The sequence below is a fragment of the Melospiza melodia genome, chromosome Z, assembly GCF_035770615.1.
Source record: "Melospiza melodia melodia isolate bMelMel2 chromosome Z, bMelMel2.pri, whole genome shotgun sequence".
Classification (NCBI taxonomy): domain Eukaryota; kingdom Metazoa; phylum Chordata; class Aves; order Passeriformes; family Passerellidae; genus Melospiza; species Melospiza melodia.
The window spans coordinates 41,946,523-42,155,797 of record NC_086226.1 but is presented as its reverse complement, the minus strand read 5'-3'; the positions used below and the strand labels follow the sequence as shown (position 1 = coordinate 42,155,797).

The following is a 209,275-nucleotide window of genomic DNA, read 5'->3' as shown; positions in this document are numbered from 1 at the left end:
CCCTTTTGCTGCCTGGTGTGGCAGTTTCAGCACTGAGGCTTGCAAGCACTCCAGACCCAGCTAGCTCCAACCAGAGAGCTGTTGCCCAGCTGCTGCAAGGCTCTGTCAGTGAACTGTGCATTACTGAACCTTCCTGATGGAGAGAGCAGCTCCAGCACAGGGATGCACATCACGGTGACGTGCACCCTGAGCAGAGCTGTGATACTGGAAGCCTGGTATGGCCGGTGCTGACCTGGGGGGATGTGGCTCTGCCAGGCTCTAGCACAGGCATTCCTAGGCATGCACACTGATTCCTGGGCAAGAGCACAGCTGGGAAACCACTTGCTTTCTCATAGGAGTGTACAAGTACACACTGGGTGTGTCAGTGCACAAACAGTGGACAATTTTCATCCTTGATGTGAACTTTGCTCATAAGGTGAATACAGCCCTGGGAAAAGCTGTGGTAGAGGGCCTGTCCTACTCCTTCCATCTCTCTTGTGGGGTGCAGTGCGAGCTCTGGCTATTACTCAGAGTGTTTTTCAGATATGTGATCCTCTCCATCTCCTTTAGGACATGGCTTACCATTTTCAACATCATATCCTCTTTTTCACTTTGGCTTTGGTTAGGGAAGGTTTATATTGCACAATGATACCTGCTGAAACAAGATGATAGTTTGGGATCCTGTCTTGCCCTAGGACAAGTTTGTATTCCTGTCAGGTCCACCTTGTCCTACACACAGAGTAAGAAGTGACACTGGTGTGCATCCAGTGACGCCCCTAGAACTGACAATTCCATACCTTGTCCTCCTGCCTGGAGATGTCTGCTGGCCCCAGGCTCACCTTGCTTACTAGCCTGTGGAAGGGGGAAGGCCTGCTTCCGAAGTTAATCTCACCTCAGTGCTCCAAGGCTTTTGCAGTCTATTACACAATGCAAAACTACTTAGCATCCTGCCTTAACCACCAGCTTTACTTTGGTCTGCTCTTAGGGGACTCCAAGAGCTTTAGCCCCAGCTTTCATAAGTTGCTCCCATTCCATTCCCACTAGGACTCAGGCCTTCTAGAAGAATATGGTGGGTTGACCTTGTTCGCCCCCATTTAAACAGGACAGGAAAGAGAAATTGTAAAGGTAAAAATGAGAAGACAGATTGAGATAGAGACTGCTTAGGAGATAAAGTGAAGCTACACATGGAAAGCAAAACAAAGAATTTAATCACGATTCCCTAGCAGCAAGCAGAGGAACACTAACAGTTTGGCACACTAACAGTTACTTGAGAAAACAAATCCCATAACCACAAATGTCCCCACTTTCTCATCTTTTTCCCAGAGCTTTTGGTGCTGGGCACAATGGCATCTGGTATGGAATATTGCTGTGGGCAGCTGGGATTAGATGTGACTCCTTGTGTTCCTTCAGAGCCTCTCACCCACCTCTAGCCTACTCACTGGCAGCAAATGCAGGAGAAAAAGAAGGACAAAAATAAGGCCTTGATGCTGGCAACCCCTGCTCAGTAACAGCCAAAACAGTGCTGTGTAACCAATGTTCTTAGTCACTAATCCAGAACACAGCCTCATACAGGCTGCTATGGAGACAACCAATTTCATCCCAGCCACAGCCTGTATAAAAATAGAAAATCTGGATCTTGGCACCAATACCCACAACAAGTGAGATCCACAACAGCCAAGTAAAGACCAGCTCTTAGAATCACAGAAGGGTGTGGATTGGAAGGGACTTAAAAGAGCATTAATTTGAACCCCCTCTGTTGTTGGCACGTACACCTTCACTAGACCAGAGAATCACAGAATTGTTTAGAACAGAATTTTAGAATCATTGAGTCCAACTCTAAACCTAACACTGTCGAGTCCATAGGCTAGAAAGGCATCAGACTGATGCACCTGACATGTTCCTTCCTGACATTCTTCCTTCCTGTTGTGTGGCCTGATGGCACACAGTGAAACAGACATGATGCATTTCTCTTACTCTCCCTGGATCCTCCTGGAGGCCTCTCCTGTGGACACCGTGCACAAGACAGAACCTGAGTGTCAACAGGAGCCAGCCATAATTCCTTTCTCCCTCCTTGCTCATACCAGGCAGCAGTAGCAGAATGGAAAAAATCACCTCTTTCTTTATCCACCACCAGAAACATAAAGTCAGGTTGCTCAAAGCCCCATCCAACCTGACCTGGAACACTTCCAGTCATGATCCAGCCATAATTTCCCAGTTCCAGCATCTCAGCACCCTCACAAGAAATCATTTCTTCCTTACCCAGTTTATCCTTTTGGAGAAGAATTCTACAAGGTCAGTCCACACTTTCACAAGCTGGAACACCAGGATGAAAATAACTATGCCATAAAAATGATGTCAATTACCAATCTCTCCCAGGACCATTGAGTGAAGGACCACAGTTAGGCAACTAAAAATGTTCCCTCATCCTCAAAACAAATGGGCAATGTTGCAACTTTCTTTTGCCCAGCACTGATTGCATTGGTTTCTCACCCACAAGCCACACTCACCCACTGCACAGGTTTATGCTCAGGTATAACGATGCTGCTAAGGGTAAAACTTCCTTTAAAAAGGTACTTGAAAGAAGCCACATACAAATGTAATGGTACACAGAGGAGTCACTCCCCATCTTTTCTATGAGAGAGCTGGCATAGCTCTGTGTGCGCTGGTACAGTTTTACAACACCAGAGGTTAAATTAGTTCAACCTTTGGGAATACTGGCTCTAAAAGATGCCTCTTTAGTGAAAAAAGAATGGGCAGGTCTATAAGGTGCAAGGAGTGACACCACTGTTAACAGAGTTTCTTGATAAACAGAATTATACTTTTTGTAGGATAATCTTGGTTTTCCCTCATGAAAATTGTTCCTGGGTAAGTAAGTCTGAGGAGCAGAGAATTCTAATTTAATTCCTTGTAGCAGTTTCTTTTAATATCTAACAATGCACTCTACATTTGGCATTTAAAATCCTGGGAACGCAAGCACATAGCATAGAAAATTACATGCAACTTTAGTTTTTGCTTTGGCGATACAATCTTAGGAATGGCACAAAGTCTCAAGCCACCAGCCTGGCCAGTTCACTGAAATAACTCGTTTGGAAAGTGTTCTTGCTTTGTTAGGCGGGGAGGAATAAATCATAATGTGCATTAGACTGAGGTTCATGGTAAGTCACAAATTACCTGATGTTTATTGTTAATTTCTCTGCTTGTGCCATAACTTGATGTAGTCCTGCTAGTTATGATGGTCCCTCAACTACTGACATACAACTCAGCCACTGAATTATCTGTTAACACACAAAATGACTTAATGCAAATTATGTAATGAAATCATTATGTAAATTGCCTATTACATAAATGAGCAGAGTAACTGTCCCTCTGCTATGACAGTATGAGAAAGATGTTGAGATACTGGAGTGAGTCCAGAGAAGAGCAATGGAGTTGATGGAGTGTCTGGAGCACAGCTCCTGTGAGGAGTGGCTGAGGGAGCTGGGGTGTCTAGTCTGGAAAAAAGGAGGCTCGGGGAAGACATCATTGCTCTCTACAAGTGCCTGGAAGGAGGCTGTAGCCAGGTGGGGCTGGTCTTTCCTCCCAGCTAACAAGCACAAGCAGAAGAGGAAACAGTCCCAAGCTGCAGCAGGGGAGGGCTAGACTGGATATCAGCAGGAAGTTCTTCACTGAAAGGGGAGACACGCATTGAACAGACTGCCCTGCTCTGCCAGTCTCACTGGAGGCATCACTGAGCCTGGCAATGTAAAAAGAGGTGTAGATGGGGCAATCAGGGACAAGGTTTACTGGTGCACCATTGGACTTGATAAGGGTTGAAATCTTTTACAACCTTAATGATTTTATGATTCTGGTAGAGGAGCCTACAGGGAAAAGGAATGGAGTTGAGCTCAGGAAAAAGGGCAAGACAACTTATTCTACTGTTTGTCCTTCTCTCTCCCATTAACTTCCCATTATTTTAAATCAGCAACAAATTGATTTTCCACGTGTCAAGAATGTTCTGCCCTGACAAAAACCAGGAAGCAATCTTCCTGTCTTTCTCTTGACCCATGAGCTTTCTCATTCTACTCTTCTACCGAATCCTGCTGTATAGGTGGTCAGCATTTCACTCTGCCAAGGCTATCCCACCACAAGTCTAGTTATTTCATTCAAGAAAAGATCTCCTCTTCCAAAAGGTGAGCAAAGAGAGGAATACAAAGTAATGACTTCATAAACTAATTAAGGTACTTAATACCCTAACTGTCCTCTAAACCCCAGAAAATTTGTCATTGACAAATGGGCCTTTTTGAAAGTTGCAAGTCTGCCAAAGCAGAGCAAGTTGAAAACTCTCAGGTTTCAGGAGCTTTTGCCCTTTTAATTCCTGGGAAAAGAAGTGGAAAGGAGTTTGTGAGCCCCTTTAAAATGTACTTACTCATACTGTATGAGATATTAGTCCCATGAGACTCAAGTGAAATTTAGGTTTGATTTTGTTAAGCACTTGCATCTTAAACAAGCTTTAAAGCTAGACCACATGCTCAGGAGAGACCTTATCACTCTCTACAACTGCCTGAAAGGAGTTTGTAGAAAGGTGCAGATTGGTCTCTCACAGACAACAAGTGACAGGACAAGAGGAAATGGCCTCAACCTGCACCTGGGGAGATTCAGGCTGTACATCGGGAAGAATTTCTTCACTGAAAGAGTTGTCAAGCATTGGAATGGGCTGCCCAGGAAGGTGGTAGAGTCATCATCAACAGAAGTGTTTCAGGAAAAAATGGATGCAGCACTCACTGCCATGGTCCAATTGAGAACGTGATGTTCAGTCATAGGTTGGACTTGATGACTTTGAGATGTTTTCCAGCCTAAATAATTGTGTGATTCATTGCAATAATTTCAAAAAGCTAACACATAGATTTGTGGGGTGGAAGACTTTTTGCTGTTAATTTGTGAGTGAATGTAGAGTGCTGTATGCTTAATCTGCAAGCATATTTGATTCATAGATGTAACAAAATTGGATTCGGACCTTAAGTCTGTAACATGGGTGAGAAAAAATTCTGAGTTTTAGAAACCTTTAATCCAGTTTATGTCTAGCTGACCCTCCCTTCTGCTGGTATTATTTCAATGAGATCATGGCCGGATCACTCATTTCACCTGAGGTTTCCCAGCAGAGCTCTGCTCTGAGCACTTGACATGTGACACAGAGCTGAGATAAAGGCCTGGTCCCACATGGGCAGCCCATTTCCCTGACACAGAGAGCTGAGTGAGATGGATTTTCAAGGGAGCTGAACAGAATGTAGGTGGGTGGCTGGGAATAACACGTTTACTCTTAATTACTATCTTTGCTTCTCTCCACCTCCTCCATCTGTCTGACCACCTGTTGCTGGTGTCTGCTGCATCCCATCTTCAACAGCTGCAGAAAAAGTTTCTTTAGGATACCTTAAAGGTATGTAGGTGTACCCTAGATCTTCCAAGCCCACAGTGACAAGCAGCTCAGCAGATGCAGGACTATGCTGCCTTTTACTCTGCCAGTGAAGGTACTTGGAGATGCTGTGGCTGTGGCACATTTTATCACCTACATTTTCTAGAACTGCAGGGGAATGGGAGGACCTCTTTGGGACATTTCTTTTCCGGACTGCACTACTGCATAGCTTGTCAGATTGTGGTGCAAAACTACTCAGAGTAGTGACAGCTGTGGAATTTGAAAGAATTTTTACTTCGAGACAGAAATTTGACATCCTCTAAAGTTTTATGAGGCATCTGTAGTAACACTATTATGCACCTCAGCTAGACAGAAGCGAAAATTGGTATCACCACAGAGAGAAGTGAACCTCAGAAATTACCCCTCTTGAAATGCTAAAATACTTTTTTATACTAATTTTTACTTTTCTTAGCTATCTTTCTCAATATTTTTTCCATGCTAACTGTATGATGATGATGACCAGCTAAGTAAAGCTGATCCATATATAAGAGGAAACCTATTTTTTGGTCCTTGAAGCTTAGGAATGCTTTTAAAACAATTACTCAATCCTTTGGTTGACTATTTTCTTACTTTATTTCAACACAAGCCTCTTATCTGCAATCTGGGGAGTATGTACAATGTGCATCCACTATGGCAGCTCCCTGGGCTGTGGTTCCCTCCTTTGTCAATATTCCCCTCATGGATTGCACTCCACCCCTCAGGTCACCCCTGCTTGTCAGTACTCCAAACTACCTCTGGTACATCAGGGGTGACACAAACCATTACGGCTCTGGGAGGGCACAATTATGCCATTTCTCCTTTGCAGGTCTTTGGCTTGTACCAGAATTTATATAATTTTTCTGGGGGGTGGCAGGGAATACCACAGCTGTGTAGATACTGATAAAGGAAAGACAGACATACTGTTCACGTTCTGTGTGGCCTAAAGGTTTGCTACACAAAAAAAAACTGCTAAGAGAAAGTCATAGTTATAACTCTATTTTGAGTATCGACAGATACAAATTCACCTGGTACATATTGGGCATTTTCATCACTTTTTGAAACCAGAAGCTTTTCTGCCTAGAAATGGTGCACACCCTACCAGGCCCAGATGAGATTTCTGCCTTTCCAAACCAATGAATCATGTATTGCACCTCTGGTAACAGTTTTTAACTCAAACTGCTGCAGGAGCTGATGCCTGGTGCCCAACTCCCAAGAGCATCAACCCCTTTGCTGTTGCTGTAAGAGACAGATTGGAACATTTCTGGTGGGGAATTTACACAGAATTTATTGCATGTGCCACCTCTCCCTGGGGAGAGGTGTGGGTGCAGCCAGGATGACCCCTGATGGTTGGCCCTGCCTGCTGGCCTCCCATTCTCCTCCACTGTGCCCCCTGTGCTGGGGTGATGCCTTAAGGCAGCACAGAATCTCAAAAATATAACAGCCAAAGCCAGAGGCATCAGGGTGAGGCTGGCAGTGAGCCCTTTGAGAATTGGGCCCCTCAAGATTTGAGGTCTCAAGATTTGAACCAAATTTGTAATGGTTTGGTTTTTTTTTAGTTGTTAATCAGAAGCTGTAGCTTAACAGTTATGATTAAGCAATTGCACTGTGAACGTTGCGTCTTTTGTTTTGAGGAAAGGAGAAGACAATGCCAAGATAAATGGACTCTCTGGATGCGAGCTGCCAGGAGTGAAGTCAGCAGGAGTGGGCAGTAAGTGAGGGAAGGTAATTCCAGCAGTGGATGACCGTGACCACTGTCTCATTGACCACCAAACCCCGATCCAAAGCGGAGGGAGAACCATGCCTGAAGAACCTAAAAGGGCGCTTCTCTTGGAGAAGCAAGAGATACAACTAGCAAATAGGGTTTGAGTACTAATTAGGAGAAAAGTCATACAACTTACAGTCAACAAATGCTGATGCCTTTGTTTCTTAAAAGGTATAAATAGTGTAGAGGTTTCATGACCACAGAGCCAGCCTTTCGTGGGTTACCGCCTGATCCCTGGCTTTGAGCAAACTAGAATAAAAGACAGAAATACAGTATCACAGAATCGTTAGGGTTGGAAGGGACTTTTGGAGATAATCCAGTCCAACACCCCTGCTGAGGCAGGGTCACCCAGAGCAGGTGACACAGGAACATATCCAGGTGGGTTTTGAATGGCTCCAGAGAGGGGCACTCCACAACCTCCCCGGTAGCCTGTTCTAGCGCTCCGCCACCCTGGGGCTAAGGAAGTTGTCCGGCAGGCCAAGGGGAGCCGGAAAAAGCAGCGTTCCTGTCCGCCCTTGGCCGGCGTTCGCTTCCGGAACCCGCCCGGGCCGTGTGAGGGAGCGGGGCCGGGCGCTCCAGCCCCCGCCCCCAGCGCCGGCCCCGCCCCACCCGCTGCCCCCGCCGGCCCCGCCGAGCCGCCAGGGGGCGCTGCTGCCGCCTTGCCAGCCTTGCCCGCCTTGCCCGCCGCTGCCGCCGAGGCCGCGGGGCCGGTGCGGAGCGCACGATGGAGGCGCCGCCGGTGACCATGATGCCCGTCACGGGCGGCACCATCAACATGATGGAGTACCTGCTCCAAGGTAGGCGACTGCGGGACCGAGCAGCGCGGGCAGCGGGGGAGGAGGGGGTGGGGTGCTGGCGCCGCGCCCGGGCGGGCCGGAGGGCGCTGGGACGGGCGCGCTGCGAAGGGAGCGCGGCTCGGCCTGTGGGGGAGGCGATGGTCGTGGCGCTGTCTCCGCAGGGAGCGTGCTGGACCAGAGCCTGGAGAGCCTCCTGCACCGCCTGCGCGGGCTGTGCGACAACATGGAGCCCGAGACCTTCCTGGACCACGAGATGGTGTTCCTGCTGAAGGGGCAGCAGGCCAGCCCCTTCGTGCTGCGCGCCCGGCGCTCCATGGACAAGAGCGGCATGCCCTGGCACCTGCGCTACCTGGGACAGCCCGAAATCGGCGACAAGAACCGCCACGCGCTGGTGCGCAACTGCGTGGACATCGCCACGTCCGACAACCTGACGGACTTCCTGGTGGAGATGGGCTTCCGCATGGACCACGAGTTCGTGGCCAAAGGGCACGTGTTCCGCAAGGGCATCATGAAGATCGTGGTGTACAAGATCTTCCGCATACTGATGCCAGGAAACACGGAGAGCATTGAGCCGCTCTCCCTCTCCTACTTGGTGGAGCTCAATGTAGTCGCGCCAGCAGGACAGGACATTGTTTCTGATGACATGAGGAACTTTGCTGAGCAGCTGAAGCCTCTAGTACACCTGGAGAAAATTGACCCCAAAAGACTAATGTGATTGAAAATCTGGGCCATTAAGGCATTGTTTTTGTGTTTCAGAAAAGGATGTTTTTCTAAAAAGTTTTTTTGTGGGCAAATCAAAGCAGGGAGAAGGGAATAAAGTACTATATAACAGTTTTGGCAGTTATAATTACTGAGTGTTTTTTTCCTTCACTTGTGAATTTGAACGAAAGTGGACACTTTAAATTAGCGCTGTCAAAAAAAAAAATCAGTAAATGTTAGTACTGACCGTTTCCTTCTCTTGCATGGGAGATAACCTAAAAATCCTATTGCCTAACACTAAAAATGTCAAGATTTAGTGGAATTCATCCCTCTGTGTACTCAGATCCCACTACTGTTTTAAGATTTTTAGAGCACAATTTGTGTCGCCTACCTACTAATCCAAAACTTTTTCTTTTCAGTAATAGATGAAGTTAATATAGTTTAATGCAAGAGGTGCTGCTTCACACAAGCATAAACATAGAAACTGCTATATAAAAGAGCAACTAACTGTACACCTCTTCACCAAACCTTATATGACAGGAACAGCTACTTGTTAGGGAAACTGTTTCTTCTGTTGTAACCAAAGTTAGAGTTGGAAGAAAATCTAGTAATATTAACATTTGCAAGTGGTTTTCACATCTTTCGACAGTGTTCTATTATTTTCACTGGAATTGGTTAGGACAGTCTTAGTTAATAAGAAAGTAAATTACCAGGTGCTTTTTATTACTGAATTTCTCACAGCTGACAGCTGTATTAAATATTGAAATGTTAAGTGCTTTATATTAAAAAAATTATTCACAGTTTTTCATTAAAAATGTATTACAATCAAATCAGCATCTGTTACTTGAATTACTGATGATTTTGCTTAGCACCTCTCTTAGTAGGATGGTTAGTTACCCTGGTAGTGCCATGATAATTCAGTGTTTTTTGAATTAAGTTTGAGAGTTTTCAGCTACAGTTCAGTCAAATAAAAGCCAGGAAAGATAAAGGAGCTCATTTAAATTTCTCAGGTTCTTTGCAGAGGTCAACCATTTCACCCACTCTTAAAGTGTTCCAAGCTGCGTCAGAAACGTTGCCACCCTCCAGCACCCCAAGTGCTATATGAAACAACTAAAGGCAGGGGCTACTCTCAGAAGAAGCTTCGGAAGGTTTTTAATAGCTACATTTTCAACTGGATCAGTGCTGCAGGCTCCGATGTGGGGCGTGGGGAGGCCTTGATTACTGGGGTGGTGCTTGAGCACCCTCAGGCTGAAGACAGAGCAGTGATTTCCAACAGGGCAGCAGTGAGGCATCACCAGCATCACTGCTCATTACCTTGACTACAGGTATTTTCTGGAGGGTACAAGCACACCTGTGGTTCTGCTCATACTTGGGCATGGCTCACCCTCACCAAGACAGCACGCTGTCCAAGGTGGAATTCTCTCATATACAGGGCATAACTTCCTAGGAGCTGTTCCACAGTTGAGTGACAGTCTTATCCGAGCAAATGGGAATTGTTAGGGCTGTTGTCATATTTTGCCACTCTTTGCACTAGTTAAAAATCATTGGCTACAACTTTACAATCTGTGGCTTATTTCCTGGCACACAAAAGTTTAGGAAGTCTTGTGGATGACAATAGGTCTAACTATTGATTGATCCAAATTAATAAATACTAAAAAAGTTTTTATTTTTAAGGAGAGTTTAAACCCTGAAAACTGCAGCAATCCTCAGTATCAGGCTTCCTTATGCTGACAGTAGTCCGTGCATAGAAGAGGCAGGTGTGCAGAGAGAAGAGCTAACTGCATCAATGGCTACAGCTGAGGACACTTTCAAGTTGCTAATGTTCAAAGTGTGTCCCTTTCTTCTAACAAAATGTATTTTTCTCCTCCTATAAAACTTAGTTTGTCAAAGGTGGAGACAGAAGATGATTAGTGTTAGTAATTCGCACCAGTAAATTGTGTGTCAAAGCCCTAATTATCATTCATCATCCAGGGTCAAATGATACTGCAGTTACAGAAATGCTCAACCTCTTTACTGCGAAGTATCTAATTTTTAAATTATGCATGTAAGTTACGGTACCATGAATGTGAAATGCGACTTTTTTGGGGGGGTAAAAAAAAAGTCTTCTTTTTGCCAGGTAAAATAGCTGCATTCTCCAAGGTGAGAGGTTACCTCAGGACTCTATGTTTTGCAATATATTACAAGAAACCTGATATAGCTGCGCTAAAGTTTTGATTCTGTTCAAGTAATGCCTTCTGTTACTTCAAACTGTTCCTCTAGTCCTGCATACCTGTAAGATTTCTTCTAATTTTCATGATTGCTATATAAAGACGTAGAAATCACTGCAACAAATAAAGGTAGGATTGCTATTGATCTATTAGGGACCACTTACTTCTACTATTAAGAAAAATTGCTCATGGAAGCTTATCTCAGTTACTAAAAATTACTCTTTGGAAAAGTCGTAACTTTATGCTTTAGCCCATCTTAGTCCTGGGTTGCTGCTCTTCCCATGCAAGCTCCCAGAATTGTATTATTCCTTACAAATGAAGAGCTGACATACTCTGGAAGTGCTCTGCATTATAACTACACTCTACCAGGAGCACCTTTTAACACCCCTCTGATTGCTTGCACAAAATGAACTTCTCAACGTGTAAACTAATGCGGCATTCATGTTTTCATCTCAGTGATGTCGTAACATAAGTAAACTGCTTTCCTGTTAAATGTTTTCCATGCACTAGAATATTGTATATAATTTCATTCATGATTTAAAAGTTGTTTAAAAGGCAAGGTTTCTCCAAATATTGGGAAGTTAAAAACAACAAGAAGCCAAGATTTTTCTTCATAATTTTTAATACTTTTTAAATTTTAAATACTGGTTTTAAATTTGTGATTGTAACATGTAAGAGCCAACTTCTTTTAATTTTTAAAACTTATCATTAGGATCATAAAGCTATTATAGAACAGTTACAACTCTACACACTCAAGGTACTCAAAAATATGATTCATGTTTTAAGTCTGTAAATGAACAGTGGCAATTCAAATACAGCATTATCTGTACAACTTGACAAAAATACAGGTGGACAATCTGATTAAAGAGAATCTGCACAACTTCAGATAAGCCAGCTCAGCCCAATTAAGTAAAAGGTAAGGTTTTTACAAAGTGCATCACATTTTTCACAGATAAATTTGTCAAAGATTTTCAGGTTCTCAGACAGAATAACAATGACCATCTCATCTTCATTCCCAGTACAAGTTCTATCAAGTCATGTCCTTCAGATCTAGTTTGGCAACATCCAAATTCTCCAAACAGATGCAGATATCCAGAGAACAATATCCTATGATTGCTGCATTTTCAGCCTTTTGAACTGGTTTAGCTTACAAAACAACCATTCTAGAGTCAGAAGCTGCTTCTGCAAAGACCACCACAGCTGTGTTAACACTCTTGATCTGTTAACAGGAGTAAATGAACTCAGAGCGCACAGACATGGCAGTGATTGACAAGAGAGATGGGCTCAAGAGACAGGGTAAATTGTATAAAACCATAAAAGCAACATCCCTTCCAGAAGAAAGGATCTAACGGCTACTCACACAAGGACAATATGAGAGGCCTACTGCCTTTTGAGATTACTTTTCCAGAGGTCCATTAATAATGATTTCTCAGTCACGTAACTCCTTCCATAGTCTTTAAAAAGCCTCTTACAAATCTGATTGGGCAGGGCTAGCTACAGTGAAGTACCAGTGCCTTTATCTAAAAGTAAAACATACTCTTTACAAATAGTATCTGTAGTGTCATTTTATTTACAGAATAAATCGCAAAAGTACATCACATTTAGTGCAAATGCAACTAATGATATAAGTTTATATACTGCTTTGTAAACTTTCCATACCTTTGTAAAATAAAGCTATCCTATTAAATTAATAAACTTGCCCGTGTTCCAACAATTACCAGAAATGGCAAATAAGGAGTTAAACTCTTTATATTTTGGACTTTTTTTTTTTTTTAAAGTTCCCATCAGTGGCTATGGTGGAATGTACCACTGCTTGGTGATTGTAAAAAGATGACGTACATTTTGAGGTATAAGATTTTGTTTTTTAACATTGGTATATAAAATGCTCACTGGTGATATAGTAAAGATGTACAAATTTTCATCTTATTTGCCTTGCTAACATTACCATATAGGCACTTTTCTACATATTCAAATGAACAGAGTAACTCTGTAATAAGGCATATTCCATGCACACCATTAGAGAAAGGCAAATAAAAAGGGAGGAGTTATGGAGCATGAAATCTGCATGCGTGTGTAATCATGTGTTAGATATGGTTTCATCTCTACAGAGAAGATGAACAGAGACGTTTTTCAACACTGTGCAGATCATATTTACTCATTTAACCAAATCTTCACTAAGTTACTGTATTATATCTCTTTTCAGGCACCTAGCACACTATATCGAATAAATCTGACTTTCAGCTTTCTTTTAAAGAAAATATATCTGAAACTTTTTTCCTCAAGATACCCAGTTTAGTGAAACACCGAGCAGTCTCTGAAGAGTTTCCAACTATAGGACATGGATAAAAGACCTCACAGTCAGTACTAGCCCAACACAGTCCTCTCTTAACAAGTATCTCCAGAATCAAAGGCAGGCAAACATCTGACATTTAAATTTTCACAGCAGCTAAAGGGAACTTTCCAGCAAGAACTATGCATTCTTATAGCTCTGATGAGTTTTTGATCAAGAGGCAAATAATTTTCTACATGAACCTCATAGCACAGCTTTATTGAGATGAGGAAAACACATGCAGGATCTGAAAATAATGTACTCATCCTCAATCTGGACTGGGAATGTTGTTTTATGTAATCCAAATTACTTCAATAAATATTATACTGTACCTTCTCACAGCTTTGGGAAAGCCCCAGATATCATCCAAGAAAGCAGTCCACAGATAGCATGGACAGATGTCTCCCAGATTTTAGGCAGTCTCTTGCCCTCTCATACAGAATCTTTCTAGGTATTTCTGGATCATGTTTAATAACAAAAATTATGCAGCACATATTACATAACTAAAAAATACAATAGAAATATAAAGATATCTGGAAAAAAATAAAGCTTTTCACATTCTTACTCCTTCAGAACTAAAGATCGTCATAAGAGTAAGACAATAGAAAAGGCAAAGTCATAAGGATATTGACAGCCCTCAGATATTAACTGGCATTTTATGTAACAAGATGACTCATTATAGAAACCAGCAGCAATGAACTGTGATTATACAAAGCAAAATAAAACCTGCCAACAAGTTACCAAGGTTTTACTGAAGCCACTCCTTTCAACAACCCCAAAATATCACACAGATTTTTGTGCATATAAAGCACATACAGTATGCTATATGTGCATTTGTCTCCTGTGCTTTTTACACATGCACAAAAACTGCACAAGTATCTTAGGAAGGTTGACAATGAAATTCTACAACTTGTTTAAAATTAACACAGAAGCCCATGTTGGTGATTCAAAGCTGTATGCGCTTTTCTTCTTCTAAAGCAAGCAAATAAAAATAGAGCCATATACATGTTATCAATACATATATTTATAATTACACACTGATTCAGCAAGAAAGTTAGCAGGAGAGAGCTATTGTTAAATATTCAGGCCCATGGTGTTGCAACACTTCTTCACTTCAGTACACAAAGCCTAGAACCTGGGCCATAAAAAGACTGTAGATCCTTCGTTCCAGCATGGAGTGCTCTGTGCATGGTCACTTCTCCCATGTGGAATGCTCACCCAGTCTTGTTCTGATTGCTGCAGGTAAGCAAAGAAAAGAATACAGCACTGAAAAGTTTGTATACTGCAAGTAAAATGAACTTGTTAAACACCTTAGGTATCATCAGGACTGCTATGATCACATGCTAACTGTTGCGTTGTGATGCCATGTTTCTAATGCTTTACTTACACTGCTTCTCTAACAATTTAAATTTAAAACTGTGAATCATTAAAGGGATACCTGTCACAGAAGAATGACAACTAAGACTTTTGGAGTCTGACACAGTAAACAGAATCCAAAAATAGAAGTAACCTATGTCACACATAGAAAAAGTGATAGAGACTCATCTTCAGATGTGACTGAATAATGCTGTAACACTAGCACAACTAAACAGAATTCTGTGGTTTGACATGGCACTTACAGTAAATGAAATACATAGCAGAAGTAAAATTAGCAAAAATAAATTAGGCCTTATTTAACACTAAGGGGCTCAGATATCCTCAAAGTGATCAAGAAATCCTCTTCTAATGTCATATCATCATCTAACTGTTCAAAAAACTTTAGATTAGCTAATAACTTATACCATAAATAATACTTCCATTGACTTCAGAAAGCGTCTGGAAATAATTTTTCTTTCCTAGGTTCATCAGAAAGGAAGAAAAACTTAAGTCACAGTCTTCTAAATATTCTAGTAATTCATGCTGGTCTGTCAGTGAAGTTCCATTAATAAAAATCCTAGGTCAAACTATTCTGTCAATATAAAAGAAAACTGAAATGTACTCATAGTCTATGAAATATGCAATTGTAAGTAAAATTTAAGTTATAAAAAGCTCATGAGGCTCTAGAGGAACTTCAGTATGTATTTTTTCAGAACAAATGCAAAATGCCTGTGATAGCTGAAAAAAACCAGTACTTCATCCTATTTTACTTCTATATAAATTGGACATGTATGCAAAAACTTGCAAAGTGAACCAATAGAAGTCTATGAAAACTAATGCTGGCTAACTTGTGCAGCAGTACACACAAATTACATGTTTTTTAAAAGTATATTGCATGCTAAAGCAAGCACTGAAGCCATGCTAATCATGGAAGACATTCCCAGATTGCATACTTTCATTTGGCCTTTAAAATGGTGAAAAAAATTTTAGAAGTATTTATACCTGCTAGTACTAGAATAAAATAGGCTTTCCTGCTGTCTTCTCTTGCACGTACGATGTAAAACGCTTTAAGAACTTTGGATATTCTCGTTTGGCCACTGCCCGTAACACTGATGCAGGAGCCCATCCTCCCGGGTTCACTACAAGTAAACAGGAAGAAGGACATTGAAATAAAGCAACTCCACTAAATGCTGAAAAAGTAACTTTTATTTAATTACTCCTGCAACTCCTCCTGAAGTAACAAAAAGGAATAACCAACAGCACATTTTTTTATGCCCCAGGCTTGTGTTGTACTTTCTGTTTGTAATACTCAAGCTCAGTCCAGATCTGTGATGCCATTATTTAGAAAACATTAAATATGCTGCATGGTGAGTCTTGGGAAAATTCCTGAATAGAAGAGGATATTCTCTATGGGCTTCCAAGAAACAAAGAGAAAGAAACTTGAGTGACTTCTTATTTCAAAGAAAGCAGAGTCAGTCTTAACTTTTCAATAATTACTGCATTTGCCTGCAGAACTGCCACACAGGCAACACCCTGCAAATGATTATAAAACATTTAAACAAAACCTGAACTGATTTTTAATTACATTTTCATTCACAAGGAAAGTATGTTGCTGAAAAAGCTATTGCTTCCCATATAGTCACAGTTCAGAATTTAGCAGTGAAAACATACTTTTTAAGAAATTTGGAAATGTTAAAAAAAAAGTAAAAAGCTGAGTAAGCTACCCTTGAAGCGTTTTGTAGCTCTGGGAGAGAAGATAGTAAGCATGTCTCTCCAATACTAGAATACATTTCTAAACATTGGGTACAGCAACAATACAATTTGGCTTTGACAATCAGTAGCTTTTCGGCCTAATGAGATTAATTGGGAGAAAAAAACTAGTAGTACATGAAAAAACCCAACATATCATTACTGAAACTAACAGCTATGCCAACTCATTCTAGTTGCACACATTTCTGCTCACCTTCCTCCACCCCAAGGCTATATACTCAGAACTGAGCTACACAGCTCTTCCATTTATTCCTCCCAGAGTACCACATAATGAATGATCCCACTCACCAGTTCACATAGCACCTTAATTTGAGACCTTTTGAACATGATGAACACAAAGGTGATGCTATGTATAGATACAACAGAAAGGGGAAAACGCATCAAGCCTTTTTTTTTTCTTTTTGTGCCAGTATTGAACTTCCCAAAATTAACATCTATCGTGAATGTCATACTGAAAAATTTTATACTTACCATTAGCTACATATGTAATCTTGCACAGAATGTTGTCCCTGCTTATTTCCTTGTTGCCCTCTGGTGGGCTTACTAGCGTCTGACAAATCATCGCAATGTTTATTTTGGCACGGACACAGCGATTGTTCAGCTGCCAAAAATATGAAACATTGTAAGCTTTAAACGAAATTTGTTTCAGCATACTTGAGTATGAACATCTTTTCATCATGAAGTCTAAGACACTCTAGAAGCTCTGCTTCTGAGAGTCTACTTTCTAGCACTTGCACAGATGTAACGTGAAAATGAGTAAAATGATACATGGCGGATAGGGAAAGGATCTAAAATGTCGGTGAATCTCAGGTTTCTGCTTGCTTAACAAATTATAAGTTAATTACTTCAAGCATTGTGACAAATCAGTAAAGAAACTGATTTATTTAAAGAATAATGTATCAGCATTTACAAATAACAGTTAACTTTTCTTTTAAAAGCAGGCTATGGAGTAGCAATCGAAGGAAAACAACCATTGCTATTATCTCACAGAACCAAGGCAAAACTGTAAGATGGAGACTTAACCCTATCTGTAATTATACAAACCTACTCCTATATTTGACAATGCTGAAGAGATACTGATTTGATTCCATACAAAATAGCCTCAATTCTTTAAAATGTTTTCACATCTCTAGAAATTTTGCTTCCATTCTGCTGGAACACCTTAGATCATCCAACTGAGAGATAAGGCAAGAAAGCTTTTGGCTAGGAATGCCTTCATCAAGTCATTTTACCACCTGATTTAAATTAACTGTACTTTTGTAAAAACCCTCCATCGCCCTCACACTATCAGTGCAAATGCATTACCATGGGAAGAGAAAAACTACCTTAAAAGCAGAACTTCACAGAATCAAAATAATACTTACAGGAGCACTGTCATGTTCTACAGAGAAATTGCACACAATCCACGTTTCTGGATCATTTTCACTGAATGCTGGTATCTTTCTGATGGCAGACAAATACAGCACATCCCTTTGAGAGGCTGGCCACACTCTCTGCAGAGAAACAGCTGAACATAAGCTTTTGCAGGTTTAACAACTATCCTTAGTTAAAATTAAAAACCAAGCAAGGCAAACCAGGTCAGTTATATTATTAAGTTTTTATTATTAGTATTATTAAGAAAGTATTTTCAAGTTAGTAATTTCATTCTGAAAACTGAAAGAGAACATAACTGTTGTAAATAGGGAACAAAAATTTCAGGTTTGCTACACTTCATACAAAAAAAAATTAAGGCAAAACTTTAAGGTCTTTGAAATGCAGAACACTAAACTGCAATGAATTTTTCAGTTAAAAATATGAATAGGCAGTCACCCTCCTGTACTCTGAACCTCAGGTTTGTGTTTTAATTAATACTTGTAAACTACAAACTGAACTAAGGGTTAGGTGTATAGGGATGCATCTACATTTACTTATGTCTCCAGAGAAGAGAAAGGAGAGATATATTTGAAAAAAATATTACCTCAAAAAGCTACTACTTCAGTAAGATAGATATAGCAAACTGATATTATCCAAGAGAAAGTTTTAGAAGTGAAATGTGACAACGTGAAAGTTTTAGAGTGAAACTGACAAAATATACAGAACTTATTTTCCTGACATTCAGTAGGAGAAAAAAGTTCTGGTTTTTACCACAACCAGTACAGATGACACAACCGTCTTACTCAAAATTATGAGTCTTCTATTAAAGAAGTTTTAATCTAACTGCACTACTGGTAAAATTATCAAAGAAAAACCTTTTTTCTAACATTTGAATATACTAATACTTAGAAACATGCAAGACTAAGGATGAGTATGTAAATTTTATTCCTATAAATTTTTAAGATCTTTGCATTTCAGTTGTTTGGTTGTAATTAAAATGAACATTTTTATAAACTGACACCAGAACCATTCTGGGGGAAAAAACAATTAAGGTACACGAACAAATGCCGCACCAACAATTAAAAACACTTGCATTATGAGGTGGTATGTCAACTAATTGTGGTGAATGCTAACCTGCATTTTTGCAAAAAAACATCTGATACAGTGGTGTAGGTTTCTTCCTTGTAGTCAGTGATGATTTATTGCTTCTGTTTGCTTTGCATGAATCTGGCCTTGCTGGCAGTGATATAATCATGACATAAAAACCAGGCCTCACTTGCTACTGCAAGCTCTATCAGACACATGCATAACTAATTATGCTCTCAAGAAAAGTCTGAAAAATTGATATAAGTTGCAGTTTAACAGAGAACTTGTTCTGGAATATTGTCCAGAACAGTATTTTAAGTTGTTAGGCCAGTAAAGTATTCAGAATATTGGAACATGCATGCTTCAGATGTCTCAGTAAGGTATGCAAATGAAGTTTTATTACCTTATGTGTCTGGTAAATGATGATTGCGTTATCAGCTAAATTTTCCACAACATGGAAATTTTCAATTGTTGCTAAAAGGGGAGGGGGGGTGGGGGGAAGAAAAAAAAAAAATCAGTGAACAGTCACAGACAATAGGACAGTGCTATAAACACTATTCTTGCTGATAAACCTTCAAAGCTGAAGAACCAATGCCTTACTTTCCCAGTCATTACGAACATCAACATTCCAGAAGTAGTGGCAAACTTCATGTCCTGTTACCCCTTTAACAGCATGGGTTGCTTTCAAAGGATCTAGAACTATTCCATTTTCTTCCACTTCTCGTCTGTATACCTATAGCCAAACACAAAGAAAGATATGTAGGACAGAAGCTGTCAAAACTGTTCATGTTTTAATTATTGAAATTTAATCAGTCTTAAAAAAATCTGAACCAACAAACCACTTATCCAGAAGCTTATCACATGAATAATTTGCCATGAAAGTGTTCTCTGGTACCATCCATTGAAGACATTCTTATGTGGCATTTCACATTAAAATACCAGTACTTTAAGGTTTCTACTCCAAAAATGATTAAGCTAGCTTATTTATTACTATCCACATGGATTTATAATCATGGTGGAGCAGCCAACACTGTAGCTTGTTACTCTTGTTATTTTTGTACATAGAATTTACCCATTACTTTGATACCAAGCTTTAAGTAGGACAGAGTGAGAAAGGAATTTGTAAAGATGAATCTATTGCAAGAGTTACAAAGAATTTTATGTGAATAAGTAGATTAGAAGCCACAGTTCTCATGGACCCCAGTCCCAACCTAAACAGTGCTATTGCCAGAGAGAAGTTACAACAGCATAACTTGATGATTGATAATATTTCCAAAAATCATAACATGATTTAGGTTGGAAAAGACCCTTAAGATCACTGAGTCCAGCAGTAAAGGTAACACTGCCAAATTTAACCAAACCTGAAACATTTACCTTCATTTCTCCCTCTTCTACCACTAGCTGCCAATTGGCATCTCCTCCTACATCTTGCAAGGAATACGTCATGTGGTTTCGTACCATCTCTTCCACCTGTAAAGAAAAAATCCCAGGCATTTTTAACTCATTCCTTCCATGTTTTAGAGGAGATACTATACAGCATTGGAAGTCACAAGTTAATGCTTCAATTCCTGTGAAGGAGCTAAATTTAAATGAGAGAGTTCTCTGTTAGGTTAGGAACAAACAAATAATGCCGACCTTTGGAAACAAAAGCCAAAATTTTGATTCAAATTCCAACTTCCTCTTTTGTGGGTACATCCTAGCCTGCCTTTGTGCCTTTAAACTGTCAAAGCTCATCACTTCTACCTAAAACAGTTCTTTATTTCAGCAGATAGGAACTGCAAGTATCTCTAAGTGGAATTACAATGCACTGTAAGATATTCACTGGAAGAGCACTTTAAAAGCTCAACAAAGCCAGGGGATTAGGGAGGAAAACTGACAAGCTCTAAAAAGAAAATGCACATGAAAAGTCATATTGGAAGAGCAGTGACGAAAACAGTCACAAGCAGAGCATGCCTCCTGTTTCAGAGGCATCTTTGCACAGTTGACAGCTAGAAAAAAACCCAGAAATGCCTACACTCAAAAGATTATGATGGTACAGAGATTCTATAATTACAAATTGCTCATTTAAAACTTATTTTGCTAGCAGCTGTGCCTTTTTTTTTTACACCCAAATATTTGTTGTATTTTTATCAAGCTAAGTGAATATCTCATTTTTTATTCTATACAATATGCATGAAAATGGGTACTGGGACAGGAAGATAATGCTTATTTTAGATCTAATACGTTATTCTGTTTCTTTGGTTCCCCAGCCTTTTCCTAATGCCCCAAATAAAAACAGAAGCAAAATCATAGGGTACCCATTGCTGTGTAATGCTTCAAGTATTTGAAACACTTTAATGACTTTTTTCCACCCAAAAGACAGATGACTACTAAAACTTGTAATTGAAAGCAAGTCCCCATGATTCACAGCATTTTTCTGAACTACTTGAAATATCTTTTTTTTTTCCCAAAAGAAAAAGCACTACAAACAAAATTAGTTAAATGACCAACACAAAGATTAGTTGAAGTGCAACTTGAAGTGTACCCGAAGTGCAACTTGAAGTGTACCCGAAGTGCAACTTGAAGTGTACCCTGAACCCCAGGGTGCTTTTGCATATCTTACAAAAATATGAAGCCATAGTTTGCAGTAAAATATGTAAAACATATTTGAGCAAGTATGAAAACAAGTAGAAAGCAAAAGTAGTATTAATTAATCTTTTTTTAACATGATACAGAACTGAAAGACGTTATTTACTTTAAATTTAAGGCAATAATTTTGTTTGTGCTGTGTACTCAACAGGAAATACACTTAAGGCCAGAATCAAATAAAACTCTAGAATCACAACAAGAAAAAACAAAATCCATTGGATAGAAATCCTAGTTTGTGTTAGTTTAACTAAGCACAGACTTATCTAGACAAGGCAAAGTTATCAATCCAGATTTTGAGTGCTCTGGTTCTGAGCTTCAGTGAACAAAATACATCACCAAGATTTATGTTTCAGCTTCTAGACAAGTCAACTTTTGCTGCTAGTTACTAGCAGGTTTCCTACAAAAGTTTCTTCCCTTTTTTTTCCAGTGAAACCGTGACAATACAAACTGCCATGGCTTCATGATAATATAAATATATTTAAATAGACCACATTCTTACCCAGTTTATATTTACAATATAAACTGGGTAAGAATGTGGGCTATTTAAATATTTAATGATTTAACTCTAGGTCACACTGCTTTAAGAAAGGAATCCTTGCTATGCTCTCAGCCTTGTACTTGCCGTACCTTCAGGCCCTTATGTATTTTCTATCCCACCTCCTAATTTATTAAGGAAAAAGCTGTGTTTATACATTTACTTTAGTCTTTTTATACTTTTTGCTTCATGTGTTAGATGCAAAGAAATGAAGGAAATACCAAGGGAAGAAGAGAACGAGGCACCCACAGGAATGCAATCTCAACACTCCTGCTTCACCAGGAAATGCAGTATTTACACAACCTGCTTGTGCACATTGTCTGTACAAACTGTACTTAGTCTATGCACTGGTCACCATCTGTCAACCTGCACCAATTTCAGAGGCACAGTCAAGATCCAAAGATTCTCTCCCATCTGAGAGGCTCACTCTTACCTCTGAGTTCCTAGTGGGCTACAAGAACGGTCTGCAGAAATGCTTGCAATCTGTATGCCATACAGCCTTGATCTGAACTTTGAGTGGCAAGTTTTTCCCTTTAAAGGGCCCAAGAACAACTCAGAACCTATTATAAAGCTGACAGATCTTCAAAAGAAAGTGATCTGAACTCCCACTCAACTGGCAGAGACAACAATGCCTTTCTAGAGACACACTGAAGAAACAGCTCCCATCACAATACTTCTCTTTATACTTCTCAGTCTTAAAAACAGGGCTGTTAGTTGCTACTTGATCTTTTACTGATACCAACATTCCCTTCATTCACATCAAGTCTAGGAAAAAAATCACATTTTTTAAGAACCAAGATACTAGTTTTCCTTCCTAAAGCCAAATTGTCAGCCTGGGAACAGAGGCCAATTTTTTATAAATTTTTAATAAAATCTATAGTAGGTAGAATGAAAAGGTCTGCTATTTTCATCATGCTCTTTGTTGTCTTGTTCAGTAGAACTGAAACTCCAGAACAGGTGGACTGACTTGTTAGTCTGACAAAAAATTCAGTGCAGGGAAAATACTTGGGAGGGTGGAACTGCATGTGGGGACATTCATACTTTCTGTAGTGAGGCCAGTAACTTGAAACTGGGTTAGGACACACTCCACAGTAACTTTCATGTAGTATAATCCATGCAGCAGGCAAAAAAAGCAACTTTACTCCAGTCCATTTGATCCTGATACTTAACCACAATTTGCATTATTGTGATAATGATCTGGTCCACCTCAGATGTGTTTGCAAGTGATCAGTTCTGCAGTCACAGTGGTGCTCTACAACTCAGGTTTATCATATGAATACAGAAATGTTATCACAGGCATGAAACAGGTGAAAATGAGGACACCTGAGTATCTTGGAATATATGAGTTCCACTTATGCTGAATGATCTCTGCAACCACAACCTGACAGAGTACTAGCTCCCATCTTGGCAATCAAACTTGCTTTCTGTTACTTATTACTCCCTTTCTTTATTATCCCCTCACTTTATTACCCCTCCTCCCAAAAAAATAAACCAACTTAGAACACTAACTCAGCTACTGGAGTACCAGTAGATGAGCCTATCAGTGTTGTGCAACAGGACTTGCATACTTTTTCCCTTGCAGTAAGTTCAGATTTCAGAAATAAACTAACTGCAAAAGGTCTTGGAATTTTAGTCTACTAGGCAAGTCCTTAAGTGTTGGTTCTGCTCATGGAGCTGGTAGTAAGGTCTGCAGGCAATAAAATTCCATGCTCTGTTAAAAAAAAAAGCTAAAATCCATTCCTGTTAGGAAAAAAAAAAAAGATTGGTCAGAGCTTTTAAAAAAGAGCAAAAGAGCAGATCCCAGAAGGAAGCTCCATATTCACCATCACATATGGACCACAGAAGGAAAGAAATAGCATGAATGACATATCTGAACTACTGTTTTGGAGATTAAAAAGCAAACACTTATCTAATTCTACCCTACACAACCACCTTCCTATTAAGTACCTAAAGTAATTTTGTACATTACTGGAATATGTCATTATGGCAACATTGACATATTCAGCATATCACACTTAATTTCTGAAGGACAAGTGATACATGAACACTTCAATATGATCTGTCATACCCACAGTCTTGTTGATCAACATGTTTAATGGTCTTTTGGTAATCAAAGTAGTCATAGAGGTAAAAAATGGTAATAGTGAACCATAAGACTCAATGTATTAATATCATTACAAATCAACACTTCATACAAAAATCAAACCTTTGATTTAAAAGCAAGAAAAACTATTCAATCTGAAGCAAAGACCATCTCCAGCCTCTGTAAAACATGTTATTTTACTTTCATTATAACTAGAGATACAAAATTTTCAAACTATAGACATTTTCATTAAAGCTACTGAAGTAAACCAAATAGTTTCACAAGATCTGGCCCTCTGCACAAGTGGTATGCATGCAAGCTGGATGTAAAGAAAGACAACCATTTAGTACAGGAATAGAGAACTCCTTTGTTTGTCTCAATGTACTAGTTTAAAGCAAGCAGTGTTTGACATAACAAAAAAAATCAAAAACCAAAACAACCCCAGGTTCTAGAGAAAAGGATGATCTAAAGCAAAGATATGCAACCCCCACGTGACACACCAATACAGTACCTGGGCGCTGAATCTGTGAACATCATCAGAGGCACTGACTAGATCAATGGAAGACATGGAGGAAGAGCGACTATAGGGCTACCAGAGACAGACAAAGAAAAAACCAAGTAATCAGAACAAAGGCACAACAGAGCGTTCAGTACCAACTTGCAAGCACAAGATAATGAAGAAAAGGAAAACAAAAGCACCATAAGCAGCAAGCACAGCAGCAAATACTGATTTCATGCACCTATTATATATTATGCTCCCAGTGTAGCCCTGACAGGAGCATAGTGTTTCCAGTAACAGCCAAAAACAAGTCAACCAATCCTGATACAACCAACTGGATTATTATTTTTTTTTTTTAATAAAATCAGTTAAATGAATCTGGGTGAAGGTATCTTGAAAATACTGCAGTTAGCCAATTGGGATTTTTCCTTCTTTTATGCCTGACAAGCCTGATACAAGTAAAGAATATTCTAAGCAGGTTCTCAAATCAGTATTTTTGAGCCAAGACAAAAAGCAGTCCTTCTTCAGTTCCAGCTACTGTTTTTCAAAAATGAATAGGCCACTGGAAGTTACTAGAAACACCAAAAAAATCTCACCTACCCATACAAAACATTACATAGAAACAGCACAGACCAGCCCCTTATTCTGAGAAGATCAGGATAAATATCTTACCGTTTGCACAAATCGATGAGTCCCCACAGCAGAATATGCATCTCCAGAAGGTAAGGATGTTGGCCAGTGTAATCTAACCTTTTCGCTTTGGGACTGCAACAACATAGGTTTAATTATTATTAGTCAGCTGCTACAGGGTGGACTGTGAAACAAAGTGAGTCATGCTCAATCTACATAGTGACTACAACAACTAATGCTGTCCATGACAGACATGAAGCTGTCATCCCACTGGAATTCTCAGTGAGTGGGCCTGAAGACTGAATTAATCTAAACTTCAAGGCGCATTTCTGAGTTAAGGAAAACACATTGGCGGCACTAAAGATCCATGTAGTACTATCACAGTCACTCAAAACCTTTACTCTTTGCTAAGAGATTCCAACATAGGGTAAACTCTGTTGGGTATTACAGGTCCACTAGAAAGTCTTCTAATTCTCAAGTCACTGTTATTCATTACATTCCTAAGCATAAAGTCTTTTACGACAAAGGATGCACAACTTTGTTATTCCCTCTCATTCTATATGCTCTCAAACTCTATTTTCTAGAATGCATCTTATCCTTTTTGATACTTGTCCCTGAAGTGTATTAAAAAAATTAGTTAGTGAAGTACCCCAGCAGAACAATGTCTTTCCTATTACATATATCACTGAAGTAAAAAGAAACTTCAGACCAATTACTAGATTTGGAGAGACAGCTGAGATTTTGAGAGACAGTAGTATTTGACATTTTTATCTTAACAGGGCAGCAGTCACATATAGATAATTTTCATACAGGACATTTATTTAGGAATTAGAAACTAGAGACATTTAATAAACTTAGCACTTGTACTATTATTTTCTAGACAAGCTATGAAGTTACTATCTTAAAATTAGCATTAAGCAACCATTTTTTTTATTGTAAAAATAGTAAGGGGAATTCCCTGATCAGTGCCAGAATAAATAAACTGGAGCTTCAGATACACCTCAGGACAGACTCTAAGACACAGAAGTCTCTCAGGAAGTGCTCATCATTAAGACATTTTTCAAGTTTTAGTACCTGTTCTTCCATTTTATCCTGTCTGTCAAGAGCAGCTTCAACAGCATCAAAGAACTCTTCTTCATTAATCAGACTATTAGGGCCCTCCTAGAGCATAAGGAAAAAACTAGTTAAAAATCCTGGAGACATAAAAGTTCCACTTCAATTTAACATCAGAAATACATATTTACATTTTATATGTAACTGATGGAAGCAAATTTCTTCTGCAGATCTCAAATATTTTCACCAATATTCTTAGATTACAAGTTCTCTGAAAACCTTTACTCGTTAAAGGAAGTGTCATCCTCTAACAACAATTTAATGATAGTTACATAAAGAAGAAAAAACCCCAGGAAAGTGAGTAATAGTGTCAGTATGCTTTGACTCCAAATTTAGGACTTAATTAATAAATGTCTTCTCTTGAAAATGTTTACAGTGTCAGTAAAGTACATCTATTAACATAACTGTGTAGTTAGACTCCTCACAAGTATTTCAGTGCCTTAAGGCACTGTGTGATCAAAAATACAACAAGGGAAGACATAATTTTGGGGATCTCTATTGAAAATTCTCGGAATCAGCAGTTTAACACTAAACAACAGGTAGAGTTAAATCAAGGATTGAAAACTCTAGTCTACTAATTAAAATGGTAATCTAATATATTTAGGTTTACTGCATTTACTGTATTGTGAAACAACCTATTCCTGCAAGTTAAAAAAAACCCAAAACTGTGTATCAGCAGTCACACCTGGAAGAAGCAGCTGGGTTCATAACCAAGTAGATGAAGTTTAACTTCCTATTTATTTCATTCTTTTACAGTGAATGTCTCAGTGACAGCTATTAATCTAATGTCAAGTACCTTAGATAGCTGTACAGTACTACTGCTATTTCTCAGGCTATGACTTGAAAGTAGAAATGTGCTTCATTAATGTACATGAAAGGGTCAAGCTTACTGTATTTCAGGTGCACTATCTTACATTAGTGTGGATGCCTCATCTGTGGAAGTGTTCAAGGCCAGGCTGGATGGGGCATTAAGCAACTTGGATGACTGGGAGAAGTCGCTGCCTCTGGCACGGATATTGGATCTATATGATCTTTAATGTCCCTTCCAACCTAAACCATTATACTATTACTCTTCAAAAGCTGGTTTATGCATCTTAGAATAGAACTAAATACCTCACTGAGGAGAATGCTGATGAAATGCAATTTAACAGAAGCAAGGAACTTAAAATCAGAATTTGAAAACATAGTTTTTCAAGTGGCAGTGACAAACTGAAAACCAGTTAAAGTTATATGTGATCTTCTAGGACTGTCTCTGCTGTCAGAGTTTTCATATTTTTGTTTTACTTATCTCTACAGCTGAACAAATAAAAAGGTAAAGTACAATTACATTTAAGCAGTATCAAATGTATGAGAAATTAAGAAAAAACCAACAGAAATATCTGCAAGAAACATACTTCAGACAAAAGCAAAACATCAAAGGTTAAGATATACTTCCACTCAAGGAGTTAAGGACTGAGATTCTTTATACAGTTTCAGTTTCCAAGGTGAAAAAGTAAGTCTGGCATGAACACAATAGTAAATCATGCTTGCACTGGCTTGTGAAACTTCACTTTCCCTCTTAAGGAAACAACCCAATCTTAAAAGTGTATTGTGTTATTGTAGGAAGATTTTGGTAGCTGAAGTGGCAACAGGGGTGGCTTCTGTGGGAAGCTGACAGAAGCTTCCCCCATGTCCAACTGAGACAGTGTAAGCTGGCTCTAGGATGGACCTGCTGTTGCCATTGCCCAAGGCCATGCCCATCATCTCTGTGATACTGTATTTAACAAAGGGAAAAAAAAACCCTGCAGCTAGAGAAGAGTGGAGTGCGAGCATGTGAGAGAAAGGGCTCAGTAGGTACCAGGTCAGTGAAGAAGGAGGGGCAGGAGGTGCTCCACATGCTAAGATTTCCCTGCAGCCTCTGGTGCAGACCACAGTGAAGCAGCTGTTCCCCTGCAGCCCATGGAAGGTCCATGAAGGAGCAGAGATCCACCTGTAGCCCAGTGAGGAGCCCACACTGGAGCAGGTGGGTGCCCAAAGAATGATGTGATCCTGTGGGAAGCCCACACAGGAGCAGGCTGCTGGCAGGACCTGTGGCCCCATGGAGAGAAGCTTATGCTGGAACAAGTTTATTGGCAGGACTGTGAACCCATGCTGGAACAGCCTGTTCCTAAAGGACTGCATCCTGGGGGGATGCAGTCCTTCACACAGAGCAGTTCATGAAGAACTCTGCAGTCCATGGGACAGACTCTTGTTGGAAGAGTTCATGGAGAATGGTCTCCTGTGGGAGGAATCCCAAAATGAAGAAGGGTAAGAACGTAAGGAATGCTCCCTGTGACGAGGAAAGAGTGGCAGAGACAATGTGAGATGAACTGACCACAACCCCCATTCCTTTTCTCTCTGCACAGCTGAGGGGTAGAAGGCAGAAAATTTGGAAGTGAAATTAAACCCAGGAAGAAGAGAGGGGTAGTGAAAAGGTGGTTTTAAGATTTGATTAGTAATTAAGTGGTATTTCCTCAAGTGAGTTTTGCCTCTGTCAGCAATTGGTGAGTAACCTTTCCCTGTCCATATCTCAACTCAGAAGACTTCCATTATATTTTCTCTCCCCTGTCCACCTGAGGGGAGTAGTAGAGTAGCTTAGTGGGCACCTGAAAAAGTCATAGTGTTATAAAAAATTTTTAAAGTGAAATTCATACCTCATAGTCTGGCCCTCCAAAGTGGGACTTTTTCTTCAGTTCCGTCACAGCATTTTTGTATGCTTCTTCAATTCTTCTCCTTTTCTCTGTCTCCTGTAAAATTACATGACCATTTAATGCAGCAAAATAAAATGTCAACAGGCCAATAAATGGAACGGTCAGGGTAGTGTTTTCTCCAAGCAGAAACTGCAAAGCTGTTGTGTGCCAATATATGTGTCAATATACATGCATATATAATAGAAAGTTTGGGGAACTAGCTACCTTGAGGATACCTTCTAAGACATGTGGAAGAAACCAGATCAGTAAGCAAAAACCGGTTTCTAGTTTAAGCATAGTTGTTCATGCTTCATTGGGAGTCATACTTTGTATCTGACATTCCATATAAACTTCCCTGACACAGATACTTGGGCAGGGATAACAAAGTGAAAAACTAAAACTGGTAAAAAGCTAACATGCTGAATGTAGTGATACACTAACAAGTTTGTATCTATAATTAGGGCAATGTGAATAATTTTGTGGATTCCATGCAGAGTGCAACTTGATACACTTGTCCAATAACAGGTTGTGACTGTATTAGGTGCCAGTCTATGTAGAAACCTGACAGCGACTATATCATTGTCTATTTTGAATAAAACAATTGTAATGCTAAGATCAGACTAAGTCTAATATTGCCTCTACAAATTCTGCATACTGCCAGATATTTTCCATGAAAAAGCTATAAACACTTCTGAAATAGCTTCTGAAAAATCAGCTTTTTTTGCAATTTGTTTCTGTGTCCCCTTTCAAAATCACTTCAGATGAAATCAAGTTAAGTCTAACAGGTGGACATCACACACTTCTTGCAGATATGGGTTTAATTATTCAGCAATCCAAATTGAAATTTAAAGATTCAGTGGAAAACCCTAAAGCAATATTGAAAAGATGAGTTTACTAACTGGGAATTTGGTGGTAACATTCCCTCAAACACATTTTCCCGTTTCCAGCTAGGGAATACTTTTGATGTAGAACAAAGTAGTATAGTTTTACACACACACACCCCACACACACATATACAAAAAACCCCACAACATTTTGATGGAGACAATATTGTCCTTAATTGTGACTGCAGGCTTTTCCTTTCTGAAGCAATCAAAGAGGCAGTACCTGCTAACAGATTTCACAAAATTTTGTATGATTATCTTTTCTGAAAGAGAGACTTTGGAGAGTCCTCAAGATACATAAAGCATGACTTGAGTATAAGTCACTGAGAAAAGTACAGAAATATTACCAGACTTGGAATAAAAAACAAAACAGACCCCCCTAAAACACAACTCCTCCTCCCACTCACTCCAAATCTCCATACTTTCTGTAATTCAATCTGCAAATTAGTTACAATTCACATGTGTCAAAATACGACTCTCCAAATTTGCCAGTTTCTCTTGGCAATAGTATTAGAGAAGGCAGAAACAAAAACAGAAATATGCTGTAGCAGTCAAGACAACATGAAAAGCATTATCACAAAGACTTCATTGCAAGTAAAACAGTGGATCAAATACTAATGACAAAATCCTTTGTGTATAAAATGTGTATATATTTTAAGAAAAGTGTTTTAAAATACATTCAGTGTATTATATACTGTACTGGAGACAAAAAGACAAGCTCAAGATCCTAAGAGCTAGGTATAAAAGGTGGAAAGAAAAGCTGCAACTACAATAACTTTAGACAATACTACAATACACATCAATTTCATTCTGGACATTTGACTGTTTTGGTAGTTAAAGAAAACTAATCATATAATCTATACTTCTATCATTGCACAATATTTATTTCCTTCTTAGAGCAGTTTACAGACAGATTCCAGAAAATCAGAAGTACAAAGATCTACACCATTCTCATCCCACACCTATCTATCACATGGAAAGCAACGTCTCTTCATCAGCCCCATAGTTATAAAAGTTACTCTTAAAAAGTGATGTTTAACCACTAAAATGAAAAGATAAAAACTAAACCAAAAGCAGCTCTACCACTCCAGAATAATGGTAGCACAGGTCTGAATACAGTCAATTGCTGTAATTAAGGGTGTAGGCATCAAGGTGCTGCTCACATGGGTAGCAATTGTGGGAGGAGACTGAGGCTGCCTTGCGGCAGACAAGAGGTGGCCCTTGCCAGCTCCACAACAGACTCACTGCAACACACAGCTTAGCCCAACCACCATGCATGTGACACATCTCTGAGGGAAAAAAAAAAAAGGAATAAAAAACACTGTGGAAAGAAGAATTGGAAGAAAAAGTGAGAAATGATGGAGATGCCAAGACCAAGCAGATGAGGAGGTGAGGAGGCGCAGCAGAATATATATGTCCAAACTGCAGGGGTATTTCCTGAAAGAATCACATCCCATGAAGGATCTACACTGCAATAGATTTGTTTTACCAGAGGGCTCTCACCAACAGAGGCACTAGAGCTGGGAAAAATGTATGAGGAGAAAGGAATGGCAAAGAATTAGTTTTGGACTAATTGTAAATGGAACATTCCTCACCATGCACTGCCTGCTGCTAGCAGGCAGTAAGGTTATGGAACATACTACTTCAAGTGAGAGCACACAGCATGTAGTGATCACTCAGCCCAGCCAGCCAGGGTTGTCAAGGGCAGATTGTGCCTTACCAACCTGAGCTTCTATGACAGGGTGACCTGCTTAGTGGATGAGGGAAAGCCTGTGGATGTCGTCTGTCTTGACTTCACTAAAGCCTTTGACTCCATTTCCCACAGCATTATCCTGGAAAAAATTGCAGCCCATGGTTTGGCTGAGTATACTCTTCACTACTTAAGAAACATCTGTCTGGATGGCTGGGCCCAGATAGTGGTGGTGAATAGAGTTACATCCAGCTGGTAGCCTGCCACCACTGCTGTTGGCAGGGCTCAATATTTGGGCAAGTCATGGCTCATATCTTTATGGATGATGTGGCCAAGGGGATCAAGTGCACGCTCAGGAAGTTCACAAATGACACCAAGCTTAGTGGGAGTGCTGATCTGCTGCTTCCTGGAGGGCAGGAAGGCTCTGCAGAAGGATCTGGGCAGGCTGGATCATGGGCTGAGCCCAGTGTTTCCACAAGAGAGGTTCCACAAGGCCCAGTGCTGGGTCCTGCCCTTGGGTCACAGCAACCCCAGGCAGCTCCACAGGCTGGGGCAGAGTGGCAGGAAAGGACCTGGGGGTGCTGGTGGCAGCAGGTGAACATGAGCCAGGCTGTGCCCAGGTGGTCAAGAAGGCCAATGGCATCCTGGCCTGGATCAGCAATGGTGGGGCCAGCAGGAGCAAGGCAGGGACTGTCCTCGTGCACTCAGAAAAGGTGAAGCCACTCCTGAAATTGCATGTTCAGTTCTGGAACCCTCAGTTCAGGAAGGACACTGAGATGCTGTCCAGAGAAGAGCAATGGAGTTGATGGAGTGTCTGGAGCACAGCTCCTGTGAGGAGTGGCTGAGGGAGCTGGGGTGTCTAGTCTGGAAAAAAGGAGGCTCGGGGAAGACATCATTGCTCTCTACAAGTGCCTGGAAGGAGGCTGTAGCCAGGTGGGGCTGGTCTTTCCTCCCAGCTAACAAGCACAAGCAGAAGAGGAAACAGTCCCAAGCTGCAGCAGGGGAGGGCTAGACTGGATATCAGCAGGAAGTTCTTCACTGAAAGGGGAGACACGCATTGAACAGACTGCCCTGCTCTGCCAGTCTCACTGGAGGCATCACTGAGCCTGGCAATGTAAAAAGAGGTGTAGATGGGGCAATCAGGGACAAGGTTTACTGGTGCACCATTGGACTTGATAAGGGTTGAAATCTTTTACAACCTTAATGATTTTATGATTCTGGTAGAGGAGCCTACAGGGAAAAGGAATGGAGTTGAGCTCAGGAAAAAGGGCAAGACAACTTATTCTACTGTTTGTCCTTCTCTCTCCCATTAACTTCCCATTATTTTAAATCAGCAACAAATTGATTTTCCACGTGTCAAGAATGTTCTGCCCTGACAAAAACCAGGAAGCAATCTTCCTGTCTTTCTCTTGACCCATGAGCTTTCTCATTCTACTCTTCTACCGAATCCTGCTGTATAGGTGGTCAGCATTTCACTCTGCCAAGGCTATCCCACCACAAGTCTAGTTATTTCATTCAAGAAAAGATCTCCTCTTCCAAAAGGTGAGCAAAGAGAGGAATACAAAGTAATGACTTCATAAACTAATTAAGGTACTTAATACCCTAACTGTCCTCTAAACCCCAGAAAATTTGTCATTGACAAATGGGCCTTTTTGAAAGTTGCAAGTCTGCCAAAGCAGAGCAAGTTGAAAACTCTCAGGTTTCAGGAGCTTTTGCCCTTTTAATTCCTGGGAAAAGAAGTGGAAAGGAGTTTGTGAGCCCCTTTAAAATGTACTTACTCATACTGTATGAGATATTAGTCCCATGAGACTCAAGTGAAATTGAGCCTTGAATTTGCTAACCACTTGCTTCTTCCACAAGTGCTTTAAAGCTAGTTTACAAGACAACACAAAAAAAGTGACAAAACCCAAACCTAAATAATTTCAAATTATATTTTAACATATTATTCCTTATTAAAATATACTGAAGTACAGGCAAGGAAAACATCTTCTAAGGAAAGTCTCATCAACACAAATGAAGAGTGTTTGTCCAGCACAGGGAAGGCTTTTGCTGTGGCATCTAACAGTATCCTTCTGATATGTTTAAGAAACTAATAAAGAAATTGAGCCAGTGTCCTCACAGTTTACAGGAGAAGGCTGAAAAATAAGCTTTAGATACTGGAAAAAAACTTACTCCAGCAGGATATAAAGCAAAACTTTTTTCATTCTAACAACAGATGAGGAGCAGACCTGCTTAGAAGATCTAGGCTGTCTACAGCCTTGATAAAGCCCTGAGCAACCTGGTCTGATTCAAACTGTCCTTACTTTAAGATGAAGGTTAGAGCAAGAGAGAGCTCTTGAGGTCACTATCCAACCTGAACTCCCCTATCATCTTATAAACAGGCTTTAAATCTTGGACCTACTGTAATTCTTCCAATGCTCAGCTGAACCAGTAAAAAATTATTGACAGAAGTCACAATACAGTGACACAGGGCCAAGCCTTTGACATATGCACAAACAATACAGAAGACAGGGTCAAGGATTCAAATATGTCTGAATATGTTCATTCTTTGAAAAATGTATCACTAAATAGAGTAAGATTTGATACATGGTATATGTGACATCAAAACATGGAAGGAGAACAGAAGGACCGCTGCAGTGCACACCAGCCAGCAATGGTAGGATTCTAAAAATTAAAGCCTGAACTCCAACCTGCCATGCCTCCAACAACAGATCTCAGACAAGAAGACACTGCTCCTTTAGAGCTGTTACACTGGTTGAATAGGTTCAGAATGGACTATCACTGCCTAGAATAACATATACTCTAACAGATACAGAAGATTTAACTGGTTAGTATAAAGTATAACTTAATCTCACCAGTCTCTTAGAGGACAGTGAAATAATTTTATATCGAGGAGACATATAAAGTTAGAATTGGTTGTTTTCCCCAGTGTTATCACCACCTCTTATCATACTAAAACATTTCAGAGACTTGCACATCATTTTGCATGCACGGATAACTAAGTCTATGTCAGAAGGCTGTAAGCAATACACTTACTACTATGAGATAATTTCAGATTCTTTACAAATATAAAGACTATAGGACTACTATCTGAATAAGTGCTGTGAAAAAAGACTATGATGAAAAGAGCTACTATATCACCACTGCATCACCACTCAGAACAAGGCTCCTTAACATTTTATATGGTTAATAATTTAAGCACCTGAAATTAATAAATGCTGTATATAAAAATAAAAGCAGCTGTTTGAGTATTGAAGTTAGTAATAACTTATTTGAAATTTCAATTTCAAGCTAAAGAAACTTTTTCTTTCAACAAAAGTAAAAGGAAAATGGTCTTACCTTATCTAGTCTTTTTTGCCAGCTTTCTTCACGTTTTACCATGAGTTCAATACAATGAGACAGTGTAGCAAGTATTCCAGCAGTAGTTGCCTTGAAAGTTATAGCTTCCCCTTTAAAGTCTATGCCATTAATTCCTTTGGGTGCCACATGTGGAAACACTAAAAACACATATATGAGATCACTGACAGCTGCCTTAATCAAATAAGCACTTCACATGGATGTGTTATATTTGAAGACAACAGACTGGCAACGAAGTTAATTTAAAAATAAAATTCTGAAGTGATAACAATGTCCACAGTTATCCATAGGATAAAAAAAATATTCAGAAGGCAAAACAGATCCTTGCAGCTTCATTTTGCTATACTGTATTTCAAGCCTGCTTGTAATGCTGTATTACTCTGCACTCTGCAAATCATGTGGGTGGAGGGAGTGGTAATAGTTTGTAACAATAGCAGTTTGACAGCTTGAAATGGGGCCTAATTAACACAGAGCAACCTTAAAACGTATCAGACTCAGCACTGAGAAAGGAACAATTTCAAAATGTCATCAAATCCAAAATGTATAATTCAAGGTTCTTTTAAGCATATAATTACAAATTTTAAAACCTAAAAGTAAAAAGGTATAAGATAAAAGCATCAAATGTACTGAATTTTCCAAGTACTGTGAGTTTTACAGTTCCAAGAACTGCTTCAAGCTGTCAACCAGGCCATCTGTTGCTAAGGCTATTTAAACAAGTAATTTAAAATGTGTGCAAAAAAAAAAGTACCTATTATATGTCACACTGGTACGTAGGTTGACATAATAACATATCAAGCACTGCACATGAATGTCAGAAAATATTACAAAGCAGAAGTAACACTCAAGTTGAAGCTGACTGAACCTAGCAAGTTAAAGTAACTCCTGCTATTGCCAAAGAGCAAGCTCCTGACTTATCACCTGGACTGACATAATTTTTTCCTCCAGTCTATCAGTTTGTCGACATATGACTTTTACAGTTTAAAAAGTACCAATTAATTTTTGAGTAAGTTTATTTGTCTGCAAGAGCAAAGCAGAACTTGCAAGCAGTTCCATTCTGTAATGACAGAACAGTGTCTGCACTTAGGGAATGGAAAGCAATCATCACATGGTCTTCAGCAGTGGTTTAAGTCTCTAGAGGTTTTACATGCCCCCCTTTCAAAAGGAATCAAACTCCTTTTTCAAGCAAGTAATTAGAGACTACACCCAACTCCAAATACCTCAAGAAGCAGACATACTATGGTAAAATACAACCTTTTGTTTTTTTAAATGTTAATTGGGAACATTCCCTAAAAGGTAAAAATGATGGGGGCTGGAAAAAAAAAAAAGACAAGCAAGAGAACAAAAAAATTGTTTCAGAAATGATAATAAGCAGACCAGCTCTCCCTCCCCAACAGCTGCAGAGGGAACACAGCGGGGACTGGCACTGACAGTGGCGTAAGCCGGCAAGGAGTGTGTCCACTGAAAATAATTAAAATTATACAAGAACTTTGCCCATAATACTTCACAACTGAAAAAGATGGTTTTACACTAATAATTCCTCCTGTTGGTGTAGGCTATGTTCACATGCAGGCTTAACAGCACAGCTATAATGTTTGTAGATGTGATTTTTCTCTCTCACTTAGGAAATATGCAGACATGCTGAAGAAACTTCAGCTAGCTGCAACACTAAATAAATAATTTCAGAAATCTCTGCAGTAGAATTTAAAAGAAATACAGCAACACAGCTTAATTTTCTGGAAAAGATAGAACTTTTGTCCCTTTTGAGGTCTCAGCCACATCTTATTAACACTTCTGTACAGTCCTAAGCCATTCCTTAATGACTAGTGTCAGATGAAGAGCTGCAGACTTCAAGTCAGTGCCCAAATTTTTTCAGTCATTACAATTATGGGCAAAAATTAACATCTTGCAGAAGATTTTGAATCTTTTTAAAAAGAGATGGTCACTCAACTGATTCCTTATGATGGATACTAGTATTTTGATTCATTCCTAATCACAGGAAGTATCTGTCTTTCTGAAGCATGTAGGGAGATGACCTCAACCTTCACCTCAGGAACAACTGAGTTTAGACATTTTACAAATACTTGTGAGAAGATTTTCTATTTGGAGAGACCAAACATATTTCTGATTCCTTTGTTACACTTTTTTTCATGTCAGCTACAAATTGATTATTTAAAAATTAAACCAGGCATTTGGAGATCTATGTTTAAAGGTAAAGACCAATAGGAAAGGGTTCTTACTGCTGCAACTGCTCTTTGGTTATCAAACTGCATGTCGTCAACTGAAAAAAGCAGGGTAATTTTGTCTCCCACCTTAACTTCAATTTCAACATCTTCCAAGCGGTTTATTTTTCATTATCCATCTACACTCTATTTCTGACTTGCTTTCTCTTTTGTTTCATAAAAGGAATTCTTCATATCATTTTTTAACTTTCAATAGCTCTTTAGCTTTTCTCTCCTAGACCTTTGTGTCTGTTAGGATAGGTGTTTCCCTTCTTGTTCCCAAGATTCTGCTGGTAATACCTTCCCACTGTTTGATCAAGTCTGTTTTCCAGAGAAATAGAAAAGCATTCTAAAGAGAGTAACTAGAAAGATGTTTTTCCATTTTTTTTTCCATTTTATGCTCCCTTAACATATTATGTCACTTAAGTAATTCTAAGTGAAAAACAAATATTTGTGTTCATGTCCATTTCTTGATGCCTACTGTTGTTATGCTCTGTGGATTGCAATAGGATCAATATGATTAGTTTTCCTTTAAGAACACCTCCAGTTTTTCAACAATATTTTGGCAAATATTTTTCCTCCATTCAAAGCACAAAAATCCAGCATAAATTTCTGCTGTAATTTACATCAAATCTCTCTTCTTCAGCCTTTGTACCACTTCCATCTTTATAGTTGCAGTACAAAAGACATCTTCCATATTCAAGGTGGTTCCTTAAGTAGGTTACTCCTCCTCTTCCTACTCTTAGGAAATTTAATTCTAAATATGTTCTCTTTCCTGAGGGGATGAATGGGAACACTTAGAGACTCTACATTCCTGAATATAAGATCCTAATGGGCAAATAGGCATCAGCCAGACACCATACCTTGGTCTTTTACAGTTCCAATTACCAGATTGGAATAAATAATATTGGCCAATAAATATATTGGCCAACTGGAAGGTGGCCAATATATTTAAACAACTTCATAGTACTCTACCTACCTGTTCACCAAAAGATCATGCAGAACACAGAAAAGAGAAAGCCTCCCTATCCAAATCACCTTCAGAGCAGTACACAAATGTCCATACTTACATTAACTTTCTCCTCCCACACAGAGAACAAATTGCAAAAGTCAATTTGAATGTGGCCCCTTAAATCGGTCTTAAATCTAATAATTTGAGCTTTAGACTGGTGCACTAGTAGTTTGAACAGTAGGCTTAAACATTTCATCATATCATAATAAGCTAAATTAAGAGGTTGAACCAATGCCTCACTTCCTGAACCACTGAGAGGAGAACCATCTCAGAATAAACAGGCAACCACTTGTAAGCTATGGTTAAGAAGATTGTTGGAGTCCTTCCAGGATGAGACAGAAATTTCAACAAGAGAACCAGAAAATTGAGAAACCAAATTTTAATAGTTGCTCTGAGGCTAAGCTTTAAAAAGGGTGCAGTTCAAGATAAGTCTTCCATTGCCAGTTCAGTTTGACCTTTTTTTTCTGCCCAATACATGACCATGGCTGTCTCAACCTGAGACACCTACTTCCCCCATTGTATCACTTTTAATTCCACTCTAAGACAGAGTCTAATTATTCATTTCTAATCAAGCTTTGCAGCACTCAGCTACTAAATATTTAATTAATTTAGCTATTAGAAATCAGACTGAGACACAGAAAAACCGAAATGGGGACAAATATTTTCATAGAAATAATTTATGGAAAGTAAATTCAATGGAATACAGGACTCATTTGGAATTAGAAGTTCTGCAAAATGCAAGGGGTTGCAGAATTATTTCCTGTAGGGAGCTATAGTGAGTGAGTTTATACAGGTATCCATAACACCAAGTATCAATTTCCTGGCATGTAAGTTCCCAAAAGCTTAATGACCAGCTCCATTAAAAATACAGACTTTCCTAATGACATTCCCCATACTATATGCATATATATTACAGATGCACCAGAACAAACGTAGATACAAAAAGATTTTCTACCAGTAAATTAAGCTGAAACTCCTACATGATTGTACAAAAATTGAGTTTGACAAAGACATCTCTTCCAAAATGAATCATGCAGTAAAATTAAACTCAAGTAATTACTTAGCATTTGTCTTTTTCAGTTTTCTGAAATCTAACTTAACAGTTCTTAAAAAAAAAAAAGTACAGTTTCATACAGACAACAGGGTTAATGGAACCATACACCTGCTTACACTTGCTTCAAAACTTCCGTGTTGTGCTACCTAGTCTCTGAAATCAGCATTACAATTAGAACTCAGTAGAAAAATCTACTTATGTGATGAATTCTGGAAGTAACATGAAAAGCTCCTTCCATTCAATTTCCTTTCCTCTTCTATCACAACACTTTAGGATATGCTTTAGAAAAAGCACTTAAATACAAGAAGGAAATACGTAATACAAGGGAACAAAAAACAATTAAAAAGAAAACAGAAGACATAGAAAAGGCTTATTTTGCCCTATATTTTCTAGGTTCTTCATGAAAGTATTTACATTTTAAAAAACATTTCTAGTGAGTAGTTTGGGAGATTCCATCACACTTGAAACTGGAGGTGCAACTTCTAAGCTTTGTGAATCAAGTCTAAGAAATACCTTAGGACTAACTGAATTACCAACAAGTAGAGAGCGTAAACACTAGAATATTTAAGTCAGAAAACATGAGAAGGTCTAAGAAGAATGCAAATACAGTTTAAATGCATACACAACTTCCTCCAGGCCAGAACTATCAAATTTCTCGATCAGCAAGACTTGCATGAGTTCTTCACATTGGCTGTATGGGTACAGTGAGTAAAATAACTAGTTCATTTATGATAAAAATAAATATCAGAATTCTGCTCATTATAACAATGAAAAGACAAAAAAGCTCTAAAATTATGATAAATAAGAATCACTAACAGTGATGTCTTAACCATTCCACAGTCACAGTACTTGTGAAAACCATAGGAGGACATTGCTAAGTGGAAAAGCACTGAACTCCACCAAACTCCTAAAGCAGGTAACACTTGCAACAACCTGTTACAAAATCTCAGTTCCCAATATCTGAATAATGCAGCTGTTTCAACAGAATTTTGTAGCAACAAGGACTTTAGACACAGAACAGGGAATTACACCTTGACAAACTTGCATTAGTATTTGTGTGAATTAAGAATAACTCAGAGAATCACTAGAAGTTGCTAAAGAATTATAACGTGACTAAGAACTTCCATTCACATACACTTAAATAGCTATTCTCGCCCTTTTCTGCTTAGAAAAAAGCCTAATACACCTGTCTTGTACTAGACGTATCACCATACCAGTCATTCTAATTTTCATCACCGAAAAAGTTGGGAGACACTTACGTTTTTCCTTACTGCTGTTACTGTTATGTACAAAATCTCCATCAGGACGTACTGTAGGGAAATCATCTTCATCGTCTTCTACCACTAGATTTGAGAGAGAGTGTATTATGGGAGTGAGAAAGCTTTTCTAGTTCTTTGCAGTGCAAGAAAGAATTAAGACCATTTTCATGCTTAGCCAGCACTTCTTCCCATAACAACAGTCATGACCCTTCCCTCCCTTTTGGGTTTGGTTTATTTTTTTTGACCCAAGACCATGACGAGTGTAAATGTCAGTTAACAGCAGAATCTAACATTGCTCAGCATTGACATTTAGCACTCAAATCTGGTGAGAGCAACATACTTAGGTGTTACAAGTGGATAAGCAGGAGTTATGATTCAGTACCTATCTAACCTTCTACACTGGAAAATTTAAAAAAAAAAGTGGAATTGAACTTCTCTGGTGTTTTATACAGAAAGTTTCACACCTCCAGAACAAACAGGGATGAATATAAATGCCTCAGTAGAGTGCACAAATACAGTGACGAGTTGTGCTCTGGTATAAGCAATTCAGAGATATGTAGGCATCCACATTGTAGTCTAGTATGGTCTCAAGTGTGCATTCAGTGCTCTATTTCCAGCCAATACACCTCAGAAGCATTACTTAAGGCAGCACTTTTGACTTTTTAAAGTGTATTGTTTCTATTAAAACTGATATCCCATTTATTTTTCAAAATAACAGGTAAGAGACAGGAATAAATTTAATTCGTGAGAGTTAGCAATTGGTGTTCTATAACAAAACACTTAAAAGGAGCACTGCTTTTTTACAGTTGACAGCTACAGGTTAACATCAAGCAAATTTTAATCCTGAATTCCAAAGTAAAAATAATTAACATGCATATGCATTTATGCAACTGACTGATCCTTTACTATTAGGATACATTACCTTATTATCCTTAATTTATGATACATTATTTTATTTATAAGACATTAAATTGTATTGGAACAGTATCAAGAGGTTTCCTCGGTAAAAAGCTACAGTCTGTGGAGGGAAGAGTTTTCAGCTACAGTGTTACCTTTATCCCTCTGGAGTTCGTCTTTGGAAACTGCATCTGCACAAGCATCGAAGTATTTCTGTAAAGTATCAACTTGTCTACACAAGATGTCTCTAAAGGTTTCCATTTCTGCAAGCTTCTCACGTAAGCTATGGCCCTTCTGAAAACAAAAACAAAAAAGGCGTGAAATATTTCTACATACTCAACAATAGCTTGATGCAGTATAGCTACAATTTAATTTTAAACAAGATATGTCTGCAGCTATGAAGAAGAAACTGAAGCACACTAAGGACATTTTAGATATCAGCAATTAAGAAATACTGTTAATGTCAGAAGAAACAGTATCTGAGTATTCCTTACTCATTTTGTCACTGGTCTCAATGTTTTCTGTTGACTGCACCTGCTACTTCAGAGCACTCCACAAAACCTTATTAAAAAGTGAACTTACATGCTACCAGCTTTATACATATTTGCCTGAAAGCAGTCAGCTCTGGTTTAAGATCTTTGCTCCAATCTTTATTCCCTTTTCTGCTCTCCCAGAAGTACAGCACACTCAGTTCATATATTAAATATTCATATGCATGACACAAGGAAAGCCATAATTTGTCAGGCAGGGCTATTTCACACTCATTAAACTCATTAAACTACAGAATTAGTGTTTGTTTTTATTTGGAGCCCAGGATATTTGGTGAGTAAACTAGAAAAAGTTAATGAATACACTCACAAGTTTGATTTTCTTGCCACATAAGATGACACCTCAGTTTAAAAAGGACGATTGCATGAAAGGCATGAGAGATCTTCCCATATCATCTGTATGATGGACTACTGACATTTAGTGTTTTTTCTACAATTATGTGAATAAGTCTTCATACCTAACTTCTTTTCCAGTTGCATGTTATTTATGTATGAATATTAGGAAAACTTTTTGCACCAACCTTGAATGAAGAGGTGGAGGTTGCAGAGTATCCACTTGCTCCAGACACAAGAGACACCATGGACCCATGACGTCGCAAACTTGACTCTGATCCATATCCAGATTCAGTCTAAAAATCAAACCACACAAAAAAGTAGAGTGCTGAGGGTTTTGATAAAACAGAAATATTGAAAACAAGATTAATGCAATTTTCTCTGGAACCCACCCACTTGTTTTTTGCAGTATAGGTTTAAACAACTCAAACTGTGCCTGCATCTAAGATTTTGATTGTAGTATCTGTGAAGTTATTATAAACTTATTTTTTGTTATCGATTAATCAATTTGTAAAATAATTTGTTACCTACCATGAATTATGTGTCCCCAAAAGGACACAGCAATATATATTTAATGGTATGAAAAAGGAACAGTGTTTTCATTAATTTGGTTTATGTAATTCCTAAGAAATAACTTCCACAGAGCCTATTTAAAAAATGTAGATTACTCTATAATTAATTGGAGGATTAAACATGGTTCAGTCTCAAGACAATCAACTTCAGTCACTCCATCCAATAATACAAATAGTACCATTTTCTTTTTAAAAGCAACAAAATAGATACCAAAGAAAACTTTCTATCAAGTTTTTTTCCTGTTTCAGGCCTCTTTGGCAAAATTATTTATACTAGACTGAAATTAATATTTCATGAGAACAGAAGTCTACATAAAACAAGGTACAACTAAAAGTAAGACAGAGGATACAATAAAAGTAACGAACTAAACAATGAAAAAAAATCTGTTTATTAGAATAACATTTAGAAGATCAAAAACAGAGTTTGACAAATTTCCTCACAAGTCAAACAGAAGCAGATACTGAGGAACTGAAGGAAAAATAAACTCCTCTAAATGTTAATCTAAATGATGTGCATGGCAAAGGAGATGCAAGCAATAAACAGATGGTTCAAAATAATACATGAAATACTGTAAGCAGATGAGTTTGATCAAGTAGACAGACAACAGTGAAGGACTTTTGGCCGAAATAAATTCTGCAGTAGCACCAAAACTCCAATGGGGCAAGGAGATAGGAGACAAAACAAATGGTATATAACAAAGAAGAAGCAATTATGAAACTCCAGTTATTGTACATTTTATGGAAAAATTGGGAGCTGTATAGCTGAGAAGGTGGGAGAGTGTGGATAAGTTAAAAGGCAGAGAAAAGTAAAGAGTTCTTTGAAGTGTGAATTAAGAATTTCGGCAAAGAGGGACAAAGTATGTATGTATGAGTTACAAGTAAGAGTTTGGGCATACAACTGCTTTGTTTCAAAAACATTTAATAAGCATAAACCTGAAGAGTCACCCAACACTTTGAAACATTTAAAATTTCTTTTAAACACAAATATAAAAAGACTTCACTGTTTAATCAGTATTTTCAATACTTATTTAAGCATATGCCACATATCTTAAGATGATCCAATATGTTTTTATTATAGTCAGTTTGACAGTGCAAATTCATTTAATTTTCTCTGTAACTTGTACACACTAGGAAAGATGACAAAACTTCATTTTAATAGGATATAGCTTAAAAACAGATAAATTTTTAAATGTAGCCAAAATACCCACTTCACTGAGGTTAGAGTATTTCAACTAAAGATACGAAGTGCTTTCTTATTTTGTTCTTGAAGTGAGAAAAACACACCTATGCAAGACCTTGCTTTAAGCTTAAGAAGCAAAATTTCTGTATTTCTTTACTTGAGATTTAGTCAAAGCCACACCTGTATAGTCCTACTTCAGAACTTTCAAGAATATTGTAAACTTTTAAGTAGAAAATCTGATGCCTTATATTCTATATCAATTAAATCCTTTTCTTCTTATATTATGCATATAGTCAATGCTCAGCTAATTTAGTTCGCATAATAAAAACTGAGGGTGAAAGAAAAAACCCAACCCTTCTTTCAATATATAAGCTTGATTTTTTTAAAGGTAGCTCTTCAGCAGAGTATTTTTTTCTCATTTATGCTTGTGATTATTTTTTCCACTAAATAATTTATCCATGCTACAGAATTGTACATGTAACAGCATACACGATTATATGGATACAGCTATCAGCTTGCAAAATCTACCAATATAAAGGTGCAACATTATTAACTATTTGTTATCAAGAAGCAAATTCAGCAGGCATTAAAAGCAGACTGAACAGCACACATTGTGAGTTTGTAAAATCAAAAGCATGCATATATACAGATCACATTCACAAAATTGTGTCAGACAATTATATTTGAACAGTCAAAAGGAAAAAAGATAAAATTACATTGAGAATACTTATTTTTCACAAGAACCAGAAAATAAGTACTCATTTCTAACTTCTACACAGACAAGCCATCCTGCTCACAGCAGACACATGCAGGCAGATGAACACAAACAAAGAAAGCATGAATCATGCAAAGCCCCACCATTCTACTACCGCAACATCTAAACGAGAGCAGGTCACTGCCGCATTTATGTCTTGCAAAGCAGATCATCGTTAACTAATCACTGCAGAAATAATCATTTACATTGAGAAGAGGAATGTAGACAAAGTTTCTTCTGTTTATACAAATTTTAATTTCCCAAGATAAAAACTGGAAAAGCTGGTAGAGTTCATATGATAGAAATCAATAGTCTCTGCTTGAAAACCAAATTACTTGTAGAAGTCGTATCAATTCATACCATCAAGCACTAATGCCAAATCACCATGCTCAGTAAAAAGATGCAGTTCTTTGAAATTCCATGCATACTTCACAGCTTCAAAGCTACATTAAAAATGGCATTTGATAGTAATTGCAACACCTTCAGCTTTCCAAGGCAATGCACGAAATCCATTAATCCTTTTGTTACAACAGACAAGAGGAAAGAGCCACATGATCCAAAGCTTCATGCAATCCTTTAACTGGAGCAGATGCTAGTATCAGCAACAAGGCAGTACATCAGAAAAGCTGCTTTCAATAAAAAAGCTAAGTATTTGCAGAATCATATTGCAGATCTCTGTAACTGCTCGCATGGATCCTTAAGTAGAAAATAATACTCTTGAATAAAGCACAGACTCAGCAAAGTTCTCCCACTTAAAAAAAATCAAATAAAGCAAATTATTCTCACATGTCTTCAGGGAATTCTTTTGATTTTGTCTCAATATGCACCTGTGAAGCACTTCAATGTACGTTTGTTCACCAAGGCAGATATATTCAGTTAGCATTATAAATTATTTATTATTTTACATAACACAACCAGCAGGCAGCTCCTCCCTCTAAGGCATACAGCTCACTCAGAAGGTGATGGAACACATACTAGGACACAGTGACTCTAATCTCATTCTCTTCATATTTGTGAGAATACACTCAATTGCACTCAAACATCCAAGAGATCAAGCCACAATATCTAATGAAAAAACCCAGAAGACAGAAAAGGTAGTAACATAAAAGAGCTGGAAGGTACTATGAAAAGCTTGGTGGAAAATAAGCAGATAAGCTCTGTAAAACAAATGTGTTCCAAAGGCAATTTTTAGACTTACTGCAAATGCTTCAGAAAGATGGGTTAGTGCATGGATGAGCCAAGGCAGGGCTAGGAAATTATTGCAGACAATAAGAACACAACAGACACCTCACTTTGGGCAGTACAGGATGCATTTCTGAAGACTGAAATTAAAGATAAAATTATCATGGGTCTACAGGTCTGATTTTTCAATTGTTCTGAAGCTGCTGGAAATTTAAGGTTGCAAAACTAAGGTGGTAGTTAGCAGGAAGGCAGAGATGAAAATTCCAGAATCCAGGTCAGGGCAGCTGGATAGTCATTCCCCACCCACAGCCCTCCCAAGCAGAGTGCAGATGACTATTTAAAAGGAATAAGCTTCTAATCTGACCTTTTTTTGCAACTGCAAAAAGAAGGAAAGACATGTAGACCTAACTTTCCACCAGCAGTGACATATGTTGCAATTCCATAGTAAACACTCAGATTATGTGCACAGGAGGAATCCTCAGGAATTCCAAATTCAAAAACACATATAAAGATAAAACTCTTCACTGAGCAAAACGACCAAAATCCAAGCTGACAATAACTGCGACATTTATTCTTAGTAATAAAACTAAAACAGCTTGTACTCCTGGGTCATGGGACTATGAGCAAGTCTGGAAGAGGATACATTTATCCCTTCCGTGAATCTGGGCTGTCAGGAAAGGGACAAGTAAGGTCTGTACTGTAGTACAGAATTAATAAATTCCATTCTATTAGACATCAGCAGAAAAAGCACTGATGTTTTGACATCAGTTCCCAATGCACTAAAGGAAGTGTTGTTACTTGTTTCCATGCTCTGAAAGTTAGTGGATTTTAAAGAATGAATTAATTCCATTACATATTGTCTCGCCAGCACTTATGCAACTCTGCCTTTAAAACAAAGAACAGTTATGATCCCAAGTGAAAGCAGTAGTCACACATTTTCAGCAGTTATGCACAATTGCATAATAGTTAATATTATATGAAATATTACTATCAAATATTATTACATCATCACAATGTATAAAATTCAAAAGGGAGTGTTGCCAGGGTTAAGTGCTAACTAAGGCAGATGAGCCAGGCAGATGAGCAGTAGGAAAAACTGCTGCAGGGGTCCGACAACTGGCTCTCCCATGGAGCATCCACTAGGTGGGAGGGAAAGCCCACCCTCCCACCTAGGGAGGGATTGAGCATGTGGGGAAATCCCAGCCTGTCTCAACAGAGGGACAGAACAAGGAGACTAAGCCACATACAGTTAACAGGCATTTAAGCAATCTTATTTATCCTTCAAAATGGCAGGGAAGGAGTGACTGCCTCTTACTCCAATCACCGGCTTAGTTTTATTTTTTAACCAAAAATAGTTAAGTATCTTTACATTAATATCACCTCTGTAGAACCAGAAAAACATATTTACCACCAGCACTATGGTGAAGAATCTTGGGCTAAAAACCACAATGATATTTCCAAAGAGCATAGTTAAACAGCAGTGGGGTTTTATTCACCTTTGTGAAAAGGTACTTGTTGAAAGTCTGAGCCTGTTTTGGATATGGACTTGAGAGGCCTACACTTTGCTTAATCAGAATAAACATTTTCCTAACACGAAACACTAGGATTCAAAGTATAGGTAGTTACTTGCACTAAAAGAAATGGACTACAAAAAACTTTACAGCCACACCAAATATATCTATCAGCAGATAAATAGTATTAGCTATCAATGCTTCTTATCAATAAGAAGAAAAACTGCCAAAGCAAATGTACCTGCAAAACCCCTGAAGTCCCTTGTTCATCTAGTGCAATTAGCAGTTACCTTGGCACTGCTAAATTCAGAAACCGATTGTTTTTTTCTCCTCTGATCTTTGAACATTTAGTCATCAGAATAGATGGCTATCAAATGATCTCTATCAAATGGCTGGTGTAATGTAATGTAATATATAGGAAGAACTAGAGGTAAAAAAGTTGGAATTGTTGAATTCTGTAATATATTTGACAAAGAATTTAAGGAAAACTACCTCACACCCTAAGGAAATACATGCAAACACATACAGTTTAAATTGCCATGTCCTAACAGTAATTTGGGGAAAAGTGGGGGGGGGGGGGGGGGGGAAGAGTTTACTTTTTGTATTTCTTGTTTTGTATATCACATCTTATTAAAACTAACACAAATTTCTTCAGTTTCAAAACCTATTACCTACTCTCTTTTTCCTTCTTGCTGTAGCCCTTGTTAGCTCTCAACACCTACCTCCTTCAAAAACAATGGAGGCTCACTGAAACATCTGAACCAAAAAAGTTATTACACATTTGAAACAAAAAAAGATATTAAATAAGGGACTCCAAGACAGGCAACTTTTTGTCATGTTCCTGATACAGCTTCAGATCGCTCAAGTTGTCCAGGGCTGAAGATAAAAACTAGTACTACTACTGAGTCAAAATCATCTTTGTTTAAAAACAAAGCCCAGTCTAGTTTAAAAAAATGCAACAGCACTCTGCCATCTGTAGAAGCTTTACATGCATTTCTAATCATACATCTATTTGACAACATACAAATTCCATATATTATGCTCAAACTACCTAGGCAATAATTCTGTACAAAGGTAATTTTACTGTCAAACAGCAGATGAACATATTGGATATAAAGTATCACAGTTCTGAAGGCATAATTATCAAAGGACAAACTCTACCATTCTGCAAGACAGGCAGAAAATAATCAGAATCATTAAGGCTGGAAAAGACTTCCTAGATCATGGAGTCTGACCTTTGACCCAACACCACCATGCCAGATAGACCACAAGACTAAGTGCCACAACTTTTACTGCATGTCTCCAGAGGCTCCATTAGTTTCCTGGGCAGCCCATTCCAATACCTGATCACCCATTCAGTGAAAAACTTCTTCCCAATGTCCAACCTGCAGAGCCTCCTACCCTCCAGCAGATCAACACTCCTACCCAACTTCTTGCCTGCAAACTGAGTGAGGATACCCTTGATCCCGTCTTAGATTGTCTCTGAGGACACGACAGAGAGCTGGACCAGTGCTGAGCCCTGGGGAACAGCACTGCTGACTGGCCACCAGCTGGATGTAACTCCATCCACGGCCACTCTCTGGTCTTGACTATCCTGCTGTTTTTTTACCCAGTGAACAGTACACCTGTACAAGCCACGGGCTGCCAGTTTCTCCAGGATAATGCTATCAGAAATTGTGTCAAAGGCTTTAGTGAAGTCTAGATAGAAAACATCTGCAGCCTTTTCCTCATCCACTAAACAGGTCACTCTGTCATAAAAGGAGATCAGGTTGGTCAGGCAGGACCTGCCTTTCACAAATACATGTTGGCTGGGCCTGATGACCTTGTTGTCGTGTTGCCAGTCACCACACTCTAGATACTCTGTTCCATAACCTTCCCCAGCACTGAGATCACCAAGGTCAGGCTGTAGTTCCCCAGATCCTGATTCTGAGCCTTCTTGTAGGTGGGCACCACACTTGCAAATCTCCAGCTATCTGGGGTGTCCCTGGTTAAACTACGATTGATCATAAGTGATGCAGAGAGGCTTGGAAAGGTATTTCATCAGTTCCCTCAGTCTTCTTGGGTGAATCTCATTTGGCCCCATAGACTTGTGAGTAGCTAAGTGTCATGGGAAGTCACTTTCTCCTGAGTTACAGGAAGTCTATTCTGATCCTCATTCCTATTTAGTAGCTCAGGGGGCTGCTTGCCCTGAGGATATTTGATCTCTCTGTAAAGACTGAGGCAAAGAAAGTATTAAGTACCTCAGCCTTTTCCTCATCTTTGGTGTCAGCGCTCCCCCTCCACATGCCCATTAAAGGATGGAGTTTTTCCCTGGCTTTTGTTATTAATGCATTTGGAAAAACATCTCATCTTATACAGCAGTGACCAGACTGTGTTCTAGCTAAGGTTTCCCTTTCTGATTTTTTCCCTACATGACTTACCAACATCCTTGTACTCTTCCTGAGGTGCCTGCCCCAGCCTACATAGGAAGAAACATTTGCAAGATCTTAAGTCAAATGAAGCTGGTGGAGGGTCTGGAACACAAGCCTGATGAGGAGTGGCTGAGGGAGTTGGGGTAGCTCAGCCTGGAATAAAGGAGGCTCACAGAAGACCTTATCACTCTCTACAGTAACCTGAAAGGAAGCTGTAGTGAGACGGGTGTCAGTCTCTTGTTCCCAGCAGCAAGTGTCAGGACAAGCAGAAATGGCCTCAAGTTGCAGCAAGGGAGGTTTAGTTTAGACATTATAAAATTTTTTTCATGGAAAGGGTTGGAGCACTGGAATATACTGCTCAGGGAAGTGGTGGAGTCACCATACCTGAAAATGTTAAAAAAATGTGTGGATATGACATTTGATAACATGGTTTAGTGGTGAACATGGTGGTGGTTGCTGGGTTGACAACTGAATGTGGAAATACTGAAGATCTTTTTCAATCTTAGCAATTCTATGATACACTTGATGGCTTACCAAGATCTAAAAAAGTTACATAAAACATTGCTTTACCAAGAATAAAAGAAGATTAATTGTTTTAAAGAATAAAACCACATGATTCTATAAATCTCATTTTAGTTTATGAGTTAGGAACAAGTCCAACATAATACTAAAGGGACAAATTATTGTAATACTTCTAATGTTTAGACGTAAGACCTAGCCACAGACAGAGAAGGGCAAAGATACGCATATAAAGCAGATGTCACATCAAAAATCTTTATAAGAAAACTTAGGTTATGAGTTTATCTAACGTAAAAGCTTTGTATATTTCATGTAAAAGACACATTTGGATCTAAAAGAATAAAAGTTCAAATAATTCCTAAAACCTTGCTGAATCACCAATTCAAAACATAAGAGTATGTCCTTCTGTCATAAGGTTTCACAGTACTCTGTGGTCTAACAGATCATGACTGGGAAAATTAAGGTGTCATAGACTCGTATTACTTTCGGGTTAGTAGCAGTTCATCTATTTAATCTCCCCAAGTCAGTATCGTGTGTGACCACTAGAGGGAAATAGCGAAAAGGAAACAGACACCGCTGGAGGTTACTAGTGGTCTTTGACCAATAGTAACCCTTACGCTGTTTCTGCTCCAGTCCCGGGGCATAGAAACCTTCTTTTCTTGGGAGACAAAACCAGAGCAGTTTTACCTTTAGCCTTTATAATTACATTTGAGACACATTGCTTAGAGAGGATAAAGTTTTCCACACAACATGCAAGTAGCAACAATGACATTTAGCACTGAACGGATGACAGTGAATTAGAAATTGTAACAGAGATTAAAGAAATTATTCTGAAGTCAGACTTCTCAGACAGTTCAAAACAGTGAACCGACTAAGAACACACCCATTTTCACTTAAGACTGTCCAAAGACATAGTACCACATCATTCTAATGAATGTTCTGGCTCAGATTTTTAGAACTTCATCTGACAAGAAGTAGTTAGGCTCAATATAACTTAGCTTTAAAAAAGTTTAATACTTGTCTCAGGGAAAACTGGGCACATGTGCCTCAAGCACCATGTTCAAGTAGAAGATTTTTTTCTACGTTCAGCTGCTGTCATTAGTCTGCAAATACACAGACTAATTAAAAATCACTTTTACATACCAAGCAGGTAAATAGGCACAGGATTTCTTCATATACAGGTTATACATTAAGTAGGCCATCACCAAACTAGTTTTCTCTGTATGTATGCTTACTTTGAGAAACATTAGAAGAAACAAAGTTTTAGTTAAAGCCTACCAAACCCATTTAAAGTCATGAAGTAATTATACAGACATATTTCCTCTGAAATAAGTTATTTACTGTATTCATAACACTTAAGTTTATACAGGCTTATTTGGAAGTTTGTAAAACTGTTTTATGAAAAGCAACTTTCAGAAAACTCATGGTTGAAAATTAAAATATTAACTGATACTACCTACAATATTAACAAACATATCAGTAAAGATATTAAACTTACTTGCCAATACAAAAACAACCTCCACACTATAAGTGATGAAAAAAAAAAAAAACAGACTGCTCTTATTTGCTGAAAGCAAGCATCCTCTGTGTAATAGGAAAACCAACTTCAAGCACAGCACAGGTCTCTACAATAAGCTGACCTACCCTGCTCTTGAAGGAAAAATCTGGAAACTGTTTGGAAAACACCTCACAAAAGGCTGCTTCTAGTACATTAGAGGAAAGGAAAGCAAATCAAAGGATCTAGACCCTAAAATGTTCAGGACTTTGAAGATAAATGCTATCATGAATTCTACACAGAACTGTAATACTGTTGATCCTTAATAGGCTATGCACTAGGCTTCGGGGCACCATTTTGGTCTTTCTTTGCTTTCCAGAGTCGTAAAAGATATAAACAAGACAAAGGGTGCCAGAACAAAGCTGGTACCAAAACAAAAACCTCCCTGTGATAAGCATTAGCTAGAGAATAGTATAATAAACAAGCAGTTTGGTGCCTATTTTAACTTAAGTCTTCTATAGTAAGTAAATTATCTTATTTCATGACAGCACATCTGTTTTGTACAAGCTGTAGAGCCCTTTCTGTAAGAACTTCTGCCTTAATTGCCCACTGTACTATGAAAAACCCAGGCAACTGCATAAATACATTCAGCATCTACGTAACCAATTATTTGTAGACTCATTCTTTTCTACATACTGCTGAAGTCCAACCCCATTGTTGGTTCTCTCACACAAGTGTACCCCCAAATAATTCACCCTGAGAAAGCTGCACGTGTTAAGAGCTGGCAAACTGAAACTGATGCTACTGCCTGCAGAGATTCCGGTGTGCATATGGGTGACATTAAGACTTCAGGAGAGTGGTGATATTCTTGCTGTTGACTGCTTTGAACTGCAACACACTAAAAGTTGCCTTTATCCCTTTGTGAAATGAGGGAAGGGAAACTCCCACTTGATGGCAGATAATGTTTCCTGACCATTCTGTAGGGCAGTGACAAAATAAAAATTCTGTTACTAGATTTTCAAATTCTGACAGATCTCATACTCCAGGCATTGAAAAGGAAGCAGCAATAAAAATGATGAAAGTGAAGCTATTGTATCTGCATCCAAAAGCACTCCAGACTCAAATCTGCCTCACACTTGAGAACAGTTAAGAAAAACAGCAGATTTGCTGTCTAACACAGGGCTCTTATATGAAGACAGTATCAATCAACAAAGAGGGCAGAGAACCTTTCTGGTCAAGTGTAACACAAGTCTTTCTCCTAAATGAAGCCCCAGATCCACATATTTCAGACTTTCTTCCCCTATGACCAAGTTCAAACCCAAATGGAGCATGTTTTTTACTCCAGGTTCTGTCTATTCAGGTAGATATCTGAGAGAGACTACATATGACTAGTACTATCAGCTGAACACTCTCCATCCATCTGTTGAAGACCTGTCTAGCCAGCATGATGGCCTCTTTTCAAGAATTAAAACACAAACCATTCCAGTCACCCTCTGAGGATCAATTAGATATACCTACACAATGAGGGTGACCTCATCACTCTCTACAACCCCCTGAAAGGTGGCTGCAGTCAGGTGGGGTTGTTGGGCAGCAACTGACAGAACCAGAGGTCACAGTCTCAAGCTGTGTCAAGGGAAATATAGGTTGAATATTCTTTACAGAAAGAGTGATCAAGTACTGGAATGGTCTGCCCAGGGAGGTGGTGGAGTCACCATCCCTGGATGTGTTAAAAAATGATTGGATGTGGCACCTGGTGCCATGGTCTAGTTGAGATGTTAGGGCATGGGTTAGACTCAATGACCTTGAAGTCTCTTCCAACCAAGTGATTCTGTGTCTAATTCTGTGTGTAATGTTTGATTAGATTATGGGAGCTATAGTCTAAGTAGCTGTTATCTTTGCCCTTTCTTTGCACTTTGCAAAATTGGCAGGTTTACCTAACAGAGAGCCTCAAACCCACTAAACAGCACTAAGCACATGAATTATATATTTTCTGCTTAACCTTGCTGAGCATATTTGGAGACAGGTAGAAACAAGAATGGAAATAAGTAGATGGTGCACTTTTTGAAAGGCACAAGAATAAAGCAAAACTTGGAGGCAGAATTTAACCAAACCTTTTATTTACATCTGAAAGTCTGAAAACCAGCAAATTGAGGCAAAAAAACTTCACCTTGTTAAAAAAGAACTGTTTCAAGACAGAGAAATTATTTTGCTGGAAACAGACAATACTATAACACAAGCAAGGAATAGTTAACCATTATGTAAGAAGCAGTTAACCTTTTTACCATAAAACAACTAGGATGCAAGATCTCTAGTACCACCTCCTGACCAGAGCATGTCCAATTACATTCTCAGGCCTACATCCCACAAGGATGCATTCTTTAGGGAATTACAGTATCTATTTTCAAAGCCAAAACAATTGTTATGAAACATTAACTGGAACACACATGCAAAGAAAGACTGAGTTGGTCAAAGTGAAACAATCTGCTTTGTTTATAATTAATCAAGTGTGTTGGGCTGGAATGGACAAAGCTTTAGTCCAGCTTTAGACAGTACTAACTGTAACCACTTGTTAATAAAGCTGCAATTTAACAGCTGCTGTTCCATCATGGGCCCAAGAATGGCAAAAGGGTGCCAAGACAGACAAAGAACTATTGTTTTCAGTCCCGAAAGGGAAGTTTCAACAATTTGGAAGTGAAAACATTTAGGTTTGCTGCAGCAAACACGCTTGTATAGTCAACTGAAACTGCTGATTCACTGGCATTCCCCTAGTCTTCTTTCAGGAAATACACAGTTTTCAGCAATGAGTGCACTTGGCAAATTTAGCAACATCAAATGACATGCACTATCATATGTATCAGAGTTACTGCTGATACCAGTGCTAAAATAATGGAATGTACAAGACATACCCAAGCTCAGTTTCCCTCACTGAAAATTTAATTAGTGTTTAATTAAATTTTAAAGAAAGAACTGTTATTGACAGCAAAGGAACAATAACTTGAATAATCGATCTAATATATTTCCCTGAAAGCATAGCTTCTTACAAAATTTCAGTACCCCCACCATACCATATATCAAGGCAAGTAACTCTTATCAGCCGAGCATGCTCAAGTGTATCTGTTTGCTTAAACAAGCAATTTTACAGTAATACACAAATCCTATAGAAAGATGGACACCTTTCTCTATTTAACCCTCCATTCCCCCAGTTTTCTGATGCCTATGTTCATACCAAGCAATATGGGATATTTAAATAGTAGCAGTTAAATATTAAACCCTTTCTTTCTCACCTACTACTTAAAATAAGTATGCTCAAGAGCATGAATTTCTTTTCCTCTGCAGTCAGTCGATACACAGACAACATTAAAATAACAGAAAATGCATATTTTCATGCTTGATCTGTTTTCAGAGGAAAAAAAAAGATCTTTTTGCTGACCTACATTGAAAATTATACAAGAAGAATTACCTTAAGAAGTTCTGATAAATGGCAAGGACATTAAATTAAAAGAGCAGATGCCCCAAGCCATGATGTCTTTCCAAAAGAATTCCTTCAACTCTTTTGAAGGTTCATTACATTAGGTTCTGGAGTTACTCTCTTTTTCAGGAGTTTCCCTGGATAGTGGTGGCATGTGTGTCTCACAAAAGAGCCAGAAAGTTACCTCTCTTCAATGTTACTATGTCTTACTGGTACTTTGTGCACCTCACCCATGCGGTTGAGCACTCCTCCCTACAGCAGGGGGATCAATTGACATCTATTAATATCCCCTCATTAAGTTTCACTGTAATGAAAGCTCACTGAAGAAAAGCCACCTCCTAAAAAGGTCTTTGAGAAAGCTAAAAAAGACCACCTTTGGTAGAATGAGACATACAGAGCACCCAAGACTATTCTATTAAGCTGTTGATGCACAGTATTATTTGAGGTGATCACTAATAATTCTGAGTAACTCGCATACAGTATTGGCAAGTGACAACTTTCAACTGTTTAACCACTCACTACTTTTACATTGCAGCTTTCTACTTTCAGTTCTTGATACCAAGAGCTTACCCTAATCTGAAAGGGCACATTTATCACCAAAGTCAAGCTTGACACAGGTCTCCCTCAATGAACAATACTGTTTCCAGAGAGACCTTGTAAAACACGCTACCACTCTGCCATGGAGAACTCAGACTCTTAGATACAACTGCATGTCATTCTGCTGGTGACAAACCTTGACATTCCTCTTAACTCTATTAAATGAAAGTATACACTATCCAAACAATTTACAAAGTATCCAAACAATTTACAAAGTGAATTAATAACACTTCTGAATTTAATACTGGAATACCACTTGTTCATAGCAATGAGACCAGTTATTTACTCCACAGCCAGCTGCAAGTTGACTCTTCTAGAGCTCTCGTCACCTCAAGACTGAGCATTAGTCTTGAGACCAAGTTTACTTTAGACAGGTACATCGTTGTTCTTTAAACAGCACTGCAAAAATGTTGACTGACGTACTCAACAGCTTAGTAGAGCAGTAGTGTCAAAAGCCTTTCACATTATTTGATACTGAGTTAGCACTTTTTCAAGTGTTTTCCTTCACACAGTATTGCACCTAAAAGGCAACACTCTGCTAATTTGCAATTTGAACTGTAATTTTCAGGCATTCATTAGCTATTTCAAAACACCCTGGTTCACCAGCCTGGCTATGCAGTGATCAAAAATTTACTTTAACCTTTCTGTGCATTTGAATATTGAATCAATTAGTATATTTAGCTAATTTATGGGAAAGACATAAGTAAGAGTAAGCCATTTCAAGTAAGTTCACTATCTTTTGGGGGGAGGGGCTTGAGAGAAGAGCTCCAGACCTCTACTAAGAGTGTGAAGACTTCTGTCAATGTTTTAACTAGATGGGAGTGAACGTTTTTTAATTAGGAACATATCACAGCTTTCATGGATACAAATAGTTAAAATTATCTTAAGTGCATTATATGTACAGCTTCAGATTTAGATAGGCAGCTCCCAACAGAGTAAAAGGCAAGCTCAGTTGTGAGCTGAGACAGGTTAGATTACTTAGCAATTTCTTCATGTAGACAGTCCCCATACTTTACAAAGTACTAGAAGAAGCACAATCACTTAAGGAACGGAACCAAACCCACACAGCACAATAATGATTACCTAAAGCAGCTGAGCCGGAAAGACTGAAGTTGACAGAAGAGCAACACAAACTTAACACTTATATGCACACATGAGAAAAATGGAGTTCAAAGTTTACTTGGTTATAGGAAATACTGTACTGTACACGTACAGGACAGGTAACAATCTGCAGATAGTTCTAGAGATGAATCAGATTTAGGGTTTTGCAAGCTGAATAAGTTAGAAAACTTGTGGTGTTGTAAAATGGTAGCATACAAGACCTACAAAATAATGCTACATTCTATACAACACATATAGGATCCTAGTGGGGATACTGAGTTCCATTTTGGTGCTATACTTCACTGAAAGATGAAGACTGAATTTTTAAGACAGTCATGCTAGGTATCAGAAAGCTGTAAAAGACATCCATGTGCACAACAACTGAGGAATAGGGAACTGTTCTAATAGAAAAAGACAAGAAATATTAAGTGTTTCAAAAATGAATGGAATAATCTCTCTAGATTTACTGTAAGACTACTTAATAAAGGAGAACTCATTTTATGAGGATGGCAAGAAATCCCTTTGAAGGCACAAACAGCCAAAAATGATTCCACAAGCCCTTACTGTTACACCACTTCCCAATCTATCTTACAGTGAAACACAGCATCTAGTAAGAATGAGTTTAGTTCACATTAGGGGAAGAATTACAATTAACTTTGTAAGTCTTCCTTCAGGACAGTATTTCACTTTATTTCTTTGCTCATCTCCATACCACTCAGATGTCACTGAAGACCAAAAAGAAAAAGATAGTATTCCCAACTGAAGGATGAATGAATTTTAAAAGTTAAGACAGGGTGCTCAGACTTGAGACAGCTACATCCTTCCCCTATGTATTTCCCACTCTACCTAAGGTTCTGGTCAAAATCCAAAGTAAGTAAGCCTATTACTGCCAAGTTCAGAAGCCTCTGCTTGAACATATTTTGTTATTTAGTTACCAAGGAGCAGTTTTGCAAACACTTCAAATTCACCTTTCCTGGGAGATGTCAAAAGTGAATACACAAGAACTTATGTTAAATATGTAACATCAACACACAACAATGACAGAAACAGCAAAAACCCTCCTCATCTATGTTCCTGTTTAAGCTTGAGCAACAGTTCATAACATTTTAGTTTCAAACTAGTACAGGGTATTTTTGTAACACCTTAAAGAGTGTCTCTGCCACTCATCAATGTCTTGCCTATACATTTCAGTCTTTTAAACAGGTTAATAGGCTTTTAAAACAGCTTTTTACAGGTTAATATAAGTATCTGAACGCTGTCCTCCAGCCTCCTCAGGCAAGCTGCACTACAGCTTCAAGCCAGAGCCTCACAAGGCCACAGAGGGAGAGTGGGTCTTCAGCCTCTGAAGCAAAATGCATTACCACAAAACAAGAGTGTATGCTATACAATCCATATCAGTATCAAACAGAAATATTTTTAGTTTCTTGTGTGCTGTAGAGCACCAGACAAGGAAATCCAAATCCAGTTAATAAGAAATAATAGCTGACATAAAGATTACTTAAGAAACTTGTTCCAACACTCAGGACATGGATAACAACATAGGCAAAAGGAGGTCTCATCATCACACTCCTACAATACTCCTTATGAACTTGATGAATAAAACTGAAGTTGAACAATATATAACTACTCCCATATATTCCATGCTTTCCTTCATCTGCACTGCTCTTCCACTTATGTCAGTCTTACTTGTGAATGGCCAGAGGAACTTTTATTAGTATGAAACGCCAAAAAATTAAAACATTACGGAGCCACAGCTCTTTTCAGACCTCAGCAATAACTGCTGAGGAAGCAAATACTTTAAACACCCCACAATATTGAAACAGCCAAATTTCAGGAGAGGAAGTAGAGGGAGAAATAGCAACAAACACTCTCCCTGTTGCTGCCTGCTATATGATCTGCTATCTGAAGTTACACTACTGTAAAGTTTTTTTTTTTTAAATAATTAACAAGACTGTAATTATAATTAACATTCACTCATCAATATTAGACCATTTACCATTGCTAGAAATTGACAGTGACTAGTTGTCAATAATACAATAAGCTGAGAAAAGAAATATATTTATAAAGGTTGCAACATCAAAATGGACTTCTGAAGACTATTTGCAGCACTTCAATATGCACTTAAATGCAGTCTACACAAACATCTAAACTACTTGGTCAGCAACTCCTCAATGGTCTGCCAGAAACTGGGAACACTAAATTTAATGTACAAAACTAGTTACTGATGGCAGAAATTTATACTTCTCATTTAGTATCTATTTTAAAAGTTTGTTACATTAGTATGCTGAGTCAAAATATTTCTGTATAATTTCTCTGCATATACTATTCATTTTAAATTATCTTACTAATTTCAGCTCAGACTGGCAATAGATTCGAAGTAATTTATTGGCATCTTTATTGCCACTATCAGTATATGAAATCCATTCAACAGCAGGGTTAGAGATGTGTAAAAAAGGAGAAAACTACCATGTCTTTACAGAATGTTACAGCTCTACTTAAAATTGCTGAAGGCCTGTGGACAAGTTAAACATATGCTACCTTTCTGTACTCTCCCCTTCTTGTTGATAACTTGAGCTCATTATTTTATGAATTGAAACTCTGATACTGGTTTCTGACCTGACTAATGGGTCAAATTTTTTCGCTCTGGCATCTGCTGCTAGTAAAATATTACTATGAGAAAGTTACCTCTATTTGCATTTTTCAATGTCTTCTTATAACAGCTAAATAAAAATAATCTCATAGATCAATATTTATATACAGTATTTAAACAAAAGCTTGACTTAAAGTATGGTTAATGTCAAATTTCTTAAGCCATTGTAGGTTAAAAGAACAGGTAGATGCACTTGGATCTCAGTCTAAAGGTGACATATTCCAATTACAGAACAAAAACTAGGAACTGAGAAACTCTGGCTGCTTATAATCAAGTCTGAAGTGAAATTTAAGGCTCCCTCTGAGTTTAATAAAAGTTACTCATGCATAACCTCTTATATTTAAGTTTACAAGAGAAATAACACAAGGATAGAAAGCAATTTTAATTTGCAAATACATCAATATTTACTGCAATATTTTACCTGAAGTCCTTCATTGCTGTATTGCACTAAATAGATATTTAGCTGTTTTGCACTGGTTTCTGTATTATTGCACAGAATAGTATGTTTGTATCCTCATGGGATTCCCCTTTTATATCACATGGTCTTTCCCTCCCCTAAAAACCCCTGGTGGTGCCTGTTTGTTCCAGGTTTACTCCTCCCCTCCTCACTGGTATCCCATTGGCTGTGGTCCTCTTCCTCAGCCCCCCATTCCCCCGGTTTAAAAGTCTCCTGCCATGAGGTGACAGACACTTTTCCATCCAGGAGGGGGTCACCTGGGAATAAACTGAGGACATTTGTCCCTGTGTGGAGAAGAGTGCTCCTTGTCTTTTGCCTTTTGTCCATGTAAGATGGTGTGGGCTGAGGTCCATAGCTAGCCAGACTGGACTCAAACAACTCGCCAGGTACAATATTCTTACATTTCACCTCAGTCCAGAAGCTGATTTGTATAACCAACAGATTTAAGCAATTAGCTCAACCATTCAGAACAGGAACAATTACAGCAGGTAGAGGTGGGATCTATTAGCTCCAGGCAGGTACTCTGTGGGTTATTTTGTATTAAGATGCTTCTCAAGTGCAAAATCTAGTGGTGCTCTGGTTTCATCCACTGGGACTTCTGCTTTCGAATGGTTTTGCAGTCAGGTTAGACTAGCAAAAGCCCACCCCTTGTCCTCTCCACCTGGCTTCCTGCTTCGACATCACCATTACTGTTACTAGCAATATTTTTCAATGTTACTAGCAATATTTTTCAATGTGTAACAGCACATTCATTAATTCTTTTAGAACAGTACACTGGCAAGGGAAAACCAAACAGGCAGATTATTGTAAGAGTGAAATTAATGATTCTTAACACTTTATAAGGTAATTACTAGCTTTTTTTTAGGTTACTTGCAAAAAAGGAACTCCATTTCATGTGGTTAATAGCAATTTTCTGAAAATTTCAGGCTGATGATGTTTTCGCATTTTGATTTTTCTCACAACAAAATCATGAAGTGCCCTTACTGGCTGCAATCAAAACTATGCTGTTTAAAGTTTGCTCTGCAGTTTTCTAAATTGACTTATGAACTAAGATCAACAGTCAGAAAATAACCTCACAACTAAATATCTCAATTCTAGGTTACTTGTTTGAAAAGGTATCAGTGTTAAAAAACCAAAATTAATCAACTGCTTTAATAATTACTTAACTTCTTCTTAAATTTGAATGTATCTGACTGTCAAATCCAGTGTTTTTGGCTTTTCCCACCATTTAAACTAGATCTGCACTTAAACAATGCAAAGTAGTATCTAAAGCATCTTACCTGGTTTGACAACCGGTATTTTAAGAAACAAGTTGTAGTATACAAAGAATTGCACAAAATTTGAATTACTTAAAATCTAAATTATCTTTAACCCCCAGGTTGCCATGTCTTCCCCCCTTTTGGGGAGAAAATTCTAAAAAAAGGAGATAGAAGTTTTACTCTTCTTGATGTTTCTGTATAACCCTACTCTAACAATCTAACTCCTTCCACAGTGTCTATAATCAAGAGTAAAAACAACAAAGCATATTTTAAGAAGCTCAGGAAGACTTATTTTGATTTGACAAACAAAAGATTTTTCAAATACAAGACCAAAAAAACTATCAATCTATATTGCTGAAGAGCCACAAAGTCAATAATGAAGACATGAAGAGTCTGGGTGCAGAAAATAAAAACTATGATGGAACAAAATGGAACAAACCTAAAGTGATACAAAATTTTTCATAAAGTACTCATTTCTAAATAAATTCTCATCTAGTTCTCAAGTCAGGTGGTGAATTAACATCACAAGAAATCATTATCTTGATCTCAGGAGTTCATTTACTCAAAATAAGTTTACTTATACAGATGTTTCTCACAACAAACAGCAATTCACTCTCATTTTCTCACAGCCCTGAACTAACAACATTTAAGCCAACTTATCTAATATTAGGTTAGAAATTCCAAATTCCATTTTGAAACCATGGGAGAGACCTGGAGGAGGGCAGCCTTTCAAATTATTATTAAGAAGATAGTAACTTTCCAAACAGATCAGCACTGTGGTGCTTAAGTACCATCAATGTTTTGACACCAGAGAAATGCCTGATCATTAAATCTAATGAAACATTTAAGTAGAAGAATGGACTCCTGGTTACACATGAACTACTTCCTCATTTGCCTCACTGACAGCTTTACAGTAGTTTTAGATGTATCCTTCCTTCAGTTCAGGGCTAAGTGTTTTGAGCTATACTTGAAACACTTAATGTAGTAAGGATTCAGGAACCTCAATACAAGGAAAAAAAGTACAATTATAAACCCCTCTGAAAATTCTAATGGTTTTTATGCCTGAACATAAGCTGTTTGACATTTCTCAGCCAATGCTAAGCATTAAGTTTTTCTATGTCTGGTTATACTCATATTTAATATAAAATTAATTTTAGATCAGAGTTCTCTTTGTTTGGAGCACAATGAAACACAGTCAAAATTTCTGTCTATTTTTCTCACTCTGAAGATCAACAACCTTGTGACATGCTCCATCAAGTCTCACAAACACACTTTTGTTAGCAAATAGCTTAAGCAGCCTACCAGAACTACCTACCCACTCAGTAAGCAACAAAGAACTTTAAAAACAAACAAAAAATACTTTATACAGCAGTAGACTAATGTTAAGAAAAATGACTGGTACAGGAAATAATTTCCTCTCTTGATTTTATTCAAATTATTATGTGCCATTTGAAGAACATGTTTCTCAAACAAAAACATTTTTACCCAGAAGGAGCTTTTGCAAATGTTTGGTAACCTGATCAGAAAGCTCCTCCAGAAAATGTCAGAGTAAGACGACAGATTTGAACTTTTCAGTGCAATGAGATATTTTGCCCATCTTCCCCCCTTCACTCAGTCAAGTTTTTGGATATAAAACTTCCATGAGCTGAAATGAATTAAAGGATGAATGAGGGGGTTCCAAGTGAACTTCACTTAAGTGCTGTTCATACAAATTTGAATGAAAAATGGGATTGACTTCCAGATTACATGAAAATACTTTCTTTCACATCCCATCAAAGTTCTATTGGAAAAATGTACTGTTTCTTAAATATTTTCCATACAAACCTGTATTAAAAATTACAGGTTATAGCACTAAAAAGTGCTATGAAAGTACAGAAACAAGACATTTGGAGACATTCTTTAAGAACCACTAATAATTATCAGACTGCAGACTGGATTCTGTGCTGCGTTTAATTCTAACAAACACCTATTTATGTAAATACAGCACTTTTTCAAGTGCTGGTCAAGATTTCCAAGGCTTCTGGTTACTGTTTATTTTTCTAAAATTATCAGAAGCAACAGATATACCTCTACACCTACATTTATCATGCAAAACTCCTACTGTATTATGAAGACAACAGAATAGTGCACTGGAAAGAAGACCTTAGTAACTCTGTAACTTCACTATATACTTTCAACTTGAGTTTAAGCTACTATTACAAGACTGCAGTAACTTCTGCTGTTTTCCTTGCTATGCTTTGACCATGATATTCTTGATATGTAATTGTTTAATACAAAAAGGATGCTTCAAAATAAAAATATGAAAGTATGTATGTAAAATAATGCATAATTTTAACATATTAAATGTTTTGATAGCTTATTTAGAAGCGATGTGCCATAGTATTTTCTACTCCATTTAAGAATGAAAATTGCTATTTGCATTGAATACTGTTAACACTAGAGAGTAAAAAGGAGTATGAAAGAAACTGAAAAATGTCAAATAGCCATGAAACTGCAAACTACACATATTGGAAAAGCTGCAAGATTCAGAACAGTCAAGCCCAGTGTTATTATCTTAGGATAGCAAGATGCAAAGTGAACCATTTCTTATCAGTTCGGCATACACTGAAGGACTTATTACCACTTCCTAATTGTAGACATACTTTTCTTCTGTTTTTACAACATTCCAGAACACCCTCATTCTTTAAAAAATAAGCTGAAAAGTAACTTTATTAAAATAATGAAAAACACCTTCTTATCCCGATTTCTATACTAATTCTAAATACTAAAAAAAAAAATGGGTCGTGTAAATAATCAACCCTTCATTCTTCTTCTTAAAGCATAAAGGCAGAGATCTGGTAAAATTTATTTATTTAAATAACTACCAAATTCTTCCAAAGAATGGAAGTCTAAACTGTCCAAACCTAATTATGTTTAAAGATTATTTTTTAAAGCTGAAAAACTGTACAATTAATCAGGCTTCGTTATAAAGGGAGATCACTTTTGGAATGCTAGAATTTGTACCCCTCAATAATCATTCATGATCTGAAAATGAGGTTGAATAAGACAATTTAAGCTTACTAATAAAAGCTTATCAATAATACCAGACAGAAAAGGAAAATAAACAGATACCTCATGACAGGGGCTGAGTACTAATGCAGGTTAAAAAAAAACCAGTGTTGAAAACACAAGACTTTTTTTAAAGTAGTACAGAGAAACAATGCCTAATCAACACTTAAAATGGCAAACTCTAAACCACTACCATTCAACAATCTTGTACTATGAGCTGGTGATTCCATAAAGTTGCAGCTCAGAACTCAGCAACAGTTAAGATGAGCCTTACAAAAGGCAATAGAAAAATAGCAAGAAAAAGGTCTGAGGTAGTGATGGGCAGAGTTTAAGACAGGATCTGAGATTTTTCATCACTCATTCCTGCAGCATTAAATGAATGACATAGACTGCATTTCTGCTTATCCAGCTTCAGGTTAAGGTTCTGTATTTCCCCAGCTAAATCACTCATGAAACCTAGTCTAAATTTTAGTCTAGGGCTATCAAGTTCCATGACTACACTAAACCACACCTGAAGACCCCCAAACCTACCAGTTTTTGAAATGCCAGTTCTACAGGTGTGCAACCCAGTAACTTCTTCAGTGTATCCTCATAAGAAATTTCTCTCAGCTATTGCACTAGGAATAAATTGCAGTATTGGTGTCTAATGAACATGCCACTGTTAACTTCGTATTTTTTCATGAGACTACAGGAAAGAATCCTGGCTTTGCAATTTGATTTCTTACGCTTTAATATTACCTCTGTATCAAAATGAAGGAAAAATGCCAAGGGACTATTCGTCCCTACAAAGGGACAAATAATCCAATTGAGATGATTTTTTGTAGAGAACCATTATCAAAAGGGAGCACTTTGAACTTAAAGAACATGTTCTTTATTGGCTTATTGCAAGGAATTGCCAATAAAAGGTGAAATCTCTTAATTATACACATACCTATACAGACATTACTTCAAGAAGCTCAAGGTAAAAATTCATACCTACCTGGATATCTATTTCAATTTGTATTCCTTTTGTACTTGTGTAACCCAGATTTAAGAGGCTGCATTGGGCTAGGTATTGTAGTTTTATGCTACACCTTGGGATAGTGCCTATCTTGTACCTGATAACAAAATGGATGTTTTGTGTACCTTCTACCTGACCTAAAGGGCTTGAAGGTCAGGTATTTTTAAAATGAAATTAATTGAGTTCGTTGGAAGATATACAGAACAGATCAAGAAAGCTGAACCAAAATGTGGATGAAGAATACTGTCGTAAAAGACAAAGAGACATAAGTTAGTGATCGGATACAGTAAAAGTGGTCAAATGATGAAAAAGAGGAGCCCAAAACCAGAATGATAACCTAGAGAATTGACTCTAAGACTAACAAGAGAGATAAGAAGCAATACAATCATCAGGGAGAAGATGGACAAAACCTTGAAAAGATCACTCAAACATAATAAAAGCTCTTTCTGTTTCAAGCTAGAGAGCTCAAGAAAGGCTCACAGTTGTTAGCCCCCAGTAAAGTCTCATCTGTCAAGAAAAAGTCAATTCCTTTGAAACATATTTAACACAGAGCTTCAGTCTTCAGCTTTTACCTGTCATAAATACCATGAGCCTTTTAATGATATACAGGGAAGTTAAACTCTCTGCAAGCACTATGCTTGATCTAATGAGGGAATGAGAAGGGAAATTAGAAAACAGAAAATTACATACCTTATGTTGTTCTATTGCATCTACCCATTGTTGTCTGTGGTCTGGATCCTGAGCCCGGAGGTACCAAACACTATCATTCACGCTGATATCAAATCTGCATTCATCAAAGTCATGGGGCTGTGACAGAGGAGAGTGTAAGAGTAGCTAAAATTAGCAACATGATAAACATTACCTCACAGACTATTTTGACACTCAAACACTGATCAGAAAATTTGTCTATATTGTCTCAAATTCATCCTAGATTATAAATTCTGTATATACTTTCATAAGGAACGATGCTTGCTGGTCTTCTGAAATAGAAAAGCCTGTGTCATATATTCTTATTAAGTAAAATTTTCATAAATAAATTCCATACATAATACATTCCATATTTTCAAATACTTTGAAACAAATTGTTCAGCAAAGTATCCACCATACTAGAAAATATTCCTACATATCCATTTTAATTTCAAAACATGACAAGAGCTCCATAACACTAGTGCTACCAGTATTAATTTTAGATGAAACACATACATCATAGCAAAAAAATACCAGGATAGAACCATAAAAGCAGACTATATCTAAATGACAAGTCAGAAGTGGAACTTACAAACGGTGACATGTTTTGCCTCAACTATTTTCACCATGAATATTTCACAAATAATTGGAAGCCACATGCAATCTTTTCACACATCTCCACTCAACTGTATATAACTTTCAGTTCACATGCCTTAAATACTAGTAAACTTTCACTAATGCAACAGTGAAGCTGTTAAGGGAAATACAGGGAAAGAAAACAATGATCTAATCTGCCCTGTACCCTGACATGGCCAATTCAAAGTTACTCCTTAGAAAACATACAACCGAGTCAAATATTCCCCACATCCTTCACATTTGAAAGCCATTTCTAAAGACATGCAATGCAGGTGTAGCTGAACACCTTTTTGAAATTGAATCCAAAGAAAATATATACATGAAAATAACTGCAGGAAGCCAACAGGCTCCAGGATAAAGGCTTGTGACAAAGTCTGAAGGACCACAAACATTGGTACTAGATGCGGAAGAAAAGTGTTAGAAATATCCTCTACAACACACTGCCAATACATTCATCTTGCAAACAAAAAAACTGTTAATCACTGACTAAACACTCCACAAAAGAAAACCTAGAAGTAAGTCTAATTTGTTGTCATGCACACCATTCCAGTGTTAGTGAGAATTTTTTTCCAAAGAATTTGGAAACCAGAAGCTAATTACACATAAACAAACAAACACCATTCTCTTTTTCTGTTTTTAATATACTAAGGAATAAGAAAAGTATAACAGAATACAAACTACAAATGAAAAAAATGAACTAGAAAGAGTTTAACAAAAGTACATAAAAAACCAAAGTGTAAGCTTAAAACTTCATATACTTTGTCAGGCACTTTAGTGTTCAATGTTAAAGAAATTTAAACTTCCCATAGGAAAAACTTCTAGTAACCATAAGATTTGAAAATCAAGTCAAACAACTATAGCTACTAATTACCTAATACCTGACCATCTCAAGTTAATTAAATTCAACCAACTTTCAAAATTGGTTCTACACACTCCTTTGCCTTCACTAACGAGACAAAAGGGAGTAAAAAGGGACAAAAAAGGTTGTTTGACCCTGGCAGGATGCCAGGTGCCCACCCAAGTCTTAGTCACTACCCTCCTCAGCCACTTAGGGAAGGAGAATATGATGAAAGAGTCATGAATTGAGATAAGGACATGGAGATCACCCACCAATTACTGCCACAGGCAAAACAGCATTGACTCAGGGAAAATAGCTTAATTTATTACCAGTGAAATCAGAGTAAGATAACAAAAAATTTAAAGGAACACCATTCCTCCTTACCAGGCTCAACTTCACTACCTATTTTTCTCTACTTCATCCCTCCAAGTACTGCAGGGCAACAAGGAATGGGAGTTGCAGTTAGTTCAAACACTTTCTGTCACTCCTTCCTCATCCTGTTTTTCCTTGTTCAGCATAAGAACTTTCTCATGGGTCAGAGACCTCTGTGATCTTCTCCAACATAAGTCCTTCCCAGGGGCTGCAGCTCTTCCTTAACTGCTCTAGTGTGGTCCTTTCCACAGGGCACAGTCCTTCAGACACAGCCTGCTCCAGCATGGGTCTCCCAGGGGACCACAAGTCCTGCTAGCAAACTGCTACAACATGGGTTCCTCTCTCCATGGGGCCACAGGTCCTGCTAGAAGGCTCCGGCATGGGATTCCCACACCCATGCTCATGGTTGCAGGGAGACAATCTACTTTACCATGGTCTCCCCTACAGGCTGCAGGGGAATCCATGCTCTAGCACCTGATCATGTGTTCCCCCTCCTTCCTCACAGATGTCTGTGTCTGCAGAGCTGTCGCTCTCAAATATTCTCAGCCCTCTCTCCCAATCCATGCTGCACAGCAGTTTTTACACTTTCTTAGTATGTTATCACAGAGGCAATATACCATCATCTCTGATGAACTCAGTTTTGTCAGGTCCTTCTTGGACCCACACAGAGCTGGGTCTGTGAGATATGGAGGCAACTTCTGCATCTGCACACATCAGCTGCATCTGTAGCCCCCCACCACCAAAACTTGCCATACAGACCCAACACAGGAAAAAACAAGTCTTCTAGTCTAGATCCCTCTTCTTCAAGCTCAATTTTCTATTACTATTATTATTATATATGTAAAAGAATTTTATCTGCTTTAGAACAGCCAACTTGCCAAAGCAAACTGTCATGCTTATATGTCTGTTCTCAGCTACTCCTCTGACAGGCCCTCATTTAGTCACATCATGATCTATAACATCCAGAAATACTCCAAAAAATCACCCAAACCGAAAGTCTAGAAAGATTAGCTATCAAGGTTTTTCCTGACATAATAGCATTCCACAGCTTGATCTCTCATTCTTGAAGTCTCTTGGATAGAGTTACAAGCAATTGCATTATATGTGATTAGAAAGACTTACCAAAATTCATTTTAAAAACCTGCAGCACTACTGTTTCCACACTTCCATATGGTGCACTTACTTCAGTTCACCATCGTCCTTGCTTTCCCCTGAATCTCATATCTAACCTAAACATCCTGTAATGCAACTTAAGACTATTACCTCTCCTTTCCAAAGACAAGTTTCTGTAATCCCTTTCTTTCCAATAGAGCTTCTAATATATTTGAAAATTCATGCCTTGTTGCTAAGACACGGAAAGATGTTTTCTCTGAGGTCTAGAGAATACTTCAAACACTTTTCTCCAGCATTTACTGCATAAACACTTATACATTACATGTAGTTAAGAGACTAAGTCATCTATATATATATATATATACACATGTGTGTGCATGTCTGTATACCATAAATATACACACACACATACATATAACTGACCAGCCAGTCAGAGGAGGGGATTGTCCCACTCTGCTCCGCACTGAGGCGCCCTCACCTTGAGCACTGCATACAGGCTCAGGTATGGAAATATAAGACAAAGCTACTAGAGAGCATCCAAAGGAGGGTCACAAAGATGGTGAAGGGTCTGCAGGGGAAGCCTTATGAAAGGCCGAGGTCACTTGGCCATTTCAGCTTGGAGGAGACTGAGGGGAGAATTCATTGTGGGTCTTCAACATCCTTACAAGAAGCAGTTGTGCAGGCACTGATCTCTTCACTAATGACCAGCAACAGGACTTGAGGAGGTGGCATGAAGCTGAGTCAGAGGAGATTTATTTTGGAAACAGAGAGTAAGTTTTTCACGCAGAGAGTCGTTGAGCACTGGAAGAGGCTCCCCAGGGAAGTGATCACAACACCACACCTGACAGAGTTCAAGAAGTGTTTGGACAATGCCCTTGGGCACATGGCAGGACTCTTGAAGCTCTCCTGCACAGGAGCAACAGTTGGACTCAGTGATCCTGGTGCATCCCTTCCAACTTAGCATATTCTGTGATTCTGTCAATCAGGTTTAGGGTTATACTCAGCTCACCATGCAGTCCCATGTTATAAGCAAGTACAGCTGATCAGATGATCCTGTTAGATTAAGTTGCTTAAAGAAAAGAAGTAACCACTAACAAGGTTAAATATGCTTCAAAAGGAAATTAGGCAGGTGAAAGATGATTTACTGTTTACCTACTTTAGTTGTATGCATCATTTGCCTATTTTCCATATTTTTGGCAACTGAAATAATTGTTTATCATCCTTCTCCTCTGATTTTTGGCTTTTTTTTGGAAAACATACATCATTGGAAGAACCCTGAATTAACTGAACACAAAAGACAAATAAATCACCTGAATCATGTGATGTGTTCTTAATACAGAACAAATCAGGTTGCTGTTGATTAACCCTGTTCTCCACCATGGAGTACGGAGTTCACATTCCATTGTCACTGATAACTTGGCAGCCTTCTGTATGTTACTCTACAGTTACATACTCTGTAACAGGTGCTGCCTATTACATACATTCTCCTCCCCCCGCCCCTCCCCACCCCCAAGCTACAGACAAACTTCCTTGGTTTACCTCTGGCTATAACTACTTTTATTGTTTTCTATAGCTTCATCTAGCAAAGATCACAAAGTGCTATTCACAACTTCTCAGGTCAGTCCTTTACTCTTCTAACATTCTCATAAGACTAGTTTGATTCCTTTACTCTTCCTGGAAGTTTTTCCATTTCTCTTTACTTTTTTTCCTGTACTTTAGTTTTCCTGTAGACCACAAGGCATTTCATTTAGATCTCATTTCTTTCTGAGGTTCACTGTTTCTAGCCTAGTGTTGCTTTTCCCTTTCTTACACTCAGAAGCTGTTTTAAAATGGTACAGTTCTCAGCCGCTGACATAATGACCTTGGAGGATAAATAGGGATTTTCATCTGTAACAAGCTAAGGACATGTACTGAGGCCAGGATATGTCCTAATGACCTTTCACAACAAAGATAAGGCAAGAAAGAGGAATGTTATGCAGGGAACAGGAAGCAAGTAGGAGTTCACAATCTATCCTCAGGATTTAAACCACTTTGGAGAACTTCAGTTGCTTTTTCCCAACCTGCAGCAGTCTCAAGCAACATACATAAATTGAGAGAGCACTGGGGAATAAAAGCCAGATCAAGACACTTTGAATGGGGGCACCTGAAAACACTTACAGCATTTTCAAAGCTGAGTTTTAAGCACAGGTTTAAGTGTCTGTGGCAGAGGTCATCTCTGCGTATGCCAAGGGCACCTTCGAGAGCCCACATTAAAAAATAAACAAAACCAACAAAAAGCCACCACAGCTAAATCATAATTCCATTTAAGAACATGCTGAAAGAAATAGGCCTCCAGTATCCTCAAACACCCTTTCTGTAGGATTCCTAAGCTTTTTTCCAAGGCACCTGCAGAGAACAAAGGCACTCCTGCAGAAACAAAGGCAATTCCAAGTATTCAAGCACTCTAGATCTTCCCAAAATCAATGGATACTAGCTCATAAATTCTGAACATTCTAAGCAAGAGCAGTTTACATGAAAAAACACTGACTTGGCTACAGTTACTGAGGAAGTCAGTAGCCAGCTCGGGTCTCATGAGTCATAGCTGATTTCATTGCCACAAAATCCTTCCTGCTATACAGCTGTCAAGCCTGAGGTATTCATAAAACAAGCCTCAGAGCAGTATCGCCTTGAAAAATACTGGTTCAGTTGTTTAAGGCAAATCACACAGGAAAGATTAAGTGTTTTTATATACTTTATAACCTTCAAGAGTACTCCATGTCAGAAAAGAAACACAAAACCCAACCTTGAATGAAAAAACTTTTGCTTGATCTCTCTCATTACTCCAAGTAGTGTTAACGGCATTTTGTCCTTTCCTTAGCAAGGAAAGCCAGGGTGGTTCATAGCAGATACAACTCAAGTCTACATATTACTATTATTAAAGTGTGCTTCTGCCACTATGTTCAATGCAGAACTAGAACTTGCCTAAACTGAGATTATTTTAAAATTTTGAATGTTTTTTCTTATTAAGAAAATCCCAAGCTGGCAACTGGGTCACAAGACAAACAAAAAGAGGCCTACAGAAAATGAAAACTACAATTCCTTAGATCTCAGACATAAATGTCACTAGCATAGTTAGGATTTTATCAGACCAGTCAAAACATTGTCATTAGTGCCTTATTAAATACTAAATAGCAGTATTTTTCAAGTTAGTGTATTTCTCTCCAGAGTCACTGAAAAGCTCATGGGTCAAGTTAAAGACATAGAGATCACTTACCTACTGTCAACATGGTCAAACAGATTTGATTTAGGGAAAACTGGCTTAAGTCATTGCAAAGCAGAGTTGGATGGTGAGAAACAAGAGAAGCACAGGACTGGGAATGAGGGCTATGGTCCAACACTTTAATTCTGCCACTCCTTCCTCATGCTTTCACATGCTCCAGCAAGGATTGTATCCATCATTGCAATTCTTCAGGCTAAACCTGTTATGGCATAGGCTATTTGGAGGCTGCAGCCTCTGTTAAGACATATGCAGCTACTGTTGGGTTCTAAATAGGTTGCAGTGTGGTTGTTTGGTCTGGTATGATTCTCTGCACAGGTTACCAAAAATGCCTGCACAACATGCTCCTCCACAGGCTGCGGGGGATCTCACACTGTGGCTGGAGCACCTCTTCCTGCCCAACCAGTTTTTCTCACACCTTTTCCTCACTCCTCTATTTCTTACACACTGCTGAGCAGCATTTTTGCCATTTAACTGTTTGCCTAGTGATGTAACACGGTGGTGGTGAGGCACAGCTGTGAGCACCCTGCACCCTGCACTGAAGCTGACCATGTTCTGCACAGGACAATCAGGGGTCTCCTCATGGAGGCTGCATGGCAGACCCCAACCCCACGACATACACTCAGTGCAATCATAAAAGCTCATCAACATCCTTCTGTCACTACAACTTATTTTTGAAGACACTTGGCTTTAGAACTACAAACATTTAAGTAATTAATTTTGCAAGGATTTTTTAAATATCAATATCTATTGTGGATTTAAGGAAAGCATTATACTTCATTACTTAGAATACATTTTATTAATAATGTAATGTCTTTTGGGACGTCAGTACAAGTTCTGATTTTCTGTATTTGCAATATTTGTGCCCTGCTGCCCCCAAGAAATGCCAAGTAGATCCACAAATCTGGCAAATTAAGGTCTACAAGAGTCACAACACAAAATTCCAGTTTCCCATTCTTTGTTCTAAAATCCAGTCAAAACCTAACAGAAACAATGACAATTGTAGTCTTGCCTTTCCTTGTCATTATTCTTAAGTAGTAAGAACCCACTTTTTAGTTACATTGACTGGTTGTATTTTTTTATATTTATTTGTGCTGTATTTTTTTTCACAACAGTACAAGAAAACCTTACTACAAACAAGCAAGTAAATAAGACAGTTCTGTGCCTATTGGAAGTGATAAACCTTTAGGGGCAAAATATAGGATATCTAACTTCTAGCTCATTAGCATATTAAAAAGAAAAATTTCGCATAATGACATATTTGCACATGTAGAAAAAAACCAAAGAAAACTGGCTTAAAACTATAAAAGCTATTTCATGTTTTTACATTATTTGCTACTACCCAAATATTCCACTTCAGATATTGAGTCAGGATATTTTCTTCTCAAAATGCCTTTGAACACTAAATTTTCTTTTAAGTAATGATCTTATCTTTTCAAAACTTAGCCAAAGTAGAGGCCAGTGAAAGCAGAAGCATGTAAGCAGAATTTAAAATTAGTCTGTTAGCACAGCATGCAAATTTAAAATTAGCTTGGTTTAATCCATTGCAAAGAAGCTCTCTCATGGGAGAGCTGTCCTTTTAAGTCTGGATCAAGTGTACATTGTATGTTACTTTAGCACTGAAACCACACAAAATTTGAAATTACAGATCTCAGGTGTAAACCTGGTTGATCGGTTTTTCTGCACACCTGCCAAATAGATTCAGATGCAGAAAGTGATAATACAAAAAAAATTTTCATAATTATTTGTGAGGAAATAATCTACCTTACAGGGTACTATCTTACTCTATATGATTTTTTAGATTATTATTTTATCAAATTATTTTTATTTTAATGAAGTGGAATTAGTAGGTAGTCATGCTGTGTTGGTTCATACGTAAACATACCCCTGACACTGCTATTCTCAAGTGACTACTGAAAAAACACGTAGCAAACTTAGAGTATAACAAATGTGTACTTGAAATGTCAGCTAAAAATTAGTCAAAGACATGGAATGGCACTGTTTTACTAGAAGAAAGAGGGCAAGGCTGAAATAGTTGTAAACCAGTGCGCGCTTGCAAATGTCACCTTAAGTGATTTACTAGTGACTACAGATACATGTAAAAGCTCCGTGGATTAGTAAATTGGTATTAACAGATTTAGAGACACACAGAGAGAAATCAGGATATAACTAATGGGTCTGTCCTGTTTAAACATAGTCTGAAGAATTTCAATCTTGGTCTAACTCATAAGACTTACTTTTAGAGCTAACTATCAGTTATGGAAATGGAAGCATACGTGTTACTGCTTTGGTGAGAACCAAGTCTAAGTGAATCCCCTGCAAACAAATTCATATGATATCTCTCTCAGGTTTCTAGTTGGAACAAAGTATTTGCATTACCTACCAACAACATGCATCAGCCACAGGGAAAAAAAAACCTATAGAAAAAATCCAGCTAGAATTGATTACAAATCACCATGTTAAACTTCTTAGGAAGCACATAATATGCAGCAAGAAATTAGAGGTATTAATCAGGAAGAAAGCCAAGCAATTTTGTATCAACTTTAGAGAATGCAGAAAATGCTGTCTGAGCCACTTTTTTTAAAGTTTAATTTTATTAGAAAGTCAACCATAGGAATTACACTCACACTGCTGCACTCCTAAGGTAAGTATTTATATATTAATTTAGTTGTACCTCTCACAGTATACTGCAGTGTGGCACAGGAGACCCAGCACTCTCACATACACCAGCGTCAAGAGAACAATATGGATTTCACAAGTAAACCATGAGTGAATATCCAGAGAAGGTACTCCACCTTAACAGAAAAGCCATGCTTCACTGCACTGTATTGAGCTGACAGTGTAGAACATTCTGGACCTAAATTCATGGTGATGGGAATGGAAATTCCTGTTCTAGGAATTTCAGTGGCATTCCAGCTAGAATAAAGGCCTGATGTACCTGCTGAAGCACCACACTAAGACTTAAGATTAGCTTGGTTTGAATCCAAACATAAGCAACTTAACACAGTGCAACTGTATAAGCATTTCTATAAATGCAGTATGAACATTATTAGCAACAGGACTTATGCTAACTGTGCAATTCCCAGCCCTGAGCTGATCTCATTAACTTGCTATGAAAACTGGCTCTATCAACTAGACCTTGGAACCAGGTGTCTCTAGCTATGATACAAAACTTAAGCATGAGATATCAAAAACCTTGAAACTAGAGACACAGATGAAAAGCCAGAGCCCCAGAACCATAAACAATTCCTTAATGGTCAAATACCAGTCAGTGAAAACATGCAACCTCCACAGCTGGGAAGGCTGGTTTTGCTCTTGGTAGCAGTGGCTACTTAAAAGAAAAAAATCAAACACCTGAGAAACAGGGCAAGGAAGCTACAAGGCTACAGCCTGGGAAAGGACCACCTCTCCAGCATCACAGTGCCCCAGTCATATATTAAAAGATACTTACAAAGGATCCTAATTTGGGTCTGCGTGTGTGTTTTGGCAAAAGATGTATGCTACAGTTCTATACCTGTCATCCAACCTTCCCCATCCCTCACTGAAGAGTTCTCCAATTAAGTTACCTTCACCTCAGCAACTAGGACCATCAAGAACAAAGCTGTCAGGCTAGAAATATGGTAGCGGCTAGACGGTACTGCATAGTTAAAGATAAGTTAGGATGTCAGATATTAGGGACTGCTTTGAATACAAAATAATAATGGTTACTGTGTAATAACTTACAGCAATAATTAAAAATATGTAAGAACTAATTAAAAAGACAAGGCATGTTGCGAATGAATGTCAGTCTAAAAGCTTTCATTCTAAAGTTCAAAATTGAACTGAATTGTCAGTCTAAACTCTGCCATCACAGCTACCTCTAATTCTTTAATATATATTTGCATGCATATACATATAGATGTATATATGCACACATAATTAGTTTTGAAAAAGCTGTAAAAGAGAACTTAAGAAAGAGCAACACTAATCCTCAAAAGACAGCAACTTAAAAAGCTTTAGGAATATATTAGACACCAGTTACAGTACTACCTCAGTTAAGTACATGGAGACCTGGGGTATTAAATTCTGTTCCAACTAGTCCTCCTAACTAAGGAATGATAGGCTTCTGTTGAGAGGATAAACACATCAAACAGATTTAAAAAGTGGTGAAATTGGCTGCACTGATTTCACCCTAACTAGAATTCAACATGAACATGGGAAAACAGCAACTAAAGTACATGCCTAAAGGAGGAGGCAAGAAGATTAACTGGGAGAAGAAGATCACAACACTCAAGCAGTCATCTCTAACAAACTATTTTCAATGTATGAACAGAAAACACAGTTAATCTTCAGGAAGCATCTAAAAAAGAGATGGCCAGCTGTGGCTGCATATTAGCAGACAGAAAATATTTTAACTTTTTGACTTTGTATTCTGTGAATGCATATCCAAAAGTAAGGTCTAATATTGTAAAAAACCTCAACAGAGCTGTTGAAAACATCATTAACAGCCATCACAAGACACAACAGATAATAAACAGCTAGCTGCCTAGGAGGACTGTTGAGCAACAGTACAACCCTGGAGGGGGTGACATACGAACCAAACATATTCCTGAAGAAGAAATCAACTATAAATCAACCTTACAAAAATGCATAGAAATTCAGATTGAGCAAGAATAAGGATTGCAATTAGCACAGAAAAATTTGCTGAGCTATAAAATCATAGCTTTAATACCTAAAACACTGAATTTATTCAAGACTTGGTATACATCTGCAAGAATACTCCACAGCATGAAACTGCTCCAATATACTGATCCACAGGCAAGTATTACAACCCTGAAGTGCATGTCAAATAATGAACAGTGTTAGAATTTAATTATCTTAATTTAAAAAGTCATGTTGTGGAACTGTACTCTCTCTGATAATAAAACGACAAATACTGCTGGATTACAGCCTTAGTTTCAAGAGTGTGGTAACACATGATTACATTCAAATACTAAAAACTAATTCTTCAGCAATATTAAGCGTAAGATATCTGTTAATGTACATCGTATTTTTTTTTACATCTTAATCATTTTAGAACCTGCATCATAGTACAAAGAACAGGCTCACTGAGCTGATCTGGATGTGTATTTTTCCATTTCTGACCTAATTTCTTCAATACACACTACAGAAGAACTTATCCATTTCTCCACCATGCCAAACAATTCTTTTTTGCTTGACCAGGATATCAGCCCTTCACAGAACTTCAATATATACACACATTTTCATTTCACATCTACCCATCAATGGCTGGTTCAGATAACTCAGAGGCATACACAAATTTGTACAAAGGATGTGAATACCAAAGCTAATTGTCCAGGAAAATCCTGTATTTCAAGGAACTTCCACATGCCACACCAGCAGCTGCCCAGTCTCATTATCTCCTAGGCATTTACTCCCTTTCCCTTCCTCCCTATCCTGTGGCTCTTTGGCATTTTCTTCTCCAGAACAAAATCACCTCAGGCCTTTCACATATGACTAAGTATTCCTAAATACATCTGCCTCTATTTAGAATGTCCATTTCCCATTTAGCCGAAATTTCCCACCAGTCTTGATTTAACTACTTGATTGAGACACACACCAAAGCCAAGCAGTACTAATTGCCACATGACCTAAATAAACCCTGACCTGGTTAGGACTTATAAGTCTTAGTTTACTCAGGTAATTTTTTTTTAGTAGCAACTAAGGCTGAGAAAATACTTTATCAAATTACAAAAAATCAATTATTCAATTAAATGCCCATCATGTCATGTTACACCAGACTGTTTTCCAGCCTCAGACAGTTGGAAACAATATTTATCCAAGCAATCAGCAATTACTACAAATTTACTGCTAGTGTTTCTGCCCAAGGCATGGTCTTATGGTTTAGCCTTTTAATAAAAACTTTCCAAAACTAACACCCATCAGTTCCCATTCTACTTAACCAGCAACAAGCTCAAGCAAACCTAAGAGTATATACCAACTGCAATTACAGCATTCTTTTACCATAAGCAGGTATCTTAGCAGGATAAAATTTTGACACAGTAGCTAGAAAAAAAGTAAATCCAAACTTTATTTCCTCTATACCACTTCTCTATAATATCATATCAACTGAGTCCAAAATACTGTTAGATTTCACATTGTATAAAGTGTAAAAGAAACACATCAATATATTGTTAATGTCAAGATGACTTTTTGAAAGTCTGCTTTGCAAGATATGATTCTTCATGCTACTAAGTACACTTCTCTAGCACTGACATCTCCTTCAACTAAAAAGACACATCTTTATTATAAAACTTAGAGTTTCGTAGGGTTTGACGTTTCTGTGAAAAAATTCATAGGAAAGTTCTGCATGTGTTTTAATTGATAAGCACATGAAGCAGTTTATGTTAACCGGTCAATCTATTTTTAAAAATGTCAATTTGTACTTTGTCTCACAAGTGCTGCATTATTAATGGTGGTCAGTATCATGTTATAAATAAAACAGAAATACTACTAGAGTGAGGAAAGGAGGCTGTTCAACTAACCGTATCTTTAAGAAGTGGAGTAAGATTTTTATTTTTAGTGGTTGATTACTGGATACAAACACGGCAGTCTCTCTTCAGACTACAAGGAAATGAGAAATTTAAAATTGAGATCTGCCAGTTTAGCTCTTTCATGTACGGTGTTCTTGTTCATTTTGTAAACTAAAAGTAACACATGTTTCCATCTGTCCTAATTTATTAAATGAATTTTTATGGAGTTCTTTACACAACAATTTACTACTACTTAGGAAGGAAAAAAATCTAAGAAAATTTACTAAGCTGTCCCTCAGACACTGACTTCCATTTTCTTACCTTCTTGCTTTTCCTGAGCTCCAGATATTCATAACAGATACTCAACCCCCACACCTTTTAGAAGTTCATTCTAAATCTAAATGGCTGGCTTGCAATTTTATATTAATATAAAATGTCATTACTGCCTTCATTAAGCAACTGCGCTTTCCAATTTCTGGGAAATAAAAAGCCCCAACAAACATGTTTATTCTCCGCTATGCAATCTGAATTTATCGCACAGTCCTAGTTCAGGCATTTCCATAGAGCTGTCTAATTGTCTCTTTACAACACAATAAAAAAACAAAGTACTCCAAAAACCCCAAACTACAAACCAGCACCAAGTTTCCATAAAGGTTTTGATAAGCATATATACCATTGCATATAACCAAAGCCAAGGAAAACCATTGCATCACAGTTACTGCATATGGTTTGAGCAACTAAAACCAAAAGATTTTTCTACATAAATAATATACACAGGTAAGAAGATAAGTATCAATCACTGGATTAAATCAACATGGCAAATATAGATTTTATCAGTAGAAAAGCTGAAGTTTTAAGCTGGAACATAAGCTTCTGGAACTCTTCCTGTGTAGCTAGTCACTTCTAGGGACAAAAACTACAAAGTTCACACACAGCTGACTTTAAGTACTCTTAAAATTTTACCAAGCATTACATTTCTCTAAACATTTTTTAATATCCTCCATACACATTCATGCAGAAGAGCTACTCTGACCAGGCAAAACCCCCTAGAATTAATCAGATAAACACTTTGTTATTAAGAATTCTATAAAGAGATTTGAGAATCTATTAATATAAATTCCTACCATGATTAAATCAATGTTGGCCTTCCTCTTAGATTGCCTGAAGTGGGGGCAGAGCATACCATTTTACTCTTGATTTATCATGCCGTGACTACATGAATTAGTGCAAGTCACTCTGTAAGAAGTGACACAGCAATGGCACTGTAAGAACAGACACAGCAATCAAAGCAAAGACAGCACAAGCTTATGAACCAGGTTGCCTGAAAGTTGGACTTCCAGATCTACAGGGCATTTTATTTTGTTCTTTTAACAACAGACCCAAACCTTCCTCTCCACAACCATGCCCCAAGGACCCACATTTACACAACTGGTTAGAATGAACATCCATTCTAACCTTGTATACAGAATTCCCCACTGGAAGGCTGACTTCAAGAATGAAGGAACTACAAAACTTTAAGATAAAGAAGGGTATTCTTAATAAAGACCAACTGGCACTGACTACCATCAACAGCACTAATTTAGTATGCACAGATTAATATAACAAAGCTTAAGTTTGTCCATATATGAACTTTCTATAATATGCATAATTTCACCTCATCCACTGACCATACAGCAGAACTTTCACCTTCAGTTTCAGCCTCCAGCCGGTTGTAAACCAATTAAACACCTTTGAGGTGTTTTGTCTTATGTGCATAAAAGCAAGTCACCTAGCATCATATACTGACTTTCATCATCCTTCCCCAAACTTAATTCATTTGGCTAGTTCTTTACTTGATGTAATCCAGTGAGTATACAATAAATAATCATCCTTTGTTCCTCTATTCCAGAGAAATCAGCTGTTTTCAGTCATAGTAATCTAACCAGATCCCGTATTTTTCATTCAATGACAGGTTACTGTCACATGGCCATACCTGTTCTGGATATATGACAATATAATTTTGCTCTTGAAGCACACAAAAAAGCTATGCTAATAAGCATTAATTTAACTAGTATTCTTTCATCAAATAAAGGGAAGAGATGACTGTCTTACAAAATATTCCCGTAAAACTATCTATCAATCCCTACCCAGTAAAATACAAATGATACAACAAAAGCAGAAGCAACTGTGGGGTTCTGCATACAATATTCATATCTCAATTAATACTACGGCTTATAACTAGACTCATATTCATTGCTGAAAGTACAGTAATACTGCTCAGTGACAGCAAACTTCCAAATTTATGCTTATATGTTAACAAAATGTGGTCATTTTATAGTAACAGTAGAGTTAACTATGCACAAAAAATCATTACATTCCTCATCGTATTCAAACATGCATACCTAAACCAAGTGCCTAAAAGAAAGCTTCATGAAAATCCAGCTACCCTTTCCTACAAGAGAACATTACAGTTATCAACATCATCTAATACTACAGAAAACTTAACTGAAATACAACAGGTTAAGACAGAAGTAGTTAATGTGTCTGACTCTGGATCAGCAAGATCAAGAGAAACTGAACTTACAGTATAGTGAAAGATTGTTGAAAAATATTAAAGATTAAGATATCAACTACATCAAATCAGTGCAAATGAATTAAGCCAATAAGAAATCTGACATCCCCTCATTACCAATTACTAATCATTCAGTAAATTGTAAGTTCCACTGAGAGCAAAGGTAGCTTCCACACATTATCATTTCAACACTTATTTTATCAGCTATTGGTATTTTCCTATGCATTTAAATACATACTGGAAAGTTATAGTTACTGAAGACATTATAAGAATACAGAAGTAAAGATTAACCATGTGCCTCAGGAAGAATGCCTTTAACATTTATCTTTGAGCATAATCAGTTTTTGATTGGAAACTTAAGTTTTAACATGAGTACAAAATACAATATTCAATTTGCTACTGAACAACTATCAATGGTACAGAAGCATCAATGCTAAAACTCTGGCATTCAAGTACACCCTCTGAAAAACAAAGAATAATTACAAGACAGTTTCAGAAGTATATTTCTATATACTAGAGACATGAAATGATCCAATGGTATTCCTCAACTTCTAAACAATAACTTTAATTGCAGCTAGATATAACTAACTGGAACTTACTAGCTTTCAGGAATACCATCTACCAACTGAACTGTCAAATACCATTCACAAAGCACAAGCCTGAACAAAAATGGAACTAAAATACACGATTAACCTTTAGAACTGTGGATGCTTTTAATTCTTTCTCCACGTATTCAAGAAGTTAAAGAACTTAAAAACAGATGCATCAATTCAACTCCAAGTTACCAGATCTAACAAGTGCCAGAGAGAAAAAGAAAAAAAGTTACCCGTAAGAAGTTCCACTGTTACATACATCCTAGTCTGAAGACATGCTTGCCAGCTTGCTTCCCTTTCGTAAACTGCCATGTATCAAAACATTCCAGCAGAAATGGTGGTATCCCTCTAAGCCCTCACTCCACCACCACAGCTGGAGATGTGCTGTACAGCATGCCTGCAGATGCCCTTTGGCTACATCCTTGCCAACATCTTCCTCTCCCTGCCTAGTTTGGCATGCTAAGCTCTTGCCTCTTAATAGATTTTTTGAAGTTCTGATCATAGGCTCAACAGACTGCCATAAATACACCTCAGTGAGAACCCATCCTGACAAAGTTCTAGAAGCACAAACAGTTCAAAAAAATAAAACACGTTAGATGAACTGTTTAAGTTTTTAGATGACTACAATACTTGCCAGATATCTAAATGTAAAAACCTCCTTTTCTTCACATGCTTTTCTCCAAAATATATTTGGTTGATGTAATCAATTCAGTCTTCTTTTTTTTAAACCAAAAGGTGTTAAATAAAAATCTCTTTGTAAGCTGATTACCAGTAAGGAAGAATACTTCTTGTTCATCATCCTTAATTCAACTTGAAAAAATTCCACATTTTTGGTGGAATAAGAACATACATGCTAAGATTTAACACTGCTACTTTAGTTATTTGTGTGCTATGTGGAAGTCGGGCTGTTTTTACTCTAAATCACATAACTGGACAGACTATTTAACGGTATTGCAGAAAGATTACAGCATGCTTTTTGATAACTATTAGTCATAATGTTATTATGTACTGTATTGTAATGCTAAAAGCCAAAAAATAGATTTTTTTTTCTTTATCTTTTACGGCAAATAATTATTTTTGATTTTTCATGGAGTCATAAATGTTGGGAAAAAACTCCAATGTCATCAAGTCCAACCATCAACCCAGCACCACCACATTCACCACGCCATCAAGTCCTATATCCTCACCTTTTTTGACACTTGTAGGGATGGTAACTCCACTGCTACCCTGGGCATCCTGTTTCAATGTTTTACAGCCCCTTCTGTAAAGCAGTTTTACTGTGCAATCTAAACCTCCCCTGAGACAACCTGAGGGCATTTACTCTCATCCATCCACTTTCTACCTGGAAGAAGAGACTGAAATACAACTTGCTAAAACCTGCTTTCAGATAGTTTAAGAGGACATAAGGTCCCCCCCCCCAGCCTCCTCTTCTCCAGCCTAAGAACCCCAGCCCCCTCAGCCACTCCTCATAACACTTATGCTCATTTATACAGAGGTTCTTTACTCTTACTAGTCTAATGCTCATTTATACAGAGGTTCTTTACTCTTACTAGTCTATTCCAAACCTTCTTTTAGCATTTGACAAAAACAGCAACACATTAACTTGTTCAGAGAAAGAAGAACAGAGAAGAACATTTGTTCACAGAAACGAACATTTTCTTTTGGAAATCTACAGAGTTGTGTTCAGAAAGTCAAGAACCACATTCAAAGAACCACTACCCTCTTTCTAGAGCAAAGACTGTGAAGGATGATACCTCCTCTGGGAAGCTGGTTGGGGGTCTTAAATTGACCATGTAAAAAACTTTGCACACTTCAGAGCCAGACAGTCTATCCACCCACAAAACCCTCTAGTGTAAGAAGTGAAAAGTTGCTTGCTGAAGCCACAAATTAAAAGAGTTTGTTTTAGCATTAGGAATTCCTTGTCCTGCTCCACAGTGTTCCACTGATGCCACTGTCATAAGCAGATGACCTTAAAGAATTTGCCATACCCATGTTTGCTTTCACCAGACACAAATATTTAGCACCTCAAAACAGGAATGATGGCAATAATAAAATTGTACTTACTGTAATCTCAGCCTTGCTCAGACAGATAGAGCCTCTGCAGCCATACTCTGTTTCATCTTCAGACTTGTAATAACTGAGAGTGTTGCTTTTCAGAACTACCCATCGATCCTGCCACCCATGAATATAGTTGGTCCACTGTAAAAAATTTTCCAGAGATCAGCCGACAATAAGACGACAATAAAAGAACAATGGATGTTTTCTAGGCTTTTGAGTACCTGAAGGAACAGGTAGCTTATTTTTACAAGCTCTTTTTAAATGAGAAACTTTTTTCTCCTCAGAGCTCCTAGAATAATTTTACAAACTCCCAAAACAACCAAAAACCATTTGTTTTGAAGGGTCAATAAGACAAGAGATGTCTGGACTCCAACTGCACTGCCACGGCCAGTCACAATAAAGGAAATAAACTTGCTGGCAGGGGAGGGGAGAAAAAAACCATTAATGACTAAGGTGAGTTTAGGCACCTGATTTAAAATCTGGAGCTAGGCCAAAAGACAAGTGGAACACGGAATAATTTCTTTTATATAAAATATGATATAAAGTTATCTTCATATAAATACAAACATGCCATTATCCCACAGCACTGTAAATAACTACTGTAATACCTAGGGGACTCAGTGCTTTATTAATTTAATATTGCCCATAGATACTGCTTTAGGCTTTCATTCTAACTACTTTCACTAAGAGGATACTTGGTTATAGCAGACATCCAATCATATTCAGATTTTTTCTAGGGACTCCACATTCACATACTGAATAAAATCAATATTCTGGGAACAAATTCTGGATTAATTCTAGAGACATCTAGTAAAAAGTGACTGAAAGTTCTGATTACTATTCTTACATTTGCAACACTTCTTCTGACTACACTTTGTAGAATCATATGAACTTCATAGAATCATCTGACACTAATAGAAAATCAGGACTAACCAATAATTCTGACAATACACTGATACTTATTAATCCATCATGGTGCAAATGTCATACATTTGATAAAAATAGAAACAAAAGCATTGGAATCAATCTTATCATACAAGCATTTCTTTGATTTTGACAAGTGTTCTTTCATGAAAAACTCTGGTTAACATTTAAGTCTATCCATCATTCATTATTTTGTAATCTAAAAAATGAGAGGGAAAAGTCAACTAAGAGTCTCATTGCCACTTCATACTACATACATTAGTTAATACATACTCCATAATTACATGTTAACTTCAGTAATAAGATGATGAGGTCTAAAGAAAACAATTGCAGCTAAGAAATTCTTAACAATTTTCAAATGTAAGCAAGATCTTGATTTGCTCTTAAAATATAAAGCCCTTTTTCATCTCTTAATACATCTAACTGCTAATGCAGCATTACTTAAAGAAAGCCTCAAGTGTGCTTGGTGCATGAAGTGGTAGCACAAGCAGTCAGAGTTGTATTATTTCCTGCCTTCCTCTTTTCCTATCTCTCATGTTCCCAACTCCTCCCAAGATCTACAAGGCAGAGTCCGAAGTTATCTTGGGGAAAAGAAACCCAAAGAAAACGACCTTTTGTTCTCTGAAAAGTTAACAGAGACATAGCAGTGAATCTTGCAATCTGCTGTTGCAATCTTGCATTGCTGTTGCAATCCACATGTGCCATCCTTTAAGTATATTTGGGTAGGCACGAGGTTTTGACAGGGAAAAGACCAGTGTTTTTCCAAGCATCTAGATTCTCATGCTTCCTGAAAGCCTCTTCCACTGAAGTTCTTTCTTTGTATCCACCTTAAAATCATTAGCAGGAAATACAATGGAAAAAAAGAGTTGCAAAACATTTCAAAAGACCAGCAGGACACACTCCTAACAAGTTTCTCTTACCAAATTCCTCCATTACCTTCACAGTTTCTCTTTACTGAAGGCAAGAACTACTGAAACTACTATTCACACAGTGAACCATAGCCCACTTCTATGATCTTAGAATTTAATTATACACAGTAAGATATTAAAAATAGGTATTTCCTTAGTAGAAAGTTCAGTATGCTACCATTCCATTTAAATTAGTTTACCTTAATAATTACTGAGGTATCAACTAACAAAAGGTAACCTTACCCCTCAATCATATTCATTGAGACAGGTTTCGTCATACTTGACTATTCAGATTAAATTCCGGGTTCTCATGGGAAAGATACTCTCTGCTACACTCAGCATAATCATCCAGAAAAGTAAAAAGTTTGCACATACCTCGGCTAGAATGTCTGAAGGTATGGCTTCACCTGCTACGCCACTAAGAAAAGCACCTGGACTTTGTATTTAATTTGCTAACATAAAAATTAATTACATCCCATAAATTACTTCCCTTCTAACGATGGAAGCATCTTACCCAAGGAAAACTTTGCTGTGAAAAAAAAGCAAACAAAACAGCAAAAGTACACGAAACAAAAATCTCTTATTGTAACTAACTCTATCTCGCATCCATCTCATCCCCTCCTTTCACCATCCACTATTAGGTAAGATCTTACAAACGGGAGCAGAGATCCTTCTCTTCTACTAACCAGTCCTCTTATCTCTGGGGTTAGAAACATATCCAGCCTGGAAGGAGTTCACAAAGTCCCTCACAACAGTGTGAACTCAGTTATGGCTGTTTTCTACGCATTCAGGGCAGTGTAAGATCTCTGTACCCCGCGCCTCCTACCTTGGCTTGTGCCTAGCCTTATTGCGTAGGACAAGAAAAAAAATTCAAAACATAGTGCTTTAATCTTAGAATTTTCAGCGTTATTCTGAATATACTTTCTGTAATAAAAAAATAAAATATCCGCATGAAACTAAGTAATACAATATTCTAAAGTACTTCTGAAAATAAAATTTTCCAGTATAAACCAGCACATGCTCGGAAGCCACCTTATTTCCAGCGATAAAAGAGAAAATAACTACGGTTATTTTTAAAAGGGGAAATAAGCCGTATAGCCATTTTCCTTTTCCTCTCCTCCCCTTATCTCTTGTCGCAGGAGTATTTCAATGCCCTGTTTTGATACTTGCACTCAAAGCCGTGCCTGCTCCCGAGGAAACACGACTGGCTGCGGGCACCTCCGGGAGCTCCCGGGTATCCGCGACACTCAGGCCCGGCGCCGCTCCGGCCGGAGCCCGAGGCGCGGGGGAGACGCCCTCCCTGCGCGGCTGCCGGAGCCCCGCGCCGTGCGGCCGGCGGGCTCGGGGGGCGGCGGGGACCGCGACTCTGCTCGAAGAAAGGCTCCCCCGGGCCGCAGGGGGCGGCGGGGCTGAGGGAGGGGGCGCCCGGCGCCACCGCGGCTCTGCCTGGCAGCAGCTCCGCCGTCAGGTGGCGGTGCCCCGGCCGTGCCAGCGCCGCCCGCGGAGCCGTCCGGCCCCCCCGCCACCGGGCCCCTCGGCCCGAGCCCCTGGGGCGGTCGGCCTGACAGCGAGGAAGACGGGGGGGCGGCAAGGCGCAGGAACGAGGTAGAGGCGGCTTACCTTGCTGAGCACCCCGCAGAGCTCAACAGGCAGTCCGAGCTCGGTCTCGGGGTCCTCCTCGGAGCCGGAGGAATTCCAGCTCTGGTTGTCCGACATGGAGACCGGAGCCGCAGCCACCGCCGAGCTGGGAAAGAGCCGGAGCGGCCCCCGCCCACAGTAGCCTCCTTCTGCCGAAGGGACCGGAGCGCCGGGCTCTACTCGAGCGAGTGCCGCCACCGAGCGCCGCCCGTCCCTGCCAGCGACCGGCCGGCAACCAGGCTCGCAGCCCCGGGATCCCCTCGCCGCGGCCCCTCAGACCCCGCCCGCGGCCAGAGCCACAACACCGGGACAGCGAGGGGAGGAGGGGCGAGCGCGCGTCCGCCTGCTGGGCACCCGCTCAGCGCGCTCCCGTCGCCGCCATCTTAAGTGAGGCGGGCACTCATCGACAAGCACTCCTCCCCGCCGCGGCGCGCCGCGGGAGTTGTAGTCCTGGCTCGCACGGCCGTGAGTCCGAGCGCCATTGCCCCTCCCCCGTGCCCGCAGGACGTGCTGGGAGATGTAGTCTCACTCCGACGGAACGCGGCCGCCATCTTGGTTTCGTCGTTCCGGTGCCGGCAGTATCGCCTCAGTTCCCCGGGGGAGGGGAGCTCCGCTACCAAGGGCGACGGTGCTGCCCGGGGCGATGTTTGCTTTGCCGTTTGTGCAGAGGTATTCACTTTATCTTTAGCGAGGCGAAGGGTCTCTCCGGCTCTGCCCGCTTTCAATGCGAGGAGATGTAGCCTCTCTTGCTCGCCTCAAACCGGCGGGACTCGGAGGACAGTTGAGGCGGCTGAGCGCCAAGTTTTTCGCTAATCAAATATGGTGGAGGCGGCGGGAAGGGGCGGGAGGTGGTGCCGGGAAGGAGAGGGGAACGAGAGGGAAGGGCGAGCCGTTCGGAGCCGTCCGGGCTCTGCCTCCCCGGCGGCGCGCAAGGCGTGGGGTGGGCAGGGCAGAGCAGAGCAGAGCAGGGCGGCCGTGACGGGTCAGCGCTTCAGCGCTTCTGCTGCCAGCTTCTACGCGTGTCCGGTCTTCCGTTTATTAGACTGCTTTCGTAGTTTGGGGAGAGAAAGGGTGATTTCCCCCCCCCCCCCCACAACTTAGTCTGAACTATGTGTTTTCGTCGATAGTTACGGGTGGAGATGTATTTGCAGGATGGGAAAAAAACCCCCATTTGTGCTGTACCTGTCACTTCATGGTTTATGAACAGCGAATGTAGTGGTTTGGGAAAGACTTAAGGTTTGTACTAACTCATGTCCTCTCTCCTGATTTCTTGGGCGGGGGAAAAGTGTGTTAAAGAATGTTGGTTGAGGAAATTTCGGCTTGGGAAGATACACTTCTGTTTCTGTTGTAAGAGCAGTGCTGCACAATTCTGTTTTCTCTGACTTCTTCCTTAGGACATATTGTGTAATTTTCCCGTTAGGCTGTTTGAAAGTTTCCGTTGAGGATTTTTTTTTTTTAAAGAACATTGTCACATCTACTTATATGCATTCTCTATATATAGCAGTTAAAAGTTAAATAATATTCATACTGCACAAACTCTCAGATATAAAGATAATTACAATGAAGACAAAACTGAGAATAATTCAAAAGGCAGCGTAAGTGTCCTAAATTATTAGAAATAAAACAACAAAAAAATAGTCATAGACATCTTAATATTTGCATAATCATTGCAATGTACAGGAAAAAAACTTTTACAGAAGTCTACTGTGAGTGCTGCTTTAGACAATTTGCCAAAACCCAATGTTTTTTGATTCACTACGTGTTTGGGAAGAAACCAAGTGCATTTTTTTTCTCCTTAGAGTTAGTTTTAATGTATTGTATTTGTCAAGCAGGCTTTGTAAGTATTGATATGTATGAGAATAGTTTATATGTTGTTGAACAATAGCAATATGTTGTTGAAGTTAGTTGGCATTACCTGTAAAGCCAGTGTTTTCCCAGTTAAATTCTGAATGAACTTCCTTTCAGGAGTAGGAGCTGAAGAAACATGTCTGAGCAAGTCCTTTTAGCAGTGGCAGTAGCATGTACACAGACATTTCCTGTCATGCTTTTTCTATTAACTTAGTTGCAGATGAAGCTTGATTTTTCTGTTCCCCCTCCAGAACATTGAATCAATCAAGTGTTACATACTAAAAATGCATCAGGTAGATATTTTTTCAGGTCGTTTGACAAACATACCCATCCTTTTTAGAGAGAGTATTTGTTTTGTTGATTAATTGTGGCTAGCATTTTACAAACTTCAAGTGAAAAAATATTGAATGCTTAAAGGTTTGCATTTTCAGCTTTTCATATAATGCATTGGCTATGCTAGGTAATAGATTTTTGTTAACATCTGCCACACGCTCCCAATGTATCTTGTTTTTCAACACAGTGTCACCAGTTTATCTTCTTCCAAAAGCTGTATAGCAATTGTGAATACCTTATGTAAATCACCCTTTCTTTCCAATGTTCTGACCGTTTTTTAGAAGCATAACATATTGTCTGTCACTCTTAATGAGATAAGGCCATACCCTTTTCAGCAGCCATGGGGTGCAGTGGGAGTAGATTTGTAAAGGACTGGTTTAGTGCTGAGGACTTGAAGTTCTTACACACGTTCTGAGAGGTGTTTTTTTCAGAGTACAGTAGTTTGATCCCTTGGAGGGCATTACATTAACAATTGTAGTTTAGCAGGTGTGCTCTGGAAAAGCAGTCTTCCAGTTATGTATTGTTTTAAAAGAATCAGGTTTGCCTGTGCCAAGACCAATCTAGGATACAAACCAAAGCATAGGAAATGTAGAAAATCATACTGGTATCCAGATGCACTTTCTCCTCTTTAGCTCCTCCTATACCTTTTCCACTGAACCGTTATTTTGTGATTTATTGCTGTGTTTGTTCTTTCATAGCAAGTGTCCCTGTACTCAGTCTGTGCCCCTTCTGGAGTCTTAGGGATTGCAAGAAGTTTGCAAATTACTGTTTTAAGTATAAAAACCTCACCTTTATTGGAACAGCGTAACAGATAGTGTTCTGAATCAATGTTGTGTATGCTACTTGTAGTACCAAAGTCGGGAGTGCTGTGTTTTGCTGCTTGGAATGTCAGTCATAATGAGCGCTGTCAAGTGGGTAACTTCATGAATATCTATTTTTTTCTTTGCCCTTTTTATGTATCTTTTTTCCACTCCCATACCTTCTATTTTAGGGTGTTAATTTTATGTTTTTAAAACAGAATCCTCACCACTTTCTTGTGTGTTCATGTTTAGCATTCTGTTTGTTCTGAAATTTAAGACTGTTTTTCTTAGGAGGATCCGTAAAGGAACTTTGTTATGCCACAGTGTATTGCCTAATAGCATAGACTCAGAAATATTAATGATTCAGACACTTTATTCTAGAACAGCTTTGCTCTCTGTGAATCACTGTATTAGGCTTTTATTTCTAAGTTAAAAAAACAAAAAAAAAAGGTATATGAATCTGTTGGCACTAAATATGTCTGTAGAAACCAGGTTGCAGATAACTACACTACCTCTGGTGTGGCTTTTAGTGATGAGTGTTCAGTTCCTTCATTATTTTCTTTATGGATTAAACTACTAAAGCCTTTGTTTTCAGTAATCTAGAAGTGCAAGGAAAACTTAGTTTAAGACTTGAGATAAATCTTTGAATTGAAAAGGTCATTTAAAATACTGGATAGAGGCAGAAGATACCATGGTTCTTTACTCTTCAAATAAATGTACGTGTTTTAAAGACATGAGTATTTTTTGACAGAGAAACTGAAAGGTTTCTTTTGACAGAGAAACTGAAAGCAGAATTTAGAACAGAATTGCTTTGCATCTTGCCTACAGAAAATTGATAGGGGGTGAGTCTTCCACTTGTTTTACTTGGGTCACTCTTCACATAAGCAAGGAAATATTCAGACAGTTTGGTGAATGTCATAAAATATTTTGACATTTATTTTTGAACATTGTCAGAAGCAATGTCTATTAACTGTTTAAGTATGAATTATTTAATGTTTAAAAAGATGGATTTGCCTGTAATTTGTTACATCTAAAAGTCAGTGAGTGTACAGAACCTTGTTTTTTCAGGGCTAATTCCAGGTGCTTGTATGGGATTTATCTTTTTGTAAAATGCTGAGTCATCTGCTACTTTAAAAGTTCTCTCATTTCATATGTGTCAGCTTGAGCACTTGGAATTTTCACTTCCATAAATTTGGCCCAGTTTTCTCTTCAGTATTAATTTATCGTGTGCTCTGGCTTATTACATTTGTAAAGATACTACATCTTTATTGAAAGATTCTTTTTTCTAAAGAACTTGTTTGTTTTATATTTTGAGAGTGAGAGAATAGTGAAACAGTAGTTTTGAACAGACTAGCTGGGAATCTATGTGGTTAACACCATGTATGTTAATGCATATGTATTAAATGACAACATTCTTGTGCACTTCCTTCTGCCAGGTCTTTTCTTGTAAATCATTACAGGATTAGAACTGACAGGAGTCTTTTCAGGAAGCCAAGCCTAGTAAAAATCAAGCCCCCTGTGGCTAATAGGCGTTGAGCAGATAGTTAGAAGGACAGTCTGATATGCTTTCCTGAACATGCCTTTAAATAAAGGAATCTCTGAAATATATTAATTGAGAGAAAATAGGTAGTTTATTGGGCTCTTGCTAGAGTAAATGATGTATCAGATTTTGGTGCAATGTTATTGGCGGTTTTTATGAGTTTTACAGAAATTAAGAAAAATATTTAATTTAGATGCTTGTTTTAGGCATCCTGAGGATAATAATTAAAAGAAAATTTGGGAAAGAGTCTCTAATATTTGTGTTGCTATTTGCAACATTTATTCAATTCTTTTTGCATAACATGGAGACTTACTTAGGATAATTAGGGTGTAAAAGACAGTCCTATATGTTTTGATTCCTTTGTTCAGTTTTTGAGCTCTGGGCTCAGTTGACAATTGTGTCTCCTTAGTAACTTCTTTGCAGCTCACATTGTCATGAGAATATGCAATAGCAAAGATATCAGAATTGATGTTATTTAAAAGGACAGGTACACAACTTACATGCATTGAGCAATAATTCAGTATGCAAATAAATTATTTTTCAAGCTTTTCCATACTGGTGTCATTTTCCAGCCTTAATAGTTCTTCCCATGTCGTTAACATGGTCAACAAAAGATGAACTGTTAACATATTTTGAAAATGTTAATAATGTACATAATAGCACTACGCCTACTGAGCTGAATATTCTTATATATATTATAAATGTATATTTTGCATTGTTTATATTTATATGCAAAATGTATATTTTGCATTATTTTATTACATGGAAACTGCAATTTAAAGGCATTTAACTTTTCATACTGTATACAGAGTTTATGTTGCTGGAATTGGAAGATCTTTAAGGAAGACAAGCTGGAAGAGTTGCGCAGGATCAAATACAAGTAATTTCCTTTAGGTTGGTTCAATCAACTGCTAAAAAATGCTATCTTTGAATGGAGGTAAAGGCACTTGAAATTAAATTGTTGCTCTAATTTTATTGCTGTTTCTCTTGACACTTTCAAATACTGTCTAACCCTGTCTTAATAGTTTAGTTTCTGTGCCTGATTCTAGAAGAGCTTGATTACAGTTTAATTAGTGATCTTTTCCCACTTCTAGGCATGCCAGCTTACTCATGGAACTTTCTGCACAGTAATGGTATTTTGTGGTTCTTCTCAATGTTTTTTCTTGTTTGTTGGTTTGCTTAACATTAACCGTTGACACTCACTGCCAAAGTCTTTACATTTAGAAATCCTTCCCTAGCAACTGGAAAGTTACCTCCTTCCACTTACATATGATTTTCCCGCTTCCCCTAATTCCCCAGTCACAGGAATAGTAGGGTAGTACATTGCTAAAGACTGCCTTCACAGATTCCTCTGGTTTCACACACTACTTGCTCACTGTGATACTGAGGGCAATGTCATCTTTTGTATTAGAGGAAGCAGCTTTGTCTTGCAACAGCTTCTTGAGGTAACAGCATGCCAAAAGTATGTCACTCTGTGTAGACTGTTTCATTAGATTCTAGTCCCTTACCCACTTTTTCCAAAATTTTTTAGCGAAAAAATTGTCACCACGAGCTCAGTGTTTTCTCTATCCTAATTGAAACAGTTAAGACATTTCTACATTGACATATTGTTCACATTTTGCAGTTTAAAACTCTGCTGCTTCTCTGTTACATTTAATTTTTTTCATTTTCACCTGTGGCAAATGAGCACTGATTTTATCTGACAGTTTTGTATCATTTGTCTTATTGTAGCCATTGTGATTAATTTCAGTGTGTTAAATACTTTATGGATTTTTTTCAGACCTGTTAATTTGAAACCAAGATAATGTTTAGGTTCTCTTCATATTAAGCAGGTGGAAATTGTAACACATGTTATTCATGTTTTCCTTTCTGTACACCTGTAAGCTCTGGTGGACAACAAATGTCATGTCCTCAGATACATATTTTCTTCTTAATTTCTGCTAAGATATTATTTGATTTATACTTTTTCTTATCTGAGTCTAGCAATATATTTTGTTCCACACAATAAGCTGAAAAGATGAAATACACCAGGTGATCACCATTTATGAGACTTTATAATGACAATTATTTTTTCAATCAGTGTGATTATCATCGTAAATTTTTTTTATTGTTAGATGTGTAACAATGAGATAGAGAAGACTTTCTTTTGACTAACATAAATTAGTTTTTAAAGCCTCTGCTATAAACTGAGCCTTTAAGAGTGCTCTGAATAAGGAAGGGGAAAGATCTGTACATGTTAGGGAGAAAGACACTTTCAGGAATAAGGAACAGCTAAAAACATTTTGAGAAAAGGAAGCAATCTTGTGTTCATTCCTGTTTCTTGAAGGCAATGATGATAAAAGAAGCAGGGAGAATAGTGAAGGGATATTTACTTTGATGAAAATATTCCTTGGAAATGTTGCTCATTACTTACCAGAGATTGCCAGTAACAGTGGAATTACTGGGAGCTAGTTTATACAGGGGTGCTTATAAGCATGAGATGAAATTTGGAATGTTGTTTGGGATGCAGTGCTTTTTGCTTTGATTGAAGTCTAGCAAACCTGTTCTGATAAATGTGTATGTTAACTGTAAGAGATTGTCCTACTGCAGCGAAAAAATATTTGAAAATGTTAAGCATTGTAGTCTTTTATTTGATAAATACACATGCTGTGAAGCCACTCCTATTCCCAGAAGCTCAACTGCTACTAAAGGATTAAGAGAAGGGTCCTGATCTCTACATCGACTTAAGTTCTTTGTAATACAACGCACTGTATATAAAGACAGCATTATGTAACTGATCTTGCATTTTTCAGCAGACACCATTAACAGTAATATGAATTAATAGCATATGATTGAAATTCAGATATTTTTGACAGAACATTTTTTGTAAACATGGGTTTCTTTAATATCTTGTCTTTAGTTGGCTAGTATGTTTCAGCAGAAGGACCTCAGGAAAATATGAATGTTGCCGTCATTATTTTTTAGAAGTTATTCATGTAGTTCTTTAGTAAAGAAATTCACATCTAAATGCAAAACCACATAATGACCTTCTTGTGTTTGGTTGCTAATGAGGCCCACTTAAGTCCTGGCATGGGAAAGGAGCATTTAAAGGAAAAATGACACACTCTTTGATTTGTGTATTTTGTGATTAAGAAAACTGGTGTATTTGCCTAAAAGGGTGGGGCTTCTCCAAATAGCAAGGGTTCCTGTCACAGGGAGCAGTGTAAAGTTGACGATTGAATGTCCATTCTGCATGACAGTAAAACTGGAGTGGTTTATGAGTCAGTGACTTGGGATAGGAAGAAATGGTTTCTGTATGCTTTTTCAGTAATGAATACATGTTAAATAATTTACAGCCTTATCACACTTGGACTTTTTGACAGGGCCTCTTGCAGTATTACAAGGGGTAATGGTTTTATTGAGGAGGATTGGTGTAGATCGGATGTGTTTTTACAGTGAGAGTGGTGAGACACTGGCACAGTTGCCAGAGAAGTGGTGGATGCCCCATTGCTGGAAACATGTGATAGCAGGTTGGACAGGGCTCTGAACAACCTGATGTAGTTGAAGATGTCCCTTGGTTGGACATAGTGACTTTTAAAAGGTTCCTTCCAACTTAAACTATTTTGTGAGTCTGCCTGTTTGAATCTGACTAAATAAGACCATTGCTTCATGGTACAGAAGATGAAATTTGCTTTCTTTATTTTTTTGAGATCAGTTAATAACTAAACAGCTAACCATATAATAAGAGCCTGTTGAGGATTCAACAATTTACTTTCATAAAGAACAAAGGAAGATGTCAGAAGTTGACATACCAGAAATATCTGCATGTATAAGAAATTACAGGTGACTGTAGTTGAGTAACAAGGGCTTGGTAAGTTCCACTAGTTGGATACCATGACACAATACATTAATGGCAAAAAAAAAGTGCACAAATTTTATCCTGAATTAGGGTTTTATTCAAAACTTTTAATTGAAGCCATCTGTTTTTAAAATATGTGTTTTGACACAAACAAGATCCTGAATTTGAGCTAGAAATTACTGGAAAGGATTCTACAGGTTGACTCAAGTGGGGATGATGACCAAATGACGGGTGGTTTTCTTCTATTTACAGATATTGTAATTTTTTTTCTTTTAATGTAATAGAGGGCAGTATTTTGTGTTTAAGGTGGTAATGTTTCATTTGACAGGATAATGCACAGGTACAAATGTCATGTTCATATGTAAGGTATAGTGAATGTCCATTCATATAAAAATATATAATCCACTTCCTCTAAAGTACTAGCCTTTACCTGAGGCTGCTCTGTGCTCAGCTATTTCTGTAAGGGAGGTTTTAATGGAAAATGGTTTTAATTTAATAAGAAAACTGTATCCAAACACTGATAGAGTTTTAGGTAGTTTGATGTGGTCTGTGTGGCAGGTCAGCTACTTTGTAAGAATATAAGTCTTCGTATTTATGATAAATAAAACTAAAATCTAATTATTGTTCAGTTGAAACATAAATATTTTATTACTTTTTTTCAGATATTAAGTCGTAAAACAGGTACTTGTTTTCAAGAAATACAATGGACGACATGAAAAAAGTTTCTAACAGCTCTTGCAATGATGGACTTCTACTTAGAATGGGCCTTAATGATAACAAAGCTGGAATGCAGGGTTTGGATAAGGAGAAAATCAATAAAATCATCATGGAAGCTACCAAGGTTGGTTTGATTACTTTTTTCCTAATGCTTTTTTTGTCGTCCAGTGTTTGAAAACCCTCCCCCTCCCTTCCCCAAGTTGTATCCCTCACGTGTGTATATGGATAGTATCTTCTTGGAAGAAATTTATATGTGGGGAGGAAGGAGAAGGCCATAGTTTAGTTAACTTTAGAATATTGTTGTATTCATCCACAAGGACATGGAGGACGACAACTGAGTATATGCTTAAGTGCTCCTTTTTTGTCCAAAGCAGTACGTAAATACTGCAGCATTTGTCAGAGGTAGTGGTGGAGGCTGCAGCTTCCTCTTTTTCTCCGCCTTTCCGTTCCTTTTGTCCACCCCATCATTAATCAATCAGCCAAGCAGATTTACTTCTTTTGGTCACCTTCCTGTAACTGATGAATTTGATGTAATTGAGTTTTTACTGCCTGTCTTTGTCACTGTCTTCTCAGTACTCAAGAGAAGTGGCCAGTAGTGTACAGCTTTATACTAAAGATCACAGAGGCCCTCACAACTCTTCAAGCCATTGAAATACTGGTCATCCTGGTTGTTATTGGAGAGTTGCAATAGAACAGTATAGGGGTAACACTTTATCTGAGAAAGTCAGGGTTTTCTTACTTTTCTTTGCACAAGTGTGTATTTTATTTGGTGTCATCATGGCCCAAGATTATGTGCTTTGACGTTTTCCTCATGCATTCCGTGTTGACTAATATTGCTCTGTAGTGATCTGCAGTGGTGGGGCAGAGGGAGAAAGGAGGAGAGTGAAAACGTGCTGCAAACCTTTCTTATGTAGCAAGCTTTTTCCTTTTTTTGCTTGCAGTTCACATTGATGAGACTTTATAGGCTATCAAACTTTTTATTGATAAGTTGTTTCTTCTATATATTGTGTTCACTCTCTCTTGAAAGCAGTGCTTTGTCAAACATATCACAGATAATGATATTTACATAAAATATTTTGTTACAGCAATTACTGTTTCATTTCCTGGTATGAAAGAGAATGAACTGTAAAATAGGCTTTCAAAGCTGACATATAGGCATCTAACTACTTGAATATATTTCTATCAAAAAAGTGCAAGAGTTTATAATTGCCAGATACACATCAAAAAATCCAAAAAGAAGCATTGATTATTTTCCTTAAGCTTTTCTATAATCTTTAAAATGACACCTACAGACACTACCCGCAGCTGTACTGCTAGGTTTATGGCATTTCAACTGTGAAATACTTCAATAAATGGAAAAAAAATTAAAACTTACTTATGATCTCAAGAATTGTGTTGCTTTCCACACCTACATTTTAGTACTCATTTCTTTCAGTGAGTCTCAGCAAGTCATATTTGATGGCATAGGTGAGAAAAGATAAAAGGGCATATCTGACATTCAAAGAAAACACACCCTAATTTTTTTTTAATTAGATATTTCTTCTAATGAAACGTGATATATTACAGCTGTGCCATCTTTTTTATAGTTATTATGAAAGTGGATATTTTTGCTTTTTATATAAATGCTTGAATCTGACTTGTCTATGACTGAATCCTTGGTATCAGTGACAGTTTGGTGGTTAGACACTTTGACCTAAAGATGTGTTCATTTTTGCAGGTTTTACCAAGAAGTTCAAAATAAGTCTTTTCTTGCAAATATTATTTCACTTGTAAGCTAAGACATGTTGCAAGAAAAACATTTTATTTCCTACTTTTGAATTTTTATCTTTTCCACTTCATTATATGCCCTCCTTTCTTTGTTCTGAGTCAGGAGGGAAACTCACATTACACATTCTGTACATGATTATTTTCTTTTTTTACATCTGCTTGTATTCATGCCTTTTTTTGAAGGAACAATTACAAATATGAGAGCAACAGGACTTTTTTTATACTCATTTGGTTTTCATCATCCTCTTCCAAATAGCTTGTAATTCTACAGTGTCCTTCAAGATTGAATGGCCAACAAAATACTCAACATTACAAATGAATTTGACTTATACAACGTCATTATATATTTCCATATTTATTAAGCTATGTGGAAGTATGAAAAAATGCTAAAATAAATTTTTATTAGAGTTTTGTACTCCATACCTTGGAGATATTGCAAAGAATAGTTTGATTTTTATCTATTCTTTCAAAATTTTTATTGCCAGGTGTTAGACTAAATAAACATACAAAGTTCTCTTAATAACTCCTTAAACTCCTTTGAGCGGGAGAAATATATGTGTGTCATTTGAAGAGATATAAAGAACCAGTGGGCTTTTTTGTGTATTTTTATATGAAAATCCAAAGCAGGCATTAGAAACCATCTCTGTGTTTTATGTTTTCTTTATTTAAAGATCAAATATGGTTGCTTAAATACAAGGTAAAGACAAAAAAGAGAAACATAGTGTTTTTGTGATTTTTTTTCTTTCAGGGTTCTAAATTTTATGAAAATGAACTTAAGAAAGATCAACAAGTTAACCAACGAATTGAAAAAATGATGCAGCTGAAAGAGAAAATTACAGCCCAACAGCTCTTGAAAGCACAGATGCAGGTACTAATCTTCTAATGACTTACTGGGGTCAATGCTGAACATAAACATTTTGGTGTGTTCTGATTTATTGCATTAAATTCTGCCAACAGGCATGATGTTAAACTACCATTTGATGTTAGACCTGCAAGGAAAAGTGCACAATATTTTGCTGGTGTCATCTTAATATTAACTTGCTAGAAGAATAGTTTGTAAAATTACTTTGAAATGTTCTCTAAATGAGTGAAATGAAACAAATTAATTCCTATGTTTCCAAGTCTGATGAGTTTGAAGTTCTGTCATCATGATTTATGTAAAGGTTTGTTAAATGCTTTGTTGATAAGTATCATATCACTATTGTGTTTAGAATTTACATATATTTGTGTTCAGTGGCCTGCGATGGAATGAGAAAGATCAGAGTTGTCAATAATACGCCTTTTTAAAGCCAATTAATGAAAATCATCATGACAAGCAGTCACAAGAAATGCAAGCGTCCTGAACTATACAGATGAAGAGGCTATTTTTCTTTTAAAATGCTAATGGTAGATAGTAGTCTCCAAAGTATTACAGTGTATGTAATGTTAAAAGAAAGGTTGTACACTATACATTACTAGGCACAACAGAGTTAATATTGTTTGTAGGAGCTGAATTCCTTTCCATTTTCTTTTGTGCTGTGATTCAGTCTTTAAATGATTTCTTGCTAGTTTTCCTTGACAGGATTCCTGTTTTATTCACTGCGCATAGCAGATAATGTTCACTGAGGGGCAAATTATTCAATATTTACTGTTGTCCTTAATGTTCAAAGGGTGGCCCCAAGCTTTATTTGTTGAACTCTAGTCTAAATCCAGTTTTGAATGCAGAATTACTGATTTTCTAATAGAGTTTTTTATGTTGTACACCACATACTGTCAATTCTTAATTCTTGCAATATTCCAGCAAAGTTGACTGATATATTTTGTTTGAAGATGAAGAGCTGAAACACATGAAGATTAAACACATCCTTTAATTTTCAGTGCCATTTTGAGGATTAGAGGTTGAGGTCTTTTTGGTGTACAACTATTTTGTTTCAATTCAGGTTCGCAAATCACTTCCATACTTTAGATGCCAGTGTTTCAAATTTGTTGCAAGAAAAGTTCGCCGTTCTGAGTGCCTCTAAAAGGTTTGTTGAAAGCCTGTATGTCACAATTGTTTTTAGTGAATCTTCAACATAGATTAATTATGACTCTGCTTGTCCAGGTTTTTTTGAGTTAACTAAGGTAGCTTTTAAGTAATATAATTACAGAAAAAATGCTTCTGTTTTCCATCCTGCCTTCACCAGAGAACTATTTATTTTACCGAGAGTAGTCTTATCTTATTGAATAGAATACATTAATAACACAAATTTTATAAATAATGTTATTATATAGTTATGTAATGAGAGAATATAGTAGTGTAGTGCACTTTGTGGAAACCAAAAAAATTCAATTGCTTTGTCTACCTTCATGTTGTCTTTTTCAGAAATTGATCCATTGATATTACAATATAATTTTATGCTCTTTTAATGTTTCTTATGAAAACTGGTTTCTGTAGAGGAAAAAAGAAACTTAAGAAGATAAACTCTCTTGTATGCATTTTACTGGGACCTGAGTTTCAAATTCCATGCTTGAAGTCTTTATGCTGCTTACTGAAATAGCAGACATCTTTATTTCCAATAGATAAATTGCAAGGTCAGCTGTCATACTGCATGAGAAATATCATTAGAGGAGTATAGTAGGCACACTTTTTTGCTGGCTAATTTGAGATCTTTTCTGCTGTAAAAACATCTGGAAACATTGGATTTTTGTTCTGTTCTCTGTATGCACATAAACTCTGGTATATGATTGTTGTTGCCCTCATTCTCCCAGCACAAATTCTGACCATTTTGCTCTTTCCTCTGCTTTCTTTTTATTTGTCATATCCTGAATTTTTCTTTCTTGTCCCACATCCACAGTCAGATCACCATCAGTCCTCTTTACAAAACAGTCCCAGAGTCCTCATTGAAATTGTCCCAGAGTCCTCTTTGAAATTTGTGGACTTGAAGCCAGTCTTCTCTCTGTCTATTTGATATTCTATATACCTTTCCCTTTTTCTGTTTCTTACCTGCCAGCCACATCTCCCCAGGCCTCCACCTTTTGTTTTGCAAATCTTTGTCTTGTTTGGTTTTCTTAATGATTGTTTTGTGTTGTTTAATCATCTCCATTCAGTTATGGATATAGTCAGTTCTTACTATTTTCTCTGTTGTTCTTATCTATTGAGCTTTTTAGCTTTTCCTTTTAGCACTGCATTCTGATAGGAGTTTTTAACTCTTCTTTTTAGTACTACTTTCTGCTAAAATTTTAAGTGGGAAGTATTCTGGAATTAGAAAGGTATCTGTATATCTACCTCTATGAACACTGCATGTTCTCATCTTCAAATGAAGTCTTGTTTGTAGGATGCTTAGAGGCTCAGGTATGGCTTCCTAAGCTGGCAGTTGATTTAAGTCCTATAAGGTAAAACCAAACAAAAATGTCTCCACGTACTGGACTTTTGGACAAAATCCTGCTTACATGATGGCAATAGTAATATGAATAAAATGTAGATTCTGCAACACAATTCTAATGTTGTTTTTGCCATTAGAATGTGTGGAACTCCTTGAGGTCCAGCAGTAATTTGTAATAAATTAAAAAGTGTGCAGCTGCTACCAGAGTTGGAAACTGCTGTACTAATGTTTGCTGTTTTTATTCATCCATGTTGGATTTATCCCGGATGTTTATTCTGTAAATAGTTACCATTGTCTTGCTTTTATTGACTTTTTCTGTCTTGCTTTGAAAACTTACATATTCTACTGTGGGATAAGAAAAAATGAAGAACTCTTCAAATTGTCTAAAAGTGTTTATAAGGAAAATTAAACTTCTAATTATAATTCGTAGTTTTTGGTTGTTTGGTTGTTTCGTTTGGTTTTTTTTTTTTTAAATCTAGCTTGGAAACATATATTAAAAGGTATCTCTACTTGACAAAGGTTTATTGAAAGCAGCTTTTAAAAACTTGTCAGCCTGGCTTGCATGTGAGGAATTACTCCACAGATTTTAAAGAGAGATTTTTTATGTGCCAAGAATTCTCTGAGTAGATCTGGTTGTGTTTGGTTTTGGCATATTACTTGTATCCGTTTCTTTCACTGAAGAGTAATCTTTTTGTATTTTTTATTGGTTTAATGTGATTTTGCTTCATTCTTTAGATGTATATGTTAGCTAACCAGTAAGTATGCTGTTAGCAATATATTTAGGGAGAAAAAGCAAAACAGAGGTTTGTTATAAATGTGATAAATTGAAATGCAGAAGTTACGCTACTAGAGCAGCACTTGATACTATCTAATTAAACTATATGAATTTGAGAGCAACCTAAAAATTATCTGTAAAGCAGAATTTAAAATAAGGATGCTTTTGATGAATTAAGTGTGACATTAATCCTTTTGAATTAGTAATATAGTGGAAATAAGGTAAATACCCCACTTTTGTTTGTTTTTTGTTTTTTGGGGTTTTTTTTCTTTGAATGTCTTCCCCCTTGTGCTTTTAATTTGTCTGAACTTGTTTTCTCAGCCTCAGAGAACATACTGTGCCCTTCTGTATTGAGTAGCCTAGTTTAAGGCTCTGGTCTAGCATTTCATCCCTCATAGCAACTTGGAAAAAAACAAAGAAAAGACTTTGTAAATCATTAATCAGCAATTTAAATAAAACATTCCAAGCTCTCTTGCCTTGGTTCAAGTGTTTTGAGCTCAAAGATGGTTCTTGTGGATAAGGTTTTTATGTTTTTTTATTAAGCAGTTCTGTTGAGGGACCAATAAGAGAGAAGAACCATGCAAATTGCATGTAAACCTTCCTCTCCAGGGCCATAAATGAATTAGTCAGTCCAGAGACATTTCTGTACTGGTACCCTGATGTGAGGAGAGTGTGTGTGGCCTTGTGCCTGCAAGCAAAGTGAAACTTTGGTTCCTTTTTGCTAATTCCATTTCTTGCTGTGTTACCTTGTTGTGAAGCCTACTGGGGCTTCTTACAAGCAGTAGCAGCCTTTTGTTGTGTAGATTGAGGTTGCCTAGTCAACCTATGGTTAGGTAATCTTATTTTGATAGCACATTCTTTTGGCTTTTTTCCTGTATTTTCTCTTACTTCTAGAATGATATGTGATTCTGCTGCCACCATGATCATCATAAAAATCCCATGTCAAATATTTAGCAATTTTTCATGACAGCATGGTTCATACCTCATTTGTAGGTCAGCAGTATTTCTGGAACAAACAAATGATTTGCATGACTTTTGGTAAAAACACAAGCAATTTAAGCACAATCAAAGTACTTTGTAGAGAAATCTATGTCATAACACCATGGAGCTGATGAAACTCTGCTCACATAGACATACATCTTTAACATTTGGAGTGAAACACACTTGTTTATAGGCTATTCTGATTGCACTTTTCTCAGCAATCGAGCCTTATATGGTTCCTGTGACAAAAGTTGAAGACTTTGCAGCTGTGGCATTTGTCTGCCCAAGTAACTCCTACATATGATTAAGCTGTTTTTCCTGGAAACGGCTGAACACCTGCCTGCCCATGGAAAGCAGTGAATTAGTTCCTTATTGTGGTTTGCTTGCATGCACAGCTTTTGCCTTCTGTGATAAATTGTCTTTATTTCAACCCCTGGGTTTTTTCATTTTTATTCTTCTGACTTCTCCACCATGGGGGATTGAGTGGCTGCAGGAGCTCAGTTGCCAGCTGAGGCTAAACCACAACAGCTGTGGTTTTTTCCACTGGGTTTTGGGGTCTTTTTTTTGGACCAATTGCTGCAGCAGCATTCTCTCTGAGAGCAAGTTTCCTCCAAAGCTTAATTGTTTTGTTTTTTTTTTAGTTGGTACTGGTTTGGTGGGGATTGGATTTATTGAGGTTTTTTACTCTAACTATATGCAAGATTCATCTGAGTTTTAAGATAATCTATACTGTTGCACTTCTGCCAGGTTAGTAGTATTTCAATTACTGATTTATTCTGTTCAGGTGGACAAACTTGTGATAGAACTGGAGCAGAACCGTAACCTTAGCAGTACAATTGTACATATTGACATGGACGCCTTCTATGCAGCTGTGGAAATGAGAGACAATCCAGAGCTGAAGGAAAAACCTATAGCAGTGGGATCAATGAGTATGTTGGTAAGGCGGAATGTTAAACTAATACAGAAACCAATTGCATGAATCCTAAGCCTAATAAACCATAAAACAATAGCAGAAATAAAATTAGACTGTATTATGTGAAGCGTGGAAAACCTAAAAATAATAAAGGAAACAGTAATTCTTAGACTTGACCATGTAAGCTGGATTTTTCAGTAAAATGTGTACTTATTAAAATTTAAAGTATGTAAGCAGATTGAAAGGCAGGAGGAGGGGAGTGAAAATGTGTATAAACTCTTGTCTTTTTCAGTCTTTTCTGTATGGAGATATGTGATTAGAACTTTTATTTTTATTTAGAACTATTTAATTCTAAACTTAAGGAAAAGTTTGATTACTGAACACTAAACTTACTTAATCTCTCTTAAGTCCACCTCAAATTACCATGCTCGGAGATTTGGGGTGCGTGCAGCCATGCCTGGATTTATTGCTAAAAGGCTATGTCCCCATCTAACTATAGTACCACTAAACTTTGAAAAATATGGCAAAGTGAGTAAAGAGGTAAGTCTGAAAGTGGTCTCTAACCAAAATTGAGTGTACTTGTTTTTAGACTGTGTCAATAACATCAGTTCTAGATAGTATGAAAAGTGATAATTTAAATATTAAATTCTTCAGTAATGCAGCTTTAAACATAAGTCTAACAAAATATTGGTGCTTTTGGACAAGGAGATGAAAAAGCATTGCACATCTATCAATTCTACTGAAGTTAGTAGCATTGCTGATAGAAGTTTTGAAAATCTCTTGTTGTATTATTCTTAAAAGTTAAAATCATGGAGCGTAATCTAGTTACTAGGAAGTTGCAAGTACATAGGAGACATGGAAATGATAATTTTATGTAATGTGTAATCCTACTTTTGAATACTAATTACTGGAGAGAAAAACAAAGAGCATTAGTGACTTATAAATGCAGATAGAATTTTTTTTAAAATAAGGGACTACATAGAGCAAAAGAAATATGGAGAAAAGAAATCATGTTTTGCTTTAATGGAAGTAGTTTTACTTAGTGCCAGAGGAAATAGTTGTGATAGGTAGATAAAAGCCTGTTTAAAAAAAGGATAAGAGGTCTTTTATACATTTTAAATCAAATTAGTGCATGACACAAGTCTCCTGACTTTAAAAAAATTGTGTCAGGCCTTCTTTATTTTTATGAAGCAAAAAATATACAAACATAAAGTAAGATATTAGTTTATTTTTTTGACTTCTGAAAAAAAGAGAAATAAAAAAGGCATATATAAATATGCCGTATTTCACAGTAGTTTTGGATCTTAAGGATCTTGGATTTCATGATGTTTATTTCACAATGCGTATTTCATTTGTTGTTTGATAGGGTTAAGTATTAAAGTATTAGAGATTTGGCTTGGTCCAGATTTTTAGTTATGTTTTTCCCTTGGGTTTTGGATTGAAAATATTTAAATTTATTTCATTTTGTCTTTCAAAGTTCATAGAGAATCCTATCCTCATTCACTTGCTGAAGGATGAAGTGCATGTGGACGAATGTTGTAATACCTAAGAACTTGACTCAAACTGATAGGAAAAACATAGAAAAAACCATAACACAGTCAGATTTTCCCCCAGGTTTAAAAAAAAAAGAGGGAGGAGAGAAGGTAGAGCTTTTATTTTGACTGTTTATTTTATTACGTTTCCTTCTAGAAAAATGGACTTAAAACTAAGGTTTTCTTAACAAATTTTGCCTGTGGCATTAACCACTGCTCTGAAATATTTTCTGTAACTTCAGTTCAATTACTGTTACTGATGGGTTTCTTTAACCTTTGTATATGTGATATCTGACGCACTGAGCACAGAAAACTGCATCAGTTTATTCATGTTGCTGAGTTTCCAGGTCCTCAGAGTTTTATTCAGATGGTTACTGCAGTGTCAGTTACTGTAGTGGCTGTGCAGTCCTTATACCATAGTGCCCTTTGCTGTTAAATACACTGCTCAAAATCTGTTTTGTTCTCACTTACTATTAATATCTCACTACTTGAAGAACTATTGCCATAGTTTTACATATCAAGAGATAATTTGTATTGTCAGTATCTTTAGTATTTATTGATCATCTGGAAGTTTCAGACTACATTTGTTTATGTCCTGATTTTGTGTCAAGATCTGCTCTTAGAGCAACACGGCTTTAAACTTTTACTATGTGTTTATTGAGGTTAGAGAAATACTGGCTGAATATGATCCCAATTTTATGCCTATGGGCCTAGATGAAGCCTACCTGAATATAACAGAGCACTTGGAGGAAAGGCTGAACTGGCCTGAAGATAGAAGAAGGTTCTTTTTTAATACAGAAAGCACTACAGGAATAGGTAAGCAAATTACTTACTTTTCATGAGGTCACCTGACACTGAGACAGAGTGTTTCTTTTAGAGATCTTAGGCAGAACTGTGAAAGCATTAAATTGTAGTTAGAATTTAAGCTTTATTTTTCTTAGTAGGATTACTTTATTACAACAGCACAGAATTTATCATTCAAATGGCACAGGACTTCTACAAGCAGAATCAGTATAGTGCAATCTATAAGTAGCAAAATAAAAAATTTATAATACAGTAGGACTTGAACCAGGTAAATAGCACGCAGTTTGCTGTATCAATATAACAATCATAATCTAGACTCAAAAATCATATAAAAGAACATGAGTCACTCCCTCAATCCTCAGAGGAAGCAGATGAAGGCAGAGGTGTCCCTGGCCTTTGGGATGTCCCAGGTCTCACTGTCCAGTGACAGCTCAGGTCCCTGTTCTTCCTCAGGACCTGTCAAAGGTGACAGAGAGACGGCGTTGGGGCTGCAGGCAGGCAGGGCTGGGGGGCTGCAGGCAGGGCTGGGGGGCTGCAGGCAGGCAGGGCTGGGGGGGCTGCAGGCAGGGCTGGGGGGGCTGCAGGCAGGGCTGGGGGTTGCAGGCAGGCAGGGCTGGGGGGGCTGCAGGCAGGGCTGGGGCTGCAGGCAGGGCTGTGGGGGCTGCAGGCAGGGCTGGGGGGCTGCAGGCAGGAAGGGCTGTGGGGCTGCAGGCAGGGCTGGGGGGCTGCAGGCAGGGCTGGGGGGGCTGCAGGCAGGGCTGGGGGGGCTGCAGGCAGGGCTGTGGGGCTGCAGGCAGGGCTGGGGGGCTGCAGGCAGGCAGGGCTGGGGGGGCTGCAGGCAGGAAGGGCTGTGGGGCTGCAGGCAGGGCTGGGGGGCTGCAGGCAGGGCTGTGGGGCTGCAGGCAGGGCTGTGGGGCTGCAGGCAGGGCTGGGGGGCTGCAGGCAGGGCTGTGGGGGCTGCAGGCAGGCAGGGCTGTGGGGCTGCAGGCAGGGCTGGGGGGGCTGCAGGCAGGGCTGTGGGGCTGCAGGCAGGGCTGGGGGGCTGCAGGCAGGGCTGGGGGGCTGCAGGCAGGGCTGTGGGGGCTGCAGGCAGGGCTGTGGGGGCTGCAGGCAGGGCTGGGGCTGCAGGAAGGGCTGTGGGGCTGCAGGCAGGCAGGGCTGGGGGGCTGCAGGCAGGGCTGGGGGGCTGCAGGCAGGGCTGGGGGGCTGCAGGCAGGGCTGGGGGGCTGCAGGCAGGGCTGGGGCTGCAGGCAGGGCTGTGGGGCTGCAGGCAGGGCTGGGGGGCTGCAGGCAGACGCTGCTCTGGGAGCTGCAGCTTCCCAGTGCTGCAACAGGGTCATGAACAGCACTGGGCTGGCCGGGTGTCGGGATATGCAGGAGGGCAAGGAGCGGAGTGAGCAGGGCAGCAGAGGATGGCTGTTTGCCTTGTGCAGTGGCATAAGACATGCTGTCCACATTGGATTGGGAGCAGGAGTTGCCAGTCGTAAACTTCAGATGAGCTGCACCCACTGAAAGTGTAGATACGTCAGTCCTTCCATAATTTGCCCTCCCATATATTCTCTACATACAATTTAGTTAGTTTACAGATTACCTTTCTCTACTGCTCACCTGTGAATAAAATGTACGCTGCTAATGACTTGGAGAATTTATTTTCTTTTAATGAGAATAAAATGTTTGAAAAGTGGTGCTAGATTTTCTAAACCAAATGGTGTGGTTTAGGTCTGCATTACAATTCAGCTTGATAATTTTGGAAATAAGTAGCAGGAGCACTGCAGGATTTTAGAAATGTTCGAGATATTACTGGATTTCACATGTATATCCACTTGGGAATAATAGAGAAGAAGTAGTCATATGAATGGTTGAATGATGCACAAACTGGAATATTTATACTACCTGTATTCAAAATTTCTAACAGTCATTAAGAGGATAATCAAGCGTACACTACTACGGAAAAGCATTGATAAAATAGAAAGCAACAAACTGTCATAGTCTTTACAAAATCAGTGTCACTGATATGTAGTATGTGCTTCTTCACACTTGCCTGATATATTTGTTCCTCGCAAACAAGTGCTTAGAGGGTGAAACTAATCGTAATGTTTGTAGAGTCAGATAAAGGACTGCTGACATTACTTTTCTACTATGACTGCAGTTGAAAATGAGAAGCTTACCAGGCTGATCATTCTAGAACTAGATATTCTAGAACCCTAATTTTATTTGGAGAATATTGAAAAAAATTCTGTGGAAGAGAGCATATGGCCTCCAACCTGATATAAAACAAAAATAATTATAAAATCTCAGTGATTTTGCTACAGCAACAGGCCATTAAACCTTTTGCTTTTCTGGAAGTTATTTCCAGTCTACTAGCCAATTCCTTCAATCTCAGCCAAGCTCAAATCATAGCAAAAACGAAGCAGTTACATCTCTCCAATCTTTAAACAAAAACCAATGCAATTGCTTTCTCTAAATAAAGATAGAAAGAAGTAAAACTGCTTATGAACACTGAAGCCAGTGAAGAAGGAAATCAGTCTATACGGACGTATTAATCGTTTGTATTTCTGTCTAACTTAGATAAAGATTGTGTGAATATGTCTGCCAAATTTAACGAAGGTGAAGTCTCTTCTTCACCAGTGCTGTTTGAAGACAACACATCTCTGATGGATGACGAACATGAACAAAGAGGTCTATCAGTGGAAAACTCAGTTGTCTTTGGAACTTCTGCAGAGGAAATTGTGAAGGAAATTCGCTTTAGGATTGAGCAGAAAACTCAACTGACTGCTAGTGCAGGTATTCAGACACATAGGAATAATAACTTAATTTTTGTATTTCCATAATGTCTTCGACTTTCATCTCAGAGGGCATTAATTAAGAATCTACCCTTGCCACAGTCTCCCGCAACAAAAATATGAAGATCTTTGAAGGTCTGCAAAGAATGTGACTTTCAATTATTTCAAGAGATGTCATGAATATCCAAACCATTACTGTTTATTTTCTTTTTTACTCTTTTTTTAATCATTGAAATGGTTATGTCATCTTTTTTCTTCTTTCTACTTGAAGTAAGAATAAGCAGCGAGGAAGAATGACTAGTACACTTGAGCTAATCTTAGCACAGGTGGTTTTTCTAGTGCATCATGTTTTTTGTCAGACGCTGTGTCATAGGTAAATCACTGATTTCTATACTGCTTTTAGTTTGAATAGCAGATGTGTGCTGTTTTGTGTTTCTACCTTCACACTGTTCCTTGCTTAAAAAAATATCAAAATTCATTAAAATGTTAGTCCTAGAAAAGTACATGTATGCTGAAGTTAATTAACTCTTTAATAGCTTTTTAAAATTTATCAATCAAGTTCTGTGTCTTGACTTCAGACAACTCACTTTTAAATCTCAGCTATTTTGATTGACTAAAACCAGTGTATGTCTCTAGCCACATTTGGATGCCATCCAAATTGCTGTATGAACCAGGTCGGTGAGGCATCAGGCAACGGTGAGCTTTTTGAAGCAGCTGCAGAGGGTCAGGAAAGTGTGGAATGTAAGCAGAGGCAGAGAAACAGCTAGTAAGAAGAAGCAGGATGAAACCCCCTCCCATGTATGTTATCTCATGAATAATAGCAGAATAAGAGTTTTCTTTACTGAAGTTTTGTCTTCTTAAGGATAAGTTAGTGTGTAGAAAACAGGTGTAGCTTTTACAAGTGCAAATAGGGGTCTTAAGCCCCAAAATTAAAAATAAATAGAAGGGTAACTGAAAAAATACTGATAATCAATAATAAGTAGAGTTATTTCTGCCATCTTGAATAATACATTATATCAGTGTGCAGACTTCTAGGGCTGTAGGACAAAGTTATTCTTTCTTTTGCTGAAGATTCCAGAGTTAATTTGTCAAAAAAAATTCCAGAGTTAATTCGTAAAAACAGTTACTTTGATAGAAAAGAAACGTCCCTCCTAATTCTTCTGATGTCTGTGATATATATATAAATTTATAAATTACTACATTCCAGTGGTAGCCCACAAAATGATATAATTTGTTAAATTCTCTCAAAAAAGTCTTTTTGCTGAAATACAAGGAAGAAAGGTCTCCTTAGTTAAGAGTTCATTGTAACTACCATAGCATTTTCTTTCTTACCATAGTCACCATCATAAAAATGTTGACTCGTGTAACTGATGTTATTTTCAAGGACTTGGTATTTAAGCCCTCTTGACTTACTAGTGCTTGTTGTGTTACCCTGACTTATGAATAATCATAATTCTTTTCCTTATTTTAGTCTTTGCCAAGTATAAAGGCTGCTCTTTGGCTTATAAATATTGGATAGTTGAAATTGAACTTCGTCTTACATTTTTTTAAATTACCATTGGTTTTTGTTTGTTTTTAAGGAATAGCACCAAATACAATGTTAGCAAAAATGTGCAGTGATCGTAATAAGCCTAATGGCCAATACAGAATTTCTCCTGAGAGACAAGCAGTGCTAGACTTCTTAAAAGATTTGCCCATTAGAAAGGTAAGAGACACAAGGACATTTACTATTCTATCATGTAATGTTTTTATGTTCTAGAAGCAAGATTTTACTGAAATGATAGAATTTTCTAGGTAATCTTCCATGTTGTATTTGATTCAGATTTTCTGAGTAAAGGATCTACAAATGGAATATTTTCACCATAATGTTACATACTCTTTTCTAGGTGCCAGGTATTGGAAAAGTAACAGAGAAGATGTTGAAAGCACTTGGAATTGTGACTTGCTCAGAACTTTACCAGCAGAGGGCGCTGCTTTCTCTTCTTTTCTCAGAAGTATCTTGGCGTAATTTCTTGGATATTTCACTTGGTTTGGGCTCAACACATTTGGAAAAGTAAGCCATGGGGGTTTCTTCCTTCTGTGTTAACATTTTTCTGAATGCTTCCTTGTGTATGTTACATAGTGAGCATATTATTTAACTGGCAAATATTATGGATATATGCTTGTTTAATATATTTTTTAAATGACTGATGCCTGTTACTGTTATACTTATGTCTAAGATGCAGTAGCCAAACGTGAAAAAACAAAAGTTTGTACAGCCATGTCTAAATATGAAATCCAAAAAAATCTCATCAGGGAAGTTGTACATAAGCGTATGTCAAGAAATCAAGGTAGGATAACCTTATAATTATCAAAATAGCTGAACATAACTGAGGTGTCCTAAGAAGAGTTGTACATTCCCTTTTCTTCAAAAACAATGCACGTTCATTGGTGTTTATAATTATTGGATTATAATGAAAATCACAAAGGTATTTGATCTTCTCTGGTGGTGAATTGTCAGAGAAGTTTCTATGTCTTTTATTAGGATTACGTATTTGTAATGTGAATTTGGTGGAATGGAACTGAAGATTATTATATCCTTCTTAATATATTTTCTTTTAAGGTTGACTGTACTTAAATAGCTTTTAGCCTCCTTTTTAGTATGGGAGAAATCAGTCTTAGCAGTGCATATATCTTTTCAACAATATTTGTCATTTCTAAGCTTGTCTTGGATTCAAGCATGTTCTTTAAAAGTCCCAAAGCATTGCATTTTACTGTTTGTTTAACTAAGACCCTTAATTAAGTATTGATTTCTTTTTAAAAGATATTCCGTTCCACAGTACTGAAATTCTGTTTTAAGGTAGCCTGACAATGATTTGATTTTAATAAAAGTTCCAAAGTGTCTTATGCACTTCTGGAAGACCTATTCTTTATTATATCCGTAAATTCTCTGACAATAATCTTCCCTTTTTCCCATTTGACTACAAAATAATATATGTAGTGAGCAGTTTGAAGCCCAGTAATGTGCTAGCACAAATTTTTGTGTTGGTTTTTTTTTTATTCAGAGTATAAAAACATTTTTGAAAATATGCGATAAGACTGACTTGGTGAAGGTGACTTGATAAAAGATAAGACACAATTTTCAAAATATTTTTTCTGTTAATATATAAACAGACCTTGGATAGTCTTTTAATAATTGGTGCAGTCTTTCTTCTTATTCACCCTAGTTAGATGTTTTACAGCCTGGGATTTCTCCCAGGGCATTTTGAAAAAAAGGAGCATTTCAAACGTTAGGGGTTTTAATGTCTAAGATTTTTTTTTTGTCAGCACCAAAAATTGATTTCAGTGATTTTAGTAGAGAAAACAACCACTTAAAATATTAAAACCTGGATCTTCAGTAAATAGTTCATCTTATTGTGTCTGACTACCTTCTTTTAAGAAAATATGGCAATACCAAATTTGTTATTTCCAATACTTGAAAACAGAAGAATGACCTGAAATTGCTCTGAGGCATTTCCTTATGTGCAGAAAGTTGTTAAAGGATACTCAATTAGCACTAAGAAGAAAGAAAGCAACAAGCAGAAAAAGCTTTAATACGTCAACTTTAAGCTGAACAATCTTTTAGACTGAAGGCAGAATATTTCCTCAGATCCTCAGATAAAGGAAATATTCAAATATACATGTATGTGTGGGATTTTAATAGCCATGCTTCGTAGTTATAGCTAAGACAGCATAGGATTTGTAGTTTGTTTTCTTTTTGAATCAGACTCTCTCTGACATAATAGGTGAGTTCTGAGGGACTTTTTTATCTGTTTGGTTTTTAGACTTTTTTATTTAAAAAAGACGTCTATGTTTGATCTATGTTTTTACTTAATCTACATTATTTTTTTTAATTCTGCTTTTTGCACTTGATTAAACTTGATGTACAAGATTTGTAGAAAAATTTAACATCCAGACTTTATAGAAAAGACTGCTGTTAGTTATTTGAGCATTATTGGTTGACTCTGAGTTTATTGAAAAGATTTCTATATCAAGAAAGTATAATAAACTTTTCTCTCTTTAAAGGGATGGAGAAAGAAAAAGTATGAGCACTGAAAGGTACGCTTCTTTAATATTGAAGTAATTACATTAACCATTGGAAGCACTAAATACCAAGTAATGTATACTTTTATTAGTCATATAATTTTGTTTTATTTCTATTTAAAAATGCACATATAAAACAAGCTCACTAAATCAGATTCAAGCATGAATTATTTTTTGTCCTTAGCTCCAGAACTCCATGGAGGTATTTTTGTCAGTTTGAGTATTCTCTTATCATCCAATTCTGCTAGTGCCTTTATTGCATCAAAGTGATCTTTAAACCATAAGATAAGGTGGAAATATATACGGGCTTGAAAATTTTTTATCTGTTTAAGCTCAATGTCAATATCAGTGTAGTAGTCTGCAGTCACATGTATTTCCTAACTAAAGTTTTACCAGAGTAAAGTTCCTTAAGAAGGTAGTTAATTTTTAAAAAATGAGTTCTGCCAGGAGAATCTGCAAAGCACTGTAATAATTATCCCTATCATCATGTGTTTTCTTAGAAAAGGTGGTAAGAAAAGATACTTAGTTCTGTCATTTTGTGACTTAATAGCTGTGAGCAGCTTAAATAAGCCCAATATGGTTTTCGTACCACCACAGCTGAAAAATTTATGGCTTTAGTGTTGTGCTGCCTTGCAATCAGACAGATACTTTGGACATCTGCATAGTATCTTTCTGTATTGCTTTTTTCCTTTCTTTTTTTCCTCAAAGGGAATGGTTTTAGACCAGAAATGTCTACAGGCTTCTGAGATCATGAAACTAGTTTATATGGGGGAAATGACAACCCTGAAACAGCATTCTCTCTATCCTGTCCTTTTCAAGCCTTGGACTTTTACAACTTCTCAATCACTGCAGTGTTGTCTGAATAGCATGAGTTATTCCTTGGATAGCGGTGTAGGACCCACAGTGAAATACTTGGCCTATGCGTTTGACAGCGTGCAAACTTTCTTAGAGGAATGTGAATCATAATAGAGGATGTCTTTTCAGTACAGTCAGGTGAAACTGACTATAGCTTAGAGATGCAAAATCCACTGTAATTTTATTGACCTTACATTTCTAAATATAAAGCTTGACATGGAACAGTGTATCTGTGAGACCTTTCCAAAGCCTGAATTGTCTATAAGATTTGCTTTCCATTTCTCTTGAAACAATGGAAGGTTCCTTTTCCAGTGATGTTATTACTGAAAAGCAAATGTACAACAAATAGATAACACTGTAATTTCTGTCCTAAGAAGCTCTAGCAAAGACAGCTGGCAACATTTTTGGCAGAAAGATAGCTTTTCCTTCTCTGAGGCTAGACATAATTATCCTAGTTGACATCTTTTTCTTAGCATCTGCATTATTTATTTCTGATACTTGGCTCTGATGTTGACTTCCAGCTCCTGGCTTTCTTCTGATGTTATACTGTGTGTAGAAATGAGATTAAATACAAATAACTTGGCTGTCTCTATGAATTCACTTGCTGTTAATATTCTGTCTTGCAAATACTTACGCATCAATGACATTAAATTTGAATCATTTTCAAATATTGCATGAAAAATTGAAACCAAATTGTTTCATTATTTGAAGGGCGTTTCAAACATTTTGCAAACAAAATATTCCTATTAATAATCATTGTGCCTTGAAGTAAGAATTTTAACCTATATAGCATTCTTCTGATTCTAGTGTTGTTTAACTGTAGAAAAAAATACTTCTAGATTGCAGACACTGAACATACTATAAGATTCATACTGAACAAGATCATATTTTTTTGTCTTAGAACATTCAGTGAAATTAACACAGCAGAAGACCAGTACAGTTTGTGTCGAGAGCTCTGCAGAGACCTTGCTCAAGAGTTACAAAAAGAGGGACTTAAGGTATTTATATTATTCAAGTTACTTGGAAAAAGATGCTTTGCACTCCAACAATTCTATGCAGCTTTAGTATAAATGCTTTCAGCAGCGTCATACCACGCAGTCTATCTTCAGAAGTCTTCATTCTTTAATTTGGAGATGTTTAGGATGACTTAGGCAGCATTTTGTTGTTGTGCGAGTGGCTGTCTAGCAATATGTGTACGATAAAAATTAAATCGAGTTCTGAAATATGAAAAATTAATCAAGTTGTTTGGCATGTAAACATTTTATACCAAAAGCAATGTTTGTAAGGGACAAAGTGAATAATAGAGTTGATTGTCCATAAGCCATGCTTTGGTTGATTGTGTAACAATTGTGTATTTAAAACACTGTTTCTCTCCTGTATACATACAGGATCCCATCAATAGCCAGTTTTTTAGTTTAAGAACTTGACTAGTGCCGAACTTGCTGACAAGTTATTCACACCATTCAATAGCATCAATAGTAGAAATAATCCCTTTATTCTTTCTCCCTAGATACCTGTTTTTTACTTGGAAAAAGTAAATATTTTCTTTGAAGGTCTTATGGTAAAGCAAGGGATTACATTTAAGACCTAAAATAATTGTTGTTAGTCTTCTTCAGCCTTAAAAGATTGTCTCAAAAGATGACAGGTTGAAAGGGAGATGATCAGCTAAGGAGGACGAAGGGATAAGCTTACAAAAGCACCAAAGAGAGTGCTAGTTATTTACATTTGGATAGACATTATAAATCACACAAATTGTTTGAGGGGTGCTGCCAGGGAAATATCTGCGCCAAACACAAATGATGTGTGTGGTTGTGATAGCACTGTGCAGGAGGAAGTAAGTTTTCCATGAATCTGTAATGGGGTATCACTTTTGTGTTCTTCATTGTTAGGATATCTGGCACTGAAAATTTCCATATGAGGAAATATATTTTTTTAGATGGGGTAGAAGTTGTGTCTGTAGCCAAAACATGAACTCAACTGAACATGCACTAGTGGCAGGTGGTCTGCTGAGAACTGCAGTCAAATTACCCAGTTCAGAGAATTCAACTTTGGCAGAAATTTATGGGCAAGTACAGAATTTAGGGGCAAGTACAGAATTTTGCAGACAGATACTTGGGAGCACCCCTTGCTGTGCACAGATAAGCATACAGTGACTATAAGCATACTTGACTCTGGTTTAAGAACCTTTGCATAGATGCTACATAATAATTGTTTCCGTGCCATATATGACATACATTTTAAACCTTTTTTTAAATCATACTTTTTCCTAGGGTAAAACTGTTACATTGAAGCTTAAGAATGTGAATTTCGAAGTTAAAACCAGAGCTTCAACTGTGCTGTCTTCTGTTTCTACTGAGGAGGAAATATTTACTGTTGCTAAAGATTTGTTAGGAACAGAAATTGAAAGTGTTGCTCCTCAGCCTCTACGGATAAGACTTATGGGTAAGATATTTCAAATTCATTCTTCATTTTCAGAGTTAGGAAATCTGATAGTGTTTTGAAATAACACACCATGCTTTAAAAGTAAAACTGGTATTAATGCATTTGTCCTTTTTCTATTACCCTAATTTTTGCAAAGTGAAACAGATCTGTGCTGAGCAAGTAACTTAGGCAGTTCTAATAATGAGTGCTGAACGGGGACTTAGGAAGCTTTACTAATTGAGGCTGTATATTTTTATTGCAACAACAATCAGATCATCTTGACAGTAGAAACTTGAGTCATAGCAGGGATTAATTCTGCTGCTTTAAAAGAGCTTTTAAGTCTTCTTTGCACCACATCAGCAGAAGTGCTTACAGCGCAGTGTTCTGCAGGAGATGCAAACATTTCTGACAACAGTAAACTCTGTGTTTTGACCCTAAGACATATGTTTCAGGTGCTTCTGCATTCTGCTTGAAACATTGACTGGTATATAAAATTTACTTGTCTGAGATATTAGAAAGTGCTGCAGAAAAATATGTTTTGATGGGTGAAGTTCATGCAAAAACCTTTAAACTGAATTCTTTGTAACTGTATTTATAAATTATTATAAACATTGTAATTATTATAAATATTATAAATATTATAAATAAATATAACTCATTGTTATAATGCAATGAGTTAAAGCTTCAGAGTACTAAAATTAATAATAATTAATAATACTAAAATTAATAATATGGTTGGACTAGTGCTTGTGTCTGATAAAATTGTATTGACATTGTGATGTGTTTGGAGGTAGTCTAGCATCGTTTTTGAGATAAATTTTGTCTTCATTGAGTGAATGTATGCCTCAAAAGGTGTTAATTAGGAGTTAGTATCAATCTTTCATAGAATTGTTATTATAAGTTTCTTTTTCATCATTAGGTGTACGAGTATCAGGATTTCTAACTGAAGAAGAAAAGAAATACCAACAAAAAAGCATTACAAGTTTCTTAAAATCAGGAAAAGAAATTGGTTACCTTAGGCTTCAGCCAGAGAAGTCCAACCAAGAGTATTTCACAAAAAATTCAGAAGCAACTCATAGAGGGAGTTTTTTTGATCAAAAGCGAGCAGCAAGACAACTAAACAGTGAGAATATTTCTCCAAATGAAAGCAGAGGTAAGCAGCTGTTTCATGATGATAGATCATCAGCAAATATTGTGGAAGAAACAAAGAAAGATGCCGATTTACAGAACTCTAATGTTTGTAAGATCTTCACCTGTCCTGTGTGCTTTGAGAAACAAAGCAGCAATAATTTGGAAGAATTTAATAGACACATTGATGAGTGCCTCAATGGGATGTGTGTTAAAGATACTGTGAAAATATCCAAGAATGACAGTTCAAGAGAAAACACATCTAACTTTCTTCCACAGTTTAAAACTGAGTGGGTTGATAAATGTCAAAAAAATGAAACATATCAATTATCAGGAACAGACCAGTCTGCAAGTGTATCTGACAGCTCTACTGACAATAGCACAGAAAAATTTGCTCAGATAATACCTGATAAATCTCCCAGAGAACGACAGCCTAACAATCTCAGTGACATTGCTAGAAATGTGTGTATGAAACAGTGTGTCTTCCCCAAACGAATGTCACAAGACAATGAAGACCATTTTGACAAGACTGAAGATACAGAAGGAAGTAGTTCATCCTGTTTCTTTGAAGTCAAAGAAGACCGTGTTCTTGTTTGTCCAGTTTGTAATTCAGAACAGAAAACCACCAATCTAATGTCATTTAACAGACATGTTGATATCTGCTTAAATAAAGGCCTTATCCAGGAGCTAACAGAAAAACAGGATTTTCCAACTAAGACTTATAATATGGAAAACTCAAACAGAATTTTCTCTGGTAAGTATATGCATTAGATATACTTAATTATTCAAATTGTCTGCTTTTGCAATTAACATACTTCAGCAGTAGTGTACTTTGAACTTTTTGGTCATTAGAAATTTTTCTCAACAAGCTTATTTAAGTAAGGCCTATATAGGAGTGAACATTTTTATTTAAAAAATGTCAAATTTATTTTCATGACAAAGTAGATTTATGAATGTGATGTTAGTTTGTCAGTGCCCCCCCATTTGCCACAAAGGTGACACAGCAATTATTGCTCAGTTTTGGAAATTGTATGTTGCTTACACCTGACCATATTCAGAAAGGTGTTTGTGAGGCCACTGATATTAAAGTGAAGATCAATGAAAACATCTTCAACGTGTATTGTTTCAGATTCAGTTAACAGAGAGGCTCCATTACGTCATGTGCTGGCAAAAATAGAGAGATGAGAACTAAAGCTTAAAGGAAGAAACTTCCAATTCTGTTTTATAGCTAAAAAAATATCTGTAACATGCCACAGCAGTATCATTCATGTTTTCTGAAGTAGTTTCTCTTTTTACAAAGAGTTCATTTTTGGCCAGATCAGAGTGCAAGTGCAGGTAGTAAAGTATCTGCCTAAAGTAGTCCCTGATCTATTTTGGGAACCTTATAAAAGGAAATTAAAAGGCTAGTGTGTTAGAATTTTCAGAATACAATTAAGACTTAAAATAAGAATATTTTACAAGAAAATTTTCAAAGTGGTATTGCTATTACATGTGCAAACATGTTTTAATTTAAATGGAAGACTTACTTTAGGTGAAGTTTCTTTTTTGCCCCCTGCAGGATAAAAAAATTAAAACCATGGTTTTTAACTACCACCTTGAAAATCAACTACGTTATGCTGAAGTATTTCTGAAAACTATTACGAGGTTCAAAGTAATCCCTTATAATTCAATAACATAAAGGCTTTTTGGTTTTCTCTTTGAAAAATGGTAATATAAAGTACAGTATTCAAGTTGCAGATAATGTTTTCTGCTTCTTGAGACAGATTAAATTTTTAAAAAAGCTATTCCATTTATGTAATTTCTGAAGCATTCTTTTTTTATGTAACTCATTTTGGTTGTTTTCAATTATTTTTAAGGAGGTTTAAGCAAAGGACAGCAATACACAAATCCTTCACAAGGAACAAAAAGGTAAATGTTTTTTGGAAGTTTGAATATGCAACTTGTTTGAAAATAATGAAGTCTAGAAAAATATTCAGTGTTGTAAAATCTGTGTTGGTATGCATTGTATATTTTAACCACTTACTGTTTGTTTTTTTCCCCTCCCTTTGTTTAACCCTAGGTCTGGACTAACAGCTTCACAGTCAGTATCTAAAAAACCCAAGGCAAGCAATTCCAAACATACAATCAAAATGTTTTTTAAATGATTGTGTAGCAACGTGTTCTATATGAAGCATTTAATAGAGTTTTATGACTGCAAGTTAATTTAGCATTGGCTGGATTCAGGTGCCTGTCGTTTTGGAACCATTCTATATCTATGTAATAAGAACATGATATCTGAGATAGAAGAAGAGGTAAAATGAAGGGGCTTTTTTCTTTTCTTTTTTTTTTCTTTTCTTTGGAGAATAATACTTTTATTTCCATTTGTTTCCAAGAATCAGAATTTGGTAGCACTTTGATTTAGCTCCCTAGTATACACAGGAATCATTAGCTAGGGTGCTCCACTGTGCCTACTGAAGGCCCTCTTCCCACATCTGAACTTCCATCTTCCCTATTGTAAAATAAAAGTGTGAGATTAACTGTATGATAACAAAGAGGAGTTGAGTTGCTCAATTTCAGCTAATGTTTGTCTTCGTAGTGGACACAAAAATGTGTTAGTCTCCCAGTTACACAGAATAAGAACAAGAACTTAGAGCACTATCAAGCTCTCATTGTTACTGAAAATTACTTCAGTAAGAGTTGATTGACCAGATCTGAAGGACTTGTCATGGTGTGATATACAACGACTTCACTTATTTAAAAAATATTTAAAAATCTGTTGAGTGAGAGGATTCGTCCAGGATACTCAGACAAATGCTGTTTCATCTTTGGCCTTTTCAAAGGGACTGAAAACTTTTTACAGTTTGAAATTGTTACCAGTGAGTAGCACTAAATTTCCTCTAAATAAAAGGTTTCATGGTGCAATAATAATGAATTACATGCAAATACAAGATAATGAACTTTCTTATTGTTTAGCTATCTTTCTCTTTTAAATTATTTTGTATTGCTGAATAAAGTGTATTCTGTGAGTGCATATGTGGAAAAAGAAATCTAAGTGCAAATATTTTAAATGCTCTGTTTAGATTTTTTTTCTGTTTACACCAAATTGTTTAAAGACATTTTATTATAATTAAATATTTATCAGACAAATAATTTATTATAACATATTTCTTAGAAGTTATACAAACATTGCCAAGCCCTGTAGGAAATATAAATTGCTTTTTTAACTGCAAGGTCTTTTAAAGAAGTGGCTGCTGTAGAAGCATCTGTTTTGCTGTTCAACTGTATTGGGATTTCCTTGCTTTTTAATCAAACAAATGTATACATGCTATGTGTTAGATGCTCAAGCTCAGTTCAGAATATGCTTTCCTGTTTCCAGAATTGCTGGAATGATTACACCATCTCTACCTGCTTATCTGTTTGTCAGATGCCACTGTACCCACAGCTCTGTCATTTGAATTCATGTCAGTGCTCCCTTACCTTCTTTGGACCAAATCAGCTGGACTAGTTCAAACTTTAAATTGACTCAGTCAGCTTTTTCAAACTGGGTCAGTGAGCACTCAGCATGAGCCGTTCTGTTGACAGGCATGGGAACTTCTCATAGGAAAGACATAAAAGCAACTGAGGGAACATAAGTCTGCCAACTGCTGTTTAGAAAGTGAACACCTATCCCTTTTTTAGTTTGTATCTCTGATTCAATAAAGTGTAGAATCTAAGTATTACCTTGTCACAGTGTGTATATCTTTAAAACGTCTCTTTTTACATAGCATTACATAGCAAAAAGTAAGCTACTCTTAGGTGCTTGAAAAAAATAAGTTAGTTGTCTTAGCCTCAAAAGTTGCCTTGCCATCTGTTTAAAAGGGAAATGTCATAGACTTATCCTAGTGGTCATGAAAAGGTTGTGGATGTGTCAGTATTAATGTAAAAATAAAACTCAGTGTGTTACTGTAAATTATTTATTACAGTGCCATTGTGCATTGACCCTGACTGGATGCCAGGCAGACACCAAAGCTGCTCTTTCACTCACCTCTGCAGCTGGACAGGGGAGAGAAAATACAGTGAAGGGTTCACGTGTTGAGACAGAGAGCAGGAGAGATCACTCATCAAATACCATCATGGGCCAAGCAGGCTCTCATTAGAGATATTAATTGAATTTATCACTAAAAAAATGAGAGCAGAATGAGAAGAAAAGTAAGACCTTAAAAACACCTTTCCCACATTGTCTCTCCTTCCCAGCTGTACCTCCTCCCCCAGTGGCACACAGAGACAGGGAATGGAGGTTATGGTCAGCTCCTCGCATGTTGTTCCTGCTCACAGTGAGGAATCTTTCCCCTGCTCCAACATAGGGGGTCCCTCCCATGGGAGACAGTTCTCCATGAACTTCTCCAACATAAGTCCATCGCTTGGGCAACAGATCTGTGAACTGCTGCAGTGTGTGTCCCTCTTCCATGGGGTGCAGTCCTGCAAGGAGAGGCTGCTCCAGTGTGGGTGCCCCACGGTGTCACAAGTCCTACCAGGAAACCTGCTGCAGCATGGGCTCCTCTCTCCACAGGTCGGCAGCTCCCTGCTCCAGTGTGGGCTTCCCGTGAGGTCACAGTCCCCTCTCAGACATCCACCTGCTCCAGCATAGGTCTGTTTCCTCCATGGGCTGCAGGTGAATCCCTGCACCCCCTGACCTCCATGGGCTGCAGAGGCACAGCTGTCTCACCATGGGCTGCAGGGCCTGGAGCACCCCCTGTCCCAGCTTCTCCAGTGACCTTGGTGTGTCCCGAGCTGTTCCTCTCACATATTCTCACTCTCGCTCTTCTGTGGTCACTATTACAATTTTACAATAATCTTTTTTTGTCTCAAATCTCTTATCAGAGATACCTTACCGCTGTTTCTGCTTGGCTTAGTCTTGGCCAGCAGCAGGTCTATCTAGAGCTGGCTGGAATTGCCTTTGCTGGATATGGAGGAGGCTTCTGGCAGCTTCTCACAGAAGCCACCCCTGTAACACCCCTGCTACCAAAGTTTGATTATGCAAACCAAATACAAAGTTGTATGTGTTTACTGGTTTAAAAGTCCTTTTTTTCCATACTTCTTATAGTTTTTGATACCATACTTATTACTGTTTTTATCTGAAGCAGACCTTCAGTTCATGATTAAGCATTGTCAACAATTTCTGTGATAGAATTTTTCTTCTTGTTTCTTGTGGAGAAGACTGTATAACCCAATGTCTTTGTTTTACATTTTCCTCAGTGACTCTGTGTGTTATTCAATTGATCTTAAATTAAAATCTGTTTTTATTAATATGTGACAGTTTCTTTTTAGCTGTCTTTAATTAATTTTAAATGATTTCGCATATGTCAGCCATTCCACACTTACCATATCCATAGTTCTGAAGCATGTGCATAGGTTAGCACCAGATGCAACTTCTTGTCTGATGTAAGTACCTCCTTATTTAAGGTATGCACGTAAGTACTTAATCTTGAATTCCTCCTTTAGTTGAGTAACAAAGGATAGTGATTCTGTGACCTTAATGTTACTCTCTCTGCCATTTCTGAAGAAAGGAATTTAGACAGTCTATACATTCCACAATGCTTGGTCTTACCTTACATTTTAATTTTATATTGGCTCTAATAATTTCTGTATGTATTACTCTTGTTATCTTAAGTATTAAAGAAAGTGCTCAGATTTCCTGTCAGAGTGAGAGCTCTGTGAAGGCAAGTGAGGAATATGTTACAGTACTTCCTCGCTCTGCACTTTGTTTTGGATTCTTCAGCTCTGTAAGTTTCTGTGTCAGTCTGTCTGCAGTCTATGGAGGCCATCTGAAAGAGTCAAGATTGTAGGAAGTGGTTAGAGAATGTGCTAAACTTGCTACACATAACATTTAAGCACAGGATACGCTGTGAAATAGTATTGTGCATTAGTAATTAGAACTGGAAATTAGCAGCTGGTGTTTCATGACTGAAAATTATGATTTTACTGTAACTGATGCTCTGTATGAGCATCCTTTGGTGCCAGCTTTGTAGGCTAACCTAATCACTCTGTAGTTGTCTGTTGTCACTCATTTTGAAAAGGAGCATTAACAGTGAAAACAGTCTGTATTACCATAAGTAATACAGAGCTACCTTTCTTCCTTCTAAGAGATTGCTGGAACATTTGACTCACAGGAAACCTCCATGATTCAGTTATGGCTAAATCAGTTATGGCTTGTTCTTCTCACTGAACTTACTTTCCCAGGGTTGTTTTTTCTTTCAGCTGAGTTACATTCACCTACTGGAAGTACAGTTGGTGAAATTGTCTTATCAGACTGAAGTGTATCAATTGTAAAGATTTTTTTACATCACAGCCTCTCTATACCAAAAATGTTTAAAGGAGATAAGAACTGTGAAATCTATTTATTTATGGTAAGCAGAGTCTGAGCAAATAGTTTTTGTATCCAAATTCATTAAATTTACAAACTATTGAGTCTTTTAGATTAATTTTATTATGGAAAGATATGGTGTTAGACATCTTGGAAATTAACGTGATTGTGTAATTTTAGAAAAAAAAATTACAGCAAAGGAACTCCAATGTGTCTACAATTGTGTGAGGCTGAATACTGGTGGTTCTGCTTTCTTGGAACTACTTTTCCTATATTTATTTTGAAATAGCAATATCAAAGGCTGTTTTTAAAGTAAAATTTAAGGTAGTCATTTAAAAAAAAAATAATGCCCTGTTCTGGAAAAATCACAAAAGGGAAATACCAAAGACCAAAGTCAGAATGGACATCAAGATAAGTTGAGAAATAGGTAGGTTAGATGAGTCTCAGTATATCAGGTCACAAAATCTGAACCTGTGGGCATGTGTGTTTTAATTTTGACAGGACTTTGAGAAAAGCAAATGCAAACAGTTTTTACCTGAAATTTACCTGAAGGGTCTTGTGATTGGATGAATACTGCTACCACAAGTGCATAATTATGCACCAATTAATGTCAGAAGCACTTCAGTCTCTCACATCCTAAGGTTGTATGAAGCATGCGGGAGTGCAGGGTTGGTCACCCTCCCCCGTCCAATGAAGACTGGTTACAATCATGAGAATAACTCCCCAAAATGGTCTTCAACCTGCATAGAGAACTCCATGACTACCAAGTAGTTAGTAATAAATCCACTTGGCTCCAGGCATCCCATCCAAGCTGTGACATTTCTGTGTGTCTGTACACATGTGCATATGACACGGCTTTTCAGAAGTTGTCTGGCGCAACAGGACTGCCTTTTGTCTGATGTGAGCGCTTGAGGGTGCTGATGGCTCCTGGCACATAAGGCTAGCCACTAGGGAAGGCGTGAGGGGGATTGGATGGGGAAAGGATGATCCCATTCGGTGCTTAGCCACTGTCAAGAAATGCAGTATATTGAGTGCTTGATCTCTCTTAGAACAAACTCCTAAAGCTGCTCCACAACTCTGCCCCTTGGCTTGGCGGTATCCTGGCTCCAGCGGGGTGCTGTGCAGGTGTGCCTGCAGGGCGGTGTTTGCCCGGCTGCGTGCGCTGGCTTCCCGAGAACCGGTTTGTCGGGGCCCTCTCACGCAGGACGCCTCCCTCGGCACATCGGCCTGGGGCCCTTCCCTTGGCTGAGGAGGAAGAGGAGCTCCGGGCAGCAATGAAGGGCCTGAGCCGCCTGCTCCGCGCCGGGGAGGATGCCGCGCTGGGAGCCGTGGCGGCGAGCCATGAGGGCCGTGAGTCCGCGGGGGTTGCAGGCCAGGCGGTCCGGGGGGCAGCGCTGCACAGCATAGCGCAGCACAGCACAGCACTGCACGGCCCGGCCCAGCACGGCACTGTACAGCAGAGCCCAGCACAGCACAGCGCAGCGCAGCACTGCGGCCGGACCGCCACCGTTGCCTGCCTTCCCTGGAGGCAGCGAGCCAGGCCCTCTCTTAGGGCTGCTGGGACCCACCCAAACCTGCTTTTTGCCTTGATGGGAGAACAAAATGAGCGGTGGGGGTTGGAAAGGACAAAGATTAACATGAGCTGTTGTACATGTAGTAAAAGATATCAGCAAATGTGTGGATATAGGATTGGGAGCTGGGCTTTGGCACGTGGTGGTCCCAGGGGCAAGTCCTACAAATTGCCCACTCCCGTGCTTTAACTTCCCCTTTGAACGGCTCTGAGAGGGTTCGCTGGTATTAGTCACGTCCCTGGAGCTGAGCATCTGCTGCCAGTTTCACAGCCAATCACCCAGTTTTGGGAGGCACACAGAAATCAGAGGATCTTGCACTCAGAAACACAACCCAGCAATGGGGTCTCCAGCCTTCAGCCTGCACACCAGTCTGTGAAAGAACAGACTGCTCTGGCGTGAGCTATGGGTAGTGAAAACAGGTGATTTGTGGAAACTAAGTGGTACTTGCCAAACCCTGCTTCGCCACAGTTCTGTGATCACAGTGCGACAGCCGGGAGCCATCATCTTGGGCTCTGGTTCTTGCTCCCAGGCTGGTAAAGAGTGCAGAAAAAGAAAAGAACCAATGAAATATCGCCATTAGAGTCAATAAGTAGTTTTTCCCATTATTTATTTGAAATGGAAAATTACTATTTTAGAAAAAAAATCTTGGTGACTTAGCAAGATCCCAACATTGCTCTAGTAATTTTACTTCCAGTAAAAAGAAAACCCAGAGAAAACTTTGAAAATGTTGCCAGATCATGAAATAGATTATTTCATTTTTAGAAATAATAGGATAAAAGTACTTTTATTGGCATTTGAATCCAAATATTGTTGATATTTTTTAAATTTTACCTCCTTGGACCTCCTTAATCAATTCAAATTCAGGAGTTGTTTTGCCATGTGTTTTTTAAGATAGTTGTGGAATTCATCTTGTGGACATCACAACAGAAGAGGAAATCAAAGTACTAATTCCAGTTAGCTCAAAAGAAAAATGGAATATAACTAATAAATTGTCCAATATAAACATATATGTATTTATTATATAAGCCAGACTTTTTGTATGGTGCCAAAGAAAATACCCCCTAAAAAACCTGGCAGTCACACATAGATAATTGATTGCTGCTGTTACTTGAAAATAGAGTAATTCCTAGTTACAGGAGCAGTGCTAAATCTTGGAGACCCCTGCTTGGACAGAAGGCTTCCATAAAGCTTAGTCTGACAGCTCTGTACTCCTGTAATTCCATACATGAAAAAAAAAATTTGCAAAAGCAGCAAAAGTTTGGGCAACAAATCAGAGTCATTGTGTGTCTACATTGTGATGGTTCTCAACTCCTGAATTACTAAGTGTGAAGAGAGAGATTTTGAAGAAATATAATGTACAGAGGAAAAGGTCTTTTTTGCAGCACATGGCCAATACATTGCTCCTGGACAGGAGAGAAAAGAACGCTTAATTTTTTGTTAGAACTGCAAAATTGTCCTTGCTGATGCATATACAGTAAAGAAACGTAGTTTTATCTTGTTTTTGAAGGCAGTGCTGAGTAAAGTCTTGGGGTTGTTCCTGATTGTCCTGCTTCTATCTTTGCATCCTCATGTAAGACAGCGGTCAGCAGGAATGACTGTGGCCTTATTGTAATTAATTGCTAATTAGTGCTGTATAGTTTTTTCTACATTTGACGTAAATTTGCCTTGAGCAAGGTATCCTTTGACCATTGGTTTACCTGAGCTTGAAATCAAGTTAGTAGAAAGCTCTGTTGGATACTTCCTAAGGTAATGACTATGAAAACTGGGACTGAGGCATTTATTCTTTAAAGATCACTGTTCATAATGATGATTTGCTATTAGCTATGGTCCTTGTCACAAATGCCAGGAGAGCATCTTTATTTGCAAATGCTTTTTTTTATTTTTATTTTCCTTCCTTGTGCCTGCATGTTGTAATATGAATAACACATAGACTGTGATTCCCAGAGAAGTTTGGAAGGATGATTCTTTTATTTGAGGCACTTGGATAATTTCTTAGGGAAACTGGAAACACTTTTGCAAGTATCCAGTTTAATTTCTAATTAATTTTCTACAGTAAAAATGTGATTATTCTCCCTGAGATGATAGCCACAGGGAACATATAAATGAAATTAAGTGAATGCTATACTGATTTTCCTTAGCATGCTCTGCAGTCATAGTGCCTCAGGCTGCGTCCTGATTAGCCATTGATGAACTTAGACATAATGTGGTAGGATGAACTTGCCTGAGAGGGCTCTAAGGAATAGATAATTCCTGTAGTTCCTGGTCCAATAGACTGGTGCCTCCTTGATGATATCATTGGACAAGAGGCCTTCAGCCCAAAATAGTCTAGACAGAAGACATCTAACTAATTGGATTTTAAGTGTGACATGCTATTGGATTAAAAGTATGTACTAACATTTTTGCAACTGGTGTAACTGCTACACTGTTTTCTTTTAAGTGATTAATGAAATATTACAGTATAAACATGAAAAATATTCTCACCTCCAGCTAAAGAAGGTCAGACACTGGAATTTTACTTTTCAGAGTTACTGAATATATCTTGCTACCTCAGCTGACCAAACAGATGCTAATTTTCGGATTGAGACATTAAAGGAAGGTCTCAAATCAAAAGTGGATTTTGTTTGTTTTGGTTTGTTTTTCCAGTCATGTCTGTTTGGTTACTGCTTTACGTAGCTTGTGTTTTTGTAGTGTGTTTTAAAACAGAAAATTTCTCAAAGAATAGGAAATAAATGCTAAAGTTTGTAGTTGAAGTTACTACTATGCCTATGCTGTAACTTGAGATGCAGTTAGGTAGTAAGAGCTTCATAAACAAACTGTTCCTGTGAGTGCCAGCTCTGGTAATCTGTGTTGTGAAAAGTGTCTCTTTAGTTGCACTTAAAAGTTGAAACTAGAAATATCAGCCAGATGTCTCTAAAGGAGAAAAACCTAGTCATTAAATGCTTTGATGACGAGAAGCAAGTGATTCTCATAACATTAAATCACTACAAAGAACAGAAAGTATAAACAATATTATCATCCCTTATGTTTGTTATGGCTACTTTTTTAATAATATGGGGGTTTTTATCATGTTTTCCCACAGTACTGCCAGATGAGAGAGAATTTCAACATGCTGCTAAAATGAACAATTTGGATACCATGGAAAAGCTGTTTAAAAAGAATGTTAACATAAATGCTGTAGATACTGTGAGTATAAGGTGCCTGACAATGCCTGCTGTGAAGGGTGATTCCTTGGGGCTGCATGGGGGAATGCCTGCATGCCCCCTCAGCGGCAGGAGAGAGGCTGCAGAAGGGCCCTCTAGGACCTGGTGAAGAAATAATTTCATGTGGCCATTATGGACACTGGGAGTTGTACAGCTGAACTCTCGGGTTTCAGTGTCAGTGTATATCACATTGGGAGCTAAGGACTCCTCAATTCTGCCCCTACTCTAGTGTTCCCTCACAGCTCTTTGGTGACTAATTTCCCAAGTTCTCCATCTTTCTGAGTGGGAAGACTTTATCTCACAGTCACTTTAAGAATGGATTCATGCTGCTAGCATTATAAATTTCTAGAAAGAAGTATTACTCTTGGTTTGCATGGAACTGTGGAAGCATTCTACAATGTCCTCTGGCTCCAGCCTGAGCTCAGGGTCCAGGTTTACCTTAGATATACAAAAATGCATTTCCTATGTTGACTTCAACACCAGGCCTAAAATCTGAGATGTATACTTCACAGTAGCTAAATAAAGCTGTGTTTCACATGATAGGTAGTTCAACAGCAACCAAGCAGTCATGATATTAATCTGGGAGTTTTGTGTAACAGTGTCCTCTCAATGGCTACATATAAATAATCTACCCCTGAGTGTTTATTTATTTATTGTTATTTATTCTGGGTTCTGAAAAATTTTGCCTCCCATGCCCACATGTATTTTCACTCACCGGGGAATATAGAAGATATTATAGTGCAATCTTTGACTTGTTTATGAAACAGACAAGGTGACAAACATTTCCTCTGAGTACACTTGAATACTGAGAGTATCAATTGCATTACACTCTAAAAGGTCACTTTAAAATAGTTCTTTCTTCCTCCTTGCTTTCCAGAGTTCAGGAAGTTAAACTAAATACATTTTCAGTTCAGTAGCTTGAAACTTTTCTCTGTCATCCTTAAATTAGATCTATAGTATGAGAGAGTTACTAGTATAGCTGCAGAGGTGTTGTGCTTTGATTGATTATCCTAGTAGGGAGGTAGCTTATGCTGGCAAAGCCATTAGTTTTGTTAATGTTGATGATTCCTGCCCCTGTGCTCTCAAGCCAAATAAGAAAGGCTATCAGATTATGAGCTTTTTGATAGTACTCTTTCTATAGTATAAGAGGCTTTTTTCTGTCATAAATATACGTCTTAAATCCCACCTTTTTATTCCTTTTGGTGCATATGATTGTAAATTTAAATTTATACAAGTCAAGTGAGCTTCAGAGAAGTTAAGAAAACAAATCCAAACTGACTTTTAAAATTAATTGATTAAATGTTTTAGACATCTTTGTATGGAAACTATTTAGTCACTAATGTTAAACCCAGTTATGCCCACTTTAACTGAAAGCAAAACTCTCCAATAAAATTTGATTCAATTTAACAAATTTCTTTTAAATATATACCACAAATTACATTATGGAAGTCTTCTTGAGAAGCACTGAGCCCATTCACCTCTATAAAATTACTCACTGTTTGCACAGTGGTAGCTTTCATTTACGTAGATGATGACTCAGTATGGGAAGGTGACTAACACTGACTGAAGGAGAAATCTTGGCTTGCATTGCACAAGTTTAGTCAAAAGCAAGGAGGATACCAAAAGCAAGTCTAACTGCATACATATAGACCTGAGCTATTCAAACTATACCATGCAATAAAATAATAAATAAGGATGCTTCTTGTACTGCATGCACCCCCCCTATGCAGTGTTTGAGTTCTTAATCCCATTCTGACATTTCAATGAAAGGACATTACTACGTAGACTAACAAAGTCATTCTGTTTTTACAAGAATTCTCTAAGATCAATATCTAAATGCTATCCAAAGAAATAGGAGGAGAAATATGAAATAGTATATATTAACAGGTACATTTGGTAACAACCAGAGAATTCCAAAATCCTGAACACCTGCACAGGGAAAGAACTGTATTGCAGACCTGGCAAACAAAGCCTTCCTTATTCCAGCTGAAGCGCACAGCGCTCCATTTTGCTGTTGCGGGAGGCCATGTGTCTGTGGTGGACTTTCTTCTTCATCACAAAGCTAGACTTGACATGGCAGATCAGGTAAGCTGGCTTACTTGTTTTGATTCACATGTATAGGAATTCCTTTGAGTAAAAGCAGATAATTTTCTTGTGCTCCCAATTGTGCAAAAATTAAGAGCTTGCAGTAAAAACTCCAGTTTTATACAAATACTCTATTTCTTACAAATAGGTGCAGTCTTAGAACTGCACCTATTTGTATAAAAAAAAACATTTTTAGAGGAAAAACACATTGCCCAAAGTACTGGATAACTTGAATACTTGAGTGAGCACAAGGCACCTCCCTTGGCCAGGTCACAGTGTTTACCTGATACAGCCAAGGACTTTATTTGCCTTGTGTGCTGCAAGAGCACACTGCTGACTCGTGTTCCACTTAGTGTGCACCAGGACCCCCAGGTCTTCCTCTGCCTAGCTGCTTTCCAGGCAGTTGTCCCCAGCCAGTACTGGGATTGCTCCTGCTGGTCCTCCTCAGGGGCAGGACTTTGCATTTCCTCCTGTTGAATTATGTTATGTTCTTGCCAGGCCATTTCTCCAGCCTGTCAAGGTTTCCCTGGATGGCAGCACACCAATAGAGTCTATCAGCCATTCGTCCCAGTTTAATATCAAGTTGGCTGCGGGTGCATTCTGCCCATCATTCAGGTCATTAATGCAGATGTTGAATAGCATTCCTAGGATGGATGCCTAGTGCATTATTTGTGACTGGCCTCCAGCTGTTCATAGCTTGGAAGGTTTTCCAGGGCAGACTTTTAGGCCACAGCCACAAATTTTGCTGAAGCCTAGATTTATCTTACTGCCTGCATACCAAGTACATATTCCATATTGCCCCCCACTGTTTTCCACTGCAATTTCTGCAAACATGGGAAAGACTGGTAAAGTGGAGTGAGTCCCGTGCAGAACCTCTAGAATGATTAGAAGTGCAGAACAGGGTATATGAGGGGGTGTCCTAATATCCAACCTAAACCTCCCCTTACACAGCTCCATGCCATTTTCTCTGGTCCTGCCAGGTCAGTGCCTGCCTCTCCTCTTCCCCTCGTAAGGAGGTTGTAACTGCAGTGAGGGCTCCGCTCAGTCTACTCCAGACTGAAAAGACCAAATGACCTCATTTGCTTCTCATGTGGTTTCCCCTCAAGGTCCTTCATCATCTTTGTGTTCCTCATTTGGACACTCTTTAATAGCTTTATGTGCTTTTATTGTGGCAGCCAAAACTGCCCCCAGTACCTTAGATGAGGCCACAGCAGCTCAGAGTTGAGCTAGTCCTTTTGTTTTTAAGATGTTCAAAACAGGGTTAATTTTTTCCTATAAAAAAAAAAGGTTTTAGAGAATTTGAGAGGTGAGAACATTACAAAAAGGTCTAAATGGAAAAATATAGTGACTCATGAAAGTATATTCATTGCATATTGTCACTTGAAATGTCATCCACTGCACCCAGGACTATCTATCTACATGGTTTCTGGAGATAGAAAATAATTTCTAGATAGGACTTCATCCCTCTGTCATAAAATGGGATCAGTCCTTCTCTAGAGATGCCAGACCTTCTGTGAAGAAGTCAAACATTTATCTAGGTCTTGCCCTATTGCATCTAGCTTAAGTTAAGTGAGATGAATCCCACCCACACTGTCAGGTGTTCATATTGCTTTTCTAAATGCCTACAGACTGGAACCCACTAATACACTGAATCAATCAAAAAGATTTAAAGAAACTTTGCTTGAGGTATTTTGGTGGTAATTTTTGCCTTTGTCATTTTATTTGAAGCACGGCCTGACAGTGATTCATCTTGCAGCCTGGACTGGAAATCTGGATATAATGCGAAAATTAGTTAAAGCAGGTGCTGATCAAAAGGCTAAGAATGAGGTTTGTTGATGAAAAATTTTTACCTACCCTAAATATGTTTATGTTGGGAAAAAATCAAACATACTTACAGACTGACTTACCATTTTTCAGGAAGGAATGAACGTACTGCATTTTGCAGCTCAGAGCAACAGCATTAAAATAGTTGATTATTTCCTCCAGGATCTTCATCTGAATGACTTGAACAGACCTGATGGGGTACAGTGAGTTTCTGTTTATTTCTTTGATGTTATGAGGCTTTTGTTTGGGGGACACAATCTTGATTTGGGGAATTCAAATGAATTTTAGTTTAGATAGTTGCATGTACTTTTAATTACTGACTTGGATACTGAGAGACAGATAAAAGAAACAGCCAGACAAGCCCCTAGGGGCAGCACCCTTCGTCCCTCTTTGCCCATTCCAGGTGGACTGCAGACAGCCTCTGCTGTCCTTGCTTGTGCTGCATGTGATGCTTAGTCGTGGAAAGAGGAGGTCGGGTTCAGACCCCAGTCAATTCCTTTTTTTTTATTGTGTTTGCCTCTCACTAGTCTCCTTTGCTCCAGAAAGCTTCTTGAATGGATTGCAGTCGCCTATGGGTGACTGTACTTTCCCCTGTGTCTCCTCCCTTGCATCTTCTGTGTTTGTTGCTGTATCTCTCCTTGTGCATCCTTCCCACAGCAGTGCCCAGCCACTCTTACATGCATTTCCACATAGGCATCATTTGTTTCATTATGGTGAGTTAAGTGTTGGCACATTGTGGGTCCACTGTTGAGTCAGCTGGAAATGTCTGACAGGCAGCCTCTGACATTTCCCACACAGCTCATCTTCACAGACCCCTGTCCCTACCAAAACATGCCAGTTATGGCCAACATGGCCATGTTTCATCAATTAGAGCACAGAACTTTGTGCAGCCATCCTACAGAGTTGCACTGACTCTCAACAGGTGCCTTGTCCTCATCAGGTTTTCTGTGGTTTTAATTTCCACAATGTTGGGATCTTGTTTTGAAATGCTATGTAGATAAGTCAGATATTTTAGCTTTACATGAGGAAAACTTATTCCTGTGAGATCTGACACCTAAAGAACAAATCTCCCCTTTTTTTCCTTCTGAGTTTCTTGAATTTTATTGACTCAAGGGTCCAAAATTCTGAATTCTTTTCACAAATGAAAAGTCTGACAAAGCAGAGTTAACTTAACAAAACATTCCTTTGAAGGTTTAGGCCCTGGGAATGGAAAGCCGAGGAAGGACCTTCTCAACCACCTGTTGAGGTTGCATCATGATTCTCTCCTAGGTGCATACATTTTTTTTCTAGACATTTCTATAGGCACTACCAGGCATGATGTGAAGCCATTTTACCTAGCTGGTTATATGCCTTACTGTCTTGAACAGTGGTATGGTTTTGTGTCAAGATAACTTTCTGCAGTTGAGTTTGTAAATGGTTTGAAAAGTTTTTGTTAGTTTTAACACTACCAAAACCCCCTACGATGTTCAGTGCTAAATTCAGGCCTCCTGGATGAAACTTCTGAGATATGTCAGTTTTGGTCTCTGTTTCCAGAATTTGTATCAAACTCACCCATGGAAATAAATTTTGCTGTTTCTTTGCTGCCTGTTTCTGAGAATTCTCAGACTTTTAATGACATAATTAAATTTTCATACTGATAAAAAAACAGGATTAAAATATTTTGAGTGTCTTTTACACTTTTTTAACATTTCTAAACAGCTTTTATATATTTTATTCAGGATATGAAAGATGTATGAGCTGTTTGTATACACTTAGTGTAATTTTAATTACTGCTCTTCTATGTATCTTCTACTATTGTGTTAATCTCCTTAGTCATATGATATATAAATTTTTATATAGGATACACATATACATGTGCATGTCATATATCTAGTAACTAGAAGTATTTCTACTTGCTGTAACACTATGTTTCTTTCCGTAATTGTTTTCTAGAAAGGTAAAAAGCCATTTCTTCTGGCCTCTGAAAAAGGCCATGTTGACATGATAAAAAAATTGATTGCTCTGAAGCTATTTACATCTGAAAAAGATGAGGTAAATGTTTCTTTTCCACAGAAGTACAACTACAAATGTGCTTATGAAAAATTATTTTGTTTCACTGTGATTATTATACAATCAAATATCTGAGTGTGCTACACAGAAGTTACAGTGAAATAAGGGACCAACAAACATATGATGATTTTTAGTGATAAAATCACTAAAAATTGAATCAATAAATCCTAAAATCACTAAAAGTGGGACGATTGGCAGGAGACTTTTCTGTACACATTCATAATTTATGCAAAGCAAGTCTAGCATATGCTGTCTGCTGAGAGAAGTGGGGAAGTCTGGTGATAAAGGCGTCAGCCTCTTCTGGGAGATCGTATTTCTCAGTATTTCACTCTGTCTGTGTCTGTGTGTGACTGTGTGATCAATTTTTCAAAGGTGTTTAAAAGTTTCAGGATGAAAATAAACACCTATAAATTCTTTTTCAGCAGTACCTTAGCGCTTCAATCTGATTGAGTTTGCTTTGACACTATATTTTAAGGTGTCTTCATAATTTTCAAAGTCTGCTCCTAATTTTTTTCCTTGCTTTACTATTTCTAGAATAAGCAAGTTAGTATTTCTCTGCATGTGAGGCATTGTAAGACAAATACAGTAAAAATTGTGAATATGTCAGATGCTGCATTTACAGAACCACATAAGTAAGCACTCAGGAAGTGATGTTGGATTTTTTGGTTTTCTGGTAATAGTTTAAAAGCTACAGTGCCACCCAGAGCTCTGCGGTACTAAGCAGTTTATCAACAGAGGTTGACAGGTGGTGTTGTCCCAGATATCTTGCTGGTTAAAGGTGTCGACAGCACCAGGAGATAAATGCTGTGTCCTGCAAATTAGGTAAGAAGCCAGGACAGAGACTCATCTCCTGGGTCACCAAACCAAATCACACTCTAACCATCAATGGTAAAAAGGATTCCACATCTTCCCACTCAATGCTGTGAATGAAAAACTGTTCTAGACTCTCATTTTTCTGAGAGTTAGCATTCTTCTGAATTTTTTAGCCATTTTTATACTATTTTGTATGCTTGCATTTTCTTTTAGTTCAAAAGCTGCTGCTCTGCCTGAAGTTGTTAGTTGCTTTTTTTTGCTTGGTGGTGTGGTGTTTTAGTTTTGGTTTTGTTTCTGTTTTGTGTTTCTTAACTTCCTGGAAAGAAATTGCACTGATGGTGACAGAGATCAAAGAGATTGTGATGTTGACGTCAAAGCCATGACAAATTTTTATGCTGTGACCCAGGCTTTTTTACTCTTTAAATCAATGGTCTTGGGGGCTCAGTGAAGTACCCACCCTTGTGGGAACCAGTACCTGAAGTTTTCTTCTGGTTCATTTATTTGGAGTTAGAATTTCAGCTCTTTTTTCCGGTATACCCTGAAGTTTTCAGACAAACACCTAGACCAGACTACATCAAGATTAGATTGAATCTTGGTGCATGCTGTGTGCAGTTGCCTCCCTCTCCTTGTATGTAAGAAAGACTTGTATGTAAAAGACCAAAGACATTTGTTGGTTTTAGTTAATGTCTTTATTCTGGATTTTAAAATATATTATTTAATATTTTAATTTCAAGGAGGGAAACACAGCATTGCATTTAGCAGCCAAAAATGGTCACAGTGAAGTTGTAGAAATTCTGCTTGAAAAATGGGAGGAAATAAATGACCTCAATCAGGTAAGTACATCTAAGCTATTGAAAGAAATAAAGTTAGAGATTTGAAAATTTTTCTAAAAATTCAAATTTGAAAGGAAGGGATGTGGCACTGAGGAGGCTTCTTGCTGGTTTCCTAGTAACTTTGCATCCTGTTTCCTAGTCTTGCTGGTTTCCTAGTAACTTTGCATCCTGTTTCCTTGTTCCTTGTCCAATAAATTAACCTCCCTAAATTATCCCTCTTTCAGTGTCTTCCTCTGTGCTCTATCCCTTACACACATCCTCCCCTGCATTTGGCAATCTGTTGCATAACTACTGGCAGAGGAGAACAGAGGAAGACCTTGACCCCCTTGCTTTCTGTCATCCAGCATTTTTAGCCATGTGATCCCATTCCTTTTAACATCTCACTTTTAAGCACTTCTGGTGCTTTTCATTATTATTCCTTGAGCCAGTTGGATTTGCATACGAAGCACATTCCATCACGGGCACCTCAGCAGAGATAATTTGTATCTTGTCCATCAGTTGCGCAAAAGTGGCTGCAGACACTTTCCTGGTTTAGTGTTGGTGAGCTCAGCCAACATATTCATCAATTGTGTAATAGCTGGGAAGGTAGTATCCCTGAGTTAATGCACTCTTCAGGTTCATCTTAAGGCTTAAACAAGGAGTGGAGGAAGGAAATGCACACTAGCTGCTCCTCTCAGCATTCTTGCTTTGTAAAGGGTTTGTGTCTTTTTCTTCTATGGGGCAGCTGGAACAACCTGGGCGAGGTAATTTCCTTTGTTGCGGAAATGCCCACTGTGGGAACCTGCCAGTGTGGCTGATCATTTGTTCTGCTGGGCCAGGGGGCAAAATGAGTAACTCCTACCCAAGGCCCTCCTCTTGGTTTGTCAGTGACAGACTGATTTGAGAAGTTCCCTCTTATCCAACTTGGCTGCTCTTTTCAGCTGTGCCTGTTGTACGGCTCATGAGCCTCTTTGAAATGTGGAGCCCTCCTGTTTCCAAGGCTTGTCTGGGAAGGTTACTTCTGCACACAGAGCTTGTGCTGCTTGTGCCCCTGTCTTGGCATGACTAATGGTGTGACCTTCCCATCCAGATGGAGATGCTGTGATCCGCGTATGAACAGATCTCTCTTCCCATAGCATGAGCAAAGTACTAACATGTATTGTCTACTGGAATAACATCAAGATTTTAAGCAAAAAAAAATTAGAATTTATTGATTCTTTTGTGATTGTTGAAACACCAGAGTAACTTTCATTAAATCTCTGTGTATTTTAGATGTTAAGCAGGAGTTAGATAATTGTGTAGTTGATGTATCTCTTTTTATAGACTTGTGTGGAGACATGGAGACTCCTTCATTGTGAAAAGATTTGAAATAAATATGAAACAGGATTACTTCTGCCTAAAGTTCTCCTTATAGCTAGCACTTGGGGTTGTGAATTTGTCAGAAATCCATGACATTGCACTGACAGAAATTGGAATTACTGTACATACTAGCATAATAGTGATGTTTCCTGGTGTTGAATGGCAACAATAGTGGTGTTTCCTCCCCACCAAAAAGAGCATGATTAATATTTTTAGAATAATTTTCTGTATTGTAAACTTCTGTCCAGATAAACATCATCTGTCACTTAACTACTGGTGAGTAGCCGTGTCACTCAAGAGTTGGATGGTCCTGATGGAACCTACTGGGGTAATTTTGTGTCTTAGTATTGTAGTCACATCTCTTAAATTGGAACAGATATTTTGTCTCTTTTGGTCTAGAATGGAGAAACTGCATTTTACTTGGCTGTTGAGGGAGGTCATGAAAAATGTGCTGAACTCTTACTGGAGGCAGGGAGTGACATCAATGTTTTAACTCAGGTATGTACACAGCATCCCTCCTAGTGGGGCATACTAGACTGTGAAAAAGACCTTAATAGCAAAGGATATTTGCTCTGGCTTTTTTTTTTTTTTTTTTTTTTTTTAATGAAACCAGTTAAAAATAGAATGGGGAATGTAGAGAGTGCTAACAGAATAAAACCAGTGTGGATGTAAAATAACATTAGCTTTATTTGATGGAATACTGTGGTGGAGCTTTTCATTTCCTGTATGCCCACTAGTACAACATGTGACTAGAAAATGTGACCAACAAGGATAACTGAAAATCCTCCTTTTTGGCAGTGTATGTGACTGATCTGATGACAAACTTGTTCTCTACATGTGATTCCTGAATGGCAGTCCAACTCATATCTGCTGAATGGCTTGGCTAGCCTGCTGCAAGAAGTTTATGATTCCAGCAGAATGAGAACTTGTTTGTTTAAGCAGAATTATTTTGTAAAAATTATTTTTAAAATTTATTTTATATTAATTAATTTTTCTATTGATTTATTAACTGTCCTATGGATTTACTGATTGATATGATCATACTTGCTTGGTAATGGTCTAACACACTAACAGAATAGGAGACATGTTGGCATTGTTGTTGTCCATGGCACAGTATAGATGATGATGCTGATCTGTCTCTTTTAAGAGAAGTTGAATGGGACCATAGGATGTATGTGTTCTTTAGTATGTTTGTTGTGATATAGTAGAATTGGGAATTTCCTTCACTCTTGTCAAAAACATCATGCCAGCTGCTGATGTGCTTCATTTTGTATCATTATGTCAAAAGGTTTTATTGGTGGAGGGGATACTAAGACAAATTTAAATTCAAGATTTCCTGATATTTATACCTCTCTTTAATACTGTTTTTTTCAGCAATAAAAATGTAAGTTTTTCTGTCTATCAAATTCCTTTCAGAACAATAGCAGTGCTTTGCAGGTTGCAATTCAGAATGGACATCTATCCTTGGTTACTTTTCTTATTGATAAGAATATTGACCTGGTTCCTAAACCTGAGGTGAGTGTTTATCAGTATAACTCTTCTGCTGCTCCTCAGCCTGTCCTGTTTTTCCATGGGAATTCAGATTCAATCTCAATCTGAATGAGATTGAGTAGTTCCTTGAATTTTTTCCCAAACACACTATTATGTGGTTTCTAGGTGTTAGTTTAGCCACACACACAGACCAGTAGAGGCAAGATCCATTTGCCAGCCCAGTGTGGGCCTGAGCAGGCTGGCGCAGTGGGAGTAGACATGGCCAGGCTGCACCAAGGGCCAGGCATTTGGAGAAGGAGAGCCAAGTGCCCTGCTTGAATTTAGCAGTAGTAATGCCATGGGCAAGGAGTCAACATGATTTTGAATAAAGATAACTAAAATGTAAATAAACACTTCAGTGCTTTCACCCTCTGCAGGTAAATGCACCCTCAGTGCCTTCAAAATCTGCATGCCAACATTCTTTGTGATTTAAAAAGAAAGAGGTATTTATATTACCTAAATCCTCTCTCAGATTAGATATTACAGATATTTGAGATTTTCTATGAGTAGGAAATTATTTTCCATTTTTGCAGTACAGGATGAAAATAGAATCTGGGCTTTATGACTTACACCATGATCACTGGCCTCTTGCAGAAAGCTATCAAGGAATAACAATTTATGCTGTGCTTGAAATGATTTAAAGGTCAGGCAGTTGAGCTTCTTGTTGTCCTTAGCTTTCTGCAGCAGAAGCAACTCAAAAAATTTTTGAGTTCCAAAAATTTCCAAAAAAATTTCCAAATTTCCAAAAAATTACATTTTGCAAATGTTTCCATCATAATGTTGCATAAGAGCTTGCTTTATTTTTCTGTAGCTCGGAAGAGATGGCTGTGTTTTATAAGAACACTGAAGTGGTGCCTGGCACCATAAATGGTACTGGTATGGAATTATTCTTTAGTTGTATTTCACAAGAAACTGATCCATCACAGGTTCAATATACAAAGTGATCTTACCAGCCTAATGTGGATTTTGACTGGTCTTGAATCTGTCCCCTAGTTATTTTATTACATAATCACTCAAATAAAACCTCTATCTTACTAATTGTAATTTGTCATATAAATATGACAGTAAGTGACTTTAGTATGAAGAGTATTTCCAGCAGCAACACATGACAAGGGTTTGTTCCTGGAAAGTAGATTTCGACATCAGTTTACTAAATACAGAATGAGTCTGTCTCTAAGCCATTCAACAAAGGGCAAATCCCCTTCTCTGAGGAAGCAGGAACATTACCCTGATCTCTCTGCTGTCAGGATAGCAGCACATCCCAGGCAGGAACACTTAGGAGGAGTGCCTTGCTGAATTCCTAGGTGGTGGCACACTGATGCACACCCCATGCACTCAGCATTTCCAGTCTTCTCAGCTGTATTTGAATACCCACTTCCAGGTGGGAGCAGGCTACCACCTCTGGTGTAACTCCACACATCCAGGTGTGTTTTCTGCAGTGTTCAGCCTCTGCTAGAGCATGTCACCTTTGCAAGTGGTGGGCTTCAATTAGAACCTCTTTGTTGTTTGCCTGAGCTTGTAATAATATTCCTAAATATAACAATTTGTTATTTTCCCTCCACAGCAGAAGAATTCCCCTCTCCATTTAGCAGTCCTCAGTAATAATCTACTGGTAGTAAAAAGCCTTTTGGATGCCAATCACGACATAAACTCCTTAAATCACGTAAGAAAAGCTGGGAATTTACACAGCTTTATTGGTAAAGGGGAGATTACATGGATTTTGCTTGAATTTTTTTTCCTTATGAGCACAGGGTTCAAAAAATAGGAAGGAAGAGGCAGTTCCCTCCTAATCCTTTTGTGTGTGTACATATGTATTAGTCACTGGTACATGCTGTGCTAATATTGTTTGAGCAAGATAAGGATAGCACAATGCTGTATACTCAGAAAATGATTGGGTAATGTATTGTTCAAGTCTTATGGTTCATGTAATAAATGACAAAAATGTCTAATGGTATTGGCTTCAGAGGGAAGCCAGTGCAGAATGTCATTTGGCAGGAAAGAAGTTAATTTTTCCTTAAAGCAACCCACCAGGTCCAGTGTTTTAGATCTGTGACCAAAACAGGGCTGGTAAGACAGCGCTGTTCAAGCTGTTGCTGAACAATGCTTGCGCGGCACCAAGGCCTTCTCTGTTTCACACTCTGCCTCCACCTTAATCAACTGGGGTGCTCAGGGAGCTGGGAGGGGGCAGAGCTGAGCAGAGCTGAGCAACACAGCGACACCAAATGACAAGGTCACACATCTCTGTGATGCAATCAGTGAGCAGCTGTTAACTGAAAGGATGCTGCTTTGAGCCCATCCACAGACAGCTACACCTGTCTCCCCTACCTTAACCAGGATTCGTCTACCCTGCTTGGTGTCAGTGGTCTTTGGAGGCCTGGTTAATTGTTGGCCAGTTCACTGTAGATCAGATCTGTTCACTGTAGATCATATACACCACTGATTTGTACCATACTTTGGTGTGTCATGCTTGATGCCTTCTTTGCTGTACAAAATCTTCTGTGATTGTTAATGTCTATTTCTGCATTTTACTATGCTGCGTATCACTTTGTGTTGCTTTGCATGGTAGAGTGGTGATAGAAGCACTGGCTTGTGCCTGATCTGGTGTTTTTGGGCCTTACAGTGCCACTGAAGTGTACTCAGGTGACCTTCTCATGGAGAAAATCAAGAGTTGCACCTTTTCATTTCCCTCCTTGGAGAGGCACTTTGTTGAGAGAGGAAAGAATGGCATTTGCCCCTTCTCCCTCAGGACAGGTCTCTCCCACCTGCTTGTAATACTACTCAGTTCCTTGAATTTCCTCGCATAATCACACTTTTTATACTATTGTATGGCTTAGATTATTGTGAGTAACAATTAACAACTAATTGGGAATGCCACACAGGGATTTGCCCAGAGGCAGTCAATTCTCAGGGTCATCATGTGTGAAAGGAATTAGACATGTGCCTGAGGCTTTTACTGCCTCCCACTGTTTGGGATTTCATGCCTTAGCAGGAATGTAGTCCCAAGTAATTCATACACCATCTGAAGGAGGCCTTGCCTGCCCTGATGAAGCACAGGGACTTCCAATGCTGTGTTGGGTCTGGCCCTTGCCTACAGAGCTGCCATCCAGTGCCCTGGAAAGAGAACAAGGGTTTCCTGATCAAGGAGCATGCAAAGGGACACTGAGAAGCTCTGAAGCCACCATAAGTGAAAACTCCCTTAGTTGGAGGTGTCACACCTTTGCTTAACCAGAGACCCAGCCCCCAAATATAATGATTGTGCCTGAACTCAAGGAGAGATGATAGAAGTAGATGTTGATTTCCTTAGAAAGAGAAACAGCAGCTCCTGCTGAGGGGCAAAAGGGGGAAGATTCAAAATAGGCAACCTGGCCTGTAGCAGGACAAAAAAGGGAAAATACAAGAATGACAACAGAAGCAAAACTACCTGGTGTCCATCTCTGAATGACCTCTTAGGTAGGCAGCAAGGTAAACACATGGCTACCTGGCTGTTCCAGTGTTGGGAAGGTAGGGAAGCTCAGGGAGTCCACCTCTAGGGACTAAGGGATTGACAAAGTGATCATAACAGAAGCAGTCACTCCCATGTCTCTGGAGATGGCTCTTACTGAGCATGAATGCAAAGTGTTTCCTCAGAGAAGATACTGCAAACCAGCAAGGCAAGTAAACAAATACCAGGAGGTATCCAATATCTCTGAGGAAGTGGTAGCAGAGTGGACTACAGTGACCTGACAACAACTAGGTCTCCATCTAGGAGATGTCCTATGATGTCCTCCATCAGAGGACATCCAGTGCCTATGGTCCATATGGCAGAAGATTGTACAGAGCTCACATACACTGGCTCCTGACCATCACAGACTCCATGGCCCAGCTGTGTGCAGACAGGCCTGCCACCTGTGGCACTTCAAGGAGAGTCCCTCTTTCCCCTCCCCATCAGCCCTACACCTCAGCCATCCATCTCAGTGGAAAGACTGTCCCAGCAGACCTGTCGAGTCCCATTTGGGGCACTGTGGCTCACTGCTGGGGAAATGCAGCCTGGTCTCCCTCATGGCATGCAGAGGTGCTCCCCACAGTAGCAACAAGGATGAGTCTTGAGAAATCTGTGGTTCACCTCTTCCCATTGTTCATTTTATTGCTAAAGATTAATTCATACACATTTTTGTGGAAAACAGAGGCTGTCGTTTGTGGGTGGGGTAAACTATAAGGACAAGACTTTCTGGTCATATAAAACAGAGAATTTTATACATTTCTTCAACACGTCTTTTGGAAATATTTTACACTCTGTCTCTAGCATGCTGGAAATTGCCTACAGTAGGTACTTACGTATCCCTAAATTTCTGCAGGAAAGAAAGTAGGGTGTATGAATAAAAAAACCCCTTTTTATATATGGGAATAAAAAAGCAAGGTGAATACATGAGATTTTGTGATCGTAGTGTAAACTGTAAAATTAACTAATGAGACTTTTAATGTGGAACCCCTAGCCTGGTGTTTCTTAGTGTGCAAACTATAATTAAGATATAAAGGCCAAAGAAGTTCTCTAACCAGACTTACAGAATGTAAACTTGCAATGTCAGAGAAGCACAGGCACAAAACATTCATCTTAGAAGGATAAAGTGTCCCAAGAAACATACTAAGGAATATTCCCATATATGCAGGGCTTCCACAATTACTCCATTATTTGCGGCTGTGTTTCACCCACAGATGTCTGAATTTTCTTACTCTAATTTCTGTAAAAAAAAAAAAAAAAACAACATATTTGGGTATATGTAGCTGTGTGGAGACTATACAACCCTCCTTTCAGACTCAAAGATTTACTTGAAGGTGAATGCCATTTTAGCTGTATTTCTTGTTAATGGTTTGGCCTCGTTTAATGATTTTGTTTTGGGTTTTTTTGTATGTATGTTGTTTAAGGTTCACTGAACCCATTATGGAGCAGGTAGACTTCAGCTGTGCATCGTGATTTTGTGGTAGGGCCAACTAAAAAGTTCCATTGTGGATGTGGCATAATGTACTGTTGAAAACTGTGGATATCCAGTTCTCTTGGCATGAATTTCAGCAGGGAAAAGGTTACTTGAGAGAATAATATGGGTGTGGATTGCCAGACACATGAAGCCCTCTATCCAAAGCACCTTGCTTCAAGAGGGAAGAGAGAGACTGAGCTTGTTAGCTTACAGTACATTAGAGGGGCATAACAGCAACCTTTTCCTGAGCCAGCTGGAACTTCTGCCTGGTTTTCCTGCAGAGATGCCATATGCTGTCTTGTCTGCCTGATACAAAACTGGCAGATCACACAGAAGTTAAATGATTTCCCTCTGTTCAGTATTTTCTCACCAAGGTCACCTCTTGTTGTGAATCTGTTTTAGATTCAGCCTGCAAGCATGCTGCTTCTAAGTTTGACTCAATGCATTTATTTGGTGTCTTCAATTCCAGAGGCAGGAAACCCCTCTACATCTGGCAGCTGATCTTGGCAATGTGGAGTTGGTGGAAGTGCTGCTGAAGTCAGGCTGCAATCTCAAGACCATGGATAAGGTAAATTGCATTCCTCACACGTGTAAGGATTACATGATTTTTTGTTCTATAATCTTCCTTACAGAGATGCATAAAGCACATGTTGTCGGTTGTGTTTGCTAAGTAAAGCTAACTACAAAGGAAGTCTACTTTTAATATTGTTATAACTCAGAGATCTGATGGTTTTGGTGAAGAGCTGTAAAGCTCCCAAATTTTGTGGTTTGAAGGATAAACACTGCTTCCAGAAACCTTTCAAGGAAAATATGGTCTAGGCTTGCAGAGGGGCAAATGGCCTGTGGCTCATTGTAACTGTGCATCTGCAGCTGGGCCCAGTGCCAGGAGAAACACAGCTTTACCAGGGGCAGCGATGGAGAGTTTGCCCTTTAGCACTCCAGGTCATCTGAGAATCATGGTGACATTCCAGATCTATTCAGATGGGTACTTAAACCCTGAGATGGTGTTCTGCCTGAAAGATAGAAACAAAAATGGTAATGGCTGGAAGAAGTACCAAAGCAAAGTTGCTGGAGAAGTGCTTTTGAAAGGACAGAGTACCAAACCCAGTATTTAAATATTTTAAATAAATTACTGCAAGATTAAGCGTTCCCTTTTACACTGTTACCACTTTTCTTAAAATTCTCTATGACTGAGTTGAAGGATTTGATGTTTATTATGAGAAAAATCTTGCCCTTTTGTAACCTGAAAAAGTAACTTCCCTGCAGAAAAGTGTCCTGATGAGAAATGAATCTTTATGGATTAGAATAGTCTTGTTTTGCCCTGGGCTGATACGAGGCCTTGGGCTTTGTGTGGGGGTTGCATGGTTGGTATGTTTTGGGATGCTGAGGTAAGGTGCTGCATTGTGGTTTAGCCTTTCCGTTTAGAATCATGCCTACACTTGCCAAAGGGCGGCAGTTCTTGTAGGGATCAATCCAGAATGAAATCTTGTCCACTTTCAACAGCACCTTAGCCATTGGGAATTTTTTTCAACGTATTTGTATTCCAAAGGCAGACACAAAAATTACTTATTGCCTACGACCTTTAGCACCTGCAAGACTTTGAGCAAGGCGGTGCTCTTGTATTACAGCAACACTGTTAGAGGTTGTTGTGAGAATTTGGCTCTGAGCCACTACAAGTTCTAGTACAAGTCACCTTTCTGGATTCTGTTTTATTTCTTGGAGTAGCTTTTTCCTTGCCTATTTGCTGGATGACCCCTGAGACCATGCCACTGCTGGGAACATACGCAAGTACAGTGCCCTTTGAACTGAATTGGTGCTGAGATGCCAAAAATGTTACTGTGCTTGCTGAACAGTAGTCAGGAAGATGGGGAGCCTGCTTTGATTGCACAGTATTTTTCTGGCCTCCGCGCCCTGGCAGCAGTACTCATTCTCCAGAGAATGCCATGCATCTGCTCCTGTCAGAGGTCAGGAAATGCACTCTGTCTTTGGTTGTGAGAGCAGAGAGCTCCCCATGTGCAGTGCTGTACTGTATGTGCATGCAGGATGCCAGCAGTGTCCACACCAGCACAGGGGTGCAGAAACACCCCCCTTATCCACTGCCTCCTCTGTGAAATGCAAAGCACCTCTCCAGAGCTGAGCCCAAGGAGTTCTTGTGGTCTCTGGACTCTTCACATATAAAAAATGCCTATGCCTAAAAGATTTAATGAAATGTATGTTCATTGGCTTCCAATGTGATGCTCTTCTAGAACTCAAAAGGTATATTAGGGAACTTTAATCTATGTGGGGAACTGAAATAACTTATAATTTAATTAATGAACCTTCTAATTAAGGGATTGGCTTCTTTTAGACCTATTTTTCTAGAAATGCCTAGCACTTGTTATGTGGAGATTAATCATAATATTTAAATCCCAGTGCAGATCTGCTGAAAATAGACAATTCCAGAGAAATCCCTTTAGAGCCACCGTGATGCCTGCATCACAGTGAAGCGCTGATAGGAGAGATGGGTTCAGGTAGACTGAGCAAACCTCTGCAGCTGGTGTTGCAGCAATGGCTTTGAATAACTGTGACTCCTTCTATACCCATGAAGCATCAGCCTGCAGTTGTGCTCCTTCCAGCTCTAATAAGAAAGTAATTTTCTTTTTATTCTGTGAGTCACCTTCTCTTACCATCTAAAACAAGGGACAGGTTTGCCCTTTAAGCTGGATATTTCCAACTTTGCCAGCCTATCCATCTGAAATGCCTGTTTAACCATAGCATGGGAATCAGCCGTATTTGTGGTAGTTTGAATGTGGATGCAGTGACTGGAGTGTGCAAGCCGGTATGAAGTATGCAGGTCTGAGTGCAGGTTTCTGAAAGCAGCAGTACCTCACCAGAATTTTTACTGGGGAGTTTAGTGTGTGAGAAAACTGACCACCTCTGGGCTGACGTGATAAAGCTTATGCAGAGCATAGGACTTTGATTGTAGCTACCCAAAAGCCATAAAAAAGGGTCTGTAAACAGTCCCTGTGTTTTTCTTCTATGACACACTTACCCAAGATTATGTTCTGACTCACTGTCCTGCTTTCAGCATGGGAAAACTGCACTAGCCACAGCATCAAGGAGCCATCATGCCCTCATTGTAGATATGATCATTAAAGCAGAAAGGTATTTTGCCATGAAACAGGTAAGAGTCATCTTTCATTAAACACAATATGCCTAAGCTAAGGGAAAAGCCAATTCTGATTTTGAGGTATCTTTCAGCTGAGGTGGTTCCTTTTGGCAGGCAGTAAGACTGGCCTTGATAAACAAAAGTTAGAATTGGGAATGGGAAAGTCTCTAGCCCATCCAGGCTTTTTTCCTGAATAGCTGTAAAACTGTAAGCAGATCTTAGCACTTTCTGGCCTTGTGCTCTACACATAAAGGGATGGAGAGAGATTCTAGGCCAAATCCAAACTGTGCCATCAGTACCATGGCTGGGATATCATGGATCCATGTTGATTTCTGGATCCTTTGGTACAGTAAAATCTATGCTTGAAAAATAGCAGAGTGGAGATGTCTGTGATTCCTTTGCTAGCAAGAGCTCAGCTACTTCAACAGAAGCTCCCTCCCTTACCCTTGTGTGTTAATTATAAGATTAAATCAATGAGAAGGAAAAGAATTTCACAAGTGTGAATGACATGGCTTAGGTTGTCTGAACTTCTCACCTTCTTTCCCTAGTTGTTAATTAAATGAACACTGCATAGTGATGGGTTTCTCTAAAGGGCTACAAGTAACTGCCATATCAATTTGTGATTTCATTCTCACTCCTGCTTCCTGCTGAGTTAGCCAAGTGTATAAGCATACTGATCCTGTCCCAGAGCAGATGCAGGGGTTAGCTGGTTTTACCACCCCACTCCTGCCCTGAGTGGCCAGATCCATGACGCTAATGTTACAGGGCTGGTAAATCGCAGTTCTAGATTCATTATTGCAAAAAAAGCCTCCATGAACACTCTGTATTGTGCATTTGATTTGCACCAGTTCAGCTGGAATTGTCAGGTACATTAATTGTTTCTTTCAGTCTAAAGAGAAATTAGAAGTAGTCTGTTGCCACAGAAGACATGACAAGTCTGACAGCAGTAAGCCCATAATATTCTCAACCTTTTAGCATTGTTCACTGAATTTTCTGAAGAGAAGAAAAGTTGTTAAGCAGATGCTTTTCTGCAGAAGCACCAGTGATGTTGGGAAATACAAATGTGTTTGTATCCTGCTGCCTGAAGCTGAGAGCACAGCCTTTGGAACAGCTTAAATCTTATGGCTATGGAATGTGATGCTGGTGGAGTTACCATACTGGAACAACGGCATTTAGAACCATTATTTTAAGGACTGCATTTTTGTTACATTCAGCTGACTTGTCATTTGTGACAAAGCATTAGTTACAAAAGGAAGTGTCATGTAGCTGAAAGGAAGGGCACATGATACTAAAGTGTGACTGTCATCTCTCTGTTTTCCCTCTTCTCTATTTATCACTTCTACACAACCCTTCCCTGTCATTGTCTAGGCTGGCTGTAACTGGATTTGAGGGCAGCTGTTACTATTCCGCCTTGCTGTTGCCTCAAAACACCTTTAGCAGCAAAGGGAAGCTGTGCTGCTGCAAAGGGGTTTTCTTTGTTTGCTTGAGATTTTTTTCCTGTGGCTTTTTTTTTTTTTTTTTTAATTAAACATCATAAGCAAATGATCCAACCAGAGAGACCCTGAAGCTGTCCTGTAGAATGTCCTAAACTTTACCTTGCATGTGTTAAGAAGCATGAAATAACGTCTGCATCAGATTAATGGAGCCAAAAATACATGACAATGCTTAGTTACTGAACTGTGTTTTTTTTTTCTCTGTAAGTCTCTTGTGAGGTTAGGAAATAACCCTGCTGTATTTTTCTGAATTTAATTTGGAATGAAGCATTTTATGCTTAGTATTTCCATTTGCCATTTCCTTTTTTGCTTAGTATCTGCTTTGTCATCCTCTATCAAATTCATAAAGAATTTTTCCCCTTGAAGATTTACTTGAAATGGGACTAGTACAGAAATGTAATGAAATACAGAAAATAGCTGGAGCATACCTACCTAGGAATGTTCCTGGACACAGCTTAGCTAGGACTGAAATCACTGATTGACATGGTTTTTGCCCAAAAGGTGCCCAAACAAGAGGTAACTCCATCACTCCTGTTCCACGTGAGCCATGCATACAGTAAGAGCATCACTTTCAATTGGGAGGGTAAAATCCATGTGGTTTTGATTTCTGTCTGATTTTACTTTTGCAGGAATGAAACCAGATCCATGCTCAACACACATGTGCACATTGGTGTTTAGGAGTCCCTGTGATAGACCTAATGGTGATGGTGCCAGCAGAGGACCTGGAAGTCCACACTGCAGCCCAGTGAAGCTGACAGGGCAGAGGCAGGAACAGGTTGAGAGGCACTGTGCCCATGGTGCCTACCCTCTCTCCAGGGAAAGATTAGTGCTTTGAGAAGCAAGAGGAAAGTTTAAGAATTGTGCCTGAAACCCAGCTGTGTTCTAAACATGACATAGAAAGAACCAAGCAGCACAGCACTGCTGACACAACAGTTGCTGTTACTTTGCTTTTGTGTATCAAGTACCAACGTGGCTTATTTTGCAATTAACTTACAAATACATAGCAACAAACACTGAAACTCTTTGTTTCAGTTCTGTTTTTATGAGCAATATAGAGTTCCTTTTCAGGCACAGAGTAAATCATCTGTCAGCAGCTACAGGGCCTCACTGAGCAAAGATTCCCAGCTCTGTTACACAATCTATCACCTGCTTTCTTTTTCAGACACATCTAGCTCATAGTGGTAATGGGTCAGACTTCAGCGTGTCCTTCAAACAAGATCACAGCACACAGACCAAGCAAATCCGCTCCTCCCTTTGGAATCTAGCATACAACCAGTTAAAGCCCCATGAATGGAAAAAACTGACTGTGTTCTGGAAGTTCACAGATGAACAAATTAAAGCCATTGAAGAACAATGGACAGGTAACAATATCTGAATGGCCAGACACAATATATAGGATAAAAAAACCCCACAAGGCAGTATTGCTTTTTAAACTATGTGAGTATCCCATAGTGAAGGGGTACCAGCCTTGTTCCTGGTTCCTGGGAAGCAGTGCTGTAGCAGTACAGCACACTCTGCTCTCCCTCTTGGCCTGAAGGAGCCTTCCTCTTTGGAGATCAAAACTAGGAGCCATGAGCATCATGGAAGATTCTTGGGGGTGATGCTGCAAGTGAGGACCTGGGGAACCTCATGACACAGAGCAATTTTGCTCACATTCTGTCTGCACTGCTGCCATTAAACAGGAGTTTCTGGCTTCAGGCCTCTCAAGTGCTGGGGAGACAGTGCTTCTGCAGCACATACTGTACTTGTTACTACTACTCCAGGGTATATTTCCACAGCTTGGGGAAAAATGAAAGTAAAATTCCATTTTAAGATGTATTACATAGTTTTTATGTCTTCACAGTAGCATTGAGATAAAACAAGATTTTTTTTTAACTTTTGTAAACTTCAGTCTGCATTTTTCTGCTGGATGAGAAATGTAATAAGAGTAAAGGAGTAAGTTTAAAACCTCTTGGAACTTTTAAAGTGCAAAAGCACAAAATACACTCTTTCCAGCATATTGAACAAATATTTTGTGTATTGCATAGGGAAAAAAAGTTACAAGGAACATGGGAACAGAGTGTTGCTCATCTGGTTACACGGTACATTGCTGGCTCATCAGAATCCTGTTAAACGTCTGTATGAAGATCTGGTGAAAGCAGGACTTCAGCCTTTAGCTGGTAAGTTGATACAGAGCACATTACAGTGTCCTCTATGAGAGTGCAGTGCCATGCTGAGCTCCCTGCTGGTGCTGGGAGCTGTGGCCAGGGCAGGGGTGGAGGACACTTTCTTCTTGTTGGGACTGCCTTTCCTGAGGGCTGAGGCTGTTTGAGAAAGAGCATTTATGTCAGACTTAAGGTTTCTAAAGGCAGACATGTGCAAACCTTGCTTGCCTCATCTCCTGCACACACAGTTAAATTGTGAGCGGCCATCCTTCAGTTAGTCTGAACTTGTGCAAAGCAGAGCACACCAATCAAGGGTTTTCTCTTACTTTACAGAGAAGATCAGAGCTTCAGTTAGCATTGGCATGGACTCCAGAAAATGTATCATTTCATGAGTTCATCAACAAAACATGGCATATATGATGGAATTACATGCCAGAAGGAAAGTGGCTTTCAAATATCCTTTAGGGAAACAAAAAACATATTTTGAAGTTGCACAAATTTTTCCACTCTAGAAGAACTTGCACTCCTGAAGTTGTTACTTTTTTCTCAAATGCTTGCTAAATAGAAATATAAAACATTTAAGAATGAATGGCTGACTGGTAGCTTATAATTGCTAAGCAAGATTCACCACTTACAATTTCTACGTCTGACCTAACACTGATAAAGTAATTCTGTACTGGAAATGCAAATTAAACTACTTTGTGTTTGATGTGAAATGTAAATAAGAGGTTTTCTACATGAAAAAAATTAAATTTAGTAAGTGAAAGTTATGTGTATAAATCAATTAACACTGGCAAATAACTTGACATCTGGCCTCATTTGGGATTCAGGTTTTTATAAATTCTTGCTAGGATTATGAAAAATCTTTCTACTATGGCGTTTGATTTATGTAGTGAAGAAACACAAAAATGTTATGTGTAAACACCACATGTGGCTGCAGAATTTTCTATCATGGCATAACACTGCATACATACCCTCAAAAGAGCATTTGATACTTAATACTTCACACATCTAGCAATTATTTACTTATTTCTTGTTTATATCTTGAATTACTACTTGCTGACTGTGTTTAACGGTTTTCTTATTACTGAATACATTTAATATCTGAAAAACTATGTAAATGTCTGTTTTAGTGATCTTCTTTATAACATAGCAATAGTTTTATCAGGTAATGGAGGAATTGAATTGCCTTTTCTGTTTGCACATGGCTAGCATTATTTTGTGCTGAATTCTACTGTTTGTACTAAAAAAGTGATCTGATCTTAGCCTGAAGTCTTATTCCAAACTGTCCTCCTGTTTGCAATCTTCTTTGACTCTGCTGCAGAGTGTCCCAGGAATATGAAGAACAGACCAGTAAATCATAAAGTTCTGGAATTAGGGACCTAAAGTACAGATGCTTGGATTCATCAAGTTCTGCAACATTAGCTTGCAAAATGAAAATGTTTAAGAATTTGATGGACTGTAGCTCACCTAGCCTAAACTGCACCCTGGCTGTGGAGGACGCTACCCTGCTGTTCTCCATTTACATACACTGTTGCAGGATATAATTAAAGTGCAGGTCAGCTATACTTACATGCATAAGCAAGTAAAAGTGTTTGTAAGAAAAAAAAAATCATTTTCTCTTGAACAAAGATGTTAGTATCATTGGGATTAAACAAGAGATTCAGACAAAAATGACATTGTATCCTTTATTTAAAAAGTGTGCTAAAGATTTCTTAAATAAAAAGTGTTTTTCTTGATAATAAAAAGTTTGGAGGTAGAACAACAAGCTCAAGCTCTTTTTTCCCCTCCAGGTTATAAAAGCACTTTCACTTTAAAAACCTTCCTTTTTTAGAAAAGGGTACAAACATGATACGTACTTTAGGCCTTACTGCATCAAATCTGAAAGGATGGGGAAGTGGTACCTTGATTAAAAAGCCCTACTGGTGAGAAAGACAGTCAGTCAGTCAACAACTTTTATTGACTGAACACTGGTATGAGTTTGGCTCTGAAGCACTCGCCCAGCTTGTCCTGCAGGTCTTGCAAAGGTAGAGCCAGAAGAGTGAAGCACAGTTCGAGGATACTTAGCAGCCGTGGCTTGTGATATGGTTTGCTGAAAAGTAATAAGATACATCAAAACACTTAATGACACAAAAAATTCACATTAAAATAGCTCTAGGCGAGCTGTAGTTTAAAAGGAAGGACCTGCAACCTAACAAACTGAAATACACTTTTCAAGAAAGAAAAAAATAAATGGTCATTTAATAGAAAGAGTAAGATTTTTTCCTTTCTTATCTGTAAAACACTTTTTAGAATACAAAGTGCTAAACTTCCAGTTAACTAAGTATTTTAAGCTTTTATCATCTTAGTCTTATTTCAAGGTTGGCTTGTTTCAGTATTTTACCGTACTGTTCACAATTTTCCACTGCAGCGCCAATTTTCCTTTTGAAGTATTTGTTACTTCAAAAGGCAGTCCCTGAAAGATCTTTGAAAATAAAAGATTTGCAATTTTATCAAGAAGTAATTTTCTGCCCATAAAACTAGCCACCTTAGTGTAATAAACCATATTCATTCTGCTTTTTATCAAGGTAAATTCTCTTCCTTCTCAAATTAACTCAAGACCAACACTTAAGATTTTTAATTGCAGAACTGGTACACAGTATGTATCTGCAGGCCTGTCACAGTTATTACATTTTTGCAGGTTAGCTTTTGCAAACAGTAGTTCAGGTGCTTTCCTTGTCACACTAGTCACAAAATCTGAATCCAGAAATTGTTCCTAATGAAATAATTACCACACTGAATCTCTAAACTCCTAAGAACATAAAATTTAAACATCAATTTCTGCTTAGGAACCCAAATTCTTGAATTCTTCTATGTGAAGCAAGCCACATGGCTGTGAGTCACAGGAGGAGATGGGGGCCTTTTCTGCTTGTGGTACTGCCGTGATGGTGAGGAGATTGAGGGTGTCTGGGGAGTTGGGAGGAGACAGAGCCAGGACAGGTGACCCAAACTGACCAAAGGGATATTCCAGACCATGTGGCACCAAGCTCAGAATATAAAGTGGGGACAAGAAACAGGAAAGGGGGGGACACTTGTGGTGATGTCATTTGTCTTCCCAAGTAACCATTTTGCATGATGGGGCCTGGCTCTCCTGTAGATGGGTGAACACCTGCCAGTGCATGGGAAGCACTGAATTAATTCCCTGGTTTGCTTTGCTTGTGTGCACACCCTTTGCTTTCCCTATTACACTGTCTTCTTCTCAGCCCGTAAGTTCTCCTGCTTTCACCCTTCTGATTCTCTTCCCAAACTCTCTGGTGGGGGAGTGATTGAGTGGCTGTGTGGGGCTTGGCTGCTGCCTGGGTTTAAACCATGACATCTCCTCAACAGTGCCTTCTACACAAAGACACAAAGTACTGTTTGCTCTTTTCAGCAGGCCTAAAGTCTAATTTGTCTAGCTTGTCTAATACCTCTTCGCAAGGTAATTTTCTTCAAAGTATTACCAGATGTGTTGTAATAAAAAGACTTTAAGAACATAAATACACAATCTGATTTACCTGAGTGACTGGATGATGCTTCTCAACAATAACTGAACTCATGGGTGGAGCAACTCCCATCACTGCTAAACTCCCAGAAGCTCTGGATTTTTGTCCCATATCAGCTCGGCCTGTGATTCGAGCAGTGATTGTTCTTCCTGCTTTCTGTTGTGCAGATGTTATTACTTTTGGCATGGACTATAAAAAAAATTAAATATTAATTAGCAAAAAATTCTAAACATAATATTTACAATGCTAGGTGTTTCTGCTCAGTTTTATCTACCACATGCCCAAATGGAACATGTGATGTTGCAGGTAGTCCAATTACATTACACAGGACTGAATTTGCTCCACCTGGCTGCAACCAGGATTACTCCATTTTTTCTACTTGTGCGATAGCATTTCAAGTAAATGACTTCTGTTCTGAGGGAAACAAGACTAATTTGACAAAAATCAAGAAGCATGGATAGTTTAGCTTTGCTGGCTGACTGCATGCTTGAGTGACAGCTGAAGGTACTTCCATCATTGTGGAAAACCTTTCTAGCAATGACAGAGCAGATAATAAAAAAGCTCCCATGCATACAAAAATGCATCTTTCTCTGACAGCTGATAGCAAACTCTGTCAAATATGGAAAAGAAAGGAGGGCAGTTTAGCACAAAGCACAGAAAAGGGAATGAGGGAGAAATTTCAAAGTGCAGGATAATGAGACAAGGATATGAGCACTTTCCATGACAAAAGTCAAACACCAATTATTGCTGTTGCACTATACCTGAGTGCACTCTTCTATTCTTCACTTTCCCACACTGCCCTACCTAAAAACAGAATTTAAACTGCTCCTAGCATAAATGAGTTTATGTAACATAAATGAGCATTTTCAACCTAGTGTCTTCATACTGCTATGTAAACTCTATGGCAGTGTCCTCAATTACATACCTGTGTTGCTCTGAGAAATGCACAAATAACAATACCCAAACTAATATTTGTTATGATTATGTCCTAAAAAAAGAAAAAAAGTTAACTTTAGCATGTTACCAGTTTTTGCGTTGATGTCACACCAGATCCTGATGTTGTGCTAGTGATGATAACTGGAGAATCAGAATCTAGCCTGGTCTCAGGAGTGCTTGCATGAGCCAGGTGGCAACAAAACTGAAAAGAAACCAGTTTATACAGAATGAGTACTACTTTCTAGAAAATACGGTTTTACTCCTTAGATAGCCAGTTTTCTCACCATCCCAATTACCCTTTTAATTGCAATGTCTTTGCAGATATTTTACCTCTAGTGTTACTGTTTATTGTCTAATATAAAATTACTTGCCTAAAATTTGTAGAAATGGTGTGAATAACATTTGACACTATTAGAATGAAAAGTAAGGAGACAGGCATGCACATCATCTCTGTTCTAACCTACTCTCTAGCATGATACTGTTTTACAATGGCAAAGTTTTGAGGATGACTCCAGGGCAGGTCCAAAACAACCATGCTACTAGATGATGATCAGGCTAAGTTGGTATGACAGGACAATAAGCTGAGTTCCCTTAATGTCTGTAGGTGTTACCCTCCTAAAAAAGGAGTCTGAAGTCAAGCCAGCTTTTCATGTTTTGAGAACATACTAAATTCAAGTTTATAAAAAAAAATGCCTCTTAACAGCTTTTTTTCCAGAGAGAACCTTAGAGAGCAAATTATACTTATTGTAGTGACCTTGTCTTCATTAGTTTAATGCATTTTCACTAAAATAAAAAAGAGCTTAATGAAAGTACAGCAAGCCACAGCAGCTGTGCCCCATTCACAGTGTAGTCTGAACACATTTGAACTCTCTTCAAAAAAGCGCCAATCAAGGTATTTCTCTTTTGTCACTAGGAAATACAGTTCTGTTCCAGCTACAGGCTTACCATGTTTTCCACCTGAACAGCAGCTGCTGGTGGAGGTGGTGGTGAGGGTTGATTATATTGTGAAGGAGGTGGCCTTCCTGCACCAGTGGTTGCATGATCATTTCTCCTACTTCCTGTATCTATTATTAGAAACACAAAGTAATGGGATAAGCACATAATCTAGCTCACCCTAAGAGGTGGAGATATGGGGGAAAATAAGTTACAATGAAAATTTTAATATTTCTTTGGGATTTCTGTATAATCTAATAGAAAAGAGGCGGCTGCTCTTTATAGAGGTAGGTAGACAGATATAAACAAACATTCCTGTATTTTGCCCTCTTTTAAGATGCTTATAAATGTTTTTCAAGGGGCGTGTTTCTCTATGTCTCAACATCCCTGTGGCACATGTCCCCTACTTGTAGTGCAAAGAACTGAGGTTCATCCTACTGCTTGCCAAAACTAAAATCAGTGTGCAAGTGGTGCTTTTATCCCTAAGAGAGAAAATCCAGTCTAGGTAGTAAAACACGAAGGTCATTTGCTCATTCCAGGAACTAGAGTGACACCATGTGGTAGTTGTGTTTGGTTTTTTAAATTAGCGGAAATAAGAAGGAAAAATAAAAGGCAGGTGCTTCAAATCTGTGCAATGCTTGTAGACGTCAAGAGTAAAAGGGTACTAGAATGTGCATTTTGTACATATCTATGTGTGTACACACACATTAAGCTTAAGCACGGACAGGACCAATGCACAGTTATACATCAGTAAGATCTGATCTATTCTACTGGAGGAAAACAATATTAGGACTTTTATAAGCAAAAACTTATGAATTCCTGTGGTGTCAGTGTTCCTTTAAATACATGAAGAGGTTAAAAATAATCTTAATATACTACTAAGTAATTAGGCAGGTAACTTTAGCACCATCAACACTGACCCTAAATATTATGAAGCCATCAAGTTTGTGACACATGCACACTATTAACTGTAATGATATATGATAGGTATTTTATCTGTAGATTTTGTGTATATTAAATGTATATTAAAATAACCAAATAATAAATTTGTAAAGGGGTGAAATTCTGCATTTTATGTCCAGTGACAGTAGGTGGCACTGCAGTGTTCATATAGATTTATAATTGCTGACTGGTTCTGGCACATGGAAGTTTTGATGTCCACAGATCAAAAGACTAGAAACAAATCACAATAATCTTCTCTGATGTTTGCAGTCCTCCAGTGTCCTGATGACTGTTCTACCTGATTAAGAATGCAGATCAACAGTTGTTCAATCACATTAAATAATTATGTAACTAACTACATTAAAACCACCATCTGGCTGTAAGCAAAACATAGTATGATGGCTGGGGCAGGAGAGAAGGTGGTACCAGAAGTGGTGGAAGCTGATGATCTGCTCAGGACCGAGGACAAAAGAGTCTGTGAAATGTTATGAAGCCTGATTAAAAAGCATAATAGTGGATACACAAATAAATGAGTTATGGGTACCCTAACATGCAGCACAACAAAATCTTTAGGTGTTGTGCTGGTGTAGAGTATCAGTTCCAGCTTCTTAGTAAAAATCAAGCAAAATTTTGGGTCCATGAAAATAAAGGATTGGTCACAACTATTATAGAGCTCAGTTTTCTTTATTTCTTTACTATTTACTCTCATTTTTATAGGTCTACAGAAACAATGCTTTCACACCAGTCAATAAACCTTCATTATTAGGGAGACCTGGTGTCTGTTGCATGTTTTTTTAAAACAACAGACAAACAAATAAAAGACAATGCTTCAAGATAGAATAATTCTTAATTAATAACACTGTGAAAAACAAAGTTTTTGGGAAATGCCCTGTAATTTTATTCCCAAACCCAGTATCTTCAATAAATCATTCATTCTTAACCTTCTACCTATACCGATCCTAAATTTTTACTAGCACACAGCTACACTTTGCTAACAGCATATTAATTTCTTAAGCAACTGCACAAATACCATTTATGTTTAACAGGCTTAGACAGCTGCTCAGGTTAAGTATCTTCTTACATCTTCTTCAGGTTTTTATTTTCTCTATCTATCATTTTGGTGGAGAATTTCTCTCAAGTAGTTCAGAAACTTCTGTATAAGATTGTTAAATTTAGCAACTGAAGTTACTTGTCTCAGGCTATTAACCACTGCCGGTACAGATAGCTGTTGAGCCACACAAATAGCTGTGGCACTCCTGCTGGCACAGCTATTTTCTCTTTAACCTAGTTGGCTCCACCAGCACAATTTGGTTCCCACTGCTATGGGTTGTCTCAGTCTGAGAGAGTGATTTCATTGTACCTGTAAGCATGTGCAGCACTTCCCTGTGTAGCTGCACAGGTTTTACAGGTATGCTGCTGATAAAAATAGACTGGTGTTTCCTGTTCTGACATGGAGTTACATCTAAATACAGAACCCAAGAGATTTGCTTGCCCTTTTTACACTCAAAAGCAGGATTAAGAAAGAAGGGAGAGCTGTCTGGGAAAAGCTGATTCATGGCACACTGAGATTGCAGAGTAAAAATGAAATTTTCAGGATTTTGTCTAAATGCTCCATAACCTCGCATTTTAAGAAGTTTGCCACCTTTGACTTCCTTTCCTGCCTTCAGCTGGAATTTACCACTTTCCCAGCAATGTGGGATGAAGAGAACATGTTCCTTCTTTCAGCTACAGCTGTATGAAGTCCAGCCTCAGAGTACTTCTCAAAATATTCAACAGGACATTTTAAAGCAATAAAAGTTAATTAAACTCTGTATTGCCAAAAATTCTCAAATTAAAAAAAAAAAAAAAGAGTAAAGGAACTCCATTAAAACAAACAAACCAAAAATCCCAGACAAATCCAACAAAAATGCACACACGCTACCAGATTAAACCTGCTAGTCATACTAACCAGGATCTGGCCTACTGTCCTTGCTTTGAAACATGGTCATTGCTTCCAGATTCAAAGCACATACACCACGCATAAAGGCTTTCTTCATCGTGTCTTCATACTGATCTCTTTCACTATGCAGTTGCAGAAGCTCAGATCTTGTCAGTTCCAAAGCAGCAGTTAACTACAAAACAGATTAAGGAAACAAGTCTCTCTTACTTCTGAATGCAAACTACAAACACATTCATCAATTAATTTTAAAAATAATTTACTATATTTACAAAGACAGAAGTTTTCACTTGAAAACCTCTGCTTCACCAGAGATTAACAGCTCACTGTAATTTCTTTGTAGTACAGCACAATATTAATAATATAGCATATTAAGGAGAAGACTATTCAAAAGATATAGGACTGTCAGACTCTACCTAAGCAGAAATATATCTTTGCAAGCTTTGGTCTTTTAGAAGTTGGCATCTGGCACAGATCTCTGCAGAAATATGGGTTCATTCAACAGAAGAGCAAGTCTTCTCTGACAATGATTTAAGTATAAGGGTAAATTTTCATCACCAGTGTCTCTTCTCTACATACTGTAAAAAACTAAAAATACTGAGAAAAGATCAGATCAAGTTGCTACTTACGGTTTTTGTGCTGTTAAGACACATTTGGTAAGTCTGTTCTTAAAATTCTAGGTTTAATTTCTTGCTGAAATACAAACTTCTTGAAAGTGATATTTTAAAACTGATTATTTAGCGTGCACCAATGCACAGCTTGAAAATTTCACCTTAAGCTCTGAAAATTCCTTAACAAGCTTAATCAGCAAGCTAAAGAAAAATCAAACTTAATTTCAGCCTTTAACAGAATAGCTATTACAGAAAAAAATATTGTACTCATCATGATCATTCAAAGTAATAATGGTCTTCTATTTGCATTGTCTCCTTCATTAAGACCTCAAAATGCATAGCTCATACTAACAGAATGCTGTTAGAAAACAAATGGCATTCCCATTAGTAGGAAAACAGAAATCTGCCTTATTTCAGGAAGGCACAACTTATTTCATCTGTGTATGCAGATTGGCAACATTTTATATCGGTGCAGGAAAAAAAGGCACGTTAAAAACATTACAAAGATCTTAGATCCATTCAGATCTTCTTGCATAGTTGGGAGCTCTGTTCTACTGGAAAATACTCGTGTTTGTTAGGTTTGCTGAGAAAGACATCCTTTGGAGGAACAGGGGTTGGGAGTTAAGGGGCAAAAGAAGAAAAAAAAATTTATTTTACCTCTGCAATTTTTGCTTCAAAATCATTGGTGAGCTGAACACATACATCTTCTGCCTTTAACTGACAGGCTCTTGCTACTTTGTCTTTCCATTTTTCTTCACTAACAGAGCGCCATGCAGCCCACACTTTCTTCATCAAAGCTGTCTGGAAATGTTTATCTGCCATTCTAATTGCATATTCCTTAGGAAGTAAATACAAACACATAACAAAAAAGTTCTGGGTTGTTAAAAAGCTCAGTACTTTACTGTGGATGCTTGTTTTACAGCTTATTAGGTCCTGCAGTGAAGTGTTACACAAGCAGCATCAGCTGCTCAGTGTTGCCTCTGCACATGTGCCAATGCACGTTACTCTCCTCACCATGAGAAACCATGTTTGTGAGCTCCTAGGCTACACACAACAGTGGTCTTACTCTTAGTTTAATGACACCCAAACAACAACCTCACATACACAGTGTAAACAGACATATGAAGCCATTTGTTGGGTATGTGGCACATTTGGATTCACTGTAGGAATCATATAAAACCTGTTGTCACAAAGACTGCAGGTAGTTATCATAAAACTTACATTTTGAATAAATTTAGACTTCAGGATTGTTTAAAAACTACTTTAAAACAACTCTACTATTCTAGTCTATTTCAAAATAGTCAGCAGACAACAGATTTTTTCCCATTCCAGAGAGTATTCTGACAGCAACATTCCTTTTAGAACTGATCTTTTCAAACTGTTATTTGTCAAACACATCAAAATAGAAACACCATGATTTCTTCAAACTGTAAAAAGAAGTGCAGCAGCTCTGACTCTTTTGAGTTCAGAGGTTTAATTTTCACAGCATTTTGATTTTGTGCACATACCTCTTGTTTGGCTTTAACATGCTGAATCCGCCACAGTGTAAACTTTCTCATCAATGCTACTCTCTCCTTTTGCTTTTCTAATGCTTGGGTCAAGTTAGTAATTACCTGCAAAAATATTCATTAACACTATTTCATTATCTATGATCACCGTAAGATCAAAGATAATGTACTTTATGTCTCACTTATTTTTCACTTAAAGCACTTACTGAAATTTCCCCTTACTCTAATCAAATAAGAAACAAGGATCAAAGTTCAAATGAGAAGTAAAATTCCTGTGGCTTTGACACTCAGATTGTGGTACTTCCACGTTGTAGTTTTAGGAAAAGTTCAACTGAGTTATTTCCTCCTACATTTGGTGGTTTCTGAACTACTTTCTCATAATTAAATGTTACCACAGCATAACATCAGAAGAATGTCTTATTTCAAAGAGACTTTTAATAAATCAGAAACATTTATATTAGAAGTTTGTTTCACTTGTCTGAACAGAATAAACAAGCTAAGTTGTTGCTATAAACCAGAAAAACCTTATTAGAAATTGTTACTCTTTTTAGAAGATCACATGAAAGATACTATATAAGCTTCAAGCAATTAAAACGTTTGAGAGGCAAGATGTCATACTGGACAGAGACTGCAACCCAGCAATCTCTAAATTTAATGACTACACATGAAGAGCTGAGGTTCCCCAACTAAAAATTAAGACAGGTATGATGCAAATTTGGTAGACCAAATCTGAATATTACTCCCTACTTCTGCCTAACTTCTTAAGCTAGATTCTGCCATTAGTCATATATGAGCAACTCTAATGGTCAACAGTGGGACTCAGGGGAATAATGCAAAGTTATTTTAACTACTGCATAAACATTGTTGAGAACAAGATTTTATGACAATACATGCTAGCATATGTTAACATTATATTCCATTTGTTACAAGTAATAATTATTGAATATACACTAATTAAATGAATGATAACTAAAATTAAAATAGAAAACAAATTAAATTGATATATTAATTACTTTTGTTGAAAAAGTATCATAAAAATCAATTTTCAATGCTGCATACATACTGCTACACATTAGAAGTCTTAGCCTAAGTTTATTTTTGTTAATCAGCATATTTTTGCAAATAAATTAGATTCTTATTACACATTGCAAATCTTAATTCGTTACAATGTGTAATAAGACTCTAATACTTGTAATATTTGTGGGGCTGATGGACTCTGGTTTATGTCCATATGAGGATACAGGAGATTTCATAATTATGGAATGATATGCAGAAGCATGGAAGCACTGCCACCTTCCATTCAGGTGGCAGCAATAGTAATTTTCTATTCAAATGTTTGGGGTTTTTTCCTTAGAATCAGAACTTTAAAACTGGCTGAAGAAACAATTTCTTTGGCAGCAGATAATGAAATAGAGCTTTCAAAGTATCACTGAGAATTATGGCACATTAAATATGACTGACATACAATGACAGCCAATAGAATTAGATGTTTGAAAGTTATAGGCTGAAATAGCCATGCACAAGGTACTAGTTACATGGTATAAGACTAATCCAGTTATTGCAAAGTTACAACATTTATATTTGCTTGGTCTTTCAGATTAGTGTGTTTTCTAGATGAACACAGAACACTATCTTCATTCACATTTTAACTCTTGTAATGTATGTTTTTTGAAAATTTAAGTAGGAATTAGAAACCTAAACTCCATTAAGTGTTCTCAAGTACTAGGTAATATTTTCAGGGTAGCAGAAAGAAAACTTATTTATGTTGGGTGATTGCAAAATTGCCAAGATTTTATATCCACTTTCACACTTCTAGTTAATATTCAAGTTGTTTGCACTGTTGCCAGCAGGAAAGTGTAAACCAGAGACTCCAAATGTCCAATCTTAAGAATATGTACAAATGTCGAATTCCTAAGAATCTTAAAATAGAGGCTCCTCAACATTTAAAACTGAGGAAAACCAATCTAGTGATTGAAAATTTAGAGGCTTTTGAAATATAAGAGCTAATAAACTCACCTATGCCTGTGTGAGTTCTTCATGAAATACATGAGAAACAAGACTAGACTCCAGATTTAAGAAACAAACAATGCAAAACATAGCACATATGATGTGCTTTCTTTGTTAGTATAGACAACTCTATTAGCAACCATGATTATTTTTCTACTATACAGTCTGAATGTATTATTTACTTCTCTATGTTACTTACTTTAAAAAAATGTTGTTCAAAGAGACGGACCAAAAAATTTAGTGTAGATATTTTTAAACAGAGAGGAACTGTTAAAATATGAAATTGAGTTACTACCTCATCTTTCCTGCTAATAGAGATTTCATAAGTACGAAGTAACTCTTTCAGGTTTTCCATCTCATTCTGCAGTTGTTTCACTTGTGTGTCATGTTTCTCTTTCTCTTGTCTCATTTGAAGCTTGTGTTGTTGAATCAAATTAAGTTCCCAAGTTTTCAGTTCAGTCAGAATATTTGTCTGAAAAGTTAAAAGGATGACAGTAATGCAACGAGTTTATTTCCTCTCTATAATTGTCATCTTAAAACACTTAGCAATTAAGAAGACACAAATATTTGCAGTGATACCTTCATTACACAGGCTGTGTACAGCTGTATTACCACATAAAATGAGCTACTGAATCATGATATCAGCACTTCCCTAATGGAGACAGTTATTCCAAAGTTTTTTGAAAAAAGATATTCTGTGCTACACATGCTTATGTGCAATATGCAACAACAACAAAAAATACCATTCTCTCAGCAATCACACTGAAACTTCTCCTGCACTAACTCTACAATACAATGATATCTGTGAATGATTTTTAAGGATTCCATACAATATAAATACCTTAAGACTTCCACTCCAGACATCAACTATATTTTCTATTTGAGTGACTTTTCCATCTGGTGAAGTTAATTCCGTCACTGTGGTTTTGCTGACTTCTCCTGGACCATGTGTGGAAGAAGTTGTTTCTGGAAGAGCAGGTTGTTCCATACCGGCCTGCTTCACTGATGTTGAGACTAAAAATGAACAAGAAAATAAGAACTGACACTCTGGAAAGGCTGACTGGTCCACACTTTTGATAGAAGTCAGAAGACAGACAATGGCAAAAAGGAAATAAAATATTTATAACACCAGAAATGTCCTTTACCCACATAAGAAAAATCAATCCAATTCTAATACATGCTTTCTGGACACACATATTTAAGCTGACAATCCAATTGTAACATAAGTAAATTCAAAAGTAGTGCTCCCTTAAAATACAGTATCTTAATATACGTTAATTTGAAAGAGAATGATCACAGCAACCACCAAAAATACAGCCAGAAATACCATCTCTAAGTGAAGGCTTTTTGACAATTAACATCTCAGGTAAACAATCTACTAACTTCTGCCTTCTTTCTCAATGAGCCTGTAAACACCTGAAGTCTGTGCTGTTCCTTTACAAATTCACAAAGCAGCCTGTGGATATATTTTGATGTTAATACATACCTGCATGCATTTTTCTTAAAGCCTTAAATTTGTTCATCTAATTAGCATTCAAGCAATTTGAGAAAGGACGTATCTACCATTAATTTATATAATGCCTTATACAACAAATCCTCACTTTAAGGAGCTGTGGTACCACTAAAGCTAGTTTGCATGCATTTGAGCTGATAATAAAGTTAATATTTAAGTAAACTTGGGAAGTAAAATATTGGTTTATATTTAGTTATTCCTTACAGAAAGTTTGTTATTAGAGTTGACAACTGAATAAAAGAAAATTAGAAGAGATATTAGCAGATTCCTGCTAATAACAACAAACACAACAACTTCAAAAAAATACTCTCTTTTTTCATAAACAGAAAACCTCCAACATTTTAGTCTTCACTTCTGAAAACAAGTAATGTCTGATGGGTACTATTTTTTGATTCAATCAAGAAGAATTAAGCTTATCTGTCACAAAGCAGTATCTTCAGTGAACATTAGAAAAGTGTGTTTTGAATTTATTTAAGGCAGAGCCTAATGGTTGATATTCCTTTACAGTTATTTTTACTGTTAGGTCTCCTTTCCTAAGGAAATGGGAAGAGTTGTCTGGCTAATACTCTGCCACAAAACTACTACACTCATGCTCCAAAACAAAAGGGAAACAAGGAAGAACTGCGATGCAGAAGCAGTTACAACTGCTTTTTGATATTTCTCCCAATACACAACCACACATCATAAAATTAACACCAGCTTGAGCTAAAGGAGTGCCATCTAACACACCATTTCTATAGACTAAATGTTCTCCCCTATAGCAAAAGCAAAAGACCATAAAGAGATTATTCCCCATGACAGAGTAAATTAAAATCAGGCTTTAGCTTTTTGTCATTGTTTCTCCTGAAAATGACAGAAGTATTGCTAAAGTAGTGGCAGAATTTGAATACTTGTTGCTTTTAAAAATGTCCAAAGTACATGACATGCCAGACAGATGATCCAGATTACTTGAAATACATCTAATTTCTGTGATGAAGAATCTGGCTGGCATATGGCAATAAAATTATCTGGCTCTGTTACCATTGTCAAACATTCACAGTTCTGTCCTTCACCACTTTTCCCCGTTCCTGTATGTCACTCCTTCCTTCAGCTGTAACATGAAATGAATGAAGCTTTGTTTTTATTTTTAAACTTCTACTACTTGGTTAGACTACACAGAACAGTTTGTAAGATACCTTAAAAAACCCAACAGAATAAAATGTAACCAATCAAAACAGGATATTAAAACAGGCTAAGAACTGCCACAGTCTGAGAATCACAATATTACTACTTCATCATTACCTTCCCCCTTAATTCTCCCTAGGAACAGATTATCCTAACACAGCTTTCATTTCTCTCATTTACCATAGGATGTATAATATCTTCACTGAATCCACCAAATGTATCTGTTACATGTTTATAACATCATCTTATGAAATTCATCTTAGCCTTCCAGCATTGCCATAATTTTCTACAGTTGCACACACATTAATTTAATTCTTATTTCTAATGCTCTCCTTCTGTCACCTCTACTCCCTCCATAGAGTTATATGATGTCACTCAGTTACAGTGCACTAAGGTACCAAGGATACTGGAACCATTTGGATATGATAAGTATAGAAATGCACTTTATTTAATAATCTCCACACCCATTTACTGCAACAAATCTCTAGACAGAGGTAATGAAATTAGCTGTTTATCCAGATGTCTGTTACTACAGTTGAGCTTTTCTGTGTTGTTCTAGTATCTGAGTTTTTCTGCTTTTATTAAGTAAATAAGCTCTGACACTGTTCTCACACATTAGATGCTATTAGTGGCCCAAGCTGAGCACAGCAATTTGCTAAAATGTTCTAAGAAGTTTAATGGATATATACTGAGAACTAGAAGGCTTGAAGAGAAGGATTTTTTCCACTCTTTGGGTATGAGTCATCATTGCACATCTCTGCAACAAATAATTTACTGCTCCAGTCTTAGTAATTTTCAAATTTAATCAACTAAACTGATAACAAGAACAGGAAATGAAGTTTTATGTTTCAAAGTTTAAAAACATTTGGACATTGAACTGAATTGAATAGTACAGCATGTTTATTCCAATTACTTCTCTTATCTGACTGAAAGCTGTTAGGGAAGATACCATGTATACTTAAATTTTCTGCAACAAATAGAGATTACCAGTAATCAGAGTTCTACCACCATAATGGTAGCATCCAGACCAAAGAACACTTCATAACCAGAACTTCATTTCAGAAGGCATCACATGGCATTGGAAACTCTGTCGGTTCCAATACCATCACATGGAGAAGGGGAAAATACATTGTAAACTTGAGAAGTTCTGCAGAAAAGCAAACTTTCAGATTTTAACTCCATCCTCAGCACATTCATTCATTTTGTTTTACAGTCATAGAACACTAACCTATTAATTTACGATTTTGTTATTTAAACACAGTAGCAGCATTAGAGCCAAATGTCAAAAAGCTTGATTTTTAGTATGAACAAGCAAGCCGTGCCAAAAGAATGAAGTTTAACAAAAAAATTAACTGTCCTTCAGAAAAAAACCTGGTAAACAATCCCACCTGATCAGCAGTAGAGGTAGAGTATTAAGCTTGAATTTACACATTAGAGGTACAGTATTAAACTTAAAAGTTTTCTCATTGTTCATTCAAGTCATGTTATTACCATAATGAAAAAAAGAAGATATTCTGAGGGCATTAACACTGTGGCCAGCACTACTTCAATACATAATCACCATCAATCAATAGTAGTGATTATATAGAAGAGTTCAAGATTTTGATCAGATCTTCTCCTCAAAGCTGAAATAACCTTTTTACAACTAGATTGTTTCCAGCTCTATCTCTAGGAGGTATGATCCATCTCTCTAACAGACTGAGAAGACACAGTGATATTTTGAACAGCAAACACATATTTTGATAAAGTAGCAAAGCAAAGGAAACTTGTTTATAGCATTTTAATTGACAGAAGCAGGATGAATCTCTGTAAATATTATTCCCGTCTCTTGTGTTCTCTGGGAAGTTCAGAAGCACCTTTTTTACTGTCTTTAATCACTTTTTTCCATTCTGTGAATGGAAAGAGATCTGTGAACTGCTGCAGTGTGTGTCCCTCTTCCATGGGGTGCAGTCCTGCAAGGACAGGCTGCTCCAGTGTGGGGGCCCCACGGTGTCACAAGTCCTACCAGGAAACCTGCTGCAGCATGGGCTCCTCTCTCCACAGGTCGGCAGCTCCCTGCTCCAGTGTGGGCTTCCCGTGAGGTCACAGTCCCCTCTCAGACATCCACCTGCTCCAGCATAGGTCTGTTTCCTCCATGGGCTGCAGGTGAATCCCTGCACCCCCTGACCTCCATGGGCTGCAGAGGCACAGCTGTCTCACCATGGGCTGCAGGGCCTGGAGCACCCCCTGTCCCAGCTTCTCCAGTGACCTTGGTGTGTCCAGAGCTGTTCCTCTCACATATTCTCACTCTGTTCTTCTGTGGTCACTATTACAACGATGCAAAACTTCTTTTTTTGTCTCAAATCTCTTATCACAGAGGCATTACCACCATTTCAAATTGCCTCAGCCTTGGCCAGCTGCACTCCCATCCTTTGGAGCTTCCAGAGCTCTGGTGGACATGAAAGAGGCTTCTGGCAGCTTCTCACAGAAGCCACCCCTGTAGAACCCCCACTACTAAAGTTTGGCCATGCAAACCCAATGCAGCCCAGAAAAAAAAAATAAAAAGTAAGAGCAGAGTTATAGGGAGACAGGAGACTCTTTGGGGTGGCTGGTTATAATTTTCAGACAAATGCGATAAAAATCAGAGTATAAAGTCATGTACCAAAATAGCGCAAGAGTCTTTGATTCTGATATTCTTTCTTACGAACAGCAGTATTACACATCACAAAAAAATCCCTTACAAGACAATATTCCACTCAACTGGGAGACAAAACTCTAAGCAGAGAGCACTGAGGACAATATCCAAATTAAAATTTGCTCCATATTATAGTTCCACATAGCTGGGTTTGAAATTTTCTACTGTTTTAACAGCATCAACTCAGGCTGAGAAACAGTTCCAGCAGCTGACATTAACTGCTCGACAAATCAAGAGTTTTGCAAGTGTACTCGAATCCTGGCAATCTGTGACTTATAATGTGACTGATCAACAATGGAAGAACATCCAGAGCAGATAAGTACTCTGCTCATGGAGCTCTGGAAAGAATACAGAGAGTGACCACAGCTGCTTTAAAGGAAGCTGACGTAATCTCAGCACAGGACGGGGCTCTGGGTGGCCTTTGTTTCTCACAAAAGGCTGCACCTTTTGAGGGAATCAACTGGTTGTGTAAGTGGCCTTAGCTAAGCGTGAAGCGGAACGCATTTCTGTGCTACCCAGAGAAGCATGGCTTGAGCCGGCACACAGCATTAAAAAAAGCAAACAGCAAAATGAACTTTCAGCATAGCAACAGACTTGAGCTGGCTTTAACCCACACACACTGTCTCAGCAGGTGGGGACAGCTCGTGCCGTGACAGTTCATGTACAGCTTGTCATGACAGTTCCTATACAGAGACTGGCAGCAGGAGTCACAGCTCACTGCGATCTGCAGTGTACTGCAGACATTCTGTGGTTTGACATTTTGCTGTAATGTTCACCTAAATCCTGCTCAGACTTTGGCTAACTCACAGCTCATGCTAAGGCCTGGTGTATCCTAGGAGTGTGCCATGAAGTCAAGGCAAGATATGATGGACAGAAGGGCTAAAGGTCATCATGCAGCTGTCATCACCTACCACTCACTATCTCCTGCAGCCTTAATCCTTCCACACAGATTGTCTAGCAGCTGCTTTAGAACCTAAAAACCTAAAGAAATAGTATTGACCAAACTTCCAAGTTGGAAGGTACAAGTATGTCACTTGTTCCTCTAAACAGCAGACATAAAGCCGTCCACAAGGGTTATAAAAGTGAAAACAAAAAGATAGCTAAATATATTTAATATTAAATAGAATGATAAAGAATAGAAGTTAGTTTAAAATAAGTTTTGCCTGATTATGCTTAGCTTTCTAGAAAAGAAATAATGCAGGTGTATTTGTTTACAATTTCTTCTGAAGCAATATTAACAGCAAAGCAAAATTCTCAATCTAAATGCTAGTGACAGAAGCAAACAAGACAATTAAAAATATCCGTGTTACTAATGCATCACAAGACCCTAAGTTTAGTGTCTTGTGATGCATTAGTAACATAGATAAATTAAATACCAAGAAATAAATTAAAATTAGAATAACAGGATTGAATTAAAAAAGTAATAATGACATTCATGCAGTGACATGATTAGTCATTACAAAAAGCCCTTTTAAGGTCATCCTCCCTTTCATTGAACCATTATTTCTATATGTTTCTAAATTTCTCTATCACAGCCCTACCAGCTTGAGCAAAACCAGCTGTGACACATCAAATGTCAATCAAGTATACTGTAAGTAAGGGTATCCCTTTTTCTGTTATTACACCAACCATCTTTAAACATCAGCCCCACAAAACACAAAGAACTGCCAGCACATCAACACTGTCATCTGAAAGTGATGCCAGAGAGAGAACTCTTCAGGGAGTATGCCTTCCTACATTTCTTGTTGCGAATGCAAATGCAAACGTACTGCAAATGACATACATGTATTTTTCAAACTAAAGCTATTAAAAAATATAAGTCATCAAAGTTGTATCATTGTTCGTGTAAGCTCAACACATAGCCTTGGGCGTACTACCTGGAGTATTATGGTGAGTGGCATAACCTGTTAACCTGTAAATTCTTTCAGATGGTCTCTTTTCTGAGGCAGGTTCAGGAAACTTTGAGACACACTGCTCAAACTTCGGAGTCACTACAGTATAACGAAACAGGTCTTCATATTCATCCTGTTGCAAAGTGGTGACAAAGAATTATAAAACTATAATTACATTTTTAAAAATTAGGCATATGTAAAAAGAAGTCCATATTGTTTTCTATAATTTTGAGAGGTTTCTTTTTAATTACTATGGTGTAAACAGAGAGGATTTCCCCTAAAGCTGCAAAAGTGAGTTGTTTTCCCACAATGACTATAATAATTTAACTTTCATTTGTTTAATGTTCACATTCCTTCTGATTACAACTAAATGCACTGCAATAGCTGCACAGAAAGACTCTGTGAGATTCCAGCATTGGATACTACAATAGGCATCTAAAACAAGAACTGGAAAAAAACTCCAGTTCCAGATCATCTAAGTTATTAATCGGCCCTTATTATTTCTAATGACTACTAGTAGTGCTTCAAAGAAAAACATGTATTTTTATAGCCATGACAAAGATGCTACTGAACACAGTCACACTTCACACTCCGTAACATTGCAATTTCTCTGGTGGAAGTTGTAAAGCCAATCATCAAAAGTGATTTGATTATACACAAGTTTTTTTAGAGAGGATATAATTATTCTCACCTTATTTATTTTTAAAATTATACAGGTATATGGAATGTGTATATATAACTTAGAAAGAAGCTTTCCTATTAAGAAGCTAAAAACCTATCTAACTGGTATGTGGCATTATGCTATACACCTAAGTAAGCCAATTAATATTTTTTTTGAAACCTCCTAATGAAAGAGATTTTCAGGATGAAGGTATTCAGTGTTCATTGTGAAACTGTAAACAATCTGTATTATAACTTAAACATGCAATCTAGTAATTAATTAAACAAGTACCACTACTAGTTACTTACTACAACAAATCTACTAATTAAAGCTTTGGAAAACAATGCCCATTGGAAAACACTTTACCAGGTCACTAGCAGTTATTTTTACTTCACTTAGTATTATCACATTAGTTCTGTTATTAGTTCTGTTATATCACATTAGAATCCTAATGAGGTCAAACCTCAAAAACCAAGTGTGAATTCAAAAATTAATTTCCACTTAAACCTGGGGGAAGTTAGAGGGAAAACAATCAATGAAAGGTATCAATTACATGCAATATGTTTTTGAATCTAACAACCGAAAAGAATAATACTTCAAAACTCTCAGTGTAACTTGTATATTTTTGTGTTTCGACTAATTAGAGAATTTAAGAAGCTAGGCTTGGTACATTTAATCTGCATTCTAGTTTCCATTTAAATGTCCATTTCCCATCTTCTAATCCATCACATTCAAAGTAGAAGCCTAAATAAATGTATACGAAGCTACAGAATTACAAATACATGATGTATCTTTTGGACACGCAAGTGTGTCACAATCCATGTAAAAGGTATAATTAGCTGCAAATCAACAAGTTACTAATTTTTCTACAGACATCTTTCTAAATGTATACAGTTTAAATTTTATAAGATATCAAAAGAAGAAAACAGATATCTTTAGATCTGTTACTCAATCAGGAACTGCATGGAACCATACAAAACTCCCTGCAGCAAAATCTCATCTGAGTAAAAAAGCCAATAAAGCCTTAACTAATAAAAATGAAATGATTCTGCAGATGTTAGATCACACCTCTGTCTTCTTCTAAGAGATCATGCAACCAAATAGCAACTTAAAACTAATTCTTCCCAACAAACAAGATAGTTCTCAGACAGAACTGATCCAGCTGCTTCCATGATCAATTCAAAGGACCTAGTAGGTTAGGTGTCAGATGCAAGTGGGTGTCTCACGTTGAGTCACCCAATTTATTCACTATCACACAATATGTCTTACTATAGACATGCTTAGCATTCAAAATATGGGTATCAAGTTATGTCAGGAGATTTTTTTCAAGTTCTAATTCTTTTATTAATACTCAAAGAATCCAATCTGTACAGGAATACGCACTCTTACGCGCCAACAGAAAGTGTCAATAAACAGCATCCAGTGACAAATCTGGAAATAAATGTTTATAAATTACAATATTACAACACTGTTGAAATGAAGTTGAAAGGCAAATATTAAAGAAAGCACAGTATCCCAGTTGTAATCAGAAACTTAAGACACACAAAAAAGAATCCTGGAGACAGCAGTGGGAATATGTATGGAAACACTGAGTGATTAAGTGTATTACCTCAGTCTTAAATGCTCCATAACAAGTATGCTGCAACTGGAATGCAATATTGACCAGTACATTTAAAATAAAACCATAATAAAATTAAAAACATATCTTTGGTTTATTATTGTGGTTCTGCTTTTAACAGAACTTTCAAGCTGTTCTGTCAACTGCAAGTAATTCTGTTAATGTATGAAACTACAGGAATGTAATTCTATGACCTGAAGGTCTGTGGAGTTTTGACTATTTAATGCCTTGATTTTGTAGAAGATGATGTAGTGATGCAATGAACAAATGGCACAAAAAACCCAACCAGATGTTTTTTGATAATTTTTTTCTATTTTTTAAATTAAAATCTACAGATACTGCAAAGGATTGTAGTCAAGGTTACTAGACAATATGACAAGAACAGATTGAATGGATAAAGTCTTGCATAACAATTATAAGTAATGGACATTCTCTAAGAGCCAGTGGATTTCTTTGTCATAAAAAAGTAATGAGCTGGCCTCTATTTAAAAGCAACATGTTATCAAAAAGGCCCAAACAAAGAAAACAGAACAGACCTTCCAAAATTATCTACATGGAGTATTGTAGTTCCCTGTCAACATTCCTATTGATCAGCTGTGACCTCAGTGCTGTTCTTTTCCAACAGTAACCAACTCCTACCAGGGGTAGCTTTGGGCTTGTCTAGTTTGGAGAAAAGGAGGCTAAGGGGCCTTGTTGCTCTGTTCAGCTTCCTGAGCAAGGGAAGGGAGAAGAGATTCCCTGGGAGACGATCCCATCTCGTCTCCCTAGGACTCAGGGATGGAATGAGTGGGAATGGTTCAAAATTGTGTTGGGGAGGATCAGATTTGACATTAGGAAGCATTTATTTACAGAGAGGGCAATCAAACACTGGAATGGGCTTCCCCTCGAGGGAGAGTGTTGGATGCCAGGAGCCTGTCACTGTTTAAGAGGCATTTGCACAATGCCCTGTAATAACATGCTTTAACTTTTGCTCAGCCACAAAATGGTCAGGCAGTTTGGCCAACAATTGATATGGAACACTTCCAGCTGAGCTATTCTTCTCTAGACATGTTCTCATTCACAAAACAGTCACCCATCAGTATAAGTTTATCGTTATCTACCAGGTGGCCTTAGAGCCTCCTTGATAATCACAATCAGGTCATAACAGAAATTTCTGGTCCTTCAAAATTTGTAGCATGATGCTTTTATCTTGTTCTCTGACTACAAAAAGCATTGGAAACACACATGCATTACTATTCCTAAACAAAGATTATGAAAACTTATTCATGAGATACAAGCACAAATAGAGATGTACATGAACTGTGGAAATTAATTGCCCCATAGAAAGTTGTTTTAAAGGTACAAGTCAATCCAAATTGTAAAAAAAGAAAGAAGAAAACCCCTTTAATTAAACAGTGTTGCTACTGTATATGCCCATTTCACTACGTGAAAAATGTGGAGATGCACTTCTACAGGGCAACTAGCAAAATATGTTATTGCCAAAACCGCCCTGGTTTGGACTGTATCCTACCGAAGCAAAAAAATCACACAATCTACTATGCAAATAGGAATAAACAACTATTAAATTATGAAAATCTGCTGCTTTCAAAAGAATGGTACAAAGACTTTATCCAGTATCATTGCATCCTCTTGAAAGCATGACGAGCACAGAAAAGGCAACCCCCAGTATTATAGTTACAGAATGTCCTAATGTATTTGATGCAGCAAGTAAAAAAACACAAACCAAAAAGCAATAATTTCCTTTCTGTGATTAACTTGGCCATAATACTACTCCAAGGAAAATAAATCCATTTAAAAAAATTCAGTTTTTACAAAACTGAATCGTGGGGGAAGCCTAAAATATAGTTAGTCTTCATCTCTCAAAAGTCATGGGTTTCTATCCCACTGTGTCAAATTCTGGCTTCTTGATAAGACTTAACACAAATAAAGAATAACACTAGGAAAAAAAGCTGAGAAAACTACCTATTTTACTTGCAGCAGATTGAAGTCTATAGTTTAGGTAAGAATTTTTACATAAAGTTCTTGTGAAATGCACAAAAATGGAATCTAACTGAACATATTTTAGTATCAGTATTTTTTGCAGTCTACTTTGTTTCTTTTCACTAATATTTTTATTATTTTCCTATGTACGTAAAATAGAAAAAAGATGAACATTTAGTTAGATTTCCTCACAGTTATCCTCTACCAAATAAAATGCCATGACAGTAAATCAAATTATATTGCCTTTGTCCTACCTGAGGATCTGAAGAAACAGAACTGTGCTGAACAAAGTCATTTGGGAAAACTGGACTTGTGCTTTTCTCCTCATCAGATGACATTCTGCACAAAGTAAGTCTATAAAACAGTAGAAGCTGAACTTCATTTTTCAGTTTCAGTACATAAATATATATTCACCAACATTTTCCCCAGAAACAGATCCTGCTGTTACAACTGAATCAATGCCCATTCTGTGCATTAAACTGATTGAATAGTCTCATTATATAATGCTGGAAATGCTCTGATCCAAACCATACTCAATATAATGTAAATATTTTCACTAACTTATAAGAGAACAAGAAAAGACCCCAAAGCAACAATGTCAGCTGTTGCAGTTACAGATATACTCCTGTGTCATTTTTATTCACACTGTATTGCCTTATAGCTTATCAGGCTGTTTCAGTATAAAATTCCCACAGAGCAACATAAGAATGTATAAGCTACACTGTGCCCACCCACTATGTTACCTCAGCCACAGCCCAAGGTAAGACAGTGCCCTGAACACTCCTGTTCGATACCCTGGATCTCACTGGTCAACATCAGCCTCCCATCACTATTTTGAGTTTCAGGCCCAGGAACATGAACAGCTATGGAAGGACAAGTAACACCTTGGGTTCAATAAATATCAATCATTCCAGCAATTTCTTAGCAAGACAGTGAGGCATTCTTTGCATATTTGGGAAGTAGGCAATGTTGAAGAATTGATAATAAGCTTGAAGACCTTGTGAAAGATATAGGTATCTTTTAATCTAATACAGCCTCATATAGGTCTTTCAGTGAAGAACTGAAGCTCTAGTGGTAAGATTTGACAGAATAAAGGGAAAAGGACTCTAAAGAATATGGCAGAGGAGGGAAAGATGAATTACAAAATGAGGGGAAACTGAGTTTTATAAAGCAGGGTGAGTCTTTTAATGAATGAATGGCAGAGTGATACAGGTGCCTGATGCACACGAAAGACAATTAGACCCATTGACTAAGGAGTTGTTAAGAGAGAAGGCATACCACCATAAATAACCAGAGGAACTAACTGATTGTACAGTGTAGCAAACAACTTGCAAGTAAAAAATATTTTTAGAGAGATCTTTACAACTGTCAATTATAATATTCTTGTTTTTTAAACAGATGCATTTTCTGACAGAAATGTAAATTTTAAATTGCTAGTTGTACCATCATAAAACTGGCAGGAATATCCTACTTAAACACCACCAATGTTTCTCAAAGTATCAAACCCCCCACATAGTTCTCTATATAGGAATACAGATAGAAATTAATTTTCCTTTTCCTCTTTGAGCTGATCTATATACTGATTCTTCCTGCACCACAAAAGGTCTCTCTGCCATGGATATTTTTACACCTTTCAGAATGACAAGCTCATTTCTGTGCTGATGATGGATGTTTAAAAAACAATATAAAGATAGTTTCAAATGCTGAGATTTCCTGTAGCTCAAGGTTCAAAAGACACGATCATCATCTTCCTACTTCCTTCAGAACCTTCATATACCAGCCACATTTTTAAAGTATAAAAATGGAGTCTAATGAAGGTTTACTTTGTACTTTTTATTCCTGTACATCTAGGAGTATATAACAGAAGAAATACTACCTTCATCAGCTCCACTTTTTTCACTGCCTCCTGGTCTGATAATTTTCTCCTTTCCTCTCTCACATGAGTTATTCCTTATATATATCCTTGGTTTTAGCCTCTCTACATAAGGAAACAGCTCTATACTAGCACTCTACCTTCTTCTAGCTGATAAGGTCTTTCAATACCAAAAAACACTTCTGCAATCCTAAAAAGTCAACTTCAATTTCATATGCATTCCTACATGGTTTCTCAAATCGTGGATTCTGACTACTCTAAAAACCCTGGATCTATTCAAGGATGTGCGTGCATTGGTGAAGACGACAAAGAACCAACTATCTAGCATTACAGGAATTATATGTGTGCTTGCAACCAGAAGTTCTAAAACTTGTTTGTTCAATAACTTAAGACCACCATCCCGAGTTCTGTTTTCAGTTTTCTAAGATCATGCCCCTTACATGCAATCAAGTGGATCTAGCTCTCTACTTATCACTGAAACTACTCTCTGGTCTTCCAAAACTCAAAAGGTTCCTTCATCGCAAGTGACAAAGCAAAGTGACCTCAGTCACTCATACAGCTTCCCCTCAAGGCCCTTCACCATCCCCACTGCCCTCCTTTGGATGCTCTCAAATAGCAGAATGTCTCCTTTACGCTGTGGCACCCAGAGCAGCCCCCAGCACTCGAGGTGAGGCTGTCCCAGCTCAGAGCAGAGCAGGACAATCCCCTCCCTTGCCCGGCTGGCCATGCTGTCCCTCATGTCCCCAGGACACGGGTGGCCCTCCTGGCTGCCAGGGCACTGCTGACCATGTCGAACTTGCCACTGACCAGGATTCACCAGACCACTCCAGTGGAGATGTTTTCCAGTTTGTTCTTACATCCAGGGTTGCCCTGTCCCAGGTGGATTTTCTGCCTTTGAGGAAATCAACAGCCCTATCTAATTTAGTACTGTCAACAAACTTACTCCAATGCCTGCATCCAAGTCAATTAAGAGGTTGAAAAGCACCAGGCCTAAAATGAAGGCCCTGTGGAACCCTCTAGGGGCAGGTCCCCAGCCTGATGTCACCCTGTTCACTGTAAGCCTCTGTGCCCACCTCATGAGCCAGTTACTCACCCATTACGTAATGCATTATCCAGCTGTGTGCCGGACATTTTCTCCAGAAGGATACTGTGAGAGACAGTACCAAAAACTTTACTGAAATCCAAAAAGATCACATCAGCTGGTTTCTCTTGATCAAGTAGATGGGTCACCCTGTCTAAAGGGAATTAAGTTTCTCGGGCAGGATCTTCTTCTCATGAACCCACCCTGGCTGTGTTCTATGACTGCATCAATGTTGCAGACCAAAGCAGAGAACTCATCTCTGCCTTGTCAATGTTCCCATTTTTGAGGTAATCATCCTCATCATGTAACAGGATCATGTTATTTCTGGACTGCCTTTTATTATTGACATATTTTTAAAAATTACTTCTTATGTCCCCCACAGTATTGGCCAGCTCCAAGTCTAACTGAGCTCTGGCCACATAAATTTCTTGTCTATCATGGAGAGCTGAATTTCTGTATTTCTCCCATGTAATCTGACTTTGCTTCCACTGGGCATATGATTTCCTTTTTTGCCTTAGCTTCAGAAAAAGATCCCTGCTCAGCCAAGCCAGCCTAAGAATAACCTGTCAGCTTTGATCTCAGTGAACAAGCGCTAAGTACCACAAAATACCAGATAAGTTCTTAAAAAAGAAATCAAGGGATATTAAGAGACCACCTCTGGGTCAACAAACTAATTTGCTAAGCTGCAAATAATTATATGGGGAAAGACAAGTGAGAAGAACATCCTCAAGCTTACCAGGTTCTTCTAAACTTATCCAAGCATCTGCCAAAATATATTTCTGACTTCATTAAAGAAAGATTCCTGCTAACAGCAGCAGTTTCTTCCAAACCATAAGCATACAACTGCTTTAAGAAACAGGACGCAACTATAAAGACCTTGCTGACTCAGCATCATTGCTCTCCTCCTTAATTTTGAATTAATTAAGCTGTGCTCAGGTTTTTGTGCATTTGGGTTTGTTTTTAACTAAAGATGATGCTTTCCAAATAATTTAGTGTTTCACTTGGATCAGAGGACTCAACATCTAGGAAAGAGAATGATGGGTAAGGTCAGAACAGACCACAGTGGGTCATCCGGTCCAGACCTGCTGCTTAAGCAAGGTCATCCTAGAGCACAGAGTACAGGATTGCATCCAGGTGGTTTTTGAATATTTCCAATGAGGGAGACTCCACAACCTCTCTAAGCAATCTGTTCCAGGGCACAGTCACCTATGCAATAAAGAAGTTTCCCCTCATGTTCAGGTGGAACTTCCTGGGCATCAGTGACTGCCCATTATCACTTGTCCTACTGCTTGGCACCACTAGAAAGAGCCTGGCTCCATTGCCTTGGCACCTTCCCTTCAGATAATTATAGACATTGATGAGGTCTCCTCTCAGTTGTCTCTTCTTGAGGCTGAACAGGCTCAGCTCCCTCTGCCTTTCCTCTTCAAATGCTCCAGTCCCCTCATCATCTTTGTAGCCTCTGCTTCCCCACTCCAGCAGCTCCATGTCTCTCCTGTTCTGAGGAGCCCAGAACTGGACACAGCACTCTGGGTGCGGCCTCAGCAAGGCTGAGTACAGGGGCAGGATCACCTCCCTACACCTGCTGGCAATGCTCTCCAGGATACCATTGGCATTCTTGGTGGTCACAAGGACACGCTGCTGGCTCATGGACAGCTTCTTGTCCACCAGGACCCGAGGTTCTTTTCCACAGAGCTGCTCCCCAGCAGGTCAGCCCCAGGTGCCTGAGGCTGTTCCTCCCCAGGTGCAGGATCCTTCATTTGCCTTTGTTGACTTTCAGATGGTTCTTCTCTGCCCATCTCTCCAACCTGCCGAGGTCCTTCTGAAGGGCTGCACAGCACTCCAGAGCGTTGGCCATTCCTCCCAGCGTTGTGTTCTCAGTGAATTTGCTGAGCAGGAATCTGCCCCTTCACCCATGTCATCCAACTCTAAACAGTTCTGGGCCCAGTACCGAGCCTTGGGGACCACTGCCAGTGTCCCTGGACAGAACTACAGTGTCCCTGATAGAACTACATCTCCTGCCAGTAGAGGCAAGAATATTCCTTGCCTTTAGCCGTACCCCCTTGCAAAAACAGCGCTGCTCACGCTTTCAACTCCTCACTCCAGCAGCTCACAGCTGCCCCCGAGGCCGACAGCGCCCACACCGCGGCTGCCATGGCAGCCGGGGATAAATCCGCGGAGTGTCCCACAGAAACCAGAGAGGCACAGGGCTAGTCAGGCGGCCGCGAATACAGTAGATCATGAACAGGAGATTCCCCTTTCCTTTTCTTATATAGAGCTTTCAAGGCAACCAGCCCAACCAGGGAGTGCCCACTGGCACCCCCAGGAAACTCGGGGTGGGGCTGCGGGCGCAGCGCGGCCCCGGGCAGGAGCAGAGCTCTGTGGTGTGGGAAGGACGGCGCGGCCCCGGGCAGGAGCAGAGCTCTGTGGTGTGGGAAGGACGGCGCGGCCCCGGGCAGGAGCAGAGCTGGGTGCTGTGGGAAGGACGGCGCGGCCCCGGACAGGAGCAGAGCTCTGTGCTGTGGGAAGGACGGCGCGGCCCCGGACAGGAGCAGAGCTCTGTGCTGTGGGAAGGACGGCGCGGCCCCGGACAGGAGCAGAGCTCTGTGCTGTGGGAAGGACGGCGCGGTCCCGGCCCCCCCCGCTCACCTGCGGGCCCCGGCCGCGCCGCCCTCGGCCCCGACGGTTTCAAACTGCCAGAGCGGAAGAGGAACCACAGCTGCGATAGGCTCAGGGTTCCTTCGCAAAGCACCCTCCGATTGGGCGGCTTGGAGACGAAACAGCCAATCGAATCGCTAGGCCGGGGACGCGCACGCCGCCAGCCCCGCCCCGCCCGCGGGCGCCTCCTGCCGCACGTTGATTGGCGGGGTTGGCCGGGTGCCGGCGGGGGCGCGGCCGTGCCGGGCCGGGCCGGGCCGTGCCGGGCCGGGCCGGGCCGTGCCGTGCCGTGCTCGGGTGCCGCGGGCCCGCATTGCCCGTCCGCGCCCCGCGCCGGCGGCCCTGGCAGTGCCGGGGAGGGTACCGTGCCAGGTTGAGCTGTGGTGGGAGGCCTGGGTTTCTGCGTGTTGGACAGCAGCTGCTGACGGGCATTCCTGTGGAGAATGAAGATTTAAAAAAAAGGGAAAAAAAAAAAAAAGGAGACGGAGAGAGAGAATTCCTTGGTGGAATTCCTTCATTCTTAAGCGCTTCCATCTGTGCTAGTAATGAAGCTATAAACCGTCGCCGGGCAGGGTTTCTAAATAATTTGTGCAGTAATGCTGCAGAAGGGGGTCTTGGCTTGTAGTTTCCAGCATTCCTCTCCAGGACAGGCTTTCCCTAAAACTTTGCGTAGGCAGGCGGGATGGATTCGGGAGCTAATCCACAGCCTGTGGCAGGGCTGTGTGTCACACACCGCACCGGGGCAAATAACTCTCCTTGCTGCCATCTCTGCGCTGTAATAGACAGAAATACAACAGCGGGTTTTGAGGATTTTAACATCAGGCATCAAAGAGTAGAGAGTCCTTCCGTTTTCCGGCGTTCTTTTAACTTGATAGCATCGTAATTGATCTTTCCGTAATGCAAGCTGTGACACTGAAAATTATGCACTATTATTTAAAAATTATTTACAGCAGTGAGCTCCGGCTACAGCATGGCACTGAGCATGCTAGTGCCACAAGCCTTCTGGTCAAGCTCTATAATATGAGATCTTACCTTATATAGCACCAATATTTTGTCTGGTAACATGAAAAAGATAGGTTGGGCATAAAATACACAGATAAACACAAAACTGTAACTTGTTATTTGCCCTTTATAAATATTCACAGCAGTACATGTACCTTGTTCCAGAATATTTTGCCCTTGAGAAACAGTTGAGCAAGTAAGGACCACCAAAAAATTTCACCTCTCTTAGAGGCACTTAAGACCTCCTAAAGCGAGCCTTTTCACACAGTAGAAGCCTACTTCAACATTTGTTGAAGTTCTCATTTAGACAAAGTGGCAATGGAGGGTTGTTTTTAACTGTGGTATCTGATAAGATCAGCATGATTTGATGAGAAAAAATTCCAGCCTGAGGAGTCACTGACTGTGCAGTCATTTTGTTTCATTAAGGCCTACAATGACATAGGTTTATGTTAGTTTCCAGAAACACATAACGGAAGGGCTGCATTTGCAGATGGATTTCAGCAAGCATGAAGGAGTGTGTGGTTTCAGAAATACATATTTTTTAAAATCATTTTGGTTGCAAATATCTATGATAGGATCAGTTAAGATTAAATTTGGGGTAAAAATGAACTGCATTTTGTAACGACTGCAGGAGCACTGGCCTGAGACCTTTTCCCATTCCCTTTTTTGAGTGCTGAAGTGAACCTGTCATTCACATATTGGTAACCAATGTCCACACTGAAGCAAAGCATACCTTATTTTCCCTTGCCACAACTGGTTTTTCCCAAAGCTCATAGCTGAGGGAGGATGTTGCAATAAACCAGAAAACCAAAGTATTTCTGTACAGAGTGGAGTGGAGCTGTTGCTGTATACCCTAACAGCAATGAATTTGTAGGATTGGATCGTCCCTTAACTCCAAGATAAACTTCATGAGACCTAATACTGTTTGTGACTGGGCTGAGTTGGCCTTCATGGCAAAGGGCAGGAGGCACAGTGGTGTTTGTAGCCATGAACCATGGAAGATGTCTGGTCGCAGGATCTCCTCTACACGTGTCTGGTGTTCTAGGAGGCTGCACTGAGCTATGAGTGAGAGAGAATATCTTCCAAAGACCAAGTCAAATCATGGAATCCAGACAAGCCCTTCTGAGACTTCTAACTACTAAAGCAACCTCCAAATCTACCCTTTTTTCTGAGTGTGTTTCACATAAGGTCACAAGAACTGGTGCATGCTCGTGAAAAAGATCACGTTTCCTGTCTCAGACCAAATTATTTATTTATAAAAATTGAGAGATTACATATGTTTCTATCATGCTTTTCATGTTAATTTGTTTTGTATGCTGCTGGGGTAAAAAATATGATGAATCTTTCTTCATAAAATAGTTTTTAAATACATGACTACCAGTGGAACACGAAATATAGCCTTTAAATATGTGTTTAGCTTTCAGTCTAACATCTTTGTAAAAATGCAGACATTTGGAAATGGAAGGAATTTGCAATGGGCACTCAAACCAGTCTTTGTGATGCAAACATCTACTGCTACTTTGTAATTAGATGGATAAAAAGCAAAGGAGATCAAATGGTATCAAGCTGATTACTAGTATAAAGGGATAATTGTAGGTAGTTAGAGACCAATGAAATGACAATAATTACCCTATTCCCACACTGGGTATTTTATGGTGTATCTGATTAAACCTTCTGTTGAAACTTTCTGATTTTGAATTGTATTTAAAAAATACCTTCCATCTTTCATGTTGGAGTCTATTGTACAATAGAATGTACAATTATTTTCACAGAATGAAGGAGAGTTTTCTATGCTTTTATGACCACATATGTTGATCTGCTGCTGCTCTAGCCAAGCAAATGCTGCAGTAGTGGTTGAAGTCAGGAAAAGTATGCTTGTCTGTGCAGATTAAGAATTAGTTTTGAAGCAGGTGCTGTTCTGAGCTTTTGAAGAAAACAGGTAGAAGGGAGTCAGGAGTCTGAACTGATTGAATGTCATTAACACATCTAATGCCAAAAAGTCACCTTTTCTTTCCTTTAAACAGTTTTTGAGGAATTCAAAGTTAAAAACAAACATCATCCAGTTTATATGAAACAGTAATGAATTTTTATTGTTTTCTGTAGTTCTGTAGGTTGCTGAAACACATCTCCAGTGTTTTCTATTTCCCCCCTGTATGTATCATGATTATGTGATGGAAGACTAGATATTTTGTTATAACTTACGAGTGGATACAGAGTGGTTATTGTTTGACTCTCCCAGACTATCTATTTGAGTGTTTGCTGTGTGAACACAAGATCTGTCTCCTGTCATGTGGAGGGCTAGAGGCAGCCCTGCCTTCTAGGTAGGTCTGTGCCTTGTGCAGTGCGGTCTCACCACCTTTCTTGTGCTCCATGGCTCGAGGTGTCTCAGAGAGAGCTGTTGAGTGTCTGGGGGCAGAGAGCCAGGCAAAAGGCACTAAGCTACATCTCTTGGGGCTTTACCTTCAGAGGACTGTCACATTATGGCTACTGCCTTGTGCAGTGCAGTGGGACCATTGTAACCTGGGTGGTCCAGGACCATTCCTTTTCCACCACATGAACTGAAATATTAAATATATGGTTGACAGATCACTCATTTTGAGCCTTACAGTGGTTTTTTTGTTCTGACTGCATTAAGAAATGTTTTTCAAAACACCATTATTTCATACAGAATTGAAATCCTTATTGTCTATGAAAAATAATGTGTAACCACAGTGAATATGGGCAATGTGGCAGTGCTGTTCCAGATATTTTGGAAATTCCTGACATTTTTTCTTGTGATAATGCTGATAGTAGAAACAAACTTACCTTGTGAATATTGAACACCTCAGTGTTAAAGGGCTCTGTCTTCTATCTGTGATCCCCCTCTTGCCTTGTAAAATACTCTTCTGACTATGCTGTCTCTTACATAATGGTTAGTGCATATATCAAATATATATTGATTTTCAGAAAAGTATCCAAGGGAATTGTAATCAGTGTTTAGAGATTGAAAAGTCTTGAGTCTAGTATTTGCTGTTATCTGAATATATATTCTCCTTTTTTTTTAAACAGGTGTTTTAGCTTATACTTGACAGACACAAGACAATGTTGAAGAGCCTATAAATATGAAAGGCCCAGTGAGCATGTTCACATGTATTTAAAAATTTTTCCCAGAGCATTTGAGTGTTTTTCACTCAAATAAGTGTTTTGACATCAGTCAGTCATCAGTCTTTTCCCCATCAGTGACAACCTATCATGACAGAATTTATGAAGAGATTTTTCATGAATAGCAAGGATGGTTTTTCTGCTATAATTACTTATTGACATGTTAGATAAAGATTTTCAGTTACACAGAAAAAACTGCTTCTCTTACAGTACCTTAGGTAAGTATGCATTCGCCTGTTTTTCAAGCTTCTCTTTTTTTGAAGTGTGACAACAAAACAGATCTGTCAATAGTTTTGCCAAAAAGCACGGGAATATTTTTGTCTCCTTTTAAAATGTAGGGAACAGGTGAAATCTCTTCCCATAAGATATTAAAAGATCAACATCCCTAGAGATCTTTCAGTGACAGGGTGCACATGGACAACGTATTTGTGATGACATATTTAGCTGCAGGGGCAATAGAACACCACCATGCTCTAGAGTATTGAGGGACTGTAAAAGGCAAAGCATCTGCTTTCTTCCAAGACTAGCATTAGGACTTCCCACTGAAATATGCTACTGAAAATCATACATGAGGAATGAATGCTGGACTTGTCACAGTTCCTTGCAGCAGCATACAGGGTTTTACAGAAAGGTGGAAATATAATTCTTGTATGAGTTGGCAGCAATTAAACCGTTCCTGTTAAAAATAAGTTTAAGTTTTCCAAGCTTGGTTGTACTAATAATCTCTTCCTAAGGAAACCACAATTTTTATTAATAAGAATTTTGATGCTTATTTCTATCTTTAAGAAATCTGCACACTGTTCTTGCTTTTGCCACTTTTGAGAGGTTCTTTACACAAAGGAATACTAGGCAGGTTTTTTGGATGATGTTTCCGTCATAAAACACAGACACTTTTGCCAAATGAAGCGCAGGAAACGTTTGAAAGGTTAATGTGCGGTAGACAGTGACCCTTTCTCCAAGAGCTGCCCATTTGCTTGAGAGACTGTATAGCAGTCAGAATGTTTTAGCATCTCCTCAGCATCTTACGGCAGGACCAACATGTTGGCAGTTGACAGCTGTAAACACGCATATTTGCACCCTGGTTTGGATGCTGAATTTTGGACCCTGGTTTGGATGCAGCGGTCGCTTCCAGTCCCGCTGCTCTGGGGCGAGGCCTGCAGCGGCCTCGCTGCCCGCCCCGCCGCTGAAGGGCTGAGGGGCGCGCTCCCGGAGCAGCGCGCGGCCGGGCCGTGAGTCAGCAGCGCTCCGCGCGGAGCGGCGCCTGCGCAGTGACGCAGCCTTCGCTGGCCGAGGAGCTCTGCACGCCCTCTACGCCAGGGGGCAGCATGGCGCGCTGCTCCGCCCGCGAGCCGGCGTGAACGGCGAAAACGCTTCTGTAGAATTCAGCGTTCTGTAGAATTCGGTCTTTACAGATCTGATCTGCCACCCCTTCTTTCTGTTTTTGCTTTTTTAAAAATCAGATTAAGTGCTGTTATTACATTTGTGTCTTATTATATTAATGTTGGCAAAGACTGGTTAAATGACATTAGCTGTAAGGAGGAAGAAAAGAATTCAGTGGGATGGTCTAAATGATGTAAGAGTATACACTAAAGGTACCTTTTAAGTTTTGGAGAGTGCTGTTGGCATTCATTTTAAGATGCAAAAAGGTACGTTACAGCAGTTTTTTCTTTTAAATTTCCTGGAACCTAATTACTAAAAATTCTCCACTAATAAAGAAAGATTCATAGTACTTGAAGGACTAGCACCTTCAATTTAGACTGTAATGAAAACTTTGGTTACTATTAAAAGGCCTTTCAAATAATGTTCAGATGTCTGTGACATTCAGGCTGAAATGTTTTGTGTGGTATTTATACTGCCGATTTAAGGCCTTTTCATTGCAGACATCTTCTGGGCTATTCATTGTGGATTCCCCTTATAGTTGCTTAAGGGACATCAGAGGTAGCCTCATCTGGAAAGTCTTCTAGTCTTTTGTACTCCTAGCAGAGAAACAAGTGCCTGCAGGGTTCAGTTGATCTCATACATTTCTAAAAGGTCAGATGAATCATACCACAAAGTGCTTATTACTCTGTTGTACTGTGGAGTCTAGAAAACTAGTTCAGATATCTGCATTTTAGACATTTGCATTTCCTCAGATGATTCCAATCTTTTGAATGTAATTGTACTTCAAATGGAACTACAAGTTCTCAAAGGATTTGATTATTATGCCACAAATTTTTTTTTAGTTTGGCATCCAGAGTACAAGCCTGGCTTGGACCTTGATCTGAGTCATTCCATCCATTTTTTGGAGTAAGGAGAGACAACTCCCACCGTATCAGGTGGAACAGGTAGTGCCTGTACCATTTCAGTTCACTGTATTACCTTTATAAAAGCATAGTAAATACAATATAAGGGAAGAGATTTTGTTAAAGGCTTAAATGTCTAATTCATTAACATTTGTAAAACAAATGAAAAAGCAAAACATAGCTGTCTTCAAATAAAAGTCTGTGAAGTATTCAACATGCAGATAAATAAACTGACAAATGAAATTTTTATGTAAGACTGTTATGAAAGAGAACAGGAAGATAGAGTGCTTATGAAAGGAATCATACAGACAAAACCAAATCCTTGAGTGTGAACTGAAATTAAGGGAGTAAAACTGCTTACAGAAATTTTTAAATTAAAGAAGGAGGAGAGGAAGGGATATGAAGGTGTGTGTATGTGTGTGTAGATAAGTGACAGCATTTTGGGCAGAATGTCAAAAGATTTGACACTGGAGTGAAGCCCAACAGAACCAGTGACAGGGTGAAATGTAAGTGAGTATGTGACTACTTAGTATGGGTTGATTAGTCAGCAAAGTCAGAGGCTGCTGTTCTGGAAATTCCACAAGAAAAACTGTTTTACTTACTAATTTTTGGAATTCATTAACTAATGAATTTACTAATAATGAAACCACACAAAAAAGTTTTCTTATTTCAAGGTGACTAGCAATGCTAGCACTCAGAGACCATCTTTGATTATCTTCACAAGAAGACCTTGAGACAGTGATTGAAGGTTGAGGTGGCAAATGTAAGTGAATACAGTGTTATCTCAAATGTATTATTATGAACATAAAATCATCTCTAACTCTGCTCATACCATGTTGGTTTTTGAGCTGTCCGTCTTTACCTGGGAACAAGGTCTTTGTTTGCAATAAGAGCATGAGTTTGGTTCTTAATGATTGTTATCACTTCCTCTTACTATGATTAAACTGGAAAAAAAAATCAAAGAAAGGTAAAAAGGATGATCTAAGTCATGATCTTACAATAGGAATATTAATTAGGGAAACCAGCGTTCTTTGCCCTGTAGAAAAGATTGTTCCCTGGAAATGTTAAAGAGGGCTAAAAAACCCCAAATGGTATGAAGGTTGTGCATGAAGGGTTTCTTGTTTAGTCTCAATTCCAATTAAAAAAATGTTGAGAATCAGTTGAAGCTAACAGAAGCTTCATTCAAAGCAAGCAAGAAAGCTTGGTTCTTCATCTTGTTTTAGCACTTATATTATCTTTCTCAAGAAACTTTACAAATTCACTCTACACATTTTATGGGCCTTCAGAATAGTGGATAATTTAGAGAAGGAATACCCACCAATACCTATTGAATAAAAAAAGACATTATCCCTGGCTAAGGAATTCCAAATGTTGCAAATTTTAGGTTATTTGGTGAAGTCTCATTATGTGCTGTATTGTTCCATTTTTGCTTTGGGTGATCTTTTGGGGAATGGTTACTAAGCTTGATGAATCAGTAGCCTTTGGCCCGACCTAGAATCACCCTTATGTTAGAAACAAAGCTGATTTTAATTAATAATCAATTTATCCAGTAGTGTTAAAATAGTGTTAAAGCACAACAAAAGTGTGTAATTTATATTGAGATATTTTTCAAGTAAATATATGAAATCTATCAGATTGCATTTAAGGTAGAGTGATTCCTTCTTATTCTATGTGTGAAGTACAATTTTCCAAATTGCAGTTTCAGGAATGTGCTTAAAAAGCTTGAAAAGTTTTGAATATGTCAGCCCTGGAGCAAAACTAGTGAAGATTATAAATAGGAGAATAAGTGGTGAAGGGGCGTATTATCTTTAACTCTAGGTCTTAACTCTGATGTTTTCTTCCTCAAAAGCATCTATCTTGCTTTTCTTTTTGGTTTTGTTTGCTAGATTTTGTTTAGTTTCCTATCTCCCACTTGCTTCAGTGAGCAATAAGTGTATTTGTGCCAATACCAAGAACACTGACTTCCTATTTTAGACTGTTATAATTGTGTTTCTTTTATAGGAGAGCCAAATCTGTGCCAAATCTGTGGTAAATGCTGCAGTAATTCACATATTCCTGCTTCCCTCCTTCAGGACTGCATGTTATACTTTCCAGCATGTGATGTGAATGCGGATGGATCTTTGTACCTGGAGGAGGAAAACAAAGGAACACAACTGTTTGCTTGTGTTGTGGCTGTCTATGTGAGATGTGAGGGGAAAATATACCCTTTCAATGTAGTTTTCATTTTAACAAAATTACTGAATGTGGGATCATAAAAGTAGTTAGCATTACCTGTCTAACAGTCTTGTGTCTGTTTGGATGCAGAAAGGCAGAACAAATTTAATGAAACTGGTATTGAAATTAAGACAAAGTGCTTATATTCAATTATATATATCTTTTAATATGAAGACAATAATTTAGAAGACCTTTAAAGGCATTAAATTTCTTTACCATCAAGCTCATAGTCACTAAAGTCTATGTGAGAATTTCTTTTTGCAGAACTTGGAAACATACCACCCATCTGTAGGCAGGTATTACAGCTCTCCCAACTTTTCTTTCCATTACATAATAATACAGTACTTAAAATTCAGCTGAAAAAGACTTTTCAGTAGACAACTGCAAAAATAAAATACCGAGAGAATTTTTAAAAAGTGTTCAGATTCTTTAGTGACTTAAAGACTGTACTAAGAAGCAGACCTTTAAAGAATGCCTCAAGTGGATGAGCTACTGTGTTGAAATACAGAAACTAGGAAACCGGAATTATTTCCAGTAATGTATCTGACCCACAGAGTGGGTATTACTGGTGTGTATTAGTGCTGGTCTCCTTTTGGATTATAAATTGACTTTGATGGATTGTAGTTAGGAACAGGTATAAATATGGAGAAGAAAATGCAGAAAGGACAAGAAAACCTTAGAAATGGTAACCCCCTCACTCTGAACAAAGCCAATGCAAATGCAACCAAACAAATTCTCACTCAACAACAACAAAAAAGTATGTTCTTCATGCTAATTTAGAAGAAATTAATTTAGAAGATATTTGGGATAAGATTTTGCTTGTATAGATTTAATTATAAAGTTCAGACTTATATCTGAGCTAGAAGCCAGAATATGTGATTTATTTTGTCCTAAAGCAGATATCTTAAACCTGTTAGAGGTTGCAGGGGACATCTAAAGCTAAATGAGAAGCATTCCATTATTTGTTAAGGTAAAGGTGCCCTTACTGTGCTGTAGTGCAGGAAGATGAATGTGGAGAAAAGAAGTTTCTTTTTCAGATTCAAGTTCAAAGACACAATATTCATTTTTTCATGGAGTGTTACACTGGGAGATAGATCACTATTGTTTCTTTAGCTTAACAGAAAGGTAGTTATGTGTATTGGCTCTTCTAAGAAGGAGACAGCCTGAAAAGCAGTACAAGAGGAACATGGGAATTTATGAAGAGGAGAGGTATTGGAGTGGAAACAGCGGTAGTCAGAATGACATTTGACATGGTGAGAAACTGCTCTGCTGGAATTAAAACCTCCATCTAAGGGAGAAGCATCTTCCGTATTGGATGCCATGAGGTGTCTGCATGCAGCCAGTGAACTGTCAGTTCAGGCTGCAACAACACATACCCACACTTGCAATGTGCATATATGAAGTCATGGGGTTCTTTCACACTAGTGTGTGATTCAGCAGGTTGTTATGAGCTGAACATATCCATGGAAAGCTAGGCCACCCACACCTCTAGCAGGAGATGTGTAAGGAGAACAACAGGCACACCCAGATTAGGTGTGTGCCCTTGTAACTACTCAGAGGTCCTGTGAGAAAGATGTGCACATGTAACTCTGTTTTTCTGTCTGTCATTAGAGAATTTTGGGTGGGTTGTTTCAGGAGGTAGTTTTTGTTTGTGTATATTATAAGCATTTCATATGCGTCTAATATTGTGGTTTATTAGCATTTTGCTTGCATCTAATATGTGGTTTATTTGTATTGCTGAATGTTAAATATAGAGATCACTGATTGATGGTTAATTACATGATGTTAATAAGTTGCTTCAATTCTGATTTTCCCTCTGATAATGTATCACGTTTAGCAAAATATCTCTGAGCTGTGTATAATGTTACTGTAGTAAAAACAGCTGTGAAATACAGCATCACAGAAAGGAAAGGACAAGGTTTTTGTTTAGATGTTGAGAAATAGCAAAATTAATAGCTGAGAGATAAGTAAGTTTGGATACATGGGGAGATGTTGCCAGTCTCTGAAATGCCTACCAATGAAACTTCTAAAATTTTGTCTGTAGATACAATACAAAGATAAGTAAGAGTCAGTTTTGTATCAGTTAACAGTAGTTCTTGACGGATAGAGGGGAATCCTTATAAAACTGGAAGCTGGATTAAGAAACATTAAGAAATTCAGGAAGGACAGGTCATAGTCCCTTCATTATGACTAGAGTGAAAAGGGAAGTAAAATTAGCATTGCTGATGGAAATTATTAATACACCAAGAGCATTTCCTGTGAGACGTTACTGAAAGAGCTGCATTTTAGTTTTATGGTGAACCGATTCTTCAAAAAACATAGTCTCAATTAGAACCCTGGAAATAAAAGAGGTATTTGAGTAATAACTGGAATCAAATTTTCTCCAGTTAGATGACATAGTTAAGATGTGTTTCAAAATAGCAAGTTCATAGGCTTTAGTTTTTAAAATGTTATTACAGTATTAATTGACTCAAAGATTTAAACGTCCCCATTTAGGACACCATGTGCTAATAGATTTTGTTCCTGAAGACCTTTATTAAAAAACTGTGAAGTTGTGTGTACAGTAAGTAGAGACTGTGATCTGTGTTGACTTTTAACATATTTTAAGGAAATAAGACATTGTCTTAGCTGTAATTGTGGTGACGCATGGTTGTGCAATCTGTATATTAATTTTTAGTTGTTAAGACACTATTTGCAAGACTGCATCTTATTTTTCTTCTTCATGTTGCTTCATGCTACAGTTTTATAATTTCAGTTTTGCTTCTTCTGATAAGATACTGATATGTCTTGGAAATAACTATTTTTTTTTTTTACTTTTAAAAGAAACATTTGAAATGCAATATGAAGTAAATTACATAATGACTCTAACTAGCTGGTGGCCTTGGCAAACTCAGTGATACACAAAAAGTAGTTTTTCCTTCTTTTTTTCCCCCTGATTTCTCAGAGGTAGCATTGCATCAGTGCAGAACAGTTAAGTGTTATCATCGTTTACATTATATGGCGAGAATATCTAAGATACTGTTAGAGTACTTTTTGAATTTCTGTATACTGAATGCATCACACTGTCAGCTCTGTAGCTCATTTTATTCCTAGTACTGAAGGGGACAATTTTAAATATTAAATTGCTTGTATGTTATTTTATATTTAATCTGTGATACAGACTCTACAATTTACTCTGCATCATAACTGTGTCTGTTTAGACAGGCATAGTTTTATTTTTTTTGTACAGAAAATCATGATTTCCAGAGATAGTCCTGCCTATCCTTTCTAATAATTGATAAAAGGAAGGATCTGATATTCCTGACTGAGAAAATGATTAAGGAGCTCTGGTTGCTCCTTGACCTTGTAATATGTTTCAAAGTGCTTTGAAACCTTGCTAGAGAACATACTAATATGTGCAACCAAGCATCCCTATTTGTTAAAGAATCTCTATTCCTAACAAGTAATCAGATCCAACATACTTTTTCATCTGTTGTCTTTTTATTTACTCCTTCTACATTCAGATCATGAGCGCCATTCATTGATACCAGCAGCAAAAGAGAATGAGAAATGGTAAATTTGAAAGGACAGCTTAGAGAAGCCAAGCAAATGACTGACACTGCTCATGGCTGGGAAACCTACAAGGTGTGTGGATTCCTAATTAGTGTCTTTGAGAGGCATTAACTCTTCTTTTTTAACCTATTCTATATTTCTAAAATCTTACAGATACAGGGTTATAATTTTTTTGATTGAGTAGTTGATTTATTGCTATAATACATCTTCCAAAATCTACATTTTTCTGTTTTTACTAATATTTGGTGGTATCTTATCTTAACAGAGCAGTGCTTATGAAGATAATTTCATATTTAGGAAAGCCTTCTCTAGTGCCAAACCATGTCCAGAATATTCTGATACAGTTTCTTCCAGTAGACAATACTAATGTCATGTTTATACTTGTTAGGCTAATTATATTTGTTTTCCTAGAAGTTACATGAATTTTAGCATATGGGGTGACAAGTGTAATTATCCTTTTTTCTGATCTTGCTTATGTTTCCATTACACAATGTTTATTATTAGGAACTCTTCAAATTTGGTCATTGGTATTTCAGTTATGTTGTACTGCAAACTTAGCACTTTTGCAGCGTGTCATGCTCCTCCCCAGTCTGCATAACTTAATAGGGCTGCAAAGTCTCCTTGGATTTCAGAATGTGCACACAAATACAGATCTCCTGAGTGTTTGTGTAGTTTGCTTTGTGTTGTCTCCCTTCCAAAATAGCTTATGAGTAAGCTCCTGAAAGTGTGGTACTGAATAATGTTAGCTTTTATTTTCTTTAGCTTTTATTTTCTTTGATAGCCTCTGTAATTATTTATCTGTTTACCAGTTCATTTCACATAATCTTGCATACCAACACACAAAAGTTTTTGTGAAGATGTGTAGTATAGTATTTCTCTATGTACTTTTGGGATATATTTAGAGAAAGGTGGCTTTTCTTTGAAAGGTATGTAAAATTTCAAAACAAATTCTTCCAGCAAACTTATACCACATTTTGAAAAAGGAGAGAAGTGAATGAAAAGAAGAAAATTATAGTGCCCACAAGGAAAGATTCAGTGGAACAAATGTACGCCTGTTCAAGAGGAAGTTTTGAGTAAGCTTTGTATTCCTACAACTGATAGGTCTTAATCATCATTTGATATTAAAATATTATTAAATAATGAAGTGGCTAAATATCATTCATCAGTACTATTCCCAGGCTTTAAGAGTATAAAAAATTGAAACATAGGGAGTTGCAATCTCACTGTTTTCGAATCAGGTGCTAATTTTGTATGTTTCCATTTGTATGTGCTGACTATAAGATACAAGAGTTGGATGGAAAGGTTCTCCACTGAGGGTAGACTTTATCTTGGATTTCCTGCTGAGTACTCAGGTTCTTTCAAAAGCAGTAGGAGCTGCAAGTGCTCATTGTATGTAGAGCTGAACATGTGAACTTGCTTGTCAGCTAGTATCATTGAATATTTGGAAATGTTTACTAGCCACAACCCATCCCTTTCCTTCACTCACATAGTATCAGCACTCTAGACAAAGCCTTGTGTGAATGGATTGTACCTTTCAGATCTTGTCCAGTAAGATTCTTAAGGATCCCAGTGCTTATCATCGGAAGTAAGGTTCACTAGCCCAAGTTCAGCCTGGTAATTTCCTTGGTTCCTGTTAGCTTCTCTGACAGTGAGCCAGAGCTCTGCTGATATGAGTACCTGCAGTGCAGCATCTGGCTGTGACAATGTATAGCAGCTGACTATGACAAGACTCAGACTTGGGGTTCTGTTTTGTTCTGAATTGATGTAATTGCTGGGTACTTTAACAAAAGAATGATGAAAAAAGATGCTTTGGTCTTAACTTTTTTTTGGGGTTTTTTTTTTTTTTTTTTATGGAATATTTGTAGTCAAAAGAAGATTTTATAATTTTCTTATTACAGTAAATGAAAAAATTATTTCAGCTGTTTGGGCTTCCAAAGAAATGAAGTTTCCTTATGTAAAGACATTTTGTTGAAGAGATATTTTTGGTAGAAAACATGCATGTTTTCTAGCAGGAATATCTGCAAATTGAAAAGTAGGAAGGAGGGAAAAATGTGCTGTGAAATCCATCCACTTAAAAAACTATAATCGTAATTCAAAATGGTAATTAAAAATGGTAATTAAAAAAATTTATAAATGGTAATTAAAAAAATATACCTTGCAATGTCATGGGTAGATGCAAACTTCTTAATCATTGCTATGGGTGTTTTTCACATGATACAAAACATGAGGAGGAAGTGAGACAAAGTTGTCATGAGTCCTTACTGCTTTTTTCTTTATTCCCCCCATTAATCTCTCTGGCTCCTTCCTTGAGCATGCTTTTCTAGTGTGACTATTTGCAATTAATTTTTTTTTGCTGGCAGTGCTTCTATGATATGTGTTATGTTCACTGATACAGGGTTTACTCTATAGTGAACTATCTTACCATTACATTTGAATGTTTATTGAATATTATTATAAAATTCATGCCTAATCCTATGTGTCTTCCCATCTGGGACACTGCAGGAAATTTTTTTTTTCCCTAGAAGTTAGATTTTAGAATACTCGGTACTTCTCATGCGCCACGCAGGACCTTCACTGGATCTCAATCATTATTAGTGTTTTCAACAGCTGCCCAAATGATGTTGGCCATCAAATGAACAATGTCAGCTGCTACCTCTGCCTTCATCATAAGAACCCCATAGCTAAGTTTAGACAATTTCTAGACTAATAGATTCAAACCTCTCCCAAGCACTGGACTAATTGGCAGGTGATACTGTGCACATACTTCAGCAAACTCTCTTATCCTCCAAAAGATGGTTGAGTACAAGCTGCCTTTTCGGAGCAGTTCCTGAAACAATCTGCCCACCAAATTTTGTTCATGGACCTATTTGGAAGACGTACAGGACAAAGATCTTTTGGGGAGTATTTTAGGAGTTTACACAGACAAGTATATTCTACTGTTCAGGAAGATTTCTGCTTGTTGTTAAGACATAATCTTCAGCAGACTCTAAAAATCACAATACTTGGAAGAAATAAAAGGGTAACAAAACAATTTCCCTTGATCATACATAGTGTAACCATGTACTGGAAATCAGAAGGAAAAATATGTCAGTATGAAAATTTTGAATAATTTTTATATTCTTTAAACTTAATTAGATATTGAGATTCGGGCTGATACTTAGCAGGAAAACCTGAGTTAATGTCAAAAAAGGGTGAGGCTTGATGCTACTTTACAAAGTTTTATAGCCACTACAGATGTGAGAATGAAGCATAATGGTAGTACTTTCTGTCTGTAAAGCTTAAATACAGATTACAAGTTAAATGCACTTTATAAAGGGAAACTCATAGAAGGCAAAGGATGCATAGAATTCTGGCGTTCAACCCATGTAACTCCCAAATGTTCTTTCAAGGTATAACTTGCAGGCATTTCCACAGCACTAGCTTCCTCTGGCCCTTGAGACCATGACAGGACCAGATTCTTCTTCAGTGCTCTGTTTTGCACAGACTCACCTCCAGAGACCAAAAAGCTCCAGCTTCAATAAAGGTGAATTGTGGTCTGTGTCCACAATGAAGCAGAGAGAAATATATTCCTACTTTCTGTGTTGCTGTTTTAGGCTATAAAAGAAGATGAACATCCCTACAAACTTCATATTTGCCTCTCGAACTGATGAATGAAACCACTTGCAAACATGACAAGCTGAAAGGACTTTCCACTATTCAGAAAAGCACAGCTAAAGGGATACCTTCCGACCCAGCAGCTATAATATAACAGCAGCAGGTATATAATATATAGCAGCAGGTATACTATATTAGATGAGAAACTGGAGTTATCTAAAATGTCAGAGGTCTGTATATGGATGATGGAAATTAGGTTTGAGTTTTTTCAAATCTGTGATATTGTTAAGCTCAGTAGCTTATACCTAACTTGAAGAAAGTATTTCCAGATCTGATTATCTAAAGTTTGAAGATGTTTTTTTCTCAGTGGATTTGAGAGAAGGCTTAAGAGCAAATATAAATAAGCACCAAGCGCTGTGATGCTTTCAATCTCTGTCAACATTTCTGCTGTGATCAAGAGACAATGTAACATTGTCTTGGTTACAGGCTTGGAAACATAACCCTGAGTGCTTTAAGCATATTTTAGCATATCATGAAATTAAGAAATGGAATTTACATGGCTTCCTGTTACACTGCCTTTATTTAATAATTATCATTACAAAAAAGTAAGTGAGTCTTTTGTTTCTTGGACTGGTGATTTTTCATCATCTTGAAGGAATGTTTTATCCTTCACTGACAGCATATTTCACATAGTTTACAACTGTATGTTAATTTAAAAAAGAATATTTTGTGTATAGGAAAGGGACTCTTTCTTATAATCACTTGAAATTTGTATATAGGAATTTTTAGATATGTTGAAATATATCTGGTTTCTCACAGTTTTTCTGTATCTGGAAAATTTCTTCAGGCCCATATTTTTCCTTAAGGAAACTGCATTTCACCTTCCAAGGAAACTTTTGATTTAAGACTCAAATAGATGCTGAAAGGTTCTTGTCTTCAGGATCTCAATGAGCACCATGGCAATTTGTATCTGATGTTACTCCTAGCATGAAAAATTTATCAAATCATCCCCTTAGTGGTTGAAATTCATAATTTACAACAATTAGTCTATACACTTCTCTAAGTATCCCTTAATTTAATTTTAAGTGAAGCACTGGGCTGATAGTTCTAGACTGCACCTTTTGCATGAAAGTTTTAGAGAATGTGAAATTTTCCGGTTTTAGAGAATGTGAAGTTTTGGTTCAAACAGTGAAATAAGATTTTCTCCTCAAGGCTTTTTAAAGATCCAGTTATTAAAATTAGTAGAGGAATGTCTCTGCCTGAATTAATGTGCAAATGAAGCCATATACCAAGGTCAATATGGATTTTTATTTAACAGTAAGTGTGAGAGAGAGAGCAAGAGATAGGAAGAAACAGGAGAAGGCTGGAGGGCTCTGGAAATAAAAGGCAGATTCAATAGTCCCACTTCATGGATCCTGTTGGTCCTTTTCTTATGGTCTTCTCAATGACTCCAGTTTTGTTGAAGTGATGGCCACTGTCTTCATCTGTCAAGGGTGGGGGAACCCCATGAAACAAGAATCCACTGAGTGTATATTCGCTTATATTCAGGTGGGAATGGCCAGGTCCTTTCCCTAACTCAGGGTATTTTACACTGGGTGATGTAATACTTTGGATTACAGGATACCTGGAAGCCTTTGATGATTCAAAACATCTCCTAAGTCATTACAGCTGCCTCGGACATCAGAGAAGTTGAATTAATTATGGCCTGTCAGCAGGGGTGAATACTTTCAGGCTGCATGTGAGGTGCTTGTCCAGAGGGGAGTTTTCACAGTGAGCCTCTGATGATGGGTATGCATGCCCTCTGCACTTGAGAGGTAAAACAGTGATTGAGTCATTAACCATTCACAGACCAGTGTCTCACAGGTTTATAAAAGATGATGTTAAAAATCTTTTGTGAACTGTGTCTTTCTGAATTATATTTTTTCATCATTTTCAGTATGTGCATTTTCAAACCCATTTTTTAGTCATTAACTTCACAGCACTTTTGAATTGACTCTACTGAGTGACAGTATCTTTAGTCCATGGCTAATATTTTTTTGCTGAGTGTAGTTCTTCAAATTTTAACACTCTTACTGTTGGTTTACTTATTAAAGCACAAATTAATATTTTCCCCATTATTGTGTGTAGATAATTGCACAGTGTTTCTCTCAATATAAACGATACTTAGTCTTTTAAATAAACCAAATCTCGAACAAGCAGTTATAGTCTGATATAATGACACATGGAATTAAGATGTGGATGACAATGTTTTTGCAGAAATCTGAAATACCTGTACTCAGAGCCTGGGAATGCTCCTCAGTATTTGTGGTGTATTGACCATGCCTGGTTGTCAGGCACTCACCAGAGCTTCTCAATCATTCCCTTTTGAGGGGAGAGAAAGTATCACAAAGGTTCATGTGTTAAGATAAGGACTGGGATAGATCACTCACTGAATACTTTTAAGGGCAAAACAGGCTTGAATTGGGGATATTAACTAAATTTATTGCTAATCAAAATCATGTCAGGATAATAAGAACAAAACAAATCTTAAAAACACTTCCTCCCCATGCCTCCTTCCTTCTCAGCTCTACCTCCTTCTCCCCAGTGGCACAGGGAGACAGGGAATAGGGGTTAGGGTCGGTTCATCACATGTTGTTTATGCCTCTGGTCAGGGAGAGCAGTCCTTCCCCTGCTCCAGTGTGGGTTGCTCCTGTGGGAGACAGTTCTCCACAAACTTTTCCAGTGTGAATCCATCCCATGGACAGCAGTTCTCCATGGACTGCTCCAGCATGAGTCCATTTCCATGGGATGCAGTCTTTCAGGTGCAGCCTGCTCCAACATGGGTTTTTCAAAGGGTCACAACTCCTACCAGGAAACCTGCTACAGCGTGGGCTCCTCTTTTATGAATTCACAGATCCCTGTCAGGAGCCAGCTCCAGCATGGGCTTCCCACAGGTTCACAGCCTCCTCTCAGACATCCACCTGTTCTGATGAGGGACACCTCCCAGGGCTGCATTTGGATCTCTACTCCATCATGGATCTCCACGGGCTGCAGGGGAATCCTGAGTTTGGTGCCCGGATCATCTTGTCCCCATCCTTCTCCACTGACCTTGGTGTGTGCACAGTTGTCCTCTCACATATTCCCAGTTCACCCTTCTTTGGCTGCAATTACATCTGCACGATGACTTGTTTTCCTTTTAAAGTCTGTTATCACAGGTTATTGTCTCTGATTGGCCTAGCTTTGGCTCTGTTCTGGAGCCAGCTGGTACTGGCTCTGTTGAACATGGAGAGGCTTCTGGCAGCTTCTCACAGGAACCACCTCTGTATTCCCTGCTATTACCAAAACTTGTCCACAAAACCCCCACTACAGTGTTCCACCAGTACTTTCAACCCAGAAAGTAGGTTTTTTGCATCTGTCCAGCTCTTTTTTTTTTTTTTCTTTTTAATGGCTATCTGCATGGTAGATAATATTTCCATTTTCCCTGGTTACTTGCATATCTTTCTAAGATTCAAACAGAAGTTCTGTACTCAGCTCAGCTGTTGAAGTTCACTGGACTGCCTTAAACAACAGATCTGATGATAATAGTCCCCTTCAGTCATGAAACCTCTCTTTTATTTAGCACAGAATAAACACAAACTTGTTTTCTCTTGGTGTTAGTTATCGTGAAATTCATGGCGTGGTTACACAGAAGTGTTGATTTGACAGGGCATATGGATCAAAAAGTCTTATAAGAAATATAATAATAACAGGGTTCACTTAGATTTAAATTTATTGGCTCATTTTAAATGAAAAATGTACCAATAAATAACTTTTTTTCTCTGTGTGTATGTCTAGCCTCTTTTCTCAGAACAATTTCAGCATTGTCCTCAAAGTCCTCAGAGGGGATGCAGGAATGAGACTACAAATACTAGTTCAGTTTTGAATGCCCAAGGGGATCTGTGTGTTCCGACAGTCCTGTGGATTAATGCACTGCCAGTCCAGGTCTGCATTTCCTCCGTGCTGCTAATTCTCTCCCTAAGTCAGCTTCTGAGAGCCTCCCTGGAAGCAGGCTAATGCGACACAGGCTGTGGGGTGCTCTCACAAGGTCTGCAAGGAAAGGCCAAAACATACCTGCACTTCCCAAACCACTCTCTAAAGCTGGTTCTTGAATATTCCACAGGTTGCCTGACAGAAAGGCGAAAGACCAGAAAAAGAACAAATGAAGTTAAGATAGCTGTATACTAACTACAGTTCCTTCCAATATCCTCTTTCTTTTGTTTTCCATAGGGAGAGAGTGTCTTGGAGGTTCGTAATACAGCCTCTGAATGGGGCCCTCTGACTGGGGCCTCTGAGCCATTATCAATCTAGAGCTCTTTTCTCTTATCTCGTAAGGAAGTACAGAATAGTAGCTAGATAGGAAACCAAAACCAGTAGGCAGTCCTCTCTGATAGAAAAGAAAGTTGCTAAAGACAGTATAAAACAAAAGCAGTCATAGATGCTGACTGCTGAGATAATTTATTCTGTATATTCAGAATTTCCACCTTTGAAGGTAAAAAAGTGCTGACATTTAAATTGCTAAAACTAAATGAATGTCGGAATAAAATTGGCAAAGAAGCATGTTCCTGGCTTTCTTTTATCCTGTGGAGAAAGCTGAAGTCCCGTGAGGAAGCCCTTCCTGAGATTATAGCCCTAGGGATTTAAGAAGTAGTCACGTTGTTCATGGCCAAAGGTAATGAACTGAAAACACAAATAAATGTTTTTGAGGAAATGTATGCAGCTGTGACACCCCTGAGACACCACCTCAGGAAACGCAATCCTCTTTTGAAAAGTTAAGGAGTACTGCAGTACTTTAAGGTCTTTTAAACAAATGCAGTTGACCATAAAATGGTGCAGTACAGAACATCTCAAGGAGTTTTGATTGTGTGCGGTGATTTTAAATATTGGACTTCTTCCTAAAAGTGACAGAACTGGACTTGGTGACTTTACTAAGGATAATTGCTCTTCACGGTGGATTGTTAAAATTTGATCTAAAAAATCTATTGTCTAAAAATACATAATAACAAGAGACATTATGCAAATAATGGAAGGCTTCTACATAAATGTAGGAGGAAGCAGACTAAATAGCCATTGATCTTAGAAGCATCAATATATGAAGGAAAAATCTAGGCAAACCAAACCTATTTACCAGAAAGTAAATAATGGAGGATTAGGGAGTGAAAAAAGGAAACGTGATATGGAAGTGCAGTAATTTTATTGTTGTTTATATTCTTTAGGAGAGATTTTAATTTTCTTCTCTACTGAAAGTACTCTATGCTGGTAGTATTTTAATAAAGGTTTCTTCCTTTGTGTTTTTATGATGAAAGAGAGTATTATTTTTGGTATTAAAAACAGCTGTCACAAAACTGGTGCCCAACAGGTGGTAGTGGGGTTCTGACCAGTTTGTGATGAAGAGTGAGAGAGCAGCACTCAGCTGGAGGACTCAGGAGAAGCTTTGGCTAGACTAAGGCATACTTCAGAGTGTGTATCTTACATGGGATTTAACATCACCGTTCTAGAAAACTAATCTGGCCCAGTTTGGGGAACATGTTGAAAGTTACACAGCTCTGATTACTGGTTAGAGACAAGTTCTGGTGTAACACTGTCTGTAAGTTTTGTACCTCCACAGAGAAGATTGATGTGAGGTCAGATTCACGGGCAGAGGTGCCCGTCTATGCTGTGCCCCAACTACATACACATGGCTAAGGATGGAAATCATTAAATGTCTCATATCATGTGTGTGGCTTTGCTGTGAAGAGCTGGGCAGCTGGGCTTTGTTAAATAAGTAGCAATCTCCCTGTTCTTTGGAGGACTTGGGTAGACAGCTCAGTTGATCCTCTAAAAACATTCAGTGTTAGCTTTGAGTCTGGCTGTGTGAAAGGGCTGTATGAATCAGCATTCTCCACTTTGGAGAATCTTGAGTCCACAATTCATCATGTTGATGTGTTGGATAGTTAGAAGAAGGGGTTTTGGGCCTCCTAAGTGATTTGCACCCCTTTCACAGCTGCCTTCCCAGCACTGGTCTGGCTTGTGGGGACAGAGGCATGGGTATGGCAGTGGACTTCTTAATGTCTTGGTGTCTTTTGCTAAGGCATCTAGAATTATATCAGAATCTGTTTATGAGGGATCAGGGCTTGATAATTTCAACAAAGGGCCTTGATTAATATTTGTTCAACTCATTATAAACACAGTCATACATCCACAAGTTTGTCCTATTTAGGCATGCAATATGTAATGTGCAATGCAATTAATTGTGGGGCAGTAATGATTAAGCAGCATAGGATCTTTCTTCCAAATTGTATGCTGCTGTTTATTATTTCTGGAACTGCAGTTCTCTTTCCTCAGTCTGATTCATTCTGAGTCACACAAAACACATTCTCATTGAAATGGGGTGCACAGCAGCAAGCGCTGTCATGCTAGTTCTGCACCATTAGGTAATTATTTCAGTCTTTTCTAGTGGAGATGTCTGTAGCACAGGCAGTACAAAAAGACGAGGACAGTGTGGGTGTCTGGTGGGAGGATTCAAAGTTAAAAGAAAATTACCTATTAGAAAAACTTCAGCTTGAGCTTGCTTATTACAAACTTGACAGTATTTCAATTTTAAAATATTTGTACAACGTAATTAGAGGTATGGAAATGATTGTTCATATGCAGAACTAATCCTCTTTAGTACAGTGAAAAAAGACCATGAACATTCATCTATTTGGGCTAGATTTGAGGCCCAGTTTTAATACTGAATCAGTTCTTAAGACAGACATTATGAAAATGGCATTTGAAAATGTGTCTCAGAAATCAGAAAGTGGAATGTTTGGTGATTTTTACTAGCTAACTGATCAGTTTTACTGGTAACAACACAGCAATATCTATGCATTGTTTTAATATTTCAATTTCATTTAGTAAGGATTTTAATAAGGCATATTCTGATTTACAAACAGTATTTTCCTTCTTGTATAAAAGGTAGAATTTGGAGCAGATAGCACTATAGTTAATATCTTTTAAATTGATTTTCTCATCTACTGTCTAGAATTCATAAACTGTTTACTCAGAAGCAGGCAGCCTCCACTGCTTTGAGAGATATCAGATTAAAGAAAACAGACACCTAGGACAGCACATCAGAAATGACACAAAGGGAGGTATTTATGTAGGGATGAGGTGCTTCCCTCCCCCACGCTGTGAACAAGTCAAGAAGAATCATTACAAATAGCTGAAAAATCCCATCTTCCCTCATCTTGTGAGAAGAAAAAAATGTCTGGGTAGGTGATTGGAATAAGAAGTATAGGGAAACGGAATGGCTGAAATGAAATATGCTTTATTTTTAAGACAATGGTTGAAGTACTGTTGATTTGATTTGGTAATAACAGAGGCTTATATTAGAGAGAAACATGAACTGAACTGCCTGAACAACAAGAAGGGGTCAGTTACTGTATTAGTGCAAAATAGTCAAAACATAACATTATTTACTAATGAAAATATCTAAAATAAAAGTAAATATAATTATTGATTTTCCTTTATTGAAAGTAAAGCAGAGATAAAATACTTTAATCCGTTGTTTTACGTGTAATTTATCTCTTAGTTTTTAAAATCCCTTTTTTACTTGAGGTACCTTCTATGGCTATGAATTATGAGAGTGTCCTTTTTAACTGTGTAGCTTTCAGTAAAATCCATTATCTGTTCTTTGTTTGAATTCAGTTCACATCATCTTCTCATAGGCTATAAAAAGACTCAATCTGTTCCAGAACAGTAATCACAGTCCATTAAACTCTGTTCCCTGTAGTCTTTGTTCCCAGTTACATGTGATACTGTAATTGTGTGTGTGTGTGTGAGAGAGAGAAAGAGAGAGAAAGAGAAAGAGAGAGAAAGATATTCAAGTGCATTGCAAAACTGACACAAAGATTTACCAGTCTAGGCAAAACAAATGCTTGTCTTTCCTTCAGAATTATGATAATTTCCCTGAAAAATTAGCAGGTGTTTCACTTACCGAATCAAAAAACCATAAAAGCACCCCCAGCTCCCCCATCCAAACAAACCCCAGCCTGGAGGAGTAGATTTTCATAAAACTGTATCTGAAAAAACCCCATTCCTGTTTAATTCTTTACTGTTCTTGATCACCAACCTAATCTACATGCCATGAAGAGAAGACGGAAAAATAAAAGCCTTTCATGTTGACTTCAGAGATAATGGAGTTCATGATCTAAAAGGTTGTCTCTGTAGATTGAAACCTTGATATTTTTCTGCCAGATCAAACCTGTTTTGGTCTATTCTAACTCCATTGAGTTTTGAGAGGGAGGTAATAAATCTGCTGTAAGATCATAAGCTTATTGACAGATTCAAGTTAAATAAAACATACAGTAATAAAGGATGCTAAATTAAAGTTGCAGCCCTATGTGGTTTTCAATGTGTTTTCAGTATAGAGGAATGAAGTACCTCAAAAATTAATGTCATCTGAGCAAACTGATCACAGCATTTTAGAGCTGCAGAAGATTTCCAGTATTTTTCCATGTGTACTGTGGAGAGCTTCGAAGAAGCTCTTTATTTAGCTATGTAAGATAAATCTGTTCAAATGATGCATACTGAAAAAAATGAGTTTCAAGGAAGGTTGATCTGATTAGCACTTTAGCCCCAGCTCATTCCTATATTTGACTTGAAATTAACCAGTTAGGTTTGGTTTCAATGGGCTGGCCACATGCAATTAAAATTTTTTGCTGTTTTGCTGTAATGAGGTTCTGTAGTTAATAGCCTCAAGCTTTACAGTCTCAGCCAAATGAGTAGGTCCAAAACATGTAAAATATGACTTGAGGTCTTTGGTCTTTCCTGCAGGCTGCTTTTTCCTCAATCTGCCAGACACTAAATCCATGCAATGCTGTTACAACCAGCCTTAATTTCATCTCAAATTCAAGAGAAAATATTTGTGTTTTGATGGAAAAATAATTGCAGCAAATTTCAAGGGAGACCTCTGATGATGAATGGCAAAATATTGGTCAGGAGAACTCCCTGGGTGTCCTTTTCCTGCCTTATTCTGCTGGGATTCATGGAAATGTAATGGACACCTTACAAGGCAGCTAGGAGTGCCTAGAATTAATGCTGTAGTCCTTTTTGAGGAGTATTGGCTATTACAGAACAGAAAGGAGCTTCTGAAAATAATGTGTTGTGAGTTGCCATAGGTGTTTCTCTTTTTATAAAAACAAGCATAATCAAAACTACAGTATTTATGTCTTCTTTTCTTCCCTAAATAAATGGCGTTTTCTAAAAAAATTGAATATCTGCCAGTAATCTATTATTCCTGAGGAACCATACAGAAACCTGCAGTGTATATGCATGGAGAAAAGACAGAAATTTGCTGAAGAAATAAATTCCCATTGTCGGTATTCAATTCTTTATTCTATTATGAAAAAGAAAAGTCTATTTTATAAAAATATTTAGACAGTCTCCTTTAAAATGTAAGCTTTGATTGCAAGGCATTTGTTTTGCAGCATTATTTGACTGTGAAATAGACATAGTAATTATTTGGCCTGTTCTTCCTATTTTGTAAAACAAATTTGTTTAATTGGAAATTGGATAGCAATTTGAAACCAGCGATATTTGATGTGTGTTTGGGTGAAACAGAAAAGATGTAGAAAGAAAACAAATGTATGCTATACAGTGGACAGTTGGACTCTGTTCTGTTCATTTATTGGTGTGAGGTAGCACTTTATGAAAGCCAAGGGACATAGGGGTTTAGAAAATATCGTTCAGATAGCTGTGAATAGAGAACTGAATGAATTAATTAATAGGGAATTAAACATAGTCATTCTATTGGTTTTGCATGGCCTGGTTTTTTGGTAGTGGGGAGGGGCACAAAGTTGGCCCCTGTGAAAACTGCTGGAAGCTTCCACCATGTCCAGCAGAGTCAATCCCTGATGGCTCTGAGGATGGACATGCTGCTGGCCAAGGCTGAGCCAATGAGAGAGGCTGGGAACACCTCTGTGATGAAATATTTTAGAAGAAATTCAAAATAAAGTCACAAAGTTTTTGCTTCTAGTCAGAGAAGAGGAGGAGATGAGAACATGTGAGGGAAACAACATGGAGACTCCAAGGTCAGTGCAGAAGGAGGGCAGGAGGTGCTCCAGGCACTGGAGCTGAGATTCCTCTGCAGGCCATGGTGCAGACCATGGTGAAGCAGCTGTGCCCCTGCAGCCCATGGGGATCCATGGGGGATGCAGAGATTCACCAGCTGCCCGTGCTGGAGCAGGTGGATGCCTGGAGGAGGCTGTGGTCCAGGGGGAGACTCTGTGGAGAGAGGGGGCCCTGCTTCCAGGCTGGAGCAGCCTGTCCTTGGAGGACTGCACCCCACGGAAGAGTGACCACACTGCAGCAGTTTGGGGAGGAATGCTGCTCGTGGGATTGGAACCATGCTGGGAAAGTTCACAGAGAGCTGTGTCCTGTGGGAGGGACCCCACGGCCTCAATGGGGAAGGGCTCCTCTCCCTGGGCAGCAGAAGAAAACCTCGGGTGATGAACTGACCAAAACCCCCACGCCCTGTCTCCCTGCCCTGTCAGTGGGAAGGAGGAAGGGGCTCAGGGAAAAGGTGTGTTGAGGGCTTATTTTACTTCTCATTATCCTCCCCCGATTCTCTTAGTAAAAAATTCACTTTGCAACCTTAAGCTGAGCCTGTTTTGACCTTGGAGTGTTTTCTCCTGGTCCTTATCTCAACTTGTGAACCTCTTGTTAATTTTTTTTTTTCTTGTCTGCCCAGCTGTGGCAGGAGAGGATGAGCAAGCAACTCTTGTGGGTGGCTGGCATTGGTCCAGTGTTAAACTATGATGATCATTGACCAAAATATCAAGTGAAAGTATTTCATAAACTATATGAGTATGGTCTTGGTCTACTAGGGAAGTGAAATATTTAGGTGGGTTTTTTATTTTTTTGGTAGATTTTCCTGGTTTTTGGCCACGACTGGGTTAATTTTTTTCAAATTGTTCCCATTAGCCATGAGGGGGCAGAGCCTGGAGCTCTGTAAGCATGCATAGGTTGTTGTGCTGTACCATCCAGATCACTGTCGAGACTGTCCAAGACTACGGAGAGAGTCAAAAGACTTGAGCAAACTAGAGAGGAAATGTCTTATGCCCTGCTGGTACAAACCAGAGTGCTATTGGGTTCAAGTTCTCCCCTGCTCAAGAGCTAAGGTGCACACTGGTGTTTTACCTGTGTGACCATGAAGGGGATATGGTGAAGTGGGATGGAGATCCTGTCTATGCGCCAGCAGCACAGGTACATGAGCTGAGGGGCAAAACAACCACCACAGGAAATTCTTCAAGGATACAAGCTGATCCAGTGTCCAGTGGGCAAGTTCTCAGACAGAATAGAAGGGTTCATGTTACTTCTGATCCTTTTGAAAGGACCTCCAATTCATATTTACAAGTTATGAGCAACAAGCCCTTGAAGCAGAGCTAGAGGATCCCTGCCTCCAGCCAGGTGGAGGAAAGTGGCAATTTGACCCACTGGACTATGTGGATCTGAATACAGAATCCATCTGTATTTCTGAGGTGGTAGGGGGATCCCAACAGCTGACTGTACTGGAAACTGAAGTGAGCCTGACCAGTGGCAAAACCATGGCATTCTGACTAACCCAAAGTCCTTGTGCATCCTTGGCATGGATTGCTTCAGGAGAGGGTATTTCAAAGACCCAAAAGGGCATTTTTCAGCTTTTGCAAATAACCACATAGAGCCATTTAATATCAGGAAATACTGGAAATATAGAATCGTTGCACTGTGCTGTATTGTCAAGAACTTCCTGCATGCTCATATACAATTACATTTTACTTCATAAATACTGAACAAGGTATTATGAGCCCTGTTCAGAGGGCTGAACAGCCCTCCTGTTTGTATTCTGAGCACCTGGCTGAAAGGTGACTGTGTGACACTTACTCATTCTGTCTCTACTCTCAGGACACCCATGTGAAGACATCCAATACTTTCTTACATTGTGATCTGTTTGAGGAAGTGCTGTGCCATTCCAAGTTGAGTCCAGTAAGAGCAACCACTATGAATCTGCTACTGACAGCTGGACTATACTGTGGTACTAAGGAACAGGAGCTTTCCAGACATACACTTTTGACATCCTGACTGTAAAATGTCCCCTCATGTACTCTAACCTTGTGGGAACAGGCGATAAGAGAAATTAAGCTAGCTTTATAGTAAGCAAAGATTTCTCTTAAAATATGAAATCTCCAAATAGTTACTACTTAAGTATTCAGGGTAGTCTTTGTTTCTCTTGTGGGCTAATACCTGAGGTCAGATCCATAAAATGTATCAAAAGGAGCGGTTTTGTTTCTATTAGTAATAAATCAGCACTATTTTTGACTTGAAGAAATATGATTTGGGAAAAATTGCAAATAAAATATTAATTTTAATCTTTCCTTTAATTTCCAGTCTTTCCTTTCGTTTCTATTCCCTTCCTCAGTTCTCACTCATCTAAAGGGACCAGAGTGCTAAAAGGTTTTCTCCAGCAGTGTGTGTATATACTTATGTGTGTTGTGAAAGCCTGTGCTGATTGCAGCAGCAGGAGCCAGCTTCAGGGAACAAAAGCTGTTTTCTTTCCCTGCCATTTGCTGTTCTGGAATTAATCTTGCATGTGTGCACGTATATTCACACACACACATATACACACTTGGAAACATAATGGAGGCTGAAAGAATTTTCTTCATATACATGTTCCCATAACTTTGTGTGAGGTAATCCTCAATCTTTTTTTGCTCCTGAAACTTAT

General features: G+C 38.3%; 5 protein-coding genes across 17 annotated transcripts; 3 read left to right on the top strand and 2 right to left on the bottom strand.

Moving 5' to 3' along the window:
• Positions 1–7,837: 7,837 nt before the first annotated feature.
• On the top strand, positions 7,838–8,904 carry MED18 (mediator complex subunit 18). The gene is made up of 2 exons (XM_063180958.1): positions 7,838–7,966; positions 8,128–8,904. The coding sequence occupies exons 1-2, from the start codon at positions 7,894–7,896 to the stop codon at positions 8,679–8,681; spliced, it is 627 nt and encodes a 208-aa protein (XP_063037028.1). The 5' UTR covers positions 7,838–7,893; the 3' UTR covers positions 8,682–8,904.
• A 2,572-nt stretch (positions 8,905–11,476) lies between these two features.
• On the bottom strand, positions 11,477–87,763 carry CERT1 (ceramide transporter 1). 2 transcript variants are annotated; one of them, XM_063180956.1, is made up of 18 exons: positions 87,489–87,763; positions 84,043–84,177; positions 66,111–66,227; positions 42,404–42,511; positions 41,490–41,628; positions 40,438–40,521; positions 34,876–35,033; positions 28,927–29,019; positions 26,216–26,302; positions 25,184–25,276; positions 24,524–24,601; positions 20,141–20,236; positions 19,367–19,499; positions 19,170–19,240; positions 17,692–17,820; positions 16,799–16,928; positions 15,560–15,696; positions 11,477–14,437 (listed from the first exon to the last, which is right to left on the bottom strand). In XM_063180956.1, the coding sequence occupies exons 1-17, from the start codon at positions 87,582–87,584 to the stop codon at positions 15,569–15,571; spliced, it is 1,875 nt and encodes a 624-aa protein (XP_063037026.1). In that variant the 5' UTR covers positions 87,585–87,763; the 3' UTR covers positions 11,477–14,437; positions 15,560–15,568. The 2 variants fall into 2 exon arrangements, with proteins under 2 accessions (XP_063037026.1, XP_063037027.1); XM_063180957.1 differs by lacking the exon at positions 24,524–24,601.
• Positions 87,764–88,037: 274 nt separating this feature from the next.
• Positions 88,038–121,639, top strand: POLK (DNA polymerase kappa). 6 transcript variants are annotated; one of them, XM_063180526.1, is made up of 16 exons: positions 88,051–88,175; positions 92,837–92,921; positions 96,528–96,706; positions 99,098–99,217; positions 104,231–104,383; positions 104,768–104,899; positions 106,554–106,707; positions 109,264–109,479; positions 111,059–111,183; positions 111,365–111,531; positions 113,523–113,555; positions 115,297–115,393; positions 116,666–116,837; positions 117,736–118,698; positions 119,801–119,852; positions 120,004–121,639. In XM_063180526.1, exons 3-16 carry the CDS (start codon positions 96,569–96,571, stop codon positions 120,086–120,088), a joined length of 2,607 nt encoding a protein of 868 aa, XP_063036596.1. In that variant the 5' UTR covers positions 88,051–88,175; positions 92,837–92,921; positions 96,528–96,568; the 3' UTR covers positions 120,089–121,639. The 6 variants fall into 6 exon arrangements, with proteins under 6 accessions (XP_063036595.1, XP_063036596.1, XP_063036594.1 ...); XM_063180524.1 differs by having other exon boundaries at positions 92,837–92,964; XM_063180528.1 differs by lacking the exon at positions 88,051–88,175 and adding an exon at positions 88,617–88,742.
• Positions 121,640–125,488: 3,849 nt separating this feature from the next.
• ANKDD1B (ankyrin repeat and death domain containing 1B) lies at positions 125,489–152,996 on the top strand. 3 transcript variants are annotated; one of them, XM_063180536.1, is made up of 15 exons: positions 125,489–125,616; positions 128,917–129,020; positions 131,024–131,122; positions 132,851–132,949; positions 133,040–133,144; positions 134,879–134,977; positions 136,543–136,641; positions 138,379–138,477; positions 139,396–139,494; positions 141,074–141,172; positions 144,931–145,029; positions 147,529–147,624; positions 150,265–150,463; positions 151,130–151,261; positions 151,580–152,996. In XM_063180536.1, the coding sequence occupies exons 1-15, from the start codon at positions 125,541–125,543 to the stop codon at positions 151,636–151,638; spliced, it is 1,563 nt and encodes a 520-aa protein (XP_063036606.1). In that variant the 5' UTR covers positions 125,489–125,540; the 3' UTR covers positions 151,639–152,996. The 3 variants fall into 3 exon arrangements, with proteins under 3 accessions (XP_063036606.1, XP_063036605.1, XP_063036607.1); XM_063180535.1 differs by having other exon boundaries at positions 130,925–131,122; XM_063180537.1 differs by lacking the exon at positions 125,489–125,616 and having other exon boundaries at positions 128,859–129,020; positions 152,571–152,996.
• Positions 152,921–180,778, bottom strand: POC5 (POC5 centriolar protein). 5 transcript variants are annotated; one of them, XM_063180530.1, is made up of 13 exons: positions 178,109–180,442; positions 175,397–175,496; positions 172,928–172,975; positions 170,869–171,016; positions 164,482–164,654; positions 163,936–164,112; positions 161,634–161,738; positions 160,783–160,962; positions 159,527–159,689; positions 156,649–156,767; positions 155,792–155,905; positions 154,780–154,956; positions 152,921–153,338 (listed from the first exon to the last, which is right to left on the bottom strand). In XM_063180530.1, exons 1-13 carry the CDS (start codon positions 178,144–178,146, stop codon positions 153,189–153,191), a joined length of 1,692 nt encoding a protein of 563 aa, XP_063036600.1. In that variant the 5' UTR covers positions 178,147–180,442; the 3' UTR covers positions 152,921–153,188. The 5 variants fall into 5 exon arrangements, with proteins under 5 accessions (XP_063036600.1, XP_063036602.1, XP_063036603.1 ...); XM_063180532.1 differs by lacking the exons at positions 172,928–172,975; positions 178,109–180,442 and adding an exon at positions 180,743–180,778; XM_063180533.1 differs by lacking the exon at positions 161,634–161,738 and having other exon boundaries at positions 178,109–180,443.
• Between the last annotated feature and the right edge of the window lie 28,497 nt (positions 180,779–209,275).

Bases quoted from the DNA above. Each gene is read 5' to 3' on its own strand.
- ANKDD1B (XM_063180535.1), top strand. From the start codon at position 125,541: ATGAAGGGCCTGAGCCGCCTGCTCCGCGCCGGGGAGGATGCCGCGCTG. The intron at 139,495-141,073 runs GTGAGTGTTTAT...TTCCCTCCACAG, and splicing joins ACCTGGTTCCTAAACCTGAG to CAGAAGAATTCCCCTCTCCA. The intron at 147,625-150,264 runs GTAAGAGTCATC...TTTCTTTTTCAG, and splicing joins GGTATTTTGCCATGAAACAG to ACACATCTAGCTCATAGTGG.
- POLK (XM_063180525.1), top strand. From the start codon at position 96,569: ATGGACGACATGAAAAAAGTTTCTAACAGCTCTTGCAATGATGGACTT. The intron at 106,708-109,263 runs GTAAGCAAATTA...TGTCTAACTTAG, and splicing joins AGAAAGCACTACAGGAATAG to ATAAAGATTGTGTGAATATG. The intron at 111,184-111,364 runs GTAAGAGACACA...ACTCTTTTCTAG, and splicing joins AAGATTTGCCCATTAGAAAG to GTGCCAGGTATTGGAAAAGT.
- CERT1 (XM_063180956.1), bottom strand. From the start codon at position 87,584: ATGTCGGACAACCAGAGCTGGAATTCCTCCGGCTCCGAGGAGGACCCC. The intron at 35,034-40,437 runs GTAAGTGTCTCC...ATGTGTTTTTAG, and splicing joins TAACAGCAGTAAGGAAAAAC to TGTTTCCACATGTGGCACCC. The intron at 24,602-25,183 runs GTAAGATATTTA...TGTCTCTGGTAG, and splicing joins CTCATCGATTTGTGCAAACG to CCCTATAGTCGCTCTTCCTC.
- POC5 (XM_063180530.1), bottom strand. From the start codon at position 178,146: ATGTCCGGCACACAGCTGGATAATGCATTACGTAATGG. The intron at 164,113-164,481 runs GTATTTATATTG...TTAACTTTTCAG, and splicing joins TCTGGAGTGGAAGTCTTAAG to ACAAATATTCTGACTGAACT. The intron at 159,690-160,782 runs GTAAAATAAATT...TCTGTTTTGTAG, and splicing joins TTGAAGCAAAAATTGCAGAG to TTAACTGCTGCTTTGGAACT.
- MED18 (XM_063180958.1), top strand. From the start codon at position 7,894: ATGGAGGCGCCGCCGGTGACCATGATGCCCGTCACGGGCGGCACCATC. The intron at 7,967-8,127 runs GTAGGCGACTGC...CTGTCTCCGCAG, and splicing joins GATGGAGTACCTGCTCCAAG to GGAGCGTGCTGGACCAGAGC.